Source organism: Molothrus aeneus, chromosome 6, assembly GCF_037042795.1.
Source record: "Molothrus aeneus isolate 106 chromosome 6, BPBGC_Maene_1.0, whole genome shotgun sequence".
NCBI lineage: Eukaryota > Metazoa > Chordata > Aves > Passeriformes > Icteridae > Molothrus > Molothrus aeneus.
Genome location: NC_089651.1, coordinates 31,652,973 through 31,895,806, shown reverse-complemented (window position 1 = coordinate 31,895,806; position 242,834 = coordinate 31,652,973). Strand labels below are relative to the sequence as shown.

Below are 242,834 nucleotides of genomic sequence, written 5' to 3'. Positions count from 1 at the left end.
TTCCACGGCACCACCTCGGCCCGGCCCGGCCCGGCCCGGCCCGGCCCGGCAGTGCAGGAGCTGCCCTCCCCTCCCTCCTCTGCTCCCAGGGCAGGCTGCTCCGAGCCGCCGGGGTCCCGCGTGGCTGGGCCCGGGCGCGGCTGGAGCGAGGGGCGATGCCGGCCCGGCCCCTCCGCCGCCGGCCCTGGTGGGCGGGCGGGGGGCCCGGCTCCTGCAGCTCGCCCGTGGGACACGCGGCTGGCCCACCAAGTGAGCCTCTGTGCCATGCTGAGGTGCCCACGTTGATGATTGCCATTTTAAAGGCTTATCCGGCACCTGACGCTGTCCCTCCAGTTTAACTGCAGAGCAAGGAGAGGGGCCCCAGTGGTTTTCATGGTTCTTGTATCACGATTAGGAGTTTATGACTGCTCTTCCAACTCAATGTTGTCAGCTTTTCCGATTCTGAGAAGAAATGGCCAGGCAAGAAATCTGAAAGGGCAAAGTCACCCTATATCTTGTAACCGAAATTTGCCCAAATGGTCTTTTTTTGAGAAATACGCTTAACAGAGCAGTACAAAATACAGGGTCCCGGAGATGCTGCATTATCGTTGTTTTAGAGCTCAGTTTATGTTTTTAAACATTACTTAGTCATCATAATGCTAATGTGCCTCACACCAAGATTCAGATAGATTTCATAAACTGGTTCTTTAATTCTAAGACTAACTGACAAGGTTCAGATACTCAAAGTAATTTTCTGCCAACAATCTAGGCACATTACAAGTTTCCAAAATGATCAGTTTTGCTCACTGGCTTTTCTCAGAGGCAGTGATAAATACCATTATCACAACAGGGACTGGGGCAACTTGACTTTTGCTTTGCTGAAGAACTTCAGGTAAAAGGAAAAACCCTACATATTCCTGGCAATCACATTCAGTAGGTGCCATTTTTTAAATAAGTTGTAAGGTCATTCCTAGCATAGAGCTTGGAGTCCACTATGGTTTAAGAAACACAAATACATTAATATAAATCCAAGGGCACATATCGTCCTCTGTGGCAGTTGTGTTGGTAAACCAATCTCCTGGCTGAATTGTACTTCAGAGAAGTACATCCCAGCCATCTTTCCTTTTTCTTTAACACATTTTTCTTAACAAGTTCACATGCATGCAGACATACACACACAAATAGATGGAGGTTAGACAGAAAGAGTACGTTCTGGCTTTGTGGCCTGAAAGTAATCCATAAGTAAATCTTACAGTACACAATCTCATACAAATATTCAGTTTATATGCCCAGACAGCAGCTCTGACATACTGACCCTTGAATGTGACCTTCTGATGAAATGGTCTCCTAGTGTAAAGTAGATTCATGCTTGGTTTGTTATCAGAGGATCAGAGATATGCTCTATGGAAAAGCAAGATATTTCTTCTATTCCCAGAGCTCCACTCAGTAGTTAATTGCTTTAAAGTATAACATGATACTAAGCCACCATGCTAGCAGAGTTACAAGATGCTTATGCCTAGGACAGACCATATTGCTCCCAAGGGAACATGACCAGCTAGATATTTTGGTACTCATGTGCTCAGATTCCTGGAAGATTTTGCAACCATAATAACTTATAAATTGGATTTTACCATCAGAACCAAGTGAAAGAATCGTCTTACTGCCTCAGCTCAAGCTGGATCTTTGGAGTTTAGTTGTTCATCAAGATACACCTTTTCCCCGCCAAATTACTGCAAGACCAAAAACATAGCTTGGCCTTGAATCAGAGTAAAAGTAATTTTCTGAAAGCTGTGATTTCAAATCTATTTTAAGCTTATCCAGTTTGCTATTTTTCCTGGGTCCATACCTGCTCTTTAGAATGGACCAACTAGTGGTGCATGTGCTACCATACAGTGGGTTGAACACAAAATCCGGGCAAAAAATAAATTAAGATAACCTAAATAAAAATTATACATGTTCTTTCATACAGTACTAATTATTTAAATCATTTCACCACCCACTCATATTAACTCAACTGTTGCCACAACCAAACAGTGCATGAGAGCAAGACCATACATTTTCCCAGTAGCACTTACTTAGATCTATTTAACATAGATCATTGTAAAAGCACAGCCTCATTCTGAAAGCTCTTCAGTGTCCTTGTTGTGTGGGATCATGAATGAGAAGGGTCCTTGGCACTGACATCTAATATGTGGCAGGGTCACTAGACAACTTTAGGGAGGCAAGCCAGATAATATAGCATAGGAAGCAGTTCCAGAAAAGGAGAAAAGCTTGCTAACATAATTGGGAAGAAGAACAGAAAATAGAAACCTTCGAAGAGTCACTGTATGAAAAGTCAACATTGCAAAATCTTATGTAAACTAGGTAGTAATCAGAGTCATTGGATTTAACAAATTGTCCTCAGTGAGAGCCTACCAGCAACTGCACATGAAAAGCTTCCATCTGAGCTGTGATATGCCAAAGGTGTGGCTGTCCTGTAGTGTCTGCCCTGTTTAAGGTATCATCTAAATGTACTTCTCTGTTATAATTAAAGTTTGTAGATCTTAAAACTCTTAAAACAGTTTGTTGGTGTGTTGATTTCTGTTGTAGCTAGTAGAGCGGTTCTAGCGTTTGTTCCAAGCCTGGGTTATCCCTTTTGATCATCACGATCTAGGCTTTGGGTACATTCACCAATTTATCAAATATTTCTATTTTTGGAAAGTTGCAGGGTTAATGCAGATTTTGGTCTGATAATCCCATTGAGGTTATCAGACTTTGGGTAATTCTCTCACTACTCTATACTGACATTTCTTCTGTAAAGGTTGTTTCAGTTAAACATTAACATCCAGCAGTCAGCCTTTAGTTGAACAAGGTGAGAGACACAAACAGAATTCATGAAAGCAGAAAAGAAAAAGCTTAGAAAAACTGCCAGAATCTAGAGTAGAGCATGGAATACTTGGACTTGCTGGTTTCTAATTTTGCCAGAGCACTTTTGGGTTATTTGCCAGCCATGGATTCCCCACCATTCTCAGTGAACACTCAGGCTGGTGGTTACAGCTATTGTGAATAACTTTGTTCACTTGAAATGCCAAAGGTCTGTGGGATGGATTGAATGAGTCCAGTCCTAGTAATGACCCGTGTGGGTGTAAACATGTTGCCACTTTATGGAATATCTGTGAGTCTTAGTCTTGAAAATTATAGGCAAGACGTAGCTTGTGGGTAAAGGCAATAACTTTTATCAGACCAACTGGCACAATTAAAAAGCTACAAAATTTTGAGTAGATTTAACAAGAGTTTCTGTAGAGAGTCTCAGAATCACACAATGTCCGACTTAGGAAGGGACCTCAGGTCCAGCGTTCTGGTCAAAGCATGACCAGCTGTTGGTTGCTCAAGGCTTTATTTAGCTAGATCTTGAAAGCCTCCAAGTCTGAAGACTGCACAGCTTCTCTGATCAGCCTGTTAGAACATTTGACTGACCTCATGGTTAAAAAAATCTGGAAAATGAAATAATCTCTACATCTAATTACTGTCTAAGCTTGTTTTGATTTATTTGTTGTCCCTCATACTCCTGCTAAGCACTGCTGTGAAAACCTTATTGAGGGAGCCTTCTCAGAAGTAGTCAGTCTGCTCTTGCATCTCCCCTGTGGCCATCTCTTCTCCAAACTGAAAAGGCCAGTTCCTTTAGCATGTCCTCTCAGGACAAGTGCTCTGGCCTCCAGCAATCTCAGTGGCCCTCTGGTGAAGGCAATCCAGTTTGTCAATGTCCTTCTTGTGCTGGGATGCCCAGAACTGGATCCATCTGGTGGTGAATCACTTCTCCCTCTCTGCTGGCTCTGTGAGTACAGCCTGGGCTGCTGCTGGCCCTCTCTGCTGTCAGGGCACACTGCTGGCTCATGTGCAGCCCCTGCCTGGCAAAGCCTCCACCTCCTTCCCAGCAGTGCTTCTTCCCCACTTGCCAGGACCCAGCCTATATTGGTGCAAGAGCCTCTTCCTTCCTAGGTGCAGGACTGTGCATTTGTCCTTGGTCAGTCCATTCCTCCAGCCTGCCTAGGTCTCTCTGGATGGCAGCCCCGGCCTCAGGTGTACTGAACTGTCATCCCAGTTGAATGCTGCTTGCATCAACTAGAGGAGAGAACACTGCACCAGCTCCCCCAGCACTGCTCACTGCCGGTCTCCAGCTACAGTAAAACACCTTCTCCCTGAGCCTGACCATTCAAAATGCTTTTTACTGGGTATGTATCTAGTTGGTCTGGTCTATCCAGACCTCCCAAACTGAATGCAGTAGTATTACAGGAGGTCATGTTGAAAGCTAAAATTTACTGAATTTAAAAACCAGCAACATCTGGAAATCTGTGTGTTTTTGCCTATATTATACTACCTGGTTCTAATAAAAGGCATTATCTATCCCTAAAAACTTTGTCTTGACTGTGTTTTTAAGCCATTGCAGTTATGACAGTATAACCACGTGGAGAGGTCCCTAGAAGACTTGTGAACTTCAAAATTCATATCTCATGTGTATGGGTGTCAATATTGCCTTTAACTATAAAACAAGGTATCATTTCTTTCACAGCATCTCTGCTTCCATTTAGATCATAGTATGGATATGTAGTGAGGGCAAACAAAGAGGCATACTGGTGGGAGTTGCCATTTTCAACTGCTTTGGTTGCAGAAGTTAGATGGCTTGTTGTCACTAGGGAATGAGGATTAGAGAAGTAAAAATATTGTCTCATGACTGAAATAATTAGAAATGTCTTGTGCATCTTCTATGGGCTCTAGAGTGTTCTTGCTCTTTAAGTGATGATGCCAAAAAGAGCTTTCTACACATTTATTTGCTGTATTCTTCAGGTGCTGACTGGTCATTCTTTTACCTGCAGGAATTGCAGAAATCTGAGCATTTGGTAGTGGAAATTAAATAAAAAACCTTGTTCTTCAATCATGCAAAGGACTAAGTAATGCTGATTAGTTTTTATAAAAGAAAAGTCCTCATAGTCTCATTTTGAGTACTACAGCTTCTGTGGCCCTTTCCTTGTGCATCTGCTCCCCTTTATTAAATAGAAAAAAACCCTCTCACTGTCCTTCACAACAATGAGTGATAAAATCTTTTTTTTATATATGTAGCTGTGTTCGTAAATATTTATCCAATTGCTTGGTAATATACTCTGAAAAGAATTGCATATGTACTTGTGAAAGTGTTCATATATTCCAGGAATGCACATGAGCACATGGTTTTGCAACCCAAATTAGAGCTTTTCTCATTCAGTCCAGGAATTTTGAGACTGATAAAGGAATAAATGCATCAGGTAGTGCATATAGTACTCCAGCAATCAGTACTCTGATTGGAATTCTGGGCAGAGACAGATACCCCCAAAATGGCCAAATTCCTCTTCCCTTTTTCTTCTGTTTGGATAAATCTTACAATATGAAGATGAGCTAGCACAGTAAAATTTAGATATTTCTAATTTTTAATAACTTAATGTTCCTTCTGTGTGCACTCTGGGCTCCCTCACAGACTTAAAAGTCAGCCGGGAGTCTAAAATCTACTTTGAGAACTATGCCTAAGGTTATCATTAGGTGTATGTACAGGTGATGTGCAAGCCACTGATTGGCAACAGTCTTGCACTCTCAGCTATGTATAATTGAAACTGAGATTTTGTTGTTGCTTTTAATCAAAAAAATTTTAAACAAAAGTGGACTAAAATGAATTCTTCTAGTAAAATTTAGAAAAAGCAATTAAGATGTATCTTGATAATAGATAAAAGCATCAGGAGGTCTGGTGGGTTAGGAAATGCTACTAACTGGTGGCATTCTTCTGAGTAGATTCACACAGATTTATGTGGCTGTTAGGCTCAATTCCCCAGCCTTGCTACAGATTCAAGATTTTGATATTTTTCTATTTAGGAGAATGCTGAATTACAGTAAACATTGATCATCTGCCTACCTTGCATGAATTTCAGAAGCAGCACAGACTGGGGCAATATGCAGTGAAAGATCATGGTATTGCAAACTGAAATCTGTATTCTGTATCAATAAAATCACATTTAATTCTGGCATCAGCAAAAGACAAAAGTTTTTATTTACTATAACTGAGTCCAACAGCATTGTCATCATAACTTCTGTTTCCCTCCTGTAGCCCATAGCAAAGTAGCTTTCTTTCCTTTATGATCTTTCAGAATAAACATATTTGGTCAGATTTGATTTGGTTGCTTACATGCACATACAGTTTACCTACTGATTTTGATAAGAATAGCACAAAACACCTTATTTCTTAAAACAGATGTGTATAAAGTATGGATAGATAAGGTGAAAAACAGCTGGTACCCTTGAAATAACTGTCTAGAAACTCAAGATACAGAAAGGAAAAGCATAACAATACTACTGAGAATGCTTCTTTTTGGTTCACCATCTGATTTAAGAGAACAAAATAGCTACTTAAACAGGATGTAGATAATATCACCCCAAACCCCCTTTGTAAACATTTTCCAAGGAGACAGTGATTAACTACTTCCTTTACAGGATATTTCTTGGTCAGCAGCGAGAGGCCAGACATCATGCTCTAGAAATATACTAAGTGTATTGTTTAAACATTTTTAAATTGATTTCACAGTTAAATTGTTGCGGATATAACAGTCCCTTTGAAAGTATAACAGGATGAAAGTCGGGCTCTCAGAAGCGTTGGGGTTTGGTTTTTTTAATGTAATGTTTACTTAAATTTTTCCTAAAATTACACTGGTCCTTCAAGTTGGAAAGAAATGTAGACATGGTTTCCATGTGCTTTGTTTCTGGTGGAGCTGCTTCAAAATTTCCAAAGTGAGGGGACAAAATTTGATTTTGCTGCTGCAGTGTTCAAGGTCAGTGATAATAATTTTGCCCTCATTACTTGCAGTGACAAACTCAGTGGCAGGGATTGTGTGAACAAGTAGGAGTGACAGCTCCTGCTGATTGTGAGGTGAGAAGAAGTGAGAAGTAGTCATAGGGGTTTCACAGGACATGGGCATGGTAAGTGGTGTTTCTCTGCCCTTTCTGACTTCATCTGCAGGGCAGGAATCTTTTCCAAGGGGAGTTCACCTTGGAATGCAAGGTTGTGCTGATTTGAACTAAGCACTGAATTGAATGCTGAAAATGTAATTGGGCATGATATGCAACGTAGACAAGCCCCATTCTTCTCTACTGAGAGACTCTCCTGTTCCATCACTTTAAAGGAAAAGTTCTTTGCTCTTCTCACAAGCTTTTGCTTGCCCCTCTCTCTGTTTCTCTGGTATGCTCATTGTGTGAGTCAAATGGAGAAGAAAGAGAGATAATGGGGAAGGAAGAGCATCTTCCCTCAAACCCATTCCAGCAATTCAGCCGAGCCCATGGTTCTGGAGGATCAGAAGGAAGCAGAACTGAGCTAAGAGTGTGGTTACAGGTAACAGTGGCAGCCAAGGGCTGGCTCTCTTCTGCTGCTATTGCTACAAGAACTAACAGTGAGTTGACCGTTATTTAAAAGGAAAAAGCAATCTTGGTGTGGGCTGCAAACGGTAAATTTAACAGCCCTGTGTGTGCATGAAGGGAAAGATTAAGCTCTTCAAGACTCCGTTTTTCACTCATGTGTTCTCTTGTTCTCAGGAACTTTCTATACTTATGGCAAGACCTGGAGGCTCTTTTTTCCACCGACCCAGAAGGAAGGGTGATAGACTGAGTAATTTAATTGATGCCTTTTTAAGTTGAAGAGAGCTGATACTTCGCAATATATTTGGAGCTTTTTAGAAAAAATCCTGAGGGTTTTTTCAAACCTGTTTACAAAACTTGTTACCATTCACAGTACTTTATTGAACTCCTGTGTGGTCCCTGAAGAATATCATCAGGATAGGGCAATACACCAGTCAGTCTCTATAGGTCTTAGAGTTATGGTGAAAATACCTTGAAGAGGTGGGGGAGCAAAACTGTTCTCAGACCCTTCACAGGAAAATACTTAACACTCTTTTGTCAACATCATCAAACTTATAGGAAGGGAATGTAAAACCTGCTCCTCAGTTTAGTAGATTTAATAGACACTTTGAAATAAATGCTATTTGGAACAGGATCAGGAAAATTAATGCAATAAAGAAAATTTTAAGTAAGCAGAGAGGAAATGGATATTGGTGGTCCATTGTGGCTAGATGTGGAATGAATAGAGGGCAATGTCAATTGCTTAGACCTAAAATGATGCAAATATTTCTGAACTCCTCAGATCCTTTCCTTTTCCCGGTTTTATACCTCCTTACCTTTTCAACTTTAAAGCAATGTGTATTGTTTCTTGTTTTAAAGGACCACTCAGAATAGCAATATTGTTAGGTATTACTGTCACTTTTCTGGATTAGAAGCCCTATTCATTGTTGGCTTCAGTTTTAATCAGGGAGAGTACCTGTAGCAGTACTGAACTAAATGTAATGGTGAATATATACCACTATCAGTGTTCAGAAGCATATAAATAATTGAATTATTTGAAGGTATTTAGACAGCAATTCTGCAAATTCAGTGTATTCACATCTAAATGCACTCTTATTGCAAAATGCCAAACAGGGAGCTGAAAATTCATATGCTGAAAATTAATCTTGTTTAAGATACATCTGTATTTATTGAGAGCTCCTTTAGGGGCAATACTAAGGGGTCCTTGTAAAGCCCTAGCCCAAGCATTGTTAGGTTCAGGAACTCAGTCTCTAATTACAGGTGTCTCTGAATATCTGCCTTGGAAAACAATGCACAATTGTCAAGACATGCCAAAAATTTTCTGTGCTCATATTTCTGCTTGTCAGTCTACAAGAGGGTTATGCAAAGTGTCTGAAGCTTTTTGTAGCCTCAATTAGAAGGTCTTTCAAAATTGTTCATTTGCAGCTTTTTATTTTTCTCCTTCAATCATTGGTGAAAAAGGTGATAGTACCTTTCTCTATCCCAGCTGAAACCAGGACAAACTTCTGAAACTTCTTAAATCCTATGGTATAAACATGAACAGTGAAGTCTTATGACAACTTGAAAACAATACAGTAGTGAAAGTTAGAGTTTCTTCTTCTGTCTGAAGAGTGATAGTTTGTGTGTGTTCTCTACCTAACTACCTGTACTATTTTATCACTTCTTTGGAATTTTGAAAGGAAGATCTGTTAATGTTTGCTCCGGATGACTCACAGGTTAAAAAAAGTGTGATACTTTTTTTGTCAAATACAAACACATTTTAAAACTTGTATTTAAACTTAGTATTATCTTCAAAAGTTCAGAAAACAAAGAGGAGGGAAAAACATTGCCAGTAAACTGTGTGACTAATGAGTCAGAGTAACTGAACTAGTGTTCATAATGCAGATTGGTTTATGCTGCCTTTAAGAGCATGCCACACATTATTATTCTCAGCATCAATTACAGAATATTATTTAAGACTGTAGCCAAAAATATTTAATTTCTAGTTCCCTAGTAGAACAATGACAATAAAGAAATTGTGCTTAGATGGATGGGTCAGATTCCATCAATATTCAAATCACTATTTTAAACGGTGCAAAGTATTTGTTTTCAGATAAGAAAGTTAAGTTCTTTTGTCTCAGTCTGTGGTTGTGACAATGAAAAAGAATTCAAACTTTTAATCAGAATAGGTCTGTGGGCCCCTTGGCTTTTTTTGCAGGATAAGTGGCAAAAAATAGATAGTAGCACACTGTAGGGATAATTGCTGTTTGGGTTTCACAACCTTATACCTCTCTAACCCAGCTTTGATGATTCCTCAGGCACCCAGTGGGAAGCATGCACATGCCATACTGACTTTACAACACTGTTCATCACCACTAGAAGTCTGACAATGGGGAGGTGTGCTAGACCATCTCATTTTCATACAAAATTCCAAGATTATGCTGTACTAATCATTGTGGTGATGTTCAGAGAAGCAGACATAATTTTAATATTTGACATGCTTCCATAGGAAGTTGTTCCTTTGGAGCTGTGTAGATTGCAGAACATGCTGAGGTATACCATACAGAACTGGAGAGTTATTTAATTTCTTTTTTCTTCTGTTTTTGTGTTTTATTTGCCTGGATTTGCTTTTATTTGCCTTTATTTTAATTGTCTGTATTTACTTACATACAGTATGAATTACTTTGCAGCCACCTTTGCAGGCATTGTTTGTAGGCCTCAACTACTTTCTTCATTTACCTTATTTTCCTGTTCCTTGAACTCTAAGCTCAGTGGCTTTGGAAACATTAGGGATAAGTGGAAATTCAGGAAGTCACTCCAGCTATTTAACAAGCCTATCTCAATCATGAGCCTTTTCTTTCTCATTTTTGTGCCATTTATGTATAGATCAGAACACATTGTTTTGGGTATTTTAAAAATTTTTGTTTACCTGTTGTGCAAATACCTCCTTTTCCTTTTTTATTTCTTTGTATCCTGTCTCTGGCTCTCACAAGACAAATTATTTTAAAAAGCAATAACTGAAAGCTCTTTACAGTTGGTTTATGGAATATATTTGAAAAACAGCAAAACATTCCCAGTATACAAAGTCCTTGAGCGACCTTTTGAGTGATCAAACACTATGCTTTTTTGTAAGCTTAATTCTTTCAATATTTTTCATACTTTGAAAAATTGCTTAAAGGAATCTTCTAACTTGAAGCTGTTTAACTTAGCTAAATCTTTGTTAATTTATTTTATTGTCCATGGCCATATGGTGGTAACTTCTGATATTGTGACAATTTTAGTATAGTTAATCACACAGAACCTGGGGTAATTAAAGAACTACCAATATGGCCATTTTACTAAATAACAACTGTTCAGCAGGATTGATACCTTATTCCGTAGAGTATTTTGTCTTTCAAAATCTTTAGACCCAAGGTAAAATTCTTAATATTCTGACATAGCTGCTTCCTCAATCTGGTGGCATCTAAACTCTGTTTCTGGTCAGGCTAGTAAGCCCCCAGCAATCAAAATCCATTGGCTATTTGTTCCTCTGGATATGTTGTTGCTTGAATCTCCTCTTCCAAGGAAGTGTTCTGGTAGTTGGTAGTGTTCATGTTTTTTGTGTGCATTTCCCATTTTCATTTTTGTTGTGTGCACACAAGGGGTTTTAGTTATTGAATAGGAGAGTGAGAGCATCCTACCCTATAGCCTGGCATTTAAGACATTAAGATAAAATTTGAATTTTTACAGACAGTGGAAGGAATTGAACTTAGGCATCTCATAGAATGATATCATGAGTGTCAGAATATTCTCTATGATAGTGAGAGCATCTCTATCAGGGCTCCCAGTATCTGAGCCTTTGAATTAAACACATTACAAAACCAGACTGTTAAGTTCCTTGCCCTTTGAAGGGAATCTGTCTTCAGAACAAATTCCATAACCTCAAATGGAAGGAAATGTCTCCTTCTAATGAAGACCTCTTCTGCACCTCAAATGATGTTTTAGGATATATCAGAAAGAATGACCATTAATTATGTTCATTTGCTCCCAGCTCAGAATGCAGTCTGTGGTCAATCTGAGTAGCTTTAGCTTCTGGATTCTGTTCCATGGCCAAGCACATAAAGTGTCTTGTTACTGCTCAGAACTGTTAGCCAACTCTGTGTTTCTCATGGCTAAGGAAAAGAAAGCTGTGGAAGGGCAAAATGCTGATTTTAATGTAAGAAGCTGATGCAAGTATCTTAACTAAGCCAGACTTCCTCTTTAAAATATTTTATCAAAATCCAATAAACATGTCATAAGCATTCTGTTGACTTATGCTTCCATCTTTCCTTGATTTCATCACTTTTTCACATTGCAATTGTATTGCTACTGTTTGAAAGTACCACCGTCTTAAAATGTGCAATCACTGTGATTGCACAACTAGCTGTATTCACTGCTATAGCAACAAGAATAAAAACGGTCCCTAGCCCATCCCATGTAAACAGTCTCTCACTGCGTTTTATTCTCATGCTGAATGAACATGTATGACACTATGGAAATTGTGTGCTTTGGTTTGGTTGAAGGCTGCTCACAGTGAGGCCAGCAGAACTGAATTTTACTGAAACCCTTGTTTTAAAAGCGGAAATAAAATTTCTGACCTGCTCCAGAGTACTCAAATGAGACATATGCACTGTCTCTCCAGCTTCCATCACAACCTCCTGGCAGGGGATCTCACCAGGAGGACAGGGGGCAGTGATTGTAAAGAAGCAAGTTCCAGCACGAGACACGTGCTCAAATGGAATATTCTAATGTTGGAACTTCAATTATTGCCTTCCTTGAGCCCCAGTGAGGCCTTGTCTATGCTGATATTTTTCATTAGCTCTTGCCTCATTATGGCATCTGAGATCACTAACATAAATATTCTCCATCATGAACATAGCTTCATCCCTATTTTCATCTGTTTCCTCTTTCTTCCTTTAAGGACACAGCAGTGAAGCTCTCTGCTGCCACCAGTTCTACTCTCTGAAGGAAAATCTGGAAATCTGATACCATCCTTCCATGAGCAGTTATTCTAGGTAATTTCTTCCTTTAAGCCTCAGTTCATAATATTGCATTGTTTTTATGAGGTTTCATTTTGTTGTTGGGTTTTTAATTAATGAAGTTTTGAATACAGAGGAAGACTCTAAAACATAACTGAAGAAAGTGCATGGTTCTGTTTATATCAAAACTAAAGTAGTATGATTTCTGTCACGTGAGTTTTCCTGCTATCAGGCTGGCACCTACAACTGTACCCCTATTTTCACACCATTTGTATAACATTACCTTTGAGACCAAGACTTTGGAATTATGTTATCTGTGACACCAATACTTTGTACAGTACTTTGTACTGTACCAATTTGCAACAGTTTGCCAACAGGTTCAAAAGGTACTACCAGGACATGTGTGCAGCCACCCAAACACACCCATGGTGATTGCACAAGTTTCATTTCCTTAGCAAACCAGACTGAAAAAAGACACAAAACAGAGAACTCAAAACTGTTTTTCCTAATCCAGCATAATATCCACATTCTAGCAAGTGAAAAAACCTGAGTATTTCGTTTCCCCTGTAAGCTGTATGTGTAAAAAGCAGCTTTGTTCCCTACTTATCGGGCTTAAATGCAGGAAATCCTTTGTTTGCTATTAGTCAGTTGTGTAATTTTGGTCAAATTCTCATCTCCCTCATCTCATTTCCCTTTTTGCCTGTTTAGAAACAGTATGGTCAAGCAGGAACAAGCACTTTGTCCATGTCTTTACAGTACTTAGCATGCTGATGCCCATGAAAGACTCCAAAAATTAATTCATATAGCAACATTCCTTTTGTTCATTATTGTATAATTAACCAAAACAGAAACAATATTCAGTCATCAAAACACAAAAAAATAGAGCTGTTCACAGCTAACTTTCTGAAATCTTCCTGCAGATTAGAGGGGATTTGTTTATCAACTAGCCAAATTTAAGCTTGTACAACTTTTTCTGGATAATTTAAAAGAAAAAAACCAAACAAATAGGCTGCTTCTTATGAAGAACTAATCTTAAATGACTTGTTTCTTCTCCTCTTAAGTACTCTTCCTAAGAATTCTTCTCTTAAGCAATCATTTATTTGACTATTTAGAATATGCCAGGATCCTAGGAAGGAAGGATTACTGTCTTTTTATTTTTTTCCTAAATTGAGATTAAAAACTACACTGAGAAATTTTTTTTTTTTCAGTTCAAAAGGACTACACAAGCCTAACTTACTCATTACCTTACTACAAACAGATCAAGGGATGGGTTCTATGATAAAGCAGTAAGGGCATACCACACCCTGCACCCAGTTTTAGCAGAAAAAAGGACAGGTTTTCACTCAAATTGCTTCTCTGAGATGCTGTTTACCTCTCCTTTTCTTTCAGCACCGACTAAAACTATGGATTTGTGCCTTAGGTTTAACATCTATAAATAAAGGTTCTGAACTGCTGACCATAACTGTTGTAGTCTGATTTTGCATGAGAAATGTGTGCTGTGCTTTGGACTATTATAGCAATGATCCCACAGAGACTGCGCAAGTTATGACAGACAGTCAGTGAAACTTTAGCTTAGTTTGGATTAGATGTGCATCATTCTCAGTTCATGTTAAACCAGAAACAAGTTTTATATTGACAGAGTCACCTTCTTCCTCCAATTACTTTAAGGTCTCTTTCTTCTGTACAGTGTTTGCAAAGGCAAATTTCTCTTTCATGCACTATTTTTAGGAATTTCCAGTATTCAAAAACTTCTGATAATTTTTCCTATCTGATTGATAACTAATCAAAAGCTGTTCCTGATTCATAATTGGAATTCAAGAAAAAAGCTTTGAAAATGAGATAGGGCCAGCATACACAATGTCAATTAACAGCCAATTACTAAACAATTCTTCTAAACTGGTATTAAGTGATGCTGCATGCAAATTAGCACGGAACAGAGGAGCAATGAGTACAGTTAAACTGAGGTTTAAGACCCGGAATAATGAGAAGCAAATATGTTTTCTGTGCTAGGAATGTGAGAACTGTCGTTCTAGAGTGAATCAATTCTCCTTCCTTTCAACCTTGAATCTTGCATTTTCATTGTGTGTACTTGCAGACTTTATTGACTTATTTTTTACTTAGACTGCTGCTTAGGAAAGAATCCCAAAGAGCTGGAGTCCAGGCTTGTGATGAATGCAACAGTACTACCATGAAACAGGACCTCTTCAGATCCCTTAAATGGAAAAAAAAAATCTCTTTGGGTATTAATTCTATTTCCACTTTTTTTTCTAGTGTCATGTGGTCTTTGAAGCAGCACATTGTGCAAGTTTTGTGCACTAACTACAGAACAGTCTGTTCTTAGAAAATGGATAATGCCTCACCAAAGAGCTGAAGTATAAGGAAACTGGTGTCAGGAAAGGCATATAAAATATCCTAGAGAGATGTTTTCTGTCAGTTGGATGCATGACACTTGTACCCACAAATCTGTACATGAAGCAGAGAAGACTCTTCTTCGGGTCTTGGGCAGGATAAGAGAGATATGATGTATGTTTTTAGGACAAATCCTTACACCTGAGATAAGTGAAGTTGATGTTTAAAATCTTCAAATGATAAATATGGGAAATAACCTGAAAACACAGAAAATATTATTTAACATTCTTATGGGGAAAAAAATCCCACAGATATTTATCCTTTCTTATCAGCAAATTTATGAAAAAAAATTACTAAGCTTTGCACATTTATAAAATCTAGCTCATATCTTACTGATTCTGCCATTTGTTAAACATTCATCATTACACTGACATTATATCTAAAAATGACTCATGCACTTGTATGTAGAATTTCAATAACATCCTGGTTGCTAGGCTACATGTGATCACTCTGACATATAAAGTACCTCTTAGAAATGGATTTTTTAAAGTATATAATGATCAAATTTGTAGAACTTGTTTATTCAATAAGTATTTCTGCCACTAATTAGGCAAAACAGCATGACATTTTATGCCTTTAAATAAATATTTAGTTGTATTGCACATGATGTCTAACTGACACATATGACTTTTTTTTCCATTTCAGTAAACAACTTTTTATTTCTGCCATATGCATGTGAAAGAGTAGTTTCTTGGGTGATTTTTCACCCAAGAAACTTGGCTTGTTTTTTCCCCCACTATCCATGCCTGTCAACATTATTACTTGTCTTTAACTGGTTTTTTATCTTTGCTTCATGCTCTTCCTAGCTTTTTCTGAGAACCAATCAAAGAAATCACCTCAAATATGCATATGGATTTTGATACATGCTTCAATGTCTTCATCATAGAAGTACAGGCTTGTTTATGCACATTGGCACTGAGTTTGTCCCTGCATTAACTGCTTCCTGGCAGAGACTGGGGAGATTTCCTGGTGCTGCCACTCTTCCATTAGTCCAACCTTCTCCAGAATTTGTGCTTATGACAACATCTGAGCTTTGGGACCAGAGCTATCTCTGCCACACTCGTATTTAATTTTAATTTGTATCCTAAATGACCTGTGGGAAAAGGATCAAACCTGCAAAGTTATGGGGTTGGTATATGGAGAACACCAGAGCTCATGCTTTCTATAAAACCAGAGGTTGATTAAATGAATTATCTTTTTCAGTTCTGTTGCAAAATCAAAAACACCCCAGAAAGTACATTCCTTCTGTGTCAGTCCAAAATACCTTTTTTCTTCTAGCCAAACATTTTTCTTAGTATGGATTCACAAAAAATACTTCATTGTGATTTTACTCATTTATTCTATGTAGCACTGGAAACATTTGGTCTTTTGAATTTTTGTTTTAAATTTAGTTCAGGCTTGATTTTTCAAAATGAAACTTCAAAAAAATTTTCATCATTTATGAAACAAAATATTTTGCCCAAAAAATAGCAAAAAAAGAGATTCTCATTTTCTGCCTCTTAGCATTTTTACATTCAACTATTGTTAGTACAGTAGAACAATATTTCTTTATTGATTATAAAAAACCCCTAGATTTATACAAATGCTTATTTTGGTCATTAGGTAAACATGCATCAATAGACAGTGTGTACCTAAATAAGAACATATTTTTTCTGCAGGACTGCTGCCTTATGTACCTTCAGTGCACACGATAATCAGTGCTCGCTAATCATTGAGAGGCCAATATTTGGGGGGAAAGTGGCATTGAAAGGGAAAATGCTGTTACATGGTGTTATTGCTGGACCTCTTAGAGGGTCAGTCTTCAAACAACACTTGCTTTGTCATTTCATTAAACAGTTTAGTTGGGAGATACAGGAGTGTGATAATGGAGTTTGCTGACAGCAAAACGTGTCTCTCACACAGAAGGCAGCTGCAATGCCCAGGAAGACCTGTATGGCTGTAAGAACTGGAACCATACACAAGGGATAAAATTAACTAGTATCAGATACAAGTATTCTTTGGGACTAATACTGAGAGTTTCTGTTCATTTGTGAGCTTACTGGTGGGAAGCAGCTGTGGTAGGACACAGAGGTTGATCTCAGAATAATTCATGAGTCACTGGTGTGATATGGCTGTAGGAGAGAAGTGTACCAGGTGACACTGGCTACAGCAGTGCTGGAAAGCAGTTGGGTTATTTGATGGGCAGGAGCAGGAGCTATCTCATCTGCAATAGCTCTAGGCATCCAAGCTCCAGAAAGACGATTTCAGAGTGAAACAAATGTTATGGAAGGAGGTGTGCCCTTTCTCTGCTCTAGTCCAACCTGTCATAAATCTTTGTTCATTTAGCTGAATATATGACATTTCATTCTAAAAAACAAAAAAAAAAAAACCATTAGCAGGAAAACAGAAATTTTCTATGATGCAGACTAAGCATTAGAAATTTCTGGCAAAATGATCAGTAGAATCTAGAGATGAATGGGTTATAATTTTTCCTACTGTGGGCAAGCAATTCAGTAATCATTAAGATTAATTTGGAACATTTAGGAAAATAATTAGATTATGTGGTAGTCTGCAATTGCATCTTAGGTTTAGCAACCTACAGCATAAATTAGATCTGATAGTTGTATGGTCCTATAAGGAATTTCCCATTTCCTACAGTATACTGCTCAATGACTTATTTACAGTTTATTGCAGTCTGCACTGAATACAGGAATTAGCTTCCATTTTACAATGTCTGATATTAATAATTAAATTTATTAAAAATTGAAAGAAGACCTGTTCATGTTGTGATAAAGAAAATCAAAGTGTAAGAATAAAATGCAGAGAGTTAAATCAAATCATGTTGCATGTCCCATGTAAGATATCTATAATCTTGTTTTCCAAATATTTAGAAATTTATATTAAAATCATACTTATCATTAACTTCTGCTGAGGAAACTCAGCTCTGCTAAAAGTCAGATCATAGGTACCTTATTTTTTCTGTGTCTTGAATGATACTTAGATTGCAGAACTGTATGGAAGAGGCAATTTAATATAAAATCCTCCAATATGTTCTATAACACTAGTTCAAGCTGTAGCAAAATATCATATTTCTTTTCACCCAATGTGTCCCTATCAAAGAGAGATTTTTTTAAAGCAATGCTTTGTCTCAAGATGACTGCTAAGGGTTGAAACTGAAATGATGCTGAGATAGAAGCTGTGCAAAAGACTTAACTAGGCTGAATTAGTGTAATTTGATTGCTGCTCTGATCAGTCACTGTAATTGTCTGCCTGAGCCTTGTTAGAGGATAAGCCCCCACAGGCTCTATTTCCACTCCACAGGTTTTCAGTGGTAATGCCAGCCTAAGGCACTCCTGTCTTTGCCATGCCTGGACAGCCATTACTGCAGTGCTGTGCTCCACATCCCCTGCCTCATACCTGACTATGGAACAATGTCAGACAACTGATATGCCTTGTTTGTGCATGTTTTCTCTCTTTTTCATATAAATCATTCAAGCCCTCCAGTTCACAGAACGACTCACATAGATGCTCTGGCTTGACCTAGACGGGGGGTCATGCACCACCACTTGAGCCCAGCACTTATCAACTTGAATAATTTCTCATAAAGCAATGACTCACAGAGCATGTCTGTGTTGGACACCAGATGTCTGACCACTGCTTGGGGAGACAAAAGAGTTACCAGTTAATTACCAGATGAAACAAGTTTTAATCAGGGCAAGAAAATCCACAACATCAGCTTGGAGAATTTAAAAATGTCTGACTAGATTGATTATAAGTTGATTCTATTATTTAATTTTTTCAGGCTACACAGGTCTAGAACATAGACCACATGATGTATTTTTGCTCAATTTTACTCTCAAAGGTGGTTCTTTCTTGGTAGCTGAAATGCACAGAAATACCTAGCTAGTAGCAAACAGTAGCTTGAAGAATTTCAGCCCAAATATTTGCAGTTTGCTAGCTAAAAACAAGAAAAAAAATTTCTTAGTATGGAAAATCATAAGGATTAGAACACTTAAAAATGCTAACCCTATAAGCATTGCACTTACCATCCTATAAAAAAAAATGTCGAGTATTGTTCTTAAGCTCTGGTTTTACCCTGTCCTTACATGCTCTACTTTGATTTTGACACTGCTTGTACAAGCACTTCTAAAAACTGTGAGCTGGTAGGTGCCTTCAAAATGGGCTTCTGAGAAATCTTTGTGCCTGACAGGTTGTGATTTTGTAAAATCTGACAAAATGAGAGCATTAAGCTCATTACCAAATACCAGTTTCTTCTTCAACTTTCTTTCTCAGTCATGTGCAAGTAGTTTCTGTTTAGTCAGAATTCCTGAACTGTCAAACCTGAACTTTTCTCACACTAAGGTGCTGCAGGTTGCACATGTGCATTTGAGAAGTTTTCTTTCAGATGTTCATTGAGGTCTTGGATTTGAGCCAGAATTCATGTTTTTCACGCATTTCATGTTACATTACTCTAGCAAACTCACCTGCCATATGCTTTAACCAAAAGGGTAATTTTTTGATATCGTTTCTTTCAAAGAGAAGGTAAAAATTGGCCATTTTAGCAAATTAACTAATTAGAGTAAAAGCACATCTTTCTTTTTTACATGCTTCTTTTAGGTGTGAAAAGCAAGTGAAAATATACATTTCTTCAATAGATAGACTCTACTTTCATGTTTGTATGGCATGTAATACCCAACAAATCAGACTAGATAGCTTTAAAATAAATTCGACAATTGAGAGTTATATTTAACTCATGGAACAAATTAGTTAAGGGAAAGAAAGGAGTAAATTTCTGTGTAGAGAAGACAAAACTACCTGTTATTGAAAAAGCTGCCAAGACTTGCTCACCTAATGCAAAATTTATCCTATTAGAAATACTGCTTTGGTTTCACTATTTTCCCTTCCATGCTCTCACTCTCCTCTCAGAGTAGTAATTTATTTGCTGTCTTTAAGAATTTCACTCTGTACCTTGTAATCTCCATGATTCAGTGATTACTTTAAATTTAGCCACCTAAGAATACAAATAACACTTATAATTCTAAAATTCAGTTTTAAAAATTAGCCTTAAATTCTAGCCTATGGATGACTGATCATCTGCATTCTGATTACCACACCTCTGTATACACAAGCATTCAGATGAAAGACCAGGGCTGTGGACCATAACCAATCAAATACCTCTTTTGCTGAGTGCATGAGATAATGCACAGGCCTAAATATTATTTTCCTACAGGGTGCCGAAAACTAAGATGAGAACAGACTAGGTTATGTATTCTCCTATTTATACCTAATTTTACCCTCAAGAGGAAAATTGAATGTATATGTAGGTAACAGGAAAAAAGCCCTTTTAGTGAGAGCCTTAGTTGCCTTGCATTCAATATTTAATTACGTATTCAAGAGACAATTTCCACTATAGAAAGAAGCAATTTTCAGAGATTACTACAGATAAGTACATAAAGTTTTAGATGTTATTAGCAGTGTTTCTGAAATTTGTAATTCTTGATTAAAGAAGAATCTATGTCACTCAGCATTGACCCAAAGAAAAATACACATCCTTAGGCTCTGAGGAGATCTTAAATGGATGTTCCTTTTAGAGCCTGAGTATGTGTTGGATCTAAAATGAAAAGAGAGAAAAAGAGCAAGAAGTTCCGTAAAGAAACATCAAAAGGCCATTAGAGAAAGAGCTTTTAAAAAGAAGACAGTAGCATATGGAAAATAATCAGGCACTGCTATATAGAGAAGAATAATTTTGAAAGTAATAGAATGCTCAAAAATGGGTAAAACTTGCTTGTGAGGTGTCTTGTCCTTAGTTAAAGCAATTTTTAAAAGGTTTACCAAAGGAAAACCTCTTTAAGTACTATTGTCAATGGAAAATAACATTTTTTATTCAGATATTGCAAATATAGTAAATGTCTGGTTATTGTTGCCTGAAAATATACATATAGATAAAATTAGTTCAGTGGATCAACCATTTTAATACATTTTAATAAAACCACTAGAAACTCTGTGTGGCTTTGAAAGTAACAGAACATTTTAATTAAATGGAAACATTTGTTGGCAAATGAATGGCGCTTAGTTGGATCTCTTTAATGAGCTATTTTTACATTTAATAAGTTAGACCATTTACCACTGAGATTGATGATTTTTAAGGCCGTTGTTAACAGTGTTCTTCTCTATTTAACCTTGTTAAATCTTTAAATAGATATCCTTGTATTTCTCCTTGATGCTAAAAATGGCTTCCCTGACAACATACCATTTAGTTAATTTTTAGATATTGAAAGTTTAAAGTGGCCTGAAATGCACAATGTCATTCTGAACCTGAATCCAAATTGTTACAAATTGCTGTCTGAAATCTGGATTCATTTTGTGATTGTGATGCATCTGAAATCTGGATTCATTTTGTGATTGTGAGACGCATCCTTCCTTTTTGAAATGCTTTCTCTAGTAAGTGATCAGGAGCAGAACTTCATCCAGTCATCCAGCATTTCAGCATAGAAAGGGTGATGCAAAACACAAACAGCAGGGCACATTTAAAATTAAAGGGCCCATTAGGCTCTTCCTTCCTGTAGGCTCTTTGGAAAATTCAATTACCAGAAATATCAGGCATATGCTTTACATATAGCATACCACCGTTTGTTTGGTTTTGGTCTAGTTCCTAATCTCCTATACCATCAGCTTAATGTGTTACAAGTAGGCTGATGTATAGCTATAATTAATTGCATTAGTCATTGAGGAATAAATTCAAATACTAAATTTGGGAAGTGTGTAATCCAGAGTTAGTATGATTGTCAATCCGGACATTATTACCTCAAATGTTAATAGATACAATATCAATTAACTGCCAGAAAAGAAATGTTTTTAAAATTAAGGCAGCATTGTGAAGGTATTTCCAGACATTACCACAATGTAATTTTGTACCATTTTTCATTGTGAACATTTGCGTATATGTGAATCTGTAAACAAATACTAACAAAATACGCCAAAGCATGCAGAAATACAAACATAAAGAGTAAGTTCCTAGTCTATTTTTCTCAGTTCTGCTTTTTGTTTTGAATTGCTGTTTTAAGGCTGCTCAGAATATTTGTCAGGGGACCAACAACTCATATTTTCCTGAAGGAAACAAGTTATTTACAAAAATAACTAGAATGCAGATCATACTGGAGACCATATGTACCTCATTGGATTGATTAGAATTGATATTTTACAAGTACCTGGCCCGCACAAAGGAAATAATCTCACTTGTTTTTTAAAAATTTGCATGATTTTTGTCCAGGTGACATGTTACTGGTGAGATGAAAGACTGCTTTGTTCTTCACAAGACTCGTCCAAGTCACTGAAGAGAGTGAGTATCATGTCCTTTTGGAAGATTGTGTCTTCATCTCATCTTCTCGTTGATGAGAAAGCATGGAACAAATTTGGACAAACAACATGGGAACCAGATGCTGCAATTGTGTTGGCCATGCCACATTGAGCAAACCCAGCAAAATCTTGTTTGACTTGGAAGCAAACACTAGAAATCAGAGAGAAGGTATATCAGTACCAGTGGCCACAAGATCAGAAGGCTATCAGTTAGGAACGAGTTGAACTCCACCCAAGACTCAGAGATACTTGCTGCTTTTTTCTCTTTGACAAGAGTTTTGGGTTGGTTTGGTTTTTTGTTGGGATTTTTTTTGGGTTTTTGGGGTTTTTTTTTGTTTGTTTTTTTTTGGGAGGGGAAGGGGGGGGAGGACAACTGTGTGAATTATGAACATTTTTCATTTATATTTCAAGATAAATTTCTGTGTATATTGTCTTATGCCAAGTTTATGGTTCATCTCCCTGGAACAATATGCCAGTGCTATGTTTTCAGAACCTGGCTAATTGAAAATTTCCCAAGCTCTTGCACAGGAGTGACAGACACAGAGCAGAAGAATCCCTTGGCTAGAACAGGGATTGCACTGTGTTGACACAAATTGATTCACTTCCAACTGAAAAAACAGGTAAATTTTCATCTTGGTTAAGAGTTTGCAGAAGAAGAACTCTCATATTGTAAACTTCTCAAATATTGCCTGACGTTATGACAGTGGGCTCTTTGGCAACACTAGGTGGCCTTGTACAATATGGGACATTATAAAGTAATAGAATATGTACACATATTTTCACAAGTTTATCATCTGCTGCCCTTCCAGCCCTCAGGTTGTAAAAATACTGCAAGGAACTCACAGCTAGCTTAGGTACACATACTTGTGCAGCAGTTTTGAGCACACAGCAGACCCGATGACTTTATGTTTCCCCTCAAAGGAAGTGTTCATGTCTTTGTATATAATTAGTTCCACTATGAAGAAGACCTTAGAAGAGAAAGATTTGGTTCTCTTGTTAGACTTGTGGTTCATGGGGGGGGATGGGGTTGGTGGTGAGGTAGAAGAGAGGGTTTTGCACTTAGTCATAAGCGGTGCTAGGAGCAAGTAAAACCATTAGTTATAGACTAGCTCTGTGTGGGATTCCATTACCAGCACAGAAAGAGATACTCACAAACAGAGAGTGGTTTCAGAGAAATGTCACAGAGTGGAAATTTCATTCCTTTCCAAGCTCTGAACCTAGGAGCTCATTTCCATTAGGGAACAAGAAAGAATAATAATAAATTTCCATGCAGAGCAACACCCCCCATGCATCGCATAACACAATTGTGCACAGGGGGTGTTGCTCTGCATGGAAATTTATTTAGACAGAGATGTGAACTGCATTCCTGATGATGAGTGAAATTTGTTTTCCTGACAGTTATGTGATATTTTATAATATCACATAATCATGTGTCTGTCAAGAACTTTGGCATTAAATTCTATTGAAGAAGCACATAGGCAAGTTCAGTACAAACACCTATATTTGAGGAAATTAACCGGTTTTTAAGGAAATCAATTGAGTTATTATCTAGATAATCTGAAAAACAAGCTAGAAATAAAATCACTTCCCTGTCTTTTATCTCTGTGGTTTTACCTCATGTAATTTTAATGCTTGTTTCTCCTCTTGTTGTATAAAGTACAGCATAACCAGAGGGACCCACTTGACTAAAGTGTATCTGACAAGTCCTGATATATATAATTTTTCAGCAAATAATACACAGCAAAACACGGAAAACCTTCTTGGTCTTACATTTTCAGTGGTAGTTAGCTAAAAATAGAGACAAGCAGCTATTCAAGTTGCAAGCTGGTTTTAATAGGATGCTATTTCTTAGGATGCTACAAAGCCAGAAGGATTTTAATGGTGTTGCTGATGATTTACAAATAATTAGGCTCATAATCAATAAAAATAAGGAAATAGAGGGAGTAATGATAATAATGGATATGTTTTCATATCCACAGACAGGAGTTTTGAAAATCTTTAAATTAGTGAAATCAGAGCATTTAAAACTTTAAATCTATAACTGGAGGGTTTTTTTTAAAGTAGCAGTCACTTTTGCAACTTTACCTGCACTTGATCGGAAAATCCAGGTCTCTGGGGTGCTTCTTAGTGGTTACACCAGTTATTCTTGGTTCTGACTATTGCTATGCATCATGACCCACATAATTTGAGATTATCAGTCAAAATGGCATTTAAATTCAAACAGCTCCTAAAACATTATGGCCCTTCTTTTAAATTTTAAATATTTAATTCTTTTAAATATTAAATTCTTTTAAATATTAAATACTAGTCCAGCCAAGTTTTAACTTAAGGGCACCGGTCTCAGTAGCAGAAGTTAAACTGTAACAGCCTGATGGTGCTGACACATGAGCCTGCAAGCAGTGTGTCCCTGTGGCCAAGAAGGCCAATGGGATCCTGGGCTGCATTAGGAAGAGGATGGCCAGCAGGTTGAGGGAGGGGATCCTGCCCCTCTACTCAACCCTGGAGAGCCTGACCTGGAGTGCTTTGTCCAGTTCTGGGCTCCTCAGGACAAGAGAAACAGGGAGTTACTGGAGCCGGTCAGGTGAAGGGCAACAAAGATGATGAGGGAACTGGAACAGGTCACTTATGAGGAACAGCTGAGGGATCTGGGCCTCTTTATCCTGGAGAAGAATAAGAGGGGATATTGTCAATATATACAAGTACCTGAAGGGTGAATGTCAAGGGGATGGAGCCAGGCTCTTCTGGATGCTGCCAAGTAATTGGACAAGGGGCACAGGAAGTTCCACCTAAACATGAGAAATTACTTTACTGTGCAGGTGACTGAGCACTGGAACAAATTGCCACGAGAGCTGCGGTCTCCCTCACTGGAGATATTCGACACCTACCTGGGTACAATCCTGAACAACAGGAACAATCCTGAATAAGGGACCCTGCAGGGAGGTTGGAGTAGATGATCTCCAGTGGTCCCTTCCAGCCTCAACCATTCTGTGATGATATAATTCTGTGACAGCTGCTGGAGGGGATCATTTCCAGCACCTGAAGCCCTGTAACTCCTGTTCTTCTCTCCTGTGTGCACCTTGTCCTTCTACCCCATCCCTCGGCTGGCCATGTAAAGCCAGCAGAGCTACCCTGTCCCATACAGAAGCCATGTCCCTCCAGTATGGGCCTGTATTTCAGAGGTGCAGGAAGCGCAAATGGGTGGAAAGCCACAGAGATAACTCTGCTTGGCTTCCCGTGCTCAAACCCTTCACACAGAGACAGGTTTTAAGCACATCATGAGGAGGAGAGGGAGGCAACTTGGCAACACAACTGCCTTACAGCCCTGGCACAATGCAAAATTCCTGGGGATTGGATTTACAGCCCTTTTTGTGGACAGTAAAAAGGTCTGGATTTAAGAACATTCTGTCATATGTCCCAGAGGTCTAGAAGCACTGAACACAGTATTGCCTACATACTTTCAGAAACTCACATAACAAAGTCATTTTCTGAGCATGTACTTTTAAGGTTTTAAAGTCTAAAATATTTTCATTAGTTAATTTTAATTATGGGAAGATTTGAGCTTAAACTGGACATTAAATACACAGAAAATAGATCTTGGAGAAATGAGTAGAAAACTAGAAGCCACCATCAATAGAAAATGAAGAAAAAGCCCAATTAATCTATTTTAGTTTAAGAAAAACCCAAACCACACAAAACCAATTTGTTAAGGACCACAAGTTACCTGTTGGTTTCTTCATGTTGTTCTTTCATAGTCAGCCATGTAACAGACATTTGTAGGGGGATACAGTATGGGTAAATGAAGGTGGTATAGATCTAATCTTATCCCCTAAAGAGTTGCAGCTGAACCAATTACTAAAGATTAGGAGCAGGCCTGATGTTAACAGGCCACATCCATAGCCAATAAGTAGAGTGTTATAAAAGAGTGGATTGATGGAAACTGGAGTCAGTTGGCTACTACAAAGACAAGGAAGATTCAGTGCCTTGAGGAGCTGCCTACAAGAAACATGAAAGAGCAATGTGGAACCCTTACAATATAGTGACAGTAGACCCTTTGCTATGTAATGACAATAGACATTAGCCTGGCATCATAGGTTTGAATCTCAGTAACTAACTTGAAAAGAGTGGGAAGGATTTTATTTTTTTCAAGAAACAGCAGGTGGAAAGTGACTTGGTAAAGATGACAGCTGACTAAAAAAAACCAGAAAAAGCAGCTGCCTACTCTTTGGAGCAACTGAAACTGAACAGTTTGACAGGAAAGGATGCAACTTGTTTTCCTTCATGTTCTATCACCTTACCCAGCAGTATTAGCAGCATATATCAACCAGACTGTCTTTAACAAAGAGCATGCTAAACATTTACAAGTTGCTTGGCATCAGATACGCTGTACTGCACTAACTGCTGAAAGCCAAGGACCTCTCCAGATGTGCCTTTTGTTTTGCAATCAGCATATGGTTTCTCAAGCAGGAAGTCAGCTTCAGGGGTGGTGGTTTTTCTGCAGCTAAGATAATCAACATAGGAATTGTCTGATCTTTGTATGTTTTTAAACAGATATTTTTGTGCAGTTGATAGACAGAGTTAAGTCGTTTCACTACATGAAAATGACTCATAAAGCTATAAATAAATGAATGTAGAAACTACTGATGATAATTTCTTCACATTCCAACATTGTTGAGTTTTTTTCAATCTAAATGTTTTAATCCTGTCTTGAGTATTTGTATATTTATGAATGATTGAAACAAAACAGAAGAAATAGTATGCTTATGCAGTAATATGCTAACTGCTTTGCTTTCTCTTGTCCTGGTTTCAGCTGGGGTAAAGCTCATTTTATTCTCAGTAGCTGATGCAGAGCTGTGTTTTGGATTCAGGAGGAGAATAATGTGAATAAAACACTGATACTTTGGTTGTTGCTAAGTCATACTTACCCTAAGTCAAGGACTTCCCACTCTGCTCTGCACTGGTGTGGCCTCACCTTGAGTCCTATCTGCAGATTTGGTCACTGCAATATAAGAAAGACATTAAGCTATTAGAGAGAATCCAGGGAAGGTCAACAAAGGTGGTGCAGGGCCTTAAAGGAGGCCTCCTCCTTTATGAGAGGAAGAGGAAGGGCAGGCACTGATCTCTTCTCTGTGCTGACAGTGACAGGACCCGAGGGAATAGCCTGAAGTTGTGTCAGGGGAAGTTTATGTTGGATATTATGGAAACCTTTCCCCATAGGGTGGCTGGTCACTGGAACGGGCTTCCCAGGGAAGTGGTCACAGCACTGAGCCTGCCAGAGCTCAAGAAACTTCTGTACAATCCTCTCAGGTACATGGAGTGATTCCTGAGGATGGTGCTGGGCAGGGACAGCAGTTGGACTTGATGATCCCCGTGGGTCCCTTCCAACTCAGCATATTCTGTGATTCTGGACTTTTCAGCGTCTCATCCCGTGCCAGGGAGGAGGCACACACGAAAGCTGGGAGGGAGCATAGCTGGGGCAGCTGCCCAAAGAGATATTCTATAATGTAAAAAGCTATGCCCAATATATAAACTAGAGGAAGTTACCTGGAAGGGGGCCAGTTGTGATTCAGGAATGGCCTGGGCATTGGTCAACACGTGGTGGGAGATTGTATTGTCAGCACTTGTCTTTCTTGTGTTTTATCTCCTTCTCTCGCTTTCATTTACTATTATTATTATTATTCCTTTGTTTCAATTAATAAACTGTTCTTATATCAGCCCCTGAGTTCTATTCTCTTTTCTTCCCTGATTCTCCTCCTCATCCCATCAGTGGGGGGAAGGGGAAGTGAGCGAATGGCTGTGTGGTGCTTTATTGCCGACTGGGGCTAAACCATGAACATGAACAGGGGAAGTTTTGCTTCACTGAGAATTACACAATGTAGGTTATTTAAATAAGTATCTGACTGGCAAAAGAAAAATTCCTACAGCTGTGACACTGGAGATGGTGGATGCCAGTCTTCCATTCCTGACAAAATTTTTTTCCAAGAGTGTTTGTAATTCATAGCCTGTTTCTGTTGGAAATGTCTTGCTCCCCTTTTCTCTACCTCCTTCTGTCAAAAATAAATACCACAATACAAAAAAGTGCAGTATTTATTTTGTTGTATTCCTGTTTTATTATTTCTTTTTTTTGAAGGAAATATGGATTATAACCATTTACTTGATAGAATGCAGGACTCACAAGATACTGTGGCAACTTAAGAGTAAATTAAGATTGGATGTAGCGTGGGAAGCTAGGATGACACGTAGTGTTTTCACCTTGACAGCCTTTCAGTGGAGGTGGCACAGCATAAGATCTTGACACATCTTGACATCAGCATGAATGCCTTCAAGTGAAAGGCAGGTAATTGTTTTCAATGCAGTAAGAATCTAAACTGATCAGTAGTCATGAGACAAAAAAAAAAAAGAAGAATTTCTGTATTTCCTAGATGAGTGCTGATCTTACGTATATTTTTAGAGAGAAAGTAAGTAGCTAAAAATAAAAAAAAATTAAAATAACATGTATAAAAATAGCTATATTTATATAATTAGAACTGCTTTTCCTAGTAAAGTAAAGAGCAGGAAAAGTCCAGCATTGCAATTTGGAAATTTGAAATATTTGGAAATACCATGATAAAAATGGTGCAATATTCCAGAGATCACAAAAATGGAAGAAATTTAAGTATACACCAGTAGGTTCTCTGTGCATATTTCATTAGCTGTCTCATTAAGTTTTTCTGTTCTTTTTTCTTCTGAGTTGTTGCCTTCTCATTCTTAATGTATTTAGCCTTTTTCAGTTTTCTGAAATAATTGAAAGTAATAGATGAGCAAACAAGTCTAATATTTTAAAAGAAACAGTTTTCATACATGAAATTTCAAGTTTATTTTGCTGACTATGTTGCACTAAAACTTTCAGTTACCATTTATCTAAGGTGAAGAGAGAGAGAACACAGTTAAAATAAACATAATGTAATATTTAGGTAATAAAACTAGAAGAACATATGATGAGACACAATAAAGAAAAGATTAGCTACTGAACAGCACTTAGCTGGGAAGTGCAGACACTTTCCAAAGCCTGCAGGCTCACACAATGAAGCTATATACAGGTGTCTCAGCACGGGAGGCTGCAGAGCCGGGGGCCCCTGAGTAACAGAACCTGTGCCCCGAGCCTGGGCCACAAGTGCCCACACCGGACATACCTGCCCTGCAGAGATCCAGCTCACACAGTCCCACACAGAAAGCTGGCCTGAGCTTCTCTGCCGAGCCTGTAAAACAGATAAAGATCCACCCACAAATAATAGAAAGGTATCTTTATGTGTAAGAGTTTTCAGAATTGTGACTCTGTAAGTAACATGATTGTTTCAAAACTACATTTACGTACATCCCTTGTGACAGTGAGATGTCAGTGCTTTTTGTAACAGTAACTCTACTGAAAATAGGAGGAATAAATGTGACCATGCTACTGCCAGCTACACTAATACTGCATGTTTGTGTCTGGTTTTCTCTAAAAGTTTGTCAGTAGACTAATTCAGATCCAAAAATGGGTGGTAAAGAAGTTATGTTTTGGTCTCTTAAACAGTTGCCACTGTCTAAATTGACATCTGGTTTTACTCCATATTTACTAACCAACCCCCGCCCCTGAAAATGTGCGTGGGCTGAATATTTTGTGTGAGCGTATTTGAAGATATGTTCTCTTTGCTGATTTGGACTCCGTAGCCATTAGAGGTCTTTGTACTTAATATAAAGGTAACAGGATCAGGCCTTATAGGAGTAATTTATGTCTAAGTCACACCGTACCACTTCTACTCAGTTACAATTACTGATGCTTTAGGAAAAAAGGGGTCAGTATGTGGTTAATGGGACTAAATTCCAGGAGACCTGGATTAGATATTTAGTTTAGCAATTGATCTTCCTATAGACAAGCCAAATCATTTGCCTATGCCTCTTCCACCTAATGATACCCCCACTGTCTTGCTTGCTTGGATTCCAAGCTTTTCCTAATAGATCCTATTTTCTTATTAGATACACTTCGCACCTAACATAGGGAGGTTAAAATGCTAAGTCCAGCAGGCACATTTGTAATTTAAATGTGTTAAAAGAAAGGGAAGGGGGAAAAAAAAGATGTAACAAAAATAACAGTGAAACTTCCTTCTCCTAGCAATTATCTTTCCTCCTGTAGGAAAGAAAAACAAGTGAATTTATATAAAGAAATTAGATGAAAGCAACTCCAAAGATGGTCACTGGGGTATCATTACAACCCCACAATGAAAAATTGTGTAACTGATGAGTATAGTATGACTAGGGGGAAAACTAAGAAAGGAAACCGTGTGTATGCTCTTCAAGGTAAATTAGCTCGAAACCACACACCAGGTTGCTTGGGCAAAGGAATGTACTTAGACATGCACAGAAGAGCCCTCCAGTGACAGGCACCTCACTGCACAGTCTGTGAAACTTAACAATTTTATGTACAGATTTTATTTCTTCAAATACTCTCCCTGTTGGAATATTTAAACAGCTTATTTCTGCCTCGCTGCACACATGAAAATCCCATTGCATAAGAGAAACAGAGAACAGAATTAAAGAAAGGGAATCTGCAGCTTCTGTTCTCTGCTGTTTTCCAGTAAACTTCTCTTCTGAATTGGCAAAAGAAATTTAGTTACTGCTTGTTTTGCCTAACCCAGATCTAGCCCTGGATAAAGCAGCACAACCCTCAAGCCTGCACTGATTCCTAAAACTACACACATTCCATTGCAAAATGATCTAGTGATCATTCTACCTAGCAATGCATTACATTTATAATTTGTTAAAATTCTAAGGCTATTGTGACAGTACTTTGATAGTACTGATGTGTAGTGATGAACAATACTCTTGTAACATTTAAATTCTTTAGCACTCTTCAAACACTCAAAAAACCAAGGGACATTAATTGCGTAGGCATTGCTTTAAGCTTAAAAACCTTTTTATGCAAGAAATTAAGTCTTCATCAAGAAAATAACTGTTGAAATCTTAATACCTCTCAATGACAGCCACATTTGAAGAGCAATTTTATAGCATAATGATCCTTGTTGCATAATTTGGACAGACTTTTGTTCTCATTTTAATTTCCCATACACTGCTTGCTTTACCATCTCTCCTTCCCACACTGATTAAAAGGGAGAGATCAAAAGTCAGAAGAGAAAAAACACCAAGTTTGGGCCTGGAGTTAAACTTCTAAAGGCTTCAGCCCATCTCCTACTTCAGACATGCTATGGCATATCTGACTAAAGCATTGGGTGCCTCATGGGAGACTTGGGCAGCTGCATTCCTCCTGAGACCCCACTGCAGACACAAGCCCAACAGAGCAACTTTAAACCCCCCCTCACCTTCCACCCAGGACTAGAATATCTAAACTTCCCGTTCTTTGATTTCTATCTTCTTGAGACATCTAAAATATGAACCTAGCCAAATGATATGCCAGAAGAGGCACTTTTCTTTCTATTTTACCTCATATTGAAGGTTGTCTGAAACTAGAAAAGAAATAGAAAGATTAGAAATTAGTTCCTTATTCCAAACCTTGCTCCAATGATCTGATTTGTTACTTACTTCTGAAAGTAAGTCTATAGGACTGGGTAAACTATAAAATGGAGTTTCAGATTCTTGCTTTATTATCAGCTGGAGGAGAGGTTTAAATCCATCTTTTATACATTTCATAACAGTTACAGACTTTTCCAAGGAATGCTAACATAAGTGCAGGCTGAACAACATGAAAAGATGACAACGGGGAACTGGAGTAAATAATTCCTCATTAAGAGAGAAAGCCAGGAAGAGACAAGAACAAGTAAGGATGTTCAGAATGAAGTGCACTAACAGTCAGACTCTGAGGACATCAGGGATTGAACCTCCTTTGTGCAGCTACTTCTCAGAGTTTCTCCTGAATTATACAGCCTGGCTTTCTCCTCACATGGTCTTTACTTTTCATAATCTGCCCTTATGGTCTTTCTTCCCTCAACTTGTCTGTTGAAGAAGTAAGACAAAAGAAGTCCTCGTACTGCTAGAACATGGGATACTTACACTTCCTCCCACTGAGTTCTGAGTTTGTTCAGGGAGGGGGCACTTTGGAGTAGTGCCCCCTAGTAGTTCCCCTTCATACTCCTCATGTTACCCTGCTCTTTGGTTTTGCTTCCTCTGGCTGATTTTCTGGTTGATTTGACCACTAACTCTTCTGAGTGGTTACTCAGAGAAATGAGTTTATTAGTATGCGTTTAACTTCTCTTTCAAAGCTATCATTTCTGTAGTAACTTCCAAAATTCACAAAATACCACACTAAATGTAGATGCTCGAGTTTTGGGGTTTTTTTCCAAAATATGAACATATACTTATATATGAATAATGAAAAAATTGTCTGTGTGTGGATGCAAACATTAATGCATAACAAGCAAAATGGAGTGTAAGCCTGGCCCACCTGATGATGAAAGAGAATGGTGTAATTTACTTCACTCAGGACAGGACTTCACTAATAGCTGCATAAAATTACAGCTATTTAAAATTCCAGAAGCTTGGCATGTCAATTCTGAGACAATTTGGGGCAGGGGGAGGATGAGGGGAAGATGTCTGTCCTAGTTTAGGGCAAATTTTTGGGAAGGAATTTCTGAAGTGGTCTCCTCTAGAAAGCAAATTCAAGTGGCCCCTCCCCCTAGCGTTTTGGGACAGATTTCCTTGGAGAAAAGTGGAAAATACTGTTTATTTAACAAGCAAAGTACTCACAAACATGGAAAAATGAATAACATTAAACAATGGAACCTCTCCTTGTTCTGAAGAGATGGCAAATTCAGGAAGTCCTTGTTGTGGGCTGCAGCTCTGCTCACCCAGTCTGTTATCAGTCCCTCCCGTGCTGGGAATTGCCGTGTCCTGGGCCCCTGTGGGCCACAGGTGTGAGCTCCCAGTGTTTTTCTGGGGTTTCAGTCCAGAGCAGGTTTGAACAGCTCCAGGAAAAAAGACACAGTCTTGGGAAAACTTTCCTTGCTGCAACTAATGAGGAAAAGCAGCGAAAAACAAAGAAAAACTCCCTTTCTCTCTCGCTGTCTGTGCTGCAGACAACACAGAGAGAGAGAGAGCTGAAGCTCCTGTTTTTATGTTTTTAAACACAGTCGTTCCACCACTTCTCCTTCTCCCCCTTTCACTCCCAGATCTACTTTAAAAGCACAGAACTCAACATCTAGCATAAGCAGAATGGACAATTGGGGATACAAGCACCATACAGTCACGCCAGGACAATGCCAAATAGCTGTTTATTTTCCCTAACTCCATTTCAAATGGGTGTTATAGATTTGAGTTGGGATGCTACAACTGGTAATTTTTCCTGCTTCAGTATCTACCTGCAAATAAAAGAGAAACATGCCAAAAGAATATTTAAATATTTGACAAATGGTGTTAACAAAATTTGGATAATACTGTCACTTTAAATATCTCCTGCAAAAGGTAAAAAAAATTATCCACACCACTTTTTTAAATAAAAATAATGCAGTACATACTACCACAACCTCTTAAGTGAATACTAAACAGAAAATACTCAATATGAAAAGTTCTGATATATTTATCCAGTCACAGCTCCCCCTTGTGTAATTCACCATTACTACAAAATACTAAGTTGGAATAGAGATTGTTTAAATTAAATTTTATGGTAGCTATTTACTTGATTCCTTTACTTTTATTTTTCTCATATTTAGAGAAATTTAGCGATATTTTAGGGTTGAAACTTTGTATTTTCATGCCATTTTAATGCCAGGGTGTTTCAATGCCAGGACAGATAATAATACTTACAGTAAGGTTACATTAAAACCACATTTAGAGGAATATTACTTTTGTACAATGACGTGATTTTGACATCCATAATCAAAATCATGGGGGTTTACTTAAGAAAATTTGTATCCAATCTGCTTTTTATTACTGCTGCTAAGTCTTTCTTCTATATAATTTGTAAGAGGGTTTACATTTCACTGACATTTGGAAAAATTCTAGCTATTCTCTGGTTATTCTCTAGCTTTTTTGTCCCTAAGTGCTCAGAGCCCTGTAATGATCTTGTTATCATTCCGTGTCTAAGCTTTGTGGTAATTTTAGTCTTTCTTTCAGTGAAGTAGGACTCACTTTAAAGCTAGTAACAAAACACTTGTAAAGGAAAAGCTGGAAAGCTTATTTTTTTGTACAGTGCTTTTTTCTGACTACACAGAAAGACTGCATTTGGTTAACTGTAGTGCAGTTGGCACTTGAAGAGTTACTTTGGAATAGGAAAAAACCCAAAAAACCAACAAACAAAACCCCCAAAAAACCAATCCAAAAAACACCAAAGAAAAAAGGAAGCAGTTCTTCCTATAATAACAGGGTGCAAAGCCCAGAATGACTCTGCTGCAGGAGGTGTCTGAGTTCACTGTATGCAACAGGCAAGGGAACCCAAATGTATGAAGTACAAGCCAAACTTGGTGCTAGTGGTTCAAGTGTCACTTAAATTGTGGAGTGTGACTTTGTCAGCAGAAAATGATGGAAGTAATGGGTCACCTCGGGCAGACCTGCACAGAGCCCACGTAACGCAGGGGGAAAGCAAAGACAATGACGGGAGCAGATGGGAAGAACCTCGACATTTTCTCGGTGCTGATAACTGACATTCCCTGGCCATCAGGTGTGGTGGAAGTCCAAATGCAGTCTTTCTGTGTAGTCAGAAAAAAACACTGTACCAAGAATAAGCTTTCCAGCTTTTCCTTCACAGTTTATCCCCCAAACTGCGGTGGGCAGCTGTTTTTGAAGCTTATTTTTGGAGAAAGAGACACTTGTCTCCAAGTGACCAACCAACTGAACCATTCCCAAACTCGTCACCGCCGAGTTTGTGGGGGCAAGGGGCGAGGACGTGTGCGGGATGAAGCAGACGTGGGGACGGACGAACGAAGCCTCGGTGGGGACGGAGAGCTGAGGGCGCACCCACTGCCCGCCCCTCCAGGCCCTTAGGCATCCGTCGCGATCGCCGGCGAGCGGCGAGCGGGGCCTTGGCTGTGTAGGCTCCGAGGCGGCGCACGGAGGCAGGCGCGGCGGGCAGCCCTGCGTGGCCGTTGGGCGGCGGGGTCCTGATTTCGAACGGCGAGCGGCCCAATGAGAGGCGCGGGCGGGGCCGCGCGCTGGGTTTGAGCTGGGCGGTGAGCGTGGCTGCTATGGCGCCCGCCGGGGTCTGAGGGGCCGGGCTGGGGGGACAGAGGGTGGGGGGGGGCGCAGGGATGGCGGAGCAGAGGCGGAGGCTGGTGCGGTTAGCGGTGCTGGAGGAGCTCCGGGCTTCGTACGGGATCAAGGTGAAGAGCGGAAGCTGCCTGGCGGCGGCCAAGGCACCGGGAGCTGCAGCGGCGGAGGTGAGCGGGGCGGGGGAGCTCCGCGGGCTCCGCTTCCCGGGCCGGGCAGAGCAGAGCTAAAGCTCCCACGGGTCCAGGGGCTGCTCCTGTCCCGCGAGCGCTGGTTCCGGCAGCAGTGCCGTTCCCGTAATGCAGCGGCTCCTGCCAGCCCCCAACAGGGCATCAATCACTTCCTGTAATGGGAAAAGAGCTTTTTTCCCCTTTCCTGCAGCTTGTTCCAGGTGGCCATTGTAGAGCCGTGTTATGATTCAGGAAGGCAGTGGCCCCCGCCCCCGGCAGTTTGGCAGGCCAGATGGCGAAGGAGATGTGTTCCTCTTTTGTCCGCGGGCTTGCTGGCCGCTGAAACACCCGCGGTCGCCTCTGATCCGTGCGAGAGCTTTTTGTGCTTCACTGTGACTGATGTCAATCACCACGGAATTCAAATCTTAGTAATTGTATTATTTCTTGGAATATAGCTATGGTGTTGTTTCTAAAAGCTCTGTGTCTTCTACTTGATTTCTTAGATTTTTGGATTTTTTGAAGAGCATTATTTGCATGGTTTCTTAGTATAAGGCATGACTAAGTAATTTGGCACAGACAGCTCTTGCCTTACTTTCCCAGTGATCCAGGAATGAAATCTCTCCCATTACCTTAAATATCAGGTTTGAATTTGATGAAGGAAGGGTTTTCTGTCTCATGACTGTTATTTAAAACTGACGTATTATAATGGATGCCAGCACTGAGTTCCATTAGAGAATATTGATCTTCTGGGAAACTCTTTAATTTATAAAATGTGGACCATGGTCAAGTCCTAAACAAGATCACTGTGCAACTGGTATGGCACAGAGCTGAACATCCTCAGACTGAGCTTTCTGTAAGGCTGAGAAGACATTACACAATGCTGCAGTAATCCTTGGTCAATATAAACTAAAGAAGTTGGGAAGACTTGCTTGAGGTGGATTGTTTGGAAAGGGAGAAAGCAAGAGTAAAGTTAGAATTAGTTTTCTTCCCCCTCCCCTGTCAGTATCAAACATGGTTATAGACTCTTCTTTCTTTTTCCATTTGAAGGGAAGGTAATAAGAACTGTGAGCAATATATGTATGTCTTGATAAAAGATGTCTTTGTTGCTGTCTGTAGTGCCTAAATTGTATGCAAGGAAGAAAATGTGTAGTTAACTACTGAGCAAGGTAGGAAAAGCTGCAGAATAACATTTGTTTTGCCAAGGGATGTCTTATTTCTGTTACAAGGGAACAGACATAATTTTATTAGCTTTATTATTTATTAAGAAGCAATTAAATCACAACTTCTGATACTTCAAACAAAACCTAGTGAGGTAAGCATGTCAGTTAGGAATGCTCAATGCTGAATTCTAAACCACTGGAATTTTCTAGTATGTAATCTTGTACATACAGAAAAAATGTTCTCTTGGAATTAATTTTCTTTTTATAGCTTTGGTAGCAACCTGGAACACAATGACAGATGTGTTGCTTCTCTTTCCTGACTCTGTTATGTTTGTTTTCTGTAGGACAGATTAGATTGGGTCCAATGGGTTAGTTACTGATTAACTGTTTTCCTGACATGCACAGCAGTTGAATTTCAGCTATGAGTGACTAACAGTTTGCATTCAGCTCTAAGAACAAGTTGGGCATAATCCCAGTCCTCTTCTGGTTGGGAGAGGGACTGGCTTGCATGTTCTGTAAACATGGATATAAGCAAATAAAGTAGAAGTTCTAGGATGTAGAAGTTGTTGATGATGTGGGTGAACATCAGCAGTAATGACTGATGAGATTTACTCATTTTCTTATATGTAACATCCTCTAATGTCTTGCTATAAGGCAGTAGAGACCAGATTTTTAAGAACAAGTACTAAATATGAGGTATAGAACAGTTGTCTAGATCGTTCTGTTGAGTTGAATCCTTCCTAAAAGAGCAATCTTATTTATTAAAAAAAGTTATTTTAATTGTCTTATGTTGATTTTTAAGGAAAATAAGATATAGTCAATTTGAAAAACTAAGGTGAGATTCCCAAGCAATCTGGTTAATATCCTACTGATTTGTGCCTCTTACAAGAAAACTAATTTATTGTAAAATAAGAAGTGTAAAACATACTGCAGAAAAGCTTTCTACTCTTTCACAATCATCTAGGGTGTTACCTGCCACTAAAATCAGTTTTAGATCTCTGGAGATGACAGTGCTTTTCCAGACAATACCTTTTGTCTGTCTTATCTGAAAGAGTTTGTTTTTTGTCCTAACTACCTTTATGTCTGCTTGTGCAATGTGTGCTTCTTTGCAACATGTGGTTGATTATTATTTCAACTTTTGAATGACATTATTTGAATTTTGTATTTCAGGGTAAAATCTTTGGAATATCTTTTCATGCGTTGCCACAATCACTTGTGCCAGAATATGGTTATATTCCAAGGTAAAATAACAATGTATTTTTAGATTTTGTGCTTATTTCGCTCTCTTTATGGTATTGAACCCTTGTCTGAAGAAGGAATGTAATATTTGTTCCATGCCTGCTAGAGCTTCTGGGGGTTATAAGAATAGTTCCACATGGAAAAGGAGGGATGCAGAAGTTAGACAGGGAATTCAGAGCTCTTACACAGTTGTGTTTCTTTGTACTCTTGTCATTTGGGGAAATTATTCTATATACTAAGTTTAACAAAAAATGATGAAATAGTTTTTGTGGAAAGACCCCAGGCTTTATTCTGAGCATCAAAACTGTTACTGTTCTTTTCTCAGCTTTCTCGTTGATACATGTGAATATTTGGAAGAACATGTTCATACTGAGGGACTCTTCAGAAAGTCTGGATCTCTTGTTCGCTTAAAAGCTTTGAAGGTATTCTCTAAAGCTGCTCTTTTTTTTCTTAATAAACTGCATTTTCACTTGGGCATGTTCTAATTTTTGGACCCTTTTCAGTCATATCTAAGTTCTAATACTGGAAGTAGATTGGTAACATTGCCTGCTTTAGAAATGATAGGAGATCTAGTCCAGAAGCTGGCAGGCTTTGCCTTTTTTTTGTCTTTTAAATATTTTGCCTTCCAGGTGATGAGAATAGTTTGGCACTAAACAAACTCATTAGAATTTGTGCACACTGGATGAAATGAGGATGTTTGCTTAGCAATGTTCTCCTGGTGATGGGAAGATGGGAAGCCTCTAAATTAATACATATGATCTGACAACCTTGCCTGTGTCTCATCGTCCATAATGTAGTTGAGTACAACATGGGAAGGCTGAAACTAACAGTGTGGAAGATATGTCTGTTGTGACAAGGGCTCTAGAGCATTACTGCTCAAATTTAGAAATCTGACAATATGCTGAAGACTTTAAATCATGTTTCTTATGGAAAATTTCAGAGCAAACTGGATCAAGGTGAAAACTGCCTCTCAGCTGCACTGCCATGTGATGTTGCAGGGCTTCTCAAACAGTTCTTTAGAGAGCTGCCAGAACCCATCCTTCCACCTCACCTGCAGGAAGGCCTATTCAAAGCTCAGCAGCTTGGAAATGAGAAGAAAACTGCAACCGTGTTGCTCTCCTGTTTGATGGCTGACAGAACAATTGCAGCTTTGAGATACTTTTTCAACTTTCTGAGAACTGTGTCCTTAAGGTCAGTGTAAAGGCTGTGCTTGTAAACATCTCTGAATTCCCTTAACTGCTTCTCTGTCCAGGCAAGTGCTGTAACATTCTGTCAGTGGTTTGCCATTTTAAACTTTCATATGTGCAGATATTTACTTAATTCAGTCATAGTCTTTTATTTCATAAATCCAAGGTTTTCTTTATGAAAACTTAATTAACTGGAGACTTGACTTTATTCAAACTTTGTTCAGCAGAATTACCATGATTTGATACCTTGCATTCCCGAAAATTGAGAGGAATCTATAACTTCTTGATTTCAGTAACATAGTTGTTCAATTATCTGGCTTGGAAGGCATATATCTATGCATTAATCTTGTTGTATAAGCGCTCCAGTGAATGAGTCTATTTTTTTAACTGCATTTGTCTTATTTGGTCTTTTCTTTCTCCACTGTTTATATTATCCAATAATTTGAATTTAAAAAACCTTTTCTTGTTAAGATCCAATGAAAACAGAATGGATAGCAGTAATCTGGCAGTGATTTTTGCTCCCAACCTCTTGCACTCGAATGAAAATGAAAAGATGTCCACTAGTACAGAAAAAAAAATTCGCTTGCAAGCTGCTGTTGTGGAAACGCTTATTGACCATGCGGCGGAAATTGGTAAGATGATAAATGCTTATCAACGTGTCTCAGTGCACCAACCTGTGTGCAGCTTTTCTTTTCAACTTTTAAGAATCATTAAAATAAAGTATTTCTTAACTATTCCAGGACAAGTACCAGAATTTATCTTGGAAAAGATTCCTTCAATGTTGGGTGTTGATGTCTTTCAATCTACTCCCTCACTGTGGGGCCATGAGGACAGTGAAAATGAATCTCCCAGTGAATGTAAGAGGAGGAGGCACCGAAGTGTTGGGGGTAGGTATGTTTTGTGAAACTTTCAAAGCAAAAACAGAATTTAGACTTCAGGTAGTCTGACCCTAAGCACTTGCTTCTTCCACAAGCAGAACAGATGCCTTCAAAACTGGTTGGGTTGGATTTGAAAAATGTATATAGGACTTCAGTAATCACATTATTGTATATTTACGCAGAGTTTTCTTCTGTTGTCCATTAAAGAAGCTATTTTGGATTGGTATAGTCAAATTAATATTTTGGCTTTTTTTTGAGTCAACTTCAGATCCTGTTGCAGAAGGCTATAGGGTTGGTTTGTTGTTGTTGCTAATTTTGAAATGGTACTTTAGTGTAGACTTAGAGAAGTCAGGTCATGAGAAATTAGGGATGCAAATGGCAAATGTGTTTTGAATTAGAGTAGCTAATTTGTTTTGAAGTGTAAATCTGAATTGGGTATTGTTGGATACTGTGTGCTCTGGTATCATGGATCTGGGATTTTGGGTGAGGTTTTTTCAGCTTTCAACAGGGTTGAGTTGGGTTTTTTGCTAAATATGGGCAATCAAATGGTCCATTCTTAGTTCTGCACTCTCTTAGAGGAAATACTATGGAACATGTATGCTTGACTTCATTCAAATCCACTGTGAAGGGATCTTTTATGTATTGCTGTAAAAATATAAGTATTTATTTAGCTCATGTAACCTGACAGTAGTTGAAATTAAGACTGTATGTTATGCCATGGCATGGTTTTTTTGTGTATTGTGCTTCTTTGCTCTGTTTGTTTGTTTGTTGGGTTTTTTGTTTGGTTCTTTTTAAATAATTTTTATTTTAAGGAAAATAGATTTTTCAGCTATTGTGAAAGCAATAAAAACTATGTTGGTGGGAAGATCTGGGTTATGATATTCTGTACATAAAACAACATTTAAACTGATTTACTTTCTTTCTCCCTAAAAAAAAATGAGTTAGGTGTGAGTTGAAAATAGAGCAAGACAGGCTTCACATTTAAATTTGATTGCTCGGTGTGTCTTGCATTTCAGATATTGTTAGTGGAGCATTGAATAAATTTAAATCTAACAGAACCCCCTCCACTACACCTCAACAAGACAGCAGCGGTAGGTACTGGTGTATTTGTACTGAGTAAAGCCCATGCAGTATCTTCTGGATTTGTTAACTATATTCAATAATATTTTAACTAAAGAATTAGAACTTAGTTGAAGGCAAGTGATTAAATTTAAATTGTTTAAAATGGAATATAGTTACATATTTATTGAGGATACTGCATTTACTACATTAATTCTTGGAGCAGCTACAATCACTGCAGTAGTGGCTATGTGGTTTAGCTCTTTAGCTCTGTGGGGATTACCCAACCAAAATTGTGCTTTTTAGCTAATAAACCACTACAGCCTCAGTGCAGTAGTGCAGTACTTTATCATCCCTGGAATGAATCTACCAGGACTAAAACTCTTTCACACTTACTGTCTCTGAAGCTTTCGGCAGATGACCATACATTTACTTCCTCCTAATGCCTATACTGTTTTATTGATCTGTGGGTTTGGATTTTCCTGTCTGGTACCTTAAACTTGCAAAAAACCATACAAAATAAAAAATCCAACCCTAAGCTATACTGATTGCTTTGCATGTTCAAAATGCATGCACTTTGGCTAAGCTTTTTTCAGAGTTAAAAAAACCCAAAATAACTATTTACTAAACTCTCCAACTTTTAAGCTATTACCGCAAATTTGATTTTCTTAATTTCAGTCCTTTCGTCAGCGACTCCGGTGGTTCTTACTCCAAGTACCAAGAGGAAACTTCCAACTGATTGCTCTCAGGGCTTGTCCAGCAAGAAGAGACGCTCTTTTAAGCACAATTTTGCATTTGAGTTTTTACCAAGTAGCATATTTAACAGCAGCTCAACACCAGCATCAGGTACAGTGCTGTTACTTTTTCATTGCTGCTTGAAGTGACTGTTGGTGGCTCTTAATTTAAGAGTGGAGCCGTTTGTTCTTGTTAGACAGTCATTGATGCTCATTGCTGAAGTATTCCTTGCACTACTTCCCCATCTTGGTAAATAGTGTATGTTTATGTTCATTGGTAAGTCATGTTACATGGACTGAGCGAAAGCCAAATTCTCTTGCTTGTGTTTTTGTTCTGTTAATCTCTCATACTTGCGATCCTGATGCCCTTTTACCTTTTTTACTCTCTATCATCACTCAGGATATACTTTTCTTTCTTGGTGCACAAATCCATGAAGACTGCCTATGCTTCCAACCTTTTGGAAGTTGTAGCCTTTTGTCCCCTAAATGCTTAAACAGCTGATCCTAGCTCTATGAGAAATGTAATTGTTGCTTTTATAAAGCTTCTTTCTTGTGTCCTATCACCTCTTGTTTTTCCTCTAGATGCTACATCTCAAAACTCTAGAGAAAATTTTGCTTTTGTTTGACAATGCTTTAGTACCACTTTATTCTACTAGAGTGCTTCCAACAATCAGGCTATTCTGAGAATCCTGTTTTATTTTATTTCATTCTTTAAAGTTCTGCCAACTGAAGTTAGAGTGGAAGGATATTTCTAGATTGGCTGTTTTGCTTGATTTCCCCCCCTCCAATGAGTGTTGTAAAGCTTAGTGCTTTTCTTATTAAATCATTTCATGTTCTCCATGTTTCTATGGATAAACAAACAAAAGCAATGGCATTTTATAAGATAGCAGTGATGCAGGAGTTTCATAAAATATCCGGTAGTAGAAAAAACCAACTCTTTTCTTCATTGTTGCTTCAGCTGTTCTGGCTAGGTGTGTAAAAAAAAAAAAAAAAGAAAATGCACACCTCAAATAATAATGAGGCTAAGTCTAATTTTTCTTTGTGAGCTCTTAAATTTGAGGAATTGATCTGATGATAATACTGTGGAAACTTATTTGAGGTAGTGATATCTGTAGCCTGCAATTAATTGCATTCCAGCCACTTTTATGGATGCTACAAGCAACAGCTTTGTTTAATTTTAAGGTGGAAATGCAAGTAATTTCAAGCCAGCACTCTACAAAATAAGCAAAAAAATTGTCCTGTTTAAAAACCTGTTCTTTATTGTGTTAACTTGTAAGTCTTTATCTGAAAAAAATGTGTCTATTTTAAGTTCATATAAATACAATTTTGTCCCTGTAGTTCAGTTTGAAGCAAGTCCTTGTGTGTGTCTTGAGTCATCACAAACCTCACTGTCCCCTTCAAGCGTGGGTGAAAATCATGTGTCCAGTACAGGGACTAGAAGAAGTAAAAGACTTGCAAGCAAAAAACTATACAGGTAATTAACTCTCAAAACCTAAAGATAAATTGGAAAGGTGTGTCTATACCCCTTGAATAATGACCTCAATCTGTCTCTAAAAATACTGGTTTTGGTAAATTTTTATAGTAGTCTTATAACCACCAGATCTTCTGATGTTGTGCAATTGAGCTCAAAACAAAATAAGATCTGGTATTGTAGCTTTTTGTGCCTGTTAAAGAAAGGTGGGCAAGAAGGCAATAAAATAAGTAAAACAGAAGGAAATAACTGTGAATAAATGTTAGGGTGTTTTCTTTGTCCTCCTAAAGAGTTTATGTCCCTTCTTCCCTTGTGTCCCTCCAGGGCTGAATCAGGAAAGACAGGTTGTTTTTCTCCAAAAATAAGCCGAAAAGAAATGGTTCGTAGGTCTTTACGCTTGAAATTTGGTTTGGGGAAAAGCAACAGAGAAGTGGTAAGTACCTAGTCGTATCATTAGACTGTAGATTTTAATTCACAGTTTGGGGCATTGCTTTTCAGGAGCAGGAAGGATGTATTTAGTAATGGAGGGATCCCTGCTTGCTGTCAAGTACAAGAAGCTTGAGGTTTATTTGCGTAGCAGTAACAGATCGGCTTGTACTGTGTTTGACTGGCGTGGGGCAAGACACTGAGGGAGGGAGCAGCTGCCCTGAATTGACCAAAGAGCAATTCCTTGCCATGTAATATTAAGCTCACCAGTAAAAATGGGATGGGGATAATTTGTGGAAAGTAGCCGCTGCTCAGAGGCTTACTGAGAACTGGCCTGACTGTTGTAAGTGATGACCTTTGCATCCTGTGTGGGTTTGGGTTTTTTTGTCTGTGGTGTTTGTGTGTCCCTTTTCATCTTTCCAATTCTCTCCCTCATCCTGTTGGGGAATGGGGAAAATGAGCATGTGGCTGGGTGGGAGCTTGCCTGCTTGTTGGGATCAACCCACCACGCTTGTGATCAGTGTGTCTCAGAGTTCTGAGTGTCTGACCTGGCAGAGCTTGTGCTCATTCACTCTGTTCACAGTGTGATTGAGTCTGCCTGACTGCAGGGAGGCCGTTCCCCTCCTGGGTCTGCAGAGAGGAAGTATGGCCAAGAAAAGCCTGCTGTGGCTGATTTGTGTAGCGCTTTCCTGAAGTTTCGTCTGTAAATGAGATTCCAAATTACAAGTTTCTATAAAGCAATTAACACTTTTTGTTTGTTCAAGAATATTGTATCAGGATGTGCAGCGGGCAATAGATCAGAAAATATTGGAAGGCGTCTTGCAAGTCAGCAAGGTTTGGAAAGCAGAACTGAATGTGCAAGAAGAGATGTACTCTTCAGCCCATATGTCAATGAAAAATTCCCTAAGAAAGGTGATTGCCTAACCAAATATATTAGATGGGGAAAACTATTTTTACTTTGCAAAAGCAACTTTATGGATAAAAGTATAAAAGCAGTTGGATTAAAAGTATGCTTCTAGCTAAGTCAAAAGTGACTTATATGTTAATGGCTTCTTGGGAAAAATAATTGATTTAGAACAAGCTTGTGTTTCTAATGTATTTTAGTAGCTCTCTTAGTTAAACAAGAGGAGATGCACTATTTCATTTAATATTATAACCTTTTTTTACATTTCTGAAGTTTAAGGGCATAATAACATCTTTAAATTCAGTGCTGCTTTGCTAATTATTTTTCAGTAAGAATTTTGTCTATAGTTATTAAAATGACAATAAATTATTCCTAAACACTGTGGTATTTATTTTAAGGTTCAAGGAATGTAAGCAAGTCAGAAGAAAACTTGCTAACTCCAAAATGTCACAATAAAGTAGTTCACCGAATGTCATGGAATAGTCCTGCTCTTATGGATTCTCAGGTGGTCAGCAAGAATGAGCAAATTCTGCCTGGACACTCTGAAATGGGAGCCAGCTCTTCAGAATCTGTTTTGATATTTGGAAAGCCACCAGTTATTCCAGATGAATTCAAATCTGCGACTGTAAGCAAAGAAGACAACAACTTGGAACTTGTGCTGTGTGAAGATGAAAGTAATTCAACTACAGAAACATTACTGAAAGTTAAGCAAGCCTTTTCTGCATCTGGGAGTATTCTTCACAATTTGATAGGTGATAAGAAATCATCCCTCTCAGTTGTAGCAAGTGAAATATTAAATGAAACTCCATGTCCCTCAGGGCTCAGTTCTGCAAAAGAATTGTTAGTGGAAGAAATTTCTGAAAATCTAGCAAATGTAAAATCCAGAGAGCTGTTGCACCCATTTAATCCATCTTCTGCTGCTGATAAACAGCAATTAAAAAAAGAGGAATTTGATGTTTTGGAGAAAAGACACTTCAAAACTTCTATTGAGATTGAACTTCAGGTCCCAAAACCAGATAAAGTAAAAGAACTTCCTATGCCTCAAGTACTAGCCAAGGAAGATAAGTTTACTGTTGAGAACAGTTCAACAAAAGATGACTTACACAAATCAGATTTCCCTGGAAGAAAAGAGGAAATAGAATTAATACACTCAGAAACAGCTGAAAACTGTACAGTAAAGTGCTGTAATTTGGAAGAGGGTACTCCTAAACCTTCTTTGGCAGGACAGCTGCCTACTTCACAGTTGCCTAAATCTCAAAAAGAAATGAGTAACCAATACTTGAAAGCTGAAAATTCAGGTAAAGTTTTAACTAAAACATCAACTGTTTCTGACCATGGGAAGGTTTCTGACCACATACAGTGGTTCAACCAGCTTTCATTACATGATCCAAATTCTGCAAGCAAAACAAATCCACCCCTGAAGTTTCAACGTACTCCAGTTAGACAGTCTGTAAGAAGAATTAATTCCCTTTTGGAGGCTAACAGACAATCTGTAAGCTCTCACACGGTTAAATCAAGTGATGTTGGTTCACCACTTGTTAAATCTTTGAGCTATGATTCTGCCTTATTCCCCTGCACAGCAAAGCCCTCAAAGAATTCCACGCTTTTGCCGCGCAGGAGTGAAAGCACACATGACCAAGTTTCTGTAGCTTGTAAGCAGCTGGACTTAGCATCTAAATCATGTTACAGGCCATTAAATCCATCAGACAAGCCTGATGTTTCTGTCAGAACTGTTGGAATCCATGAACAAAAAGCAACTGTTCATCCATCAAAGTCTGTTCTAGAAGATCTAACCAATCATGAAATGGTTAAATCCAGTTTGAAAGTTAATGCAAATATAAGTGTTCCAGGTGCTGTCCCAGAAAAATCTGTGATTGCAAGAAGTGCTTCAGGAAAAGAAAGAGTTCGTTACAGAGGCTCTCCAAAGAATCCAATATCTGAAGTAAAACTGCTACCAACTGCAAAGCCAGTAGACTTATAAGGTCAAATATGATGGCTAAATGGGTTCTTTGTAACTTGGTTAACCTTTGGAAAAATCTAAATCTGTATGTTATTTTCCTAGTTCTTTTTATTTGTAATACTTCATCTGTTTTAAATGAATGAGTTGTGAAGATGTACAAATAGCAATTTGTTTCATGTTGAGGTTTTCTTCATTAACTGAAACTTCTGTAAATGCTGGTCAGTTCAACTAAATGAATTTGACTTCTAAAACAAAAATAATCTGTTAGTCTGTAAATAATCTAACACAAATATTTGTGTTAGATCTCAGGTTTTGATTATCTCAGCGTCTAAAAATATGCTGCATCTTCCAAAACTTCTTGCAGTATTTAGATTAAGTATCAAGTTCAAAAACAATTTCTCAAATATTTAAAACAAATTAAACAGGCATATAAAAGGAAGTGTTTTGATGCTGAGTATTAGTAGTTAAATTTATGTACTTTTTTAGTTTTAAGTGTATTGTAGCACTCCTTGATACTACTAGGTTGGACCTCGTGTGAGCTCTATTTGTTTTGACACAATGTGGTTTTTTTGGGTTTTTTTTTTTTGGCTGGAGTAAATTGGGAGTGTATTTTACTTGTTTAGTAGGTAAATGTCAAAATGCAATGCATGCGTGCACACACACTGGAGAATTATTAGAACACATGGAAAACAAATGTGCAGTTTATTCAAGAATTGAAAAGTCTTAAAACTTAATCCAGTGTCGTGTTCTGCAGTAGGTACCAAGTATTTTCAGTTATGAATAATAAAATGTTTTATCTAAATATGAGAGGGGAGTTTTAACTTATTTTTAGAGCTGTAGAATTATGTTAACTAAGTGGTGCAGAAGCCAAGTTTAGATGCTGAAAGTGTTGCAAGAGATGAATGTAAGAAGCCATAGTCTGTTAAAGGTTGATTTGCACGAGCAAATGTTTACATCCTTTGGAATGAAAACTGTTTGTCTGTCATCAGTTGTAAAATTATTTGAGTAAACACTTGAAACTGTTCATTAGCCTTTTATATGTGTGAATTGCTTATTGGCAAAATGTTAGAGCTGAAGCACTGGATACTTTTGGTTTTAATAAAACCATTGTTTTTCCCTTTTCTGAGCTTGTTCTTCTATAATGACTTGGAAAGTTCAATTATGCTGTTATATGCAGACACCAAAATTAGTAAGTCAGAAGTAAATCTGTTCTGGCTGTCCTTTTTGTTCATCTTAGCTACGTATTGGTAATTCTCACAACTAGCAAAAGATATGAGGCAGCATAGCTTATCAGCAGTGGTTTTCTGAGCTTCTTAAAAGGATATGTTAGTCAAAATAGTCAAAAGAAAAGTTCTTTTCCCTGTCTCCTTCCCCATGTATCCACCAACCTGCAAGTTGAATTGGGTCAGATTGATCTGTGGCAAACTCCTGCCTCACTCTTGCTACATTGCTGTTAAATCTAATACCAGGCAGCCAGCCATGCAAAGATCTTAACCAGATTGCTTGGTGGTGTGCTTAAGAATGGGAAGCTTCAGTTTCATGAAGGAGTGAATAAGGCAGCTCACCACCATCCAAAGAGGAGGCTGCTTCTCTTGGCACCATGCTCCTCCCTACCATGTGCCTTCAGCTGGTGCTGGCAGATCCCTCAATAGGCTGAGCAGGCACCAGAGCACCATGTTTTGAATCATCTCACTGAGGCAAGTAGGGATCAGCAAAACAACTTCCAGCTGTCATGGCAAGGAGGTAGGAGATGGAAATAGGACAGAAGGAGTTAAAGGCAGTGTCAGGAAGAAAATGAGGTCTGCCTCCTGTAATAGCGAGGTGTCACACTGATTTTTGTTTAGAAGACTAAGACTTGTGATTGTCAAAGCTGCATTAGCATTCAAAATATTTGGTACATATTAATATTATCCTATGTGGTGCAGTAAGCTACTTTTGATCATCCATGCAAGTTAGTCTTGAAACATCTAAACTTGGCTTAGGGAGAATTTGGTAGGGCCCTGACAAAGCTGTAGCAGAAAAAAAAAATCTTAAAGTTTAAATTCTGTTTTTAGAAGTTTTGCAGAACAGTTTGGACATACAGCCCTTTATATAAAGTTGATTATGTTTTGCAGAAAGACACTAGATGCCAGCTGGAAGTCCCTACTGCTAAATCCTGCAAGTTACACCTTGCATAATGTACCAGAGACCAGCCAAAAAAAAAAAAAAAACAAAAAAACCCAAAAAAATCAACATGTGCAAGTGTAGTCCATGGACTGTTGTGGTTTATGTGGTATAATTTAGAGTTTTTCTGTGGATAGCTATACTAAACTGGGATGTGATGCATTCCCCTCAGTAACAGTGAAGGTGTGATACATAAAACAACCTTTAGAAGCTACCGGTTTGCCAAGCTGTGTTAGATGAGAGACTGCATTTAGCAAGATACTTTCGTAGTTATCTTCTTGGTAACCTCCGCTCTGGATGATGTGTCTACATTTGCTTAATCTGGAGCAATTTACCTCCAAGTCCTTGGAGATGGTTGCTGTGTTGCTGCCCTGTAAACCTGCAGTTAGGTAACACTATCACCTTGTAAGTAAACCACTGATCATATTATTCTAGGGACAGAAATCACAGCAGGAAGATGGATACTCTCCCGGGAATATGCAGTATCTTATTTCTGTCACCATTAATGCATCAAAACCCTTCAGTTTCCTTTTTAGACTGTTATGTTAAAAAGAGAGGTTTTTTTTCCCCTCCGAGCTTTGTGTCTCTGCGGGACAATGGAGCGCTCGGTCGCGGCGGCACCCGCGGGCAGCTCCCTCCCGGCCGTGGCTGCGCACGGAGGATGCGCGGCCGCGGAGCCGCCGCCCCCGCAGAGCCGCGCTGGGAGCGGGAGGTGAGCGGGGCGCTCCGGTCCGGCGGCTCCGAGCTGCTACCGAGCCGCCCGGGGGCCGGAGAGGGGAGGGGAGCACGGCCCGGCTGCCCGGGGCGCGGCGGTGCGGGCGGCCAGCGGGGATGCTCTGTGGAAAGCAGATCTTCCCTCCGCAGCGGCCGAGGGAGCGGGAGGGCTGCGGGCGGAGCGTGGTGCGGCGGGGGAGCCGCGCACAGGCGTAGCGGGGAATATTCCCAGCTTTGGCGTTTTCAGCCATTTTTGCCTCAAAAACGTTCCCAGGTGCCTTGCGCCGGAGGCTGGAGCACTGAAGCATCTTTGAAACGTCTGGCGTGAAGAAATCAGGCAGCTGTGCGTGTGTTAAGGAATCAAAGGGGAACTCGGGGGGTTTGTTTATCCAGGGGACTGGAAGCGATGCATTTCAGTTAGACTCTGATGTGACGGGGAAAGGAGCTTTAAGAAAACAAGCATTCTGATTAAAATTCAGCCTATCATAGGACCGTAAGCGGTACTTGCTTGTTGTGGGCATTTTTGTTGTTGGTTTTGTTTTTGGTGGTTTTTTCCTAATTAAAACAACACTGTGCTGCCATTTAGTGAAAGAGATTCAAGGAAGCAAACATATTTGCTTCAGCTGGGAAAGACGATACATACGACATCGGAAGCCTTTTGTCTTAAGGTGCAAACAAAATACATCCAGGTTGTTCGGCTAATTCTTGATTTTCCAGGCAATGAAAGAATAGAGCCTGGAAAACACAATTCCTGGAATGAAGAGTTCTTGGCTTTTAGACCAGAGCTTTATAAATAGCATAGTAAACATGGAGGAGGTGGAGGGGTGGATGGTGGAGTGTATGATGTATTCTTGTGAAATGAAAAAGTGGATTCGTTTTGTTAGCAATGACTGTTAATTAATGTTATGGGAAAATGCAAATCAGCAAATTGATATTGCAGTTTGTTGCATAATATTTCTTTTAGAAGAGAAGAACATATCTACCCTATTCCCTCCCTGGCTTCCCCCACCCAGTTTCCAGCTGGCTGGAGTGCCCTAGAACCTGAGGTAGTAAACTGTAAAGTCCAATAGTAGGATCAGGTGTTATTTCCACCACATGTATTGGACCTTTCCCCCCCTACTATAATTTATAATCAAACTCCTTTCTTTTTGACAGGATGAAAGTGGCTGCCACTATGGTATCTACCTTGCTTTGCAACATGGTATTTCTGCTGGCATTTGGATTGGCTTCAGCTTTTAGCCACAGCCCCAGGACACCTGACAGGGTTACTGAAGCAGATATTCAGAGGCTCCTCCATGGGGTTATGGAGCAATTGGGCATTGCCAGACCCCGGGTAGAATATCCAGCACACCAGGCTACGAATCTTGTCGGTCCACAGAGCATTGAAGGTAGTTAATTTCTATTTGGAGTTCTGATTATTTTTTTAGTATGCTTTGGTAATAATTAATATTTTTATAGATACAGAAAGAATATCCTGAGCTTAAAGTCATAGATGTCTTCATGTTGTTGCTTGATCTTTGTTTTAAAATCACCATCCATCTTACACCTTCCTTAATGTAATGTTTTTGGTAGAAGTAGAGGGGTTTTTTAATGTACAGGCTTTGCAGAAAAAGTTATGTTGTCTTGGCATTGTCCTCAAAACAATTGGTTTGCTAAATTATTCCTGAATATTATGTATACATATATTACATATATTTTTGTCATGAAACAAATATTATCTGTAGAGTCCAAATTCCATGGATTTTTAGAAACATTTGCAAACCAGAAGAGATCAAGTGTTTGTGGTGCCATGTGAGATAAAGGGATAAACATTACACTGGGGGTGCTCCTCTCCCTGTGTCCACTAGTAGCACCTCAAAACTATATTGCAGGGATGAATGCTCTGGGCTCAGCTTTATTTTTTTTTTTTTTTGGCCAGTACTCTGATCTCACACTGTGTAAGTTTTCCTTGGAATCAGTCTTTTATGGCTAGGTAAATAATTGGAAATATCTGGCTCAAATGTTAGGATGTTGGGATAATGTTTCAGTGTGTTGTTATTTTAACAGAACAAACCAGATTTTATTTTGGCATGACCGCAAGAGGTTGAAGGTATGAAACTCCAAATATTATTGTTTATGTGTGAATATCAGAACAGGCTAGAACCCCTCAACCTTCCTCTAAGAATTAAATCAGTCTGACAGTGCAGTAAGACTCCACAGTTCCTAAGTCTCTGTTCTCTATTTTATCCTCATTCTGATCTACAGGCTGTCCTAACCAAACAGATACAATTGCTTTAATGAGGCTGAGGAGAGGATTAAAGCTGAATAGGCAGATAATTTCTACCAGATAATTGCAGACCTAAGTGTATATATATATGTTTTTCTAAGAAACTTTGATGGACACACATTTTTCTGCAAACTTAAATAACAGAGACTAAGTTTAAAGAGCATAATTTGGTCTGTACCTTCTCTCCTTTATGAATGTTCACATATAGAGAAATTGGGACGGGTGGTAGAAGTGAGTAATTTTAATTTCTATTTGCCTTTTTTCCCTAGACATCTTTTAAAAAGATAAACCTTAGAAAATATAAGCAAATCTGAATCTCTGGCAAATATTTAATCTCAGCTGTTTGATGTTACTTTCTAATTACAGTGCTAGCAAAATCAGATGATGCATCTCTTTGTATAAGTATCAAAAGTTTTCTAGTGTTTGTTAGATTGAAGTAATGCTGGTTTTCCAGTTGTCTGTACAGTCTTCCACAAACATCAGGTTGGACAAACATTTTCTATTTCTCCTTTTTTTTTTTTTTAAATAAAAAAATCCATCTGTGTATGTCATAGAGTAAAACTAAAGGATGATAAATCCAGTAGCTTTATCATATTTAACTTTCCCCTCTTGCTCAGATGAGGATGAGATGAGGATGACTCTTTTTTTTTTTCAAGCCTACCATGGATACTTAAGCATTTATTAAAAAAATTCTGTAAAAGCGAAACTAAAAAAAGGACACTCTTCAGAAAATACATTTAGTAGCATATGTTCTCTTTTTGAACTGATCAGATAATTTTCCTGTTGACAGATTAAAAAAAAATACGGCTTTCTTGTTGATGGATTAAAAAAAATATTACAGCTTGTTAATTGAAAGGAATTTCTGCCTTTTCTTAAGTTGAAATCTATAAACACCTGGCTTTTTTTTTTTTTTTTAATCTACTCCTTAACTTTACATTTGTCAATTTACTGTTACTTTTGTTACTTCAGGTCAGGCTGCTATCATAGGAGTAGCTCTAGAAAAGGCCTGATAGAAAGTTGAGTGTAGTGGGAAGTTACTGTGAGGTTCAGGGAGGTGCAGAGGCAGCGTGAGCTCTCTCCCTTTGCTCGGGCTCTGCTGGGGAAGTGGAACAGGACAGATATGTGCCAGCAGTGGGGCTTTGCTGCCTGGCTCCCTGTGCTCCTGAACTGCAGCCAGCACATGGTGCAGGGCACAGGAGCGTGGCAGGAGCCAAACAGGTCCTGCACCATAAGAGTCAAGGGGAAATGGTTTTAGGACCTGAAAGTACTAAAGCTGTGTTTTGCTGGCCACTGAATAGATTTCTCTTTCTGTATATCCCCTGATTCCAAAAAGAAATAAACTCGTATAAACTAGTTCAATTTCTCTCATAATATTCACTCTCCTTGTCAATTCATCTTATCAGAAATTTATACTGGGGTCACTTAGCAGCATCTATAAAAAAGACTGGAAAACACAGAAAATCAAAATAGGAATTTTTAATGAGTAGCTGTATTTCTGTACTTATTGCTCACTTATCACTAAAATAGTATGCAAGCCTTACTGGGCTATATTCAAGGTTTCTACAGATAAGAAAGGGGTTGCATCTATGTTAAAAGAGAACAAAAGAATAAAAATAAAGAAATGCATACAACATTTCAAAAAACACAGAAGTTAATTTTTCTGTCTGGTAGGGCATTTATGAAGTAAGAGACCACACTTTTTTTTACTTTCCTTGCATGCTTACAATTTTGTGCCAATATTTAAGGTTTTGGGGTTTGGGGTTTTTTTTGTTTGATTGTGGGTTTTTTTGTTATTGTTTGATTTTCATTTGTTTTCCTTTTTTCTGAGGACTGGGAGGGAATAAGCATATAATGTAAATTTCAGGCCTATTACACCCTGCATAGGACAACAGTAAAAATCTCACTTAAACACATGGGGGCACCAGTAGCTCATCTTGAGCAGTTTATAGCACTTAACTTCATAATTGGAAATGGGAAGTCCCATTTTGCTTTTGCAAATATCATTGCCTACCATAAATCCAGTACAACAGAAAGCCTCTTGTGTGGTTTTTTTGTTTGTGTTTGATTTAGTTGTTTTTATTTCTTAAAACCACCCAAACAGAATGATTATTGGTAAAGGTGCTGGCATGACAGCCCAGAGTCTGAAGTCTTCAGTTTGCAGAAAAGGCATAATGCTGTCAACTTCAGTGGCTGCATTAAATGATGTCTCTTAAATTGTGATTGCTTGCAGGTATAAAGAGGTTTCAAAAATACAATCCTCTCAGGGAGGCTTTTGATTCTCCTGCAGAGACTCCTCATAGCTATTGGAAACAGGCTGGGGTTTATTTGATTATTTTGAAAGGAAATTAGTATGTTTATTGTTTTAGGAAAATGTAATTACTGTTTGTCAGATTGAGATGATAAAATTCAAGAGACTCTGGAACATTATGCAAATATGTCTACTAACAACTGCTAATCAATGGCTTGTCAGCACAGCCCTGTACAAATATCACTCTACAGCAAACCTACTGTCCATAAAATTATGCAGATTACTCATGCATGTCAATAGTGTCTATTCTGTTTGCATTTTACTAATAAGACAAGTAAAGGTTTTCTTGTTAGTAAATAAGAGTATTACTTTGCCGTCTGTCCTGTCCTGCAAGACAGGTACTTGTTTCCTACAAGAACAGTAAAATCTTTGTATTAGAAAGTTACAAAAACTTTTGCTGATGAATTCCCTCATGAAACCAGTGCACACCTGACCTTTGCACTCATTCACTTTCAGGTTAATGTGTGCTATGCTTATGCCCCAATATATTTGGACTTCCTTGGGTGACTACAAGTAATAATTGTACAATATCTGGGGCTCAGCAAACCCAGCAGTGTGATGGCTGCAGCTCTTTGCTGCAGTTTATGTGCTCTGTGCCAGTGCCTGTGCCAGCATCTGGAGGGAGCAGTGCTGGAATGAGGGGGCAGCTGCTCAGGGCTGAGTTGGGGCAGACCTTCCACAGCCAGAAAGGCTGATTTGTTTGTTGTTGTGGGTTTTGGTTTGTGTGTGAGTTTTGTTTTTGGTTTTTTTTTTTTTAATCTAATTAGCCCAGAAAATAACATTTCAAAATTTCATATGGACATCCCAAATTTTTAAGATTAAATGGAAGTGGCAAACTTACAGGTTTTTACACAACAATATGTAAATATCTAGATTTGTACAGATTTGACTAAAAATACCTATTTTCTTTGCATTTTGTTCAAAAAATTGTAGTGTTAAGTGTAACCAGAATTTGAGTATCAGGCAGTGATGCATGCCATAAGAGAGGTGCCTTAGAATGCTAATTTCTGAATTTAAAAGCTAATGATGGTGCCAAATGACAGCAGTGACTTGCAGTGAATTCTCTTTATCTGAGTGATATGGCACAGGTCTGTGAAGAAACTGCACACAAAATGTTTATACCTGTAACTCCACAAACAGGAAAATTATGAGGTGGTGTGACTTTATTTGTATTAAGGAAAAATCTTTGAAATTTGGCCTGTAATATCCTTGATTCCATATGAATTTATAAGCCATGAGCAGCAGTGAATAGGAAAGCCAAGCTGGTGTTTGTGCTGCTGCCAGGAGGTCACACCAGGTCACCTCAATGTGTTTCCCAGCTTTCCCTCTTGAGGAGCAAGGGCAGGATCCAGCAAAGGCAGTGGGTGTTAGCACCATGAGCTCTGCCACGAGTGAACTTTGGGAGCTGCCCTTCCTCGATGCCCCAGAGCTGCAGGAGGGGTGCAGGGCTACTCCTGTGCTCTCAGTGTGGCTGGGAACGTGCAGGGGAAATTCTCAAATCTAGTGTACTTGTCAGAGAAGTCAGTCAATGGAGAACAAATGAAGAAAAGAGTATTAATCCCCATTTCTCTCTAGATCTGTTATTTGCAAGTGGATCTGACTGAGGAACCCATTTAGATTTGAGGCATTGAAACCTTCTCTTGAAACATCCTCCTCTTGTGATTGCAGGAGAGTGTGCAGGCATCACATTCCTCTGCTGAGGAACCAAGAAGATGAAGTGACTCCAACTCTTAAAACCTCCTACTAACCCCTGTTATGTGGTACAGACTACTGCTGCTAGTCATAAAGTTGTCTTTAAAAGATGCCACCAAAGGAGAATGAGTCCCATCTCAAGCAGCTTCTGGGAAGGATAGATGGCAGGTCTGTAGGGATTTAGAGTTAAGTAGCTTGTCATCTACCTAAAGATAATTAATCAATTAGAATGGGATTTGTAGCCACAATTATTTTCTGTACATGTTAGTAGAGGGAAAAATCCAGTAGGAGAGGTAGGAAACCTGAAGAGGAAAGGGAACATGATATCTTCTGTATTGTCTGATGCTGTATAGTAACTGTATTTTCTACTATTGGCAGAAGGTATAGAGAAATGTATTATGAATCCATAAAATTCCATCTACCATTGGAATATGGTCCCTAAGTATTTCAAAAAGTCTGTCAGTGAAGGTTGGCCAAATTATGATGAGCCCTTGTTTTTAAAGATTTTTTTCTCTGCTTGTCTCTCATGAGGAGACTGAGGGGAGACCTCAGTGCAGTTACAGCTTCCTCATGAGGGGAAGAGGAGGGACAGGCGCTGATTTTTCCTTTATGGTGAGCAGTGACAGGGCCCAAGGGAACAGTAATTGTCAATAGGCTGGATATTAGGGAAAGGTTCTTCATCCAGAAGGTGTTTGGGCACTGGAACAGGCTCCCCAGGAAGTGGTCACAGTCCCAAACCTGACAGAGTTCCAGAAGCTTCTGAACAATGCACTCAGGCACAAGGTGTGACTCCTGGGTGCTGTGCAGAGTGAGGAGTTGGACTTGATGATCCCTGTGGGTCCCTTCCAACTCTGCTGTGATTCTGTGAGCATGCCAGGATTTATACCTTTCTGCATTTTTTTCTCAAAATCAGCTGCATTTCCCATGCTTCCCCCTGAATTTTAAATTAACTTGCATTAAGAAAATACTTTTAAGTTTACTTGGTTCTATGAAGAGATTATTTGGTTCTATGAAGAGATATTTTAGAAATCTAGAGAAGAGGAGTCTCCTACTCCTCTTGATTTTGGTGTTCCAGGAGATAGGATCTCTGGCACTCTCCAAAGGTTTCCAGAGCTCTTCTCCCTGTGCTTGCCATGGTGTGTGCACTCTGCAGAAGGGATGAATGAGAAGAAGAATCCCAGCAGTGCTCAGCTGCAGGGATGAATGAGCAGAAGAATGTTATCAGCTGCAGAAGCTGGTCCTTCCCCTTGGGGTGCTTTAGCACATCAGGTCAGCTGATCTGAGCCCCCTTTGCAGCAGCAAAGAACAGCACTGGGCCTGGTCTTATCCACCAGGGCTCTTCATCTCCCCACTCCATTGCATATTCATTGTGTGCCTGTGCTTTTATCCAAGGGCAAAAGAAGCCCCATCTTGACTGGGGTGGCTTTGCATGCCAAGGCCTCTGCTTTTGGAGTTCTGGGTTAATACTGGCTCACCAGGGCAGAGGCTGGAGCCTTCCAGCTCTGCACTGGGAATGCTCACAAGGAGGACATTTGAGGCATTGGGAAATCTGCCTTGTAGCAGCTGGCAGACGGGCATGGGAAGGTTTTAAACCTGCTGTTGAACCAGCTGGGGCTTTGAGCCATCTGCATGGAGAATGGAATGGAATGGAATGGAATGGAATGGAATGGAATGGAATGGAATGGAATGGAATGGAATGGATATGAGTGGGAAAATGAACACAGAAATATTGTGAAGTTCAGTGGCACAGTAGAGACAAAACCATGGATGTTCTGGATACTTCTGGTGCATCTAAGCTTCACATTACAGGAGTGAAAAGAGTCTTTTTCTCTGAATGCGTTGACACTGACGGAGCATTTGGACTTCTCATGCAGCTGGTCTCAAGTGAATAAAGTGCTAGTGAATAAAATCTTACAGTCTTTCACTGGCACATTTGCATTTATAGGATTGAAATAATGTCCCATCCCTCATGGGATAAAGGAGGTCACTGTTTTCCTTTCACTGCTCTGTTTCCCAGAACCACATGCTGCACACGTGGTCAGTAGTGAGGTTGTGCTGTGGCAGTGACAGGAGGGTGCAGTTTGCTGGCTTTGTTTCATTTTTTTTCACTCTGCTGGTGTGTGGTGGCTGCAAGGCAGGGTGGCAGAGGGGCCCCTGTCTGTGTGCTGCATGATGCACTGTGTGTGTGACACTGTGTGACACTGTGTGTCAGCTTATTCACATGCTGAAGCGCAAAAGCCACTGCTCAGCTGAAGGACAAGTTAATATAGTCCGTCAGAGGACTGTTCAACCAAGGCAGACATAAAAGTTTTCTTTTTTTTTTGCTTTGTCAGCAAGTGGCTGCTGTATTTTTTTTGTTGTGTATACAATTTGAATAATAATGACATATAAGCTACTGTTATAAATTTATTGTGAGAGGCATGGGCATTATTTTGATCCTAACTATTGCACAGTAAGAGCCTTTAATATCTTAAATATTTGTACTGTTTGTAATTAAAATATTGGATAAAACTGAATTCTTTGCTGAAAGCAAGGTCAGTAATTGTACAATTTGTGTTCTTAAGGCTTTAGAAAAAATTGCCCCTCTGCAGAGAAATAGAAAATTAGTCTTTATAGTTTTAAGAAACTTTGTGTCATTAAGGAGAAGACAAGCCAAGTCTGGAATGCCTGAGCATGTATAGCTGTAGTGTTTTTGTGTTTCTCGAGGCATGCTCTTGAATGGTTAAGGAAGTTGGCTAGGTTTGCATTTTTCCATTCTTTGTTCTCTTATGCTTTTTCTCCTTCCCTATTCTCTTATTTAACAGCTTCTGTGGAATAGACAAAATGTGATCATTTATCATTTTTTCAGTTCTTCTCACTTCCTTTGCTTAATCAATTTCAGCAAGCAGGATAGGACTCTCTAGGATGAAGCTAGCAGAATTATAAGTACAGCATTGGGGCTTTAAAGCCCTTTGAAGTGTTAGCAAGGGTAAGGAAAATGTAAATGCATTTTCTGCATTCAGGATCTTTTGAGAGTTTACATGATGATTGTCCTGCAGATAAGAAAAGAAAAGAAAAAGCAAGTTTGTGGATGATGTCCCAGTTTAACACTGGGAAGCATTCTGTCAAACCTGCCTTCCACCGGGGAGATGTTCCTTTTGAATGTGACAATGACAACAAATGTAGATACAGCAAGGTGACTGGGGATGAAACTGTAGGATAGTATGGGAAGCTGTCACTTCCTATAGGAAAAAGGAAAAAGATGTATTTCTGATGTGTTGAGGAGACATTGTAAACAATCTTGAAGATTTTTTTTTTTTTGTGATAAGAACAAATAGTCCAGATTAACAAAAGATTTTGCAAAGTAGGAAGTATGGTATTACATCTCTGATTAATACGTATTTTCTCCCTTGGGAACCTTGGGCAAATGAGATAAGCTGTATCAGGCTTCCCTTGCAGCTCATGTGTGCTTGGAGTTTTTACAGGTTGAGATAAGAGATGTGATTTTTGCTCAGGGAGAAGATCCCCCTGTGAATCTGTGAGGGGCTTGGACACTCTGGGGTATGACTTGCTAAGGAAAGGGCTTTAACTTGGGATTTGGGATTTATTTACTCACAACACATACTCATGGTCCTTCCTATTTCATATCTCTGTGCTAAGATTGGCCAGACTACCTTTTTCTGAATTTGTGATTGGGGAAACTCTATCTTCACTGTGACATGGAAAATGGTTTCAATGAGACTGAAAGGCAAATTTGTCCTCTTGTTTCTCTTTAAATATTCTGCAAACATTTTTCACTCTTGAAAATCCATTCTCATTGACTTGGTTAAACTGACTCTTCTGGGGGACAGCGCTGCCTGTTTTTATTTGACATGGAGGATTGCTCTCCACAGATTTGTTCTCAGTGCTTTGCACTACCAATAGATGGGTAGAACCAGGTAAAACTTCAGTGCAGTAACAGCATTTCCATTGGATGTGTTTGATCAGGGAAATATCAATACCTGCAAGAAATTAGTTGCTCTTCATGTTTCTTTTTGTTTTTGTTTTTTTTTTTTTTCTCCAAGAATGGAGTGGTTATGTTGTCTGCATGGGTGGGACACTATTGCTCTTATAAAGAAATGAGCTGAAATGTATGCACTTTAAACTTGTAATCATTCCAAGGATCTCTAACTGAAATCAGCTGATAAAATACTTTTCCAGAATTAAAATAATGGTAGAGGCATTGTTCTTTTTTTTTGTTTCCCACCCTGCAGCAGTTCAAGACTAGTGCTAGATGACTACATATATGCATATATTTGCATATATATGCATAGTGCTGATCTTAGCCCAAGAGATCTAAACCTCTAGTTTATCCTGTAGGAATGTCAAATACCTAATAATAAATGCTCACAAAATCCTGCGCGTGAAAGGGAGCTGATTGTTTTGGAGTGTTTTCTTTGTTAGTATGCGACACAGAAAAGCCTGTTCGTGTAAGTAAGGAGATACGGAAAAAAGCATAGATTTATCTAGCTCATCCTTTCTCAGTACAAGGGTATTGTCTGTACTACTCTGGATTTTTGGTAGTCCAAGTTTGAATAATTTAACAATGATATCTCTCATGATTCCTCTGGGTAGCAAATTATGAAAAGTTTCTTGGTATTGAGTTGCCTTGTCGTTTTCTTTCAGGCTCTGCCTCAAGGTTCAAGAAACTGATCTTCTGCTATTTTTGTAGCTGACTGTATATGTTTGTATTCCAATATTTTGACTTGGTAGCTGCAGTGCATTTAATCCTAATATGTTTCTTTAAATCAGTAATAATACCAAAACTAATGCAACTAATGAGAGTTACTGTAATAGTACCCCAGCTTCATATATTTGTAGCATTTCATTTTTATTATTGTAGTCTTTGCTGAGTGCACTATTTATCAGAGTTTATAAGGAATGAGCTTTGCTGATGCTGTTAAATCACTCAAGTGTGCTAAATTATGGCACCAGAGCAGGTGCTATTGTCTGCAGCTCTTTTGGAAAGAAAGGAAAAACCCTCAAATGATCCTGGACATTTATACCTAAAGGAAACAATCCTTTATATTAATATAAAAAGATTGGTTTGTACTCAGTCAAGGGAATTCTTGGCAGTCGGTTTAAACTTACATGTATATATAGCACACTGGAGCCTGCTAAGTACCTCTGTTTTCTTTATGGATGGAGCTTTGGTGCCAAGAGGTCTGCACCACATGCAAGCACAGATAGGCTTCTATCTGATGGATTGTCCCATAGTGAACCCCATTGTATACAGGATGTTCAAACACGTATTGATTATGTGGTTCCATAGTTTACAGCAGAATCATAACCTGGTGCTTTTAAGTACATACATATAATCAATCTTCATGTGAAGGAACTCAGGACAAAAGAAGTATTTTATGCTATGTATTAGACATGATATTAAATTACATTAGGTTAAATGTATGTTATAGTTTTCTTTAACCTCATCACCATAGCATTATTGTGTTATGAGTGTGATTTTTGTGTGGGCTATGGACTCAAGGTATAATAAAGCTCACAGTGGGGATAGTGCTGTTCTGGTTTTAGTACCAGGTCTTGTGGCAGCTACATGCCAAATTCCCATATAACAGAGATGCAGTTCTTTTATAGGGGTGGTTTTATGTTTTGTTATATATCTTTTCTGCAACACTGCATTACAGAATAAGAGACTTGTACTTGAGGGGGAAAATTAGCACATTGAATAGATTTTAGTCTATTGTGCAAATAAAATGGAAATATATGTGCTTATAGACTAATTTTCTTTGCTAGAATGCCAACATCCAACTGGTCATTTGCAAAATCAATTTGCAAAATTTGCCTCAACTTCCATTTCTAAATGTAGAAATGAATACAAAATTTGAATTTTGTATTAGATTGCCTTCTGTTAGCAATTTTTGCAAGTGATTAAGTTAGCTCACAATGTTTGGCTATATAAAAGAGGATTTAGGCTGCTAATATTTATTTGTAATTTGGGACAGGAGTACTTGAATGGTTCTTTTGGAGCAACTTTCATGTTCAGAGGCTTTATGCACATCTTCTGGATCTATGAAAAATAAATAAATTTGAAATAAGACCATTTGGTGATACTATGGTGATTTTGCTATTTACCCAAGCAGTTTTGTCTGCATTCACTCTTTAACTCATATTTTCCAATTGTTCAAATTCCTTTTTCTCTCAATTCATTGTTAGTAGAATTTATATGTTGACTGTATGTTGTTATCCCTCATTATATAGGGCTTAAAAAAATATTACTTTGCTGTCACACAAGCAACTCCATTGCTGCAGTGTGTGTGGTGGCTGTCTTTGTCAGGGAGAAAGAACATGCTTGAAACTAACGTATTATGTCTGAAATTCAAAAGAATAGTGTACAATAGTACTTAAAAAAACTCCACAAGCAGCTGGGGTTTAGCCTGTGGATGCATTTGGCCAGTAAGGCATGCAGAAAAGATCTGGGACAGAAAATTATTTGTAGAGAGGCACAGAGAGAGAGCGTGGCCTGAGCTTGGTTCCCAAATCTTCAGTGGAAGGCCCTGCTTGTCAAAGGCAGGGCACCCAGCTGAGGTGAGTGGGAGGTGGCCACAGCACAGCAGTTTTGGGTGCAGTTGCCCAAGCACAGCAGGCCCACCATTGTGTCCTCTGCCACTGGGTTACAAAACCTGCTGCGCTCTGCTGCTGTAACCCTGCAGTGATGCTGCTCTTTTCCCTGGGCCCCACAGGGAAAATCTTGTGTGTAAAAGTGTGAAGTCACTGCCTGGGATGCTTTGTAACACACTGACTACTGTGGAGGTATATGTGAACAAGAATTCCCATCAACAACAGGGACTCTTCACCACTTTTCATCATTACAACAGGAAATGCAAATTTACATTTAAGAATTGGTTTCATTTAAAAATATTTGTTCTAGGTGTACACAACCAAATTTGCTAGAATGCCCTGGGTCCCTAAGGACCTTAATATCTTAAGCCCTTTTGGGACTTAATTTATTAATGTATTTCTAGTCTGTGCAGGTAGTATTTCTTTCTACAGCATCATTAACATTGTCTTCCTGCCATGATGCCAGTATCTCCTATTGTTTGTTGCCATGATGAACAGTAATAGTATCAGTGACTGAAGATAATTGTGCTTTAGATATACCAGGTTTCATGATGTCTATTTTTTTTCATTTTCTTGCCTAGAATTTTCATAGTTAAGATAAAAAACAACCATAAGACTAATAATATGTGTTTCCTAGTTTCATTTTTAATTATCTAAGTTACTGGATTTAGATCACATGGTTATGTTTCTAGAAGAGATACTTCAAGTCTAAATTTGGATTTGTCTCTAAAACAATTATATATATATGAGAGAGATATTATATTTTAAATTGAAGTGTAGATTGCTTGCACCAGCTAAAGTACTCACATTTTAATCTCATGAAACGACTGTGCATAAATTGTCTTTGCTAGGTGGTGCTCATGAGGGTCTCCAGCACTTGGGTCCTTATGGCAATATCCCAAATATCGTGGCTGAGCTGACAGGAGACAATGTACCAAAGGATTTCAGTGAAGATCAAGGATATCCTGACCCTCCAAATCCCTGCCCTATTGGAAAAACAGGTAATTCAGCTCTGCCCTTTGTACCTCTGTCTTCACTGTACATCATCCTGTCTTTCAGCACTGTACAGCCTGTTATCAGAAATGAGGGGTTTTTTCATTCTATGCCCCAGGACAAGAACTGTTGAGAAGTTGGGTGTTTTAGTGTTTCAGATGAGCTTTTTTTTAATCTTTTTTTAAAGAATATGTGCATATCCTGTATTGCTGTATGACCCTGGAGAAGGTGGAAGAAATCATCTTGATCTCAGAGTAGAAGATAGTGAGATTTATGAGACCATCATGTTCCCAAGGGAGTTCATTTTTAAGCTGACCCCTGAAAAAAGTTATTCTTTTTTTCAAGATGAGATTTACCCTTATTTTAGAGACTTTCATTGTGCCAAGAGGAATGAAACTGTCTGCCCTGATCTCCAACCCAGACCATGAGTCAATATTTAAGATACCTCGGCTCCAATCCATGCAGCTTTACAGCTCATCTGTGCCAGAAGAGGGGAGCGGCACGGCTGCAGCCCACGGCACTGCAGGCTGGCTGGGGCAGCGCAGCCTCCAGAGCAGAGCGGGGCCAGCACATGTGGGGTGTCTGTCTGTCTGTCTGTCTGTCTGTCTGTGCCCAGGCTGACACTACGCCGGCACCGAGCCTGGGGGCTGCTGCCCGAGGGTCACTGAAACAGCCCTGCGTGTGCATGCTGTACACATACCCTGGGAGAATGGGTCTCCTTCCTCTTACTTGAGCCAAGGAATGGCTTCCAGGACTGAAAGCAGTAGTAAAACACCCATTGGCTGCCTTGGGACCTGGAGCTGGGAATGTGAACTCTGATTTTTTATTTATCAGCTAAGACATCCTTTCAAAATGTTTTCTGCTTAGTCTTCTTTTATATTTTTTGGATTATGCAGAACAGTTGTCAGTATTCTTATTTAAAATGTTCTAGCTATCTAAGAATTAATAAGAAAATAATATTTGTTATAAAAGTTTTTTTCACTGTGAAGTGTTTTTGCATTTCATTCAAAAATTTGACAAAATTTCAAATAGTCCTCCCTTACTGTTTCCTATTACAGCCCATTTGGTGATGATGCCTTCATCTCTTCTGGAATAATACCTCATCTTCCAATTTGTTCACTATAGCTGTTGTCTGACAAGTTGCAAATGATGGGTTTAGATTTTCTCATACACACACAAGCACACACATGGACTTTCTATCTTCCGTGCTTGCCCATTAGACTTCTGTTCATGATTAGATACATAAATTAAAGACATGGCATCCAGGGAAATGCCTTTGAAAATCCCTTCAATTTTTTTGTCTTAGGTGAAATAAAAGTTGTTAGCTAAGCTAATACAGTCAGATCTGAACAGGGGGGAATTTTCAGGGAAGTGCTGCCTGCTCAGATAAATGGCTCTGTCATAGGTATGCTATGAGTGAAGATAGTATCTGCTAGGATAAGAGTAAAATGTTTTTCAGAGCCTTAAATGGAATTCAAGTGGTGACTGTATTATGCATACAAATTACCAGAGGCCTTCCTCAATCAGGTCTGTGGATTTGCTTAATGGAAAACAATTTTTCCAGTTACTGTCTACATATGCACATTCCACAGCAGGAATACATAAGCCTGGAGCAGATGAGTGGAAGACTTTTGGATTAGCAGTCATAGAGGACACCCATGTGTCCAGCTGCCCTTTCTGTTTTCTACCAAAAGATACAAATGCTCTGAGGTCTACCACACTTCTGTTGTTACCTGTTTCTCTCTTGATATAACCTTGCCCCTGATGAGACTGAAATTATTTCTAAATGCTTTAATAGTTTCTGAGTTACTTAGCCAGTATGAAGAGTTTTCCCCTGTTTTCTATTGGCAAGTCCCAATGAGAAAAGAGAGAAAGCTGGATCTGTTGAACTCAGAATAACCTCCTCAGGTCATTGAATCAACTCAGTCTTAAGTCAAGGCTTTACCCACATCTGAGGGAAAAAGACAATCTATCTGCAGATCTTTTTACATGATGACACACAAGGACAGAAGGGAAAGTCCACAGGTGTGTGCTCTGGAGTTCCTGTGTTCTGGCAGCTGCAGCTGTTTGAATGCCCAGCATCATGCCCTGGCTGGTAGGATCTCCTTGGGTATGTCTGAGAGGAACTTGGACTGCAAGCTCCCCATGCTGGCTAAGCAGTGGGAGCTCCAGGAGCAGACTCTATCCAAAAAGCTACTCTGGCCTCAAGATACTGAACCTTTGTGTCAGCTAAAGATGACTTACTTTGGTAAAAAGACCCCAAGTTGATTTTTATAAGGATATTATCTTGATGTGACACTGCCCACAAAACCATCCATTATGGTTATAGGAGGTTTCTGGACCAATTAGATTAGTTACCAATCTACAGAAATGTTCTCATCATAAAACTTCTCCTACATAGCATTTTTATGAGGTCTTATGATGCAGAAATGATTTTCAGCCAGTTTGAACAAAGTAGCAAACCAGAAACGGAGCTCCAGGAAGAGCTAGCTACTCACTGAAAGAAATTCTGTCTTTGCTCACAGCACTCTTTTACCATGACCTTCAAAAGTATTGCCTTACCAATTTCTAAAATAATTTGTGAGCATTTAAAAGGGAAAAGAATATCTCTTCTGAATCAGAACAGGATGCAATTCTAGTTAAAACCAAGTGCAATAATAAAAAGAAAAACATAAAGGAGGGAAAGAGCTTGGAAAATAAACTCCTTCAGTTTTCATTAAGTTGTGAGGATTTTTTTAAAAATAAATACATTCTGAAAAATTTGTTTCAAAAGAAAAAAAACTGGTGTTTTCCAGTCATCCAGTTCTTTATGTTTTTTTAATTGCATGATTGCATTTAAGAAGTTTGCTGACTAATGTGGCACAGGTTGTGTGTTTCAAAGCTACTGAGCACTCCGTGCTTTCTTTTGCAGTTGATGATGGGTGTCTAGAAAACACCCCAGACACAGCAGAGTTCAGCAGGGAATACCAACTGCACCAACACCTTTTTGATCCAGAGCATGACTATCCCAACAGGGGCAAGTGGGTGAGTACGTGCTTCTTGCTTATTTTTGTTGCATGTGAAACTGGATATTGTCTGCTGTGTGGGACACTATGAAACCATGAGGATGATATTGTCCTTAATGCTGGAAGTTATCACCCTGAGGGAAACTTCTCAAAAAAGGTGAACTTGGCCTGAAAAACAGAAATAGTGTTTGTGATTGATAAACACCCCAGAAAAACAGAAAGCAGAAATCCTTGTTCTATTACCTGTCCCAAAGCATGACAGCTTGATAAGTGCAAAAATCTACATTTCAAACTACAGTGAACATGCAGCCAAAATTAGTGCAGATTTTAAGATTTCAAAATATAAAATGGCCTTAATCTGAAAGAATATCCACGTTCAGTGACTATGCACTGTTCAGCTACATATATAAGAAATAGAAAGAAAATACAGATAGATGGAGTTCAGCAGGTTAAAACAGCTTAAAAAATCTAGGATGACAATTTGCCTTAAGAAATCCTCCTCACCTTAAGGATTTTGGAGGATTTGATGCTGCTTCTTCCTCTAGTCAGATTATGCACTGTATTATATTGAACACCTATTTGACACATCACGTGTAATAAACACAGTGAGCTACACTAAGGGCAAGAATCTTGCTCTGAGCATACATGGACTTTAATAACTGCAGCTAGACTATTTCTGCAGGCTAGAGGCTCCAAAGAAAGCTCTACCACTTAATCTTGGATTACATCAGTTAAAATGTCCAATCCCAAATCCATTTTCAGGCGCCAGGAAAACAATAACAATGATCATAATTTAGGCTTGTAGAGCAAATAATGAAATCTCATTTTACATTGTTATAACACTTCACTTAAGATTGCACTAAACCAGTGCTCTGTAAGCATACATCGATAAATGGACATGTTTGGCAGTCTCTTCTCCTGCTGTAATTTTGAGACAATGATTCATCTTCATAATCAAACCAGTATAAGATTTATAGTCTTAATTACTTATGTGAGTGTTAAATTTCTGGAGAGAATCATGCCAAAAATCCAAATTTTGGAAACTTGTTGCATTCTACGTAATTACCATCAAAGGTTTTCATTTCAAAAACACCAGATGGTGAGCGTTCTTATTTATGCCAGATAAGACTGTTAGTTTTCTTATTATTCATGAGTACTTTACTTTCATAATACCATTCTGAAGACTAAAAAGGCACTTCTGTAAATCTTTGGCCTATAGCAATATTTCAGAATCAAGCATACATACTATGTTGTCATCAGCAACACATATACTTAATAAATGATAGTAAATCATTAGCGAATCCTGGGCTTTTTTGTATCTCCATCCATCACTACTAATTCAGGAGAAAAAGCTGCTCATGTATGGATTAAAACACTTCTGGGTACTAAACAGTAATCATATTTAGCCGCAGCTTAGCCAAGTCCAGATCTTTTAAATTAGCAATGAAACAGCTGGTCATGTGCATGAGCAAATATTCTGCTGAGATCCAGGAGAACAACCCTGATCATCTCCTAATTCCATATTACCAAATGGTAAAAATATAAATACAGTGGTATCTTTTTGTGGCTGCAGTTTTTATTTTTAATTCTCTGGAAAAATCAAGTAAACACTCCAAGAATTAGGTGTTTGCTTATAAAGCAGAACTGAAGTAGATCAGATCTTTTAGGGCACTCACTGTTGTCTGCAATAAGTTGTAAATGACCAACACAGCTGGCTGTGGGCTGCCTACTGGGTAGCTGTGCATCCTCACCCTCCCCCAGCGCCTAAAATTCCCTCTGCCCACACAGTTTGTTCCTGCTTCTCCTGTTGAAGAGCCTAGGGCCAGGGGCAGTGATGGTTGTGTGCTCACAGACTGTGTTTCCAGCAGCTCTTGCCAGCTGAGTGGGCACCAGGCTGTCATCACCAGCTGCAGCTCCTGCAGCCAGTGTCTGCTGGGCCCATGGAGGCTGGCATGTGCTCCCAGCTCTTGGGGGAGCCTCTCCCCAGCCTTTTCCTACCACTGTGTGCTTGAAGAAGTGTTACAGCTTCCAGTGAACCAACATGCATTCCTTAGTGTAACCACAGAAAAACCCAGATTCCATTAGCAGGTCATAAAAAAAGGACCTGTTTGTCCTACTGGGACAGAAACAGGTTGGTTGGGTTGTTTTGGTGACACACTGTCATGCTTGCAGAGCTGTGGGACCTCTGCAGTATCCTGTGAATAACACACATTTTATAAGGGTCAAGCCAGTCTAGAAGCTGTCTCATGCAGCAAAGTACATGGTGCTAAATATTACATGTAAACACTGCTAATACATCTGCAGATACAAATATATAAATCATAATAAATATATACAGGGTTAGGAGTGGGAAGAAAGGGGAAGAATTTTTCTGTCTTTGGGATAGCTCCCCATATATCAATATGCTGGCCAGTGAGAAGTCTCAAGAACAGACTCTATTTATAGAGTGAGATCCATGGGTTATACTCTCCTCCCCTCTCCTCATATGGGGAAAACACAGAGGGGACAGTGGAAATAATAGGTTGAGTGACTTTTGGAGTTTTCTATCCTTGTGTACAACTGTAGTTTCTAAGATTTCAGAGTTTTTTCCCCCAGTTCAGACTTTTCCTTATAGGACATACACACTTTCTGAGTGTACCTTTCTTGCATCTTGGCTCTTTGGATGGTTTGAAGAAGTGTTGTTGGCATCCAGAAACACTTGCACAAAGATAATTTACACTATACAATTTACAATCAAATGTAAAAACCTCTTACATATTTTGTTGATTTAAAGCATTTTTACTTCTGATTTTTTCCACCCAAATCCCAGCCCGTAGTACTCTAATCCAAGTAGCCAAGAGGATACAAAGGAAGCTCCAGGAGTGAGGGAAAAGTAGAAAACCACGTGCAGCATGTCTCTACATGAGGTGTATCTTTAACTGAAGAAAACTCTGTGCCTTCATCCTTAACAACCTCTCAGTGAAGGATGAACACTTCATGGCAGATTTTGGTGGCTGATGAGGTCAGGCCATTACGCAGTGGAACATACTTTCAGGATTGCTATTATCATACAAGTATGTTCTTAACTCATGCTCCACAACCATATTTGCTTTGTACTCCACATAATGCTACAGCAGTACTTAGGGTCTTAAAACATTTTCTCAAACAGACTAAACAAAATATGGTTTCCTTGAGCAGGGATAGTTCAATTGTAAGAATTTTTTCAGAATGATGGAAATGCTAGCTCCAGTAGTCCATGAAATCATTTTTATTTCAGAAACACCCATTTTCCTCTCATGAAAGTACAAGGTCAAATACTTTAGACAGAGAAGCTTTGATGGTGCTTTGTTTCCTAAGGAGAATAATTCATGCATCCTTGAGTTTCCTTAAAATGTTAAATTTAAGTTTTCCTGAAGTGAGCCTGCATAAATGACTAGCCAAGAATGTTCCCCTTGGCCAACTTCATCTCTGTTCCCTTTTGGAACAGCTCAGACAAAATAACTGAGGTTGGATAAGAGATAGGCTTTGTGAATTTGAGGTTTAATGAACACAAGAAGTACAAAACAGACAATTTTGGCAGATTTCATTGTAACACTTGAAAATGTTTGTTTTTTCTCATATCAAGGCTGCAGAGAGAGTTAGACGTGTTTGGTGAATTTGTCTCGTGCTAGAATTACACTTTCTATTTATATAATCAATGTTAGGTCAGTTGTTTATAGCAGAATTAATGGCCTTGTTTATATAGTCTTCTGCTTTTATACATGTAATTCTTCTCTCCTTCCATTTTCAGGTTAGGGTTTGGTTTTGGTTTTCTTCATAACACAGAATTGAAACAAAATGTGTTGAACATGTGTGTGTTATTCCAGACTTTATTAGAATTCACTACTTATAAGAAATACAACAATATGTGGATGCACTTATGTAAACTATGGTCAGAGGGGGTTTTTTGTGTTGGTTTTTTTTTCATTTTCTTTTCTCATCATCATAACTTTCTCTTCTGCCAAGATGTTTCTGGCAGTTTTTAAAAGGTTTGCCATTAAAAATGTTATAGACCAAATGGTTTTTAGAAGCTTTATTGAGGGCACTACTTAAACAAAGGAAGAGTTGGCGCTGAACTCCTTTCAGCAGAACTTTGCACTGGGAAGTGTTGATATCTGGAAGGGAATAAGCAAAGACAACAAAACAGTAGGAATGACGCCTATTTTGTTTTTAAAAGGAATTAGAAAATCCCTTGTAAAGCAAATTTTTTTGCTCCTGTTCTTGTGTCACCTCAAATGTATATAAAGATATACCAGAGGCAGGACTCCTGCTTCTTCTCCTTCACATTCTTATTTTTCTTTTTCCTTCTGCCTTTTCTTAAAAAAAAAAAAAAAAAAAAAATTATACCATGTATCACATGATAGGGAACATCCAGACTGTACAGCACATACTTGAAGCCCTTATTGCCTGAACATGGGGCATAACATAGTGGAAAATTACTGGCTTTTAAATTGTTGGTAAGGCTGTGACTGCTCCTGACGAACTGTGATTCTCAGTAGGAATACACAGATATTTATTTGTGGTTTATTTCTCCCATAAAACTACACACTCCTCTAGACTTGATAGTATTTAATAGCAGAAGTAGTATTTTAAAAGAAGAGTGTAATGGATTTGATGGCTGTGTTGGTTTTTTTTTCCTTTTCAGAGCAAGAATTTACTCTTTGAGAAAATCAATGGCGGTCCAAAAAGAAGAAAGAGGGTAACTATCTGAATATTTCATAGCCCCTATATAATCTAGAGACCTAATAAAAATTAAAACCATATTGTTGAAATGAAGAGATAGTCTAATGCATTTGTATTATACTTTAGATTATGTGTCAGGAACTCCCTGTGATAAACTGCTATTGCTAGCTTAAGGACTGTACACTGGGCACAAGCCTTATTCCTCAAAACAGACTCTTGCTTTCAGAAGATACACTCAAGTGTAGAACATTATAAAACCTTGTATTGTCTGTCTTTTAAAATTGATTCTATTTGCTTAAAACCATTTAAAATTATTTAAAGATCTCTAAAATAATCTCAGAATTTGAAAATTCCTACTAAAAATATTAGTAAATTTAATTACCGCTATCTATGTGTGTGAATATATTTTTGGGTGTAAATAACACTAGAGGTGGTTCTTTATCTGATCTACCCCAGATGAAACTCCTATCACTGTGTCCCACTTGCTTGAAAGACAAAGATGAAAAGGTTCTCACTGTTCTGCTCCTGTAACAAGGAAGGCAACCCACACAGAGAGATTCTGCACAGTCTGCCTCATACTCTCTCTTTTTTGGTAGCGTCAGCCTTTCTTTAATTAACAAAAAAATCACATTCAGTAAGAGTCGACATCTTCAGCTTTGCTGCTGTGTATTATTTTTGCAAAAAGAAAAAGTCTAGCTCTCTGCCAGAAAGTAGCTTTTCAAAATATGACAGCACAGTTTATATTGTAAATGAAGTAAATATAGTTTAAAATAACGAGCATAAGCGAAGATGATTTATTTATTTTGTAACTCTCAAATTTTAAGTGTCTGCTAGAAAGGGAGAAGATGAGTTGATTTTTTTCCTGATTCAGACATCACTGGCAGCTGGCACTTCAACCATAAGTTAATGATCTGACCTGAGCTTAGTACTTGCTTCATGCTTACATTTGATTTTTGAGTTTTTTAGTTGAAAAGTAAAAAAAGGTAGTCACCTGACTTTAATTTTTAAGTAGAATTTACTCTGGAAATAATTCAGCAGAATATTTATTAATAGCTAGAACAGCATGTTAAAGTAGAATTCATGCAACATATACATGAGGGGAAAAAAAGAAAAAAAGAACATTTTCTTTCTGTGAGCTGACTGACACAGTTTGATACAAAAGAAGTACTAGCTGGAGACACTTGGCAGCTACATGGCCAGGGGTTGCCCAGAATTTTGAAGGTGAATTGCTTTACAGACTTATTAAATAATCAGACTGATTTTCCTAGCACCTACATGTCACTTAATGCTAAATTCATTAGAATTTAATAGAATCAATATAATTTAAATTATTTTAGGGTAATACTGTAATAATTTCTAATGATTTAATGCACAATTCAGAATCTCCACTTTATCAGCAGAAGAGTAACCTAGAACTATCAGTAGGGGAGTGTGTTTTTCTAGAAATCAAGAAGTCCCCTGGATTCCCCTCCTGCCTTTTGTGCTCCCTGCCACCCCTCCCTGCCTTTCTGCACAGACACAGTTTTGGGATCTGGCAACAAATTGATTTTGAATGTCCCCGTCTGAGGTTAAAACAAGTCCTGTGTAACAGTGTGTGTAGTAACCCTGCTGTGTCTATCCAGGGCTGTAGTGAAATAGTCACAGAGGCACCACTGGAGTCTAGAAAACCACATCTTCTGAGCATGTGTGCATATTCATGTATTTCTGTGTGCCTCTACAGGCACACGTGCAAGCATGCATACACATATCAGTGTTCACCACGTGCTGCTGTGCTCATCTCTCTGCAGCACTTCCACTGCAAGACAAGGAGGTTTGCAGTGACATCTAATTTTAACCAGCAGCTCTCCCCTTTTTTAAATGTCTGTGCTTGCAGACAGCCCTGTCCAGAAGTGTCAGGACCATTTCTGTGATCACTGAGTTGCTGTGGGCTCAGAGCTGTGTACAAAGGTGCTCGGGAGTTTGTGTTACTTTCAATTCTGCACAGCTGCATGGGATTAAACATATTTTAGTCAAATCAGCCAAAGTATTTTGCATTGTATTTTGTGTTTTCTTTTGTTGGTTAAGAAGGATTCAAAATTTTATGTAGTCTCATTCTCTTCAACTTTATTTCAAAAAGTAGCAAGCAAGTACCATTCCAAAAAAAAAAGACCAATTAATCTTCCTAGGAATCTTCAAATAATTCTTAGAAGTTTATGCAATGGTTGAATTTCACTAAATTAACATTAAACAGAACTTCTTTAAACAAACACAAACAAATCATTTACATATGTCTTATTTCTAACAATTTAAAGCATTGGAGTTAGTTTATTTTCAAAGATTTTTCCACGTTCATTTCTGGTTCTTAATATTTTTCTGTTTTCACTTGCAGCAGGCAAAACACCCAAACCTAAGAGAAGTAAAGCAAAAGGGCTCCTCTGTGCTATGACTAAGTATTAATGATAGCATCCACAAGGGCCTAAATTGAAGATAGATAAACCCCAAATGTTTTCCAGAGATTTGACAAATACTTCAGATAGCTGAAAATAAATATTTCATGCCCATTATGAATGCTTTTTTTTTTTTTTTTTTTAATTCCTAAGTTTTGGTGAAAGAAGCACAGAAATGTCTCAAGAAAAGTAATTTCTGTGACACACAGCCTGACAAGAATCAGGAGATACTGGAAAATTTTCATTCCTCTGAAGTTTGTCCTTAGGCAAACAGTTTTTATTAGCATCAAAAAGCCTTCATGCTAGAATTTTTGCCTGTATCTGTGTGAAGAAGACAATATACACTTGAATTTTGCTTACACTGACACTGTAACAAGCCAGAAGGCGGGTGTAAATGATACTTAATACTGAAGCTCCAGTGAACTGCTTGTCACTTTGCAAATACAGTAAATACATTTTACTCCATTGGTATAGATAAAATTCAAGCATTTCTATGTTACTCCATCTGCGATCTCCAAGCAGTTTTGAGACAGGATCTGTTCATCTTCAGCCTCACATTGTGCTGCTTGCATGGTGCAAAGTGAAGTTCAGCCCTCTCCAGGAATCTTCTTTCAGCATTCCCTTCTTCTGGCAGTGCTATGAGAGCCATTTTCTATGCCAAAACCCTGTTTGGCTCTGCTTCTTTGCCAGCAGCTTTTTATCTCAGCATCAAGAGAGGAAGCAACGAGGGTTTCCTGGAGAGGAGACAGGCTGAACAAGAGGCTTTGGTCAAACTGGAATCGTGGTCTCTAATTTGTGTCCCAGCACAATGGCCATCAGGGGCTGATGATTCAAGCTAAAGCTTACCTGTACTTCTCCAACAAGTTCTGTCCTGCCTCAAGAATTAGGGAGTTAGAGCTGCTGGTGTGTCTCTGCTGAGCTGAGGAAAGGAGGAGTGGAGCAAAAAGGCAGTGTTTAATTGAGATTCTTCTATATTCCTGAAAGGCCTCCTTCACTTGTATTCCTTTCAGTGGATTGAATTAAATTCTTGCGCAAAAAAAAAAAAATAGAAACAAAACACTGGTGACTTTTAGATTTAATCCCTGGCAGAGCAATTTTTCCCCACGTCTGTAAATATCTGACAGATGAAATACATAAATATGTTCACTAATCCTAGTTACCTTTTATCTGTTTCCCTGTTTCTAATAAGTTTAAATATTTTTGAACTTTTTCAGAGTGTGAACCCCTATCTGCAAGGACAGCGACTGGATAATGTTGTAGCAAAGAAGTCTGTTCCACAATTTTCAGATGAAGACAAAAGTCCTAAATAAGTACAATAAAAATGAAAGATAAAAACTCATGCCATCCTCCTCTAGATCATTATATTGCTTATACATAATAATCTATTAAAATCCTTGTGAATGGCAGCATGCTTATTATTTATATAATTGTAGATTAAAACCAGCTGTATTTATAACAGCATGTTCTCCTAGATGATAAAAGTATGGTTCTGCTTTTTGTTAAGTTATGGTAAAAGGATATTTCTGTTGTTTTTATTTTAGTCATGGAGCAAACTTTAAAAATGTTAGTCATTTTTGATAGCTAATGTGAGGTAAATGGTCTTAATGAGAAACTTGTAAATAGGAAGATGAAAAATAATGCCAAGTCTGACTCCAACATTTAATCTTAAATGTTACTATGTTTGACACATGAAAATTATAGTTTTATGTTTTGTTCACAAATATTGTTACTTAGCAAAGACAAAGTATTTATTTTACGCAGGGAATTTTGGCTTTTGGTCCATTTTAATAAACATTTAAGCAATCTACAAGGTTTGCAAAGTGACATTTTCCAAAATATTTCAGAGGCTCGTTTGTCTCTGTTATTGCTGTGCAAATTTAAGAATTAAAGAACTGCTTTTTGACTGTATCCACTGAACTATTTTTCTGTTAGTTTTAATCATTCCATGCCCACAGCTTTGCTGAACACTTGAACATCTTCCTTCCTTATCAATGGAACTGTTATGTGAAAATTAATCTCCCCTGCTGTTCTTTGTCTTAGTAACTGCAGCATTTGTGCATTACACTGTTGTTAAATTATAAGTAAAGATGGAGACATTTGTCTGTGTTAATAAGGTTGTGTCAACAACCTCTGAATCTAAATCCAGGATATGAAGGTCATTACAGTTGATCTTCTGAAAAAATATGCTACTCTAATACCACTTGTAGCTATCATTGCCCTTGAATTTGTTCTGGGAAGCTTAAATTGCCTTCTTGCCCCTAGGAGATTGAAGAACTTTATATTCCAGAGTTCTCCCTTTCTGAAAGATGAGAACACACCTGACTATTTCAAGCCATGTGAATGGAGCACTGGAATTAGGGAAAATAGCATTAGTTTACAGCTGATATTACAAATAATATGAGGGAAATGGTGAGGAAAAAAAAAGTAGTTTCCTTTCCCATCCTATAGAAAGATAACAGGGAAATAATGATGACCTCTTAGAAAAAAGAAAAAAAACCAAACAAGAAATTAAGGTTCCTAGCTATATAAAATTAAAGTTAACAAGATGGCTCAGGTATTACTGTTGTTGGCATTTGCTTTTTTTGTCCCACCCCTTAGTTATTTGTAATAAATTATATATTTAGAGAACTGGGCCTTTCGAGCCAAATATGGGTAGATTGCAAAATTTTGGAATGGACTATCATGTCTTTCATCATATTTCCTTTTTAAAAAAAATCTTGAAGAGAAAAATGAAAAGTATGTCATAAAGTGGGGTTTATACTCACACAAGACACAAGCATGAGGAATTTCGATGAGTCACAGAGCTCCTTTGGCTTCCAGTGGCTGGAACAGGATGGGAGCAATCCAGCTGTCCCTGTGACAGAACTTGTATTCTCTGCATCTGGAGCTTACTCTTTTTACCTGCACTCCTGCTCAGTCTTCAACAGGTATTGAAAGCTGCAAATCTACAAAGATGGATCCAAAACCAACAAAGAGTCTATATGTATAATGGCCTAAATCTGACATCAAATCTTACTGATGCTCAGTGGCCCAGAGTGTGTGAAATGGTCATTCCAGCCACTGGTGGAGCTACAAGGCTTCCAGGCATTTGGAGGCCAGACTGCCATTCCTAAGAAATTGGTGTTTCTTCACATCCTTGACTGTTCCATCGATACTTCTGAAACAATCTGAGTTACATTCTGTCCTTATAGCTCCAGTAAAATCCATTTGAATCACAAAAATGAAACAACCATGATGGCAATTTATTTCATTTTTAAGCTCTTTTTAAGGACAAGTGCATAATAAAAGGAAGTGTGTACAGTAAATAGGGAGCTTGAAAAGGGAAGGGCAAAGAAGCATTGCTTGCTTAAGAGTATCAATAATCCCACATGTAATTTTGTGAAGCACTCGAGGTCACTCCAACCCTGTGTGGGAATGTGAAATCCAGCAGTGCAGACTGGCCAGAGCAGGGATACCGGGCAGGCTGCCTGCACGCCACCAAAAGAAGCTGCCCTCCTGTGTATGACAGACCTGCACAGTGCAGGCAAAGAAAAAAAATCACAATTCAAACCTGCTTTTGTCCTTAAACACAAGCAAAGAACAAAGTAAAAATGTTTACCCTGCACAAAACGATGTGTCTTACAGGAACTGTCTGCTGGAGCAAGTCAAGTGTGTGGTGGTGAGCAGCTGTCTGCTGAGTTCATCAGGCAGCTTGAGTGCATCACCAGGAAGACTCAGAAGTACTATTGTGAAATTTTAATAAAATATAGCTATTGCACCATGATAATGAATTTCATTACTCTAATTTCAGCTTCATGGCAGAGCTGTCTTTTGGTACTGGGACTGGCTAGTCCCATATTGATTAAAAAAAAAACCAAACAAAAAAACATAAGCAAAAATCCTTGTCCCTCCTACTGTTCCAATAAGAGTCCAAACATCCGTATGTAGTTTTTTAAACAGAATAATCACAGTGCTGGTCTTTCAGAATCAATGAACAAAGATATCAACTATCCCACCTCACTCAGAGTTCACCAAACCAATATTTACAAGAATGTAAATAGCTGCACAGGTGTAATTGCCCTTTTACCTTTATGATGCATGTGAATTAAGGAGCATGTATATTGATACTGTTGTTTAGAATTTTCATCAAATTAAAACCTTTTAGAGTATTTTAAAATTTGCAAGTGTGTTAATTGCCTCTAATGCATTAGAGACACAATGTGCTAGAAGGAAGCTATACAAAATAAAATGTATTGCCCTGAAACATTTGATTTTGTCTGGTAAAGAAATATTCATTACTCTAGTTTAAAAAAAGCACTGTGTAACTGATTAGAATATTTGATTTGTGACACAAAACTTACTCTGGGGGCACATGTGCATACACACACACACACATTAATACACTTTTCAAAACAATACAGTCTGATAATAAACTCATTACTAAAGAATATAATGATGTTAACCCACAGAAAAAAGTAATATAAATATGCTTAGTGAATTGTTAAGGTGGGGAAATCATTATATACTTCTAATTACTGGCACATTTGCATTCACCAAATGCAACAAAACCATGCTGCTATCTCTGCAGCAGCTCAGGGGCAATCCAAAGAAGCTGGGTACTACTTCTCTGATATCAGAGTTCTGAGAGTCACTTCCAGGACTGCATTTAAAGCTGACCTGAAGCTTATTTTATCAAAATGTGATGAAGCCCATCTTATCTCTTAAACTGAGGAAGGGCACAGGGAGAAAGATGACTACCAATTCCTTTAGGTTTTTGGCTTTGTTGTCAACAGAGTAACACTTAAGCCCCTTTGTTTCCAAATGTCTGTAGTTGGGGAAGCAGACAGCAGCTTTTTCACGATGAAGAGGAGACTTGCCTTCAAATCAGGCTCTAAAGAGTAGCTCTATGGAAGTGTTGAAAAGGCTTTGTTTTCATTTTCATGGTGTACAAAAAACTAATTTTTGAACATTTAAATTTTTTGGAAAAAGCCTATAACAACATTAACCCAAAACAAACTTGGAATCTTCTGGCCTGTTTGCTGGTAAGCGCACTAAACCAGTTCTCACCTCAACTTATAATGTGATACAATTTTTATGCAATTAATTTTTTTTATGCAAATAGACAGTGCCTGGATCTGTAGGACAGAGACCTTAAAGACAACTTTTCAGTTTTCTGAAGTCGCACACCCAGATTTATGGAAAGAGAAGGGCAAGGTAGAGAGATTCAGAGGATGCTACCACAATCCCATGAAAATTTAAAATGTCCAAGGAAAGGACAGTTCCACATGATCCACAAAGGAGATGAGTATGTTCACTATTTTGTTAGCCAAGTGTCACTATTTCTAGGATTTAAGGCCCCTCTCCATCTATGCCAGAAGCTATCAAGGCTTTCAGGGAGAGGACATTATCTCCAATTTTGAGACACCTGAATCCAACATTTCAGGTTAACGGAACTGACAATTAGATTGAATTATATTTCTGCTATGCTTGATACAAAGAGGATGTCAATGAGATATGCCCTAAAGAGAAGACAGCAACAACAAAAACCCAACAGAAAACGTTGACTCCACTGCCATATGAATACATATGCATACACTTAAAAATTCATTTTTGTTTAAAGGCATGCAATTACCTTCAATACTCTTTAAAAATAATCATATTCAGGAATTATCTCAAAGAAGAAGTATGCTTTTAAAATAGTTACTGTGTCCCTTAAAATGTCTGTCAGTTTGTCATGCCTAGGGTCAATGGCAGATTCCAACCATGAGCAAAGAACAAGTTCCCTTGAAGGGCTCAGCCACTGACAGTGATCTGCTTACATGCAAACTAAATAAAAACTGAAAACAATTGTAGGCAAAGGATGTGGAATTGCCATCATGAAGATCCCCATCAGTCACCAATGCAGCTGACTACTATAAGACTGGGAACTAAGCCAAGATTTTCAAATACAAGAAATGAAAAGGTCAAATGAACTATTTTCCAAGTACACTGATGGTCTAGGTCTACCATGCTCAAGCATTTTGCTGTTGGGTGAAGAATGGCATTGAGCTCCAGTTTACCATCCTAGTTTACCATGAGAAGGAAACATGTAGTTTCAGTTGTCATGTTTGCTTTATTTATGATGATGACTGCTTTGCTGAGATTACATGAGTCCTGATGGTTGGGAGAGCTGCTAACCATGTGTTCAACACATGGGAGCATAAAACAAACATTAAATATGAGTGTCATGGCAGTAGCATTAACAAATGGAACTTAAAGAGCTTTAAAAAATCCCATTTTATTAATGAGGTCTGTATTTGTATGTGGGGCAGAGGTAGACATGGTAGGAATTGAGAATAGTTTCAGACTTTAAAGATTAGGTAGACCTGAATCACCTCTTTTTCATTTTCCCCTGTTACCAAAACACACAGAATGCAGCTCCTAATTCAATGCATGGTTGTCTTTTATATTTAATCACTGTTTCTTCATCCTACTCTGTTCTCCAAGAAAAACAGTGGTGTGAGTCAGTGGCTGAATTTCATGGTAAACTGAGTGAGGCAAAGGAGGAAGCACAGAAAAAAAGTAATGTGCTTCTTGTTACTAGTCTCAAACTTTGTCTCCTTCCCTAACCAGTGTAATTCAGCTAGAGACCATTAAATGTATAAACACTGACTCCTTTTACTCCAGATCTTTGTTCTGAGCCTAACCACCGTATGACAGTGTTACTTTCCTGGGAAGCACTGAAGATCTCCATCACAGATGACAGTGATTTTTGGATCTGGGCATATTTGGTAGATCACAAAAGGTGCATATGGCTTTGACACTGAATTCAGACATCTTTTAACTAATTCTTTATTCTGAGAAACACAAAAAAACCCCAAACTCTAGCAGTTATTTCAGTGCCATATCTATATTCTAATGCCCCAAAGTTCTCTAAAAGTGTCCATTTCTAAATGGACAAAACAGTCTAATGAAAGAGCAGGTTAGTCCATCCAGAGAAGCACTCATAATTCATCATTGGTTATTTTTTCCTTTCTTAATGGTGCAAACAGTGACTAAGAGAATTGCAAAACTTTGATTCCAATGAGTGGTGCAATGGCTGTAAGATCTATGGACTTAAAAGCTGTGTTAAGGCACTTGAAGAAACCTATTTTTAATGCTGCATAAACCATTGATCAATTTTTTTTTAAAAAAGAATAATTTAAGTAAATTCTTTAAAAGTCAATGTTCTACCAGATAAGCATGGCTGTTGCAGCTCATGCACAGACCCTGGCTATTGGCTGAATTCCCAAACCCCATGACTGCGCTGACACAGGACTCTGCATGCCTGGCTAATGTATGTGTGTGCACAGGTAAAAAAGAAAAGTATGTCCTGCTTTTGATTCTTTATAGCTTCATCCTGCTAATCCCACAGTGCCTCCAGCTTTGCTGCAGCCTTTCTGGTGGCTACTGCTCTGAAGTTGTGGTGTCTTGGAAGGCTCCTTTTCAGGTAGTGTCTTGAGTACGAAGTTATCCAGCAGGCAAGCAATATGTGCCATAACGATACACATTTCTTTCAGTTAAAAATACATTAATTAGTAGCTGAGATTATTTCTAATTTCTAACCACATTGACTATTTCCTGCTGTGTTTTTACATTCTCAGCAGCAACATTTAAGCCTTTAAAAGAACAAGAACTATCCACAAAGTTGACGATAAGGCCCTCATAAAACTATCCTAAAATATCAGCTGCTTGTAAAAACCACTTTGTGTCTATTCTGTTGTGCATCTGGAGGTTCTTGAGCTGGAGGTTTACAAAACTGAGAATAATTTCCAATTAAAAGATGGGTGAACAGTTGCAAAGAAGTGCTGGCTGCAGTAAAGGCCTAAGTGGCCACAGCTGGACTTGTGTCCAATGCAAATACCAAAGCCCAAGCACATGCTCCTCACACCCTGCTTTTCTTTCCTGATTCCTCAGGCAGCTAAAGCCTATGCACAGCTATGCTTTCCTGTAATCATGTACCTCAGGTGCCTGAACTCCTATACATGCCTAGGACTGTCTGAGACTCAGTGAACCTGCACAGCTCTACACCTATCTCAGTCCTAAACCCAGCCTGAATCCACAGACTTGGCAATTCTTCCCCTACATTCCCTGAGGGAGCAAGCCTGGCAACTGCTCATCTCACACATGTCTACAGGACCAGGCATTGCACGAAATACCACAGCAGACATAGACAGTTTAATTAAAAAAAACTGAAAAGTGTCTGTAAGAGTTATGGCAAAAGAATCAAAGCTCTAATGACACCAGAGAAGGCAATCAAGAATGAACACAGATTTGTCACCCTAGTGGTTCAATGACAGGCTGAACACAAGGAAGGACAGGGTAACTGGGTTTTAGCTAATCCTCAAGGAGTGTTTGGGTAGCTAGGCAGACACCTGAAAAAAATACAAGAGTAGTCTGAGAGATGACAAAACCAAGCCAATAACCCACCCTCACCCTCCTGAATAGATCCCCACCCTCCTGAGTAGATGGCTAATTTTGGCTACTTGTCTTGATTTAATTGTTTTCTGAATTGTTGAACAGTTTCAGCAGGGGAGGTTCAGGTCTCACACAAACAGGCTCTCATGGCTAAGAGGCTGCACCTCTGGAGGTGCTGGTTTAAACACCTCCAGTGAGTAGACAGACACCTTCTCTTTTCTGATTCCTAAAACACCACCAGCCTCCTTTCACTCACTTTTTATGTATTGTTTATTTTCTTCAGGAAAGATGTATTTAGCTGCTACCCAAATTCTTGAAGAATGTTACATTTAGCAAGACTTGGAAACTAACAAGAGTTCATTTGCTGGACTGTGCATTCTTTATTCTAGTAACTTCAAAAGTATCTTTAGATCATTTTACATCTGTTGAAAAGGAAGCATTTAAAAACTCCACTTCCTTACTCACTACTAGCATTCCAGTGACAAATTTAATCTTGCAATCATTGTAATGTATAGGATTTGCTGACCAAGACCTCCAGTGAGCCCACAAGACCCTGTTAGTGTTCCTAACATGACATCTCATTACAGGAAGACATGCCATATTATAAGCATTTTCAGCACTTAAGTTAAGGCACAATCTTTTTATCCACACCAGCATGACTAATTCTCTTCAAGGTGGTTTCAGGTGGAATTTGCCCTATTAAAATGTGCATGTCCAAGTACTGAAGGGTTTTTCAAAGCTTTTACATAAGCTGGTGGCAGTGTACTCAAAGCAAGAGGGATCTGAACTCCAAATCAAACAAATAATTTGATTGCAAAGACTAAGCCATAGAAGTACTTGGCTTTACAAAGTACTTCTCTAAATTAGGAACAAACAAATCACATTTGGTTATGGTGGGGGGTTTTTTCACCTGGAAAGGTGGGTTTGTTACACCTGATTACAGCAGTCACCTCCCCTCCTAATCCACAGAGGCTTTCTAAACAAGCTGTCTGATCTCCACAGGATAAAAAAATGCTTTCTGCCTCCAGATAGCCTATGCCCTCATCTGGATTTATCTCAATTGCTAAATGCATCAAGATAAAAACCACTGTACTTTGTCTCTTATAAGTTTTTACATCACAGCTTTCTTAATGTAAAAACTTCAGCCTATAAGAAAGGCACAGCCAAAAGAACCCATAAACTCTGAATCCAAGAACTTACTATATTAATAATTAGGGTTTCTTCTTTGCCTTGCAGCACAGGAGAATATCCTGTTCATTTATGTTCTCTCTTTTTTCACATCAGAAGAATAAGAAATGGCTAAGATGATTCTTTTTTAGTGTGTCTGAAAACTTTTAGAGACATCAGCTCCCAAGGAGTCTTTCCTCTAAGTGTTCTAGTATATTAAAAAAAAAACAAAAAACAAAAAAGGCAATTTCTTTTACTGTGAATTCCTACGTTCACTCTGAAACCCTGACAAGAAATAATAATACCTCCTTCACAAGAAGTCTAGTTCCATCTGGTTGAGAACCAAAAAGCCGTGCCACAGTCTGATGTGAAGTGTAATTGATTTGATCCCTGGCAATTTCACTTCTTCGCTTACGTCTTTAGTGCATTAAGACTTCCTGGGGAGGGGAAAGAAAACTGTTTACATTTTTTAGACTTTTTATAAGTGCATCCAAAAGCTCCAAGTGTTTGGAGCCTGATTAATTACAAACACCTAGAGTACTGCTCCCAGTCCTATTTACAGAATCTCTCCGAACATCAAGTGACTTAACACTTTTTCAGGCACTTTGAATCACATGTTGTGAGGGGGAGAAACAATCACATTCAATCAAACTGCCAATGAAAGCAGCTAGTAGAGAACTGCTGGGCAGTGTGGTCAGTCCCAGAATGTAAGATGACAGCTCCTTCATGGCTCTGAACAGCTCTACAGAAAGGAAGAGTGATGTCTGCTGGAGCTATGTTTGGAGAGTTAAGTAATAGGACTCAAAAAAACTCTAATTAGAATTCAAGATAATGCAAGAAATGAGAGATCAATGAATAAATACCCAACTGCCCTTAGCCAACAAGCTAAACAGGATCCTTCTGACAAGGAAACAGAAGAAGCAAAACAGAGCAGTTGTTGGAAATAGAAAAAAAAAGATTTGGCCTTAGGCTCATGTGTGTAGTTTCCCAGAAGTGATTTTTTTTTTTGGCAATTTTTGAAAGAGTAAATTTTTGGTAACCATACAGATTAAAAAATAGACTATTTTTGTGTGTTGTTATTATTGTATTTCTAATCCTGAAGTCCATAAAGTTTAGCATTTTAATATGCACCATAACTAGAAAGTTCTTTAACAGAGGAAAGCGCTATATATAAATCATTTCTTTTAGCAAGGCTCACCTGACTGAAGTCTCTTGGATTGTTGTGTGTGCTTCACATAATACACTCTGAATAGTTCCACTGAAAACAAAGTCAAGCACCTGGCAAGCCCCTGCAGGGTTCAGGTCCGAATCTAATTTCAGCAAAAAAAATGATGTGCACAAATCCACCTTTCTTACCAAAGCACTTAATTATCAGTTTGCATTTATGTATATAGGAAAAATATGATATAAGTCAACCAGCAATTCTTTTCGGAAAAGGCAACTGGTTAAACAATTCTTTGTCTGCCTTTAAACTTTTTTTTCTCTACGACAGTGAAAACTTGGCATATTCACTGGAAATATCCTTTTTTTTATTGGGGAGAATTAGAGAAGTTAAACGGCCTTCTTCCCTATTAAAAGCATTTAGAAATTTCAAAATGAATGTATTCAAGCACATTGACACAAAGCATGTGAAAGTTAAAAAAGGTATGTTTCATATTTCCAGATTATGTTGAGCTTTCAACTCCTCTTATAAATTGCTTATTTCACAAGTTTGGTACCCAATCAGCTCTAAGGACTTAGGCTAAAATTATTCCTTTGAAAACTCTGTTCCCTACTGCAGTTTTATAGGTGGGGAAATGGAGTCAAGAGAAAATTGGTGTGATTGAAATAAAGTAAAGGATGAAGGTCCCTCATACCTGTTCTTGACAGAGAGACTATCTAAATAAAAATGGCAGTGAGGAAGAGTTTTGTTTTTTCCCACCTCCATTAGTATTCTCTCTGAGAAGTGCAGCAACTGATGCTGCAGCAGTACAACTGTTAAACAGTGTTCTTTCCTTCCTGAAATATGGCAGCTTTTTTTTTGTGACACTGGATTTCAGCTAGAAAATGCAGAAATTCTAAGTTGTTGTCTCAAACAAAAATCAGACAAAAAAAAAAGCTTCAGCTCTTTCATTCCTGCAAAGCTACATTTTTTTTTTTCTGGTATTCTGTTTTTACATGGCTATTGCCAGGAAAAGCAAAAAGAACAGATAAGATTTCAATTTTGAAATTGAGGGCAATGGAATAAAAAACCAAAAGCAAACCAACCCACAACAAAACAAACTAAAATAAACGCCTTGCAAATCTCCTTACATAATAAAATAGCTTTCCTGTCTCTTACTCTTCTTTTGTTTCACTACAGACATAAGTGGCAGAGTCAGAAAAAAAGCCTAGACAGATCTCTTGTCTCCCCACCAGCTACCTTACCCTCCAGAGTGACACTCTGTGCTCCACTGTGTTGTACAGCATCCCCCACAGGTAACACCCTGGAACACAGGTGGTCACACAGCAGGCTGCCCTGCATCACAGCAAGAAAAAAGTAAAAGGGACTATTTTGCCCGAACTATGTATGAGATATCTGTTTGTGTCTTAAAAGTGTATGAAATCTGTCTGAGATGTTGGGATGCAGTAAGGTTCAGGAAAGGAGTTTTTCAGTTTTGCAGCATAATTATATTTCATAGCTGTCATATATTGAAATATGTATGTAAATAGCACATTGAGCTCCTTAATGCCTCTTTTCATAATTCCCAGTTAGAGCTTCATGCTGTAAGGGCTTCGGATCTTCATACAAACTCAGTTTGCTTAGCTGAGTCACTTCTCGCATCATCTTGCTCCAGAAGTGCCCTGAAAGCAAAGCATGTCAGCAAACACCTCCTACAGCTTCAGGAGACAAAAGAAAAAGAAAAGCAAATGCACGAGGACAGAGGGATTTTATGACTTTCATTTTCTTGGCAAATTCTTTTATAGTCATTAAGTACATAAGATGCAATTGTACATAAGATGTAATTGCAACACAAAAAATTGTGAAAAAGAGTTTAAAAAGTTTAGCTTGACATATGATATTTCTTCATTTGGCATAAAAGTTTATATTTGTTCAGCAATCAAACTTCATCCTAATAAAACAGGCTTTTCTCAATAGCTTTTGAAAAATAGTCACATATGGATTGCATTATGCATGTAGGTGTTTTGAGGCCAGAAAACATATTTTTTGTTCTCTGTCTGCATCACATAGCTGAGTGGAATGCTGGTGGGTGACCATGGCTCCTAGGTGTGGACATCATTACAAGCCCACAACCTGACTCTAGATGCAGTATATGCCAAACAAGAAACATTTTCAATGGACATCATACTTTTCAGAGCAGAACCCAAGACTTTTGAATTACTTAGATGCTTAAAGATTTTCTCTTGAACTCATTTATTCATTTGACTTCTAATGTCCTATTTATGAGGATTTTCAAATTATTCTTAGATCAAGCAATATTTTGAATGTAAAAAACCCTGAAATACTTCATTTTCAAAAAAAAAAAAATCCAGCCTCAAAATAAGAAAATAAGCACTTTTCCCTAATTAATTTTCTCACATTCAGCTGATGGAAATCTGTATATTAAAAAGTTGATGTTCTGTCAACAAAAATATAAAATACTGCTTTTTCAGTAAGTACAATATTTTCCAATCTCCATCACACAGACATTAAAACTCAAATAAGAGAGAGATTAAAATTCCTTAATTAAACAGAATCTTGCCAACGTGAAGCACAGCTTTAAACTTGATTTTCCATTACATTTTAAGAGAAATTTAACTCAACTCAGAATAACCTCAGCTTTTTTCTGTTACTACTTTGTAAGGCTTGATATGAAGCACAATGCTACTTAAATTAGCGCATTTTTTCATATAATCATCTGCAATGGAATAAACAGGAGAGTACCTGCACAAGAATACCAGGCCTGCTATGTTAGTATACCATCTTGAAACCAACATGCACATCTCTTTCCCTCACCTCTTATTGTTTGCCTGCTTAGGTTTGAAATAGCAAGCAAAAACCCCCATTTTACTTGCTGGTTTACGATGAAGGTTTTTATCCATTACTTTTGGATAGGTCTAAAATCCACAGGAAACTGGATTCTTTGAGTGTCAGTTCTTTTCTATGACTAAACAAGGAGTGTTCTTCCCATATATAGCAGAGAAGCTCACACACCTCAGCAGGAATGTAAGGATGGACACTTCCACAAGGGGCCCACACAACACACACTACCAATATCTTGCTTTGGCCCCAGGTCATGAATCACTTCTGAGACACTGCTGATCTCATTCATCAAGTCAGGAAGACAGCAGTGTAGACCACCAGTAACTCAGCAAGAGCTGAGTCAGTGCTTGTTCTAGACTCATTACAGCTCAGCTAGAAAAGTTACTGCTGTGTTGGTGAGACAAACCAAGCTCCTTTCTCTGAGAGATACTGGCTTGCTAGGTGTATTAGGGCCAGGATCTCAGCTCTCATAGGTCACTTACATCTCCCTGAGTCATTAAAAGCTATTCCAATTTATTCAAGAAGAGGCTCTGGCCCCTGTGAGTTTTGGCTTCTCTGCAAAGGCTTTTAATAAGGTGCCAACTGTCCTGGCAGCGAGGATACTTTGAGTAGCACTCAAAGTTAGCAGTAGCACACAGGAGCTCAGCCCAATAACATTTTTCTCTGCAAGAATTAAGTACAGCACTTCCTTTAAGCTTACACAATTCTTACTGTTCCATTGAAACAAAGAACAACTCACATGGTGAATACCAGGAAGAAATGAGAGAGGAAACAAAAGAAAAGAAGCCAAGCAAAACAAGAGCAAGCAGGTAGTTGTAGTTGTCAGGTTCACAGTACACACCACTACCATCCAATGACATTAAAGCTCTTCATCCCAAATCTATACCTATACCACAAAAACATGCACATTTCCATAGGCCTCTTTAATACTAAATAATTAAACAACATTTCCCCATGAGTATTCCAGCTCCAATTAGAAGCCCTGATGAGAATTGACAGAATTCAAGTCTGAGTATGGTAGTAGGAAGAAGTATTTCCCTTTCAGCACTGGGTGCTTTTTTAACCAGTCTTTGGTTGGGATCTAACCAGCACAGCTGAAGCTTTGGAGCAAACCCACGGAATGTTTTGTTAAGGATTCCAGCAGAAATAAGGAACTCTTCCAAGCTGGAAATTATTCCGGATACCTGAAAGAATGATGAGGGGAAAAGACGTATTTCCCCCTGCCTCCCTCAATCTCAAACAAATAAAGAGACATAACATTTTTTTAACATTCTTAAAAAAAAAAATTAAAAAATTTCTACTTTCATTCAGTCCAGATGCAGCTGCAATTATTTATCTTTTTGGTACCCAAATTTATTTTTTGTATTTTTGTGAATGAGCGAGCAAATACTTGCAGAAACAATTCTACTTTCCAACTGTCAAAGAAATCTGAACACTTGTCTTGCTTGATCCAAGGTGCTAGAGCATACTTGGAACACTGCAGATTATGCTAAGAGGAAAAAACCAGATGAGAAGATATGGTATAGGATATTCAGCTGCAAGAAAAGGAAGATGGATTTTGAGGAGGGAACACAACTTCTATATCAGGACCTGCTTCCTAAAGTGTTTCCTAGTGTGCTTTAAGTCAGAGTGAGAGCTACTCCAGATCACCAACTCTGGCTAGATCCCTGAATGCAGTAGGGTATTAAGTGGACATACCTGCACTGCAATTGCTGCCCAGAAATGACACCTAGGAAAGGCAATGCCAGAGTGGCATGTAAATGACAAACCAGAAATAAACAGCAGAGAGGCAGCTTGCCTGCAGCAGTGCCATCGTGGGCACCAAGAGGAGCTCAGATCAAAGAGCAGAAAGCTCCTCCTGCAGCAGCGCTGCTGTGCCTGGGCTGCGGCCCTGGGCAGGGGCAGCGTGGAGCAGCGTGAGAGACACAGAGCAGAAGAGACTGCATAGACCCCTTCAATTCAACTGCTCCACAGGAGGAAATGGAAAAGAGCACAAACTCTCAGCATACTGAGAGGTGGGACTGGTAACCTTTTCTTTGGAATCATGAAGGAGGGACACCAATTACTTAAAAACAAATAAAATAAAATACAAACAATAGCACTTTTATGAGTTAAAAAAACCCAAACAAACAAAATAATACAAATTCTCTAGGCCTCTCCTTCTACCCATATAGATGTCATTTGCTGTAATTCCTTGCCAGTAATCCTTCCCCTCTTCATGGTCTTTGGATTTCAGTTGGCTCCTGCACACCATCTCATTTTCTCTCTCATGCTGCCACCTACCACTGCGCTATGGTGACTTGCCCTGTGAAGTGATGTTTTTTTTTAACAAGTTGTCGCTAAGTGTGTGTGAATTATTGTAACGGGCCTGATTTACTACCTTGCTAAGCACTCAGGCTCTAAGAGAAGCCAAGTCTCGGTGCCAGCAAAGAGCAAGCTACCGCTAAGTACTGTGAAAGTCAGAAAGCTGGCATCTTGCCTAGCTCTGGCACCCCTAATGTAGCAAATCCTTTCATTTTAATTCGTCTTCCCCTTCTGCAAGTAAAACTACCTCTTAGGTGAGATCCGGGCCTGTCTGAGGTCCAAGGCGGCAGCTGACTGCTGGTGACAGAGAAGGGCTGGTTTGATTGACGGGCAGTAACTCGTGCCCAGCAGCCAGGAGAGCCCAGACCTATCGGCACCACCTGCAGCGCTCGTGTCCGTGGCAGAGCTTTGCCCAGCGCTTTTTCTGCGGCGTGATGCCCGCAGCTGGAGGCGGCAGCTGACAAACGTCTCCGTTTAGTTAGCAAGCCCAAAAGTCAGCCCGTGGCTCAGAGGCTGCTCCTGCCGGTAAAGCCTGTGGGTAGCCCCGCAAGACACCGGCACTGGAGCGCTTGGAGGACGGGGGCCGGCTAGCACTGGAGGAAGTGCAGGCTTCGCTGCGGGCTCTGTCCGCCCTCCGGGGCTGTGCCCCTCGGTGCCCCCAGCCCGACGCTGTCTGCAGATTCGGGGTACACCTTCGGGCAGCTGCAGTGTACAGAGATGCTCCCGGCTACTGCTGGGACGGTCTGGGTCCGCAAAGCGCTCAGCCCCCCCCCCCGGTTTCTGCCTCCTTTCGGGCGGCCCCCGGGACCTGCGGAGGCTGGCGCGGCGCGGCTGCGCTGCCCCGCGGCTGCCCCGACGGCCGGGCCGCTCCGGCCGGCTCCGCGCTCCGCCTCGGCGGGACGCGCCGCTGCTTCGCCGTCCTTGCCCCTCTCGGGAGGCTTGAGGAGCCCCCCGCCCCCCGAGAGACAGCGACGGGACAAAATTAAGGAAAAAAAAAAAAAAGACAAATCCCCCGCTTCCCCCCCCCCCCAAAAAAAAAACCCCAAACCCTCAGTGATACAGAGCCATGAGCGCGGGGCTGAGGATCGAGAGCCACGGTTTAACACCCCTGCACACAGACATTGCCACAGAGGCTTTTTCCTCCAAAGCTGCGAAATTCCCGGCATACTGCAGAACCTCAGAAAGCCAATTTGCAAGAGGGAGGGCTGCAAAGGTGGCTGCCTCCCCCGGCCAAGGCAGGCTGGTCAGGGGCTCCCCGCAGCCGGCCCACTCGCCCGGCCGGCTCACGGGCAGGGAAGCACCCAGCGTGCGCGGAAAGGCGGCGGAGGCGGTAGGATTTAATTCTTCTTAACTGTCATACTTTAATGGGGATGGAAAATGTGAATTTTCTGTGCATTCCAGGAACAATTCCTTGGGGTGGTGACCTTTAGCACCGATTCTCTGAAGACAGGAAAGTAGTCGAGTGTTTATCTGGATGACTGAAAGCTTTCCCTGGTGGAAGTTTATGGAAGTGTTAAAAGGGGCGGATAACACGGGCTTTGGAGGCGCTTGTCCAATGATCTGGAGGGGCTTGGAGAGCAGATCTCAGCTGGCAGACATTTAAATGGGAGACAGCTCGGCGCTGCTGCAATTTGTAGGCAGGACCCGACATTCTCTCTCTCTATGGACTCCCGGGCAGCTTCGGGCTCCCACGCCACCCGCTCCACCGAGTGACCCATCGCTCAGAGCCCCGCAGAGCCCCAGCCCGCGCCGAGGAGCCACCGCCACCGAGCCGAGCCCCGCCGCGGAGCCGCCCGCGCCGCGCAGGTGAGCAGGGACACCAGCGGGTCCGGCGGCCGCGAGTTCGGCCAGTGTCTGTGGGAGGCAGAATTTCAAGCTCTCTATCCTACCTTCAGAAAGGGGCAAGGGAAGGAGCTGTTCACCGGTGTCTAGCAAAACTCCAGGGCGTCTCGGTTTTGCAGGGGGTGACGCCCGTCCCTCCCGTCCGCGGGAGCGAGGCGCACCGAGCTTTCCGCCGCAGCGCTGGGGATTAGGGCACCGTCACATCTCTTTCCCCTCACAAGCACGGGGACTGCAAAAGCCCCGTTAGCTCTGCCTCTCATCTCCGCCTACAGCATCACTCCCGACAAATTGGATTCGGCGCCCACCCGAGACACGGAAAAATCCCGGCCCGGCCTCTGCACGGAGCGGGGCGGGGGCAGATCCCCAGGTGCCAGCCCCATCCCATCTCGTCCCGCCGAGCTGCCCTCTACGAGGCCGCTTAGCCCCCGGCTCTGTGCTGGCCCGCCTTTGCAAATCTCCGCTCCTCGTAGGAGCGCGCTCCTGGTACTTCAGGAGCTCCCGGGGCGGGCTGCGTGCCGTCCGGGAGACTCGGTGTGTGCCAGCGGGGTCGGATGCCGCGGAGCGGAGGCTCCGCACCGGCAGCGCCCGTGGGCAGCGCCCCGCGTCCTTCCCCGCGCAGCCCCGGGCGGGCGGGAGCGCAGCGGACGGAACGCGACCCCATCGCTGCGCTCGGCGACCTCGGCCGCCTCTCCGCCCAGCCCTCCCACCTGACTCGGAGCCGCGGGAGTTTTGTCGAGCCGACGGCTCCGTGCGCCCGTCGGTCAGCGCTGCCCTCACGGAGCTGACAGCCCCTCGGCCCGGCCGCGCTCCTCCCGGCCCGGGGCCAGCGGCGCGGCTCGGCGCAGGGCTTTTCCCTTCTGGAGGGCAAGCCTGCTTGCTTGCCCCGTCTGTTTCAATACGATCCCCCGGGGGCTTGGCAGTCCCTTCAGCGAGTTCGTCCTCCGTTGGGTTAATCTAGACCGCGGCCGTGGCCCGTGGGAAGAGCCGTCGGTGTCGCCTGCCGCCGCCAGGAGCGTCCCCGCCCTCGGGGAGCCGGGCCGAGTCGCTCCCGGCCACGCCGAGCCAAACCGAGCCTGCGGTCTCCCCGCCCTGCCGGCGGCCGGCGATCCCCGCGGCGCAGCCAGGCTCTCCCGTGTTACTGCCTCGGCTTGGGCGGTGCGGCCCGGGGCTGGCAAGGCGCGGGGCTGGCAAGGTGCGCGGCCCCCGGCCCGCTGTACCGCAGAGTCCCTCCCCGGCCATCAGCTGCGGCCGCACTCCTGGTGTCCCATTTGTGGCTCCTCTCGGCGAAAGAATGGCAAGCGAATCCCGTTTCGGTCACCAGGGCTGAGACACAACCTCCTTTTTCACAGACGGGGCTCTGGGGCACCAGCGCGCCTTTGGCTCTCCCTGCTGCTGACAGGACGCCGGGTTTATCAGGCGTTTTGTGAGCAGCGACCTCCGGGTGCAGAGCCAGTGGCTCCCCAGCCTCAGCTGCCTCTGAGCCCGGCCCCGCGACCCGAGAGCCGCAGAAGCGCTCAGCTCCTGCCCCGCTCCTCTCTGAGCCCAGCAAAGCGGGAATAACCAACCAGCGTGCGCTGAGGCTGTGTGTAAGTGACAAAGGCACCGATGGCCGTAGCTCTCCGCTCCTCTTCAGCGTTCAGTGCCAAGTTGTGCTAAAGCATTTGGCTTTTTTCTCTCGGCAGTGCTACCCAGAAATGCGTAGCTTCTGCTGAAGACTCTCCTTTCCAGCACGCACGGCAGTGCAGAGAGAGAAGCAAAGCTCTCTCGGTTGTTTTAGGGCTCCCTGAGGAAATGCGTCTGCAGAGAGTTTGGCGCAGGGAAGCTGGGAGCTGTCAGGCTGCGTGGGCGTCTTCAGGCGAGGCAAACCCTGGTTTGGTACCAGCCATGTCCACCATGATGTTCAGCATCCCGGGAATCCCATAGGATGTCCTGCAGAAAAATAGGAATTCTCAAGGTTTCAAGGGTTGGTTGGTTTGTTTGTTTGTTTGTTTTAAAAATTGCTGCCTACACTCCTTATATGTCTCAACCCCCCCCCCCCCATCTCTATGAGTCTCAAGAAGAAATTTTCTGAAATGTAAATATATCCAAATTCTATGAAACACAGATGTTAGTTTTGCTGTCTTGATTTCAAAAAAAAAAATGCAGTTTTCTGGGAACTGCCATCACTATGCTTTTTTAATATTTAAAAATACAGATCTATGAACTATGAAAACATTACGTAAGAGTGTTTCTGTAATTCAGACGTAATATGCAAGGCATAAAATTATTCTGATCCTCCGGGACATAAACCACTTCTATTTTCGCAGTAGTCAAAGGGATTGTATTTTGTGTCTTTCTTTGGCTTGTATTTGAAGTCCACCAAATAATTGTTGGTTGTTTTTTTTTTTAGTTCTTCATCAGATTATTTTTCATGTTTCTTGTGAAGCACAGGAGTCCATGGCTCTTCATAATATTTTGCTAATAGAAGGGGTTTACAGATGAGGTTACAGGCCTGTTAAGATCTGTGACAATTTTGCTGGGTATTTCAACCAGGTTTCCATCCAGATCCTTTAAACAAGTTGTGTTGAGCTAAAAATGTCAGTAGTAACTTTCTGACTCTGCCTAGGAACTCATAGGGAAATTCTGTCTGTGAACTGACATGTGGAGATCCTTAATTCATAGCAGAAAATGTATAAGTGAAAAAAATTACAAACTAATTGTATGAAATAGTAAACCTGAAAGCATTTATATTTCTTTCAATAGTTGCTAGTATTAATCCACACATTTCTTAATCTGTTTTAGATGATGAGATCTCAGGCTCTAGATAAACCACATATGAAGTGATATGAATGTTAGGGCCCAATTCTGCTCCTGTTTGAAGTCAGCAATAAAACTTCTTTTGGCTTTAGGACTAAGAGCTTACAGATGATGAAAAGTGGAACTCAGCAGTGGAATATGGAAAGAATAGTGTTTTGTAGTATTGTGTTACTTTAAAAAAATAAATATTCTGTCATATCTCTCTGGATCTGAATGAAATGAGGGAATTGATCATTTTGGTTATGGTCATCTGTTTGTTCAAAGGATTCTCAAATGAATTCTCCGAAGGATTTCTTGTTATGCCAGTGTAACAGCCAGTTGGTATCAAGTAATGAAAATTTTGCAGAAACATGGAATATAAGCTTTTACAGCTTGATTCTCACAGCTGCAGAGCTACAACTTCTGCAGAGTTATGACTGTAATGAGGAGAAAAAGCATTTACTTCAGGAGACATTTCTCTTCAGTAAAACTTTTGGTATGGTAACGCTGATTTTAGTTACTTCTACTGTCCTCTTCTGTGTTTTACTTCTTTCAGTAAAAAACCCTGTTAAAGAAACACTCACAACTGCTAACTCATAGAGAGATGAACCACTTCACTTCCTAATGTAAGCCAAGGTGTCATCTTCTCTCATAAGCAAAAGCATTGATTGCCCTGCCACCAGAGGTGCTGCAGGGTGCCCGTACTCCATTTTGGCTGCTTTCCTTCCTGAGGCATACCACCTCATTTTCCTTTGTGTTTTTCATTTAAAAAATTTAGATCTTAATTTAAAAATAAATTTTTAATTAGTTATTAAAAAAAGATCCTGCTTAGCTGCTGTTCACACAGCCTCTTCTGAATTTAACCTGTATTTATCCCTGAGTTTCTGGATTACTTTTAGATGTGTGTTTTGGAAGTGACCATAACAAATGTTTCTGCCGAGTGGCTAATTTTCATTTGAGTTACAATTTCTTTTATGAGCATGTAATGCAGCTTCCACCTTTAAGGCTGGAAACCAACCCAGTGAAAAATTACCTCTTCCCAGTTTAGGATTACACTGAAACACATGCTTGCATTTCCTTAGGATAAGCTTGTGCTTCATAAAGTTGCATGAATCTGGGCCACAGACCTTACAATAGTATATATTACTATGAAACTCTCCCCAGATTCCCATCCCAGAATACAACTCATTTTTGTAGGACTAGACCTTGCTGTGCCATCTATGGTGAAAAAAAAAAGAAAGAAAATGTGTAGCTAATCAGTTTTAAAAATAAAAGTAATCCAGGAATATGCATGTTGGTGGAACCTCATCCAAGTTGTGGGACACTAAATAAAATAAACACCTGAAGTTTTCTGGCACTGCTTACAACCTAGCAATTTATTTTCAACTTCATGCAATAACTTTTTTTTTTTTCTTTTAAGACTGGCACCATGTTGAGTAAATAAAGTGCATATTAAAATAGTGGTGACTAGACAGTCACCAGAGAAATAAGAATAGTTTTGAAAGAAATCATTCTGATCTCTTAACGGAATAAACAATAGTTAATAATTCTCTGAAAACTTATTTTTAAGAAAAAATTAAAACTAAACATGTTTAAACAATATTCAGGTTGTAATAGAGATGAGGAAAAACCAGCAAATGTGAAGTCTAGGCTGACACTTGAAATTATGCTGTGTTATTCCTTAATTGGAATTCCCAACTTATTTTTGTCTATGTCAAAGTCATAAGGTTATTAAAATTGTGCATTCCATGCCATATTTCATTTAGATACTGACAGCTGCCCTTCCAGATTGTCTGTTGGAGTCACCAACTGCATCATTCTTACGCCCCTTCCTTGACTGCCAAACACAGGACATGCTGGTACATAGATTACTGAAATGAATGTATACATCTACGATACATCAGGAACTCTAGGTGCTCTAGAAATCTGCTGACAAAGACTAAAAATATTAGATCCACAATCAACTCCCTGAATGTAGTAGAACCCCCTATGACACTTTCCTACTTCAGGAATTCCTCTCTCAATCCATTTGATGAGAAAGGCTGTTTGAACAGCACAACATTTATTTTCTCCATGTGACTGGGAAGACCTAATAACTGAGAAATTAGCAGTTATTTTTTACAGCAAACAGTACTTATCCTGAGCCTCTGCTGAGTCTCTAGGTGGCCCTCACAGCACTGGCATTTGGCTGCTTTCCTGCCTAGTTGTGTGGTCTCAGCAGAGCGGATGAAGCCGTCCAGGACAGTGCCCATGGTTTCACATGTTTCTCGGGCAGTAACACAAGAAGGATTCTTCAATTTAAATGCTATTTTTTCCATACTAATAAAGGAAGTCAAACAAGGAATATAACTGCAGCACTCCAAGCAGGTAGAAAACAATGACTTCCTCAACATTTTTTTTTCACAGTTCTTTTCCTTTTTAATGCCTGTGTCTCTTCACAATTTTAGTGTTTTACAGTGGTTTTTTGCAATTAGTTGTTCATTTCTGGTGCCTTCCTCCACGCTTCCATGGAGAGTGTCCCTCAGAGACTTAATACCTCACCTGTCTTGCTTCCACATAGCTCCGTTCAGAAAAACTTGGAGACCATGGTGCTTCTGGAAGGGGGAAGTGTGACACTGATGAGTTTTTTCTGTGCTGGTTGGTGTTTTAAGCTGACAGAACAGCCTCAAGAACTCAGATTTGGGAAGCAACAGAAATGGTGGAATAAGGGAGGAAAGTATAAGTAGGAAAGTTATTCCTACCCAATAGTTAGGTTTGGGGCAGCCATACGGTTTTGAAGGACCTGATGATCCCCACTTAACTGCACTTCCTGAAGTGGTCTCTTTTTGTATGCACAAACTCTGTGCATATTTACAAAATTCTGCCCTCCAACAACACCATTCTGTGTAAAATGAATAAAATTTAGGGATCTGAAAAATTCTCAGTACTGTGATTGCATCTGTATTACTTCAATCAAGAATTCAGTGCAATGTATGAGAGGATGTAGTTTGAAATTATAAGACACATCTCTTTTAACCTGTACCTAAATATTCTTTTATGTTTGTTGCCTGGCTTGTTGCACATCTCTCAGCTTAAGCATCATTGCACTCAGATACATTGGACCCCTTTGGAGGTGCAGTGTGGCAGAGGTTGGGAAGCTGTAAAACAGGCTGCAGGTGTATACAACATATACATTATATACTGGATGTACATTATTCAAGGAGCTGTATAAAGTTTCTGAGTCTGATTAGGGAACAGAAATCTAGACTACATCTGCTGAGACAAAGACTTTAGCCCTCTGGTATTGTAGATAGCTGTATCATGTAAATGAATCCTTGTGTAGTATAAAATTTGTTCTTCCACCGTTGTAAGTAAGGAGCAATCTTCCTGTATGTTAGTGAGCTATAAGAAGGGAATGAGAACTAGGGTAATGCACGAGGAGAAAAAAGCTGGGAAAAGATGGAGGACACACAAACAAAATTCTGTTTGGGCTTACTTTCAATCACTCTATTTGAAAGCTTTTATCACTTGGTAATTTGGGAACAGCTTTCCAGCTGGTTCAGGCTTGAATTCTTATGTTTTATAAGTGTGTGTGCACACATTTTTTTCATGGAGCTGAAAATTTAGTGCATACCTGGCTTCTGTTGATATCTGAAATCCACAACTGTGCTTTATTTCCTCACCTTCCTTCCTACAGGATGGTCCGCACGCTGTATGCCATCGGTGCCCTGTTTCTTCTGATGGGGTTTCTGCTGCCAGCGGCCGAAGGGAGAAAGCGGAATCGTGGATCTCAGGGTGCTATCCCTCCTCCTGTCAAGGATCAGCCCAATGATTCGGAGCAGATGCAGACACAGCAGCAGTCAGGCTCCAGGCACCGAGAGCGAGGAAAGGGCACCTCGATGCCTGCTGAGGAGGTGCTGGAGTCCAGCCAGGAGGCGCTGCACATCACTGAGCGCAAGTACCTGAAGCGGGACTGGTGCAAAACCCAGCCCCTCAAACAAACTATCCACGAGGAAGGCTGCAACAGCCGCACCATCATCAACAGGTTCTGCTACGGCCAGTGCAATTCCTTCTACATCCCCCGGCACGTCCGTAAAGAAGAAGGCTCCTTCCAGTCTTGTTCCTTCTGCAAGCCCAAGAAATTCACCACTATGACTGTTACACTCAATTGCCCCGAGCTTCAGCCCCCAAGAAAGAAAAAAAGAATCACCCGAGTTAAGGAGTGCCGGTGTATATCTATTGACTTGGACTAAATGGAGAAAAAGTAGCAATTGCACTCTGACTGTATGCAATCACTGCCATTGTGAGAGTGAGTGGCGTGAACTAGCCTACCTTCAAGGCTGGCCAAAACTGAAAGGGACCTAGTGAATTACCTAAAACAAGCAAAACCCCCCAAAAAGAAAGAAAAAATTCATGTAAGGAAAGGGCATGCATGTGTGTGTGTAGGGGAGAAAATGGATATGGATGAGCAAATGCATGAATGTTCACAACAGAAAAAAAACCAAAAACCAACCAAACAAAAACAGCGTATGAGACAGTAAAAAAAACCCTAATTACCCATAGTCATGAATTAGGTTTCCTAATTCATGTGTATATTCACAATTTTGCTGCTTGCTGGGAAAGTGGAGCTGTGGCTTTTGCGAATGTTCACCTTTGTGCTATTTTTTTTACTGTATTATGTGAAACATCAAAGCAAGAGGACAATATATTTCAAAGCACAAATCTATTCTTATATAAAAAATAGACAAAGAGCAGTTTAAAGTCTAGCACAGCCATCACTGAAAATAGAAGCTGTGTTGAGAGTTTGTACCACGCTTCTTCAAAAAAATAGCTGCAATCCAAAATCCATGTCTGGAGAACAATGGGGGGATGTGGGAGTGCTGAAAAGTCAATATAGGTGGATGAGAAACAGATCTACAGCAACTTAGAAAGCAAAAGGTCAAAGCAAGTAGAAAGGGAGAGTACAAAAGGGAGTAGAAAAAGGAAAGGTACATAAATAGGAAAACACAGAGGAAGAGATATTGTCTTCTGTTTACGTTTTGCTTTAATTTATATACCTAGTCATATATTACATAAATTAAAAAGAAACTATATACCAGGCTATAAATATACTTCTGAATTCTGATGGCTCTCCAAACCAAACAGAACCCATTCTTATGCCACTAGATCCATTTGATGTCTTTTATTTCTGATATCAGTTATTCTTCATATCTACATATATACGTATATGCAGTATCTCTTAGGCAGTGGTATCTATACATACATGCAATGAGTGTGCCTACTTCATTGTGTGTATCCAAACTCTTCTTTTTCACACACATACATAACCACAGCACAAAAATCTTGCTAACCAAGATCAAGTACAGAATGGCAGTAATTTAGTACATAAAGAGCAGAGCAAAAATTAAAACAAGCATCATGTGACTGAAAATGCAATAACCACACAAGAGACAAAAGACACAACATTCATGACTAGTAAACATTGCATTGTTATTGTTATTTTAGCTTTGCCACAGGCATGCAGTTTGTTGAAACAGAGATGCAGAACTTTGCCAGCAATGATCCTCTTTTTATATCTTTTACCACAGACTTGCATTTAAACTGGATTTGGAGTAAGTAAAGAGAATTAGGGCTGACTGCCCCTCTCATCTGGGGGGAAAAACATAAAAGGGGACACCCTACTTCCAACAGTTTGATGACTCTCACCTGTGATGTTATCTTGTCTTTTCTTTCGTTCAGGCTTGGAGTTTAAAATTGATCAGGGCTATAAAGTTTGGCAAGAGCACAGAAGTTCCTACAAAAAAGTTATTTTAATGAGGTGTGTGCTGGGGATTGGACCAGAGAGGCAGCCCACCCGTGCATGTTGTCCTTGCTATCCTGAGCACTCCAAGGCCCACACTTACTGTGTGATGGGTCTTGGAGGGTCCAGGACTCAGTTTCCCCACTCAGCAGCAATATTCTGTTGGATTCACTGTCAGTATAACTCTGCTCTCTCCCACCAGATGCCTCTCTCAGCCACAAGGTGATTATTTTGACATGATTTCTTGCCATAGAATATTAAGGAGGACAATCTGCCCAGAGGGAAAGATATATGATGAGTGGCATGTCACAGGTGCATTCTATGTGGCCTTGTTTTATCAATTTTCCCACCTGTTATGTAATGCATCATACATTTATTTGTGATATCCTGCATCTCTACAGCTCGTCTATCTTTGTTCTAAAATCCACTGCTGTGAGGTTTGTGTTTGTAAAATTAAATGATTACAACCCATTTATTGGTATTATTAAAATGCATTTCATTTGGTATACTCTCACTCAGCAGTTTGACATGTTTTCATGGATTTTAAAATCCAGTTTTAAAATCTGGAATCATAGGAGGTAGATTTCCACTGTGTGGAATGTGAATAGTTAAACAGAAAGATAAGGATATTTAATGTTATTTTTAATACAAATTCTCTTTCACTCATAATAGGCAGGGAATATTTTCATTTAAATTTCTTTTTTTATTTTTTTCCCCAGGGGAAAGGGCCAACCTCAGTCATTGCTGGAAATTTTGTACTAGCTTGGGTTTTTGTTCAAGAAATGGGAACACCTTATGAATCATTTTTTTCTTCATGTAAAATTGACAGCAAAATTCACATTTTCTTTGACAGAGACTGCTATGTCCCTAACCCCTTAGCTGTTAAGCATAGCTTCAGAAACTCCTTTAAGTTTTGTCTAGAATTCTCAAGGAAAATTGATAAAAGTATTCCAAATCTTTATGTTCTAAAACTGCCTGTGCATAGATCATGACGGAACTCCCTTTGAGGCAGATCCCCCTCACCCATATGAATTGCTAGTTATTGCCTGAGAGTAAGAAAGTTCTGCTAACTTACAATTATATGAGATATTTAATATCAACCACAATATGTATTTAAATGTCTGCTTTATTCTAAAAACAATGGACTATATAACCTAAGGCTGCAGTATTTTCATGCTCGGTCTCACAAAGCAAAACTTGGTTTAAAATGAAGTTTTAATTATTTTGTAACTGAATAGAATTGGAGTTTTTTTTCTTCCCAGCATTTTATACGTCATTTTAACTACTAGTAACGAATAAATAAAATATCTTCTCCAGCCTGTGTCTATTGTTGTTTGTTTTTTGGTTTTTTGTGGTTTTTCTGGTTTGGTTTTCCCCCCTTCCTCAAGTTTCCAGCTCTTTCTGGATCTGTTGTACTTTATCCTGACTTCTGTGGTTTCTTCTAATTATAAAAGGCTTTACATTATGACAATAAGACATAGAGACAAGCAATGGCACCATCATTCAACACGGCTACTTCAATAAGGCTTTTAAATGAGATCTGTCACTTGCCCCTCACCCTTCCACAATTTATAGAAGGAAAATCTCAATCTTTGCTCACACTTTTCCCCTTGTAAACCATAGAGTGACAGTTGAAAATATAAATCAGCTTTGAATTGTTGTAGAGTTAAAGTTGGAGCTGGCCTGCATTCCTTATGCCTTATCTCAGTTTAGTGTTTAGCTGGCCGTTTAGTCCCACTTCTAGAAAAAAAGAGTAAGGAACACCTTTACAATACAGCATATTGCAAGCTGCAAATAGGGACAGAGGAGATACAAAAGAATTATAAGAAAAGAACAGGAAGATTTGTCACTGCTGCTAGCACATGTGCAAGGCCAGGGTTGAGGAAGGACTGCAGCCAGGGAGAACATATTTCTTCGAACTTTCCACCCTTTTTGTTAAGTCTTCCTTCACATCTAGCTTTGTCATGCTTCTAAAACTTGCTCGAAAGATAATAAAATCAGCTAAGAATCTTTTTTTTTTTGGAAGGTAATTGACTTTTTCTGGTCTGAGGTATGGGCACAGTTGAGCAGAATGTTTCCTTGAGAAGTTGTGCATATGTATCTTTATTTAAATATTTAAACCAGAGAAAAACCTCCTAGACTTAGCTTTCTAGTACTCCATGGTGCTGGTCTTACTAATTATATAGTAACATGTAATTTAATTATAGTTTATGCTACATACCAGCTTTGAATTGAAGATAACCTCCCATGTGCTTTATAGTTAGTTACACAGACCAAAAGAAAGCAAGAGAGAGAGAATTCACACACCTTACTCTGCTGTCAAGGATGCAGACAGAAATGAGACCTCCTTTCTCTGTGCCCAGTGGGCTGGGCTGGGTGTGTGTGGGGTTTCTGGTGTGCTCTGTCAGCCATGTGCTGCTGGGAGCTCGCAGTGTGTGTGATTCCGAGGCACCGAGAGCGGAGCGCTGGCTCTGCCGAGCGTGCTCCCATCTGAGCTGCAGATGTGCACCGTGGGCACCGTGCCTCTGCTCCACCAGCCTGGCAACAGGCACCTGGACTTTGCAAAAATGATGGGGTAACTTCACCTTGTTATTTACCTTCTCCTGAGTGAAAAAAAAAACCCAAACCAAACAAAAACCCACTGCCAAAACAGAAAAAAACCCAACCCAAAAAAGAAAGGAGAAAGGAGAATTAGAACTGCACCCTTGGGGCTGATGTTCCTTTTCCACTGTAGATGTAAACCTACAGGTTTTAGTTCCAAAAGATTTCCTGAAGGAGAACAACCAAGTGAAAAATACCTAGATCTTATTCATTCCAAATAACTCAAACCTGTCCCAAAAAACACTTCATTAGTTACTGAAATACAACAGTTAATTTTGGCAGAAGAACACCCAAATTTTTTTCTGAGCTGTCCTGCTTACCTGGATGGTTGCAATCCACTAACCAAAGGGGAGAGCTGCATCATTTAAATGTTAAGGGAGTGAAAATTTAACATGTATTTATATTTAGCCAAAACAGTGGTTCATATTTTTAATAACCATCAGATTTATTTTTTTTATCAGCTGAGACTGAAAGCAGAAATTCCCAGCAATGCACAAGTATCACAAAGAGTCCCAGTGCAGATTTTTGACGCTACCTTGTAATGCATCTACATAAAAACATCTGAAGTCTATGTGCACTGCCTGCCTGGGAATGTAGCTGATGACTTTAAAGTGCCTTGTCTCAATGTGTGGCTTCTGGCTGCTTGAATTCTTCCTCAAGGTTTCATGGGTCTGGGTGGAGGAGTAAAGAAATTTTAACTGTCACTTGCTCACTTTTCTATTATTTTCTAAAAGTTTTGAAAATGAAATTCAGAATCCACTTTTTTTTTGAAAAATCAAGGAGCAAGATATGAGAAAGTTTATACTGATATAAAAAAAGGTTCTTTGAGATTGCATTAAAACCCCCCAAAATTCTAAGCTATGATAAGCAATAACTCCTCCTTGCTGTGGTACAGATGCAGATCACATAGCTTGGGGATGGATCAAATAGAAAAATTACACTGACTCACAATAAAAGTTCTGCAAAGAAAATTGGAACTTGCTACATTTGCATTTCTTTTTTTAAAGAATGCGTTGTGGAAAAAAGTAATATTCCAGTTCATATTACAAGAGCAAAAAGGAACAGAGGTTAAAAAAATCTCTCTCTCCAGAATATTTGAGAGCTATGTGTTACTTTTCTGCCTAGTAATATCAATAAGGTTTCTGCTTAAAGCAATTGGAAAGAACCAATGTGTAATTTACAGCTCATATGGGTTAGAATACTCAAATTCATTAATCATGATTTTATCATATGGCATCACAACTGAGCACTATTGAGATTTTTGATTCATATAATGATGAATTTGCAGGCAATATTGTCTTTCTTTCATTTAAATTTTTGTAATTCAGTTTTTGAGGTGTAAGGACACATTAAATTCTGTATTTAAGAGAAGAGATATACTCTCAATCTTAGCTTTGTAGTAGTCTATTGTTCTATACAGAGAATTAAAAAATCATGCTATATAGATGTAACATAAATGTATTTACTTCTCTAAACAAAGGTGTAAAAGCCAAGCCGTGCATTAGATATATTTAGAAGTCTGAAAAATGTATATTGGATAAGATCATACATAAAACTATTGAGTACTGTGTCAAGCTTCTTAATAACACATTTTAGGAGTGACTACAATGACTAGTTAGAAGTGTAGTCACGAAGAATTTCTTTTTTTAAGGATGGGGACAGGGTTTTGTGTATTTAGTTAAGTTTATTTCTAGACAATTACCCTTAATGGATGAAGTCTTGCTGAACTTCTCTCTTTAGGATCTGAAGGACCTTGAATGTTCCTTCGAAAACAGATGTTCATGAGGGACGTGATTTCCATTTTTGTTGTTAATTTGTTTCAGCTTCAAATGAACGAAGAGACTAGAATTTGGGTGTTAAGTTAGATTTAGCAAATAAAAAGGAGAGAGAAAACTATGTGTACAATGGCAAGAACTTATTGAATGGATCTAAATCCTATGGTAGGTAATTTGATCTAATTTTTGCAGAAAGGCAAATGCCAGATGTTTGCTCCACTTTGATCTTAATAACACTTTAGGCTGCAGACAATAAGATTGGTTTAAAATTTATTGTCTCTTTGATTTCTCTATTCTAATGCTTTTTAAATTCTTTACACAAGACAGATCTATATATAGGCAACTGGGGTGGCATCAGAAGCATTGTGTACTTAAGACATTCTTGAAAACCTCAGTATGGAACAGTGTTTGCTTTTTTATGCATCAAAACAAAGCCAGATTTTATACAAGCAACATTCAATTTTCATTTTATTATAATGTCTCTTTTTATTTTGCGTATGAAGTTCTGACAGTCGCATCTGTGGCACAGCTCCTTATATGCTTTTATCTTTCAATAACCTTATTAAAAGTCAAGACAATATATTAAATCAACATTAGGCAGCAGGAGTTGAAAGTTAAGCTAATCCATTCTTTTGCATTGGGAATGTAATCTATGTAGATCTCTAATTTCACCATTGAGTTGCTTTTAGTGCTCTTTTTGTACAGAATACGCTTTCTGAAAGAGAGCTGCTGCTGAATGAACACCAGTGAAAGATTCTGAAGTACCATAACATCCAAGAGGTGTCCAACTTGCCTTTGATCTGGATCTTCCCATTCAAGGAGAACATTGCTCTGAGAATGTGAGTTGAACTCATCTTAGAGCTGCTTTTAAGTGGTCTCAGGTTTCTCCCACGATATCTTATACATTCACTGCTACTGAGAAATGGTGAAAAGCAAGTAAGACTCAGGACAAACAGCAGAGCAAGAACAATGGTTAAAAGGAAACAGAAAAAAAAAGCATGAAGAATGTGTTATCATGATTCTCTAGCATAGTTCATACCCACTGGTCCCTTAGATCCATGCATGATGTCTCAACAATTGGTTTCACTCTGCTCAGCTCAGTAGTCTGAAAGTTCAAAAAGTCAAGCTCAGTTTTTCTCTGAAAGAAATTCTGAACTTTGTCTGGTGATGAAAATGCCATCGCTCAGCCAACAGAGAGAACAGCTACCCTGGCAGGTTTTCTTAAGCTGTCAGCCTTGATCAGAAGTCAGCAGGCTCCTTACTCCTGTACAACTAAGTTCAGTTCTTGCAACAAACTCCTTTGTAACCCAAAAAAAACCCTCCTTCTTTCAGAATCAAATATTTTAGTTCATTACCAGGGACAAAACATTACACACAGATGCACAAAAAAAGTTCATCTCTTTCTATCACATAAGCTAAGTAAGAAGACTTGCAGTTAACTCACCTCAGGAGAGAAGCTGGGTAAAAAAAAGACTCTTCCAATGAGAATTGTTCAAATGCATCTTCACATCTTTTCTTCCTTACAATTGCTATGACTACAGAGGAAAACACATCTTTATTTATCACTATTACATTGAAATATTGTTTGCATATTTCCAAAGCACATTTTGCCAGTCCTCTCCTTGACATGATATACAACCTGTGCCGTTTGAGAAGGAGCCATTTGAAACGACTGGACAAGAAAGTCACAAAACACAGGGAGGTTTTAATGGTAATTAATTTCAATGCATAAGCACTGATTACCTAAAAGGACACTAGTTTTCTACAGAGTCATGATGTTATGAGACTGAAAATATTTTGCAGCACTGGCTTTTGTGCATCATAGCTGAAAAGTGTACAAATGCTACACAGTGAAATTTAATGGAAGACACACAAGGAAAGATTTTAGCCTCGACATTTATCTTTACCAACACATGAAACCACCTTGATCTGTTTTACTGTTGATGAAAAACGAAGGTAGTGTCTATTTCACAGGAGAGGATAGGAAGTAAGAGTCAGTGTGATGGATGGTGAAAAGAAACAGAGGGCAAGAGCAAAGAAATATGAGTGTCAGGTACTGATCTCAAAGATGAGGTCTAGTCTGCTGTCAGAATGTGTCTAAATAGCTTATTAATAACAGGAGAGATGTATTGGCATTAACGTGAAAGGAGGAGTGTACTCAGTTTGTACTGTGTTGTCAGAAGTGAGCCATCTGCATAGAGCTTATATTTGTTAGCTATAAATAGACTATGCAAGTACAAATCAAGCACAGATCAATTCCTGTGAAAATATTCACTTCAAGGCATTTATCCAGCAGATAACACAGCAACGATCTCTACCATCTCTATCAAATCTGTCAAATTCACTCACAAGGACATAACTGCACTTCAGTGTGGCATAAAAATCCCAAAGAAGTTTTAACCTCATGAACTTGTTACAAGTGATAATTTCATTGCAAATGCTTGAAATTTATTCTTTGATTAGTATTAGTCAATGGGTGAAACAAACCCCACTTTCTCCCACAGGGACAAATGAGTGTTACCAGGGAAATCTTTTAATCTTCCATAAGGAGTCTAAGTGCACCAATTTAGGATGATGTCATTTTGCCTCACCAGTTCTCTTTAACCTGTTAATCCCAACAGCGGCTCGATTTCTATCTGGGGCTGACATGCTGGGAAAAGGAAGACCAAAATCACTTGTTGAGGTGACACTGAAGGGTTTATGCTAAGGGAAACCCCTGGAAAGTGGGGTACTTACATCTTATTCTTGCCGGCAAGGGATTGAATTAAGGGAGGCCTGCAGGACCAGAAGTACATCTGTGGGGCACCCTTGACAAGTTCAACAGCTTGCTGCTGAAATCTCTCCCTATCAATGTCAGAACAACCAGCACCTCCTGGGAAGTAACCTGATTTATTAATACATGCTAGATATTTTAATGATATTTAGGGAATGTTCCATTTAATATTGCAAGTCCTGCTTGATTTAGGCACCTATGTTTCATCTCCAGTGACTTGTAAAAAGTATGTTTTTCTTTGATTTACTATTTCTTTGGCAATATTAATTAGTCTTGGTTCTGGCGTTTTTGGATTTCAGAGGCTTCAATAATTCAATTTGCTGATGAACAGCATACTGCCCAATAGCTACAGAAATTGGTTCTCCAATAACCTATGGATTGTGCCTCTAGGAATAAACTAGTCATAGGGTCTATTCAAATGAAATGCTACAAAGGAGTTACAGACTGTAGCCTTCCCTCAGGGCTCATTATTGGTGCAATGATGAGAAGTATATACCTAGAGCATTCATTCAGGTCAAAGCAGCCTGGAAGTTGGGATGGCAGCTTTAAATTTTCCAGCTTCAGCCTCATCTGTTTGTCTTTGCATAAAACACTAACTTTACAGCACAACCTCATACAGGACTGGTTTCATGCAGAGGACACAAGTGCCAAGAGGACACAAGTGCCCTGTGTGTAGGGCAGTGTTTGACTTCCATAAGGTAAGGCCTGGAGTGCACATGACCCTGTGAGCTGGGATCAGATGTTACACCCCGAGGCACAGGTCAGCATGTCCGTCATGCACAGACGAGATCGGCTGCACCTCTCGGTTGGAGAGGGATGTTATTTTCTTAAGGAGCAGGATGTTATTCCTAGAGGTCTGCCCCTTGGTAGGGTCAAAAGTAATATTTTATGGTTAATGTTTATGATTAATTTTGGCTGTGGCCTTTCCTTTCAGAATTTGTATGGTGTCAGTTCAAGTTGGTAAGGGGAAAGCTTGACAAGGTTAAGGCGTGAACCGTATACTCACTTTTCCTTCCAAAGTAAATACTACAACAACAATGCACATGGGAACCAAGCAGCACATTCCTAAATCAAACCAGAAGATTCATACAGGGAACTAAAACAGTAGGGTCCAAGAGAGTGGGTTTTGCCTTTTGTTTTTTTAGTCCAAAGGATACATTTTCAGAAAGATGCCTTGGTAATTAGGTCAAAATAATCCCAGGAGCAAAAAGGGCAGTTGGGCATCAGATTTCTTGTGCTCACATTACTTAAAAATTAATATTGTCTTCACCCCCATTCTCTCAAAAACTCTGCTGAAGTAAGGTGACTGATTCTCAGCTGTTTAATGCTGTTCCAAGGAAAGAACACGCATCACAATGTGATCCAAGTTTACACTAATTCTTGCTTTTGGAAAATATCCCAATCAACTTCCCAGCTTTGAATAGGATCTTTAGATTCACATGAAACTTGTTCTCTTTTTAAGTATGTGAACTTGGAAACTGTTTTCCCTTCATGTTTTTTATTAATGTCATGATTTGTCAACAGGCTTGCAAGTGGACTTGGTTTGATATTTTAGAAGATACTTAAGACCAGAAGAGATGGGAAACCTCTTTTAAAACCTGAAGGTGTTTTTGTTGCAGGGACATAGCATATAGTCCCATAGCTTGCTTTCTGTGGCAGTTTCAGCAAACAGAGAGCAAAGAAGTGATATCTTGTGATATTGTGAAAACCTCCAAAAAATACTACTGCACATAAGCAATAAATACAACTTCAGAAGTGTGTGCATGAAGCAGTCTCAGAAACCCATCTTAGATCTGCATCACCTTTTTGGAGTGTTGGAATGTATCATCCAAGGGGTGTGGTGGGGAAGATCATTGTATGAAAGTTTCTGATAATGACTTTGAATCTGGAAGAGAGGACAAAATTCTGGCCTTGGCCTTTTTTGTTACTCATTCTTAGGAAATATTTTTTTAAAATCAGAGAATATATCTCACACTGTGCTTTCATTTAAAATTCTGAGCAATTAAAAAATCTTTCAAATCTTTAATAGCACTGAACTTCAGACCCTAATGGTAGCAATGTGATCCATAATTAAAACCCTCTCATGAATGCATAGCCTTTTCAGGACATTTGCATTGCACCACTGCACTTCTCAAAGACAGGATTGCTATGGTTGCTGTGAATCACATATAAAATGAGCACTGTCAGCCTTTATAAACACTTCAGTGGAAATCAAAGATTCTCGAAGTAAAAAACAAAGGGGCATTAGCACACTTGTCTGATTCACAGTCAATCAATAGCCAAAAATACTGCTACAGATGCTGCAAGAGTGACTGGCAAAGAAAACTAGAACATCACAATGTTTCCATTTTTGAGGTTAATAAGAGAAGCAAAAGAAAAAATACCGACCTCAGAATTTAAAAGTATTTCCCTTGACTCACACACATGGTTTTTTGGAGCTCAATTGTGTATGGCCATTTGTGGGTTAAGCTTTTTGTAACAAGTTGATTTCAAGTTTTACTGCTCAGCTACTTATATATTTATAAAGTTCTCAGTGGTTGATTTACACTGTCTTGATTAGTTATGAATCATAGAGTGGAGTTTTGTGCCTGACTCTGTGACTAATTGAATCTGAAATGAAAACTTGTAAGTACTAACATACTTACAAGTATGACCAAAAATATGGCAGAGAAATTTAGAGATCAATTATTGGAGCAATTTCAAATGGCTTAATCATTTCAGTCTTGGAATTTGCAGCTTGAATAAATCTTATTATTAGTAATGAACAAATATTGGAGCTGGATAAATGCACATGAAACTAGCAATGGTTTCTTAAACAGGGAGGGAGAAAGAGGAAGAAAAATTTACAAAGAGGAAACAATGCAAAAGGAAAAAAAAAAGAAAGAAGCCTTAGAAGTCTTATAACACACTGTGACTGAAAATATTATTCCTCACTCACCCCTCACATTCTTTTTGAGAAGCTGCAGAGGGTTTTCATGAAGGCCCAGCATGCCTAAACAAGTTTCACTCAGAAAGAATAAGTTGTAAAAGTTAAATCACCACTCATTTCTTTTGAGCCTGTCTTCAGTTGTGATCTGTGGAGCTTTAGTTTCTCTTTTCAGGCATAGATAAAACAGTACTGTAAGACCAAACTTGAAAATCCCTAACTTTTCCCAAGTGTCTGGGAATTGCCTTTATAAGAACAGCATTTCTTCAAGCACCAGTCTGTATAGTAAATGATCTATATGCAACTCAGGAACTTCTGAAGCCCATACACCTGCTCATCCACCATCCTCCAGGAAAGATTTGGCACGTTCATGAATGTGTCAAAGATTGTCCCTAAGAAGCAAAAAGCCCTAGAGCAAATGGACACAATGAAATGTAACAATTATATAGAAACCAAAACCAAGACTTGCAAACTGTTTTCAATACTTTTTCTGATCCTTACCAAAAACCTAGCATGCCTGGCTTTGAGACTTGCACTTTTTTTGCATCTGGAAGCCCTTGGTTTGTTGACTTAACAGTAGCGGCACTCTCAAGAGCAAGGACTGCTTTGTTTGACCTACTGTATTCATCAATATTTGCATTGCTAATTTCATTATTTTGTAAAGGACCTTGGGATTTGTCTCATGAAAGAGGTTATGCATAGAAATCCCCAGTCTGCTTTGATTAAAATTTTCTGACCAACACATCTCAAATGCTCATTTGCTTTTAAATTATTTCAATAACTACAGTTATTCAGCTTTTAGCATTGATTTTGCACTAGGTGTCCTTTCCTAAACAATGCATGTATGAAAATTTCATTGTAGATTGCTGAAATACAGATATTAGATCTACAACTGGATCAACTTCTTTTGCCATATCAACAGAATAAGCTTCTCTTAGAGATATATATGCATTCATATTTTAAAAAAATATACATATGCCTATATATGTACCTGCATATTTATATAAAGTAATTTAAAAACTGCCTGCTTTTATTTCCAGATTTAATCCCTCGATAAATGGCTGTAATATTTACAGACATGAAACAATTAATCTCTGAAAATATTTAATTGCATAGCTCTAATCTGCCATTTAATTAGAGGCAGCAGTTTGCTTTATAGGATTTTAAATCAGTGTATCACAAATTATTTCTGTATTTATGAAGTAACATTGTCAACAGCCCCAGAGCTGAAATACATTAGCAAATAATAAATAATACTGCATCATAGAAAATAAGATTTATGTCTGATGAGAACTTTGTGTATTCAAAAGAGTAGCATTTATTTTAGACCTTTAGGATTGGTCTTACAAATTTGGACTTCTGTTCAACATGTATGTTATTATTTTTGAAAAGAAATTCACTTTATCTGATATATTTTCTTCCCTGCAGGTGGTATTTGTATCTCAGAATAACACAGGCACAACTGTATGGCAAATACTGCTTTTCAGCTAGGTGTTGTGTTGCTAAAAGCATCCTGCAATCAAAGAAACATAAAGAAAGTTCAAGAACTTCAGGCTCCAGCACTTCTTTTGGACCCAAGGACTGAATTCAGGTTCTTAATGAATGAAGTTAGCTGTTTAGGTGGATAAACCATCTGTCATCTGACATCCTGGCATATTAGGATTCCAAACAAAAATGCTTATGAATTCCATCTTTTCATCAGCACATCAATTTTTTGTTTTAGAGGATCATGAAACTAGACTGCAAATAATATGAGAAGGAACAGAGAACTCTACAAGCTGGATTGCTTTGCTCAGCTACTTTTAATTAAGATGATGTAACTAATTACATACTACTTAATTATTCAGTGTTTATCTCGATATTTCTAACATGCTCATCATTATGGCATCTGGTATGTCTTTATGGACTCACAGAATGGTTTGGGTTGGAAAGGACCTTAAAGATGATCAGATTCCAGCCCCCTGCCATGTGCCCACTAGACCAGGTTGGTCTAATGCAATTCCTATGTGTCCCCTTCTACAGAAAATTGATTGCAAAGAGTTCTTCATATTTGGTTAATATCTGCACCTTGGTGATTTTTTGGCAATATATCTTCAATTCATCTATGTAACTGAAATACTTAGATACTTGTCTTTTCCAGTCAAACCATGATGAAAAATGCAGATTTTTCAACCCAAAATCCATTGATCATGCTGCTGTAGATTTGCTGAGTTTCTCCACTCCCTCTTTTAACCTGTTGTGATTTTCAGGGTCAGTCATAGAATATATTTGCTCTTAATTTCTCTTGACATGATCACTCCAACCTCTGCTTGACTAAGGATAAGGATTTTCAAACATATACATTAATAATGTTTCCAGAAACAAATAAAACCAAATCACAGTCTTCTGGTTTTAAATTTATGTGATGTGTGAAGTTAAAATCCCACTCAAAACTGCCTAAAATAAATCTGTCTTTCAAGAATTGCTGAGCATCCTGCTGAAGATGCTTCCAGTTCCTGTAGTCCCCAAAATGGTTAGTTGCTGAATGAAATCACAGCAAAATTTTCTACTGAAACTGTAATTGTTTTCTGTTCTGGCTACAGGACAACTGGAAAAAAAATACACTAATGACAGTAAGGTTTCCTACACTATCAATATAGTTATACAAGTAACAGTAAAATCTAGACAAAATTATAATTAAATTCATAGTTTTTTTCTTCCCCTAGAAAACAGAATACAAATATTAATGTTCGGAGACATGGATGATAGAAAACACTGAGATTCTATTTTATTATGATTTTTTAGTTAGTATGGTCTGAGTTACTGAAAAGCTTTTCAATATTATGCAGCTGGAAATGTGAAGAGTTGCCAAAAGTGGGATGAGAACTAAAGGAAATCTTCATCTTCAGATGTGTACAAATTGTTTCAGATTCACCCCCCCAAAAATACCTTCAAGATATTGACTTCAGAAAGGTAGATATTCAAATTCTTTACAGATCTGAGAAATAATGTCTTTTTTAACAAGCACACTGAACCTGGGATATTAACTGTATCAGTAAAGTGTTGTAAATAAAAGAAGTTATTTAGACAGAATTTTTCAAACAGAGAAACCTACAGTATCCCAATAACACATTTTGCATATAGAAAAGACAACTGAAAAAATTATCAAAAATACTGAGGAGGAAAATATAGTCTTTTATTTACAGTCAATGTCTCCTTAAGAATTTAGTTTAAAAATAAATACTCCATCCCACTACAATAACTTTTATAAAGTCATTCATAGCACATGTTGGTTTTTGAGAAAATTATATTTTCAGATACACAGTAGAAACACACACACACACACACACACACACACACATACACACACACACACACACACACACATAATTACAACATGGAGCAGGGAAAAAGCACCTGAATCTATTTAACTTATTCTTTTAAGACCTTTGTAACATATTTAATCAGGAACTATTCCAAGGAGTTTAATTCTGAAAACCAAAAAAAGCTAAACCACATGAATATTCCATTATTTTTGCTTTACATATCGTAGGATGATAAATGCAAAGTTGATTTCAATTCAAAGGACAGCAAATATATAATTGCTGACTGTATTTGCAAACATTCAAGCAAAGCTTTGATTTTATTAAAGCAAATCCCACATGGACATCAGAGGCCTAAATGCTGTTATGTCTGTGAAACTTGCTAGGTACACATAGAACACTACCAGCATTGCAAGAGATTTTACCATTTTGCTACATCTTCAAAGAGAAGTTAAGCAGCCAAAGAGGCCTCTCTTTTGATGATTTTGTATCATATGGAGAGAAGAGAAGGAAGCATACCAACAATAATAATGTTCAACAGTGCAAATATTTAACTCAGAATGGTTGGAAAGGAAAAAGAACCCAAATAGCTAAATGGACGTTGAAAATCATACTATAATCCTACTGAAAACACTTTCTAGTGGTCAGGTCTTGATTTTTCATGTCATATTATTTCTCCATTTTTGCTTCCTGTAGCTTCCAAATGTGGCAAAGCTTTTAGTACAGTGAGCAGTAGCTAAGTACACTGGCAGGGGCAGCTTTTGTTCTTGAGGCTGATATACCCTCCACCAAAAATAGTGTCACTATATATCTGTGTTTCTTAAAGTATATAGCTCTGTTATTCCTGGGGAACATACAGTCAGTCTTCATCTGGACACTCACAGCTTTGCTGAAAGCACCTACAAGAAACTGCTTTTATCACCTCTCTGTGCAAAGTCCTTATCCAGTCCCACCTGACAAGGAGCATGAGTCTTCCTTTGCAACAAGTATCACTGGTTTCAAAACCAATGCAATATGACAAGCACATTTCATTTGACATAGCTTTTCTGAACTTGGCCCCAAAAAATCTGTTCAATTTCCCTCTCAAGTCTCTCCCTTTTCTGAGCTATATGGAGATGAAAGTGTGTTGTTCAGGCTACATGCCTGATGAGCATACACACAGATTATTTCACTTGACCACAGTAGCACTCAGGCCGCCTTAGAAACTTATCCAAGCAAAGCTGGCTTGATTGTCTGATATAACATAATCTTTTAATTAAACAAAGCCCAAACAAACCCAAGCAAACACTTGAGTTCAAAAGAAAATCCACAAGGAAGATATAGTGAGGTTAATATTGTTGTTTCAATGGCACTGCAATGTTTTCACTCTTTACAGCCCTTCTAAAACACACTGGACTGTAACACAAACTATAAAAATTAATAGAATGAGAAAAAAGTATTATTTTTATCTGGAATGAAATCAGTTTTATTTATTCACCTTCCTGTCAGATATGAAAAACTCTAGAATAGAACTGTGAGCTTGTTCTGCTTTGATTAATTACAAAATGGTATGCTCCCATATAAAATCTAGAAGATACCCACACCACAAAAAATCATCCTAATCGAGAGAAAAAACCCAAAACTATAAGAATAAGAACATGGCTTTTTTCCAGTTTATAGTGATTAGCTGCTATTGGCAATACACCCTAAAACTACTTTACACCTAAGAAGTATCAGGTGCTATACAGCATCTATGTTAATATGCTGACAACTGATGCTCCAAGCTGTAGGAAGCAGTGCCATAATCTTAGATTGCTACCCAGTTTCTGCAGTTTCTATAACATACTGTTTGTGGATAGCTGCTCAGGATTTATTCAACAACAATGGATTGTATTTACAACATGCCAAATGAGACAGGAAAAGTACTAAACTACAAGCTTGGCCCCTCTAGGACAAGTCAGAGAGAAAATGTACTATATAAAGTACTCAAATGCATAGTTCAGAGATTGAAAAATCATCTTGAGGAAGATTAAAAAAATTAAAGAAAATTATCAACCAGTGAACAGATGTAACAGGTCCTCTTTCTACAGTCACTTGAACTTCTATAATGATGCCATTCATCAGGACCAATATAGGACACAAATCTCAGCCTGTCAGTACTCTTCAGGTCTTTGAGCTGACCAAATACATTATGGTTCAATGTCAATCACAAAAACATCCTAACATTCTTAGTACTATTTTGTCCTACAGTTAACTTCTAATTGCAATGAAGACTGCAGTCATCAGTGATGACAGAATTTGGCCCCATCACTTGGCCCTATGATACAAGTACTAGCTTATGATTAAGAGAGGCTGAGAAGGCAGATGTCATGGCGGCTAAACTCATCTTACCTCTAGGAAAATATCAATGTTCCTGCCAGGACAACACTGGGAAACCTGAAACACAGCTGTCTGTCAGGACTCTGATGATGGATTGCTCTTTCAAGAGCTTTTGTAGTCAATATTCTACTGGTCAAAGCGCAAGAGTAAGACAATATAAGTGATTTTGTTCATTTCAAATAATCATATGATCAGTATATAGGCACAGGATGATGTTCACATACATGAATGCAGCATTTCTGAAATCTGTAGAACCTAATGAGCGGATACATACAACTCTACAAAACTTTTGCTATTTTGGAAGAGTTTTCTTGCTTTTACCTTAATCTGGAAATATAAGTATGATCTCTTTCCCTTTTGAAAATCAACCATTGACATTATTTTCCAGTCTCCCTTCCAGGAGTCCCCCAGGCAATCTATGCTCAGGGAATTCTGCAGTGTAATTCCTGAGAAACAAGCTGTTGGAAACTGATGGATAAAGCAAAGATGCCCTGCAACAGCTTTCTCCGTCCTCCAAAAGCTCCCAGGACTCCAAAACCTTTGTAGGCAGATCATACCACAGAAAAGAAATCATGTCCCATACTGGGACAGTTCAGTACAGTTTTCCTAACAGGATTCTAAAAGATTTTATCCAGTCCCATGACCCCATAATGTTACCTATGGATATTTTTTACCATGTGGGCCAGAGGAATACATACATAAGTAAACCTGCATGCATATATAAGCACTATCAGCCTGTATAAAAAGACTTTTTATTTACTCAATATTAGCTTATTGAAGGTCAAATTGAGGTGAAAAAGTATGAAATGAAATTAACCAGAAATAGCTAATGAAAAAAAAAGCTGCAACCTTTAGTTTAGTCTGAGATGACACCTGGCAGAAGGAGATCACAGGAAATGCAATGCTGTTCTACATTAGGGAAAAGCTTATGTCACTTGATAATGTCCTCCCAGGAAGGTGGAGCACTCTGTCTCTAAGCTATTTATCAGTTCAGCATTTTTACTTCATTGGTTCTTACAATATATAATCTTTTATATCCAGTGCTTAAATTTTACTAACAGGTCCTAATTTAAAAGCTTGCATTCTATGATGTATCAAATAAAAATTTAAATACAGTTGGAGCTTGCAAAATTTCCTAAGATACTGTTTAGGTATACCTCATTTTCAACAAGTGGAAAAAATAATTTTTGTAACATTGTTAGGAATACTTTTAAATTGAGAGAATTGTTTATAAAAACAAACAAGAAAAGGTCTTGCAGGCATTTTGAAAAAAAAAACAACTTGCAAAGCCAAGTATTTTTGATGAGGTCTACCAATTTTGCTTGCACAACTTCTGAACTTTAGATCTCTAAAACAGTTGCATAAAATTCTTATGGTTTAAACCCTATTTAGCAGTGGAAATATTTAGTAATGATGTTAGCAGGCCATATCTAAAAGTAGAGACAGTTATCTAAATCTGTCACCATGTTAACTGTACCCAAGGTAAAGTCTCTTGCAGATGCTCAACCTTTGATTACTATGGAACTGGGGTTTCTAGGATTCTGGGATTTCTCACTGTGTAATCCAAAATGCCAGTTTTCTAAGACCTAGCCTGGGAATCTCCAAAACAGTGTTGAATTTCAGAGCATATAAATTTTCTACCTTAATGCTGTAAGATGCATCCAACAAATGTTAATTATTAATAATTTGAAATAGAAATATTTATATACAGAAACTGAAGTTCATAGTTTCTGTTTTGATGCTAAAAATTCTAAGTTAAATATAAAACTTTAATATTCAATATATATATTTACAACCCTATGATAAAACACAAGGCAAAACAATTGCAGGGGTTAATGATGCAAAACACCTGGGTAGTTCTCATAGTTTGGTAAAAACCTAATGAAAAAAAGATTTTTTAGACCTCAAAGACACTAAAAGATCTTCCATTTTAAAATCAACAAGTGGTAATGTTGTAAATAATGTAAAGAGCACTTTGCAGATTATTATCTACTCATTCTACACTGAATTCTTCCTAATAATTTGATTTAGAAATTAGTACTGTATATTGTCATTGTGGGTAATAAGCACCTAATGAGTAACATGGGTTTTAATAGTCCTATGCTTTACAGTCTTTGAGAAGCTTGGCAGTAACAGAAGAAATGAAACCAAAACACAACAGAAAATTCCCCCTCTTAAGCCACATCTACTTTGCAGTCACAGAAGTGACTTCTGTGAAGTGTTGAGGTATTTTAAGTTAAATAGACCAGAAAATTGTAACTGTCTAGCTATTGCTGCTTGGCTTAACTGAGTCCACTCTTTTACTTCCTGACAGCAATGTAGACATGTACCACAGACTTCTGTTCCATTCCATCTTTGTAGTTTCCTTCTTTTCTCCTTCTGTCCTTTTATTCTCCCCAAACTAGGAAGCTCAAGGTAAAGTGAGGCATCAAACTAAAGCTTAAAGCTTAAAACATAATGTTTGGTGACATTTGGTGACCCCAAAGAAGAGTGGTGGTTGATGCACATTTGTTATGCCTGAAGCGTCTAAATATTTCAGAAATAAACAGCTTATGTAGACATATCTGTAGAACTATCTCCTCTCTAATACACAATTTTAGTTAAAGCCAGCTACTGTGGCTTCAATCACTGCCTGAAGACACTTGTGGGTATCACTGGGGGACAAAGTGTGATATTTACCTGATGAATGCCATCCAGAAGTCTTATAGTCTTGATTAAGACAATGAATCAAATAATCTAGGTGAATTCTTCTTTTCATTTAAAAATAGTTCACTTAGTAGTAGAGGATTTAAGTCATGGGTTAAACTGGAATCAGAAACTCAGACTTGAGAGGAAAATCAATACAACTGAAAATTAGGAAGAGACAAGGTCCCTGTGCTATATAAGTTTTTGAATCTTCTAAAAAATAGCATTAATTCTCAAAACCTTGGAAAATTGCTAATTTGATAAAAGAATTGTAAGTCTGATCAAGTGTTCAATGCTTCAAATGAATAATTTTAATTTTAATCCCTTTTTATATACATTTTTCAACATTTCAAAATGAAGTAAATTTGAACTGAAAAATGAAAATTCACATTTAGAAATTTTGAAAGAGAATATTTCAATAAGTTAAAACCTTTTTTTCCACAATATACTTTTAATGGGAATTATTAATACCATCCATTTTCACAAACAGTGCTGCTCTTGCTGAATAATACTTCAAGAAATTCATTTCATTGAAAAAACTCTCAGTCAGGTCAAATGGCAATATACACTATCTTCATGATAGATAGAAAACTATATAAAAAATAAACACTGTTTGCTTAAACACTCATCAGAATTGCCTTGCTTGTTATTGTTCTTTGGCTTTTATAGGCATTATTGCTCCTCTTATTTATCACTAATAGTGTTGAAAAGAAATGTACTTCACCTAGTTAGTGGAAGACAGGAAACTTAAATCTTTGGAATTTTCTTTTTCTCTGCAAGGGACTAGTCAAAATACAAATCAGATTATTTTTGCTGGCATGTTATTGACTGCTTTCATAAGAATTATGCTTACATATCTTGAGTATATCTGCAGCAGGTCTAAACTCCCAAACATACAAGAGACTCTTGAGTCTTTTGTTTTCATTTATGCAGGAATGAGAGAGACACTAATTTAAGAAATCTGCACTGAATCCTAAGTTAATTTATGAATGTGTCTCCAAAACTGCTGTTTTTCTTAATATAAATGAACAATGCTAGGGGGGACTCTGCCTAGGTTTCATCTCAGTCTCTATGGAATTTGCTGTATGATAACTGATGTCTGTCTCATGCATATTCTTTCCAGTTTCAAAGCAAAGGACTAATACTTTTCCCCTACTAGCTTTTTGCACCTCTCTGCTTCAGCTAATTTCTCTTTGTAATCAACTTCATACACCATTATCATAAACTCATTTTCTCTCTTGTAGACAGCAAGCAGAATCACTTTTCTCTTTTACCTTAAATTAACTTCTGCTTCCAGATTTCTCCTCCTAAGAATCCAAATCCTTAAAATGTAATAAAAATCTTCAAGTAATGGTGGATATTCAGTAGGGTTATTTTTAGGCTCTGCCACTTTATGGCAATGGTTGTAATGTTACAGGAGGACAGCAAGACCCTGTTAATTCTTTCTGAAGCTTTACTTATTATATTATGCGTGTGTGTATATATATATATACACACACACACACATATAAAAACCATATATATATATATATATATAAAAAAATATGTAGGTATGCTTAACACATTCTTCATACAAATACAGAGGGACAAGAGCAGGCTGCATAATGTATTTTAGAGTGAGATAATTGCTGTTAAAAAGAAAGCTTTCAATGGAATTAAAAGTCAAATGTTTAATGGCAAATGCCTAACTTCATGGAGAGATATTATTGTATCTTAATGAATAATGACCTATAAACTCATCACTTTATGGAATTGTTATTTGCAATATATACTGAAATAAAAATATACATTTTATAATTTTTTCTTTCGAAGCTCAAAATTTAGGAAATGTTAGATTAAAACCATAAAAATAATAAATCTGTTATGCATCAATCACAAAACTAAAGAATTTGAATATTCCTTTTTATGTGCAAAATATTACTCCCATTTCAATGAATGGCATGAGCTGAAGCTTCTATAAAAATATTCATAGTAAAATACAGCATGAATCTATGCTTACATTAGTTTTAGAAAGATGCATCCAATAGTTAGACAGTGTAAAATTATTGAGAATCAGTCAATCTTACCTCAGTTACTGCTGAAGTAACAAAAAGTATGCTGCAATAGACCTTTGTGAACTGAATGGCATATCTGCTCTCATGTACATAAAGCCCTGTAAATAACCTACAGGTTGTTAGTCATTACTTAACTCAGCATCCAAAATGCTCGTTTTAGCTCTTCCATATAAATACATTATACACAGACTATTTTAATAAACCATTGACAACAAGATGCATTTTAAGCAATGTAAGGAACAGTTACAGAAAAAAAATTTGACTTCCCACGTAAAGACCTTCTTAGAATTCCCTCCACTGAACATACAAACCCCTCTGAAGGAACTCAAAAGTCTTTAATGGATTGTCTTGGGACAGATCAGCAAAGCAGAATTCAGTATCTAACATAAGGTGCTTCCTGGGCCATTGGTGTAGTAAAGCATCAGGCAATGTATGAAATCACTGCACTGTTTTCAATTATCTTCCTTCAGTTGGCAGTCACACTGGCTTCCTTCTGACGTAGTCTTTCTTTCTGTTAAAGAAAAAAAAAAAGAGTTTTATTTTAATTCTTGTCTATAATTTTCCATCTCCTCTCAAGTTCCCATGAGCATTTGGTTTAGAAGATGAAGAAGTAAGTCACAGTTTCAGTTTTCTTTAATTAAAAAATGCTTGGAGCACTCAAAGAAGGTTTAAAACTTCAAAACACATTACTTACTGAGTTTGCTTTCACTACATACTTATCAAATACTGTGTACCTTTAAAAATACACATCTGTGATGACCACTGCAGCTAGAGAAAACGAGATACATTACAAATTCATGTGACTCTAATACCGTCTCATGTCTGGAATGGCTTCTGCTGACATAAGGGCTCTAATTTAGCATTAGCTAGATGATCTTGCTTAATGACCTCTTTCCAGGCAAGTGCAGTCATTCATATCTCTGCTGCCTGATCTGCAACTGATAGGCTTTGCTGGGAATGGAAATAATACCCTGATTCCTTCATGTACTTTTCCTTCCCTTCTCTTGCCTTCTAGAGTTTGAGAAATGCTTGTCTAACCTATGTGCCTTGCACACAGATAAAAAAAGGAATTATATACAATGCAAATTAGCAGATCTCTTACTGTGTTGTATCAAAAACAATGGTGTACAATAAAGAATAAATGGGGATTTAATCCCTGCTACCACTATTCCACAGAGAAAACAAGATTTTTAAGGTTTTGAAAAAACCAGACACTCCAGACACTAGATATATTGGACAAATATATCTAGTGAGCTTCTGCACTTCGAAGCATGGAAGAAAATACAAGAGACTACAGTGGAAGGGAAGAAGAAAGCACAAAAGCAGCTCTTTTTGTTATCTAAAATAGCAGAGCCATGCTTAGGCACAATTGAACTAAATGTTAAACACAGCTGTTGACTACCAAAGGGCATTAACATTTCTCCTTTAGAAATGCTTTAACATTTCTCCTTGTGAAGAAAATCACTCTGTTGCATTCAAACTAAAAATACTTCACTCTCCAACAACAGCAGAAACCAGCCATCATTTTGAATGACAAGAACGGTGTCACAAAACCCCTTTGGAATGTCATACTGAAAACCACATCATACCAGGCTAGCTGTAGGATTGATTTTCTTCGTTTCAACTTTCTTCTCTGCAGTTAACTTGCTCACTGATTGCTGAGCCACTTTAATTCTGAAACAGAGAAAAGCAGTCATTAGATTTGATGAAATGAAAGGTATTCTGGCTCTGCTTGATATATACTTTGTAAGAAGCCTCACCAGTAACTTTTCTTTGGGCACATTAGCCCAAGAAACCACTACTTTTACTTAAACACACTTAATAAACTACCAAAAGTAGATCAAAGTACATTTTCAAATGGAAAAAAATCAAAAGCAAAAGGACAGCCTGTCTCTATTGCTCCTTGAAAATGTCATTGGAAAAATGATTTCTCTGTTCTTGCAGGATCTGGATTTTATGGAGTATCTTTCCCACCAAAAAAGCTGTGCTATCAAGGCTAAAAGATCCTCCTCTGAAAAAAAAAAGAGCTAGCTGGCTTAATCTGTTGTACACACAGAACCTGCTATTTTAGCAGGCCATTTGCCAGGCTATACATTACATTTCCTCTGAAAACCTTGAAATGAAAGCATCTGCCAGTTTTTTGTTAATGTTTTCTGTGTTGCTTTAGATGGAACTGACTGACCAGCCTCACTGATGTGGCAATAGGAGGTACAAGAGGTTCTTATCTCAGGGTAGTTAAAGCTGTCTTGTGTACAGCAACAGACTAGTCTGCCAAAAGTACTGTAGAGATAAGGGAAAAGAAGAACACATCTGATTCCTCTGCTTCTTGCCTTTTACTCTCAGGGTCTTGCATACAGAACCTTTCCTTCTGTGGGGATTTAACAAGAAGAACCAATGAGAAGTTTAATCAGGAGGAAGAGGAGAAACAGAGAATTAAAGAAAAAGGGACTTGATTCTCCTTGTACAGACTGGAAAGTGCATAGGAAATTATGTGCTAAACAGTGATAAAAAGGAAATAAAATTCTTGGCACTCCTAATAGAGGATCTGCCCAGTGCTAAGTGCCTCTATAATACTGATGGTACATTCAACTACTTTAAATTCTATATGCAAAATGCAAAAAGAGGGAGGTTGGGAGTGAATTTTTACAAGCAAGGAGAACTCAGTAAAGCAATTTTCAGTAATGTACACCAAGTCAAGTCTTTTACTAGAAGCAACACAATTCTTGGCACTCTCAAACTGAAAAATTCTACTTTCTTCTCCTATTTAACTTTTTCCACTGGCAGAAATAATTGCTATGCCCAGTCAAAAAGTATTTAAAATACCACGTCCAGTTCAAACCACTTTTGACACACTCAATTTTTGAGGAATTTTGGAAGAAAAGCAAAAAGAAAAGTGGATTATAGCTGCAATTACTGATGTGTACTTCCTTGTTGTAACAATAGCAGCAAGCTGTATTATTTTTAAAACACAGAACACATTCATACATCCATTACTGTCTTTATCAATGTTGGAAATGTTATCAGTGTTGGAAACAAAAAATTTCTTCTCAACGTATTTTAGAAGCATGTACAGGATAGTTCCTGGTGTTGTCTCACTTTCGAGTGCTTAAGAAGAGGAGAAAACAGTTACACTACTTTCAACTAAACTTACTATTTATTATATGATTATAAATTATTATTCTGTACATTTTTTAAACACAGCTGGTGTATTTTTAGAACTTAATTAGTGTTCCCTGTTTTTACATGTAAACAACTACGTGACAACACACCATTCCATCCCTTTATTTTTGTTAATCTGCACAGTTCACTTCTTAATGCAGGATGACTGCACCCACTGGACAGCATGCTTTTCCTCACAGCTACAACATTTATGCAAAGATGAGGATGAATTTCAAGATGGTTTTCTTCTCATCAGAATCACACCAAGTGATCAGCTTCTAAACTCTTCCCTATTTTGAGCACATTTTCTATCTGATCACATTCTCCTCGGTTCTAGAAGTGTTTTCAAATAGTTTTCAAATGTCTTGAGTCCACACTTCCACCCAAAGGTAGAATTATAGGGATTACAAACTTTTAAATTTAAAAAGAGAAGATTATGCCTGCCACTGATACAGACCTAGCTCTGTATTATATGGCATATTTTCACTATTTCCAGGAAATAGTGATGTTTAAAAATAGAATGAAAGATGGGGCCAAACTTTAGGCAGGGCCTATTGCAAAAGGAAAAGGGGTAATAGTTTTAAATTAAAAAGCCAATTTAGATTAGGTATAAGGAAGAAGGTTTTTACAAGGAAGGTTTTTACAATGAGGGTGCTGAAACAGAATCAAGCCCTGAAATGGAGGGCCACAATCTACAGCTCACAGTGACAAGGACAGTTTTGGACAGAGATCACTGGTAAGGACAAAGAGGCCAGAAGGGATGACAGAGTAGCTGAACCACAACACAATACAAGGGTGACTGAGCACTGGAACAGGTTGCCCAGAGAGGCCTGTGGAGTCTCCCTCACTGGAGATATTCAAGAACTGTCTGGATGCAATGCTGTGCCATGTGCTCCAGGATGGCCCTGCTTGAGCAGGGAGGCTGGACCAGGTGAGCCACTGTGGTCCCCTCCAAGCTGGCCCATGGCTAACTGAGCAAGCAGTCATGAGGCCAAAACATTATGGAATGCAGGTCACTCAAGCCTTTAAATCTGATGAGCTGCAACATGGATGTGTTCAAAAGAAAAGTTATTCTCCTTCAACTGTGATCAAAAGAAATCAATGCACCTTAATTAATAAAGAAGATATGGTGTCATACTGAGTGATACTGCACTTTAGCACACAATATGGAAAAAATATTGAATTAAACAATTAACAAAACTATGTATTTTAAAATATGAGAACCATGACTCCAATACTGCATATGTATCCTTACTATAATCTATGGGAATGTAATTGGCTTTTCCCTGACTCTATGTGGCAAGCGGTGTCTTCCTCTATAAACTGGATGAAAGCCAAGCCTCAAATTAGAAGTTATTAGTGAAAAATAAAGACATTATTTTTATTCAAAATTCTTTTCATTCTGTACCTAGGGATGCAGAAACCTGATCTAAACATAAGGCTGTGTTTATTATAAAGAAGTTTCATCTGTAAGCTCAGGAAAATATGTTTTTTTCCTTACAGGAAAAGATACTACCAAGCCAGGGACTAAGTAGATAAACTGATTATCATTTTCACCTCTGGTTTCCACTCAAGTCAGACAGAAGGCAGCATGGACTGTCACACTCCATCCTATAAAGTTTCCCAGTTAGGAAAACCAGAATCCCTTGTAAATGAAGCAATTGCTGCTCACATACTCATGTTCTGCTCTGTTATTGTGCAACAACAGAGACCAAATTATCTGGTTTTCTCTCAGCTTCTCAATAATCTGGAAAATCCATTCTTTTTGCTTCTACAGCTCCTTTCATGCAGCTGGTGGGTTATGTGGATAGCTGTGGGTTAGGAAATAACTTGGAATGACAGTTCTTTGTCACCTGAGCTTCCCATGACTAGAACTTTAAAATTCTCCCATAAAACTGCTTTGGCATAGGGAAAAGTTGTGCAAACAAAATTTCAGATATGGGCGGAAATGAACAAGCGGAGGTAGCACAGTCAACATCAACTAGAGCCAAGCTGCATACCCAGTCCAGACCCTTAACACAGCTGAACAGTGACTTCCCTTAGGACAGTGAGAAATCCCCACAGCTCACATTCCTTTCATGTGTTAAATGCCTTTCTACTCTCAGTCCTATTTCTGTATGCAGCTCATAAACTAAACTCAAGTCACAGCTTCATTTCCTGAAAACTGCTAGCCCATGAAGTAAAACAGGTTAGATTTCAGTATCAAAATTTTAGAAGACAGGTGTTTGTGTAGTACCTGGCCTGGCAGATGGTTTTACAGAGTACTTAACTAGCTTTAAAATTAGAAGCCTTATACCAGATTATGAAGTTTAAACGTAGCCACTTCTATTACTGTGTTGTACAATACAACTTCCCATCAAGCCTTCAGGCCTAAATCTTCTGGAAAGAACTTGGCCATTACTGATCAAATCTTTAGATTGCATTTAAACTAAATGTTCACTAACTAAATTAGTAAAATACGGTAAAATGTATGTTGTCAGTGGATTTTGTCATTAAACCTCAAATTGCCAATATGTTTGATATGTTTCTTTTTTTTCTGGATGTACTGACAGTGGTTTGTATACAAAATTATCTACAAAGTAAGTGAAAATTTCATCTCTGTAGCAACAAGGAATAAGATTTAATTTTTTTTTTTCTTTTAGGAAAGTTGATGCATAAGAAAAACCAATAGGAAGACAAGGGCTAAAGAACAAAAATATACTTCAGTTCATCTGAGATGGCCACTGGCAAATATTTAGGAGTATATAAAGACAGCTAAAGCCTAGTGATAATCACCAGAATGCTTTTACAGCTGGGAACTCTCTTAATGTATAAGTCCTTCATAGATTTTGCTAATATAATTTTGCATTGCTACCATTTAGAAGCAATGCAAGCTTTTACCACCTGTGACATCTTGTGACAAAGTGTTTCTGTTTTCAAGATGAAATATATAATTCTGTTCATTAAATAGTGATCATGTCTTCTCCAGCTATTGAGACAAATTTTGGTTCTGTTTTTGATTTCTGAATTCTGGCCTATTTGTATGCAGATTCAATCTGAAAGAGATTACTTCATCCAGTACAGTAACCATTGTAGCAATCTTATCCTTGCAAGAGTCAGCAGTGAGTTGAGTTAAATTAAAAGCAACAATGCTTTCCTATTTTAATTATTTCATATTTAAGGGTAACAGGCATAAAGATATTATTGTAATCTTTGTCACATTTATTTTGCAAAACATAATCACAGTTTGTGATGACACTCACTGCAAACTACTAGTATTTCTTCTGTATTTATACTTTTTCCTTATTTCAGACTTGTCTAGGACATCCTCTTAAAATATAATTTAATATGTATAATGGATTTAAGTTGTTATAAATATGTATTTGTTTTAGTTCTGAATTCATAGACATGCTCACTGCAAATAAAATTAGTACTTTAGGAAAAGGAGGTGACAATGGAAATATCTGCAATCCACCTTGCTCTAAGTACTTTATTGACAAAAACTCCAACTTTTTAGTCTTCAATTCAGCTATCTCAAAATTTCATACACAGAAAAAAGCATAAAAGCAGTTGATGTACCTGAATGCATACACGTTGTAAATTATAAAACTGTCAACAACTGGATTTTGATTCAAAACAGCACCAAAAAAAAGTTTCCAACATTAGGTGCACTTACATTCAGCTGTTTGTCACAGATGATGTGATCGTCAAAGTAAATTTTATTTCATTGTACTTGAATTCTGGTATTGAAGGGAAAGTAAACTGTCATCTTATTCCTATCAGACATATGGTTTGGAAAATAGTTTTCATTTTATCCCTATAGTCATTTAGATATATCATATCATATCATATCATATCATATCATCATATCATATTTTTTTTTAATTTGTAACTCCATCTTGCATTCCCAAATTATGTGCAAATTTTGTCCAGGAAAGACACAATGACTCAGTTATATTTTGCAGGCAGCTAATTTATTTTCATGGTGAGGTTAAATGCAGGGCAGCTCAGTTGAAGTGTTTCCTCTACTTTAAGAAAAAGTGTCATTGAAATCTCATTAGATTCCTACAGTTGTGTTACATTTGGCAGCCGAGCAGCTTTAGACAAAACAGGCTCATTGCAGCTGAGACTGTCATTTAGTTAAAGACAGCACACTGTTTTCCTGAAACTCAAAGATTTTAAAGATGTCTGTTATACAATGCAATGTAGTAAGTTTGGGATATAAAATTTTAATTTTGGAATCATAGATCTTTTGAACTATTTTTTCTAGTATTAAGTTTAACCTAATAAATTTTTAATTATTCCTTTTATTAATGATCATTCTATACATTATAATCAAATTTTTATGTGTCATATTTCTTGAAAGACAAATTACAATCCACTATTAACGTTCCTATGTAAATGTAAATAATTAGCTAATTCCTATGCATTTTACATTGGGTTTCCTCAGCTCCTGAAATTTGAAAGCTGGAATAGTTCACCTTAATGATAGGTGAACTATCATTCACCTATCATTAGGTGTTCACATAATGATATCAATGCCTCAGTTTCAGAACTTACATTTGCAATTACTGACTTACATTGATGTTTCTTCCTCTTTAAAACTTCCTTCAAAACAAAATAAGGGTTCATGATAAAAATGTTCTCTTTCCTTTTTTTAAATTGAATTGCAATCTTTAAAAATGCACAACAAATAGTGCATCCAATTAATTAGCTAGTAAAGGAAGACAGCTGTCCATTCCTGTCATTCTAAGGTTTTTAGTTACCAGTGTGTACAATGATTCTTCCCTTGCTTTCAAACTTTTTTGGACAGCAGTTCATCAATTGTTAGTTTCATACTTTGTTAAACAGGACCCTTAAATGATTAAGACTTTACAAGACATTTTCAGGTGATGAAAAAAGCTTTTCCACCATTCTAATCTATTGATTTCACTATGTCTTTCTTTTCAGTAGCACACTACAGAACAATTTATAATGATGAAAATAGCTCTTCTGTCATTCTAATTGACTATTTACACAAGGCTCCTCATTTTAACAGCTCATCATCTTGATGAATCACCCAAATTTGAATGTAAAGGGCAATGAACTGTGCTTTTGAGACTAATGAAACTTTGAAAAATAATTTGAAGTGAGCTTTGAAGAACAGTCTGTATGACCCAGAAAGTGTCAGCACCTAGAAGTATTACAGTAACTGCTGCTCTGCATTCTACTGGTATTGCTGTACCTGGAACAGGAATAAAGGCATCCGTCAGAGGAACTGGTGATATATTTGTTCTGTGTTTTTATTTGTAGATTTGATTGATATAGCTATTAAACCACAAGAAATTGTCACCTCACCTCAGTATGAAAGCACACAATATAGCAGTCTACTTACAAAGATTTTGTGATTATTGTATTAAGATAGTTAAGAAGCTATGTACTGTTAAAACATAAGCCACTTCAAATCGACTTATTTGAAAGGATCATTGTGTAGTATATGATAGAGATAATTCATGCTATTTATGTCTAAAATATTGTAAAATCCAAGCTATGTCTTTGACCACCCGGCTGGGAGCAGAGTCTTATTTTTATTCAGTTAGTTCCCAGACCACGTGTAGATAATATCAAGCCGGTTAACGTATGAATGAAACCTTCCCGCCATGATTGCTGAATTCTCTGGAATGTCAGGGCCACTCACGAGGACCTGCACCTGGGAAGATTGCATCTACCATACTCAAGCACTGGGCTCCACCCTGCTACATGTGAATGCAGGCTCTTCCGAAGCGTTCAGACAACCATCTAGACATCTGGACTCACTTCTGTCTATTCCTGCACATGTATGGCCCCAGTTCTACATGTGAAGGGACACAAAGGAACATTCGGTCATTTCTGCCTCAGGCAGAATAAACTGTATATAAGCTCGCTGCATGGAGCACGCTGACACTTTGTCGGTCGGATACGCAGGGTTGACGCTGCCTTGGCTGTGGTGGTTTTTCTCGAAATTCTATTTTGTTAACGATCTAATAAATCATTGCTAAATTTTCTTATAAATTTGGTTTCCGATTTGATAATTTATAACAATTGTGTACCATTAGCAAGGTGCTAATTACATAAAAAAGAAAGGTCTGCATGGTCTGGATTTTTTTTTTCTTGGGCAGTTAAATTCTCTTCCTCCTAACTGCTTTTGGAACAAAAATAAGTCATGATTCAGCAGAAAATATATCCCTGAGATGATCTCTATCATGACCATAGCAACATGCTTGGGACTTTTTATTTTATACAGTTTTTAACATGTAACCCAAATTTGCATATTGATTTAGATACAAAGAAATAAAAGATTCTTTGTAAATATTTGCATTTGTCAGCTTCCAAAATCAATCAATAAATGATACAAAAAGCTACAACTTTCACATGTTTTAAAATTGTAAGATCTATAAAGCAATGCTGATAAGGTTGATAAATCAAGAATTTGTAACTTCTACATCTAGTCCTTCAAAAAATCTACTTTATAGGAACTGAAAGCTCCACTGATTTGAAGCAAAATGGAAAATATAAGTGTAAATGAGTGTTCTACTTTTGCTTGCTCTTTTAAAGACATTTTAATCTACCTCTTTGTCAATTTGGTACAAGCACCTGGATTTAAATTTCATGCTGAAAGTAATTGCTCCATTCTTTTCCAAAGAATGACTACATTACCACTCTAGGTCTTTTCAAATGAATTGTAACATGCTGGGCGTGATGAGCTTGTAGTAGAATTGCTTTTTTTTGTGTAAAAGACTTAAAGTTTCTTTAAGAGAACCAAGAAAATAATTGAAGGTTTTAGGTTTTTGGGTTCTTTTACTCTAACTAATAAAATCAGGAGACTGTTGTGAGATCTAGCGGCAAGCAGTTTGATGTCCTCAGCAGGACACCAAAACTCAGAAGTAGTGCTGTAAATTCAGTGTGGGGCTTCGACACTATGCTAAGTGTGGCCTGAATCTCTGGGGCTTCTCTTTGATGCAAGTGCAGTATATTAACTGGAAAAGCATTCACTTTTATTTGTCTGTACTGTCTGCGACAGCAATATCGCCTCATTTAGGCTAGTTCAACATGAAAATGCACAGAGAAGCAATCTGTTATAAATTAGCACAGCTCTCCTTTCATTTTACTAGCTAGTAATTGGAAGGGGTTACAAAAGTGTAATTTATCAGATTATATGTGTTTATCTTTTTGTGGGGACAGCATGCCTTTGGTGAATTTTCCTACGCACCCTGAGGGAATAATCTTTCCTTGATGTCCATTAGATCTGAAAGTAAACAATGACGCCTGTGAAATATAGGAGTATAATTTGTTGGGTTTGAGAAGCAGCAGTTTCCCAGACATCTAAAATGGTATTAATGACTTTATTAGAACCTTACCGTTCCTTGGAAATGCTTTTGCTCTCTCGTTTCCAAATGGTCTTGAAGTCACTGCAGAATTCGTACCACACTGTGAAAACGTAGTTTGGTGTGATCTCCTTCTCACCAGGCTTTGGCTTTATCCCAAAGTATCCCACTGTTTCTTCAAAGCTGCAAGGCAGGGGGAAAGAAAAGAAACCAGTCAACACATAAGCCCACTGGGGAAACAGTTTCTCTGATTCAGTAGTCAAGGCTGGCAATTACCATAACTTCTCCTTAGCCTTGGAAATCACAGCAGCAATTCTTGCTAAGTATAACTAACCTTCCAACACCCACCTCTTTTCTAGGAGGGTAACTTACAGATGCACAAGCCACCACAGAGATGTCGCACTGGCAAATCATGGGTGTTCAATTATAATGAGAAAAGCTTAACTTCTTGCCTTACAGGGAATGCTGTAATATATTTATTTATTTTATTCTGCTGCACTCCATGAAGATCCTATTCTCCCATTTAACTTTACTGAAGGACTCTGGAAGAGCCACACACCAAGTCAGGAAAAAAATCTCTAAGTTTGACTGAAGATAGTCTTTTAGTATTTAGGGAGAATTGGGAGTAGCAACAACCAAGCCACAGACAGTGCCAATAGTAATTCTGCAAAAGTTTTACTGAAAATAATCTCCTTCCACATGTGTCAATAAACAATTAATTTTACAAAAATACATTGCCAGTATTTGAATGCTTTTAAAAAGATTTTATAATGTGGCTGTTACTGAATTACTATACAGCTGGACATTTTCAAAGTATTCTTTTATTACAGACAGTAGTTCCAAGAGCATTTTAACTGATTGTGCATTTTTAACTTTATGACATTGCTTTGTATACATAAAATGGAACAACTCTCATAACTAGGTACTTATATAAATAAAAGTATGTTCACTTTTGTTAAAGTTGAATCCCTTTTCTCTGCAAAGTAGATGCAACAATCCTGAAACATTTGGTGATATTTATTAAAAATAATGCTATAATTTAAAAGCAACGGTAACAACATATTTTAAAATAAGTAATATTTCCTGGAATAATAATTTTATTTAATCAGAAGAAAGTTATATTCTTCTTTAGAGTTGCAAATCGGTTCTTAATCTAAACACCGGAGGTGTAAATTTTGAAAATAAAATAAATAATTTTGAAGACCTGTAAGGAGTCTCCAGCCATTCAACTTGTTACATGAACAATGGATGCAGCTTTGGCATCTTTCTTCATTTATATTTACATTTGCAGAGTCCACATTGCATGTTTTCATACAGAAATACAAGGTTAGGCTCAAGATTTTTTGACTTAGTTTGAAATTAAAGCTCTTTAGCTTGGTTTGAAGAATATAAAGTATTCATCAAAAACTACAGATATTATCTAAAATAAAGCAATATATGCTCGAGCTACTTCACAAAGAACCTTGGATTTTATCCACATGAGCTAATACGCTCTGGGTTTTTTTTTGACACTTTAATGATAGAAACCATGCTGTGCAATATCCCATACTGTTCAAGGTAAGCTATTAAAATAATAGTTTTTTTAAATCCTCATATGTGATAACCTTAACCTTTTACATTCTTGCTAAGTTTTGCATGAAACATTTAACTATATTTCAAATTAATTGATGTTCCATATTTAAACAATCAGAAAGAAATATGTGTATATAGGGCCATACATAACACTCAGAGTTAATGGGTCTTGCAGTGACACTAGGAGGAGAAACAGAAAAATAAACAAACAAACAAATAAACCAAATACCGCTTTAAATATCTGTGCAAAATGTTTTTGTTTTCAAACTCTCAAAATAATAAAATACCTTAGTCAAAATTATGTGGTTAAAACCATTTATGGTACTGGGCAATGTCACGTGCATTACGTTCACTTGGGCCAAATACTCCTCAGCTGTTCACAGCACTTTCACTGGGATAGCTTCACCAAGAGCAGCAAGAACAGAGACTCTTCTCAGGTTTGCTTCATGTAACAGCAGCCCCAGGTACATTGTGCATTCTTCTACCTAACAGAGCCCTTCACCATCCCTGCTGGAGCATACAGAGGCGGGATCCTGAAATCCTGCACCATCTTTCTCTGCCTTCATCCTGACACTTTGCATCCTCTCTTCCTTTCTTCATGAGCCCCCATTAGCACTCCTTTGCTTTCGCCCACCTTAATCTGGCTTCCTGGACTACTTTCTGCCTTTCTAAAGTAGTAATTTAAAATACTGAATACTCAGTTAGCAATTAAAAACCCCAAACTCTGTGTTGGACAACTAATTCTTTAAGTCAGCTGAAAACTGGGTGCAGCTCCACACCCTGGAGAGTCTATTCTACTCTAGAAAGGCCACAAAGCAGGTAGGATAGGAAGGAGCTTTGTGCCAAGGAAGTTAGGTTTGCAGCTAAGTAGAGCCAGTCAGAGACTTGAAATGAGGAGGTAAAGCCCCAGCTGCCATCAGCCAGTTGTTCAGCCAATATTTAGGTAACTTCTGCAAGCAGATGGGAGCAGCTCACCTAAGACTTGAACTGCATTTGGGAAGTGCCCCTTATCTCCCTCTTCCTGACTGCCTAGGAAAACTAACTGAGGTGTCTCGGGTGGAGTGTGTATGGTCTGTGAAAAGTACAATTAAAATCCAAATTACCACAGGTCTGCCTTCAGTGACCAGGAAGAAAAAATATTGATAGGAAGTGAAAAATTAATTTACCCCAGTTTATTTCTAGCAGGTCCATAGCTAAGATGGATGTTTCACTGTCACAAAACTACAATTTGGTAAACACAATGTATTAGTAACATTAACTTATTGAATATTTTACTATCAATCTATAAATCAATCTCACTTTTTCTATACTTTGACTCCTTTGGCCTAAGTGAGGCACAAATATTCAAGCAATAAAAACACTGGGATTTCAATGGCTTCTTAGGCGACCAAGTGCTGTATTCTAAGCGCTCATAATGTCCAGTGACGTTGAAATACATTTTTATGTTATAAAGTAGTTAATCAGTTATTTATCTTTTCTATAAAAGCCTCATTCAGTTCAATGCTGATAATTATCAAAACCTCAAGCACAGTACACTGTTTGGATAAAAACACAAATGAAGTTTTTCCTGGAAGATTATGTAAGAGTTGTTCAGGAAACATATTACTTCTATGAAATGCAGATCCTTTTTGCTATTGAATGTAATTCCTAAGTTCAACAATATCTTTGATCAAAATAAACTGTTAAAGAACACTAGCAAAAATCTTACCATTTTTGAGCATTTTCCAAACTGTTCTCTTCTTTTTTCCGTTCTTCTTTAGCTGCCAATGAGAAACATTTTAAAGGTATAAATTACTGTCTTACTGTTTTAGAAACCCCACAGATTAAATATTTCTTCTTTACAAAACTGTACAGTTTGTATACTAAGTATAAAAAAAGTAGGAAACACTTGCTAATTTTTAATTTTTACATATTTCTTGTATACAATGAATCTTTCTTCTGTACCAATAAAGTGTATTAGATTTGGAAAGTAATTTAAAATCCATATAATAATATATAGTGTTAGGCATAATTTGAATAAAATGTAAATAATTAAACTTCACTTTCAGATTTTTTAAAAAGAAAATATTTAATGTTTGTTTCTTTATTGTTGCAGGTCAGAACTTATAAATTTAAATGTGTTTCTACAGCATAAATGACTGGAAGTTCAACTGCAATTGAACAGGTACCAAACATAGTTAGCACCAACTGCTCCTTAGAGCTATCACATTTTGTTCTGGAAGCTGGAAAGTGAAAACACATGTAGTAGGTTTTAAATGTATGGCATGTACATGGTTTTTTTGGAAAAATCAGCCAAGAATTTGAAATATGGTTAGTGAATCTGAGCCCCTCTATTACAGAATGCTCACATGAACTACTTAAAAGGATTTGATTTTCAAAAGATACACATTCTCTACTACTGGAAATGTTTCCTGACCTGGATACTCAAAGCAAAACCACTAGTTTTTGTTGTTCAAGTCTTCTTAATACAGAAGAGCAACTTCAGCTCCAGCAGAATACCACCTATATAAAATAATGCTACTGTTGAAAAGTCATTCCTACTCCATATTAAAATAATCCTGTAAGTGGTAATGTAAATATAAACAGAATTCAGACATTTTTTTATACAAAAATAAAGAACTTTATCGTTTTGCATCTCAGTCCACAGGAGTGCCTGGTTGAAATACAGTTACAAAGTTGAGTTTACAGACAAGGCCATTGAGAAACTGGTCCTGAACAACTCCATTTCATTATAAAGCTACTGACAAAGAGGTTTGTACTATGATAGTTTAAAAGGAAAATAAAACTTGATTGCTTCAGCACGTTTGCTGTTAACAAAACAAGTTAACCTCAACTCATACATTTACCTGCCTTGGGTAAGTGTGTTGGAGATATTTATTCCTATTATATCAATGTGGCCAATAGCCAGAAACAATGTTGTGTGCCCTTTGCAGGGAAAGCAATTAATTCTATATGATTAGTTTCTCCATCTCAAATCTTAGTGGCAAGACAGCTGCAAGTGAAATATATAGGGCAGCTCTGATTTATCCCCAAAAATTTGCCCGGGTCCCAAAAATTTGCCTGAAGCTAACCCAATACACTTAATTCACTATTTTAATTTTATACCATTAAAAGCAGAAAACACAGGTTGGAATTCTACTGATTCATAATGATATAAAATTATTTACACAAGCTGAACTATGTATAAAATTGTACAATTCATTATTACATTAATAATTTCTTTTTGGTTTTCGAAGAGATGGAAGATTAAATACGGCAAATTTCCCAACATAGCTACATTCCCAGCAACAACAGAAACAGTATCTTCAGGTCCCTACACATGAAACACAATAACTAACAAGGACAACATGTTTATACATTTATAGTTAGGTGGCAAGACTGGATTTACTGGTTTTAATCTTGCAAGAACAGGATAAGGAAAGATAGTGGAAAGAAGTTTTAATTTTTTATACAAAGTAGAAAATAAGTGTGACTTTTAGGAAGAAACACACAGAGCCTACATTAATATAACAGTGTTTGTGTACCAATAAAAGGCGAAACAGGAAGGAAGAAAATAGCTGTATTGTAGGGCAAGCAGTATTTTCTGTATTTTTAACTGTAAACATGTCCACCCAGGAATTGTTTAAAAGCATTTATTTGAAATGTAGATGTTGAGACTTGTTAAAAAAATAAATGAACGACTCCATATAACAAGTTTAATAATGTGTAAGACAAGAAACTAGAGCAATTCTCTTATTGTCCATAAAATTTCTAGCTAATTTTCCACTCAAAATCTGAAATATCCTGCTCTTTTCCTCCCCCTCCAGAACCTGCAATGACTAGCACAATCAATGCTGTCAGTATAGGTTTCTATGAAACAATGTCATTTCCTCAGGAGAGCCTTCAAAGCCCCATAGTCAAGATATCAATCCTTGTCTAATTTGTGGAGTTACTGAAGACAATTCATATGAATTACATAAGTGAAGTAACTTAATTTTTTTTTTTTTTAAATTTCTCTAGCAACACCATATTTGCTTGCATAGGATTTGCTTTTTGCAGAAGTGGAATGATGTAATCCTTCCACCCTTAGACCACGTGTTTGATTTCAGTTTCATCAAGTTAAGACTATATTAGCAGCCATATCAGACTGGCACAGGGATTCATCCAGCCTAATTATCCTGTCCCTGGCAGGCACTGAAACAGGTGCTCAATTACAATTACGGACCAGGGCAAACACACTTCCCTAAGTGAACTCTCTGCCTCTGAGATTCTGTAGCTCGTACAAAATGTTTCCTGCATTGAATGACATTGTAATGTAAGCCTCAATGGATTCTTCTTCAAGAACCTGCTCATTCTTTGCTCAAGCTTTTAGAAGCTTTTTAACTTCCAGACCTGCTGTGGCAAATGTCCTATAGCCCACTATATGCAGCACATTTTGTTTGAAATGGACACCTGATATCACTCTTGTATAAGAGAAAATCTGACTGCAGTGAACACTGAAATACAGTGTCTAATGGCATGAGCTTTTTGATTAGGATGTTTTTGAAGCAAATTTCCTCAGTATTCCCCATTTAATGAGGATTGTTTTGGTTTGCAGGTAGGTTTTGGTGCTTGTAAACTAATTTCCATTAGGAGGAAACTAAACAGGAAGCTCCACAGCAAATTCACTCCAATATTAAATAGGGAGAAAAGGACAAAAATAAAATTTGGGCCTTCAGATATCTTTGAATACATGAGATGGATGATCTAATGAATTTGCCTTATGAATCACGTATTTGTGATGACTTCCTTTTACTGAAATGCAGATGTCAACATGAAGATTCATGATTCTCTAACAGTTTAAAAAGTGAAGTAGTATTAGAGTGAAATGGTAAAAAAATTCTCCAATATATTCTTTCTAAATATTCTACTTTTTGAGGATGGAAGAGTCCATGAAACACTATATTGAAAATGAGAAATTACCAGAAAATATTTTTTTAACAGGTCTAATGTATGCACAGCAGCTTCCAGTTACAACAGAGCCAATACCTCTTCATGCATCAGGCTACTATGAAACAGATCTCTAAAGAGCAAAGGAAAGAAAATACTGGATACCAGCACAGACGAAAATTGAGAAGGTCAGTAACTAACAGAGGCAACCAGAGAATGATGATGCACTAAGAAAAGTGCAGGGAAAGACAAAGAAAGACAAGGAAAAATGGGTCGCCACAACTACACAAACATCTCTCAGTTACTTCTTCCCCTCTAGTGAAAAAGTCCAGTCATTGAGTCTGACTAAACAAATTTTCTGGTATTTCTCTCAGACCTTAAATATATGAATGCACTTAAGAATGATAACTCACTCAAGTGTATTGATTTAGCTGGATACATTACAGCTTTTATTTTGTTTTTCAGTATTTTTCTACTTTCATAATTGAAAGATCTGATGCATAAAGTTTTACAAATTTTTAAAGCATTTTGAAGCACTGAAAATTTCCACAATTACAAAACTGTAACAACTACCCATTAGGGTGGAGATATCAGAACTCTTAATTTTATATTCCAAGGCTGAGTTTCTGTGATTCAAAAATATATGCTTCAAGAACTTTAGGAGACTGCTTTGTAAATTATAGTGTTTTCTGCATAGGAAAAACACCACCCTAAAACAAGGTATTTGATTTTTTTTCCCCTTGAGGAGGGAGATATGCCTTTTCTGACTCATGTCTTCCAATCAATCACAGTTAAGATTAAGACAGAATCTATAAGACATAGACAAAAAAAAAAAACCCAACCAAAACTCAACCTTAAAAGTAAACAACAAAACCAACCAATGAACCAAAACAAAACCCCTACTGACATTCCTCTTGGAGCTTTATAAAAGCCTGGACAGAGACTGTTAAAACAGTGACAAAATGTTATTATGACATTTCTAGTCTCACGGGAACCCCCCTTCCTCATTAGTCAAAACTAAAAACCTCTTAGGTAGGCATGTTGAAATGTAGCCAAAACATGAACCCATCCTAGAAACATACTAACCCATGATTTAATGGCAGATGAAGAAAAGTATACCCCCCAAGAGGTTATCTTTTCCCAAGCTGAGGAAAGTCACATTCTAGGACATTATCAAGTTAGGAGAACAAGTGACAATTGACCTTATTTTCTTGGTCTTTGTAAAGCATGAACCATGCTTTGAAGGCATTATCACCATTTGAAAACAGAGATCCAAATCTCTTAGATATTATCACTGGTGATATACTTGGGTATCAGAAGTGGAACCCAGAAGGCTCCCAGGCTAGAAGTGTAGTAGATCTATTTCTACCCTCAAGTACAACTGTCATGCAAGAGAAATTGTTTAATAACCCTGTTTAATCAGGGATTTTGGAGGGTGGAAGAAAAATCTCAAAGGTGTCCTAGGTGGGCAAAACGACTACAGAGGATCATCAAAAGCGCTGCATTTATACAGTTTTTCTGTTTCTGAACAAAATTCTTGATGTGTTCAAACTACTAGCACACTGCACTATGGTAGTACTATGACCAACAGGATTAGAGTGGGATGAAATAAGCCTTCTTTGGTTTTGATTTCAATATATCTGTTAACACTGAAAATTTTTGAACAGATTTAATTTTTAGGAAATGCTTGACTCAAGCCATATTGACCTAAAAGTAGTATCATGGAAAAGAAAATTTTTGTAGGGATGCACTTGCTAGCACATGGCATTTCTCTGAGCTGCAAAGAACTACTACAAACAATCTAAACCTCTTCCCAAGGGCTGCTATTTTAGAATCATCATGGATTAACTGTGGCCAGTAGCTATGCATCCCACAACCACTCACTCACTTTTCCCCCTTCCCTCTCAGTCAGATAGAGGAGACAATAGGGAGAGCAAAAATGAGAAAAACTTATGGGTCAAGATAAACGCAGTTCAAAATATGAAGAAAAGGGGAAGAAAAAAACGGAAGTGATGCAAGGGCAGAGTGATGCCTCACTGCTTTTGGAGCAATACTACCTCTCCCAAAATCCTTTCCTCTTCTTCATTGCTGAGCATGACATTAAATGCATGGAATGCTGAGTTTGAGTGAGCTAACTAGGTTGTGACCCCTTCCAACTCTTACCCACCTATCACTGAGGGGACAGAGTGGGACAAAGAGAGCACCCTGACAATGTGCAAGTGCTGCTCAACAATAGCCAAAACACTTCTGTACTATCAACACTGTTTTAGCCACAAGCCCAAACCACATCCCACACCAGCTGATACAAAGAATATTAACTCCATCCCAGCTGGACCCAGCGCAACAGCACACAGCCATGCAGAGTAATCATGCAGCCATGGAGATGAATCCTGAGATTTAGACAAATTGGATAATTTGGCTGTTTAAATACATAATAATCAAGACTATAGCTATTTTTTTTATTATAGTAAAGGTCCAACAACTTGATCCAGAATGTTAAACAATCTGTAGTTTTCAATGCAGTATGAAGCTTTATTGTTCTTGCTGATGATAGCAAAGCCAACAGCATGTAACTAACAATTCATTAAAGTGTTCATAAATATCATCAATACCCATTTCATCTTTTTATTCTTAGTGTAATCTCACTGTCTAGAAAAAGACTGGGCTCTACATAAAAGGCCAAGAATAGAACACATGAGAAATGTTATAAAATAATTTATATTATATAACCTGTGAAATTGTATTTTAATACCTGACACTGCCAGAATCTGCTTTCTTGAAATGTCAATTTTAAAGGAATGGAAATAAAATTAATAGCATCTTTTAAACAAATTTAAAAATGTCAAGTGCAAATAAACAAGTATTAACAAAAATCCACATATGAATGCAAAAGAATGTAGATTCAGAAAATGGATTGTCTTAATTTTGTAAAATTTTGAAACCCTGGAATATATTGTTTTTTAAAAACATGGTATGACTAACAAGTGTGAGTCTGGGTGCTCAGTATGAAAATTGGGGCCTAGGAATTGTTAAAGACATGGAAAATAATTTTCTACTCTAGTGTCATATGTTACTAGGATGAAGTTTTTAATTTCCTACAGAATGAATCTAATTTTAGAACAGTTTTACTTTTTCAAAACATATTATATAAAAAAGAATTTAGCAGCAGAGGGAATAGAAGTCCTCAGAAATTAGGTACTCACAGTAAAAAAAATTTTGCAGTTTCAGATATTTGTACTTTTAATTCTAATTATTGAGCAAGTTTTCTGAATAATCTTAAATTTTTCACAAATTATGATGTTTCAAAAATTCTAAAGGAGCTGTGTGTCCTGATCTAGGAAGAGATATTCTCGAGAAACATCTATCTGTCTAGAGCTATACATAAAACCTGAATTTTGTCCTACTTCTATATTTTTATATTGAGTTACTTCTAATATAACTCTGTATTTTAAGAAAAAGTATTACTTTTAATTTAGTTCTAAACAAAAGAATTCTTATTACTTAGTTGATTCCATATATAAACAGAGCAAACATGAGAGAATACATCCAGTGTAAAATATTTTCTTGTTTTTTTTACTGTTGAACTGTATTAAATTTCAAATCTGAATATGAGCGCAAATTATTTCCAATGACTACAGTCCACCATTCTCATGCTGGTGCTTTTTTGCCTTATAAAAACGCTGCATTTCAGAAATAGTGAAAAAACATATATGTTCTATACACAACTTCCTAGCAAATAATTTTCTAATATGTATTACTTGATAAACTGTCTTTAGCCCGTTATTAACTTCTAATTGGTAGGCTTTATAAACTCATGGAATTCAACAGACAGCCTGGGAATTCTATGCAAGTATTTGACTGAATGACTAATACAGTTTTCTATCACAATGCAAAAAATCCCCGCATAAAACAGTCCCATGCCCAGGAAGAGATTTTTTCTCTATGCTTTCAGTTAAACAAGAAGCCCTGGGAGAATGGAATCAATGAAACTTGGGTCTACTGTGGGTCTGTACTTCGGCTAGTTCCCAGATGGATTCATTAATGTTTAATTAAGGGGTGAGTTCATGATACAGCCTTGCTCTCCCTGGAAGGCTAATAAGGTCACTCTTGTCTATTTAGCCACGTATTTTTATTGAGATTTTAAGAGCTTAATATCTCAGGATCTCTAACCAATTTTGACCTTGTCACATTTGGTAAAAATTGGACAATGCATTAAAAATTATTGGCTGGGGAATAATCAAAAAGCAGTGTGATCACATGAGCTTTGTTTCTTTTATCTCTTCTTTAAATGAAAATATATCACATTTTTAACACGGAATTTGGCTACGCCATTTTTTTTTAGACAGTTTAAATACTGGTATAGACATCTTAAATCCTTTCAAAACAATCTTTAGAACACTTGCTGCCATGAGGTCTTAATCGCCCTTCCCTGAAACAGTTCTCACAAGTTTATTTTCCTCTGCAGTGGTGCAAAAGTTTTTTTTAACTAAGAAACCCACATCCAATGATGTGAATGTATAAATGTTCCTACAGCACAAAGAGTCTCTGTGCAGTCTTGGAAAGCTTCTTAACAAACAAATATCCCACAAGTTACCAGGAATATAAGTTGTCAATCTGTATATTAGGTATGCATCAAGAAAAAAATTAATGTTTACCATATAGAAATTGTTAAATATTAGATTCAGTATTTTTAATGTTATGAAAACATAATGAATTACAGACACTTGCACACACAGAGAGACACACAATACCAGCAGAACATGCTCAAGCAACACATTCAAGAAAGTGTTTATTATCATAGGTAATAAAAAACCTAGGAAATTATGTTTTCTTTTTAAAGTGATAATGCTGTCTATAAATGTGCCAGAACAAAGTGTTGAAGGTCATTTTACCAGAACATTAAAGCTAACCATGAAGGAAAAAAAAAGTTGTATTTATTTTAATAAATTCTTTTATTTCTTAAAATGTATGTTTCTTAGTATGATTCTTTTCTTCTATTGTATTTTGTGAAAGAAGATTTTTAAACTAAACAAAAATTAGCTTCCATACAAAAGAGTAATTTTTTTAATTAAAACTAGGACTAACCCTAATCTTATTTTCCTTTATTCTGGAGGCATTAATTACAAAAGAAGAGTTAGCATTGCATTTTTCAATTTTATTCATTCAATTAAATTATTTGAAACTCCATTCTGTTAAAATGTAACCAAGAAATTAATCTCACATTCTCCCACACTTTGGTGATCCAGATAATAACTATTTTTTAAAGCATGTTAATACTCAGCACTAGAGAGATAGATACATTTTCTAATTCTACTTTCTTTCTAATAAACACCTATAATGTTGTGTTTTAATTACAAGATTAATCTCTGACTAACTGTATCTAAAGAGTTTACGGAACTGAAAAATTAGTTCTAATCCTTTCAGAGCAAGGTTAAATCCAATCTGTTCTGTGTCTGGGAAAACTAACTATTCAGCTTATCTGTAACTACAATCTCTTTTTGTAAGCAGAAGTAAAAATTTTCAATTGGCCCATTCTTATACCAAGGACCATGTTTAAAAATAGTTGAATCATTATTGAAAGCCAATAAGAAGTAGGTCATCTCAAAAAGAACGAATACTATTGAGGAAAAAATGAATTGATAGTGAACCAACTGCTAATCTGTTGGGTAAAGAATGAATAATTAAACAAATATAATTAAACTAATTTCAGAAAAGCTGTGTGAAATTTGTGGCCTGGAAAGTTTGAGGAGAGAAAATCCACAGCAAAGCCTCCTTCTGTGGAATGATAACAGTGATTTATGAAGCTCGAGTTATTTCTGCTGATTGAGCTCAGTCAAGATTGGTTTCACATGATCAGCTAAAATACAGGAATCCGTGATGTGTAGTGGCCCCACACATTTGAACACACTAGGACACACTCTTCTAGGTGATCCAAACCTTGGGGGTGGGGGGTTAAAAGCCACTGCTTTGTTTTCCCTGCATTTTCCCCTCATTAGGATACACTCCTCTGCAAAGTTAGCCACTTCTGGTGGTCGGGAGCAAAGTCTCATTGTAAAAGCACAGCAGGATAGTGGCAAAGCTGAGATTAATTCTCCATAGATTTATATAGACCTTTCTCACTGTTGATTGCTTGTACTGTTTCAAAGGTGCATACGTTGCCTTTTTTTATTGCTGGTTACTGACTTTATTCCAGCATATGGTGGTTGGCGCCATGACACAGAGTGAACATTTTATACTAGAATTAAAGTGGATATTTGACAGTTTCTGTCAGAAAGTTCAGAGCAAAGAATTTGTGAAACAAGATTTATTGCATATTTTATATGGGACACATCTGTTTCTTTGCTATGTTTCTCTTTAAACAGAAAAATAGCAATGAAGTTTCTTTAAGAAACAAAGGCTGTCAATAAAAAGCATGAACAGAAAAACTACATTATTGAGAATGAATTGAATCAGTTTGACCTTCTAAAAATGTGTCGCTTGTAAGTATGACAATCACTTTTCCCTTTTTGCTCAGCCCTATAGACTATAGATTTTCAAATACACAGCTAACCATATTTGAGAGTAAATAAAATAAAGATGAAAAACAAATTAAACCTAAGTATTGATATTGGATATTCACATTTAAAAGCAAGGTGAAATTATTAAGGTAGATTTTTCCTATTTTTTTTAGAATCTGTAACTGCATTTTAATGATGAGAAATGTGTCAAATAAACACCCCTTTCTCTGAAAATGTCTTTTTAAACTATAGATTAATTATGAGGAGATATACAGCAAACTTACCCACATTTATCTATTAATATCACTAAATCTGATGTAGTTTAGCCTCTGAAGTTTAATTTAGTCTTCTTAACACCTGAATCAAAACTGAATTTGAAGAACACCTAGCAGGATCTTGTTTAAGAAAAAAAATTGTATGCATTAAACAAGAACGTAAAAATCTTTCAATCAAATTCTAAATTTGTAACCAACAGCAGTACTGTTTAGAAAGATTCATATTTAGTGTAAAACCCTAAGATTCAGCTTGAGGAACATGATATTTAAATAGATAGAATTAAATAAGAACAAAAACGAAGAAAATATATTCCTCTCAAATCACATATGCTTTTATGAAAAGGCATGGGTGTCTTATTAATTCTAATTAAAGACAACAACAATAGAAAAATTCCTTCTGTTGAAATACGTAAATTCTAAACAAATAGTTATGGCAAAGAGTTAAAAATACTTATAGGCTCAATACTTTCTTAAAAAAATATTGTAATTTCCTCTATGAAACAACAAATATTTGTCAAATTATTTCCTACTTACAATGCATTGATTCTTGTTTTTCACTCAAAGATTTTCTAGAACTTCCATTTATGTAGGAAAATTTATCTAGATACTAGTTTGAAAAACCTGTAATTTGAAATGAAATGTAAAAAAAGAGGCAAACTTGGATCTGGAGTATTTCTCCTTACCACAAATAAAATACAGGATACTAACATTAAAAAGTATTTTGTTAGGATTCCTTTTAATGATGAAGAAACAAAAAACACCAAACTGCAGTCTGTGTCTGGGAAAACTAACTATCCAGATTATCTGTAACTACAATGTCTTTTTGTAAGCAGAAGTAAAAATTTTCAAGATTGGCCCATTCTTATACCAAGGACCATATTTTTAAATAGTTGAATGATTATTGAAAGCCAATAAGAAGTAGGTCATCTCAAAAAGGAAATACAAGGCACTGATATTTTTCTGAGCTTTTCTTCTCTGTGATAAACACTTAGAAGACTGTATTTAAAAATAGGATCTCTCTATTTCTAAATAAAAACCTGCAAACCTACTATTCTCCTTATGGGGAGTTCTTGGGAAAAGTAAAGCGTATGTGACACATTAGTCAGGTCATTTGATTCACTCCTTGAAAGTACTCAGATACAACCATGATGAGAAAAATGAGCGTGTATATAAAAAAATAAATCTCAGCCTAATTTAAGACTGGGAAAATAACAAGGGTTATTACTGCATCTACCTGATCTATTTTGGTGTTTTACAGCTTGCTTATTTTCTATTGACTCTATCCTGGGAGGACAGAATTTTTTCCCTGCAGTGTATGGAAACATTTTAATATGTATACGTTTATTCTCATATAAAAGGAAAGAAGAGGACATAAGTATTGGATAACAAGACCAGGGAATGTGAGTGCACCAGCTCAGCACATCACTGCAGACTTTGTGATTGCTGTACCTCTAGGCCTTTATTATTACCTCTGTGTTTATGAGATACCTCCTATCTCTTGGAAATGGCTTTTACTCAATAATAGCAGTAGATCTGTGCAAAAGGCAATCCCAACTTTCCCATTAGTAGAAGAGTTAAATATAATTGTAGTAATAGTTAAAGCTTTTATTTGACTTCCATTTTGATTTGATATTGTCTATTGAGCCACACAAACACTATTTCTGAAAAAGATAATTAACATGAATAATTTGCATCTAAATTCTTATGTTGTAATAAAACAGTCATAATAAGCTTAATTCCTCTTAGTTTTTGTCTCTATTAGAACAAGAAAGTTTTTAAATTTAAATTAATTAAAAAAATTAAAAAGTTAATAAATCATACACAGATGAAAGTAATAACAAACACTGGAATTTGGTTCACTGCATCTATAACCACAGAATCTTCTTTACATCAAGTATTTAAAAGGGGAATTCACTTTAAAAAAATTTCAGAAATTTGGAAAGAAATTTTAAATCCTGAGATAATTTACTTCATTCATGATGAAACCAAACCCATATCAAATTACATTACAATGAAAAATAACTGGAATTTAAAAGAAAGAACAGTCAAGGGAGAATAGTCAAAGTTCCCCACCATTATTTCAAAAAGACATCATAGAATTAGCTCTCCTCATTAAACCTGCGGATTCTCTGGTCTAGGAGCTGCCCAATTACATGTAAGGGAAGAATTCCTGAAGCATAAAGCCTAATAATCTTTAACATATGCCCTATCCAATTCCACTTCAAGTCAATGGTGGGTCAAGCCCTTTGTGTAAAACTGAAGTTAAGGAAACACACTCTACGATTTACTGACAAACTGCACGGATAACTCCATAGATAATCAAACTAAACACATTTTATAGAGCAGTTTTTTCCTTTTAGCATGATACTTTTTGATGTTTGAAGATTTCTGCTTGGCCAGAGAAGATACACTGTTGTGTCTAGTCGGGTATCCCTGCCTGTCCTGGGGCACCAACAACCTCTGTAATACCAAGTTCTGTTCCAGAGATGGCAACACTTTGTGGAGGGACATTTCAGACTGTAAGACATTCCCAGGACTTCATATACATGCTTTGTACAAACAGTTATATCCTGAAGTCAGTTCAGAAGCTGAAGTACTTAAAAGCTATTTTTTGACACTTTCAAAATGGTTGACTTGGAACAATGTTTAGATAGCTGAAAAATTCTGATGCTAAAAAGTTTGAATTGATTTATATGCCATGAAAGAAGTACTGTTCCAATTAATTTCATACATACATCTCTTAAGAGAAATAAAACTTCTGATTTCTCCACCTCAAGGTGTTCAAAAGCATGGTAAAGGCTCTTCACAGGGCAAAGGTAAATTTTTAAATATCTTGCCCTGGCATCTGAAGTATTTAGACACAGAAGCATCAGAGAAGTTACAGGAAAGGTTGAATGACGACCTGAAATCAGACCCTTTCTTTACATTTTGGAGAAGTCTGTCTTTAATCACAGCTGTAATCTCACAATACTGTATTATCCATATGGTTTTACTCTGCCATTCCTCTATTTTGAGAGCTTAGTAGCAACCTGGTGCTATGTCCTTAACTAGTTTGAAATTTCTGATAACTGCCCTATGAAAATTGTGATTAATATTTTTGTTCTCAAAACAATGGTCCATCCTGTTCAACAAGACTGCAGGTTCTACCTGTTCTTATTGCTTAAAAAGAAATCAGAGCTCACACCATAAAAGAATCTAACACAGAGAGCTTCAATTTCTTGATGAAATGTTCAGTATCTAGTATTTTCTATCAATCATGCTTGAAAACAGTAAAACACGATATTCATGTGCTTGCACAGGTCCAAAAAATGACTGAAAAAAAGTATTAACATACCAAAATTACAGAAGTCTACAGAGAAATTCCACATAATCGCATACCAGATTAAGCATGCTATTGTCATAATCAGTTTGTATGATATGGTGCACTGAAGGGCTTTTCCAGGCTTAATGGTGTGAAATCACAGAGCACAAGGGACAAACACAAGGTAAAAGTGACCATTGTGAGGTTAAGAGACTGGGGTCTCTTGAGACCAAATGTGTTTGAGCCTTTCATTATCTAAGTGCATGAATCTCCTCTATCCAATCCTTTCCAATTCTTGGCTCTGCTCTTTCCTTGCAGTAGTGTCTTCCATGTATGTAAACAACTGCTCATAAGTTATATAATCTAAAGTAATGAATCAGTGAACATCTTCATTTCCTTCGACAAAGCTTTGACAAGGTTTAAATTCTATCTGTTCAATTCTGACTTTGAATATCAGAAAATGAAGACACAAAAGGAAAAAAAGATAAATAGGAGATCATGCAGGAGATTCCTAAGAGTACAGTGAAAAAAACCCAGCTGGACAAAAAGAAAAGCCTAATAGGCTCTCTATGCAAAGCCATCATATACAGCCTACAGCTCTGTTTACCTCTACGCCTATGATAAAGAGAATGGAAGAAATACAGTGGATTTTAACAGAAAATAGAGGTTACAATGAGAATTTAAAGAGGATGTTGAACTCCAGATAGCTGATAGTGGTTATAGTAAAGGCATCAGTAATTCTAGGAATAGATTTTATAACTATCATATACATAATAAATTTGTATTAAATCAAGGGTATTAACACTAACATTCATTACGTCACTTAGCTGCTATTAATCCTTCTCTATCATGACATGCCGATGACTTTGTAACAGCCATGGTAATTCAGTATGCCACAATCAAATTCAAAGGAAGTTGGAAGGAACTGTTTTCTAGAGGAGATTTCCTTCTTGTTTTCTAAGAGGAGATGACCATTGCATTTTCAATTACCAGTTTTTCTAAATTACATTCATAATACAAAATAGTCTTCCAATCTGTATAGTAAGAAGTAATATAGTGAAATTGGCTGTAGTAATTTGATGTACATCTGCTTCAAAAATAATAAATTGAAAGTTTCCTGAAAAGTCATAGCTGTAATCAACACCAATTTTCAGGACTTTGATGTTGATAGTTCTTCTAGTAGTGTCGGAGAAAATACTCACTTCAGAGCAAATTCTTGTTCTTTGAATCAGTTCATTGTCAATATTGCATTACTTAGGAGGCATATGGATGCAATCACATTCCAGGACAACTTATTAGGTGTCTTATGGACTGGAGCTATTGTCTAACTATATGATCTCAGAGTACCCAGCAGTAAGGTTCTGTACTTTGCAGACTCATGCCAATTTATGTAAATCACTCTTTCATCTGTTTAAGTATGACAATCTTTTGAGTGATGAAAACAGTTATATCTATCACAAAGTTTGAAAGATTAAAGTAATTCTGCTCCTGGCATATAAAACAGCATTCCAGATCTGAACACAAACTTTGCCTGGTCTGTAATGTCATTGCTGGGAACCATAAAAAGTTTTAAGCAAACATTATCACTGCAAGGAAGTATGACATATTTTTCATTTTTGACACTGGACATAAATATCCTCCCACACTGTTTAATGTGAGAAATGCATATGTGTGGCAGAGATAATAAAACGTCTCAGTGAAAACAAGTGAAATGAAAAAGAAGTTATGATAAGTAGAACAGAAATAAAGCTTTGAAGTTAGAAGTCTTCATATCTGTACATTTTATTCACAAGAGGAAGAAGCAGTATTTGATATGCAGAGTGGATAGTTACACAAACTGGAAGAGTCTCATGCTTTGTAGGAATGGTTATCTGTTCAGAGATAAATTTTTTAGCTGACAGAAGCAGCTTCACACTTGCAGGTAAGAAAAATCTGGTCAATTGTAAGATCCTTGCAAGTGCTATTGCTCTTCTGCTGTTATGTACACATGGTATTTTAACAGACAGCTGTTACTGAAATGTAACACTGTTCTTAAAAATGATTCTTGATTGTCTTACTTCACTTGTTCGGCATTAAAACATTCAAGAGCTTAACAAATAAAATGCAACATAAGTACCATAATCTGACATGTATTTTAGAGCAGAGGAATATAACACAAGTGGGAAGACAAGTATGTGATAATTTCATATACAATTTTAGAACATTTCTCTTTATTTCTGTTAATGTTCTTGGAGAGAAAAGCTGTAATTTTATTGCAGAGAATCAAGAATTTTAAATAGCTCCCAGAGGTTTCTGATATTTTGAGATGTCATTACAGACAAGCTTTACCAAGTAACTGCTTTGAGTAACAACTTAAAAGATAATCTCTGTATCTGTCTTAAAAACAATATAATATTGTCACACTATGAAAGAAAATAAGTGACAATGCAATTTTCTTCCTAATCTTTGACTGTAGTAAGATGTATAAAGGTATGTCCTGATGACAGTAAGAGAGAAAAAAGAAGTATTATTTTATCTTGGAAAAATGGTGCCTTGGAGTGTTCTTGACTTCTGATTCACTACTGCTAAATGACATTTACATCTTGCTTTATACTTCATAGACTGCTTTGAGAGAAAAGCAGCAATTTTGAGTGGAAATAGTTTTTTCCTGTAGTATAATAAACTATTCTATTATCCTCCTACACCCAAAATATGTATGGGGCTATAAACTAATAAAAGGTTGCTTTTCCAGGGTTAATACAATAGATGCTACTAGATGAGAAGCATAATTCACCATGTATGAGCACCTATAGCACAAGAACAACATCTTGGAGAGAATATTTACATATTGAGGAACTAGTAGGAAATGATGAAAAAGAAATTCAAAGTTGGCCAGCTGCTTTCATTTACCATCGACTCATAGAATGGTTTGGGTTGGATGGGGCCCTAAAGGACATCTAGTTCCAACTCTGCTGCCATGGGCTGGTTGGAACAAGTAAACCAAGTGCTCAGAGCCCCATCCAACCTGGCCTTGAACACTTCCAGGAATGGGGCAAATCACAGTTTCTCTGGGCAAACTGTTCCTGTGCCTCACCAACTTTACTGTGAAGAATTTCTCTCTTATTATCTAATCTAAACCTACATTTTTTTCAGTTTCAAGCCATTCTCCCTATCTCTACATATCCTCGTGAGAAGGCCCTCTCCAGCTCTAGATTTAGATACTGGAAGGCAGATTTAGATGCTGTAAAGTGTCCCCAGAGCTTTCTCTTCTCCTGGCTGAACAGCCCCAACTCAGCTCCAGCCTTCATGGCCTTCTTAATAGAATTTATTTCTTATCTTCTTTCCCAATGGACTACCTCAATAATCCTCTGTGGTGCACATCAACAGGCAGATAAGGAAATGTGGCTCAAAATTCCTGTTCTATGCCAGAAATCCATTTGAAAGTGCTTTGGACTGGATGCATGCCCAGGTAGCTACTGCAGCGTGGCTAAAATTACTAAGATGAAATCACTCAGCAGTTAAAAGTGGATTTCTGGACTGTTTTCATATGTTGCTAAGCTTGTATGAAAAACTCACTAGCTCCTGACATAATGCTGTGGTGACTAGTTTGGTCTACGACTGTTTTTTCTATTGCATAGTCCCATAGATAGCACAATATTGACCTTTTATATAGTATACAACACACAGCAGTTATAGCAAAGCAATTAATCTAACCAGTGTTTCCCAAACGTTAGGCTAGAATTCTAAACATAGGACAATTTCTTTTTCTTTGGGATTAATCTCAATAGATGACTCTATTTTACAAATCACTCCTTCTCTATCTTGCTTGTTACCTTGGTCACATCAGTGTATCATGCACCTTTCCCAAATAGCTTTACTTTCCACTACTAATGAAATTCAAAACTGTTCTGTTTCGACATCAGACTACTCACTTCCCTGACTCTGTTCTAAATTAAATAAATAAATTACTCTGTTCTACTCCAGAGTAGTAGCAGAGTCTTCATCATCAAGATGCTTTATTCTCAGAGAAATTAAGAGAAGCAGATATGCTTTTCCTATGCTAACTGCTACAAAGACATCATTTTCACATTCCAGTTCATGAGGGAGGAACCCAAGCCCAGATTAAAGTTTTTGCATGCTTTCTGACCTGGACCCAATGAAGAAGAATTTGGAAACATATTTTGCAAGATCTTGCATGAATGTGCGCTAATTATTTCTACACTTACTAGAATGGACAAACAAGATGAAATAGTCAGGTGGCTAAATAAGAAATAAATTTAATTAACATTAGTCACCTACTCCTGTATGTCATTTACTTTCTCGTTTGTATTATTCTTGAGGGAATGCACAAGGAGAATAAGAAACACTATGGAAAACACCAATGGTTAATAGCCCTTCTAGTGAGCTGCACAGTTGCAGTAACAAAAATTGTTTTTTCTCCTTTTCAAAATAGAGTAGTTTGCTTCTTTCTCATAGTCATCTAAGTATTCTGATTTTTTTTTGGTGAGAGATAGTTTCATATCAAAAGAGGAGTTTTCTTCTAAGAAATTCTGAGCAAGAATTTAATGAACTAAAGAGCATTCCAGACCATACAATAATTTCATACTTTCAAAGACCTTCTTGCATATCATGGCAATTGAAAAGGAAAATAATTATGAACATATTTTTAACCACCCCACATGGTAATTTCAATGGAAATACAGTAAGTGAATACTAATTTATAATAATCGGTAGTTCTCCATACTATAGGAAAACTAATATAATTGTTGCACATAATTAGATTTACTAAAGATTATTTCAACTTTGTGAATAATCTAAGCCTTTTCCAAAAAGCATAGAAATATCAAATACAGCTAGTGAAGCATTAAGATAGTTTACACAAGATGTCTTTAATGTGGGATTCACTAAGTACTTGACAAAGATTATCTTTCGCTACAAAAATTAGCAAGAATCATTATTTAACATTCTGTGTATCAGGAAAGAGGGGCACTCTCTGAAAAGGATATTAACCAACTGCTACCATCACATATAAAGTAGCTAAACTGGGAATAGAACCCAAAGCTTCTGGCACCTAATTCCCTGCTGAAGGCACTGGGCTACATTACATGCAGTTATACAAACCAGCACTGACATCAGCAGAAGTACAGTTTATCCCCTCTAGCATTTTAGAATGTCAGTCTCCATAACACTCTCAGTGTTTTTTGTTACAACACAGCAAGTATTAGATTTAATTGGTATTAATTATAATTAGGAAATGTAAACACTTCAGTACAAGCAAACCAGGATTTTTTTTCCTTACAGTATTTCCAAATTCATATTGGCTAGAAATTATGGGAATTGCGCGTGTGGGAAAAACCTCAATATCTATGAGTTCCAGCCCTATTTTCAAGCCACAAGGTTCAGAAAAGCATCTGAGTTTTGAATACTTGCTGTGAGCTGGCAGAAAGATAACAGACAATTTTTTCTTATGTTTGCTAAAGCAGCCACAACTCTTTCTTAAACAAACAAAACTGAAAACAGATGCTTATTGGATGCTCAGTATTATCAGCTAATTTCAGAGAAGCAGCTGAGTTTGCACACACCTCTGACCTTGACATTTGTCCAACACCTATTCTAGTGCCATTAATCAAGATGGATTTCTGTGTTATTTTTCCCTATCTTTAATGTGGAATTCTAAAAGATTTCCATTCTAATGCCCCAGAAAGTACCATCCGCCATTATAAAGATTCAAATCAATCATGTGACTGACAGAAAAATAGAGTCAATCATTGTAGAATCTGACAACCTACTGAAAATTCATCTCAGAATAAGGTAGAATTAAGATGTCAAAAGATGAGAAGTAAATGATATAAAATTAGGTGTGTCTGATTAGATACCATAAAGCATAAAATTATAAAGCAAAAGAAGAACAAGAGAACATGAGAAAAAGTGGACAAGTGAGTAATCCAGGTGGTTTTTCTCCTTCTAGTATACAAAAGAGCTCACTAAAAAGTGTCCCAATAAATGTAATATATAGAACTTACTGTCCTAGGACAGCTGCAGGAATGTATTCTCTCTCTCTTTTTTTAAAAAAATATATACATTATTCACACACATGAGGATAAAATTTTCTGTCACACTGACAAAGATAAATATATCTCAATTTTCACATCAATAGGCATAAACAAGGAAAATATTTAGAAGAGGATGTTTTTCTATTTGAAATGATAATGCACAATTCGATTGCAATTTTATCTAAAGCAGAACTACTCTTCTTCCAATATCAACTGGGTACTTTTATAATATTCCATGCATAAGAAAGTGGAGTATGATAAAAAGGGTAGCTCAGTATTGCAGGAGAAACCAGGTACTGGGTCGTCTTTATTTTTTAAGACTGTGTTGATATGATTTGCTATTCCTTCTGCTGGTTTTGGCTGGTGTGGAGGTAACTTCACAGGAATCCTATGGTGCTGCAAATTGGATTTGTGACCAAAAGAGTGTTGATAACACATCCATGTTTTAGCTGTTGCTGAACACTCCTGCACAGCATTCAGGCCTTCTCAATTTCTAATGCTGATTTACAGAAAGTAGGCTGGGGATGAACAAGAAGTTGGGAGGGGCCAAGCCAAATCAATCAAAGGGATAACTCATAACACAGAACATAATGCTCAGAAATAAATCTGCGAAAAGGAGGAGGAAGCAGGGGAGAAATTCAGAGTTTTGATGCTTGTCTTCCTAAGCAGGGTTATGTGTGATGAAATAGTGCTTTCCTGGTAACGTGAAATTTAGAAATGTGTGTTCTAAATGGAACTTAGAAATACTGCGGCCAACAGGATTAGGGAAGTGATAAAACACACTGTACTTGGCACTGGTGAGGCCACACCTTGAATCCCACGTTCAGCTTTAAGCCCCTCACACAAGAGAGACCTTGAGGTGATGGAGTGTCTAGAGAAGGGCAGCGGAGTTGGGGAAGGGTCTGGAGCACAAGTCCAACAAGCAGCAGCTGAGGGAGTTGGGGGTGTTTAGCCTGGGCAAAGGGAGGCTCAGGAGAGGCCTTATCACCCTTTACAACTCCCAGAGAGCATAGGGGGTCAGTCTCTTCTCTAGGGTAACAAGTGACAGGACAGATGTGTCAGGGGAGGTTCACACTAGATGTTGGGAAACATTACTGAAAGGGTTATCAAGTACTGATACAGGCTACCCAGAAGAGTAGGGGAATAACCATCCCTGGAAGAGTTCAAAAAGAGTGTTGATGTTGTGCATAGGAACATGGTTTAGTGGTAGAACTGGCAATGCTAGGTTAATGGCTGGACTTGATAATTTCTAAGAAGTCTTTTCCAGCCTTAATGATTCTAAGAAATAGCTGAACACTTGTTCACTGATGGGAAGGAGTTGATTGAATTCCATATTTTGCATTGCTTGTTCACACAGCTTTTGCTTTCCCTATTAAAATGTCTGTATTTCAATTTACTAGTTTTCTTTCATTCAACCTTCCACCCTCTCCTTGTCCATGGAGGGGCAGCAAGCAAACAGCTGAGTGGTGCTAAGCTGCCAACTGCACACACCACGAGAGTCCTTGTGAGATCCAGGATGCAGCAAGAATTACAGAATCTGTGATACCCTTGTGGAAGACACCATTTGGTCAGGGTCCTGGCAAGACCTGGGCAAAATTGATTATTACAATATTTTGGATATTTAGTACTAATTCAATCTTGATATTATTGTTAAACTGTAAGTGAAAACTTCCAATTAATACATTAAAAAGACAATGAAACTGTCCTGGAGTGACATTAAGATTTCCATTACATTCTTTGTTTTAAAAATTCTGTGAGGAGGAATTTGCTGCTTAAATACTGTCCAAATACACTTGCACCATGGCCTGGGAGAATGGTAAAGGAGAATATCAGCTTATTTACCAGTATAATTTAACTGCTACTTTTGAAACAAGCTGTTTTCAATTGTCAAAGTATTTACACAAGACTGCCTAATGAAACAAAGTTATTAAAAAGACATTAGGACAACCTTCGTAAAAAGGATTAAGCTAATCAATAAATTACTACAATAAGCTGAATGATCACTAATATTCTGTCTGGATGAGCAGATTCAGATAGTTTAACTGACTTCTCAGATAGAAAATTGTTAAACTGTTCACCATTTCTATGAGAAATACAATGAAATTCTTAACAATTCTAATATCTCTGTCAAAAATACAGATTTTTTTTGTTTATCCAAGAAGATTGTACTCCTACAAGGAGAGGGGGGAAAATCTCTTCCTGCATATATTTTCCACAACCACAGAAGCAATGGTGCTGGCAGAAGCAGGTGATGGGGAACACAGTATGAGAAACAGGAAGAGGAGCAGGACTGCTGTTTTCAACAGCAACCTGCATTTACATTATCTTCAGTTGAGCACCAAATTGCACCTTGGTTTTCACCCACTGCCTCCAGACTCTAACCTGGTAAATCACTTTTTTAATGCTTTTTTCTGTCTCACGCAAGACAAAAATCTTTAAACTAAGTCAGTTCATGAGCCCACACTAGGGAGAAAAGATGACATGTATATATGTGGACTTTCTCTAAAAGAGTATCTTTCACTCTTGTCTTTTTTAAGTCTTTGAAGCTTTATATTCCCTCTGATAAATTTCGTCTGTGATTAATATATTTTTCATTTTGCCTACAAATAATAATAAAGAACAAAGCACAAAATAACCAGTGGGAAATGGGTGAGATCAAGGGAGTGATTAGCTTTGACAAGTGATGTCGAAGATCTGTATAACATATATCGACATATATGAATATATATTAGGCCCATTAGGAACGTAATCCACAGGAATTTTCAGAGGAAACAGATATTTAATGTAGCTTACATTACACATAACTTTATAAACCACTACACTATTCGGCAGTAAGATTTTTTTTTCAGATGTGGTTACCTTTCTGAAAGAATTCCTCTAATTTCTCCTTGAAGGGCTGGAGATGTTCTTCAGAAGACTCTCTGCAAACTAACTTCATCTGCTTTTCAGAGGCTACAAAAAGATGAGACATATTTATGACAGAAGAAATGTACCAAAAGTAGATTTCAGCACCATAGGAGCCTACATCTAAATACTCACCTGAATTTACTTTAGAGGTTATAAATAAGCACTAAGGAATCCAGCAATTACACTAAAATAAGAAATACAAATGCTAGTCAAGCATACTAAATAAAAAATTCTATATGTGTTTAAAGAGTAGAATTTGTCTTTAGTAAGGAATTTGTTCTAAAACTCCCGCAGTGTGCTAGGGCTTGCTAATAACACAGCTTGCCTCACACACTAATTCTATGGTATATGGTATATTTAAATGGTAAATATAATGGTATATTGAAAGCTTTAAGGTCTGTTTCTGTGGTGAGTGGAGCATCCTTTGTATCTGAATTGATTTTAATCAATCAATGTCAGGCATCCCATACTCAACTATTTTTCCTGAAACAGATGCAGAAATTCAGCATTACTTGAGTATTCGATCCCCAGACCATCATATGAAACAGCTGAAGTATGTAAGAAAGTGAACTTACATTTAAGTGGAATTTGTTTACTATTTAATCTATCTGCTATTTTAAGAACCAATGCCGTGGCAATTTCTGAAAAACTTAATTTCATTTGTTAATGAATTTTAACAGGCCTAGAACTTCTAATAAACTTAGTGCATTCCAGGGTTCCACATTAAAGATGACAGAAGGCAGAAATCAAAATGAAATTACTTTCCATTTAGCAACTGAATTTATGAACCAGTACAAGAGTTTTCTTCTACAATTTTTCATTTCCAAGAAGCAACATTTAGATGGAAAGTTATTTTGAAGTTAAACCAGAGACTTACAGTTTGACTGCCTGAACTGTATCCACACCATATTGCTAGCACCATTAAACAAAATTTAATGTAAAACTGTCGAAATGGAAGTTGAGCCTGTGTAATTAAAATGTTCCATTATTTAAATTTGCAATGTAGTGTAAAAAGTCAAGGGAAGGTTGAAAATAGATGCATTTTACTATGCAAGTAGTATTATGCTTATAAACCCTTGGACCACCAGGACGTACTGAAAACAATCACAGATTTTCAATTAATTGAGAGCAGAAATACATTTCGTCAATTCTTACAGCAAAATGCCCATTCCCACCCAAGACTATATTTTAATTTAGCAACCCTCCACGACTCAAACTGCAGGTTGTGTAAAATGGCCTGGGCTACAGTCTAAGTTTATCTTTAATCTATGGTCTTGTATCCGGTAGCATATGACAAATCTTTCAAATGATTCAGAGCAGAGTTAATGGATATTTGTTTGTATGCCAGAAAGTAGGCAGAATGGAGTGGTGATTTAAACACATCATATTCCCTCTTTTAAATACATAATAAAAAACTTCTTTCTGAAAAAATGTCTTTCTGAAATTCTGAGGAATCTGAGGGAATTCTGAGGAAGCTGACAGCTATCACACCATACAGACAATTCTCCTCTCACCATTCCAAAATAATCATTTGAGAAAATGAAAAACCTGTTTCAGCATTACTGAGTTCAAACAGATGCAGATTCTCCACTAATGTAATAAACTTTTGGTTCTTCTCCTGGGTATGAGCTGTATGTTAGTGGAATTGAATGTAATATGCTATTTTGAAAATTGTTTATTTCTAAATGAGCTATTGCAGAAAAAAAAGGAAAATACAAGTGTGCAAAAGTATTTGAAAGCCCTTACAAATTGTTGGATGTACATCATGCTTCACCCACTACAAATCTTGGCCACAGAAATGGAAAGCATTAGCAAAACATTAAAACAAAGCTGGAAACTGCTGATTATCAGTTTGCCACTGTCTTCAGATTTAATGCAGTACTTGGCTCAAAAAGTTCTTTAAAAATCCCCAATATAAGTGAAAATATTTACAAAATAGAATGTCTCTCACTTAATGCCTATTGGGCAATAGTCTTAAAACTCCACAGACACTTGTAAATCTGTCAAAAGAATCATGGCTCATAAACAAACTTTCATGTAAAGAGCATTTCTGTGTCAATCAGACACAATTTGGAATTTTTTAAGCACCATTTTAAAAGTAAACGCAAAACCAGAAATAGTTTAAAGTTGATAACAGTAAATTACTAACTATTTACTCACCAGAACCCATCAGTAGCATTTACAGGAATCAGTCTGACAGCAAAACCAAGTATCAACACCATGAATTCCTATAAACCTGTCAGTGACACTATCGCCTATGAGTTATGCCTCTGTGAAAGCTGCTGGAGCTGCCCTGCTCGTGTCTGTTCAGAGCATGGCAGGTTACACTGCTAGGCTCGCTCTTCCACTCAGCTACAATGCAAGCATGTCTTTGACAGAAGGATTACTATTTGACAACTCTTTTTTAGAGCCCTTGCCTTTTCTGTTTCCAAGAGCAATTGAAATAATACTACAAATGAATTCAGTGTAGGGCTAAATAATCCCAAATTTCTGTGCAAGAGAATCCATGATCTTTTACAGCACACAAACGTGTTACGCTACTGGGATCTATACGCCCAAATTAAATCCTAATAAACCTCTGACAAATTTCATAAATTTATATTGTTCAGCAAGTGCTATATCATTTTCTCACGATTTAGTTCCTTTGGTATTACTTTATTATTTTCTTGTTTGGAAACAACTTTGCAAGTTAAACAAATAGTTACTGGTGTAGACGCATGTTTACCCATTGGACACCACTGCAGGATCTGGTTATAGTCTCCTGTTATTACATGCACTTGGTACCTACTCGCTGGAGCTGTTCACATGGAATTAATTGAATGCCTTTTGCACTATCTACAGCTTTTGCATTTCTGTACAAACTTGCATGTAAGTTTCTTTTCAGATAGAATTTTAAATAATGTACAAAAGGCAAGAGATTCATCTTGATTCTGTGGGAGCGTGGTAAGAATTTTAACTTCCATCTGCAAGAGGCTATGCTGCTACTGACTCAGAAAAGTTTCAGAGACAGTATTTTATTTGCCCTTTTGGACCCATATTGATCATCAGTACATGCCAATAATAGGAACACACAAATGTTCAAGCACTACCACCAAAGCCAGAGCACGGCTGACTAATACAGACGCCTGTGAATAAAGCAGAGATGGAAATGCTGTGGAGCGGGAAATTCTCTGAGACAAAACTATCTGAGAAAAGCATAAATGGGCATCAGACTGTGGTAGCACTCTGTTCTCAAGCTCAGTCTCTGCTGCCTTAAATGAAAGCCAACAATTTAATGCAAAAAAGTGTTAGCACACATAAAACTGAATACACCATTCTAACCTACTAATTGCTTGTATAGCTACTGTTCTGTGAAGATATTCTCAGCTAATTTAAAAGAAGAAATATTCTATATAAAGAAGAATAAATGCTTCTATATAAAGTTATTTTCTTCACAAATTAATAATTCCTTTTTCTTAAAAAAATAATCCAGAGGATAGAACATAATAAGTCAAAAGTCAGTCTCTGCAACACATTTCCTCATGACACACAGAAACACCTGTTTAGGTGCTCTAGCTACCACATATAAATGAGATGGAAAAAACATTTCAGTGACACATCCTAAGATGTGGAAAATGAGATAATTGAATTAGTGGCATACAAAAGAGTTTAAAAAGTTCACCTGCTCTGAATGAGTCAGACATCTTGACAATTCGCACAAGTTTGATCAGATGTTCCACCTTTGTCTTTTGAGGGAGCTTTTCTTGTTATAATTTCAACAACATTTTTGAACATTTAGAGTTAGTGATGGCATACAGAGGAACTTTCAGGCCAATCTTAGTTTCAACTGTTCTAAAATTCTTTTAGCTCCTTATTTGGTGAAAGGACACCAACATATTATACAAATAATTTAAAAACCTTTCTGTTAAAATTGTTTCCCAGGAATACATTTAGAAAAATGAAAAAGACTGCTAGTAAAACTAAATATTTTTCACACCATAGCAACATATCCGAGCCTCTGCTTAATGTACTCCTTCTGAAATAGTAGTTTACATTCAGGGCACCCTTCAGCAGAGAAGCACACTGCAAGGGACAGAACAGTACATATAAATGATTATAATGACTAAAGCCTCGTAATTTTCCAGTCAAGCCTTTGAAAGATTCCTTTAAGTGATTCCAGTACCCATGATTAGTAGAAACTTTTTAAGTCTCAAGATCCAAACATACAGAACTCCACACATCATTAAGATCTGTCAAGAGTGTAGAACTGTGAGCTAGCAGAATCTGCTGAGAAACTGAAACATTTCCCTTCGCTCTGAACAGTACAAAAAAAGAGAATATTTTAAAACTGAAGAGTCTTGTGTGGGTAATTGAGAGGGAGACAATATTTTTAAGAAGCAAGAATAATATTTTCATCAGATGAGCTAAGATTTTTACTGTGCTAAGAAAGAAAAAGACCTTTCAAACATTTTATCACTTATTGTACTGAATAAGGGATCAGACATAAGAGAATTGGGAAATGGCTGAAACAGTTTATGAGCTGAAACTGTAAAAGCCAGAGAAGTGATCTGTTTTGCTCTCTATTGCTGGATCTCTGATTTTATGTGCAAGACAGATCATAAAGTTGGATCTAATTAATTTTTCCACCAAGTTGGTGAAGTTTGGTTCAGCTGAGCATTCAGCTTAGATTTAAAATCATGTAAATTCATAAAGTACCAGCAATATTAGCAGGAACATTTCACAAAGTGCCTATTAGCCCCACTACTACTAATTTGCACCCCACAGTTTGAAGAAATGCAGTTTCAATCTTTGATATGTGACTGTCTTAATTCTAGCAGAAATCTGTCCTGTCTCTTACTGCATACCTCCACAAAGAGGAAAAGCTGATGAGGTCCATAAACATGAAGTCACAGTTCCTCCCAACACCAGTACTTACCACTCTCCAAACTACATAATTCATTATCCATCATACACATTGATAGGGACAGTATTCCTCCCATTCCCAGATGTACACTACCTGCCCCCCAGATGTATCCTTCATAGTTGTGTAACTAATGCTTAAGAAACACACATGTATTTATTTATTTATTTAAAAGGGCACACAAAAAAGTGCACAGAAAATCATAAGTGAGGTATTTCCCAGATTAATTTTAGAATCTTAGCATTTGCAGATTGATTTTAACAAGACATTTTCGAGAATTCTTCAGCCAAAGGAAAAAATATACTAAAAAAGTTAACAGTATGCCATTGTTTAACCAACTGAAAGCCTTCTCCCTGTGCCTTTGAGCACACATGCAGACATCTGCTTTCAGGGAATAAAGTCTTCAAAAACATAATTGCTTTTCTTCTCTATTATATATTTGAGTGCTTAAACCATTTAAACCATTGCATATTATTCTTTTTATCAAAACTTAAAAAATCTAACGAAATTTTAAGAAATTATCTACCTAGAAAAATTTATACTAAATGTATTCACATATGAACATTACCAGTGGAACACTGTCAAAAAGTTAGTTTTATTGTAAAGTCAAATCCAATGTAGATATAGAAAACGCATTTTAAATGCCTGTGTTGGATCTTTCTAAATCAAAGTGAAATATGTTTCATCCTGCTGAGGCAAAAGACTATTTGCTTTGCTTTTTTCCTTACACGATTTTGCGTTGCCTCAAAACAGATAATGTAAATATTGGACTGTGCAAAAACAGTGAAACCACATACAAAACAATATGCTTCTTTTATGCTATTGCCCAGAGAAACAACACATATACCTATTTGGCTCCTCATATTCCACCACCCAGTTCAAATTTCTATTTGCTTGCACTTCCACAATTTTAAAGACCATATAAGCAACAATGAGAATTAAATTATGTATGTCCTGTAAATTATCATACAACTTCTCTGCTCCTGCTGGGAAGAGAAAGCCCCTCTTTTAAATTGACTTAAAACATTTAATTTAAATTAGACTAAGGCTTCAATTGGTTGAAAATATTTTAGAAGAGTATGTTTGATACTTTTTGGAATACTATTCTCCTAATAAATAAGCAACCACCTTTTATCAACACATAACTTTTGATTCTACAAATTATTTAGAAAGTTAATACTCAAAATTGGTATAATGCTTAGAATTTTCTTGATGTGATCCAGTAAACTTACTGTCTATCAAGCAAATCAAACAATAGACCCCTCAACACTGTAATCCTTGCACTATGGATTATTACTGTATCGTAATTTCACTAAAACTCTAGTCCATAGAATAGACTTTACCATAGGCTGTATTATGTATGAACTAAATCTATAATTCCACCTAAATAAATTATAAGCCATCAAATCAATTAATCTCTAGAACAAAACCAGGCTATAGTTAATTAGGGGACATTTTGTTGCAAAACTTTTTCACTCAGTTTGAGGACTCTGATGGGAAAAAATATTTAGGAATTTTAAATTAACTTCTTGGAATATTATCAACAAAACTTTTCTGCCTTTATATGTTTTCCTATTGATAAATATATTCCCTTCTAATCCTTGATAAATCTAGATGTTTTTCAGTACTTTAAATTTGGAAAATCAGAGTTTTAGTCTGCATGAACTGATTATTTTTCTTTTTGCAGTTTCCTCCTTGACTCTATTTAAAGTAATAGTTGCTGAAAGCATGGCAAATGAGTGACCCTTTTCAACTTCCATCCATTTCTTATTTCTTAATTCTCTTCCATGCTTTGCAATAGAATGTGATACGCAGCTACCTGAAGAAGCACTGAATGAGAGCAGTGTATATGCAGCAGTTTAGTCTGGTCTAATCAGCCATGCTGAGAGACCGTGTTAAGAGAGTGACACGACTGGCATGGTGTTTGTTAGTCACATCCAGTCCACTGGACCTGTTTCTATGAACAAGAATATATTTTATACTATATAAATATATATTAATACCTGAAAAAACTATTTATATTCTCATGACATTTAGGAATGAAAATTAAATGAAGCACCTGAAGAAGAGGCAGGAGAAGCCAGGTATGTTCAGTCCTGTTTAGAGAAAGCGGGCTGCAGATCTAGATTTTCATGTCAACTATCTAAGGAAAAACTAGAGAGAAGGCAGAGCCAGACTTTTTCAGGAATGCACATCTAAAGAAAATTGAGCAATTGTCACAAGTTGCAGCACAAAAAATTCTCACATGGGATAAAGAAAAGTACTCAAGATGGAAATAAAGCACTGGAGCAGGTGCCCAGAGACGTGCTGCCATTTCCATCCTTAGATCCAAAATTGAGATGACTTTGTCCCTGTACAGCCTGATCTAAATACAAAGTTACTTTTGCTCAAAGGCTCTGGACCACAGGACCTCCAGATGTACATTCCAACCTACCAAACTGCGCTTCTCTATCATTTTAAGATATCTGTAATGCTTCTGCATAAAAACCAGTGTGAAAATGGCCAACACAACATTGTAATTTCTCAACTTTTCTTGCATAGATTTACTTCCCTTTTAATCTTTTCATAAGGATTATGCAATTTTATAAAATGGAGTTGTCATAAACTTAAGTTTTGGTGAAGCTCTCCCATGTAAATGGGGAAAAGTTGAGGTTACATACTTATTATGAAAGGTACAGATCTGTCAACAACTAGGTTAAGAGGTGCCCAATATAAAACCACGTCTTCTGTCTCAAACTGGCAATTGTATAGCAATTGTCTTTTTATTTTAGATTTTTTTTGGTCACATATGTGTTTGCAAACACCTACATATATACTCACGCACACAATTAAGTTAATAAAATTTAAAACTTATATACAGTACTGAAAAAATATTAGTATGAAAATTGCAACCACTATTTCTACTGGTGGCCATGAAAGGAGGGGAAAGTAAAGGATATGTGGATTTTCAATGGAATCAGAATGTTACAATCTCTCTCATATTAAATTTAATTAATTATGAGAAAAAGAAGAGACTTTTCAAAATCCTTAGTATGGGCCTACCTTGGTTTCCATTTTTGACAATTCAATAGTTTTGCTGTTTCATTTGTCAAGAATAGAAAAAAAGTTACAATGAACATCACAGAATATTACAGGAGGCATCTCATATTGCTTTATTTTGAGGAACAGAGCAGCACAAAATTTTAAAATTTTATGTACTGTATTACAAAGAAGAGGAAGAAGTATGACAGATGGAAACAATCTACAGGGCAACTAATTAAAATTGTTCAACTTCAGACACAGATTAATAAAAGGATTCATGGTAAAACTTATACTAGTCTATCAAACTTTGGTAAAGTGGCTTTCTTTCTGAGTATCTTCGTATGATGATGTATTTAAAACATTCTGTGTTTATTCCAGAAGAATACCAATTTCAAGAATACCAAGTGGCATTGTTCAAATTAGAAGGTAAATCATGTTTGGTCACAGGGAAAGAAAAATGTGGGAATCATTCCCTGCCCTAGACAAGGAATAAGAAGTCTTACAAACTGAAGCAAAGTAAAACCATTTCTTTCCATAACTCTACATTAACTGAAAGCTAGCAAAGCTAGCAAAGCTAGCATGAGTTAAATGAATAAATGTATCTGCTTATGATACTAGGTAATATTTGAAAGCCTTGGAAATACACCAACAGACCTGGAGTGAAAACCTGAGTTTACAGACATTTCTTTCTAGTTGGATATAAGAGTGGAACCAGATTTCACTAAAATTTTCATCTTACCATCCAATATTCACTTCTTTCCCCTTAAAAGCCTATATTAAATGCATATTTTCGTTTTTCATTCTTTTTAACCTAAAACACCTATGATTAAAAAGATTGTTCTGGAATATGTTTTAAAAACCTGTTGGATTAAGGTTCTCCAAAAACCTTTTTGAATTCCTGAATCTAACTTCAGTCTAATCCCTTCAGAGTAAAGTTAGCCTGTACCTTTAAAGTCTAATCTGAAAGATTTAAAAATAGCAAATTGTACGGAACTCAATCTGTTTATCTGAAAAGGATAAAAGGGTTTGTACTCCATCTAGATTTGAACTTTTGGTTCCACAGTGTCTAGGTATTTCAAACCAGAGGTTTATACCACAAGGTTTATAAGACATGACAGTCGTGATAATTCCATCTTTCCTATGTTAATGTCCATGTTAGAAACATAAATGAATGCCTTGATAAACTAGTCAAATATTTTTTTAAATACTAAATGACAAATAATATGAAAAGTAACTATCAAAATTTCCATTTCAGTTGCAAGAAGTGATATGCTTCTTTTTTAAAATAATTTCTTACCAATCTCATAAAAAAGGGAAGTCACTAGCAGGAAAATTAGTTCATTACCTAATGACACGATGAAAACCTCTCTCCCATTTATTGCCTTTGTCTCATCCTACTTCCAAGGTAATCTGCTCAAGACTACCTTAGCCAACAAACTGTGAAACAAATCCAATGTACCCTATAACACAGGCAGCCCCAGTTAATATTGTTCAAATTATTTACATCTGAAGGGCCGCGCCTGTCTGGATAGCTGGGCCCGACGCTTCCCTGGACTTGCTTTCTGCTACTCACATCTGTTTCAGCTTTAGACTTTCGCTGGTATTCTGCCAGCAGCCACAACTTTTTAATGGCTACAATAAACTACAGAGACTCATCAAATCTTTGTTGTACGTGTTAAAATTATAACCTCTTCAATTAAAATTCTGATTTAAAAATTAACTAGAGCATTAACTGAAGAAAAAAATTTGAAAGGGAATCTTTAAAAAAAGATAAGTTCTTATATATGTGATTGTTTGTTTAAATGTAAGAGAAACAATCACAGGAAAGCTTGTTAGAATCTGTTGCATATTCTAAGTGATAAAATACCAACATTCTGAAAACATTCCCACAACCTTTTTTGTTTCACATCTTTGCTGTCATTAACTTTGTGCGCTAATTGCTGTGACTGGCTTTAACACACACCTTTACAAAGAATTACAGAAACAACCTCAAGATAACAATTTTTCTAGATTTGCTATAAATACCTACAAAAATTTGGTTTAGAAGACAGAAATCAGTGATTACAAGAAAGCTGAAGTTTTTAAGAGTAAAAGAGCTTAGCTTTTCCTACTTGCTGTTTGTGTCTTTGTAAGGTAGAACAAATATGATGTGAATGCTCCAGCCTCAATGCAGCTCCTGCTCAACTAAGATGTATGACAGCAGGACTACATGCTGAAAAAGTACAAGATCAAACACAGATCATGTTTCTGTAAAAAACTAGCCCAAAAGAGGGCAGGCCAAGGGGCTTACAGGGCCAAGCGATGAGAGGAGATAGAGCACTCACTTTTGCCTGGGTCGAACAAACAACAACTGATACTTTCCTCCCACTATTAACCTTTGGAATTATCCTAAGGATGGCAGTGACCTAATCCAGCAATTCCTAGATGTAAGGATAAACTATTTTGTAATGGTTTTCAGCACCTTTCATTGAAAAAATTTGAAAACAATTATCTTGTTCAATTCTGATTATAAAAGGACTCTTCTAGGCTGGTGCAAACATGTAAATCTAAATGTAAAAGTTTTTACATGTTTTTATGCAGATTCTCTTCCTAAACTCCATCTTTTACACAGAACTCCCTTAGTAAAGTAGAAACTTTTCTATAACAAGGAAAAGGCTTAAAATATTCAGTCATCATTTCTTGAACTTGTTTTAGAAAATTACATGTAGAACAAAATAAAAAAGAAACTGTGTGAAATATTTAAGAGCACAACCCTTCCTACTTTATTTCCACTCAGTACCTTAATTGATAGATGAGTTGGGTTTCTGAGCCCCTCTTTATAATAAACATTTTTAAATGTTTATTTTATGTCCCAGGGTGAAAATATTTTGAACTGGAGCTTTCCATTTCCCTTTGCTCTGCCTTGGCAAGCTGTGTTTTATTTCTGCATTAATAGTATTCAACTCTTTCTTGTAGCTTTTAAATTGTTGTTATACAAGTACTGAAGAAAGTATTTATGTTATGGAGCTAACAGATATCTACAGTTAAACACATAGTTCTGGAGAAGCCAGAGAAAAATTCATACATAACTGAAGGAATATTCAGAAAGATTTCTTTAGGGGCCTTTTGATTGTAAAAGGGAAAATTACTTTTCAGGATCTCTACTTTCATTTTTATTAAGTCATGAGTTAAATTTTTTCTCTTTCTAATTTATGTGAGTAATTTGTGCCACAGTGTAAAAACTCTAAATGAATCAACACTATAAACCTAATTAGCAATAAGAAAACCTCATAAAGATCACATTTTAAATGGCACTTTGTTGTTAGCAGAACAAATGTGAAAGTTCCCAGTTACCTTCTAGATCTCTCCTCAGTTTCCTTAAGTCTTTTATTAGGTCTTCAAATTTAACTTGGGAGGCCTGGAAAAAATCCTGTGGTTCTGGTAAAGGAAAAATACTCTTGTCTGTTCCTGCTTCCTAAACAAACAAACAAACAAACAAACAAGCCTCTATGAAAATTGAATGCATTTAAAGTGAAATAAGTAGCTTTTAAAAACTTCTCATCTATGCAACAGTGTTATAAAATTACAAAAATCACATCTTTTAAATCATTCTTGTTAAAACAACATCTCATTCAAGATTAAATATCAACCATACTGAGTATTGAAACTTCCTTTTAGATGTTGTAAAGCAAACTGTGCTCAATTTAAATTTTGAAACAACATTAAACACAGAACATTTCAGTCAATTTTATGTTAATAAAGGTTTAGATAAGGGATTAGAAGTTTCTTAGAAAAAGATAACAGGAATGCCCATTTTAATGCAAGAAGGGATCTTATGCCAAACGTTTGTGGTTTCACTCACAATTCATTAAAAACACACACACTTTATAAGCATAAATTGGAAACCCTATTCATATATTTCCTGAAGCACTTCACACAGATAAAAATACACAGTTGAATGCTTATGTGGCTAAATAAATAACAGGGGTTAAAGCCTGCATGGACCCCCTAACTATATACCTTATTTTTAGCACAACAAGAAAAAACAATCAGAAGTAAAACAAATAAACAAACAAAGCCAATAGGAACCCCCTCACATACAAAACAAAACAAAATAAAAAAAGACCCAGCAACCAACCAACAAAAAAACTTTTACATGGTTCAAAGCAATATCTCCAGTGGAATTTTAGGAAGTAAAGTATGTATAAATGGTATTAACATGACTTTGCTGAGTATAAGCATATATTGCTGAGTTTGAAATATGCATATGCCTGCATGGATTTCAATCTGTAATAAAGGAAAACTCATAGGTTGGAGAGCTAAACGTTTAGTGAATGAGGAAAGAATAATTTTTTATTATAAAGATATAAACATTTTGGTGGAGAAAGTGCAATGGATGATAATTGCACTGTGTTTATTTCCTTCAAGGAAGATACACTCTTTTGTTTCACAAAATTCCCTGAGGTAAAATTACAGTATAGCAGGAAGTTTGCAGAAATATTAACTAACTTAATTAAATATTTTATTAAATAAATATTTTAATAAATTCATTAGAAAGTATAGAAATCCCAGTTCCCCCCAAAAAAACCAAACAACAAAAATACCAACAAGAGAAAACACAAGAAAAAAGAAAGAGAAACAAACAAACCCAAAAAACTTAAAGAAAGAATACTGATACAGATCTATATATCTGAGGACTACTAACTCATCAATGCAACAACCTTATGTAAGAATTTAAAGAAAAAAGAAGAAAAAATAAAAAAATAAATTTAAATTGTTGAAAATCATTGTTAAAATAATTTAATAGCAACATTTTCATTCAAAATAAAATAGTTCAAATTTTCCACTCAGTAAGTTTGGCTATTGTCAATAACAAAAAAAAGCCAAAAAATTCCAACAAAAAAAACCAAAAACAAAACAAAAAACCAACAAACAAACAAACCCCCAAAAATACATATATATAATATATTAATGTATATAATACATGTAAATGCATGTAGAGAGGAGTATCATATACAATAGAATGGAACTTACAGCAGCATTTTAACCCCTAACTTCACCCCCATCAGCTGACCCACCTATCTTAAAATACCAACCTGTCCTTGCATTTTTTGTCCTAAGAGAGAAATCATGCTTCTGCCTTCCAATATCATGACATCAGAAGAAATTTTACAATGTTTCAGCCACCCAGATGTAATAAGGCAGGGCTGGAGAGACTACCTGTCCAGTCTGCAACAGTCACAGCTAACTGCCTGCAGTGGTTCTCTCAACAACCAAGGTAAAATTTTCTCTAGTCTTACCTTGAAACTTATAGCAAGTTTCATGCCTAAGAAATAGATTTTATTTTCCCATCTGATGTACTATGTTCAGATTTCTATAAAGCTGTTACAAACCCTTTCACCATCTCTTAAAGAAACTAAGTTTTGGAGAGGTTGATAGAGCAAATCCTTTACCTTATCACAATGGCGTAGGTAGTATATGACAACATAATCCACAAGATTAATACCACTGTCCTAGAAAAAATTAAAAATGTATGATTAACACTGATTCAGTGTGCAAATGTACTCTATTTAAAATTAAATTAATTATTATTTTATATTGCTGTGAGAAATAGGATTCATAATACTCTTTTAGCCGTAGCATTACTGATCAAAAACATTTGATTTTTTACAACAGCAACTTCATCGTACCACTACTGGATTCAGAGTTTATTTTAGTTTTAAATACCAGAAAAAATACATGCCGAGAAGAATACATGGGAGAAGCTTTTTATGTAATAATAGAAGGCATTACAGAATAATAATATTAACTCAAATAAAAATATTATTCAATAATACTACTCTTCAACATAGTATCAACTAAATATTACAGTCACCTCAGATACAATTCTGTGAAAAGAATTTCTTGGTTCCTATAGTCTCTATCATCTATAAGGAAGATCCAAAAAAGGCACAGATACCTTACATATTTTATTCTAAATTTGAAATCAGATAGCATTCAACTAAGAAGTATACCTCATGCCCTGTTACCATATAAATATGAATTTTAATTCTCACTTTATAGAATCACCATTTCCATGTTCCTGCACACAACTGTAAACAGTATTTTATTTTGTTACATGTCATTGGGTCAGCATGGGCCAGATGAACTCAGGAAAAGTTATACATTACATTCAGTAATATAAAAGAACCATGATATAGGGAATTATATCTGGAATGCCTTTGAAGTTTTTTGGACGTGTTTTCATATTTTATATTGACAGGTATCAGAACAAACATTTGTATGTGAACAATGTCTGACTTCCTGTACAGAGCTGCCTTGTCTATATGAGAGTCTGCAGCACATTATATTTTATTAGTATCATACACCAGCAAAATTCTTAACTAAGTAAGTCACTGCTGTCATGCAGGAAAAGCCACCCTGCATGTTTAAGAGTCTATTCCAACATTTTAGAAGCCATTACTGACAGGTCAAAAAAATCTCTATAAAATGTAACTTTCTAAGCTCATATGACAATAAATGACTTTTATGTGAAATAAGAGGTATTTAGCAGTGGCTCTTTACCTTAGCTCATGGAATTCAGCTCAGTTAAGATGTATTTGCTGGCAACTCATGAGAAGGGAATAATAGGACAAAGGAAGAATACCTTAATGCTCAAGTGTACAAGACCCTGCATTCTTCTCCTTTTCAAATACAGACTACCAATTATCTCTGAGGTTTCACATCTCCCTGAAGTAACTGGACCCTATGAGTTTTCATGCATTTTGAAGGCTAATCTAAACTAATAACATATTTATTCTGGCTACCAGGAAACTGTAAATAATGTGGTTTTTTAGCCTGTTTTGCTAAGGAACAAGTCTTTCATAGTTATATTTTATATCAGTTACTCCTTTTCACAATGCATAATTTTGGAACAAGCTTGCTAAATTCAGCCACGTTGGAAAGTCCCAGAGATTATTAAATTCTATGAAGTTTATAGGCAGATAAAAGAGTGACACTAAGCCTAGCAGTTCTACTGAGAAAAGTCAGGCAAAGCTGAGTTTTACATTTTTCTTCAAGGCAGCTAGCCAGCCAACAAACGCCTGAGTAATGGGAAACTTGGCCTGGTTCTAGTTAAGCTGTTGTTTGTACTGTGTCTTGTCCATGCAGTAGGACTGGGAAAAAAGCGGTTATATGGAACAGCTGAACCATCACAGTGAAGACAAAAGTAAGAATTAGAATCACGGAATAATTTCAGTCAGAAAATACCTTTAAGATCATTGAGTCCAACTGAAAATCCAGCACTGCCAAATCCATCAGTTAACTATATTCTTAAGTGCCACCTCCAGGGTTGTTGATTCCACCACCTCTCTGGGCAGCCTGTTCCAATGCCTTATAACCCTTTCAGTGAAGAAATTTTTCCTAATATCCAAGCTAAACTTCCCGTGAAAGAACTTGAGGCTGCTTCCTCTCATCCTATTGTTTGTTACTTAGGAGAAGACATCCACCCCCAGCTGGTTACAGTCTCCTTTCAGGGAGCTGCAGAGTGATAAGGTTTCACCTGAGCCTCCTTTCCTCTGCTAAACTACCCCAGCTTCCTCAGCTGCTCCTTGTAAGACTTGTGCTCCAGACTCTTTACCAGTTTTGTTTATCTTTGGACATGCTCCAGCACCTCAACGTCTTTAGGAGACAAAGGACTCAAATCCTTTGGAAAAAGCTTTCATTAAAACACTGAACAATTCATCAAATGTGTTTCTACACTTTGTTAATGATGATAAAAGTAAAACAAGTAAAACAAAATGCTCCATAGATAAACTGTTTTGCTGACACTTCCTGTCTCACAAATGCAGTCCTGTGTACATGAAGCATAATAGGGAACAAAAGCTTAAAATCTGCATCTCTTGTAGTCAAGAAAGCACGTCTCACAAGAAAAGTAGGAGAGCATGAAAGTTTTTTCCTCACACTCCAAGTCTATACCAACATCAGCAGAAAATTATCTCCTATTCTTTGCTGCTTCCTATATCCATGTGGTATCTAGGGATGTTCTGGCAAAGAATGACTTCAAGCAGTGTTCCCAATGCCTACATTCCCTAACACCTCCTGCTCTGCCCTACAGAAATAAGAGACAAAGTAATCTCATCTCAGAAGGTGTCTAGCCTTTCAGCCTGACTTTGATCCTAGCATGACTAATCAAAAACCAGCTAGTGCTTCTCAATTTTTTACAAAATAATTTACTGCCATCTATGAGCATTTTCTCACGCATGCCACTCAAATTTCACATCCTACATCCATTTAACTGACAATTAAAAAAAAAAAACTGAAAGTATCTTGTTGGGTGTGACATCTCTTTGATCCCTTACACATAATTTGTTAGCATATACACTAAAATGAACAATTACGGATATTTTGATTTTAAACCTGATTTTTAAAGATTTTTTATTTACACAGAACAATCTTCATTTAAGAGCATGAAAAAAGAATGAGGACATTTACTGGGTAAGACCTAAGCAATCTGTGCTCTCTCACTTTTCTCTACCCTACTGCTATTAAGTCCCTGCGAATAAAAGAGACACACAGAAGTTCTCAGATAAGGTAATTATCCTAGTAGTACTGAACAGGAGAAATTAGATATTAAAGAAACACACACAGGTTCCAGAGAAGGAGGTGAAAAGCTAGGAGAAAAAAAGAATGAAAACTGTACAAAGCACCTTGTTTTTTCAAGGAAGAATAGTAAGAAATAAATTATTTACTTCTGTCAGATGAAGGAACAATAAAAAAATCACTTCAGAAAAATTATCTTTAACCAAACATAAGTACTTACTCTGCTTTTGACATCCTTTAGTTTGGGGAGTATTTCCAAACCAAATCCATCAGCTTGACCTCGGGTCCTATTCCCTCCGTTCATATAATTTCCAAAAGCCAGAATCAAGCCCAAAATTTCCTTTACACTTTTCATGCTCAGCAAAGCCTGGAAAATGGATACTAGTCTGTAAATTTGGTTGACATAAAAATTATAATTGCTAATATAAAATATTTTTTTAATTTTATTTTTGCTAAAGTTTTTTTCTTGTCTGTTTTTACCTTGGTAGGTAAGAGAAGCTGAAGCTGGTGCAATAATCAAAATGTTAGAAGAACCATTTTTTACATTACATCTCCGTAAGATAAATATGTTTAATGTAATCCATATGAAACAAATTATATGGCATCAAATACTATGTCAATGACAAAAAGATTAATGGAAGATTTCTAAACATTCTCAGAAGACTTCAAAAATCTTACAGACAAGGAGGTGGTTTATCATGAGTTTGTATCATGCACAGCTAAATGGGGATGTGCTATTTTTGCTGTCACCAGTCTGCTTCTCATGGATCTGAAAATTCACATTCCTGGATCCATACTTAACCCAGACATAGAGAGCTAAGGACTAACTAATTACGTGCCTCAGATCAGAAAAGAGTTCCAGAAACACAGTGTAGAACTAGTGAATTATTTTCAGTTACATATAAAGACATCTGTCAGTTGACAATCTGAGGCCACAGGCATAATTTTTAACTATGTAGCCTTAAACACTGGATAAATCAGTTTCAGTGTGAACTCCTCATAAGTGAACTGAAAGCAATACGGCTTTCCCTATCTCATACAACACTGATTTTTCATACCTCCTTTAGAAAGGAAGGAAACAAGTAACTATTTCTATTACCCAAAGGGGTAGAGCATGGGTACTCTGTGAAAGCAAAGCTAGTCAAGAACTAATCTTCAAATTAGACCAAAAAATAAAATTAACTACTTTTCTGGTTAGGATGTTAGACCTTTAGGCCACTATTTAATTTCTCTCCTAATTTTCACTTTGTTATACTTTCCATAATTTATTTGTTATAATTTAAAAATCTTGTCCTTCGTCTTTCATAGTGTGTAGATATTAGGTAGAGCTTTGCCCCATAGTAAAAATTATGCTGTATTAGGGTTACCAGAAATTAATAGATGCCAAGGGACAGTAATAAGATAATGAACATGACAAGCATCTACTGGCATTAACAGTGCTATGCAAATAAAAGGCAGTTTGCAAGGTCCTGTACTAAGCTTGCCTTATATTTAATTCCTAGTTTATGGAGATTATCTATTACATTATGCAAAGTAATAAAAATCTACCATTTAAATACAAATAAATTTCTACATACTCCATGGGGCATCACATGCAATTCACTTTCCTGCTTCCCTCTTCCTTCTTTTAAGCAACTAAAAATTTACTACTACATTTATTTCCTAAAAAGCCCGTAAGCAATATCAAAGTTCCTCATTTATGGTAAAAAAGAAGCCTAAATACTCTAAGTAAGACATATTTAAGTTTTAATTTGGCTTTCATGAGGACTCACCTTGGAAACACGAGTCACAATATCGACCTTCCGGTGCACTGACGTTATCCCTTCAGAGAAAACCGACTGGAAGATAATACACTGAGCTCGCTCTGCGAAGTTGGGGATTTGAGACAACTCATACAGAAATCTGTGGGGAAAAAAGGACTATTAATGAATCTTTATAATTCTTCTCAGTGGAGTACATAATGGATCAAAGCCTACATTATCATGAAATATACATGCATTCTTTCCTTTGAATCAAATCTGTCAGAATTTATATTTGTTACATTCTTTATGGTAAGAATGCATTAAAAATCTTATTAATGTCAAGAAAAAGGCAAGACATTAATCAGCATCATATCAACCATTAACTATCATAGCTGCACAGTAATAAACAGAGGAATCTCAAAATTAAATTATCCATTTGAAAGAAAAGAAAGGAAAATCTACATAGCGCTACCTACATACCAACTTATGCAGTCTTGTTTCCCTTAAAAATGTGCTCAGAAATACAGAACTTAATATATTCCTACAAATTTATTTCATAATATAAAATTTCTGCCAACAGCTTTCTTCTGATTCTTAGCATCAATTTTCCTTTTCTAATTTGCACCACCCTTTAATCATATAGCAGAATGTTCCATGGGAATACACCTAGCTGTGTATTTAGCTCTAAAATACTTGCAGAGCATATCTGCCTTCAGTCACTGTTCAGCAAAGTTACTAAGCCTTCATCTGCTCTATGCCTGCTCTCACAGATATATATATATTCCTCATGACTCTATTGTAGCTTTGCATCTGTCAACTCTTGGTAAATAACAATAAATGGAGGTATATTCAACAACTGCAGTTCAGACCTCACAAAATAAAAGCATCTCAAAGCATGAGTAATTCCTCCCTTTTCATCAATTTAAAATAAAAGAGCTTGGCTAATAATAAAAGAAGCTCTAGCATTTATTATAATAACAATATTAATAACAATAATTTGCTCTTGGGTTTTAAATTCAAGACTTCAGAGATACAAAAGCTTTCTTGAAATCCAGAAGCAAGCTTGTCTTTTGCTCCAGTATCACTGTAGCATCATTCTTCTAATCTCCTGTCTACAGATATCCTCAGATTCCCCTTAATGCAATGCTGTAAAGATTTTTTTCTACCTCACTGAGTTATAGGAAATTCAGTATTCAATTTATTAGCTTGAATGATCCTTAACTAATTTTAATTATTTAAGCCAATAGACCTTATTTTTCCAAATTATTTCTTTTTCACAATAAATAAAACCGGTATGTTTAAATCTGCTTTATGCGTTTCTCATGTATGCTAGGCTTTGCCGAGTACATAGTGACTGTTTAAAAAATCAGCAGAATTCACCTGTGGCTGGTGTGAAATACTATGTTTTAATTGGACCATTTTTTTGTTTCTTTTTGTTTCTTTTTCTTTCTTGTCTGATGAAAAAAACCTATTGTGAGAGAAGGATCAGGGAGGCCCAGCTTGGCTCTTAGACTTAAGAAGTGGGAAAAAAGAAATGCCAAGCTGGTATTAATAAAAATGCTTCCTATTGGGAATGAATGGTATTGCCAGGAAAAAAAAAAGAGGGTATTTTGCACTTTGTGTGAGAGAAACAAAGGAAAGAAAAACCAAACTCCTTCATTAAAGTTCTAACATACATACAATTAAAAAGTTTAAATTTAAAAAGTCAAATGACACATATTCTTGCCTTCCTGTGAAAAGAGAACTATTTCCCACATGGCTGACCATTGAATACAATGTCATTGTGCTAAGAGTTAAAAGAGCATCAGTGTAAAAAGAAGATGTCTTCAGCTTCTGGAATTCAGAGTATTCAAAGTAAATACTCAGACAGAACACTTATAACTGAAATCTGTCACAAAAAGGAATCTTAGTGACTGCAAATGTAGTAACTAATTAAAAAGTCATAGCATGAAAACTATGACTGTCACAAATAAACCACCAATTCAGATGGAAAAAACTTTAGAAGAGAAAGAAACATTCTTATTTCGATTTTACTCTGAGAAAAGTAGGTTTTTTACTTAAAGGTTTTTTACTTAAAATAATGATGATGTGGCTGTGACATGGCTTTTGGATGGGTTTCTCATTACTACAATTCTGATGGCCTAAAATAAACATAGAAAATATGCTGTACCTCTCCATGAAGTACATCGCACTCCTCTCTTTCAGAAACTGTCAAGAAAAAATGCTTTTACTTGAAAACTCCTTTAGCCTACCAGAACCTTGTAGTTAAGGACTTGAGAGAACTTTCAAGCCAGGCATGTTGTTATGGTGTTAGTGTAAGAGAACATTCTTGCAGAAGATGGACAAGGAAGGCTGATTCTAAGCAGGTAAACTAATTTCCAGATGACATTTATTTGCATTTGAAGAATATAAAATTTAGAAGCAATTTTTTGGGAAAAGGTGTATCTAATCCTGCAAGCTTCTAAGTATGACAGCAGGATTTAAACTGAAGTTCAAGCAGAGCTGTCTTCAAAGAGAAGCAAGTGGCATTACTGGGAGAGCAATTATAAATCACTCCCTACTTCCTGAATCAAACTACGTTCAAACCAGTACCATATTGTTACTATTTCCTTCATTAGTACTTATTTCACAGTACAGAAGCCTACACAGACAATATACTACAACTAAATGGAGTCTCTTGGAAAGTAGCTATAGCATCTGTATCCTCCTAGGAAAGTTCCAAACTGTGGCCAATTTTGCATATAAATCTTTATCATGCCAATTAATATTAGCATTTTAACAGCTATTATCATGAAGAATAATTTAGGGGGGTATTGTTATGTTGCTGTCATCCTTACAGTTTGTGCCAAATTTAACATACAAGCAAGACAAATAAAAATCCCGTGTGGAGAAGAATGTCAGTGATACCACTAAAGCTTTTTATCTGTCTGGTAATCCAAACATGTAAGGGTTTCCTTTAGAGTTCAGTGAACTCAATTCAAAGGTTTCATTATATGAATGACAACTGTTAGTATGTGCAACCATTTGATAAATTATTTCATGTACACTTTTGTTCTAATTCTCATTAAAGACAATACTGAGGCTTATGCCCCACAGCATAATCACACATACAAATTTAGCACTTTTCTGTCTTTAACCTTTTATGGGGCTAATAAGTAAAGCACAGATCCAACAAATCTCCTGTTATGCAGTTAGGCTGACTTAGAGGCTGACTGAGACAACAAAGCCAGGGGCACATGATCTACTGAGTTTTCAGTAAGCACATTATTTTGAAGGTCCAACAAAATTTACAGAAGTGCATAAAGCAAATTGTTTGCCCATTAAGCTATCTTTTAAAAAGCTAGTTTTCTTAACCTATGTAGTTTAATTATAGGGTAAAAATGGGATACTTAAGACTTGCAGAAAGAGCACTGAGTAATAATTGATAAAAAAATAGCTTTTGTCTTTGATACTACTCTTTCACTCTGAACCACCAGGCATAACGGCTTCATTTACAGTTCTTAATTATGGAACAATGATAGTATAAATCTGACTTTGCATTTAATTAAGATTAACCTCTCTCCACTATAAGTTACAAAAAAGACAATCTCCTATAACTCTAGAGCTCTACGAGATTTGTATTCTCCAGAAGACAAAATGCATTCATATTTATTTAACTTGGACATACAGCAAACAGACTGCCAAAGATTCAAGCTCTGGAAAACATCAGCTAGTCACACAATGTATCCTTACGCCCCAAGCCAAGGCAATGAAAACCATGGATATGGGATGCAAAAGTAAGCTAGTATATAAACTTAACAGATATTTGTCTTCTTAAGACTTACTAAAGAACAATAGCCTCTCTTCATCAAGAGTAAGATAATAGCCTTATCTCCTAATATTAGTGTGCAGCTACAAATGAATATTTAGCTGCCTCATGTAGGGAGAAAAAGAAAAAAAAATAATCTGTTCTTCAGCACTTACATTTTAATGGGAAAAAAGGTATGAAAATACATTAATTCTGACATTAACCAATCATATACCACCTCTGTTTCAGTTCTTCCTCCCCCTACCCTTTCTTACACCAGACAGCAGAACAGACAAAATGGAAAAGGAAACAAGATGACAGAGAAGCCTCTGGGAAGGAAGAATTGAAGAGGATAAAAGTACAAAAGAAAAAAGCAGTGAAGTAGCAGAAGACAAAAAACACTGAGAGGCCAATATCTGAAATCAAATGTCTACACAAATATAAAATTCAGGATTACCATTCATAAATTCTTGAGGATTCTTTCACATCAGTCTAAGGTGTATAACAACACAAGGAGCAACATTTAACTGTTTCATCCTAACAGTTGTCACTGGCCACAACAGTTCCAGGAGAACTGTGGCATCAGTCTTTTAGGTTTACAGTGAATTTGACCAGAGTATCCAAGGTGTCTTTGACCATAGGATCAACCCAAACCCTCTGTTCATGCAGCTTTTTCAAACAATTAACAACCAAAATCAGTTAGGCCTTGCTTTATGTAATGCTAATTAAGCCACAAATGCTCTAAGGGAAGGAAAAGCCTTTTAAAAATGTGAGAATGGGAATAAAATACTTCTTGATTCAAGGCGACATATTTTATCAGTTCTGGTGGTCAAAGTTGATGTAGTAAACTCTGCCATGTCTGAAAAAAGTTTTGTGATAAGGGCAAATTTTTCATCGTGTCTTGAAATACACAAAGTTTATAGTTTTAGAAAAGCTTACAATTACCAAGAATTATGTATCAAAACTGCTTTCAACATATAATCAAAGGACTACATTATATAATGACAAAGTATTAAAAAAACCCCCACAACTTACTGTTCTGGTTTATCCAGAAGCTTCAGTTCCTCCTCTTTTGAAGTCTGATAATATTGCTTGATTTTCTCCAGCTCATCCTTTTGTGCTCTCTGAGTGAAGTAATATAAACTAATTAGTTACTAATTAGTAAGAAATTAATAAATTACTACTTTACCTCTTTGCCTGCAAGCCAGCAATTATGTTTTTTTAACTGAGAAACATTTAGACTATGCAAAAAAGGGATGCTTAAAGATCTATGATAAATTCCTTCAGTGCCTTATATGCCATTTACTGCACAGTACCATGCCCAAGAGTATTGTCCAAATACTTCTTGAACTCTGTCAGGCTGATTCCATGACCACTTCTCTGGGGAGTCTGTTCCAGTGCCCAAACACCCTCAGGGTGAAGAACTTTTCCTAATACCTAACTTAAATGTCCCCTGACATGACTTCAGGCCATTCCCTTAGATTCTATCACTGTCACCACAAAGAGAAGATCTTCCCCTCTTCCCCTTGTGAAGAAGCTGCAGGCAGCCACGAGGTCTTCTCTGTCTCCTCCAGGTTGACAGGCCAAGTGACCTCAGCTGCTCCTTGTATGTCTTGTCCTCAAGGTCTTTCACCATCTTCATAGCCCTCCTTTGGATGCTCTATAACATCTTGTATATTTTTTATACTGTGGCGCCCAAAACTGCCCCCAGCACTGGAGGTGAGGCCACCCCAGCTCAGAGCAGAGGGGACAGTCCCCTCCCTTGCCTGGCTGCGATGCTGTGCCTGATGCACCCCAGGACACAGGTGGCCCCCACAGTTCTGTCCACCTTCAACTGAGCTTTGGCTGCACAAATTTTCTCCCTAGAGTTGCAAGCAGCATCTCTGTATTCCTCCCACATCAGCTGACCTTGCCTTCACTGGGCATACACATTCTTTTCTTGCCTTGGCTCCAAAAGAAGATCCCAGCTCAGATAAGCCAACCTTCTGCTTCATCTGCTTGAATACTTACATTTAGGAATTTCCTGCTCCTGTGCCCTTCATAAGATGGTATTTGAAAAAATAATCTGCACTGATGGACCCCAGAACCTTCATAAGCATTTTCTCAGGGGACCTTACTCACTAGTTCCCTGAGCAGCCTAAAGTCTGTATCCAAAATACTTTGGTGATTAAACACATTTTTACCCCACCTTTACTTACATTTTCATATAGGGCTTCCAGTGTCTCCAGATCTACTACAGAGTCATCGACACACAATATAGCTGTATAGAATTCAAACACAAATTAGACACTTGAAAACATAAATTAACACTCCAGTTCTTTTCCAGTGAAATGTACCAAAGGGTTCTAACCTAGATACAGGACATTTATGTTTCCAGTTAATTTTTTTTCCAGTATTTTTTTTTGTTCTAATGTCAAATCACAGCACTCCTGCAAGAATGTTCTATAAACTCAGTCTCAGGAGAGTAAAGTTCTACTTTTTCTCTCCAATATAATCAGCAGTTGAAGATGTGACCAGTCAAGTAGCCAGCTGATTGTGTAGCTGCCCAGGCAGAAGAGCATGAGAACAACTGAATACCAAACAATGAACAGCACAGATTTTATGTTAGCTTAGAAGGCTGGATAGGAAGGAATTGAGAGTGAGGATATTTAAGTCTCCCTGTGTGCACAGGAAATCAGTGAGATATGCTTGTCTAGGAGCTAGCAATCTTGGTAAGTAGACAAGTTGACCGACTTTCAAAGTTTACAAGCTATATAAATTTGCAAGCAGAAAAGACTGTGCTACAGTTATTAAGTTATCTTCAACAAGTTCACATTTAAGTTGGCTTTATCCAATAGAAAACTATCCACATGACAATTTACAGATAAATCCTTTTCAACACCACACAGACACACATGCAGTATACTCTTCAGTGATTAATCATGCTTCATTACTAAAAATGAGAAGTCTCAAAATGTTTCCTATCTTAGTTCCAAATATTACTGTGTTTGGAATATATGAAATTGGTGCTTCCAACATTTGCAAATCCCATTACAATTTAGGCACTTGGTATTGATATTGGTATTGGAAACTCTTGATATTGGAAAATTGGTATTGGAACTCTTCTGAAAACTAAATGGGATTCCTTCATGGTGCTTTCTAACACACTCTAATGTTAAATTCCTAAGCTGAGAGATGCACAGTGGAATGGAAGTAACTCTGGATGTTTAAATTTTCTGAAACCAGTTTTTCCTCAAGATTCATAAGGGGACTAGGCACAATTCTTGAACTCATGGCTTATGCTTATACATTACTGAAAATATTAATCCCAAAAGAATCAAGGGCATAACCAATGAGATGTTATTAGCTACTATCTGATAACTTTTAATTCAACTGTATTTTATTTCCTCAAATGATCCTTGACTGCTTATTAACGTAGAGGATTTTAAAAGCTCTTGCTGCATTTGTATTCCATGTTTGAAAGGGGCAAGGCACACATCTTTAAATAATTATTTAAAAGTAATAAGCTTTCGCCTGCTCCACCACCTACCCCATGATTTTACATTGTGAAATTAACCAGCAGGCTAGTAAATTTTCTCTGTGGCAGGCTAATTAATTTTATTAAAAGGTCCAGTGACATTTAGAATGCTTTAAAATTCTGCCTGTCACTTATTATTCCATCTGTTGACATTACACCTAGGTTAGAAGTAAAGAACTACACAGAAGACAGTTACAATGAAAAATTCCCAGTATTTCCTACCATTTTTGTCTTACTGGAAGATCCAAAACCCTCAGGACTGCAACCAAATGTAAAGCCTGAACCACTGAGATTGGCAAAAATGTTTCTTTTAAGAAAATTCCTTAGGGTTTGAATTTATAAGATTTCCTCTTATCTCCTGCAAAACAGTTCAAAGAGTTGCACTATCTTCTGTATCATACAATAAAATTTCAAAAGGACCTAAAGATGGAAAATCTCTTGGAAGACTGGTTTCACAGTCCAATATGTTTAATTGTTAAGATTAACAATATCCATATTGAGTTCAGAAACTTTCCCTTGTGGTTTAACTTTTATCCTATTTTAACATATTCTGAAATCTGCTTACAAGGAGAAATGTCCAAAGCTATCTAGAAAAAGCAACTTATTGGAGGCAATTTTGTACTTGAAATGCAAAGCATGCAATTGATAGTCAAATTTTTATGTACAAATCTATTATGATGACAGGAAGTAGTTTGGTAAAAACTCACTGTAATAAGAATATCAAGTATTGCACAACTAGCTGAATATTTCAGCCAGATATTTGTCACCAAAATGGCCCCAGAATCACAGAGTGGTTTTTAATGCTCTATTATGTTATCCATGTTCCTGTACTCAACATCAGGTCTAAGAAACCAGCATTGTTTTGAAGTGACATGATAAAACAAAAAGTGTTTGTGATAAAACTAATGAAATACAATCTACTAAACCACATATTTAATAGAATTAATAATAATAAATTTTAAGAGATATTGACATGAGTTATTATCTCTCTTGGAGAGAGCATGTGATTGTAAAAAAGGACTCAGAAAATATTTTCTGATTTACTTGCTATACAACCTGTACTGCTGTTATTAGCAATGGATGCACAGACTGACAACTGCTCTTAAAATCAAGCCATACAGCTGGACATCTTAGGATGTCAATGTATATAGAGACACACTGCCAAAATCCACAAAACCTCCTTTACTTCATCTTTATACATTTTATGCCATGCACATTTGGAGCAGAAAACAAAAATGAAAACATGCAAATTTATGATGGGTCCATTTTTTGAAAAAAAGCATTAATTTTGAAAAGCTAGAAGAAATCCCAATATTCACAGGTGTCTTCATATTCTTATTCTTAAAATATGCCACATGCAAATACATTCACAGTATTTTGTGTAAATTAGCTTGAATTAGCTTAAAAAACCCACTGCACTAGATCAAAGAAAGTAATTATTTTGATTTTCACTTAAAGTAACAAAAGCTTTTAAATTTTTCTATGAAAAACAAAACCCACTTTTAATCTTATGTATATTAACTTCACCAAAATTAATACAAACCTTGGCATGTTTTTCAAAGAGCTCTTCCTGATACAGTGAATTTAACCATTATACTTTACTGCATTAAATCTCATTATATCTGCTTACATAAGTAATATAGGTGAAATCACATAAAACCACAAAAGAGGCTCCAAAATAATAAATAGCTATTACAATATCAATCATCATTGGTGGTTTTTACTTTCATCTTGCTTTCTAGTTAGCTGTCTTCCTTACACTGTCAGTTCAGTTAGAATATTTCACCTACACCTCACAATATGTCAAAAGGAAGTAGACTCATGCTGTGAAAAGCTGGTAATTTTATTGGGTTCCTCTACCTTTTAAAAATCTGTTACTTGGCCAAGTCTGGTTTCTGAGATCCTTTTTTGCAGGGAAATTGAGGCAAACATTTTTATGTTGCCTATGGTGTCTGCTCACAAGAAGAAGAATTTATATACACAAGGATCATTAGTGCAGGGTTGCACCCATTAGGATATAATAACCGTCAGTTAGGACAAAAAACAGATCAACATCATGCATTCAAACTAACAGGCACACATAAAAATACTTGCCAGCTACATTTCACATACTAAGAGCATTGCTTCAAATATAAACTTATACCAAAGGTTTTTAACATACTAACTTCTAAAAAATGAATCTAACAGACTCCCTGCTGCACAGATTTTTCACATATTCTGATCAATTCAAAAATGTAAAGCAAAAAAAAGCTGAGAATTTAAAGCATACTGTGTGCAGTGTACATACAACTTTAGAACTTAGAGTTTAATGTGAAAAATATACTTACCTCCTCTGAATAAGCTTAAATACCAACAGTCTTAAGACTGAATCTGATATACAGCCTCACTCCTACTAAACACATTTTGGCTAAATCGGGATTTAAGTCCTGCTGACAGAGCTTACATGTACTCCCCAGTATCAAACCATTTAATGTGACAATTAGACTATGAAATATGAAGAAATCACCTTAACTGCTCTCATATAATAAAACAGAAGTACATTATTTAAATAGAAGGCGCTTGCCAAAGCTCCATTTATTTGACCTGGAAGTACTTATTTGTTTTAGGTACTGCATTCTGTTGAGTAAGGCTTGATTTCATGGCAATATGCAGCCCATCATTGGGAAACTTAAATACAATTGTGACTGACCTAGTTAATTAGACAATGACTGTTAAATACTTGGCAAATCTGCCTGTAATATCCAAATCCCTCTGGTTTACTTCTGACAAATTGATATGTTACCAACTTATTTAAAGGTTTTCTCCAGTATTAATTGCCACGCAACCCCAAAAAAATATACGTAATAAAGAAGCACCATGGGCACAACGGAGGCTTAGATGACTAAGAAAGCTCAAATCCTGCAAGAAGTCATGAACAAAAGATTCTGGCACTAATGTTAACCTACCCACATGCAATGGATATCCAAAACAGATTAACAAAAATATATGTTGCGAATTTTCCCAAAAAAAGAGAAAAACATTTAATTTTAAATAAAATAGTTTTCCAACTTCTGAGACGGGTATGCAGCTATCTTTATACTTGATGCATAGTATACAGAATATATAGAATACATACATGTAATATTTTGGGTAGGTGGGAAAGTCACAAAACTTTGGAACAACAGTTTAGATGTGCCATAACGCATAACTTGAACTAAGACAATGCAAATCTATTTATAAACCTTCTGGGTGCTCTTATTAGAGCAAACCCAGGATGACTAGAAATATAATACTGAATCAGAATGGTTATTAGACTGATCATTAGTCTGGTTGGGTTAATCTACAGTTCACATTCTTCCAATCTTTTACTCCCATATGTTGAAATGAAGGGGAAATCACAAGGTTGAAGGAAAAGAGTCAGATGCTTCACTTTTAGCATTAGAAATAATCTCTATGCTAAGGATAAATGTTAAGCTCTCCTCTTTTCATACAGGCTATATTCAGCCAGCATTGTAGTACTACAGCACAGCTACCATGGTTTTGGTAAATGTAGTAGCAAAGTCTGCAGCTCTTCTGGAGGGAACATACTGCACTTTACTACCACAAAGGGTACAAAAAGCTATTAACTGTGCATCTGATGTGATCCACCACATCTCAAAGATTTAATATCATGGAAAATATACCAGCATATATATCAGCAGAACATCTAGTTAATGTGCTCTGACAGCAATCAGCAATATTTGACAGTGAAATATTTCCCCAATGTAAAGAAGAAGAACTTCTGGTGCTCTACAATTTTAGTGGCAAAATGCAGGTACCATGAATGTAGGGAGGGATTTGGGATAATCACTCTTTTGAACATAAGACATCTACATTTTATCTACATTCTATTTTCTGTAACTAAAAGTTTTTCATCTGGGCTGCCTCACAATTTTGCCAGGTAACTCTTGAACAAGGATCTCAGTAGCTCATGGAAAGCCAGTACAGATGACATACACTGCAGAAAGGAGTATTATCATGTGTTTTCCAGTGCACTGCTATTGCCAGCTACTATTTTGGAATTCTCTCAGTGAGAGGAATATTGCCCTGTTAAAAGCTGGGACAATGACCCACACAGTATTTTCACATACAGCTATAATCAGCATTTCCCATTATAAACAAAATTGAAACACCTTGCTGTAGAGCAAGTTGTAGTATTTCAACAGCAAAACCACATAAATAGTGTTGATCCACAAGTTTGTCCCAAGTTGTAGTATTTCAGCTGAACAATGATAGGAAAAGACAGAAATGGATTGATATGAAATGGAGATTACTTCTTTAAGTGGGGATGCTTACAGCATACCTAACAAGTGATCTCTGCTATTCCTCATCTCCTTTTATAAAGGTTTTTTAAAAATGCAGAGAAGCAGCCTTAAAAATAATCTCAAACCTATGCACAATTTGATTACTGCTATTTGTCTTTTCAATATACAGATCCTATATAGCATACTGAGCCAGACAGATTTTCTGCCTGCTTCTTCTGCTCAGGAAATGAGTTATATTAATAGCAGTCTAACAAAAAACTTTATTGCCCTCACCAGCACCAGATTCACCAGTGCTCAGAACACCGAAATACCTGGATTTGTTCTTTCCCACTGTACAAAAAGCTGAGTCTTAGGACAGGTGCAGCACGACAATGTTAACTTTCCCTGTGCATCATATAACACCAACAGTACCCAAAATAATTATTTAGTTTTACGCTCTCTTGTCCTTAGACTGTACTCAGAAGCAGTATGGATATAAACTTATCTGCAAAGGATGAACTTTATTCTCTTAAACAAATATGCGTGGGAGATCCCCCTCCTGAAGTGTGGTGGCTGGCGCATTATCAAATGCAAACTCAAACATCTGGATGCCAGATATGGTCACTTACTTGTTTTGCTCTGCTGAGTTATCTACAGAATATGCTGTGAAGCTATGTACTTTGACTTGAGAGGATAATCCTATGGATGCAGAAATCTCACACTATTTTAAAGGAAGATGCAATTTTTCTTATGGTTACTCCTTTGTCTTCTCTATAATTTTGCATGCATCTGTTTGCACAGGGCAGTTCATCTGAGAATTTCTCTACCTGCATTCTATAACCGCTACCTAAGGTAGACTATGCAGTACATCACACATAGACCATACATTCATTTCTACATGACTTTACAACAGACATGGTCATAAAAGTTTGAAATAAAAATGAGATTTTTTTTTCATTTCTGACTTTCTTTTGCTTCAGACTTCTACATTCTCTGTTGTAAGTGGTTGAAGGCTATGAACTTTTCCCTGTTTTTCATGTACTGAATTACGCCATGGAAATTGGCGTGACAAAAGGGATGAGTGCTTAATCTGCATGTTTTTAGAGGTAGCTCTTTGCAACTCCTCTTTAAAAAAAAAAAAAAGTTGACATTCATGACCCAATGATTACATGCTTTTTTTGGTTAGGTGTTGTCATGCACCATTTAGCCTACTATGATTTTTTTTCATCCAGTGCATTGACTACAGCAGTCTTCAAATAATTTGTCTGTTGGGAGGCAGGACTGCCCACAGATTTAAATTACACAAAATACTATGAAATAAACAGACATTAAAAGAGAAACAAGCATAATTCTAATGGTGTTTTCAGAGTAATGTACATTTCTAAAGGTCCTCTCTACAGAACAATGTTTTCCCTGAGTTTTGTGAACCGGCTTTTCATCCTAGATAGTCTCTGCACACAGATTTTGCTTAGAATCAGTCAGACTGCCTTGTTAGTATATTTTTTAAAAAGTTCCACTAATGATATTCCGAAATCCTGATGGTAGCTCCTAGCTGTTTCCATGAGCAAGAGGCAGCATATCCTATTGCTGTCTTGAGCAACACATGTGGTGACAGGCCAGTCATTTGCTACCTCAAACAAGAAAGGGCGATGAGTTCTAAACTTTTCTTCAGTGACAGCATTTGTTTTGGTGTCTTTCTTCTACCAACAGTCTAGTTTTCATTAAACTTCTAGAACTACATTAGCTGCATCTACAACTGCAAGTAGTGTAGTCTTTAAAAATGGATGTGTAGACAGCAACAGTTCATACTATACATGTTTCAGGGAGTTCTAACTATCTCTGATCTTATCCTGGGGAATTTAGAGACTGCTATACATGGAGACTGATGGCATGCTCCTAAAGCAAATCTTCTAATGTAATTTGATTCTGAAGCATGTTTGTGCACTCTGAGACTGCTCTGCAATGCAAACACAGCCAAGGGGACAACTGATACATGTGATTCAAAAGCGCAATGGTGCCTCAAGTTAAAAATGCTCTTGGATATATACCCGGATATTTGGGTCATTGTGACTTCTCAGAGTTGGTATAAATTGGCCAGAATATTTCAAAAGCTACACAAGGACAGTGAACAACCGAGAGAGATAGAGATGCTCTATTTTAGTAGAATGTCATGGCATGGAAAATAAAAAGAAAACCAATCTCTGAAGATTCTTAAGACTATTACCCAGTTTTTGTAATAAAGCTTCTATCCTATCCCTGTGCTGCTGACACTTCTGCCAGCAAATTATTTAGACCTTTAGTAATAGTGGGTTTTTTCCATCTCATTATGATACCTTTCACACAATACTGGCAGACACAAAGTTATTCCTTCTTTTCCTTATTCCTCTGCATCCCAAGAGACATCTGTAAGCCCTTGTGCTTTTAAAGTGCTAGATGCTCAAAGGCTCTTTTGAAATTAATAATAATCAATGCCAGCAGCATCTCAACACCCTACCCAGTATTTGCATGTGATGGAAGGAAAACAATAGCAAAAAAGGAGACATCAACTTGAGTTGTTCCAGCAGTTGTTTTAAATGGTGAATATTTTCCTTTTCTTAATGTGAAAAAGAAATAAACAATATCCTTAAACAATATCTTTTTAAATCCAGAACATAAGCAGACTCTCAATCACCCCAGTGTTCTGAAAAATCTGTATTTCTCTACAGTTGTATTGGCAAACTCAAATAATTTCTACCAGTAATGGAATTTACAACTGACTAGCCCTATACTTTGAAAAATGCCATCCAGTAATTCTCTTTCTGATTCTTACATGGTAACATCAGTTTGGGATGTACTTCTTAAACAGTTAATGAAGCAAAATGTAAATATTAAAAAATACTGACTGCATGCTTGAAGCTTGAAAGATTTATGCATAAGCCCTCCATTTAATTCCTGTTGGTGGACGACTTGCTTTAGAAAAAGCAGGGAACTGCAGGGGAGGAATATGGAAACACCGTACTGAAAGTGTTATGCTAACTGTAAAGGTACAGAAAGAGTTGTACCTAAATTTGATTCTAGTTTTTAGGTGAAACTTTTACATAAACTGGAATATATTGGAAGAATGATTCTTCTGGTAGTTTAGGAGACTATTCAATACACATACTGAGGGCTATGATAAAATATCTGAGGGCTATGATAAAATATCCATGCATATTACATTAAGTGTGAGAGAAATACTTACCTTGTTGAATATCTTTCATCTCCAAGTGCAAACTCGATATTAAAATTCCTACAGTTTGAGATCGCTTTCCATCCAGCAATTTGATAATCTAGAAAGGTGATGCAAAATAATCTGAGATCAAGGGAACACTCTACAAAGGATTCAGTCACTTTTATAACAGAAGCTAATTTGTGAATTGAATTCAATATTTCTCCAAACATCAAACCCTTATAGTAACTAAATGTGGCAGTAAGACCATCATCTTATCTTTGTGCTCTGCACCTTAACAAATTAATTTTAAGACTGAATTCTCACCAGTTCTACCAAAAAACATCACCTCTTACTTGTAGGATGCTGTTACATGGGAAAAGAAAAAGGCACATCAAATATTTATTCCGGAATATGTTTTTCCCTCCATTTTTCTTTAAATGACAAATAAGAACTATTAAAGACACTGAGTACACCACAAGTTCCTTAGTTTGTCTGGTAGTTTACATTTTAGCATGAACAGTCTTATGTCTATTTTTTCAGCAAAGAATCAATTCCTGAACAAGAAGAATTGAAGAATTGTCTTTTTATGTCCTCTCAACACTACTTCTGGAACACTGGGCACTACTCAAAGTATTTCTTTTGCTCATGTTTGAATGTGCTTATTCCACACTGTTGACACTCCACAGGGATTTCAGGATTCTTTTCACATTTGGGTACAGATATTTGAGAGTATACTACACTGACATTCAGACTGTAATAGTTTCTGATGTCAATTTAGGGGGAGAGGAAGAAAGAGGAGGAAGAGAAACCTTAATGTTACTTTGGCTGATTGAAATTACTTATAAAGAAAGGGATCAGTGTTGCTCAGATGTTACAAATGTAAAAAACTTATTTCCCACAATGTCTGGGATATTGGTATTAGTGATTTTGATTTATTTAATAAGAAAGATATGACAGGAGCACATCACAAAATGCAATACAGACACAAATTCTTCAAAAATACAAAATGTTCTGATTCAAGCAGATGGCTTACTTCATAGTGTTGATGTACAAGAACTATCAAAAATACTAACTCCTATGCAAAATTAAAACTAATCGCTATGTTTTCCCTAAATTTATATTTTTAGTATTTGAATATTTAATCTATATTTCTCCAAATTTAATTTTATTATTTAAATTAAAGGTGGCACTTATATTTGGATATTTAATCATAGTAAGAACTTAAAACGATTGTTATTCCTTATTCCTAGAATGTTTTTATTGATACTCAAATTAAAGACAGTTAACTGACAAAATTTATATTAACTCATAAAAATGTTTCCTGTGTTTTATGTGATTTACAAATATTTGCCTAAGAAAATACTTAGTCACTCATCAATAAAAAACTAAATTTTTTGACAAATAGAGGAAAAAGAGAAATGTTACTGACATTTTCACATGAAAATGAGAAGTTAGTATTTAGAGTAGTGAAACTGGATAATACATGCACAAGTTGGAACAAATGCTCTCTTCAACAAATATCTGACAGATACTTTAGGTGCCTCTTGTAGGTACTCAATAATAAACTTATGTTAAAGTAGATACTGCATATTTTCTGCCAAAATTTGAAAAAATCTATCCTGAGATTTTTTTCTGCCTATATGTACAGCACATATGATGGATGTTAAGAAATTAATACTGTGGAAAGTGTTTTGTTAATGACAAAATATTCAGGCTCTTTATCTCGTGAGTACACAAGCAGACAAGATGATTTTGCTCCAAGTTAACGTAACTGAACGCTGTGGAAGCATCACATCCTGCTGACTGATTCTTCTGAGCAAATGTAAGTAACTGCCTGGTTTATCATGGTCATCTCTGAAGCTTTACATGAATTTGCTGAACTCCACAGCACATTAACTTCTTACAGGGATAATTACAGGTTTGAGCAGTATGCAATTTGTACAGCGTTCACTGACCTCCAAGCTGACCTTGTTCAGGGCAAATTCATAGGTTGTCATAAACCCCATTAGACATGCCTAGTTTGAGGCAAAACCTTTCCAGACTACAGCTGTTGTAGACAATATGACATTTGAAATCATTCCACTGAAGTATTTGTAAGTGCTACTATATCCTCCAGACATGATCAAACTAGCTCACATCACTAAGCAAGACCTCCCCCCTAAACAATTTGTGAGAAAACCCTTAAATAAAGCCCTATATAATTTTAAAAGTTAAACCAGAGATTAATGATTTAAAACAGCAACTGACTGTATGTTCACTTGCATTTTAGACAAATGTACACATGGTCACAATTACCAGGCATCAAGCTAGATGCAGACTACCTAAAATAGCTTCAACCAAGCAACTGAAAGCTAATAATTAATTCATCAGAGAGCAAAAATGGAGGACCATGACAACAGAATAGCTTACATTAAGCATAAACCTACTTCAAACACATAGTTATAGTGCTAAGTATTATACTGAAATTTTATCATAGATTTTTAGAATCAATGTGGAACTTGAAAGATTTTGCAGTTAAAATATATAATCAGTAGTTAAATAGAGAATTAGTTTTCAAAGACACTAACTTTGTCCCAAATGATGGTTATTCTGTCACTAAGGGGGAATTACATATGTGTGTGAATTCCAAATAGAAAGGAGACACAAAAAAATCAGCACTTTTTCAGTTCAGTAAAAACATAAGGCAAATAAAAGGAAAGTTTGTAAAGACTGTGTTGAACTATTTAGTCTATGCTTTTAAAAGACAAATCACTGATCACCTCTCAGCATATTGGGACTTGCTTGTAGCTGGCAGTGACAGGTAAGCAGCTACAAGCCAGCTGATGCTGCCGTGCCAGCTGGTGGGGTTTGCCAGCTGCCTTTGCTTCTCCAGACTACGAATGTATTGTTGTAATGGATGTAGCCTCTTCTGGCTTAGTGACAAAATTGTGACTGCTGGTGATAATTCCTTTACTTCACTGACCCATAGCATTATTTGATTTTTGCTGTTTTTTCCCCGATTTTTTAATGTTAAGTTAGCTGATTTGCTGTACACAAGTGTCGCATCTACATCTTTCAAATCTTTATAATCTAATTAAAAAATGAAGATATACCAAAGCTTGAATGCACTAATAAATTATTCTGTCATTTCCATTAGAAGGTGTTCCTCTAATGTAGCCAGAAATTTATTTCATTAAATATTGTACAGCGGACTTTACTGTTCTGTCAAACTGCAATGCCTATATTCTGTCCAGGACACTTACTGGTGCTGAAATCTGAAGAGATTCAGTTTACTTTAGTGATTAAAAGTTAAATCCTTCCTCCTGGTGGTGCATGGATTCCTTCCATAATATTTAAATTTATTGAGAAAAGCCATAAGCTAAAAAGCTGTCCTGCATATTACAGCATTTCCCTCCATTCCCACTCACCAACTTTTACAGCAAATCAACAGCCTGGACCCATGTTTGGATTGCTGAAACCCTGTGCAAACACAGGAAGAATATTCTGCACAAGAAGCCAAAGTATGTCCCTCAAGCCATTCTGCATAAACAATCCAAGAGTTACCAATGAAATTTCAGAGGCTTAAGACTAGACATTATCTCTCATATTCCTACTCAAGGGAGAGCCAAATTTAACTATGTTTTCCTTAACATGAGTGAACCACAGCTTTATATTTTTAAAGTCTATTTACCATTTTATTAGCTTGAAAACACCACTACTTTTAGCCTTTTTCTAAAGTACACACAAATGGCAATATATCAGGTTCAAATAGGAGGTGTGAATGAGCTAGTAAGAAACATTTCTCAATATTTTTACTCCTATCAGAACTACAAAAATTAGACAAACCACAAAACAGATATTCACCCTGTGGATAATTTCTATATTCTACATGACTTCAGGGCTTTGTGATAAACAAGGAATGCCATTATTTTTCTCAGCACAGCATAAAATATAAAAAGAAAGTGAGAGTGCCTCGGACGAGCATGCACTAGCATTTTAGTACTTCTGCTTAAGTTTGAACACTGTTTATTATCTTATGCAGACAGCTGAAGACAGTCATTGTGTTTCACCCCTGCAAAGCTTCCAACATTTTCTGCAATATTTGCCCTTCTTGCGGAAACACAAAATTTATTAATTGTAATTCCTCATTTAGTTAGATGGACAAAAAACTTGCTGACAGGCATATCCCTTTCAGTTAAAAAAATGCAATTCACTCAAAATATTGACACTCTTCGTAAATGAGGACATATGTTAATAATTATGTGAAGTCTGTTAGAGATAATAGACAACAGAAAAGCCATTATCTTTAATGTCCTCCTGCGTCTTTGAAATTATAATCATTGCACTAAAGGGCCAAAAATGATTGATGGACTTTCATTTGGAGCATACACCTGACACAAATTACTTGACATTTGCTCTTTTTTTTTTTTTTGTAAGATGAAGACAGAGTGGCATCACAAATATCCAACTATCCTGTTTCTTGAAAAAGTATAGAAAATACTTGAGTTTTTGAGGATAAATTACTAACAAGTGCTCAAGTATATTGGAAAAACTAACACAATGTCAAAATATGTGCTAAATCTAGCAATGGAGCTACAAAATGCAAGTGGAAAAAATTGCAGTAAACACATCTTTTTTAAATATCTCTTTTTCAAGATTTCAGAATATTTGGTTAATACATAATGAATAATGTCTTTGATTTATTTGATTCATATTCAGGTGCTAAGGAACTTTTGTTTTCCTCCAATAATTTGAACTTTTCCTGCTGCGGATTCAACCACTTCAGAAATATAAAATAACTATGAAATAAATCCCACTCCTTCTGTATATTATTTATCCACCTAGAGTCTCTGGGAATGTCAGCAATCATCTTTTCTCCACTTCAAGGACATCAACTCTAAACATTTACTGCATCACATTACTTCATATAAGATTATAATGCATCTAGTCTTAATTCAAAAACATTTTTATGACAGAAGGATTATATTTTTAATGTTTATATATGTTGCATAGTATTTTGTTCTAATACTGGGACATAACTAATATATTCATCTAGTCAGTAAATTCTCCCAACCAGAAAAAACCAAATTAAATTCTCAAGACATAATATCAAAACCTCAGAATACTAATTTTTATCATTATCTACATAATACATAGAACATTAAATGAAAGATTGCATACATGCAGAGAAAATATGCAAGAACAAGAGTTTCCTGCATTATTTCAGAGGGTGTACAATTGGAAAAAAACCTTAAAGTTCTTCCAAAGGTGCTACATTTTCCAAAGGGCTTCATGATCAAAGAAGCATGAGCAGCCACACAGTTTGCAGAGCTTCTAAGCCCAGATAAACATTACAATAACAAAATTCCAGTCTTATGTATATATATTTGTGTACTAGAAAGGTACACCTGACCTTTGTTTAGCCTATATGGGGTTTACATTGTATCACCATCAAGTGAATGAACTATATTTTTCCAAAATAAGTTATTATATTTCTAAAAATAAGTAAAATCACCTTTTATGCAGTCCTTTAAGTTGTATTACCATTGCTGCTAAGATTCTTAATTTCCATTTCTTTCTTCCCCCACATACTTATCAGAAGCCTCTAGAAATCAGTGTAACCCAATAAGCCATTTCTATGTGGCATGAATGCAACAAATTTGGGAATCATGAAAGTATTTTTGAAAAAAGTATAGCCAGCTGTTTCAACCCATATGACAATGGGCAGAAGGTGAACTTTATGTCTTTTAATTGATTAACAGAATCAAGATGTTGAAAAGGCACTCGAAATGTCATTCTGCACAACAAGACAACATTTCTGCACTTCAAGACAGTTATCAATTATATGTGTACCACTCAAAACAAACTATCCTAAAGATCTACAAATACAGAAACACAATTTTCCAAGCCAAAATTTTTCTGCATTCCTTTGGTATCCTTGCTCTTAGAAAGCTTTTCATAATTATTCTTTGCAGCAGCTGCATGCACTTGATTACACTTACACTGTGTGTCCCAATCAACCTTCTCCTTTCTAGACTAAACAATCATAATAATTTGATTCTTTCCTTAGAGACTACTTCACTTTTCATCATTCTCCCTCTTCTTGACTCTTTACAGTTAGCAAATTTTTAATGAAGGGTTGTAGTGCCTAAATGTAGATGCAGTTCTTAACTGAGACATGGTTGAGTAGTGTCTTGCAAGCAATACTTCTTGATCTATCAGAGTTCTGCTTTTCATTTTTAGTATTACCATGATTTGACAATTCATGTTCCTCTTGTAAGCCACTATAATGCCAAGACTCTTTCTGCTGAACTATTACCAGCCAGCTGTACCCCATCTTATTTTTTAGATAGCTGAATATTCTTAATCGTATTAACCTTGTGGTTAATTGCATTAGCTTTGTGCTTATCTTTGTCTGTCAGATGAGATCTCAGACACATGAAAGCCTTGTGAAGGATCTATTTCAGTACATTTGAAGCCTCTCACAAATAGGTGGTGGCTGCAGAGTTAGCATTCTGCTATCCAAGAAATAAGTAAAATACAAAGTAACTACAACCAGCAGAGAAGTCCACAGAGTCCCCAGTGTATTCTACTATTTTGACAGTGAGTACATATATGCATGAATAGAAATATTATTGATGATATATTGAAATATTATTGATATATTGTAAATATTTATTTTATGAAACATTTTATTATATTGTAATTATATAATATATATGACTATAAATATATATGTATAATATGAATACATACTCAGAAGTTTCCTTTCTGAGCATAACTTGCCAAATGGTACTGGAAAATAGACCAGCCATTCCATTTATCTTAATCACAGAATCGATCAGGTTGAAAAAGATTTCTGACATCAAGTCCAACCTATGACTGAACACCACAATGTCAACCAGACCACAGCACTGAGTACCACAGTCAGGGTTTCCTTAAACACCTCCAGGAATGGTGACTGCCACCTCCCTGAAGAGTCCATTCCTAAGGCTAATCACCCTTTCTGTGAAGAAATTCCTCCATGTCCAACCTAAATCTCCCTGGTGCAGCTTATGTAGGACATTTAGACATTTCTGGCTGAAAATGGCAGGTGTCTATCAGCTGTAAGTAAAAGAAAGCAGAGCATACACTGAATTTTTTAATCTGTGTTACCATACAGTGTCTACTACCTGGAAAATGGGTAAGAACAGAACTGAAATTTCTATAGGCTTTCCACAGAAGTATTCATTTCACAGCCTAAGCCTACAGATTATTCCAACTGGTTTCACAAAACTAATAATTCTGAGAATAAACTGAGTAATATTGTTTTATTTGGAATTGCAAAAGAGTTAAATGAGAAACAATTACCCTCTAATTCAAAAGATAAAATCTTAATTCCAATTGAAAAAGGAACTTGAATGTGAGGCACTGATGTAATTCTCATTCAAGGAGAAAAGCATTGAACAATCATGTTTTAATAAGCAGACCTGCACCATCTATTGGTCTGTCATTTCCCTCAAAATCAAAGAAGCTGAACTTAGTTTGTGTAAGATGCTATGAAATAAGGCATAGTTTGTGCAGAGAAGAGGGTTAGTGCAGGAAGTGGGTCAGTCTTACCAGGTATCATTAAATAAAACAGCTTAACTATTTCAAACACAAACTCCAGCTTCATCGCTGTACCTATAACTTGCTCTGGAAGGCTCTTTTAGTGAATATGAAAAAGGAATTTATAAGGAAGTACATAACGACATGGCATCAGCTAAATCTATATGATGAGCTTCATATAAGATTTGTGTTTCTTAATGTCTGTAGAAAGCATCTTTAACCAGACTATACAATTTCCTATAATGTGACACGGGTACCATTTTTAAGATCAGACAAGAAGAAATTTATGTACTGAAGCAAAGAAAAAATTCCTGCTAAAACCCTAGTAGATATAATTGTTAGGAAAAAGGCAAGAGAAGTTGAGAGCCAAAAGAAGCATGAGAAATCAGAAATGAAACCAGTCAAACTGACAGTTTTATATTGATCTACAGGAGTTCTCTGTTATTATCTACTAATAAATCCTCCTGTAAGTAAATAAAATGCCTCGCTACTACTGTAACATTTGCAGCCCACCAAGATTGACCCACTGGAGCCAGCCTGGACATATCTGGGCTTTCAGAGAGACAAAGAAAAACATAGGACCATCTAAGAGGGCCAACTGTCTGTAAAAACATTCAGCTGCTACTATGAGTCATTTAACTGAGAAAGGTGAAAAGACAGGATATACGAAAGAAAATGCTTCTGTACTCAATTAACATTTTCTTCGAATTCTAAAAGTGGATTTATTTTTAATTTTTAATTTGACCCAATGATGGAATTTCACACTACTGACCATGACATTGGTAAATTCTCATGGAAAACCCTACAGTTCCCATGGTTTGTAACACCATCATCACATTACCATGGGTTTTCAAAACCAAAGACATGGTAATAGATATAATTTTGAATTTGTTTCTAAGGGGGTTTACTTTTGTATTTTCCACAGTACTTTAAAGGAACCTTTTTCATTTCTTTATTTTCAGTAAAATATCCATTGTCTTAAAATATCTTATTACCTCTAATAACAAAGCAGAATAATTAAAACGTTGATAGAAATAAAAAGGATGTCTTTGTATGAAAATACACTGGTTGCTCACAAGAAATAATGCATATTATTGTAACAATATGTTCTGTAAGTACTACCCAATTCAATTTTGGATAAGTCAAGAGAGATCACTAAATAATCACGCTGCTCAAACAAGTAAGTTAGTTTGCAAAGCAGCAAGGAAAAAGAAAAGCATAATTTCATCTTTCAGTATACAGGCCTAATTCTGTACCTGGTTTGCTGTCACCCCCTTGGAGAAGTAGATATACTCCCTTAATTACTGAGATTTTGAAATAAAAAGGCAACTACTTATGCATATTAATTCCCCATTAAAGTTACAGTGATTAAATACTTCAAAGTTCTTTAGAAACCTTTATTTCCTATTACACAATTCTTTCTGAAAAAAGGTAAATTAATGAAATGTAAAAATAAATATTAGAAAGAAGACATAAGATATATGAACTAATTGAATTTATGGATACAGCTGCTGCTACATATCACATTCATTTCAAGCATTTGCCAAGTAAAATATATAAAAATATTTTTCACGGAGATGTTCATGCCCAATGTTAGTCTAATATTTGAAGGACTGTAACTATTATTTCTTTGGTGTGCATTTACAAATGCCAGCATGTCCCCATCCAGGCCCCATTTTAAATTATTTACTTTTTGCATTGCATGAATTTGAGTTCTATAAATTCTACAGCCTTACTGATACTTCTCATTAGCTGTTGCATTAAGACACAATACAGGGAATTTATGATGAAAGATGTTCTGAAAGATCTGAAAGCCCCAACATGTATACGTTTCACGCTCTATGTATTATAAAATTGAAGGTAGCAAGCACAGCTCACATGCAAAGTGCCCTCTTGTGGTTCAAAGCAGGTCAACTCAAACAGATTTAAAACACAATAAATGTTTCAGTAGTTTCTGACATGTAATCACACTGTTTTAGGAAAACAGTATTGATTATTATTCAGTCCAGAATTTTTCTGGCAGTAAATACTACTAATGGCATTTGTTTTTCCCACCTGCACATCCCAATTGGCAAGTGCCAGCTGCCTCTGTAATGGATCATATCTAAATGCTACAGCAATGACACAGATACTGCCTGTAGCTTTGGCCATCAAAGACGTGATTGTCTTGCCCCTTCCTGACACAACTCCTTAGCTATGTTGGAAAAAAATTGGCATTCCTTATTAAAAATTTTGCTTTAAATTTTATTTTTCTAACAAAATTAATCTCAGTAGAAGAGAGGTTTGCTGGAGTAACTAAAGACAGGCATTAATTATACAACAGCTCAAGGGCAAATAATGGCTGAAATACTGTCACTTTCAGTTACTAATTAGAACTTTAATTCTATTCCCCTGTACAGTATTTTTTCTACCTCACTAGGATGTGGAACTTTCATTAGCAAAGGTAAAGGATTTTCCAAGGTAAATAATACCCTTGCATTCTCAAGCAAGAGATTTGAGATTGAATCAGCAATCCATAATCCATAGTTTTCTTTCTTGCTCATTCACAAAAAATCCAAAAATTAAAAGGGAGTTTTCTCAAAATAGACTAAACAGTACCACACACACACACACACAAAAAAAAAAAAAAAAAAAAAAAAGACAAAGAAACAATAAATACCTTTTTGGCCTTGGTTTTTTTTTCGTAAGTCTCTGATAATGGTTTTCTTTTTTCCTGAGTGGTGTCTTTGGAGAATAAATATTCAAACTCAGTAGTGTCAAGTATATCAGGTTCTTCCAGTGATTCCCATAATGTTGGCATAGCAGTTTTCCTATAAAGGGAAAGGTAATAATAACAATTCTAAACATTATGAGAAACTATAATAGATCTAACCATAATAGATGAAAATCCATGATAGATTTAAACTCAAAGCAACACACAGAGCATTCCTTTCCTATACCTTGCTCCTGTAAGGAGTAAAAAGTTTTCCTATAAGTTTTAGTTATTAGTTTGAGCTACTTAGTCCATGCCTGCTAGACTACGCATCATTCGTATATACCGTTCTTGGTGCAATAACGGCAGCTTGTGCAAATATATGTAAAGAGATTTCTGCCACTTCAACTAGGATTAGAAGTACTCCAATCAGCTTTTTTGAGAAATTCCCAGTAATCTATCCAGACCTATAAAAATAAACAGTATCAACAAATAGTGAACAAACTTTATTCAAGCATATTTTAAATGTGTTTGGGGAAATTTGTATAGGACCTGATTTACTTCATGTTATCCACAGATGTTGTATGCTCATATTTATCCTTGTTGTAGTTCTGAGAAATGAGAGTAATTATGTGGCTTATATTTGGGAGACTAGCCAGTATTCTTCTCCATTCAACCAACTGCAAATTTTAAATGTGGATTATCTTTCTTTCTTTTTTTGCCTTCCAAGACCAGATTTAGTTTTGGATCAGCTGGGAGCTTGTTTACACAATCCTCCAGTTTTATCTGGATTAGGGGAAAATAATATGTAGCGCTACAAACATTGCACATCAATTCTGAAAGGGCCTTGTTTCAAAAATTTCAATGTTTCAGGAAAATATGTGGGACAAAACTTCTGAGTGTTCTTGTCTGTTTATCAGTAGAAGGTGGGACCACATCTTCCAGCAGATGTCACTAAAAGGCAGTGAAATTGTTCGCAATTAATAAAAGTGAAGAAAACCACTACAAAATACAAATGGCTGATGTCACTAAACATAGATGTAATATGCAACAAAACTGAATACCTACCAATTCAAAAGGAGCCTTTTTTTTTTTTTTTCAAATTTAGGATTTTTTTTCTACTTAATACTCAACTGTCTACTATCATGAATGTTTAAGGAACTTTTCATTTTTTTTATTAACATTTGCTGATGCAGCATATTCTATGTCACAGGACATGCTTAGAGCTCCACAGCTTCACCCTTCCTGATATAAGTTGTTGTCTCTGAACCAGGATAGTTGTGTTAGCAATACTGAAGAATGAAGGATTCTTTCTGGCTCTGCAACCAGAAGTCCTGGACAGCTTCCAATCTGAGCAGCAAACCCTTGAAGAAATTTCCAGTTCTAATACAGACCATGAAAATGCTGGACCATTACATCTGGTAACCAACAGTTCATCAGAATGCTATGAATTATCCCTTACCTTGCAAAAACTTGGTGAACCAGCACTGTCTCAGAAAGAAAACTTTTATTTAATTGATTCAATGGGAAGAATTTCAATAAAGTTTATTTATGGACCGACTATTTATTCACTAAGAAACGATTATGCCAAAGAAATATTGGGAAAGTAAAACCGAAATGTTCAAGACTCCTGCTCCAAAATATTTCAATTCTGAAAAATTTCAATTCTTTTTAATTCTGAAAAACTAAGACTATACAACTGACATTTCAGTAATTTCTTTGTTCTTGTCAAATACTTTATATAAAATATTGACATCTTACAATGTTTTATTACACCAGCATAATGGTACTTTCTCATCAAAATAAATTCAGAGCTGTAAAGTAAAATAAAACTCATATTTAAATGCACCTAATTGCAGATATTTACTTCAAATATGTTTAAATATAATAGAGAAACCTGAAAATAAAATATTATAATACTAAATAATTTAAATAAATACATAATTTATAAAAACCATGTTACAGAATAAATAAACTATAATAATTTCTAGAAATGAACAGTATATTGTATTAATAATATAATATAACAATAATAATATAATAATAATAAGTAATATACTGTGTGTATATACTGTATAGCACATATTATGATGCATTATGGCTATAGTAATATAATTTAGCTTATTAAAATATTTCAATTTAGCATCTTGGTAACTGCTGCTAGGCTAACATTATTTTGAACACAGACAATAACAGTTTTGAACTTTAAGATCTCAATAATAACGTAATTTTATTACTTGCATTAATACAGGACTGAATTAAGGAACAGCTCTTCATTAAAATAAAATAGTCTGTGTCACTTAAGCATCCCCCAAAAATCCTTTTTGATCCATGCCTCCTAATGAGCTCCATATTACAGTAATAAACACAAGAAGGAAAGTCAGTATCAGTCAAATCCAAAAAGAGCAGCTGAGTAACTGTGGCAGTAAGGTACTAATGCTGGTTCAGAAAGTGTGACTGGGAGAACTGCTTTTCTCCTGTCAGCTAAATAAACAGGTGGCATAAACAAAGACTGTAGGACAATTTCAAAAAAACCTGGCCAAAAAATGCTTATTTATGTCTGTTCACCAAATGAAACCTTTCAAACTAATTGACAAAACAGTATGTTTTGTTCTAACTTTGGATTTGATGTATTCTACTAAAACACTGTTATAGAACCACAGAATTACCTGGGTTGAAAGAACCTTGAAGATGATCTCATTCCAACCCCTTCCCATGGGCAGGGACAACCTCCACTAGACCATCCTATCTGGCCTTGAACACTTTCAAAAAAGAGGCATCTGCAGGTCCTCTTGGAAACCTTTCAGTGCCTCATCAATCCCACAGTAAAGAATTTCTTATTTATATTCTACCTAAATCTACCTCCTCTAATCACAGATTTTACCGATACTGGGAGCCCCAACTCAGGTACAAGATCTTGCACTTGGACTTGTTTGCAGTCCCACTACTCAATCATATCAGGGTCCCTCTGGATGGCATCCCTCCCTCAAACACATCTGGGATTCTATCCCTGCACTAAATCACAGTAAGGAGGATATTCTTTTTAAAATTTTATATCTGTTTTTTTTTTAAAGCTGTAGAGGTCTCCATCAGTACTGAGACTTGTCCATAATGGACACTTCATGCTGCAGGTTGCTGAGCTGCATATATTTACACATATGCTTTATTCTTCCTGCTCTGACAGACTTATGCACAGAGGTTAGGTTCCAGTTTAACTGTTTCCAGTTTCTAGAACTGGAATCACAGAGGATGACACAATATAGTTCTCTGGAGAATGGATCACAAAGTGACTGGAAAACAAGAATGAAACTAAATTCTCACCTGACCAAACTTTAACATTTCAATTCTAATGCAAACACAGACTTAATTTTAAGAAAAAAAATCTTTCTAATCTCTTGGCTACCCTTTTACACTTTAGTGCTAAATCTGGGAAGCACTCTGTCACTATAGTTATCCATGCAGTGCTTGAATTATTGGGAGAAAAAGCCCAAATAAAACATGTTTTTGTTGTGATGCAAAAAGTTTTCATTTAAAACACATATAATTTTAATTTAAATATGATATTTTAAAACAACTTATTTTTTCAGACTTCTAGAACTGATTCAGGTTTTATTCTAGAATTATGTAAATTCCATGTCTCTACACTGACCTGTAAGCAGCAGCGCAAGTCCAAGTAAGTATATTTTACCTGTTATCTTGCAATTGTATTCGTGTCCAGTACAAAGGCTTCATGGGACGGCCAGGTTCAATGGCAGGTTTTCGAGGACCTTGGTTTGAAGATAAAGTGCTATTAAAAAAGAACCCAGGCCCAGGAGGTGGAGGGGGTGGAGGTAACCCAGATCCAGGCAGTGGAGGAGGAACAGGAGGTCCCAGCCCTGGAAGCGGTGGGGGTGGCGGTGGTGGTGGTGCTTGAAAATCCCTACAGCCTTCAGAAAGTGGAGGTGGCAGCGATGGACAAGATCCAAACTCAGATGTGAGTGAAGCAGGACCCATTGGCAAAGGTGGTGGTGGAGGAACTACAGCAGACAGCGAAGAATCAGGAAGGGGAGGAGGTGGTGGTGGTGGAGGAGGCAGCATTTGTTTTGGTTGACAAGACAAGACACTTTCTGATGACTGTACATTGTAATTGTCCTTGTTTTCACTTTGGGCAGATATACTATGTGTCAAAGAAGAAATATTAAGCTTTTTGGGTACTATTTGGTTATTTTTCACAGCTCTGTTTTCTTCTTCACTAGGCTTTATAAAAGTTTCTCTGTCAGTCTGTATACATACATTTCGGTATGCCTTTGGTGGGTTATCATCTTCAGTAGAAACACCAATATCCTTTGCTTTTTCATTTCTTCTGTTTAATTTATTATCAAGTTCATTCTTCAGATGTGCAATGGTTTCCTCAAGCTGAGCAGTTGAGACAGCATGTTCTCCACGAATATGGAATACCCTGAGTTCAAACTGAGACTGCAGAGCAACAAGAAAAAAACACCCTTAGTGCAAATATTTTTTTGAAGTGTTTATTTCGTAGTCTGTTAAAAATCTTCACATTTGAACTATGTTCTTAATCAAAGTGGGAAACACTTCTCTTTCCCAGTTCTAAATGGTTTTATTGCAAGCTATTATATAACTGGACAATTACTAATCTTTAAAGAAATGTAAGCAGGGTGTCTTTCAACAAAATATATTTTGTAAGGAAAAATCCAGAACATCAATTTGGGCAAATTTTAAGTTGTACCTTATCTTTAAGCAGACTTACCGGTTTTTAACTCAATGCAATAATTAATGGTATATTATGGAAAAATGGTAGCTTTTTCAAATGTTATTCTATTTAATGACATGAGTTTATTGCTTATTTCATTTCATTTATATGTCATATATACATATATAGAGAGATAACATGTTAGGAAGTAAAAAATAGATTAAACACAATGGAGGTTGACATTCATTCAAGATAAAACATTAAATAAAGTAATATTTTATCATTTATCATCAATAAAATTCACAGAGGTACAAATAAATTCTTCAAGTTTATCTCTGCAATTAGATTAAAATTTCATTTCTTCCAGATATATTTTAATCTACAATTCAGGAAAATAAACATTAGAACCAAGCGAATAAAGACGATTTCACTGGATAACTAAGTAAGTAAGGAAAAAACCCCACTTTTCTTACTATATGTCAGAAAGATACAAAACACTTGGCACAGAAATATCTCCTTTAAAAAATCCAATACAATCCAATACTGCTATTCCAGGTTATCAGGTCCCTACAAGTAATTTTCTGTTATGCCATGATACTATCAGACAGCTGGCTGATATTACCATGATTCTTTGCAAGGCAATGACTCCTGAAAGAGAGTTTTTCATGGTTCTTCCAGGATCCCTCTACAAAAGGGAAGCCAACCTCATAACAGAAACAGCTAATAAACTGTGATTTTCTCAAATTCCTACAGGCACAGGAATTTACACTTAAAATTCCCATGAAGTGCTTGTCAGAACTGGCAACACAGGACTCCCTATTTACCATTCCAACTTGAGTATTAGCGCAGAGCTACTAGTTTATAGCATTAAGTAATGTGCATCCAAGTCACATATCTGTAGCTCAACATGGCAAATATAATGTAATAGTTGTGGGTTTATATTGTGAAATGAAGTTTGACTAGATATGCAAACAAGATACTCATACTTACAGGAGTATGGTCAGCTTGGATTCTAATCAGTTTTGTAGGATAAAATCCAAAGTAAACAGTCTGAACACACTGGGTATAAAATGCTCCTTTACACAAGCAAGTGTAAAGGTAGGAAATCAAGTTTGAAGTCTTACAGAGAGAATCAAACAAATTTGCATTGGAAACAACTCAATTTTGGTTAGTTTTATAGATGACTCAGAACGAATATGTATAACAATACATTTACTTAGCTTTCTTCCTTTTCCTACTATTACTCTATTGGCACTCATCTTTATTATTAGTTCAATTCAACTATCACAAGATTTTCTGCCATTTGAATTGCTCCAACGAAATTGCTTTTCTTTTTAAACTTGGCATACTGATCCATAAATGAGGTAATGAAGTAAGTTTGCCTTAAGGAATTTAACTGGAGTTTTTTTATCATAGTGCTTTGCTCCTATTGGACATCAAAAACTCCCTCACAGAACAATTTACTTTGAACATTAAAGATTTTCCCAGCAGTAAATCTGAAGCCACCTTAAAAACACACTGTAAAAGAAGCACAGCATCTAACAAAACTATTTATTACGTTTAAATAGGCATAAAAGCAACTGTGTTAGTATTATAAGCCTCTCCAAATACAGATCTCCAGTTTTAATTTACAATATAAAATTGGTAGTTTAAAGTCAAAATTATATTTGAGGTGAAAGAATGAAAAGCAAGAAAAAGAATAAAACTTGCATGTTTTCAGAATTATTTTTTGTAGCTTGAAAAAACCCTATAAACAAGAATTAAAGCTAAAAACACTAAGCATTAGTAATAACAAAAATAAGTAATATTTCTATTTAGTAATAAGTAAGAAACCAATTTTATTTTAATTACTTTTCATGTCAAAGTAAGTCTTCTTCACCAAAGTAAGATTACCTTATATACCTATGATAATACTTTCAACCAGTTTCAAGAATATGAATATTAATATAATATGTGCTATTTTTTATATATATGCATAAAAATACATACATATTCTTAATAAAGGTCTGCTTCCTGGAAAATATTTCTTAAAATGAGATAAAATGCTCTAAAGTCATATGATAAATCGAATGGAGAGCAAACATCATCAAAATGTAGTAGTTTGGTCACAGAAGAAGGCAAGATGAAATGTAAAAATATTTTAGCAGGAAACAAGGTATTTGATGGAAGGAAGTTATGGGAGGAAGGCTGGAGGGGCAGAAGATAATAGAAGGCAGATGAAACTAAAGCTTATATACATGAATGAACATTATTTCTGAAGGGTAGAGGATTTTGAATCCTAACAAAGAAAATTTCTGTAAAAATTGCTGTATAAAATGAAAGCAAGACTACAAAGAACAATGTGGGAGATGTTCACCAGTAAGCTTTAGATATATTTCTTTTCATTTGAAAACTGCATTTGCCACTTTGCTGACTGGTATAGAAGCCTGGTTGCTTGCTTCCCAGCAGCACTCATTTGAGAAATCTGGATTGTATAGCTACATTCAATACCAAATAAACTATTGCAAGGAACATTTTTCTATTCCCCTGACCATTTCATTTTCTTGCAGCAATAATATGCTTTTTCAGAGAGTATCAAATTAAGCCCTCAAGCCCTGGTCTATTGAGGTTCTCTGGCTTTCCATTGTATCAGTGACTCTTGCCAGTCAGCCATTGACATACTCCCTCTCCTCTACACACACACATAGAATTGATACAACTGCCTAAATTTCTAAGAAAGTAGATATATATTTTTCCCAGGTTACTTCTACAAATACCATATTTGAAGCATGAATGTTTCAATAAAGCCTTATTACTATTTTTTCTTCATACTGCTAGCTTAAAAGAAAAAGCCCTAATGTGCTGAAATCAGATTTCAATCATCAATTTGAAAGTACCTCGTCAGTATCTTAAGTCTAATTCACACAGCAATGTGCTACTGAAAAAAGTTTCCTTACTTTGGCACAATCTTTCTTGCATTAATTGTCAATAATAAATAGGCAAATGATATTTTGCTATTACGCTAAAGTACACAGTTAAAATTCAGAATTCACAATAATTCTATCAGACAAGGAAACAGTATGAAAATACATGCTGCAATCCAAGAAAGAGGGCTGCAGTGTACATAGCCACAGAAGGGATTGATCAGTGGTGTGGCAATTCTATGGGGAAAGGATCTGCAAAGGACAGCACATCACAGACTCATTGAGTCAACTCTGTATTAGGATAAAAAGAATTGTCATATGCAAAAAACTAATCTTTGTGCTTTATTCAGTACTAAAAGCTGTGTGTTTTTTCAGTTTAAGAAAAATTCTGTCCCTGTGTTCATGACCACTGCTATTGAAATTCGGGGCAGCTCATTTGGTCTTAATTTTCTAGGTTAAATCAACAATGCTTTTTGTCTCCACCTCACCCTTACTGGATAATGCTCCCCTTGTTTCCTTAGTTCTTTTCTGTTTCCACTGCTGAAAAATACTTTCAGTGAACCCTTAAATTTCCTTTGCAAGACGTGATTCAGCTTGAGTATTGTCAAATGCCCTTTTCTATTCTGAAGTCTAAAACTGGCCTTCCTGGCTAATGTACCTCATTTTCCTTTCTTCCACAGCTCTCTGCTTCCACCCAATACCCATTTTGAAGAGGCTGAATAAACAGGCAGTTCTGTCTATCCTCCTTGATAAAATGTCTTTTGCTTCCAAATCTGCTCTTGCTTGGAATGCAGGCTTTTTTTCACCTCTGATTCTAACTAAAGAAGGTTCTTGCCTATTTTGCTTTTCAAGACTCATTAGTGCAGTTGTACTTACAAATCAGTTTCTTTAATTTGTTGAGATTTGTCTGGTATCTGCCATTGAAATGGACAGGATCCATTTTCCTTGGGTAAAACCAATTCACCAAGCAAGTGATCCCAGCTGACTCTCAGATCCCTCAAACACAGACATTTATATTTAAGCTTAGAAGGCCTGTGTTACCCTCTGCCTAAAAAAAGTACTTCTGTTAATGGGTAAAATAAAAGCCATCCCTAAAAAAATAAAGACCTCTCTTTACTAAAATACATGTAAGAGGATTATTTAAATATCCAAAAATACTAATACACTGTAACCTGGAAAACAACAGGAGTGCTTGGATTGGCTTTCTACTGTCTTCCTGTATTCTCCCTTTACATCCATCCCTCTGGTGTATGTCTCCAGTGACCTCCTTTTGGCACCTGCTAAGTGACTTGACACAACACAGAAAAAGGGCAAATTATATTTTCTGACAATGCCAACAACTCAGCCTTGGTCCCACAGGACCTAGGAAATGATGAAGCACATGCTCAAGGAAGAAAAATTCCAATTATTGAATCCATGTACAATACTGTCATTAACCATTACAGTATCAGATGACAAATCATAAATTAAAAGTCTTTTTCTTTCACTAAAGAAAAAGACTAAATCCTCTCATTCATGTAACCACAGGTTGTATAAATGTCTTTAATGTGGACTGACATAGACAAATCTCAAAACCAATGTGACAGCTTTTCACTGTGCTCTGATATGTGAGAGAAAGATTACAGTCTCATTTCATACGGTCAATAAAGTAAATTACAGTCAATTAAATGCAATCAACTGAAGTACATTTTTTGTTGTTTCACTGCTTTATATAATGTGATTTTATGTGAACAAAAACTTTTAACCATGACACAGAACTGCTCTAATATGAAAAGCTGAGGAACAATTTGTATGTATGAACACAAGGAAAGTATAAATTTACAGCCATCTACATTCAAAAAACAGTTGCTAACTTATTAGTCCAGACTTATTTGCACCAAAAATGTTTAAAAATCCTGAGAATTTTAACAGTAAATCATAAAAACAAATATTCCCTAAAATACTGTTCAGAACAAGCAATATGCAGAACTTTTGCTTTGAAACTAGCAAGCTCATGCTCACTGTCAATGCCTAATACTTTTTCCCAAGCGTTTACAGTGTAATTCTACTCTGAAAAGTGACTGTGTAAAAATGACACATATTTAATGAATAAAGCTGTGCTAGGTATATCAGAGACAGACCTCTTCTTTAACTGAGAAACACACACTTTTACAAGTTTTTACTCTAATTAGAGTGGAAAAATAACATATTAGGGAGAAAGTGAGCTTGATTTTATTCCCTTCTCTGACTTTTATACAGTGATTGTTACATCTAATTAGTTACTTATGCCAAGCCATGAAAATAAAAAAAGTGGGAAGAAAGAAGACACAAAGTATCAAGGGATATAGTTAGGAGATGTGGCTATTTTCTAGAGAGGTGGATATTAAAAAGGGAAAAAAGAAAAAAAAGGAAAAAAAAGACAAGAATTACTGAGTTGCCAATTAAAAGCTTTTTTTTATATACTTTACAGCTTTTTTTCTTAATAGTATTTTGGCCATTAAAGTAGTGTGCACAGAAAAGAGAGGAAAAGAAATTTTTCACAGAGAGCCTCTAACTTGGTTTTGTTCATTCTAAATAATTTAATCTTCAGTTTTTGGAAGAGTTCACACTTTTTTATTCTTCTATTGTGTTTACAAAAGAAAAGAAGCTCTTTTTTGTTGAATCTGTGTCCTTGAAAAAACATACATTTGTTTTAAATTTTAACAACAATCAGAGATTTAGCAAAGGATTTCTCCACAGGGAAAAAAAAAAGTTAAACCCATGCCAGTTTACATAAAAATCAAAATTCCTCTCTAACAAATACCTCAACAAACATAACAGTTACATATGGTATACCATCACTGTCAAGGGCACACAGTAAGAATTGTTCCTACACCTCACAATAAAAAAGTAATGACTGAACTCTTTCAAACAATCCCAGATCTCTAAATATTAATGTAGCCAATGCATAGAGTCCAATTCTCTTTCCAATTTAAAAATAATAAATACATAGCTTTATAGAGGAAATGTAGCAAAAGCAGTTGAGACAACAAACAAACAAAACCCCCAGCTATTTCCTACTCATTGTCCTTATAGATCCACTAGACTCAATATGTACAAATAAACTGGCCAAAGGCTGACAGTAGAATACAGTGGGTACAGGAATTGAATCAGGCACATGGAATGACCCTTGGGTGTTCTAGGCAGGGCCAGGAGCTGAATCCGATGATCCTCATGGGTCCCTACAACTCAGCATATTCTATGACTTTGGGATTCTGATTCTTTCTCACTAGTGATAAGTTTCCAGTGACCTCCTAAGTATAAGGTAACAAACACATTTCCACTTTTATCACTCTCCAAAGAGTATGAACAGCCATGCAAAGCAGATCTATGAGACAAGGACACTCTAGATATTTGCTGACCAGGACTATGTATTTTAAGAGACTATTCTGTACAAGATACAAACTGCCCCTTTCATTATGGGCTGCAGAAAGTCCTGTATCCTTTTAAGCTCCAGCATCTTCTCTCACTGCTCTCTGTGGACCTTCCATTATCTCTTAATGTTCTGTGCTCTTTTCCATGCTCTTCACAGAGTTATCTCCAGGATGCCATAAAGTCTGTGCTCCTCATCCTAATTATCTTGTGTCTGCTCTGTAAATGTTTCTGTCAATTAACATTAATTTAGGTATTGTTTCTTTCCTGCACGTATACACATCCTTCCTTCAGTCTTTTCATGGTTAAGAACCATCATCTAACAATTTAAGATTGCACAAATTAAATCACTTGGAGAACTTCGTTATACAACACATAGCTCGTGCCAGCTCATCTCCAGTTCTTTTTCTACAGCTGTCCTACATACATACCACTTTACTCAGATCAACCCAATTAAAAAGGGTAAATAACTTCTCCATAACTTCTAATGAAATAATCAGATAGAGCCCTTGATGTGCCCCTGAAATTTTTTGCTAAACTTTCAAGATCCTGCAAGCATTATGAATCCAAATACATAGAAAAATATCTCTAATTATGTTCATTGTATTCCACAGCACACTCCACATTTAAGAATCCTATTATGTCCACTTCACCACCCAGTAAGTGATGTACTCTACTGTGGAATCTTTGTGCCTACAGAGACATTTCACTGGAATCTACATTCTTCTTGATTTCTATCAAACAGAAAATTGTTAATGCCTTGGATTTACTAACTTCTTACCACAGGCACGTTTGCTTAACAATGTTATTTCTTGAGACAAATGATAAAAAACTCTAAAAAACTAGATGAAATAATACATAATACAGCCACTGTTAGCAATGTATGCTTAAAGGGGTAAATTTCAGGTTATTAATAAATAAATATTAATAATGGATAATTTAACATTTTACGTAGATTTTAAATGTTCAGTAGCTAACCTATAAAATTCCCACCAATACTAAAGTTTCTTATTTGAATAAATTCTTTTAAAAACATCAACCCATGAAAATATTCACTGACAAAACCCACTTTAAGCCTGCATGTATCTCAGGCAGCAGTGATTTCCCAGACAATGGAATACCACACCCACCAGAATTTGCCTAAAAGAAGCAGCTACCTGTCATGCCATTCAAAAGCTAACAATCCTTATAGAAAGTGACTATGTGTTGATTCTTCCTAAATGCAAGATAGCTTATGCTAGGAAAAATAAATCCTACATAATATGTAAAAAATGGGTACCCAGCTAAATTGACACCAACCTACAAATTTCCAAGAAAACATAATTTTGTGGACAATTTAATTGGCAAAATACCTAATATTGTTAAACTCTGCTAAACATTTAAATTCTGCAGAATGGAATGAGGTGACTCAGCATGCAACACGCCAATAAATGTAAATCATATATTGCATGCAATTTCTATGAGACAAAGGTAATCAAAGTATGAAACTACACCATAAGCTAAAAATTATTTTCAAACTTTTGTTGAACTAGGACCATGACCAGTTAACATGCAAAATCCAAACATTCCCTTCCTATCACAAACTTTGTAGTTACTATCTTACTCTACTTCTCACTTGCAGCTGTCACCATAGTCTTAGGACAGCCTCAGTTACCATGCACACAAAAATACTGATACCTATTCTCTGTGGTGGTGTTCAGAAGATTATATGCAATGAGGAAAAAATACCCTGAACATTGCTAATAAAATATTTTAAAATACAATATGTAGAAATATAGACTGATAATTAAAATTCTATATGAATTATTTGTTTTGATGATAATTTACTTGAGATAAGCTACAGTATTTCTCAATTGCCAGGGAATTACATGATGATGTGACATATTTTACATCTGGCATGTTAAATGTGAAAGCAATGCAAAAAATGGCTGAAAACAAGTTGAAGATGAAGTTTCAGTGACAAAAACTACAGAGGCAGTATGGATCCAATAAGAAAACTGATTGTAGTAGAGAGCAAGTTGTCTCTGATCTTGGGAGAATGTTTTTGGACACCTAACAGCTTTTTTATTACTGTGGCTGATTAAAATGAAAAGCCCTACTACTAAAATGTTCTTTTTGATGAGGTTTTTTGCCATGAACTATAGACCTTGCAGTCCAGTGGGATACAAATCCTTTGATCCTGTGCAGTCACATAAATTCAAAGTCGTAAACCAACATTGAATTTGATTTTATTAGTGTGGCTGATGTTTCCAGAATTGTAATGCAACCTTGTTTTTCTTCACTTTTCTTCCTTTTCTTTTGGGAAGGAGATGGAAAGGAGAGTTTACTGTCAACATTGCTTCACCATATAAAGAGCTAATTTCTTTGGCAACCAGGCTATAAGATCAGCCATTATAACAAAGCTTTGTAACTATATAGGAAAGCAAATATATATGTTGCTAAGTTGCAACCAATTATTTGAATTAAGTAAAAGCTGAAGCAAAAATCATTATTAGTAAAGCACATGGAAAACAGCAACCAAAGATAAAATTACATATCTATAGAAAGAAAATGAGCAGCAATGAATACTTCTCAACAGGAATTATTCAGTCAAATAGTGCCACGAGAAGAAAAAAAAAGTAGTTACACTTTTACAAACTAACAATTTTCATTCTTCATAATGAACATAACTTTTGTCTAAAAGTTTTGAGAATTTTTAGAGATGATTAGTCTCTCTACCAAAATAGTGTTCTCAAGTGCAATCAAAACAAAAAAAGAAAGAGATTCTACATGGATAAAGAGAAGTATAACATCAATTATGGAAATGACTCTGTATTTGTGTAAAAGACACACCTATTTTAAACTAACATATACTGCAGACTAATTATGCATCACCACACTACTTTAGACATTCAAATTATAAAATTTGAAGAAAATATTACAGAAGAAAAAGTCTCAGAAAAAACAGCCTTTGTCGATTACTCAAAAGGGAGCAATCAGAACAATCTTAATTTTATCCCTTTCCACCAATGCTTCCATGTTGTGCAGCTATGCAGAAACTTTCTCTTCGACAGAACTAGTACCTCATTCAGTGAACACAATGGGAGATATTCCAGACAAAAGTTAAAAATTCAATAATGAAAAGCAGCAAGCTTTTAAGACTTTTGCATTGTGTGTGCTGAAGTTGAAAGGTATGTAAGAACAAAGTGTGGACCCTCAGAAAGAGAAACAATACCAGTATAGAAAAGGCCTGATAATGCTGACCTGGAAAAACAGATTCTGCACTTGTTCAAACTGCAAAATTCCTGCTTCAAGATGAGTCACAGGTCATTTTAGTCAGTTTTCCTCAAGCAGTCACCAATGATATACTTCTTTTACAAAAAACTATCTTAAGATTCTGGGACTCAACATGTAGTTGCAAAGTAAGTTAAAAATGAACTGTGATTGAATATTTTTGCAAATGTAAGCATTCCAATAAATCTGTTAAACCTTAGGTCCATGAATAATAATATTACATGCCAATCCTAACACATCTTGTAAAGTCCAGTTTATACTTAAACATCCTAAAATTAAAACTTATGACAGTAGAAAAAACTATTACGAAATTACTTATATTCAGATCAAATCTTGACCAATAAAGCAAGGGAGGGTATTGCTTACTGACCAACAAAATTAACATCAAATACTGAAGGGACTGTATTCATTCCAGGACATATATTCTGGAGAATACTGCCCACATATAAGTAAAACTTGTATTGTGATGCCCAGACCAAAGTCTTTGCAATCTATCTCCTACTGTTTTCTGTCCTAATTTCCAGGCTACCTCTTTTGCCCTTCATCTTGCCAGTGTAGTGCCTCTAGTACAGTGTATGCTATAAGGACTGCCAGTCCTAGTATCTCTACTCACTGTTTTTTACCTGAAATTGCACCTTTCACATCTCATACACACGTCCAGCTCTGGTTGTCTGCTTTGCTTTCCAGTGGGTTTTCTTTCATTGCCTAACCATCAATAAGACGGTCAGGAGACAGACTTTCATTTTGAAAGCATTCTCTAAAGGGTGATCCCCACCTAATCAAGAGTAACTTGTGTCAACCATTAATCAGTGGAACTTAGTTTTGACCCAGTGTTATTTTATAACAACTTTGGTGGCTTTGTGGAAATGGCAATTGAAAGTTTTTTCAACACCAGAAGATGCAATCAATGATCACCAGATTTGCAAAGTCAAAAGCTTCTAAAATCAGGTCTTTACTGAACATGAGAAAAAATAGTTTTATTTTTAAAAATTTAACCTCCAATTTCAGACAGATTTTCCCTTATCGGCAAAATGCTTATCCTTGACAAATCTGTCCCTGTCCTGTTAAAATCAGGAATATTAGAGCCAGAATTTTTTCAAAACAGAATATTACACATTTAATAAAAAAAAAAAAAAAACAAAAAAAAAACAACTATACAACTACTAGACTTAAACAAATATCTGGTGTAGTAAATTTCAAAGTGCAGATAATTTTTGCAAGAAAGCATAGGGTACATGTTTTCAAAACTAAAATGGTAAATTTGATACTACCTAATTTTTAATGGCTTTTATAATTCCATTATGACACTTCAGTTAATTTCTCTTGTATACAATTGTTTCCTATGTTACAGAGATCTTCAATATCTGTGAAAATAAAATGTCCTCTTGTTCAAAGTGTGCTCTCTACTTTATTCTCCGGAGTACTTAACATGTTTATTCAAGGCAAGGTGATGGGACAGATTAACTTCCATAAACTATGAAAAATGCAGCAGGTTATAAGGAACCTGCTTTTGTTTTGTTTTAGCCCTAACTAAGCAGAATTTTTCGTAATGTGTCTAAATTTGAGCAAGAACTCATTCTTGCTGATGTTCAAATGCTATAAATTGTCCTGCCCTATGCACATTTTAACTATGTACTACCATGTCCATGCGCTGAAATAGAGTTAAAGAGATTTTCACTGTTTTCAATCTAGGGAATATGGTCTGTGGTAATTTCTTAAATAAGCAGGAGAATCCTTGGATCAACATGTGTAATTAACAGCATTCCGCAGCTGACATGAAGTTTAAACAATCCAAGTCTCACAGTGAAATTGCATTAAAAATAACAGAATGGCAATATGGCAAGCAGCCATATTGAAAAAAACCCACAACACAATGAAAGAAGAATCTTCCGGGATATTCAAACTATCTGATAAGAAAATATTAACAATGTAAACATATTGTTAAAGGAAAATAATAATGAGAAGCATACATTGCATCAAAAATATGACAAATGGAGGAGAAGAATAAGAAAATTTTGTTTACTGTAAGTATCAGAGCACAGCAGGAATGCTTAAAATTTCATCAATAATTTTATTATAGAGTATGATTTGAAATTGTAATGTGCAGATTTTTAAAATATTAACTAACTGGGGAATATCTTCACACAACATAAAGAATAATTTCAAGCTTCATTTCTGAAAGAAGACAAAATTGTCAAGTGGTTCCAAAGAGACTTAGTGCTGTTTGCTGAAAAAAGTTACTGTTTTATTGCTCCATTTCTTTGTTCCCTAGTCTGCCACTTTACCTTCTATAGCAATGGCTATGCAAATTTTTCAGTTCAGGAAATTTTTTTTTCCTGCTGGAATTTTACTATTTTAGGAAATGCAAACTTCAAAGATAATGTTGCTGCCATTGTCTGGCAGCCTTAGGAGTTCTGAAATTGGTATTTTAATACAATTTCATAGGAGTTCAGTCTCTTTTTTCTTGTAACTTTTATGCTTTTTTTAATCTTGACATTTTTTCCTTTCTTGCATCGCAGAGAGGCTCTGCAGTGAACAGGGAGAATTCCTCCAAGAGGACGAAGTAACCAAGATGAAGATTCATAAAGGCATGCAGTACACACACAGTGGTGCAACCATACATTTAGCAGTTGAAAGACTGAAACATTTCAAGTTAGGCAAGATTAGTATCAATAATTAACCACAAGCTGGGAGACCTTCATCAGTTCACCACATGGAAATGCTGAAAAGCCTGAACAGCTCATTAGGAAAGACTGACTAATAAACCCTTGCTGACCTTGGCTGCTCCTTTGAGCTGCAACACCACCAGAGAGAGAAGCATAAATGATACAGATTTTCTTCTGTATGTGCATGCTGGAATACAAAAATATAACAGAGAACACTCAAAGCAACCAGCCACCTTATGGATGCATTTCATCTTGTAAATGTTAAAACAACAATCTCATCCTGAAGCAGAACCTTGTTACCAAAGTCAGAATATATCCACATATATTAAAAAGTTTTGGGTTTTATAAGTACTGTGGCATATTAAAGCTTTCAACACTATTAATCATTGGACTCCATATGCTAATAGCAGATTTCAAAACATAGTGACTTTTGACAAATCATGATATCCCTAGCCCATGCAAGAATTCACATATGCACAAACAAAACTGTGGGGGAAAAAATTCTTTTTCTCCAGAAAGGAATAATAAAAATCCTTAAGAGCATCCGGGTCAGATTTCTTTCAATTTAATCTGCTCAAAAGTATTCCAGTTTGTTATAATAGTCTACCTATAGAAAAAGAAGATTTAGACAAACTAAAATAGCGTAAGATGTTTTCATTTGGTGTTAAAACATCCAATTTGTGATGTATGTTCTGAAGCCGAAATTAAATTTTACTTTGACATCTAAGTAAAAGACATTTTAAATTGCCAAAATAAAACTGAGATCACCCAATTCTATAAAGAGGTATTTTGATAAGCTTTCTGGCATACAAGAGCTTTCAACACTATTCACCATTGCCTCCCACAGCTGAACTAAAAATTCCAAAATGTTGCAGAGAGAAGCAGCACCTTTTGTGGTACTCATGTCATAATTAAAGAGCAATGGAAGCATTCATAAATGGAAGCATACTGACCACAATGAAAAAACAAATGGGAAGGTGAAAAGACATAGAGACAAGAAAGAACTTAGGAAGTATTAGACATGAAAAAACAGATTTTTAAAAGAATGAAATGGTCATATTAGAGCTAGAGTTTTATTACTTAATAAAACCCTAAATGTTTTTATGCCTTTGTGGTCTCACAACAAAATAAAAATAAATTATCTTTAAATTATCAGATAATTTTGACTGGTGCTATGACTTTTCCTTTCACATTCCTTTTTCTTCCACATTTTTCAATGTTTTCTGGGGCACTTTGAGGCACTGGTCTTTAACCTCAATTTAGGATATGAAATAGTTTTCAAAGTTAAGGAAGTTCTGTGAAAAGGAAATTACTTTCTACCCACTTCTGCATTTCAGCTCTTGGAACCTTCACAAAAAAAGCAAAAATGCAAACATTACCATGGAGGCCACAAGGGTCACTATGAACACCTCATGATACATTCTTCCCTAAATGAGGCCAGCTTGCTCTTTCGTAATGCAACGGGCAGCTTTATACCAAGTGCATTGCCATTCACTATTTCTTAAGCTTCAGTAAGATATTCATAACTGTGATAGATGCAACTATACAGGTACTTCTTTCTAAAATTTGCCATGAGATATTTTAAGAGATGCAAAACCAGGGTTTTATTATATTTACTGAAATTTTTAATATTTATTTATGAATAATTTATAGCTAGCTATAGCTAAGTTTTTATCAAATACCTATTAATATTTCTTACACTATATTATATGACATGCATTATGTAATACTATTATGTAATAGAAATACCTGAAGATACTAATATTCTCAGTTTGGAAATATATAAAAGATCTAGTGAGCTGGTGGAAGCCTAACAATCTGTCAAAGAAAAACATCCATGCACAGAGTACAGGGTTACAGGACAGCTAAGGACTTTCCTTCCATCTTCAAAAACACCCTTAAACTCCCACATAGCTAAAGATGAAGGGATATTTGGGAGGTTTGTTCTGAAGGCAACATGGGGACATTAGGGAAAAAGTATGCTTGAATGTATGCTTGAATTTTTACTAATTTGATCAATTTAACTTACAGGAAAAAAAAGCACGGCGCACCCTTGTGCAGCTATATATTGGATTAAATATTAAGCATTGTAGACAGAATTTTCTCTTTAAGTAAATTCCTTTCTTTCAGAAGTCAGGAGTCCATTTACATTATTTTGATTTATGTTGTTGTCATCTACTTAGTTGGTTGTTAGATACTCAAGATTTGGTTCTGCTGGACAAATACTATGAAGGTGTTGACAGCTACAACTTATCGATTGAGCAACTTCAATTTAGTTTCTTAATGTGCAAGATAATTTCTGACCTAAAACTAAAACAGATACACAAACAGTGGGCAGGATGTCACCACACTCAGTTTAGAAGGAAGTATGAAACAAGAACACGTGTTTTGGGAACTTCTTCTGAAAGACTCAGCTGACATCTAGTGGCAAGAGCAGGGAAAGCAAAACACTTAACAGCACAGAACAGAAATCGTTCCATGTCTTTAAACTACATTATTCAGAATTTTGTTAACATTAAGTGAAAAATTCAAGAAATCCTTTGAATGCAGCAATAGCATCACCCATTTTAGACATTACTTTCATGTGGATGATTCAGTTGAATTATATACATTAATTAACCCTTCAAGAGTTAAGTGTTACGCAGATTGTCATGCAAGAAGAGATGGTGCAGATTCATAAGTAATTGACTTGGTGTAATACATGTTATAATCTTTATAAGTATACACATGACAAAAACTGAATTCAAGTGATATCAGAAAAACGAACAAAGCTTCAAGTTTTGGTGATAACATAAAGATGGCAAAAGGAAATACAGTACAGTCATATGCCCTCCCTACCCAGTGATTGTTGTGCATCTTTCAAGACTGCTGCATTCACAGAAACTTCAGTCTCATAGATTCAGCACCAACCCCCAGAAACTAGTGGTACGGGTAAAGCCCTGGCTGCACTCTGGGTATTCTGTATAAAGTTTATAGGAAATTAACACAGTGATAACAAATATTGAAGAATTAAAAACAATCTGGAATTCCTGTTCACGTACTCAAGAAAAAAACCCTACAATAAGAAATAGAACAAAAGTACAGGGCACTTTCTAATGCTAAAGAATAAAAGTATCACTCACTTGTAAGCCAATATATACAGGTTTCAAGGAACAGAACCTAGATAATGTTGCTTACTTTCACTTTCAGAGGACAATTCAGTAATATTTTGAGAACTTTCCCATACATATAACTTCCATAATTTTAACATTTCTCTAGACCTTTTAAGAATAACAAAGACCAAGGATCTACTCCTAACCTTTTGCAGAGAAAGAATGATAATCAAACCTTCTTCATAAACACCTCATAATGAGTTTGGATCTGTTTGCAAAAGAGTTGCTTAAAAGAAATTCCTGTCTGTAGGTTCCTTCAGTGCATAGCATAAAATCAGATTTAACCCAAGAATTTCCCATAGTTCGGATACTTACCATCATATTTTTCTGTTATGCCATTAAAGAATAAAAGGCAACAAAGTATAACATTAAACCATGACACCATTTTATTGCCCCATTCTATGTTCCCCCTGAAATTTTATAACGTAAATTTCAATACGTTGCATTATACAATGTGATCTGCCTAATGACACAGTTAATGTATCAATGTACTGGATTATCAGAATTCCCATGCTAGCAAATCTGTTTATTTTCCATTCTATTTGCTTTAATGATGATGAAGGAAATACTGAATGTTTTGTAATTGATGACCACTAACGATTTGGCATAGGAACCTGTATTAGAACACAGTGCAGCTATACTTAAGAATATATCATAACTGGTGAGAAAAGGAAGATGCTGGTAATTTTACCTAGGGGTGACCACCAAATTCAGTTATACTGCCATTTAAATTCCTGTTTTTATGATAAAAACACTCTATTGTAATATTTCACTTTCCTTACCACAGCCAAGGGAAAGTGAGTTCTAATACTAAACTGTGTTATTTCTGATTTTGATAACTAGTTGGTCAAGTTTACACTTTAAAAGAGCAGACATCAATACAGAGTGCTCAATACTAAACTTCAGAAAGTCTCACACATGCTTATTTTCCTGTTAAAATTACAGAAAATTGCTTCTACAGAAGTATGTTTCACTGAGAAAGAGTAAGCAGTTAAACACCAGTGCCAATACTGCACTGCTATGTTAGGAGGAAGAATTTAACAGAACAACAATAAGGAGAATTACAAAGAGGAAACAAATAAAACTGCTTTCAGACATCATTTATGAGTGCAGGTATAGATTTTAACAAAATTAGTTTTAGCTGAGCTGGCAGTCAACTGAAAACAACTTCTAGAAAGAAAGAATTAAATTCTTAACATTTGATAGAAAGTGTATATTTGCAGCACTTAAATCTGTAAAATGCACTAGACAGGGAAATATATAATTACAAAATTATACCTTTAATGTTTCAATTTCTTCTTTGTGTTCCCTCTTTAAATGCAGAATGGCAGCTTGGTACTCTGTAGAAATAAAAAAAGTAGATTCCCTTAGAGTCAGAAAACAATGTGCCATCTTCAGCATAGAATATTTCATACAACACCACTGGGTCCAGAATGCAGGTGTAGGCTCTCAAATAAATGACCTTTTGTGGTGGTGATGGAAAAGAAAATCTGAACACAGTAATTAGCATTTTTTTCTAAGACCACATGACCAGATTTTCCATGGTGTTTCTGACAGAAGAGGATAAAGTAGAGGTCTTCCATGCTAAGAAGGGAAAATGGGGGAAAAAATATGACAGACTGAAATAACAAAAGGAAACTATAGTTTTGCCTTATTTTGCAAATAAATGTGGAACTGATAGGATATTATGGCATGCACATGCATGCATACACACACCCTCACCTGAATTCTAAAACAACATGCATCAAGTACAGTGATTTAAATGGACAAACATACAATCACTATACACAGTCAAACTGGATAAAATAGCAATCACAAATACAAATGAAGACCTTAGAAGGTACCAAACAGTGAGAAACAAAGAATTCTTTCTCTTAATTCTATCGTATGAAGAATAATCACAGAGTTTAAGTACAGAATACTGTGAATGACATACAGGATAGCTCTGCCATTTAGCAAGAATACAACAAAATCCAAAGGCTGAGAGTATGAAACTGAAAGCCAGAGAAATTTAAAGCAGCAGTGAAAAAAATGAGGAGGCCAGGCATTGATCATGCAGGTTTAGTGATGGCATAGATTTATGAAACCTCTAGGACCACTAATACTATGGTTCCCCTTAATCCATACCATGCCTGCATTTGGCAGATGAAGAAACAGAAACCCCTTCAAAACACCGGTGTAAGGCTTTAGGAGACCTTAAGAGAGTCTTTGGTAAGACACTGGCCCAGAAGCTACAGACCTCCTAAACAAGTGACTGGAGCTTGTTGCTAGATGACCAAAGTCCCACTTCCATCTGCTTTCAAATCAAAATTTATCCAAAAGCCTGTTTCCAGTTTTCTGGCTTGGCTTCTGCCTCCTCAACTAAATCCTAATTTAAACAAGGTTTGAAGATAGGCCAAAGAATTTAAATTTTATTGTCAATGGTCTCTAAGACTAAGGGTCTGCATGACCCATTCAACAGAAGAACTAACAAAATAGCATTACAGTATCAAAGTATGGACCAAAATACCAGATAAATAAAATATTTCAGTGCTTATCTGCTCTTTATTTTTTTTTCCTTTTTCTCTTCAGAGCACATGAAGGAAAGAGGAAAGAAAAGGTAACTTGATCATCACCATGAATTCCACATGACATGGAAGCTTTTAATGTAAAGCTTCCATGTCATGTATACGTGGATTTTTTCCATACACAGGTGAAGTTATAATCAAGCAGCTGAACTGATACATAAAATCAAAAGGAAAGGGGATCAATATTTTATACAGTGTAAAATAAAAACCTTGTGATTCCAGCTAGCTTTAGTATCTAGCTAAACTTCTCCTTGCCCTCTAGCAGGTCTCTACTTAAGAGCTTTCAGGCATAAGAGAATCGCCTGACTGCTCTGCTGGAATCACAACTGGTTAGGTCTACAAACTTTTAGATTTTCTGCTGTAAATTCCTTTGACTGGTTGATATTACCTATGGATACAGGCTCTGCATATCCATTCACCTAAACAGAATATAAAACAATTGCCTCAGGTCTCCAGAAAAAGTTGTGACCCTTCTGGCACCTCAGCTGCCTTAAGCACTCAGTGTGCAGGGCATGAACCTTATGAATGTCCTAACTTGAAGGTTAGCTCTTTAGTGTCACATGATAACTGAAGCAAATAACAGGCTTTGAAAATGCTCCTAACAATCAGTTCTTAGTTTAGCTAATAGTAGGATACAGATCTATCTTAACAAAAGATCTACTTTCTATGTAGAAATTGCCCAATGATTAAAATTCTTTGAGATTTGGGTAAGAGAGTCATAATTCACCTATGATAACACAGACCTGCACTAGGACCAGAAGCAGATATTTCACCATGTCTACCCATTCCCAACCCTTTGTTGCTTATTTTTTTATCTTGGCACAAATGTTTACGCAATTAAAGAATGATGGAAGAACCCCTATGAATGAAATCTAACATTGCACAGGAATTTAATTTTTTTAAACAAAAATTAAGTATATGTAATTGTTGGCATGTGTTTTTCATTGCTTCTAGCTGAAAGTTCTGAAACAAGTTCTAGAGATTGTTTTGTTCAAACTTTGTTCTAAAGCAGAAGACAGAGAATAGCAATTCTTTTACCATTTTGTTATTCCTTAAAAATATGCTTAGAAAGTACTAAGCTATGAGAATTAATAATAGAAACTATTTTCTTAAAACACTGCTATTGCATAAAAGCAAGTGCATCATACACTGATATACTGTAACAGATTTTATAGATTGTTTACAATGATATAAACTGACATTCAACAGCATAAGTTTCTAATTTTATTATTTTTAACTAGAAGAAACTATCTATTGGATAGAAGCTGACACCCAGCAAAGTACTTTAATTTTCAAGCAAATGTTTATTTTTCTGTACAAAATATTATAATGCAAATCACATCACAATTATATTGCCTTGCATAATATAAAGTAACTCATGACCATTCCTTTTCTATGTTTTGTGAGGTCACCTTAATTTAGTACACAGATAGTTAACATTTTAAGAAAACAACCTGTATACAAAGATGGCAATCAGAATCATTAAAACGTTGAAGAATTTGACTAGAAAAAATAATTTCATTAATGCAATTCTAAAAATCAGTTCCTTAACATACTGGAAACAGAATAATGAAGTTTAACTATGCAGTGGTGTTGGAATGCTGCTTAGGGTGGTAAAAATCAAAACAGCAAAGTAAACAATAACGACATTTTAACAGAAGGAACTATAGGAGAAACAAAATATAAGTCAGGCTTTATAAGCTACTTAATTCTTAAATTCCATTTAACTAAAAAAATTCATGTAGACTAGCATAAAATCCAGAAATACCAACGTATCACTGGATGATTTATCTAGGTTAAAAATTAACAATGCCAGAGTTGAAGAAATTTGATATGGCTCTGTAGCCAGCCTGATTCTCACATAACCACTGGAACTCATTTGGCCTTGTTAGCCAAGACACATGAACACCTGAGGGCAGGTCTCAGTGCTAGCCCAGACACAAGGCTGCAGCTGAACTGCACCTCCCACTTCCTGGTGCTGCCCTACCTTAGGGACCTTCCAGACTGACAGGGAGAAAAGCTTCTAATCACAAACCACAGAATGGCTGAGGCTGGAAGGGACCTCTGGTCTGCAACCCCACCTCTCCCAGAGCTGGCTGCCTAGGACCATGTCCAAATAGTTTTTAAATTCTTCCAGGAATCTTGACCCTCCTCATCCTCTCTGGGCACCCTGTGCTAGTTTCTCAGTCACCTTCACAGTGAGAAATAATTTCCTGATGTTTAGTCAGACCTTTCTGTGTTTCAATGTGTGCTCAGACTGATCCTGATATCATGCACCACCCAGCTATCTCATTTTTACACCCTACATTATAGGTCCAAGCTGATCCTCGTGTCACAAGGTGACTCTTTACCTAGTTTGTGCAATGTCAGGGGGGGTTGCATTTTCATAAAATCAAAGAATCATTAAGGTTGGAAAAGACCTCCAAGATCAAGTCCAACCTTTGAGCAAGTATCTCCATGACCATTAAACCGTATCAAGAAGTGACACATCTACTTATTTTTTGAATACTTCCAGGGGTGGTGACCTGTTTCAGTGCTTAACCACACTTTTCCTAATACCCAAACTGAACCTCCCCTGGTGCAACTTGAGGCCATTTCACCTTATCCTAGCACTAGTTAACTGGGAGAAGAAACCAACCCCTGGCTACTACCTTCTTGCAGGTAATGAGCAATAGGTCTCCCCTGAGCCTTCTTTTCCCCAGAACAAACAACCCCAGCTACACTGGCTGCTTCTCATAGGATTTACATTCCAGATCCTTCATCAGTTTTGCTGCCCTGGACATGCTCAAACACCTCAATGTCAATTTGCTGAAGCTTTAAATTCTTTTATTATGACACATAACAGAAGGCTGATTCTACAAATATCCTGTTGTACTTGCCTGGTCTCCAATGTGCCTGCAAGAAGACAGTGGCTGTAGAGCATAAATTTATCTTCCCCTTAAGCAGATATTACTCCTAAGGACTTTTGAGACAAATCAGATAAAAATCAGATTCAAGTGCTAAATGCACCAATCCTAAAAAATTACCACATGCAAATTAGGATTTTGTTACTGAGAAAATAATTTTAAAAGTCACTCATTTGCAAAGGGCAATCAAGCAAAAAAGTAAACAATCCCATTGCACAGATTCCACTCCAAACAGCTTGGAGTCTCAGTTTTTATTTACTACTTCTAATTTACTACTTTTTCCTTTGTTTTCAGAGCATGCCATCCCAAGAAAAATGTAATAGATCATGTAAGCTGTTGCCCACTTGGACATATTCTTGATTTTCTTTATTTTTGTAACCTGATGCTATCTGCAATCAATAATTATAACCCACTGAAGCTAAAGCAAACTTTCATAAAACTGATCATTTTTTCTAAGATAGTGAGATGAAGCAGAAACACATTAACAAGCCTTAAACAAATATTTGTTACATTTGCTGATAGCTAGCAACATAATATCATGTCATTGTAAAATGCTTCACTAAAACGTTTTTGAAGGTAATCTGAAAGTTGGCAAAGTACATAGGAAAATGTATAGAGACCTCAGTGATGACTAAAGATATATAGTGACATGAAAATGCAAAATTTCCTTTTTCTATGTTGTTGTTGGAAAAATAAATCAATTATTCATTGTAAAAAAAATAATCTATTTCCATTTACTTGCACTTTTGCCATAGCCAGCAGATAACATTCTGATGAGAGAATGCTAAATTTGCATTCAGGTCTTCCCTACTTCTACTAACTTTGCATCAGCTGCAAATTCTCAACTCTTACTTTTCCAGTTCAATTCTATTCTTTTATTACAGTTTTTTGTCTTACTTTTTTCCTAATGAGTAGCTTGCTAAATGGTTTTTGATAGTAACATATATATTTCATATTTCCTTGTTCAACTGAATGTTCTTATAAGGTGCTTGGGAAAAAATAAACCACAATTTTTGAAGTGATGAACTACATAATTATCATGATCCTGTTCTGCCAACCGTTGATACAGTCAATATTAGAAAGTATCATAACTTCCAGCCATGCTATATTTGGTTCTGCTTACGTGCAACTGCAGGAAGAAGTAAATCTAATTAGTATTTTATCTGATTTTTAAAAAATTACTTTAGCATTGAACATTGCAAAGACAGAACCAGTGCAAACAGGATAACCTTCCTTCCCTAACTGTCATGTTTGCTATCAGTCTGCTTCATGATTTTAAAGTATGTTGTCAATATGGATCATATAAAGATAACACGAACTAAAACAATACCAGTCCATCTGGAAAATACATTATTTTCTTCATCATTAGGTACTACAACATTTGAAATACTCCAGTTAAAGCCTGGAATTAACATCTACATAAGTAATGGGCTGCAAGAAGGAAATAAAATTGTGTTTTAACTAGCTACCAAGTGCAAGGAGGAAGTAACTCTGTGTCCTGTAATTTTATCAAACATAGTATGTGAACAGATAAATAACTTTTGTTGAAGCACAATGGAAAAACTGAAGCTGCAACCCCAAACAGTTCAAAATGGTTGAATAAGGAAGATAGACACGATGTGAACAAAGAGCTTAAAGTGCTGTACAGCATCAGACATGGAATTTGTTATAGAATCACAAACATCTACTGTGTGAAACAACAGAGTATCACGCTCTGTGAAACAGTGGACAAATGCCTATACCCTTATAGACATCAACATCTGCTAGAGTGAAAACTGTACAAATACACAAAGAACATTAGGGGTATGGTACATAGGTATGGCACCAGAAGTTTTATTCAGGTTCTCTTGAATAGCAATTTTTAAATTAAAAAGTACCTGGAACCCAGAAAGCTGACAGATACCAAAACTTACATATAGGGAAAAAAGTAGTCCAATACGGGAAAGCTGCCATTGATGGACAGCTTATCCTGATTAAGTTATACAAAAAGCACAATCTTTTCAATAGTTATTGTACTTCATGAGTTTTAAATTTAAACACAAAAACTTGAAACAAGGAACATACATTCAATATATTGGGCTAATTTTTAAAGCAGTGCATTTTCTAAAATCTTGGCCCTGAAAGCTAATCTTGCAAATAAAATGTGTAACACAGGACTGCTTGAATCTACCCTTAACAATCATAAAAGCCAAGTATCTAAACAAGTAGAATATTCTAGTATTCATAGGCTTTTGGTATCTGAATATGAACAAATGCAACAATATTTATTGCCCCAACTGCTCAGCTTTATTATTTTTCCTGACCTTTTAGGATAAACATGCTCTCCAGGCAACATACCTGTAATTTCTGTGAGCCCATTTGGGACCATGGTTTCTACAGGGAAAGCTGAGTTACAATACTGAAGTGCTTTTGCCCACTTGCCTGGTTTCCCAGCAGGCAGGAAATAACACAAGTGGCCTCCAACTTTAGGTACCTAAGAGTTTCTACAAAACTCTGCACCACCACCAGAGTCCTGTGAGGAAGAGCCCACTTTGAGTGAGATTTAGGAATGGCACTCCCCAGTTCAGTGCCCCCACCAAGACTCCCCCAAATGACACACTGCTCTCTTGTTCTTCCTTTCCCTCTCACTTCCCGCTGAAGCAGGATGGAGTTGAGATTTGGAGATGTCAAAAATGAAGATCACAGGTTGAGATATGAACAGTTTACTGGAAACAGCAATGAGATAAGAACAGGAATAGTAATGGTAACAATATTAATAACAAAAGTATACAAGACTGAGGGTGATTCACATGCAAAAATGCTCACCCTGGATCCTGAGACAATGAACAATGGAGCATGGCTTCCCCTCTCCTGCCATGCTTTTTTTGACTGGAAGCTGGAGTCCCTTTCTCCCACCCCCCCAACAATGATATAAGGTGGTATCAAATAACATTAGGGTCCTGGGTGAAACTAGGACATGAGGAAAATAGGAAATGCTTGCAATTGAATTGTGAGGGAGAAAGGTGTCTCAGACCAGACTGCTCAAAAGTCCATTTAATGGTAGTCTATACAGACAATAGAACTTCCCTAACCTAAGATCACTAATGGCATGTGCAGGGAAATTCTAACAAGTTCCAGTACAAGTTGCTTTAATTAATGCAAAATTGCCTTAACACCGTCTTATTTCCTACGAAGTATCCATGCAGCTGTGACAAACATGATTAGACTGTCATTATGAAACTTCAAAGGGAACAGGAGGGCTTCAAAGTACTTTGGATTTATTTCTTCTAATATGATATCTACTCACATCATCATCTAAATGGTGTTTCATGGTAGAATTAAGAAGTAGTTCTTCACTGACATAATGTAAGAGTTTATCCTGGTCATAAGGTTTGTTTTTAAATCTTATAAGATAATCACACTGAATCCTCACCAACATCTAGTATTCCTAACTCAATTACAAAAAAGGATCAAGAAAAAAAAGAAAAACAAAAACAAATCTTAATCCCAACAAAGTTTTAAATCAGTAGATTGCTATTTTGTAATTCTATGAAAAGCATGACAACAGGAAATTACCCAATGAATAAACATACAGAGAAAAATATAAATGCTTTGAAACATGCCTTATTCAGTATTGCCAGTTACTTCAGCAAACAACTGCAAAAGTGACTTGACCAGTTGAATGAGATATTGAGCTACGTGGGCTAGTGGGAAGTGTCCCTGGCCCTAACAGGGGAGTTGCAGCTAGAGGATCTTTAAGGTCCCTTCACACCCAATCATATTCTATGATTCTATAATTTGATAATTCAAAAGAGCTGCTTAAAAGGAGCTTCTGAGTCACGAGCATTTGTTCAAAATATTTTTCTTAAGCTTCACTTAAAATCCAGAAAAGGCCAATGCTCCGCATGTCCTGCTCTTGGTGGGTATAAAACTGAGTAAGAAAACAAAGACACAGCAGGGGTTATAAGTGAAATAAACTTCCAAATATCAGGTTAATATAGTTAATTCTTTTTCTTAAAGGACAATTAAACCTCCTTTTCCTTCAAAAGATAACCCTACTGATTCATTACTGGAAGGCAGCCCTGCCCATGGCAGGGGTGTTGGTACTAGATAATCTTTAAGATCTATTCCAATCCCTTAATATACTATGAATCTATGATTACTAAGGCCATTATCAGTTAGTATTTAATTAACTCTCACATGGTTGTCAATGGGATTTTACCGTATTTCTTTGTCAGCCTTACATGTGTTGTTGTTCTGAATAAGGGTCAGTGTATGTCCAAATAGTTTTCCGTAACTCTAATGTTAAGATCTATGAGCATGTCAATTTTCACTACTGTCTTTGCTCCAAAGACTTTAGAGAAAAAAAAAAAACAAACCACTACCAAATTACAACATGTCTAATGTGAGAACAAGAAGAAAGTAACCTAAATTCCACTCACTTTAGTGGGAGAGCAGCCATTGAAACTGAAGTTCCACAAGCTAGAATTCTGAAAACAGCTCCTGATGTCTTATAGAACTTCTGTAGTCTTAACAAGTTTTTAGTTCTTAACAGTGGTAGATATAGCAGACTCAGACTTTATCACTTCTGTTCCATCAAGGAAAGATAAATATGACCTTTATGGTAACAAGAGAGACCAAAGAGTAGACAGAGACAGACAACATTATACTGTTCCACCCACCTGGTGGTCCCTCCTTGTAAAGCTTTAGGTGAGCTAGAGACAAAAGCATAAGTAAGATTGTATTTAAGCTTCACTCAGAGAACTTGTACTTTACACCCATTAGCTTCATATTCTAGCAGGTAGTCTTGCACACCCTCTGCTTTTCATTTCATTACTAAAAATATATAACTGAGCTGGTGTTTGAAGCTCACCCTTATGTTATTTTGTCTTGCAAAAAATTATGAACTGCTAGTTTACTGCCAAATTTCTGAAGTGTTGCTAAACACTAGCTCAGCCTATCAAATAAAACCAAAATCAAATAGCAAGTACTTAAATAAATTTCTACCATGTAAAAATATCCCATGGGTGTTCCTTGGTTAACCATGGGTCACATGCAACACAATGAAAACAAAGCCACCTCTGTAGTAGCCCCCAGTACCAAAACCAGGGCACACAAACCGAATACACTTAGAAATATTTCTGTAAAGCTCTCAGCTTGATGTATTCACAGAATATCATATGATGATTTTATTCATTCCTCAAGACTTACAATTGGAAATAACAATCATGCTCACTCATCATCGTATTTTCATGTTGTGTCTTAAGGGAAGGAGACCAAAGCAGATCAGAAAGCTTAGACTTTTCTAAGAGATTAATTCCTTACAATCTGATTAGAAGACAGAAGTTAGGGGTGGGAACACTTTGAAGAATTCCTCATTCTGTTTTTCATTTCCAAAACATGCATTTAAAAAAGAAGATTTTAGACTGTGCAATAGCAGTGACTGATATTGCTGACATATGTGACAGACAAAATATGCCACCAGGTGGCAGATGGCAGAAATAAAATATAAAACAAAAAAATATTCTTCATGATTAGTAAAGTATGAGACATGCTTCACTGTTTTGCAAAGAAAATACACACTAAAGCATGTGTGCTTTTCCTAATGCAGAGAAAACTGATCATGAAATAAAATTTGGATGTTTTGGACAACCTACATAATCAAAATGTCTAATGTATGTTCAGTTTTATCATCACACAGAACTTTTCTGAACACAAAGCAACAACAATGTTTACAAATGTACTCAATATATGTTCATGAAAATCTTATAATACTGAGTGTGCTGCACTCTTCACTGACATTTCTAAAAGAAAAGATACAACCATTCACTGGTCAATCTGTTGACCTGAAAATTCAACCTACAACCCCAGAAATACTGGATAGGGTGGGTCACAATGTTTTAAAGGGAAATTTTCACTCTTCAAAACTGTTGCAAAAAGCAAATACACACATTCAAATATTATTCAGTATTATACTATTGTGTTCACAACTGTGCAATGCAAGAATTGCCTTTTCTTCTTTGGCAATAAAAGAACTAACCTACTTAAATAATTTTAAATAAAATCTTACATGAAAACCTTTCCCACAGAAATCTCCATAACTCACATTTCAAGTAGATGGGTTACTCCTCAAACTTTACACAGCAATTTAGGAAACTTCTCTGCCATAATCTCAAAACTTCATGTAGGAAGCAGAAGCTTTGAAGTTAAATGAACTATATAGCCGCTTGTGGTCAGTACACTCATTTTTGTAAAAAGCCATACATATTAAACTCGGTGTGTGGAAACATGCAAAATAATGTTAACACAATTTAAAGGTAATTAGAGAACAAAAGCTAGAAAACTTGAGTGCAATCTACCTTTCTTGAGATGTACCACACCCTGCAGTATAAAGAAAATCATTAACTTATAATTGCACTGATTCATTAAATTTCAGAATAGTGAAAGTTTCTCAATGCTTTCTCCCTGCGTGGTAACCCTTGGTCCCACTTTCAATACTCCCCTTTACTACAGCATATGTTTCCTCCTCTATTTCCCCATGTAGTTCTCATCTTTAACCACCGGATGTCAGAAGGGAACCTACTCACCACAGCTACACTTTTTAAATTACTTTTTATTTATTTTTACAGATGTATTGATGCGACCTTCCAGGCTCTCCCAGGCTACAGTCATAAAATAGCAGCAAATTTTCAGGCTTTTGTTCCAATAAAAATACACACAAGAAACTTTCACAATCTAAGTTGTTCTGTCTTGGACTGGTTTTTATAAAGCATAGCCGCATTTAAGCATCCTTTTATAACTAGGAAATTAAAATTTATTTATGCTCAAAGAAATTCACAAAATTACCTATTTTTTAGGGATAGAAGATCAGATAAAATAATACTTCATGTTGTTTGAAAACATGATTCTAATCCTCCTCCCCTGAACCCCATTCTATCTACTCCTACCCATCCTCTCTGCTTTAGTTACAGTAAAATTGAACTGTTTTACAGACCCATAATTCCTTCCATGTAAGGATGCCAAATCCACAGACTGGGAAATGAGCAGATATCCTTCACTTGAGCTTAATTTTTGTTTTGGTTTTGGGTTTTTTTGTTTCATTTTTAAGATAAGGAAGAACCCTCCAAACCTAAAATTTCAAAAATTCTCAGCACTGTAAAGATTCCCATACGGTGAAAATATGGCAGACATGAGAAAAGGAAACAAATGAAGAGGGACTTGTGGAAAATAAACAGCCCAAAACAAGCCAATAGTCCAGTATCCCAATACTGTCCAGATATTTAAATAATACAAACACAGAGTAAGCCTACCACAGGACATGAAGTATCTTAACAATAGCCACTGAATTCCCCAGGAATAATAGAACTGAATCCACAAAAAAACAGTGCTGGAAAAAACAGCATCCTCTTGATTGTCTGTGATGGAAAGGAAGAAAATAGTTACTCCTCTTTCTGATTGCAAAGCAGTATAAAGCACTATTCAAAAGCAGTCACCTGAGTAACTTATCTGCCTGACCATTGCTCAGCTGTGAGGGGTTACAGTTACAGCTCATTTACCTGATAGCAGAGATGAATAGTTTCGCTTGTCATTTCACCCTCCCAGAAAGGCAACACTAGAGGTACTGCTGCTGGGGACATTCAACACGAATTCTTTCTCAATAAACATCCTACTTCATTTTTACAAAACCAATCTATTACAGGATCACATTCACCAATGCAATATGGTAAACAAGTAACTCTTTTAACAGCACACATGAGGAACAGATTTATTACAGAGTATATGTCTGTGCCATAGCAGAGGGAGCAACCCTGGTAGGGCTGATATTGAATTTAACTGAAAAGAAATCCAAACATCAGTTCTAAATGCAGGTGCAAATTTTCAGATAGCATCACAACAAGCAAACAGTGAGACTGAAGAACAGGAAAGGGAATTCAGTAAAACTCAGAGGCATTTCTTTTACACAAAGGGCTTCATATATTTCAAAATAGAACCATGGAAATAAAATACAAAGTCATTCTTCTTGTGTACACAATGGCTCTTTCACTGTGTTTCAATTATATAACAAGAATCATCTCGTAAAACCCTGTGACTTTTGGGTCTTGGCAAAATTGGATTGCTCAGGGGCATAGTACAGTCTATATCTCAAAATGAAAACCACAGTAAAAGAAATAATTCACACAATTTGCCTTCATTATATGCAGGCAACAGATTAATCTTCTCACTAGGAAAATATTAAACTTAGAAATCAGCTTTCTACTCCAAGTAGACTAAAGCTGTTCTGTATGTGAATCTCAAGCGTGCTTGTATCCGTGGCTACACATGTATGTCTATCCAGACACGGCTCTGGATTCTGTAAAACCTGTCCTTGTTAGGCACCTGCAAAACATGCACCCAGACTCAAAAACAATAGGTCTCCTAAAATTACTACAGAGAGTATGCATAACAAAAATAAAGCAACAATTTTTATTGAAAAACCGGAGCATAACTCCTCTTCTGTCTCACCTTGAAAAAATATAATACTCAGTGTATGGGAAGGCATGGACATTTTATCCTATGGCCTTAGGTACGTTTACCATTCTGGAACTGTGTGCCTGGTCTGAGCTTTTTTTTTTAGATTTAAGTTTGAAAAGTCAATATTCTTTCCTATTCTGCATCTCTATCTGAGGCTAAGAGCCTATAAACAGAAAAGGAATTTAATTTGACTTGAAAAATAGGTCAGAATTCTTATCCTAATTTTACGGATGGATAAACTGTAACTTGGAAAGGTTCCCAAAACTTTCCTGAAGCCATTCCATAAAGTAGTAAAAAAAGACTGAAAATTGTACACAAACATCTTAACAACAAATATTCATCATCCACAAGTGCCTATCTTTTTGTTCCTGTCTCAAGAGACACAGTATGAATGACTGTCAGCCGAGGTGGGGAGAGAAAAGTAAAGGGTATTATTGTTGCTTGATTGTTTTGGAGCATGGTTTTTGTTAGAATTTTCGAAGTAAATCTTAGCCCAATACCTTCTGAATCCATCAAATCATAACTTTAGCTATCATAAGTAAGGGGAAAAAAATGTCATTGTTATTTTAAAATACCATATGGTTACCAAAATCTGGCTTGTAATAAAACTCTCAGCTTCTCAAGAACACACATGTGTATCTGTCTGATTATGAAACACTGAATTACATGCACCTGTCATGCTACACAATAATAATGCAGTAAAGTGTTGTAAAATAATTTACAAAAACTTTATGCACTCTGAGGTCACATCAAATTGATCAGTGAATCAATCACTAAAGCACTACCTTGAAACAATGCAAAATATCCTGTTTGCTATACTACTGCTTGATCTAATTCCCCACAGTAAAATTTATAACAGAATCCCAGAACACCACACTGAAATGAAATAAACCTAAATTACTATTTTTTTTTCTTTTACTTAGGATGAAACCAACTGTTGGTAGCCACTGTTACAACTTTCTTCAGGACACCTAACATCAAGCATTGTCTTTCTTTCAAAGACAAACTGTTCAAGGCCACAAAGGAAGCTTATGTTAAAGGAAGATAAGAAATCATGCTCTTATCTCTCATCCTTTTGTTCCAACCTTTATACCCCTCTTTCTCCAACATAAACTGGTTATTCCCTGCATTTGGGGCATATGGCCCTACATCATGGCCATACAGTGATTTTCTTGCTGGGAACTAAGAGTACAGGGGATCAAGGATTTGATTTATTTGAGACATAGCATTAATCCTCTGCCACTATTTTGTATTTCATTCACCATTTAGGTATTTTTTTGTCTAATAAGACCTTTATCAAGCACCTCATGATTTTCTAATTTACCTTGAAATTGTGCTTACATCCTCACAGACTGTTCTAGAAATTGTGGCACCATGGAGACAGAATTACCTCACTGCAGATTTAAAGATGATGAACAGACAGACTGTGAGAAAATTAGGTTTTTAAATGTTTTAAATTTTAATTTAAAATAAAACACTGAATGAAAAAATAAAAAAAACTCACTAAATTAATTGATTTTCTAAATGGCTTTTTAAACATTTTCTCCCACATCATATATACTTCTCTCTCTCATTACTTTTTACATTTCTGTTTTGCTAAGCAAAAGACTAAACTCTCTCTGTTGTATATAAGAGAACTAGTTTGATCCTGAAGACTAAAATGGTATTGTTAATAGGAATAACAGAATCTATATATCTAAACCACCTTAATGTGGAGACTGTTCTTCAAACATAAGTAGTTTCAGGAGCTGCAGAACCCGTGCCTGAACTCCTTTTCTGGAACATGTGTTTGCAAGTGCTGACCAAGTGGTACACAGTAGCTGAGATATTCATTATATGTGGATTCAATGTGATGCAATATCACAGATTAATTTCTTCAGTATAGACATGAATTTGTCTCCTCTATCTGGCTAGATATTTTCACCACACATAATGGCTGACTGATCTACCCTTCTGTCAGAGTTAATGCTTAAAAATGGGGGAAGTCTCTCCAAGAATTATGGAGGAAAAGCAAAAAAAAAAAACTTAAAATGAAGGCAGAGGAACAGACATTTAGGACCAAAAATATATGCACAGGAATGTCTTTGATGGAAATTATTTCCATGGAATAACTATAAACTAAAGTACCCTTTTTCTAGTCTCCCAGGACATAAATGTAGTACAGACTTTCTGGACTTCAGCTATTTTAGACACACTTCAAAGAAGTTCTAGTTTCTCTAGAGAACCATGCAAGCAGCTGGTGCTAATTACAGAGAGCCAGTTGACAACACAGCCACTTGCTCTATGGAAACACATGCATTAAAGAATTAGGAAAACATAAATTAAACCAAAATATTGCAACATCATCCATTCAATTCAAGGTTAACAACTCAAGATTTGGATACTGCAGGAGACAATATTATAACTGCACAAGCAGTTACCAAACGCATGAAAAAACCCTGGTGCTCAGTTTTATCCATAACTTCTTTCACTTCTAGTACTCCTAACAGACCAAGTCAGCCTCACACACGTGTTCCTTGTTATGTCCATTTGCTTTTCAGTTCCTTTCCCACACATCAAGCCAGACTATGAGCCTCAGGAGGGAGTTAGCCACTCCTCCAAGCTGCTGTGAGTCATTGTGATGTCTGCTGCATAGGCCAAATTAAGCCTGAATTTCTTGCTTCCACTAGGCAACAAGAACAATGAGGAAAAACATGACAAGGAGGTGAGAAAAGATCAAAAAGACAGGAATACTCTCCCTCAATATCCCTACCTTCCTACCATAGTTGTCATAGTGCATAGTGATGAACAAAGTAAAACAAAGACACAGTGTAGAATTGCAAAAAAGATTACTGTATTCCTACTTTCAAGTTTTCAGTCTTAAATCCTTTTTTTATCATGACAAATGAAAAAAACCAAACATGCTACCTCATAATATATGTATATATTTGTGTACCATGTTAGAAGTACAAAGATGAACGTTGACAAATTTATCTTTGGATAGGAACATATATTTTGTCTAAGCCTAAAATAAAGCTGTATTAAATGAATACTTACCTCATAATTCATTCTCTTATTATTGTTTTCATATACATTCCTATTGTTTTGGTAAATGAAACCCTTAAGTACAGAAATTAAAACACTAACAGAAATTATTGATTGAAAGTTAATAAAACAAACCACTTCAGCATTTTTATGATATGTATACAGGAATATCAGTAGAGGAAGACTGGAATCACAAACATCCCCGCCACACACAATTTTTGAACTCTGAGATCAAGAATTTTCATTTCATCGTAGTAGTCAGGACAAGACACTGAGGTAAGAAATAGGGTTTTTGGTTTAGATGATTCAATTTAAGTAATGCAGATGATTAAATTGCATTATAGCTTATTTTTAAGAAGCTCACTTCTTAAAAGAGAGTCAAGAAACTTCTAATGTATCCATGGCTGGAAGGGAATTTTGGATCCAAAGGGGCATGAGGGGAGATGCCAGCATACACATGCACTTTAAAGGTACCTACTACTATCAGAGAGAAGATGTGAATTTAGAAGTTTTGCTGTATTGCCACATTCATATTCATAAAAAACCCCACAAATCCCAGCAATAAGACCAGCATTGAATATGAACCCTATTGTATTGTATATTGTATCACCACAACTCATGAACAGCACCTTGCTCCACTTGTAGGGGACTCTATAATTTCATTTTTGTGCACAATGCTTTAGAACAGTGGCACAAGTCCTCAGATCAACCAATTAAGTGATCCATCATGTGCAACTTACAACTGCTTTCTGGGCATCCCTGAGTAGCTGAAAGAAACCAACCTGCCAATCTCTGCAGCACACCCAGAACTTCACTGCAGACTCAACATAGCCTTAACATGCAAACACAGTCTTTGCCTATTTCCTTTAAAAGCACTGCTTACATCTCATCCCAGCTGAATCACCAGCGGTTTGTTTTCATTCAAATCCCTCTGCCAGACGCTGGAGCAACTAATGAACTGCAGAATCTGGTCTTTAAAAATTTGACTTAGCAAACAAACCATCAACATGCTGATGACACTACCACCCAAAATATCACAGTAACAAGAGTAACAATTTACATGGGCTCTAAGCCAGTCTGCCTTTCCTATTCAAATTTCAAGAAAGCATGACCTAATTCCTCTACAAGTAGTAGAATCTGGAGCTTTTGTTAATTCAGTTTTCTTTCTTTATTTAAGCATATGTTTCATTACAGATTATTAGAGTCATTAGAAGGAAAAAATTTTATTTACTAAAATTAAATATGGCAAGCAGATAGCCTATAATAAAAATCTAAGAGTAACATCGACTTGCCAACAGCTGAATACCTGTCCTGGTCATCTAAGTAACAGACTCCCAAATTCAGACCAATCAGATGAACCATAAATTCAATTCTATCTATTTAATTTAATTCTATATATTAGAACCATGTTGTTTCTGTCAAGTCAAGTTTTCTCAATCTTCCAGGAACTTTTACACTTCCATTATTATTCCCACATTACAATGAAGAAAGATTAATGCAGAGAAAACTGAAAAAAAGAGGGAGAACAACTAAACAATAAGAAGTAGTAGACAGAACAAATAGGAGTACTGCTTCTCAAAAACGTCAGATGGATATCCCCTGGAATTAGAAAGAACCACACAGCATTACCCTGAACAATTTCTCACAGCAAAGTAGTATAAAAGTTTTTTTTTTTACTTGCACTTTCTAGGTAGTATTTTCTAAAATCTCCAGGTACCTGAAGAAGTGATGGCCTATGTTCTTTCACTTTAATATTTCAGAGTATTCCTCAGTTTATGGTTAATTTCTGAATATCAAGGACTTCCTGTTTTACATTCAAGAATATAAATTTGAACCAGAGTTCTGGTGGGTAAAATAATCACTTTCTCCCTTGTAAGAATGTTATGTAAATATCTAAATAACAAAAAAACCCAAGAAATATTTTTCTGTGAAAAGCTTATCTGATAATTAGCATTGCACTTTGGACATAACCATTCATACACTTGCATAGGACAACATATGTGGCTACTACAGAAGTGGCCCAGCTGGATATGAGCACTCCTTTGTTCATACACATGCTGCAATAATGGTGTTGTCTTCATTCTGGACAGTACCTGAAGAAAATCTGCAGCCAGACCAGAGTTCAGCAGGGGGCTGCCCCCTGCACCCAGGCATCAGAAAAGGCAGTCACTCAACTACTATCACCAGTCTGCCACTCATTTGAACAAAATACCACTGGAAATGGATAACCTAATTTACCAAGAAAACCCACTGCCTTCCTCATGAATTTATACAGGCAATTTTGTACAATATTCAGCCATTCACATTTAAAAATCAGATGCAGAATTAACAAATAGCAGTAAACCACACATACGAAACATAAGGTCTGTTTCTCCAGATAAGAAAATACTATGACTTATCACCATCTCTGTATAAAACAAGATTAAAAATGTCAGAACCTAATTTCTGCAAATGCTTCACCACTTTGTTTTACCTGCTTCTGTGTACTTCAATCCTACTTTTACTTCTTCATGATTTGCTTTTGGTGGCGGCCAGACAGTCTGGAGTCTCCCTGGAGTCTTGTCATCTTGCTCTGAGGGACTCAGGTCAGGCTGTTAAAATTACACAAGAAAAAATTAAAATCTGCAGTATCAATTGATTCCAAACAGCAACTGCCATGTTCAGCTCTACACATGTGCTCCAGAAAGATTATTTGTCTCATTCTACTGATTGAAACAGTGCTCAGTTGGTTGGAAGGGACACAAATAAATCAGTGTAGAAAATATTTTTGAAGAGGAAAGTAGCATAATGCATGTGACATGCAGTGATTGGTTGAAACTGTTCACATCACTGTGGAGAGCTGTCCATCCTGTTGTGAACCACAGAGATGGCCATGAATGCTAGGATTTTTTCCTATATCTTTCTTCCAGAGTTAAATATTCCATAGTGTGCTCCTCTTACAAGTAAACATTAGAGCAATTCACCTAAGACATCATTTGACAATATAATTTTCTGGAAGCAGAGCTAGTTTATGAAATTCCTGCCCCACCCCCTGCAGATTGCTCAGTCCACATACCAGGTAATACTGCCACATCAAAGTAATGCTGCAGCTGTTAATGGGACTGCACTGTCAACTGGAATGCTAAAATAACTCTTTAAAAGGGGAAGGGGTGGAGGGGGAATGACCCACTAAACAAGCACTCTTTTAGAGGGATTTTCTGGGTGGTTTTTTATATCTCCAATATTTCTGTAATCTGATTTTCAACATGTTACTACAAGTAATTGCATAGACACAACTGCAACAACAGTGCAACCCTGTAGGAAAATGGCCCCATAAATGGCCCACAGGAGCAAGGGCAAGGAAAGGCTAGACCCCTAGGCTCTGGCTTTGCCCTGGGAAAATACACATTTGCACTAGAGCGGACATTAAGCAGACATTTATAAAAGCCACTCCTGCTGACTGCTGTGCCTCCTCCCTCACTGTGTGTGATGACAGCTTCCCAAATAGGTTTGCTGAGAGCCACAGGAACGCTGATGCCAGCACAGCCACTGGTGTAAGCAGGAAGGAGCAAGCCAGGGATGGGAAGGGCACACTCAGACTGCACTTGCTGTACATTCCACAGCCAATGAATACCTGTTTTCTCCTCCCCACAGGTAATTTACTACAAACTGGTATTATCAGTTCACCCAAGTGTTGACCAGGATTTTTACATGTCTTTTTTAATATTACGTAAGAATAAAAATTTGAAAGAGAGTATAACTAACACAGAAAACTAACTTATGTAGCTTCAGGTTTAAGGTCCAATTCTGAAAATAGAATCCTTCAAGCAATTCCCCCTTCAGCCAACAAGAGTCTCCTAGGCTGATTACATCTCCCAAAGATGTGGCTGTAAGAACTTTGGGTTGGGGGAATGCCTACCCAAAGGTTACTCATTTAATTAAAGAGTTCAAATCATATTCAAAGCCATTTATGATTGTATGAAAACTGTGCATTGATTTTTTTTCATATAATAACTACATCTCCATATGCCTAAGAGCATTAACCTTGCAAACACTTATATTAATCAAAAACTTGAGTTGTCTAATTGAAATCACTAAGTTACACCCAGATAAGGTTAAATGCTTATCAATATTTGAAAAGCCAGATATGTGCATGTAAACAAGAAAAAAAACCTTCCTGTTCTATGTCTTGAGCTGAAAATCACCCATAACTTCTTGTAACAACTCTTATCATACAATTATTCCTACAGGTAAAATTAAATACTACCTATAAAAATAAAATACTCAGTGAAAGAAAACAGAGCAAGATTCAGAAACTATTAAATAATATTACAGTAAATATCTGCAGCATCAAAATGATTTAAAGCCATAATTAACATATGGAGAACTGTCATGTAGAGATCTTTTAATATCAGAAACTGATTGTTAAGTTCTCACTTCTAATTGAGAGGCTTTTACTGTTGCCATCAGATGTGGCCGAATTCTGCTTCAACTGTAGATGATCAAAAATTCTGACAAAATAGCCCCAAGATTTCCTTGGCTGGGAATCCAAAATTTGAGATTTCCAATAGAGAAGCAATTCTGAAATTTTGACCTCAAGTCCCCACCAATAATACTTAAACAAGAATATTTAATCCTTCTACTTCCAGATCTTAGGAAAAAAAAAGTAATTCAACCTACAGATTTGTCTGATGGTCCATCCCCAGGTTTTGATTTTGACCTTTCAAATACAGCTTTCAAGGACTCTTTTTCATGTCTCATTTTGCGTTTCAGGGCTTCCAGCTCTGAAGGATCTGCAGTTGTTTCTTTCTTGGGAGGTCGCGTGAATAAGGCTTTAAAGGCATCCAGTGCAGATTCAGCAGGGCTTGATTTTATCTCCTCAGAGGGAAATCGTGGTTCTCTTTTGCTGGAGGCTTTGTTCTCTTGAGCTTCATCACTGTCCTCGGTCTCCCCAGATCCCTCAGCAGAGTCCTCAGTTCTATCTTCATTCTTGGAGACGTCTATGTTTAACAAATGCGAGAGTTGTTCTAGAAAAGTGGGATTTGCTTTAGGTTCAGATGATTTTTTTTTAATGGTCAAACCTGATGCAATATTGGATTTCTTAACAGGCTGTCGTAATTTAAGCAGAGCTAAATCATTCTCCCTTGGTTTAATTTCTGTAACAGTTTCCCCATCTTCTGTGGTTAGTCCCTTTTTCCTGACACGTAGTCCACTGAAGAAAGCAGGCAGCTGGAAAGTCTTTTCAGCCAGTGCTGTTTTTTGGAGTGATATATTATCAACGGAAGGTCTTTGTTCTTCATCTGAAAGTTCTTGAGGACATTCTCCTGTAGCAAGCAAATGAGTGAATTGCTCATCCATTAACATTTTGTCTTTTCCATTGGAGTCATACTGTAGAATACCGTCCAGCTCTTTTGGGAGCTGGTTAGAGAATGGTGGGTGTAATTCAATGTCGTCTGTATCTACAGTGTCATCACTGTTGCTGTGCCCTTCTGATTCTGACTCTTCCTTATTTTGATTGCTGTTGTCCAAGGCCTCAGCAGACAAAGCAGCATTTTTTAGCCCATATTTGCTTGCATTGTTCTCATCGGTGTCTAGGTCCTTATTCTCCGTGTCCGATTCTGTGTCACTTGTTGTATGAACCAAAGTACCTTGTACAAGAATAACATCCTTGTCATCATTGTCAGATTCAGACAAAGAAGGCTGAACAAACCTCAAATGCTGAAGTAATTCATTTTGGTCAGCTAACTCCAGCTCCAGGCCTGCCTGCCTGCCAGACATTGGGTCAGCCTGGCCACTGGTACTATCCGTGCTGTGCTGATTTTCTGAGTCCTCATTACATCCATTATCATTCCTCTCATGCCAGGTGTTAGCGTGAGTATTTATATTGCTGTGCAAAGGTTGAAATGCTTTAAGCACTGTTTCTTCTGTAGGAGCTGTAGATTCAAGCTTAGTTGTAAGTCCAAACAGTGTTTTCACAGAAAAAGTAGTGAGTGGGTTAGGGTCGCTTTCTGCTGTGTTCTTCAGGTCTAAAAGCTGACTACAGTCAGGCATCCCATTATGTTCTTCCATGTTGCGTGAAGTAGAGAATAGGTTCGCTCGCAGCAGTGCTGCTGACTGCTGAGCCAACACTTACTGTGCGCATTCAGGCTGCCGGCGGGCCGGCTGCCGGCGCTGCAACAGGCGGCCCGGCCCGGCCCGGCCCGCGCAGGCCGCCGGCCTCCCGCGCTCCCGGCCGGGCCGCCCCGCCGCTCCTTCCGCCGTCGGGGCTCCCGCTCCGCCAAGGGAGCAGCACAACGACCCACCGTAAAAAAAACAGTTCTCGGCGGCGTCCGGAGCTTGTTCCCTCGCGCAAGAGGGGTTTGTCCCAGCACTAACCTCGGCTGGAGCCCGACGGATGGTCCCCCGGTGCTCCGCGCCCCCGGCAGCTACAGCAGCCGTCCCGCCGGGCCGAGCGCGCCGCGGCTGCTCCCTACTTCCTTGTCCCGGTGCGCCAGCGCTGGGTG

The 242,834-nt window shown here is 36.9% G+C and overlaps 4 protein-coding genes and 1 long non-coding RNA gene across 8 annotated transcripts; 3 read left to right on the top strand and 2 right to left on the bottom strand.

The window, feature by feature from the left end:
• The first annotated feature begins 35,314 nt into the window (after positions 1-35,314).
• ARHGAP11A (Rho GTPase activating protein 11A) lies at positions 35,315-47,582 on the top strand. 2 transcript variants are annotated; one of them, XM_066552488.1, is made up of 12 exons: positions 35,315-35,443; positions 37,774-37,844; positions 38,168-38,264; positions 38,783-39,033; positions 39,501-39,661; positions 39,770-39,916; positions 40,924-40,998; positions 41,645-41,812; positions 43,039-43,174; positions 43,496-43,604; positions 44,362-44,509; positions 44,900-47,582. In XM_066552488.1, the coding sequence occupies exons 1-12, from the start codon at positions 35,315-35,317 to the stop codon at positions 46,480-46,482; spliced, it is 3,075 nt and encodes a 1,024-aa protein (XP_066408585.1). In that variant the 3' UTR covers positions 46,483-47,582. The 2 variants fall into 2 exon arrangements, with proteins under 2 accessions (XP_066408585.1, XP_066408586.1); XM_066552489.1 differs by lacking the exon at positions 40,924-40,998.
• A 1,647-nt stretch (positions 47,583-49,229) lies between these two features.
• Positions 49,230-77,566, top strand: SCG5 (secretogranin V). 3 transcript variants are annotated; one of them, XM_066552492.1, is made up of 7 exons: positions 49,295-49,336; positions 49,613-49,681; positions 50,494-50,726; positions 63,050-63,199; positions 66,103-66,215; positions 70,860-70,913; positions 74,538-77,566. In XM_066552492.1, exons 3-7 carry the CDS (start codon positions 50,495-50,497, stop codon positions 74,631-74,633), a joined length of 645 nt encoding a protein of 214 aa, XP_066408589.1. In that variant the 5' UTR covers positions 49,295-49,336; positions 49,613-49,681; position 50,494; the 3' UTR covers positions 74,634-77,566. The 3 variants fall into 3 exon arrangements, with proteins under 3 accessions (XP_066408590.1, XP_066408589.1, XP_066408588.1); XM_066552493.1 differs by lacking the exon at positions 49,613-49,681 and having other exon boundaries at positions 49,230-49,336; XM_066552491.1 differs by lacking the exon at positions 49,295-49,336 and having other exon boundaries at positions 49,525-49,681.
• LOC136558177 (uncharacterized) lies at positions 72,984-76,966 on the bottom strand. The gene is made up of 2 exons (XR_010783843.1): positions 74,170-76,966; positions 72,984-74,073 (listed from the first exon to the last, which is right to left on the bottom strand). It is a non-coding gene; the product is annotated as an uncharacterized lncRNA (long non-coding RNA).
• A 13,265-nt stretch (positions 77,567-90,831) lies between the features above and the next one.
• GREM1 (gremlin 1, DAN family BMP antagonist) lies at positions 90,832-100,930 on the top strand. The gene is made up of 2 exons (XM_066552092.1): positions 90,832-91,018; positions 97,506-100,930. Exon 2 carries the CDS (start codon positions 97,507-97,509, stop codon positions 98,059-98,061), a length of 555 nt encoding a protein of 184 aa, XP_066408189.1. The 5' UTR covers positions 90,832-91,018; position 97,506; the 3' UTR covers positions 98,062-100,930.
• An 18,753-nt stretch (positions 100,931-119,683) lies between these two features.
• On the bottom strand, positions 119,684-242,400 carry LOC136558342 (formin-like). The gene is made up of 17 exons (XM_066552721.1): positions 241,012-242,400; positions 238,826-238,943; positions 220,644-220,705; positions 202,980-203,746; positions 199,259-199,409; positions 189,064-189,151; positions 180,263-180,324; positions 179,100-179,188; positions 174,308-174,437; positions 172,756-172,902; positions 169,409-169,468; positions 167,310-167,430; positions 156,008-156,100; positions 133,844-133,895; positions 130,597-130,746; positions 121,672-121,756; positions 119,684-120,593 (listed from the first exon to the last, which is right to left on the bottom strand). Exons 1-17 carry the CDS (start codon positions 242,398-242,400, stop codon positions 120,549-120,551), a joined length of 3,609 nt encoding a protein of 1,202 aa, XP_066408818.1. The 3' UTR covers positions 119,684-120,548.
• Positions 242,401-242,834: the final 434 nt, after the last annotated feature.

What these genes read in the sequence shown, in the direction of transcription:
- ARHGAP11A (XM_066552488.1), top strand. Translation starts at nt 35,315, where the DNA reads ATGGCGGAGCAGAGGCGGAGGCTGGTGCGGTTAGCGGTGCTGGAGGAG. An exon ending in CAGCTCAACACCAGCATCAG is followed by an intron (nt 41,813 to 43,038) that starts GTACAGTGCTGT and finishes TTGTCCCTGTAG; the next exon opens with TTCAGTTTGAAGCAAGTCCT. An exon ending in GCAAGCAAAAAACTATACAG is followed by an intron (nt 43,175 to 43,495) that starts GTAATTAACTCT and finishes GTGTCCCTCCAG; the next exon opens with GGCTGAATCAGGAAAGACAG.
- SCG5 (XM_066552493.1), top strand. Translation starts at nt 50,495, where the DNA reads ATGAAAGTGGCTGCCACTATGGTATCTACCTTGCTTTGCAACATGGTA. An exon ending in CGGTCCACAGAGCATTGAAG is followed by an intron (nt 50,727 to 63,049) that starts GTAGTTAATTTC and finishes TGTCTTTGCTAG; the next exon opens with GTGGTGCTCATGAGGGTCTC. An exon ending in ATCCCAACAGGGGCAAGTGG is followed by an intron (nt 66,216 to 70,859) that starts GTGAGTACGTGC and finishes TTTCCTTTTCAG; the next exon opens with AGCAAGAATTTACTCTTTGA.
- GREM1 (XM_066552092.1), top strand. Translation starts at nt 97,507, where the DNA reads ATGGTCCGCACGCTGTATGCCATCGGTGCCCTGTTTCTTCTGATGGGG.
- LOC136558342 (XM_066552721.1), bottom strand. Translation starts at nt 242,400, where the DNA reads ATGGAAGAACATAATGGGATGCCTGACTGTAGTCAGCTTTTAGACCTG. An exon ending in ATACAATTGCAAGATAACAG is followed by an intron (nt 199,410 to 202,979) that starts GTAAAATATACT and finishes TTCCCTTTATAG; the next exon opens with GAAAACTGCTATGCCAACAT. An exon ending in TGGAAGCCCTATATGAAAAT is followed by an intron (nt 179,189 to 180,262) that starts GTAAGTAAAGGT and finishes TACTTCACTCAG; the next exon opens with AGAGCACAAAAGGATGAGCT.